At 35.8% G+C, this 205,557-nt stretch overlaps 3 protein-coding genes across 4 annotated transcripts; 1 reads left to right on the top strand and 2 right to left on the bottom strand.

The window, feature by feature from the left end:
• Positions 1-46,358: 46,358 nt before the first annotated feature.
• LOC148949572 (uncharacterized) lies at positions 46,359-137,387 on the bottom strand. Its single transcript, XM_089092730.1, has 6 exons — positions 137,361-137,387; positions 133,864-134,200; positions 127,742-127,917; positions 58,202-59,782; positions 55,609-55,854; positions 46,359-48,415 (listed from the first exon to the last, which is right to left on the bottom strand). The coding sequence occupies exons 1-6, from the start codon at positions 137,385-137,387 to the stop codon at positions 46,787-46,789; spliced, it is 3,996 nt and encodes a 1,331-aa protein (XP_088948856.1). The 3' UTR covers positions 46,359-46,786.
• Positions 137,388-144,853: 7,466 nt separating this feature from the next.
• On the top strand, positions 144,854-169,402 carry LOC148949571 (uncharacterized). Its single transcript, XM_089093595.1, has 5 exons — positions 144,854-144,957; positions 148,361-148,409; positions 153,624-153,702; positions 165,230-165,534; positions 169,081-169,402. The coding sequence occupies exons 1-5, from the start codon at positions 144,918-144,920 to the stop codon at positions 169,262-169,264; spliced, it is 657 nt and encodes a 218-aa protein (XP_088949721.1). The 5' UTR covers positions 144,854-144,917; the 3' UTR covers positions 169,265-169,402.
• Positions 169,403-174,421: 5,019 nt separating this feature from the next.
• Positions 174,422-203,124, bottom strand: LOC148949570 (cyanocobalamin reductase / alkylcobalamin dealkylase-like). Of its 2 annotated transcripts, none has more exons than XM_089093020.1 (6): positions 203,040-203,124; positions 199,238-199,364; positions 195,300-195,494; positions 192,419-192,577; positions 178,758-178,880; positions 174,422-174,801 (listed from the first exon to the last, which is right to left on the bottom strand). In XM_089093020.1, the coding sequence occupies exons 2-6, from the start codon at positions 199,331-199,333 to the stop codon at positions 174,622-174,624; spliced, it is 753 nt and encodes a 250-aa protein (XP_088949146.1). In that variant the 5' UTR covers positions 199,334-199,364; positions 203,040-203,124; the 3' UTR covers positions 174,422-174,621. The 2 variants fall into 2 exon arrangements, with proteins under 2 accessions (XP_088949146.1, XP_088949147.1); XM_089093021.1 differs by having other exon boundaries at positions 203,036-203,116.
• Between the last annotated feature and the right edge of the window lie 2,433 nt (positions 203,125-205,557).

The raw sequence follows: 205,557 nt of genomic DNA, 5'->3' as shown, positions 1-205,557 counted from the left end.
GAAAAACAATACAATAGTTTTCGTCACTGCTATAGGTTAGGTTGGATTAGTTAGATTAGTTAATTTATGAATGGGTTGGGTGGTTAGTGCTTTGGTTAGTTGGTTAGTTCAGGTTAGGTTAATTTATCCAGACCAAGTTGATTGCGATAGTCTATGCATTCAACTCGGTCTAAAATACGGTAGTGGCCATGAGGCAAGACACTCACTCCGTTCTCGAGCACATGGAATTTGTCGGATATACACGACATTGCATTCTTTTCCACTCTCACAGTATAATTTCTATACTGTAGAGAGCAAATTGCAAGCACTTGTGCTCTCGGCACTAGGCTACTTTCTACACAGTCTCTGTACACGCTCATGTTGAAATTGCTCTTTACAAAGTGTGTAGGCACCCCTTTACACGCCTTCTTTTCATCCCCACTATGAGTTTCAACGCAATAAACTTTAGGGCCCGGGAACACCCCCCTGGATATCAAATCACTCCCCGTCTCTGATTTTAACATTAATAGTTGGTTGGGGGCTTGATGTTTCCCCAACTCGGGGTAGAGGGATGGATTCCAGTTGGTGAAATCCATCCGCGAGCTGATGTGTTCCCCCTTTTCTAGATCACCCAATAAATCTTCAGTTCCATTTACCTTTAGCAGCAGAGAATCTGAAACCGCATAGTAAACTTGAACCTCCCCTCCCGTGGCAATTGCACCTTGCACACATTGTAAAAAAACGACAACATGAGCTTTTTGGAAATTTCCAGTACTGAAATACCGCCTGCTATATTCTTTTTCAGTACCACATTTCGCGTTCACCTGTGTAGAAGAACCATGCCAGTCTCTATGCTCGTGAATGATGTAAAATCGGGATCGGCAATAATTTGTGTACACTCTAGAGGGTCAGTCACAACGTCGCAGCGAGATCTATTACGTACGCTTTCACACATTTTGCCAAACGCTGAATTTAGGATGAGTTTGTACATTTCCTTCTCCGCCTTTGAGTTTGCCCTAGAGTGTTTATCGACAAAAGTATCGATAAACGTTTTCAAGTATGGTCGCTGATTGAACTGCAGGACCCTGTGTATTTTAGTGATTTTGAAACCATTGTTCACCATACAGTGCAAAAGCACATAGTGAACAACGATATTCTCCTTAGGGTCCAAATCAGCAATCAGTTTCTGTTTGGAGGGAGTCCAGTGCATCCCCATATCCTCAACCAATGATCGATTGTAGGGGCTCAGCGAGTCCCTGCTCACGGGTCGATTGATACAGGGAAAAACAAAATCTTTGACGGAGTCGTGAAGCGCCAGCGGAATGTGACCGTCAATTTCAAAGAACCATCCTTGTGGCCCATTGTCCTCGCTGGTGGTAATGTCGGGGAACTCACAAGGATTCTCAAGCCATTGATAGTTGCCACACGGCAAAGAGTAGTGAGACATTGCCGAGGGGTACAATGAGTTCATGTCCAAGAACACTGCGTTTGACTTTGCACCGGTGCTTTGTCCGCTCTGATCGGTTGACAAGACGCGGTCCCCATGAAAAACATACCCTCCTCTCATTGAACGCTCTACAAAAAGGTGGTGATTTACATCTGTGATTAGGCCTATTTCCTCCCTACTAATTTTTAAAATCAAATCCATCACTAAATGGGGTGTGGAAATATAGTAGCCTATATCTAACCCGAACTCAGAAAAGATTTGGTCTGTATTCTTACAGACTATATCCAACAGAGTTGGAACGTCTCTGGCCAAGTACATTCTGCAATAATCCCAACCATTTTTACATTTCCCATTAGACAAAACCTTCTTGGCAAACTCATACTCCTCGGCTGTGCATTCACTGTTGGTCAGTGAATTGTAAAAAAATTCAATTGGAGGTAGTTTCACCTCACTTAAGCGAGCGCCAGAACAGTAATAATTGTATGTGTATATACCTTTGCAGGTAAACAGGTCATACATTTCACTGTCTGGAAAGTGCTGTTTAAGCAAGGGAAAGCTATCAAAATTGTCGCATTTCTGCACTTGAATCAATTGACTCAATGCCTTGGGAAAAAAACTAAAGGAATCTAAAAACCTGATTTTATTCCAACACGTATGCCCATTATCCACTGCCTGCCATTTCAACTCGAGAAGCAACAACTTCTCGGCCGATTTGGGAATAATGTTATAGGTAAATGAACTATTTACCCATGGACTATCTACTCCCCCTCCCTCTCTGTGCATACGTGCCAGTGTTGTTAAAATAAATTTTAAGTCATAATTAGATTTGTTGATAAAAACAGGGGTGAAAAACTGTTGGCTAACATTTAAATAACACGACTTATGTGCAACCCATCTAAAATTACTCCCCCCCGAGGGTATTTCCTGCCACCCGTGATTATGATCTCTGACTTTCCCCCTCCCCCCTCTTTTCCCTTTAGTCCCCTTATCCCCCTCTACAAATTGCCCCTTACAAACCCGACATATTTTTTGATTTTTAATCGCGAGACGATCCTCTGCAGACAAAACCATTGGATAATGGGTATTTCTCAAACGAGAAATAGCACCATTAGCCGTGCCAATTAGTTTAGTCAGTGCCTTGACCATGAACTCACTCTCATCTAATGTTTCTACTATTTCTAACAACCGCATGGTGTTAGAACTGTCTCTTTGCGCGTGAGCATAGGAAACTGCGATAGCCTGATGTTCTTTGACTCGGATTGGAAATCGGGGATCGTTCACCTCCACCAGCTGAGCTTCACAGTCTAAAGATATTTTGTTGCACTGGAGAAGGGTGTTTTGGAAATTTTTAAAACGTAGAATGGCCCTATCCCCAGAAACCGTTTCCACTGTCTGGTAGCCATGTCGGCTACAATGACTCATGTGATTTCGCAACTTTAATTCAGTCCAAAATCTAGAGAGGCATGTTGGACAGTAGAAACGGGTCCCCTTATTCTTACCCTCCTTCAGAACTATACTGATGTCTGTAATCGGATTAAAATGGCCGATTGAATTGGCAGGTTGACAAGGCGGCTTATAAAGTAGCCTAACCCAGTTTGTGACCGACTCAATTGACGGATTCCGGACAGGGAAGACGACACCTTTCTTTTTTGTACGAACCCCATCTCTAAATTCTGGGTCATATTATACCACTGTACTACCAATATAAGAATGTACATTAGCCTGTTCAAAAATATTAATGGATCTTTGCGTTACTGGGTATTTTACCTCTAAACACGAGAAATCTACAGTGGAAAAATCGGACCCGTCCTTCCCATGTACAGCCCAATGATCTAAATTCCTCTTAATGGCGTCAAGTACTAGAGGCTCAAATGCTGATATGGGGAAAGCATATAGGAAATACTTTTGATCCTTTTCAAAATAGATTCTCTAGACCCCTTGACAACCTACTCAATCTGGATTATAACTCTAAACTGTATCTGTGTCCATATGCCCCCCTCTTAAAATAAAATCTTACTTAAATTTAAATAAATTAACACTTAAATTTTCAACAAAAAGAACTAGAGACCACTACCATTTTCGTTAAAGTTCTCAAGATGCGTTATAATTTGACCTACCCAATCCATGAAAGCACTCTCAAAATTTTCTAAATTCGTATAATCCAAACGCATCTCGGAATGTATATAATGGTGATAAACTTCACTTTTCCCCTCATTTAAATAGAATACCTTTAAAACAATAGAAACCTTAATTGAATCCCTCCCCCACAATTGAATTTGATTCTCCAGTAGTGCACGAATTTTATCTACATAGCCATGCACAATTTCTACAGGGTCAAACACAAATTTTCCCCCCATTAGTGAATTAAAAGGATCACCAAACGTTGCAGTGTAAACAACTATTGCATTTAAAATTGTGTTGGTCAATTGAAAGTCTGGAAAAGTTGTACCCCCCGCCCCCTCGTTTATATCTCCCCCTCCCCCCAGTTGTTCAACAATATTTGGTGAATGTTACACTTCAGGTGTTTGAATTGGACTCGTTAGGGTATTTGAGGCTGGAGGAGGAGGAGGAGAAGGGTTCCCAGTTAATTCCCGGGTAAAATCGTCTAAAATTTGTAGGGTATTTGGACTTAGCAAAGGCAAGTCCCCCTCTGAACTAGGAACACTACCCTGCTCAACTGTGCTAGGTTCTACATTGAAATAATTAATTAAAAAATCATCAATATTAGATGGTATTTCACCAAATTTAATGATACCATGCTAGTCGTAGATAGATGATGTTTTATTGTCCTGAATGTCATGAAACTCCATTGCCCCTTCAATGAGTTCTTCCACTTCTTCACCTGATGACGATGGTGAGTAAGGGACCAATGCTCCAACCTATAAATGAAAAATAGCTTATTTTCAAAGTGTTCAAATCATCCCTACTGTTTTTAAAATTTGGATTATTATTTAAAGTCAGCGCTTAGTAGTAGCATTTGGTTAATTCAACTGAAAGTTTCAAAATATCAAACTTAATATATTTACAATCTATAACAATGCTTTACATAGAAGGCGGCAATTTGTTCAAAAAAAGAGATAATCAAATATTTAAACTACTAAAACTAAAATAATTACGTGCTATTTTTTTTTTGCGGCGCTTTTCGGGCCCGCAGCGCTTCTCTGGCCCGCGGCGCATCCCACGGCGCATCCCGTGGTGCTTCCCACAGCGCTTCCCAGCCCCCCCACCTTTACATAATGTCCGTCAAAAGTTGAAATATTCGCTTAGACTGCATAAGTCGCTATTTCTTTCTAATTCCACACAGATTCAGTGAACTCATGAGTTTAATTATTGTAACCTGTCGCGTGCGAGTGTTCTGATTTCCAAGATTGAACTTCAGACGAGGAAAATGCCGGGAACCGTTAGCTTGGTTTCCCCTCGCTGAAATCTTGGCACGATAGAAAGCTATTTAGAAATATTCAGTGTAAATTAGAACTCTGATATGTGACAGATGGATAAAATGGAATAATCTCTCTCTTAAAACTATATGATATTCAATTGTGAAAAAATAGCATTTTGAGTTTCAAAGGCAGTGATTATTAATTGTCTAGAAATTACCTAAAAATATTCACTTATTAGATATCGAAGCAATAGCAACAGAGAAAATATCAAAGATTAGAAAACAGAGGAGCGGTTTCTATTTCAAAAAAATTACCTTATATCTCGCGAGCTCCAAGGGCGGGGGGAGAAAATAATGGTGGGGGGTGAGGGGATAAGATCCCGCTGAGATACACTTTTACACAGTTTTGAAAAATAGTGAACAAGAAAAAACATTGGAAGAAATAGATATATATATTTACATAAGATAGTTTGAGGAAAAAAATGCTCACATTTGCAAATCCTGGCTGCACTTGGGTGCCGGATGGTCCAGGTCATGTGTGTGTGATGATGGACGGGGCGACGTTAATTTTTTGTGAAACTGAGCCAGCAATGCCATATGGCTGTGCAGCCGGAACAGCTCCTGAGGTCGAAAAAGTATGATGAGAGACAACCTCACAATCTTGCGATGGTGGGGCTTCGACATTGTAGCTATCTGCCCACTTTCTTTTTGGTTTTCTGAGAGGCTGCAGTGGGTCATGCAGCGTAGAGCTGGGGGTTTCGGCCGATGACCATAGTGTATAACTGATGCTCTTACAGGGGCTGTCTCACCATCTCTTGCTTTGTTACTAGGAGGTGGGACACATTCTTCATAATTTTCCTTAAAAAGAAGAGAAAAAATTAGTATCAAAATAATTTCCCCCTTTATTTTAAAGAAGGAAAATTAGTACCTCCTTCTACAGAATTTATTTTCCGACATAATTTTGTCTAGAAAAACATTTATCTCAAAAAAGCCCCCTCCTCCAACTCTTTTCAGCAAAGCAAAAAGTAAAAATTTAGTGAGAAATAAATTAGACTTAGAAATCAAACGTTTTTATTAGACAGCTTGTAAAAACATTAAATGTTCCAGTCTATAGGTTTTAAATTAGATAAATGATTGTTAACCCAACGGCCTATAGGCCTAAATTTTGCAAACATAGGTTAAAATGCCATTCAATTTACACATAATATAAACTTCATGCAACTCCCAAAGACTTTTCTTTCTAGCCTTGCATATCAGCCTTGCACAGTTTGTTTTCATTTTACAATGATGGCGATAGAATTGAGGCATTGCCCCCTCCCCCTTTCGCCAATATCCTAAATATATTGTTAGACCTAAATTTGAAAATAATCCGTTTCACTTCTTCAAAATAGCGCATTGCGTCTGCGCCTAATTATTGCAAATGCATCATAGTGTTTTAATTTTGACGGAAGAACAGTTCCTTTGACGTTCGTAAACACAAATGGAAAAGGGTGACAGCTAATTTTAACCTCGCATAGAGCATTGTGTCAAAACAGAGCGGCATTTTCTTTAAAAATTGACAGAAGTCAGTAGACACTTTAAATCACATTAATTTAACGAAAAGATAATTATTTCTTTTTGCGAGAATTTTGGTTGTAAAAACAGTGAGGGAGGGGGTTAGGTTTAGGTAATAAAAAGAACGCCTTTTATGTTTTCTATCGAGTATAAAGATTGTATAGTGATGTTTGTATTGTATGGTGGGGGGGGAGGGGATGGACCTGAATATACTGGAGGGTGACCAAGGAAAATAATCTTATTTGAAAATAAAAAAAATGAAAAATGTACTTACATTGCAAATTGAAGTTGGCATGGCTTCTAATTCATCAATATTTTCCATTGTTGTTTGAACTATGTCAAAATACTTTCTGATAATTTAATTACATTGAATGTCCTTTATATACGAAATCTCAAGGGCGAATTGTGATGTAACGGGGAAAACCATATGTAACAAGTCCTCTGATTGGCTGAGAAGGGGGATGTAACCGACTCGCTGATTGACTGAGAAGGAAACAAGTGATCTAACTGTTTTCTGAAAACTCATGACATTCGTTGAGAGCAAAACAACAACAACAAATGCTGTTTTCTATTTCTGGAAACTCATAAAATTCGCTGAGAGCGTGTACTTGCCCAAAACAAGAACATTGACCTTGACATTCGCTGAGAGCGTGCACTTACAACAACAACAACAACATCGACCTTGACATTCGCTGAGAACGTGCACTTGCCCAAAACAACAACATTGACCTTGAGATTCGCTGAGAGTGTGCACTTACAACAACAACAACAAAATCGACCTTGACATTCGCTGAGAGCGTGCACTTAAAACAACAACAACATCGACACCTTTGGAAATTTAGGTCATTGACCCCATTAACCACGTGTTCTCCCTAGGGAGGCTATGCCCATATAAGGAGCCCTGTCACAACCTTTACCCCCCTTTCTACTGATGACAACAACCCTTAAGCCCTCAGGGCAAGGGTTGTAAGTTATTTCCTTGGGGCATATAAGGTTTTTATAGAACGTGTTGTCGTAGAAACTTCAAAAAGGGCTCATTCGATTGGAAATTGAAATGGCTAGTGCCTTTTTTAATAGTCAAAAGTGATTGGAAGGCAACTAACACCCCTTCTACACCCACCATTTCCCCAAAAACATGCAATCAAAATTTTGAGATGGCCATTTTGTTCCACGCAGTTTAAAGTTGAGGAAACTATACCTTTGATTAGAACACTCTCCCCACAATCTTCAGGGCAAGGGTTATAGTTCAAGTAGGTGAAGACCATTGTCGTTAAGAGGGTTGGGAGAAATAGGGCAAATTGTGCCATGCCGAACGCCCGTATCATCACGCACTGTTGCGTTGAAGTCACCAAGAAGTACAGTTATATCGGGGGGGGGGGGACTGACGTGAGATATCTGGTCAGAGCAGAGTAGAACTCTTCCTTGATTGTGTCGTCAGAATCGTTGATGGGGCATTGCATAAGACGATAGTCATTTTACCATGTTTGTGTCCAAAGTTGACCTTCATTAGTCTGTCTGATACGTCTGCCTTTCTTGCAAGACTATTTAGCGCAAGGCCAACGCCATTCCTTCTCGTGCTCCCTCCAGACCAGAGCAACGAGTGATTATTGTCTATTTTCTCTTCTCCGCTTCCGATAAGACGAGTTTCTGTGAGACCAGCAATCGCCACTTTATTCTTATGGAGCTCTACGGAGAGTAGGTTCTTTGATGCGGGTGCGTTGAATGTCAAAACATTCCAGGTGGCTATACTAAGCCCTCTTTGGCCCAGGAGATTTAGTATGTCAGTCTTTCTGACGTCGTCAGCATGTCCGTTGACGGGCGATGGCCGAGATCTTAAAAGGAAGTCCGGATCCGAGGCTATTTATAGCGAACATAGACACTTTATAAAAAAAAGTGTTTTCTTTTTAATTCCTGTGACTTTAGATTTTTTTGTTCTTGGGTTGAAAAATGGAAGGCGTCACCTACAAATGACGAAGATCCTACAAATCTTCGTTTATGATTTGTTTCCTTTTTTTTCCATCGATATTATTTATCAATGTTTTCCTATCATAATGGTTTTGGTAAGAAGTGGTGCAACCGATACCCTTTTTATATAAATTAATTAAAATAACTTTTTCCACAAAATAAGTTTTTCAAAGAAAATTTAGGAACTCCATTAAACAAAAATGAGCAAAAATAAAACCAAATAATCTACCAAGCATGAAACTACCACAAATCACCATTAATAAATAAATGAACCCCTAAACGAACAATAAATAACTGAGTCAAACTCGAAACGAGCTGAAATCAACATAAGTTGGACTCAAAACCCCTATGCCTTCCCAAGGCCAGAGCATAATTTGCACTTTACTGAATAAAATATAAATGTTTTTACTTTTATAACTTTAATAAATCAAATAATATGAACATTTTGATTACTAAATATCAGTATATGTATATTAAACTGACAATGCACATTCATTTGTATTTAGTAGTGTTTAATTTAGTTTCATACCTTCTCTAGTTGACCTGAAATAGAAAACTTGATACCATTCGCAAAAAAATCTGTGTACTTTCTTTGATAGCTTGGAAACACTTACGCTATTTTGATTTGGTTAAATTTTAAGAGCAGAAGTAGCCCCGAAAGTTTGAACATAATACCCTCAGTCGTTTTTGGGATGATGCTGAGATGCCTTATTGGGAATTAGCATTAACACAGTGCATTTTGATTTAATCTTAAGGCAACATTGAGTTTTTAAACATAAAGGCAAATGGGAGGGTGGGCGTGAGAGGGGGATTAGTTTCCCTCTAATCACTTTTGACCATCAAAAAGAGCATCAGTCCTTTGTATTTTCAATCGAATGAGCCCTTTTCGAACTTCCTACGACAACTCCTTCGATACGAAGTGCCCTGGTCTAAATAACAACAACAACAAAAAAATAATACATTATACCCACATCGATCTTTACTATAAAAATGTCAAGCCTTCCAATCACTTTCGACTATTAAAAAGGGCACTAGGCCTTTCGATTTCCAATCGAGTATGCCCTTTTTGAGTTTCTACGACAACGATTTCTATAAACACCTTGTATGCCCCCAGGGCATAAATCACAACCGTTACCCTAAGGGCTCTGAGGGTGGTTGTCATCCCCTAAGACCTAATTTCCAGAACCTTCAACTACGTTAAACAAAATGGCTATCTCAAAATTTTGATTGGATGTATCTGGGTTTATGGTGGGCGTGAGAGGGGCGTTAGTCGCTCTCCCATCACTTCCAACTAATCAAAAAGACACTAGCCTTTTGAATTTCCAATCAAATGAGCCCTTTTGAATTTTTTAAGATAACGCCTTCTATATAAACCTTATATGCTCCCAGGGCATAACTTACAACCCTGGCCCTGAGGGCTGGTGGGGGTGTCATCCTCAAAGACATAATTTCCAGAACTTTCTGTAACGTTGAACAAAATGGCTATCTGAAAATTTTGACTGGATTTATTACGGGGAATGGTGGGCGTAAGAGGGGGGTTAGTTATCCTCCAATAACTTTCAACTATTAAAAAGGGCACTAGCCCTCTCAGTTTCCAATTGAATGAGCTCCTTTGGAAGTTTTTACGACAACTCTATCTATAAAAACCTGTTATGCCCCAAGGGCATAACTTACAACCTTTGCCCTGGGGGCTCTGGGGGGGTTGTCATCCTTAAATAGATAATTTCCAGAACTTTCAACTACATTGAACGAAATGGCTATCTCTAAACTTTGATTGAATGTGTTTGGGGAAAAGGTGGGCGTGAGAGGGGGGTTAATTACTCTCCTAATTTGGCTCCTGGAAACTCCAGGAGCCAAATACTCGCCTGAAGTACGGTATTGAGGTATCAAATCGCATGGAGCTTCTAGGCACAGTTAGTAGTAGCGAAGACGCCGGGAAGTATTTTAGATCGTAAACGAGCGAAGCAGCAAAACTGGTGTTTGGCAAGAGAGGTTTTCCAAAGAAATCTTAGCTAACAAATGAAACACTGGAGGTTATAGAGCAAAGACGGATGGCAAGACTCCTTGGGGACAGCGTCACTTATCGGGGGCTTAATGAAGTGCGAAACAGTCTCATTCACCTGGACCAAACTGAGTTTGTTACAAGGAAAGCTGATGAAATTGAATTAGCAATAAAAAAGAAACACGTGGGTAGCCTGTTCAAGCATCTCCAAGATCTTACGGAAAATAAAGCTCCTACATTGGGACTTTTCCTATCTCTAGATGGGACACTCGTCTCGGATGAGGGCACTTGTCTTTACAGGTGGAAGGACCACTTCTGCTCGCTCTTAAATAATACTAGCCCGTCTGTCTCTCCAAATAATAGTCCCAGCCAATCTACCAGTCAAAGGCCTCAAGCAGATGTTCCTCCATATGAGCCTTTCAGCCCTTCAGAAATTGGAAACAGAGTTAAAAGGCTCAAGAATAACAAAGCTGCTGGTATCACTGGCTTAAGCTCTGAACTGCTGAAATAAGCTGGTCCTAAAATACTCCTGGTTCTCCACACTCTGGTCTCCACAATTTGGCAAACTGATATAATTCCTGAAGATTGGTGGAAAGGTGTCATCATCCCCTTATGGAAAAGGAAAGGCTCTAGAAAGGACTGTTCGAAATACCATGGAATAACTCTGCTGTCAGTCCCAGGAAAATTTTTCTCAATGATCCTGCTGGATCGTTGTTGGAATATAGTACGTGGAATTCGGAGACCTAAACAAGCTGCTTTTATGTCGGACCGTTCCACCATCGAGCAGATTTTCACGATTAGACATATAATACAAAAAGTCACGGAGTTCCGCCAGAAGGCTTTTTTGCCTTCGTTGACTTCCGTGCTGCGTTCGACTCAGTGGACCGAGAGGCACTTTGGAAGATTTTAGCATGGACTGGCCTCCCAGAGGAATACTGCAGACTCTTCAAAGCTTTACACCATGGCACAGAGAGTTGTGTTCAAGTCAATGGCCAGTGCAGTCCATTCTTCCGAATCACGACAGGGGTGCGTCAAGAATGTGAAGTGGCCCCAGAGCTCTTTAATGTCATCATAGACCACGTAGTCACAAAGACGACTTCACGTCTCAACTTCGGACCCAAGTTTGGAGATCGCGTCAACTCAGATACTGATTTTGCTGAAGACCTGGCCATCCTACCGGACTTCGTGGATCAGTTGCTGGAAGCGCTTCAAATCTTACGAGAAGAGGCCGTAATTTTGGGACTGCAGATAAACTGGAACCAAATGAAAATTATGGCCATAGACCCATTTTCTTCTGCTGTCATTTCTCCAGTTAGTCTGGACGGAACAACTAGCATAGAAATCTTCCAAAGGTTTACCTACCTGGGATCCACGATTTCTTCAGATGGCTCCCTTCTCCCCGACCGGCAAGCAAGGCTATCCAAGACGTCTTGTGCCATGAGCAGGTTGAACCGTCACCTTTGGTGAAAACTGAATATCAGTCATTTAACCAAACTGCGAATTTTGAACGTCCTAGTCGGTTCTGTGGTGCTTTATGGAGCTGACACTTGGCGAGCATCAGCCGCAACCTTAATGGCCATCAATAGATTCCAGTCGAAGAGTCTGAGGAGGATAGAAGGTCTAAAGTGGGTCAACTTCGTGATTAACGAGAAGCTGCTGCATCTCACCAAGCAGTCCTGGTTTTCTACCCAAGCAGCAGAGCGTACCTTAGGGTGGTTTGGATATCTACTTCAAATGCCCCCGCACTTACTGGAAAGATGTTCTTTGACTTTGACCATGTCAAAGCCGGTTGAAAGTGACCTCTTGGCTGACCAAAGAAGCCATGGTCCGACAGCGTATCCGAGTTCCTAGCGATGGCAAACATCAGACCGAGTGAAGCGCAAACCCTAGCAATGGACCGAAGTGGATGGAGGAGGCAGACGTCATTCTCTACGGCGAGTAGCACCCGGCAGGAGACCTAAATATGTTTCATATAACAAAGAAAAAGTAGAAAAACATTTCCAGAGGTCCATTCCCTTAGAACTAAGCACGGATACAGGGGGGATGGAGGCAATCACCCCCCCCCCCCCAAAAAAAATATTTTTTTACGAATCCTTCTTAAATTATGCTACTGAGTACTATACGAGAAACAAGGACTGAAAAATCGATCGTTTTCTGAAATAAAAACAATGAAACATATCAACGCAATAAAATTATTTAAAGGCGGTATATGTTATAAACGCAAGACTGAAACTTTTTGTGCTGTTAGGGAGAGCCCAAGGGAATGCAGACCCAAGACCAGAAAGTTGAACAGTGACAGTGCTGTGGCCTGTATAAGCCTGCAAAGGTTGGCATCACTTTTCACTGTTCTCCAGAGAAAGAGACAGATAAGGTACACGTGACACATACATTCGAGTTAAATAATTCTATTTTCATCACTGAACTTGAAAAAAATCAAGACTCCTTCACCGACGCTATAAATGTTTGCCTCATTGCTAGCAGCCACACAACGTTATATGGAGTACCCTGACAATAATGCCAATTCATCTGCCATCAATCTAATGTCTGCCTCATTTGGTGGCACTGAATAGCTTAGAGTTGAGATGAAGATACCGGCTTGTCATCTATTATAAGTGTCAAGAATTATATCTTTCTTTATGCCGAATAGCTTTGCATCCTACTATAAAGAGATTTAAGAATCATGTGTCGCGTCATACCAATCAGGAGTCGAAAATTTCGCCTCTCAATTTCATCCACAAAGTCTATGTCAATAGTTAAGTGAGTATATTTCACATCTCTCTTGATATAAGACCTGGTTATACTTATTTTTCTCACATGTCGAACCCGTTGCAGGGCACCATAAGGCCAATTATCCCTTCTGGGGTACCTCAACGAGGTCCTTTGAGCAGTAATATTCTGTGGAAGAAGCCGTTCCTGCTGCTAGAGCCAGGTATATTAGCACCATTTATCACCCCCTTTACCCATTTGTCCTTATTTTCTTGACATCATATTCTAGTCTTCACGGAGTTATATACTTGTATCACGGATAAAGTTTCTGGACAAATATCAAACTGGCTGAAGAGTTAGCTATCCACTGTATCGAAACGCACTGTTTATCTTCTGCCAATCTTTTGCCGCATCTGCTTTTCACCTTGATTGGGGTAAGTTTTGCAGCCTCAGCAAAGCTTGTCTTTTTCCCCAGGCAACTGACTAGGTCTTTTGTTATTCCTTGCCCTTTTTCTTTGCTTTTCAGTACCTTTGCCAAAAGTACCGGTAACAACCTTAGAAATAATCCCCTCATCCTCAAACATTGTCATTTAAACAATGAATGTGTTCTCGAACATTGTATTTTCAGAGAGTATTTTTTTTATTCTTTTGTCCTATTTCTATAGGAGCCTCTCACGTTGATGTTCAGACGCTTAGATTATCTATTCATCTTAAATTACAAACTTACAGCACCGTGATGGTATCAAAGAGCAATCGGAAATATTACAACTCACCAAATACAACAGGCAACGAGTGCGTAACCTTCCCTTTGACTGGGGTCACCTCTGATTGGCCAACGGATATCGACGTTTAGTGGCATCACGTCCTCGACAAGATTTCCCAATGCCTTGCCCAAGCACGGCAAAGTGAGCCAGTTGATTTCCCGTTGCGTTACGTTACTTCGATAGGAAACCCGGCCTTAATTCAATAATTTTAAACAAAATAGTAGAGGGGGGGGGGGTGTTTTACTTTCTCCTTTTGGCACTGCCGTCCCTCCCAAGTTAAGGCTCTGGATCTGTGCTTGGTTAGAACCAAATTAAATGAACTTCCTAGAGCTAAAAGATAATTTAATTGAATCAGTTTCCAAGAACAAAGAGGTCTTTAGCTCCTAATATTTTTGGAGATAAAAGCATTTGCCCTGTTTCATTTATTAGATTCCAAATGGTACCTGTATTAGCAAACTATTATCCCAATTTTAGACGTCTTTGGGTCCCGATTTTAGCAAACAGCTACCCCACTAGCAAACCATTTTACATCTCATATAGGACCCGCCCGGATACTGGATACCCAATTTGAGTGAGAACCAGAGGCTTATTATTGGGCGGCGTTCATACTGCGTATCTAATTGTCTATGCTAAGTGGTTAAGTTACGTTATGTTAAGCGTTAAACAAGTCCTTTCATAAAAGCTAAACGTAAAATTCACAAGACCAATCATCGTTTGAAATCACAATCATCATAATAAACTAATACCCAATTTGAGTGAGAACCAGAGGCTTATTATTGGGCGGCGTTCATACTGCGTATCTAATTGTCTATGCTAAGTGGTTAAGTTACGTTATGTTAAGCGTTAAACAAGTCCTTTCATAAAAGCTAAAGGTAAAATTCACAAGACCAATCATCGTTTGAAATCACAATCATCATAATAAACTATTTAAATTAGATATGGGGAATGGAGATAGAGATTCAAGCTCTGTGTGCAAGGCTATCAGACAATTTTTATTAATTTATTTCAAAAAAATTAATTAATTTATTTTTTATTCACAAATCAATTTTCCTCATCCAGAAATTCTATTGTGTTAGTGCTTTATTCCATCCAGAAACTCTATAGTGTTGCTTTTTATTTCATAATGTAAAATAAATTTACGTAACGTAATATCAGTAGAGATGGGGGTCCGACTCGTGACATTACCACGTGGTCATGTCAGCATTTTTAATACTGACGGGGCACCAAATAAGGGCATAGCCACCCTAGGGAGAATGATTAAGTAATGGGGTCAATGACCTCTTTTTCCAAGGTCGATTTATTTGATGTTTCTATGTGCAATAACTCCGGGACGAAGGTTGCACCTGCGCATTGAATTCTAACGGGGACAATGTTATTGATCTAGGACTCGAGGGGGAAGTGAATTTTCTCACTTGGATTTACATAATCGCTAGGGGAAATTATTGATTCACGAAGGGGGGAATTAAGAAACAAACATGGCTTCATTTTTGTTCGGTTAGCTTAACCTGAGAAATTGATTTACATAATCGCTAGGGGAAATTATTGATTCACAAAGGGGAGAATTAAGAAACATTAAGGCTTCTTTAATCTTTAGGTCTGAGGGATAAACGTTCTTTAGGTCAGAGAGAAAAATTAATATTCTATTTTTAAATAGGGCTTCATTGATCTTTAGTGTCAGGAATTATAATTGACGAAGGGGAGAATTAAGAAACATTAAGGCTTCTTTAATCTTAGGTCTGAGGGATAAACGTTCTTTAGGTCAGAGAGAAAAATTAATATTCTATTTTTAAATATGGCTTCATTGATCTTTAGTGTCAGGAATTATAATTGACATCACTTGTTATCTTGGAATTATGCGGGAGTCTAAAGAGATAGAAATTCTATTTTTAAATACGGCTTCACGGAGCTTTAAGTCGAAGAGATAAATTGATATTCTAACGAAACCCTAATAGTTTAGCTAGGAAAATTTATGAGATGAAGAGATTAACGTAGAAAAGGGTTTCCTAGAAATTTGAAATGCGTTAGCGCAGAGATGCCAAACAAAAGGAACACGCTGAAATTACGTTTAGGGATTATTTGGGCGAAACGGTTTTAGATATTTTATGGGATTATTTCGGCGAAACAGTTAGAGACATTTTGAAAGAAGATTTTAGGAAAGGTTTTAGAAGAGAATTTGAGGGTGAAACTCTGTGGTCGTTATAATACACAAGTTCCATTTGAACAGTGTTGTGAGGTCCTCTACCCCAACCCCAAAGGGTTCCGATCCCCACCCCAACCCCGAATGAAGCCCCCGGTACTCAAAGGCCCCCCAAGCTCCCATAGAGCCCCAGCCCCCCCAAACGCCCTCCTCAGACCCTCAAAGGCCCTCCTCTGGTCCTCAAAGGGCCCCCGGATCCCCAAAGGGCCCCCTCGGGCCCCCCAAAGGCCCAGCGCGCGCCCAAAGGACCAACGGGGACCCAAAGGCCCTCCACCGGCCCCCCAATGTCCTCCAGGCCCCCAACTGTCCCCCCGGACCCCAAAGGCCCGCCCCCGGCCCCCCAAAGGGCCAACCGGCTCCCAAAGAACCAATCGGTCCTCAAGTGTCCCGCAGACTCCCAAAGGCCCCCCCCGGCCCTCAAAGGTCCCCCCGGGCTCCCAAAGAGCCACCGGCGCCCCCAAAGTTCTAGTTCAATTTAAAATTTTCTCAACGAAGTGAAGAAAAGTTCAAGGTCTCTTCTGAACTTTACCAAAGAACACACTTCATTTCTAGTTTATCCAGAGAAAACAAAAATCTTCCACTTCAGTTATTTATTTCACAAAGACATAAAGAAATTTAAAGTTCAATTATAATTTTTCAACGGAAGATATAAAAAGTAATATCATACTTGTGAATATTTTCACGGACAATAAAAAGTTATACTTCTATTTTAAATTTTCTCAACGAAGTTAAGTAAAGTTCAAGATCTCTTCTGAACTTTACCAAATAACACACTTAAATTCTAATTTCTCCAGAGAAAACAGAAATCTTCCACTTCAGTTCTTTATTTCACAATGACATAAAGAAATTTAAAGTTCAATTCTAAATTTTTCAGTGGGAGATAGAAAAATTAATAACATACTTATGAATATTTTCACGGACGATAAAAAGTTCTAGATCAATTTTAAATTTTCTCAATGAAGTGAAGAAAAGTTCATGTTCTTTACTTAATTTTACCAAAGAACACAATTCAATTCTAATTTCTACAGAGAAAATAAAAATCTTCTACTTAAGTTCTTTATTTCACAAAGACATAATGAAATTTAAAGTTCAATTCTAAATTTTTTCGGTGGAAGATAGAAAAAGCAATACCATACTTGTGAATATTTTCCCGGAAGATAAAAAGTTCTAGTTCAACTTAAAATTTTCTCAACGAAGTGAAGAAAAGTTCAAGTTCTCTTCTGAAGTTTACAAAAGAACATACTTCATTTCTAATTTCAACAGATAAAACAAAAAGCTTCCACTTCAGTTAATTATTTCACAAAAGACATAAAGAAATATCAAGTTCATTTCTTATTTTTTAGGGGGAAGATAGAAAAAGTAATAACATACTTGTGAATATTTTCAAGGAAGATAAAAAGTTCTAGTTCAATTTAAAATTATCTCAACGACGTGAAGAAAAGTTCAAGTTCTCTTCTGAACTCTACCAAAGAACACACTTCAATTCTAATTTCTCCAGAAAAAATAAAAATCTTCCACTTCAGTTTTAAGTTCCCCAATGAAATAAAGAAATTTAAAGTTATATTCTAAATTTTTAGATAGAAGATAGAAAAAGTAATGCTTTGAGAATGATTGTTTTCCATGAAGATAAAAAGTTTCACTTTATTTATAATTTTTAGTAAAATAAGTTCTTATTTTTATCAAAGAGATGAAAAATTTTAAGTTCATTTCTAAATTTTTCTCTCTAAGATAGGAAAAGTTATACTACGATTGTGATTATTTTTCAGTGAAGATAAAAAGTTTCACTTTAATTCTAATTTTCTTAAGTTCACTTTCCTATTTTTTGCAAAGATATGAAAAATTTAAAGTTCTATTCTATGATGATAAAAAGTTTCACTTTAATTCTAAATTTTCTTAAATTCAGTTCCGACCTTTCTCAAAGAGATGAAAAAATTTAAAGTTCTGTTCAATATATTTTCTCGGAAGAAGAAAAGTTCAACTTCGATTCTGAATTTTCTCATTGAAAATGAAATAAATTATTGATCAATTCTATTTTCCCAAAATAATATAAAACTTTTCCACTTCACTTCAGATTTTTCTCGAAGAGATGAAAAATTTAAAATACTATTCCAAATTTTTCATAGAAGATAGAAAAGTTCAAGTTCTCTTCTGAATTTTACCAATAAACACACTTCAATTCTAATTTCTCCAGAAAAAATAAAAAGCTTCCACTTCAGTTTTATGTACACCAAGACATAAAAAATTTGAAGGTTTGTTCTAAATTTTTCTGTAGAAAATATGAAAAATTATACTATTTTAGTGATTATTTTCCATGAATATAAAAAGTTTCCCTTTAATTCTAAATTTTCCTAAATTCTGTTCTGACTTTTCACATAGAAATGAAAAAAATTTAAATTTATGTTCCATATTTTTCATAGAATGTTTGACAAGTTATACTTTGATCTTGAATATGCAAGTTCTCTTCTGAATTTTATCAAAGAACACACTTCAATTCTAATTTCTCCAGATAAAACAAAAATCTTCCACTTCACTTCATTATTTCACAAATACATAAAGAAATTTAAAGTTCAATTCTAATTTTTCGGTGGAAGATGGTAAAAGTAATACCATACTTGTGAATATTTTCACGGAAGATAAAAAGTTCTAGTTCAATTTTAAATTTTCACAACGAAGTCAAGGAAATTTCAAGTTCTCTTCTGAATTTTCTCAATGAAAAATAAATTAGTCATTGAACATTTCTATTTTTTTCCAAATAATATAAAAAATTTCCACTTTAGTTCAGATCTGTCTTGAAGAGATGAAAAATTTAAATACTGTTCCAAATTTTTCACAGAAGATAAAAAAGTTCAAGTTCTCTTTGGAATTTTAGCAAAGAACACACTTCAATTCTAATTTCTCCAGAGAAAATAAAAATCTTACACTTCAGTTCTTTATTTCACAAAGACACAAAGAAATTTAAAGTTCAATTCTAATTTTTCGGTGGAAGATAGAAAAAGTAATAGCATACTTGTGAATATTTTCATGGAAGATAAAAAGTTCTAGTTCAAATTTTAAATTTTCTCAACGAAGTGAAGAAAAGCTCAAGTTCCCTTCTGAACTTTACCAAAGAACACACTTCAATTCGAATTTCTCCAGAGAAAACACAAATCTTCCACTTCAGTTCTTTATTTCACAAAGACATAAAGAAATTTAAAGTTCAATTCTAATTTTTCGGTGGAAGATAGAAAAAGTAATATCATACTTGTGAATATTTTCACGGAAGATAAAAAGTTTCACTTTATTTATAATTTTTCTTAAATTTGGTTCTGATTTTTCTCAAAGAAATAAAAAATTTAAAGTTCTGTTCCAAATTTTTCATAGAAGATAGAAAAAGTTATACATTGATTGTGAATATTCAACATGAAGATAAGGAACTCCACTTTAATTCAGAGTTTTCTCGAAGAAGTGCAAAATGTTCAAGTTCTCCTATCTATGGCTAAGTTTGCTAAAGACAAGCTATTTTCTTGCGAAAACACAAAATCAGAAAAAATTATCAATGTTCCTTTAGTACCTACGCAATTAGACTAAAAATGAAGATATTTATGCAGAGTTTCAACTAGCTATGGCTAAGTTTGCTAAAGACAAGCTATTTTCTTGCGAAAACACTCAAAATCAGAAAAAATGTTCAATGTTCCTTTAGTACCTACACAATTAGACTAAAAATGAAGATATTTATGCAGAGCTTCAACTAGCTATGGCTAAGTTTTCTAAAGACAATCTATTTTCTTGTGAAAACCCACAAACTCAGATAAAATGTTCAATGTTCCTTTAGTACCTACGCAATTAGACTAAAAATGAAGATATTTATGCAGAGTTTCAACTAGCTATGGCTAAGTTTGCTAAAGACAAGCTATTTTCGTGCGAAAACACACAAAATCAAAAAAATGTTCAATATTGCTTTAGTACCTACACAATTAGGCTTAAATGAAGATATTTATGCAGAGTTTCAACTAGCTATGGCTAAGTTTGCTAAAGACAAGCTATTTTCTTGCGAAAACACAAACAAAATCAGAAAAAATGTTCATTGTTCCTTTAGTACCTACGCAATTAGACTAAAAATGAAGGTATTTATGCAGAGTTTCAACTAGCTATGGCTAAGTTTACTAAAGACAAGCTATTTTCTCACGAAAACACACAAAATCAGAAAAAAATGTTCAATGTTCCTCTAGTACCTACACAATTAGGCTAAAATGAAGATATTTATGCAGAGTTTCAACTATCTATGGCTAAGTTTGCTAAAGACAAGCTATTTTCTTGCGAAAACACAAAATAAGAAAAAATGTTCAATGTTCCTTTAGTACCTACGCAATTAGGCTGAAATGAAGATATTTATGAAGAGTTTCAACTATCTATGGCTAAGTTTGCTAAAGACAAGCCATTTTCTTGCAAAAACACACAAAATCAGAAGTAAAATGTTCAATGTTCCTCTAGTACCTACGCAACTAGGCTTAAATGAAGATATTTATGCAGAGTTTCAACTATCTATGGCTAAGTTTGCAAAAGACAAGCTACTTTTGTGTGAAAACACACAAAATCATAAAAAATTTTCAATGTTCCTTTAGTACCTAAGCGATTAGGCTTAAATGAATATATTTATGCAGAGTTTCAACTAGCTATGGCTAAGTTTTCTAAAGACAAGCTATTTTCTTACAAAAACACAAACAAAATCAGATGTAAAATGTTCAATGTTCCTTTAGTACCTACACAATTAGACTAAAAATGAAGATATTTATGCAGAGTTTCAACTAGCTATGGCTAAGTTTACTAAACACAAGATATTATATTTCTAAAACAAACAAAATCACAAAAATGTTCCGTTAGTAAATACACAATTAGGCTAAAAATGAAAATATTTATGCAGAGTTTCAACTAGATATGGCTAAGTTTGCTAAAGACAAGCTATTTTCTTGCAAAAAAACAAAAAAACTCATAAAAAATATTCAATGTTCCCTTAGTACCTACGCAATTAGAAAAAAAAGTAATGTATTTATTAAGATTTTAAACTATCTAGGGCTAATTGTTCAAAATACATGCAATTTTCTCACGAAAAAAAGCAAAATCAGAAAAAAAATTTACAGTTTAAATTTAGTAAATACAAACTTATTCTGACATGACTATGTTTATGCAGAGTTTCAACTATTTATGGCTAAGTTTGCTAAAGACAAGCTATTTTCTTGCTAAAACACACAAAATCAGAAAAAATGTTCAATGTTCCTTTAGTACCTACGCAATTAGGCTGAAATGAAGATATTTATGCAGAGTTTCAACTATCTATGGCTAAGTTTGCTAAAGACAAGCTATTTTCTTGCGAAAACAAAAAAAATCATAAAAAATTTTCAATGGTCCGTTAGTACCTACGTACTTAGTCTAAAATTGTAGATATTTATGCAGATTTTCAACTATCTATGGCTAAGTTTGCTGAAGACAAGCTATTTTATTGAGAAAACACACAAAATCAGAAAAAATGTTAATAGTTCCTTTAGTACATACACAATTAGGCTAAAAATGAAGATATTTATGCAGAGTTTCAACTAGCTATGGCTAAGTTTGCTAAAGACAAGCTATTTTCTTGCGAAAACACACAAAATCAGAAAAAATGTTCAATGTTCCTTTAGTACCTACGCAATTAGGCTGAAATGAAGATATTTATGCAGAGTTTCAACTATCTATGGCTAAGTTTGCTAAAGACAAGCTATTTTCTCACGAAAACACACAAAATCAGAAAAAATGTTCAATGTTCCTTTAGTACCAACGCAATTAGGCTAAAATGAATATATTTATGCAGAGTTTCAACTAACTATTGCTAAGTTTGCTAAAGACAAGCTATTTTATGGAGAAAACACAAACAAAATCAGAAAAAATTTTCAATGTTCCTTTAGTACCTACGCAATTAGGATAAAAATGAAGATATTTATGCAGAGTTTCAACTAGCTATGGCTAAGTTTGCTAAAGACAAGCTATTTTCTTGCCAAAACACACGAAATCAGAAAAAATGTTCATTGTTCCTTTAGTACCTACGCAATTAGGATAAAAATGAAGATATTTATGCACTGTTTCAACTAGCTATGGCTAAGTTTGCTAAAGACAAGCTATTTTCTTGTGAAAACACACAAAATCAGAAAAAATATTGTTAGGTTAGGTTAAGTTAGATTAGGTTAGGTTAGCCTACGTACGCGCGCATATAGGTTAGGTTAGGTTGGATTAAGTTAGGTTAGGTTAGGTTAGGTTAGATTAAGTTAGGTTAAGTTAGGTTAGGTTAGCCTACGTACGCGCGCGTACGTAGGCTAACCTAGCCTAACCTAACTTAACCTAACCTAACATAATCTAACCTAACTTAACCTAACCTAACTTAATCCAACCTAACCTAACCTATCTGCGCGCGTACGTAGGCTAACCTAACCTAATCTAACTTAACCTAACCTAACAATATTTTTTATGATTTTGTGTGTTTTCGCAAGAAAATAGCTTGTCTTTAGCAAACTTAGCCATAGCTAGTTGAAACAGTGCATAAATGTCTTCATTTTTATCCTAATTGCGTAGGTACTAAAGGAACAATGAAAATTTTTTCTGATTTTGTGTGTTTTGGCAAGAAAATAGCTTGTCTTCAGCAAACTTAGCCATAGCTAGTTGAAACTCTGCATAAATATCTTCATTTTTATCCTAATTGCGTAGGTACTAAAGGACCATTGAACATTTTTTCTGATTTTGTTTGTGTTTTCGCAAGAAAATAGCTTGTCTTTAGCAAACTTAGCCATAGTTAGTTGAAACTCTGCATAAATATCTTCATTTAAGCCTACTTGCGTAGGTACTAAAGGAACATTGAACATTTTTTCTGTTTTTGTGTGTTTTCGTGAGAAAATAGATTGTCTTTAGCAAACTTAACCATAGATATTTGAAACTCTGCATAAATATCTTCATTTAAGCCTAATTGCGTAGGTACTAAAGGAACATTGAACATTTTTTCTGATTTTGTGTGTTTTCGCAAGAAAATAGCTTGTCTTTAGCAAACTTAGCCATAGCTAGTTGAAACTCTGCATAAATATCTTCATTTTTAGCCTAATTTAGTATGTACTAAAGGAACATTGAACATTTTTTCTGATTTTGTATGTTTTCGCTAGAAAATAGCTTGTCTTTAGAAAAATTATCCATTGATAGTTGAAACTCTGAATAAATATCTTAGTTTTTAGTCTAATTGCGTAGGTAATAAATGACAATTGAACATTTTTTATGATTTTGTTTGTGTTTTCGCAAGAAAATAGATTGTATTTAGCAAACTTATCCATAGCTAGTTGAAACTCTGAATAAATATCTTCATTTAAGCCTAATTGCGTAGGTACTAAAGGAACATTGAACATTTTTTCTGATTTTGTGTGTTTTCGCAAGAAAATTGCTTGTCTTTAGCAAACCTAGCCATAGATAGTTGAAACTCTGCATAAATATCTTCATTTCAGCCTAATTGTGTAGGTACTAAAGGAACATTGAACATTTTTTCTGATTTTGTGTGTTTTCGCAAGAAAATAGCTTGTCTGTAGCAAACTTAGCCATAGATAGTTGAAACTCTGCATAAATATCTTCATTTAAGCCTAATTGCGTAGGTACTAGAGGAACATTGAAAATTTTTTTCTGATTTTGTGTGTTTTTGTGAGAAAATAGCTTGTCTTTAGCGAACTTAGCCATAGCTAGTTGAAACTCTGCATAAATAACTTAATTTTTAGTCTAATTGCGTAGGTACTAAATGAACATTGAACATTTTTTCTGATTTTGTTTGTGTTTTCTCAAGAAAATAGCTTGTCTTTAGCAAACTTAGTCATAGCTAGTTGAAACTCTGCATAAATATCTTCATTTTTAGTCTAATTGTGTAGGTACTAAAGGAACATTGAACATTTTGTCTGATTTTGTGTGTTTTCGCAAGAAAATAGCTTGTCTTTATAAAACTTAGTCATAGCTATTTGAAACTCTGCATAAATATCTTCATTTTTTGTGTATTTTTGTATGTCCTAGAGTAACATTGATCATTTTACTTCTGATTTTGTTTGTGTTTTTGTAAGAAAATAGCTTGTCTTTAGCAAACTTAGCCATAGCTATTTGAAACTCTGCATAAATATATTCATTTAAGCCTAATTGCTTAGGTAGTAAAGGAAAATTGAACATTTTTTCTGATTTTGTGTGTTTTCGCACGAAAATAGCTTGTCTTTAGCAAACTTAGCCATAGATAGTTGAAACTCTGCATAAATATATTCATTTAAGCCTAATTGCGTAGGTACTAGAGGAATATTGAACATTTTAATTCTGATTTTGTGTGTTTTTTGCAAGAAAATGGCTTGTCTTTAGCAAACTTAGTCATAGATAGTTGAAACTCTTCATAAATATCTTCATTTAAGCCTAAGTGCGTAGGTACTAGAGGAACATTGAACATTTTTTCTGATTTTGTGTGTTTTCGCAAGAAAATAGCTTGTCTTTAGCAAACTTAGCCAATAGATAGTTGAAACTCTGCATAAATATCTTCATTTCAGCCTAATTGTGTAGGTACTAGAGGAACATTGAACATTTTTTTCTGATTTTGTGTGTTTTCGTGAGAAAATAGATTGTCTTTAGTAAACTTAGCCATAGCTAGTTGAAACTCTTCAAAAATACCTTCATTTTTAGTCTAATTGCGTAGGTACTAAAGTAACAATGAACATTTTTTCTGATTTTGTGTGTTTTCGCAAGAAAATAGCTTGTCTTTAGCAAACTTAGTCATAGCTAGTTGAAACTGTGAATAAATATCTTCATTTTAACCTAATTGCGTAGGTACTAAAGCAATATTGAACATTTTTTTGATTTTGTGTGTTTTCGCACGAAAATAGCTTGTCTTTAGCAAACTTAGCCATAGCTAGTTGAAACTCTGCATAAATATCTTCATTTTTAGTCTAATTGCGTAGGTACTAAAGGAACATTGAACATTTTTTCTGAGTTTGTGGGTTTTCACAAGAAAATAGCTTGTCTTTAGCAAACTTAGCCATAGCTAGTTGAAACTCTGCATAAATATCTTCATTTTTAGTCTAATTGTGTAGGTACTAAAGGAACATTGAACATTTTTTCTGATTTTGTGTGTTTTCGCAAGAAAATAACTTGTCTTTATCAAACTTAGCCATAGCTAGTTGAAACTCTGCATAAATATCTTCATTTTTAGTCTAATTGCGTAGGTACTAAAGGAACATTGATAATTTTTTCTGATTTTGTGTTTTCGCAAGAAAATAGCTTGTCTTTAGCAAACTTAGCCATAGATAGGAGAACTTGAACATTTTGCACTTCTTCGAGAAAACTCTGAATTAAAGTGGAGTTCCTTATCTTCATGTTGAATATTCACAATCAATGTATAACTTTTTCTATCTTCTATGAAAAATTTGGAACACAACTTTAAATTTTTTATTTCTTTGAGCAAAATCAGAACCAAATTTAAGAAAAATTATAAATAAAGTGAAACTTTTTATCTTCCGTGAAAATATTCACAAGTATGATATTACTTTTTCTATCTTCCACCGAAAAATTAGAATCGAACTTTAAATTTCTTTATGTCTTTGTGAAATAAAGAACTGAAGTGGAAGATTTTTGTTTTCTCTGGAGAAATTAGAATTGAAGTGTGTTCTTTGGTAAAGTTCAGAAGGGACCTTGAACTTTTCTTCACTTCGTTGAGAAAATTTAAAATTGAACTAAAACTTTTTATCTTCCTGGAAAATATTCACAAGTATGCTATTACTTTTTCTATCTTCCACCGAAAAATTAGAATTGAACTTTAAATTTCTTTGTGTCTTTGTGAAATAAAGAACTGAAGTGGAAGATTTTTATTTTCTCTGGAGAAATTAGAATTGAAGTGTGTTCTTTGCTAAAATTCCAAAGAGAACTTGAATTTTTTTATCTTCTGTGAAAAATTTGGAACAGTATTTAAATTTTTCATCTCTTCAAGACAGATCTGAACTAAAGTGGGAAATTTTTATATTATTTGAAAAAAAATAGAAATTTTCAATGACTAATTTCTTTTTCATTGAGAAAATTCAGAATAGAACTTGAACTTTCCATGACTTCTTTGTGAAAATTTAAAATTGAACTAGAACTTTTTATCTTCAGTGAAAATATTCACAAGTATGGTATTACTTTTTCCATCTTCCACCGAAAAATTAGAATTGAACTTTAAATTTCTTTATGTCTTTGTGAAATAATGAAGTGAAGTGGAAGATTTTTGTTTTCTCTGAAGAAATTAGAATTGAAGTGTGTTCTTTGATAAAATTCAAAAGAGAACTTGAATATTCACGATCAAAGCATAACTTTTCCAATATTCTATGAAAAATTTGGAACAGAACTTTAAATTTTTTTCATCTCTATGTGAAAAGTCGGAACTGAATTTAAGGAAATTTAGAATTAAAGTGAAACTTTTTATCTTCATGGAAAATAATCACTAACATAGTATAACTTTTCCTATTTTCTAAAGAAAAATTTAGAACAGAACTTTAAATTTTTTATGTCTTGATGTACATAAAACTGAAGTTGAAGCTTTTTATTTTCTCTGGAGAAATTAGAATTGAATTGTGTTTGTTGGTAAAATTCAGAAGAGAACTTGAACTTTTCTATCTTCTATGAAAAATTTGGAATAGTATTTTAAATTTTTCATCTGTTCGAGAAAAATCTGAAGTGAAGTGTAAAATTTTTATATTATTTTGGGAAAATAGAATTGATCAATAACTTATTTCATTTTCAATGAGAAAATTCAGAATCAAAGTTGAACTTTTCTTCTTCCGAGAAAATATATTGAACAGAACTTTAAATTTTTTCATCACTTTGAGAAAGGTCGGAACTGAATTTAAGAAAATTTAGAATTAAAGTGAAACTTTTTATCATCATAGAACAGAACTTTAAATTTTTCATCTCTTTGCAAAAAATCGGAAAGTGAACTTAAGAAAATTAGAATTAAAGTGAAACTTTTAATCTTCACTGAAAAATAATCACAATCGTAGTATAACTTTTCCTATCTTCTAGAGAAAAATTTAGAAATGAACTTTAATTTTTTCATCTCTTTGAGAAAAATCAGAACTGAATTTAATAAAAATTATAAATAAAGTTAAACTTTTGATCTTCATGGAAAACAATCATTGTCATAGTATTACTTTTTCTATCTTCCATCTAAAAATTTAGAATAGAACTTTAAAGTTCTTTATTTCATTGGGGAACTTAAAACTGAAGTGGAAGATTTTTTTTTCTGGAGAAATTAGAATTGAAGTGTGTTCTTTTGGTAAAGTTCAGAAGAGAACTTGAACTTTTCTTCACTTCGTTGAGAAAATTTTAAATTGAACTAGAACTTTTTATCTTCCGTGAAAATATTCACAAGTATGATATTACTTTTTCTATCTTCCACCGAAAAATTTAGAATTGAACTTTAAATTTATTTATCTATTTTGTGAAATAAAGAACAGAAGTGGAAGATTTTTATTATCTCTGGAGAAATTAGAAATGAATTGTGTTCTGTAGTAAAATTCAGAAGAGAACTTGAACTTTTCTTCACTTCGTTGAGAAAATTTTAAGTTGAACTAGAACTTTTTATCTTCAGGGAAAATATTCACAAGTGTGGTATTACTTTTTCTATCTTCCACCGAAAAAATTTAGAATTGAACTTTAAATTTCATTATGTCTTTGTGAAATAAAGAACTTAAGTGGAAGATTTTTGTTTTCTCTGTAGAAATTAGAATTGAATTGTGTTCTTTGGTAAAATTCAGTAAAGAACATGAACTTTTCTTCACTTCATTGAGAAAATTTAAAATTGAACTAGAACTTTTTATCTTACGTGAAAATAATAACAAGTATGGTATTAATTTTTCTATCTCCCACCGAAAAATTTAGAATTGAACTTTAAATTTCTTTATGTCTTTGTGAAATAAAGAATTGAAGTGGAAGATTTTTGTTTTCTCTGGAGAAATTAGAATTGAAGTGTGTTCTTTGGTAAAGTTCAGAAGAGAACTTGAACTTTCCTTAACTTCATTGACAAAATTTTAAATTTAACTAGAACTTTTTATCTTCCGTGAAAATATTCACAAGTATGGTATTACTTTTTCTATCTTCCACCGAAAAATTAGAATTGAACTTTAAATTTATTTATGTCTTTGTGAAATAAATAACTTAAGTGGAAGATTTTTGTTTTCTCTGGAGAAATTATAATTGAAGTGTGTTCTTTGGTAAAGCTAGGAAGAGAACTTGAACTTTTATTCAATTCGTTGAGAAAATTTTAAATTGAACTAGAACTTTGGGGGCGCCGGTGGCTCTTGGGGCGCCCGGGGGGGCCCTTGGCGGCCCGGGGGCGGGCCTTGGGGGCACAGGGGGGGCCCTTGGGAGTCTGGGGGACACTTGAGGACCGATTGGTCCTTTGGGAGCCGGTTGGCCCTTTGGGGGCCGGGGGGCGGCCCGTGGGGGGCGGGGGGGACAGGGGGGGGCCTGGGGGACATTTGGGGGCCGGTGGAGGGCCTTTGGGACCCCGTTGGTCCTTTGGGAGCTCGATGGGCCTTTGGAGGGCCCGGGGGTGCCCTTTGGGGATCCGGGGGCCCTTTGAGGACCAGAGGAGGGCCTTTGAGGGTCTGAGGAGGGCGTTTGGGGGGGGCTGGGGCTCTATGGGAGCTTGGTGGGCCTTTGAGTACCGGGGGCTTCCTTCGGGGTTGGGGTGGGGATCGGAACCCTTTGGGGTTGGGGTAGAGGACCTCACAACACTGTTCAAATGGAACTTGTGTATTATAACGACCACAGAGTTTCACCCTCAAATTCTCTTCTAAAACCTTTCCTAAAATCTTCTTTCAAAATGTCTCTAACTGTTTCGCCGAAATAATCCCATAAAATATCTAAAACCGTTTCGCCCAAATAATCCCTAAACGTAATTTCAGCGTGTTCCTTTTGTTTGGCATCTCTGCGCTAACGCATTTCAAATTTCTAGGAAACCCTTTCCTACGTTAATCTCTTCATCTCATAAATTTTCCTAGCTAAACTATTAGGGTTTCGTTAGAATATCAATTTATCTCTTCGACTTAAAGCTCCGTGAAGCCGTATTTAAAAATAGAATTTCTATCTCTTTAGACTCCCGCATAATTCCAAGATTACAAGTGATGTCTATTATAATTCCTGACACTAAAGATCAATGAAGCCCTATTTAAAAATAGAATATTAATTTTTCTCTCTGACCTAAAGAACGTTTATCCCTCAGACCTAAGATTAAAGAAGCCTTAATGTTTCTTAATTCTCCCTTCGTCAATTATAATTCCTGACACTAAAGATCAATGAAGCCCTATTTAAAAATAGAATATTAATTTTTCTCTCTGACCTAAAGAACGTTTATCCCTCAGGCCTAAGATTAAAGAAGCCTTAATGTTTCTTAATTCTCCCCGTCGTGAATCAATAATTTCCCCGAGAGATTATGTAAATCAATTTCTCAGGTTAAGCTAAACAAACAACAATGAAGCCATGTTTGTTTCTTAATTCCCCCCTTCGTGAATCAATAAGTTCTCCCTAGCGATTATGTATATCCAAGTGAGAAAATTCACTTCCCCCTCGAGTCCTAGATCAATAACATTGTCCCCGTTCGAATTCAATGCGCAGGTGCAACCTTCGTTCCGGAGCTATTACACATAGAAACAACAAATAAATCGACCTTGGAAAAAGAGGTCATTGACCCCATTACGTAATCATTCTCCCTAGGGAGGCTATGCCCTTTTTGGGGGCCCCGTATTTATTAAAAATGCTGAAATGACCACGGGGTCATGTCACGAGTCGGACCCCCATCTCTACTAATATCCTAATTAAACCTCATGTCCACTTGGCATTGCTTTACTTTTTGCCATGCCTGGACCAGAGGCTGAATATCAGCTGATTCAGTCACATCAGCAAATGAATATCTGACACAAAACTAAATGAATTGTCTATATATATATATATATATATATATATATATATATATATATATATATATATATATATATATATATATATATATATATATATATATATATATATATATAAACAAAATGCGCATAATTTAAACAGGAGCTGCACAAAAATCCCACTGTCTTAAAAATATAAGTGGATAATACAAATCAAGCAGACTCTTCAATATTCAGAAGGCTTTTTTTCTTCTTTTTTTTGTCGCCTCACTCTAAAATAAATATGGGGATAGTTTTGAACACTTATCCAGCAAATGAATTACTTTACCATTACTGAATGATGCTTTAGATCCTTCAGTTCGGAATTTCTTACCCATAAATGGAAAATAGAGCAAGAAAAACCCGGTTTTTGCCCACCCGGTTTACAAGTAGAAAGTTAAATCTCTCTTTGGCCTAATAAGTTAAGCATGTGCAGAATAAACAAGTTTTGTTTTTATTCAAATACTGGCCGGAATAACAACAAAACCAAAACAAAGCTCAAAACAAAAAGTAAGAAACTAAAGCACTGTAAACACGAAGGTACCTTAGTTAAATACCTGGATCAACACTAGTTTAGTTGTTAAGTGAAGTTTACAAATTAATACATTTTCACCTCAGAGATATACAGTTTGCTTAAGGAAAGATGTTTACTTGACTTAAAGCTGTTCGTCCTTTTATTGGCTTAATGTTTCTCACAAAAGAACCAATCAGGCTTAAAGAAGACAGAGTTATTTTTTCCAGAAATTCTATTTCATTATCAAGCTATATTTTTGTCTCAGCATCAGTCAACCCTGTGCATTAGTCAGCTCGGTTTTAAAGGGGGGGGGGCATTTTCCCCTCAGAAATGAGAAAGAATGTGATTAGTTTGCGAAAACACGTTACAAAAGTAAACCATCGGAATTCAAGCACGCTTTTTACCACGGAAGAATGGGACAGTTATCTTGCTTTTTATCTCTTTTTTTTTTTACTTCAGTAGGCATTATTTTCAAGTTAGGATTTACTTCAGGAAACTGCTTTCTTTTTTGTGTTTTGGCCAGGTGCTCTAAAGTAGATAACCTCTTAATCTCATAGCTTAGATCTATGCACATTAGAGGTATTTTCGTGAATTAACTTGCATACGTATCAAGTTACAGGTAGTAGCGACAATCAAAATTTGAATGTAGTTCTGTCATCCCAGAAACTCAAGCAATGCAAATACAAGAGTGCCATGACTGATAAATGTAGAATATAGAAATAGGAATTCGGGGTAACAGAGGTGTACCTTGGAATAAACGTCTCAAGACAGGGTATTTCGGTTGTATCATTTGGTATATTTGGTTTTACATTAGGGTATATTCGGTTTTATATGTTTGGTTCTTGTGGGTGTTATCTAGTAGTGTTGGTTCATCAGTTCAATTGGTATTCAAAGTAATCCGTTTTACTTTTTTTGGCAGATTTAAGAGAATTTCAAAGATATGGCCATAATTAGCCATATTTTAGCCATTATTCACATAACAATATTGCTAACTCGTTTAGCCATAATTCATGTAGTGAGGCTGCTTATTCTTTTCTAATTGGAAAATTTACCACCTTCAATCAAAACTTGTCTTAAAAGTTTAGCCAGGAGACCCCTAACCTTCAAATTCACTTATTAAATTATAACAGTTTTAAGCCGGTCCCTGATAAGGGCCGAATTTTGTTTTGGTCCCGAAATTTAACGTCACTCGATGATGAAATGTAAGAAAATATTCAGTTTGCTTCTGTTTTGGACCAGAGTTAAAACATTCATTTCTTTGCTTGGTAAAATTAAGCTTCAATTTTAAAATCCATATAGTAGGTTATAAGAGTTTTGATCTGGTTCTGACGGAAGCCCAATTACGTTTTTGGCAGTGGGACTTGATAACGAGGATAGGCAAATATTTGATTCGCTTCAGTTTTGGATCAAAGTTAAAAACTCATTTCTCCTGTTGGCAGGGGCGTCGTTTGGGAGGGGCAAGGGGGGCATTTGCCCCTCCAAAATGTGGAGAAAAATCTAATATATAGACCATGCTACTTGTATATCCGGATCTTGACCCCTCTTGCCCCCCCCCCCCCAATGAAAATGCTGTAGATTCGCTCCTGCCTGTTGGAAAAAAAACTATGTTTAAAATGGATAGAGAATTCTTGGCTATGTGCTAGTAAGAATGTACAGCTAGTATTCTTTTTAAGGTAGGTATTTATAGTTTCTTTTTTCGAGACATTTTCTAGAAATATTCGTATTTCACAAGCAAATCGCTTTGAGTCAGGCATAGCAGTAGAAAGGCCTTATTGACTCCGACGGGGCATCCCTGCTGCCACCTACAACTTTTTTACATAATTTATGCATGTTTTTATGTCTGTTCGTTGTCAGTGAGAATGGAAAAACAGAATTTTTCTCACTTGAAAAAACATGAATTTTCTCACATTGAAGGATGTTTTCTTGGATGGTTATGTGTGTTGGTCAATTTATTTGATGTTTTTCATGGATGTCAAGAGCAATTCATGTCTGTTTTATGGTTCGTTGTCAGTGAGAATGAAAAAACAGGAACTTTCTCACATTTATGGATGTCAACAACAATTTATGTCTGTTTTATGGTTCGTGGTCAGAGAGAATGAAAAAAAAGGAACTTTCTCACATTTATGGATGTCAACAGCAATTCATGTCTGTTTTATGGTTCGTTGTCAGTGAGAATCAAAAAACAGGAACTTTCTCACATTTATGGATGTCAACAGTAATCTATGTCTGTTTTATGTCTTTAGGCGAACCTAACCTGAGAAATTGATTTACATAATCGGCGGGGGAATTATTGATTCACGAAGGGGAATTAAGAAACAAACGTGGCTTCTTTGATCTTTAGGCTAACCTAACCTGAGAAATAGATTTACATAATCGCTAGGGGAATATATTGATTCACGAAGGGGGAATTAAGAAACATTATGGCTTTCTTTAATCTTAGGTCTGAGGGATAAGCGTTCTTTAGGTCAGAGAGAAAAATTAATATTCTATTTTTAAATAGGGCTTCATTGATCTTAACTGTCAGGAATTAGAAATGACATCACTTGTTATCTTGGAATTATGCGGGAGGCTAAAGAGATAGAAATTCTATTTTTAAATACGGCTTCACTGAGCTTTAAGTCGGAGAGATAAATTGATATTCTAACGAAACCTTAATAGTGTAGCTAGGAACATTTATGAGATGAAGAGATTAACGTAGGAAAGGGTTTCCTAGAAATTTGAAATGTGAATGCACAGAGATGCCAAAAACAAAAGGAACACACTGAGATTACTTTTAGGGGATTATTTGGCTGAAACGGTTTTAGAAATTTTAGGGAATTATTTCGGCAAAACAGTTAGAGACATTTTAAAAGATGATTTTAGAAAAGGTTTTAGAAGAGGTTTTGAGTGTGGTCATTATAGTAAACAAGTTCTATTTTAACAGTGTCGTGAGGTCCTCTACCCCAACCCCAAAGGACCCCGATCGCCCTACCCCGATCCAAAGGGTTCCGATCCTCATACCCCAATCCCGAAGGAACCCCCCGGTCCCCAAAGGTTCCCCGGGCTCCCATCCCGCCCCCCAGACCCCCAAAGGCCCTCCCCGGGCCCCCAAAGAGTCCCCTCCATATTTTTTAATACTTTTTTTAAGGCTTTATTATATCTTTTCAGAACAAGTTATTTTCTTAATGTCGATCCTAAACCCATTTTACAAGTTGAAATGGGCGAAACCGTTTTAGGCATTTTAGGGAATTATTTCGGGGAAACAGTTAGAGACATTTTAAAAGATGATTTTAGAAGATGTTTTAGAAGAGGATTTGAGGGTGAAACTCTGTGGTCGTTATAATACACAAGTTCCATTTGAACAGTGTCGTGAAGTCCCCTACCCCAATCCCAACGGCCCCCGGTCCCCCTAATGCACATCGAGCCCCCAAAGACCACCAGAACCCCATCCCCCCCCCCAATTTTTTTAAAATAATTTTTGAATTTTTTTAACATGGTATTTTTTTATATCAACCCTTTTCCAACTTGAAGTACTTATCTTTTTCACTCACAACTATACTTTACAGCTTTTTGGATACCTCAACACCAAGAAATACTTTTCAAAGACCATTTCAGAGCAAGTTACTTTCTTATTGTTCCTCCTAGACCCATTTTGCAACTTGAAGTACTTATCTTTTTCACCCACAACTATACTTTACAGCTTTTTGAGTGTCCCAACACCAAGAAATACTTTTCAAAGACCATTTCAGAGCAAGTTACATTCTTAATGTACCTCCAAAACCCATTTTCAACATTGAATAACAAATCATTTACACCAACAAAAATACTTAACAGATTTTGGATAACTCAACACCAAGAAATACTTTTCAAAGACCATTTCAGAGCAAGTTACTTTGTTATTGTCCCTCCTAAGCCCATTTGCAACTTGAAGTACTTATCTTTTCCCCCCACAACTATACTTTACAGCTTTTTGACTATCCCAACACCAAGAAATACTTTTCAAAGACCATTTCAGAGCAAGTTACTTTCTTAACGTCCATCCTAAACCCATTTTGCAACTTGAAGTACTTATCTTTTTCACCCACAACAATACTTTACAGCTTTTTGGATACCTCAACACCAAGAAATACTTTTCAAAGACCATTTCAGAGCCAGTTACTTTCTGAATGTCCCTATTAAACCCATTTTCCAACTTGAAGTACTTATCTTTTTCACTCACAACTATACTTTACAGCTTTTTTGATACCGCAACACCAAGAAATACCTTTCAAAGACCGTTTAAGAGCAAGTTGCTTTCTTAATGTCCCTCGTAAGCCCTTTTTCCAAGTTGAAGTACTTATCTATTTAACTCACAACTATACTTTACAGCTTTTTTGATACCTCAACACCAAGAAATACCTATCAAACACCATATCAGAGCAAGTTAATTTCTTAATGTCACTCCTAAACCCATTTTCCAACTTATAGTACTTATCTTTTTCAAACACAACTATACTTTAAAGCTTTTTGGATACCTCAACACCAAGAAATACCTTTCAAAAGGCATTTCAGAGCAAGTTACTTTCTGAATGTCCCTCCTAAACCCATTTTCCAACTTGAAGTACTTATCTTTTTCATCCACAACTATTCTTTACAGCTTTTTGGATACCTCAACACCAAGAAACACCTTTCAAAGACCATTTCAGAGCAAGTTACTTTCTTAATGTCCCTGCTAAACCCATTTTCCAACTTGAAGTACTTATCTTTTTCACTCACAACTATACTTTACAGTTTTTTGGATACCTCAACACCAAGAAATACTTTTCAAAGATCATTTCAGAGCAAGTTACTTTCTTAATGCTCCTCCTAAACCCATTTTCCAACTTGAAGTACTTATCTTTTTCACCCACAACTATACTTTACAGCTTTTTGAATGCTCCAACACCAAGAAATACTTTTCAAAGGCATTTCAGAACAAGTTATTTTCTTAATATGCTTCTTAAACCAATTTTACAAATTCTAAATTTTTCCATAGTAGATAGAAAAATCTATATCATAGCTGTGAATATTTTCACGAAAGATAGGCAGATCTATTTCAATTTTAAATTTTCTCAATGAAGTGAAGAAAAGTTCAAGTTCTCTTCTGAATTTTCTCAATGAAAAAGAAATTAGTTTTTATTCAATTCTATTTATTTAACAAAGAAATAAAGAAATTTAAAGTTCAATTCTAATTTTTCGGTGGAAGATAGAAAAAGTAATACCATACTTGTGAATATTTTCACGGAAGATAAAAAGTTCTAGTTCAATTTAAAATTTTCTCAACGAAGTCAAGGAAAGTTCAAGTTTTCTTCTGAATTTTCTCAATGAATAAGAAATTAGTCATTGATCATTTCTATTTTTCCAAATAATATAAAAATTTTCAACTTTAGTTCAGATCTGTCTCGAAGAGATGAAAAATTTAAAATACTGTTTCAAATTTTTCAGAGAAGATAAGAAAGTTCAAGTTCTCTTCGGAATTTTCCCAAAGAACACAATTCAATTCTAATTTCACCAGAGAAAACAAAAATCTTCCACTTCAGTTCTTTATTTCACAAAGACATAAAGAAGTTTAAAGTTCAATTGTAAATTTTTCAGTGGAAGATAGAAAAAGTAATACCATACTTGTGAATATTTTCACGAAAGATAAAAAGTTCTAGTTCAATTTAAAATTTTCTCAAAAAAGTGAAGAAAAGTTCAAGTTCTCTTCTGAACATTACCAAAGAACACACTTCAATTCTAATTTCTCCAGAGAATACAAAAATCTTCCACTTCAGTTCTTTATTTAACAAAGACATAAATAAATTTAAAGTTCAATTCTAATTTTTCGGTGGAAGATAGAAAAAGTAATACCATACTTGTGAATATATTCAGGGAAGATAAAAAGATCTAGTTCAATTTAAAATTTTCTCAACGAAGTGAAGAATAGTTCAAGTTCTCTTCTGAACTTTACCAAAGAACACACTTCAATTCTAATTTCTCCAGAGAAAACAAAAATCTTCCACTTCAGTTCATTATTTAACATAAAGAAATTTAAAGTTCAATTCTAATTTTTTGGTGGAAGATGGAAAAAGTAATATCATACTTGTGATTATTTTCACGGAAGATAAAAAGTTCTGGTTCAATTTAAAATTTTCTCAACGAAGTCAAGGAAAGTTCAAGTTCTCTTCTGAATTTTCCCAATGAAAAAGAAATTAGTCATTGATAATTTCTATTTTTCCAAATAATATAAAAATTTTCCACTTTAGTTCAGATCTGTCTCGAAGAGATGAAAAATTTAAAATACTGTTCCAAATTTTTCACAGAACATAAAAAAGTTCAAGTTCTCTTCGGAATTTTATCAAAGAACAAAATTCAATTCTAATTTCTCCAGAGAAAATAAAAATCTTCCACTTCGGTTCTTTATTTCACAAAGACATAAAGAAAATTTAAAGTTCAATTCTAAATTTTTCGGTGGAAGATAGAAAAAGTAATACCATACTTGTGAATATTTTCACGGAAGATAAAAAGTTCTAGTTCAATTTAAAATTTTCTCAACGAAGTCAAGGAAAGTTCAACTTCTCTTCTGAACTTTACCAAAGAACACACTTCAATTCTAATTTCTTCAGAGAAAACAAAAATCTTCCACTTCAGTTCTTTATTTCACAAAGACATAAAGAAATTTAAAGTTTAATTCTAAATTTTTCGATGGGAGATAGAAAAATTAATACCATACTTGTGATTATTTTCATGGAAGATAAAAAGTTCTAGTTCAATTTAAAATTTTCTCAACGAAGTCAAGAAAAGTTCAAGTTTTCTTCTGAACTTTACCAAAGAACACACTTCATTTCTTATTTCTCAGGATAAAACATAAATCTTCCACTTCAGTTCTATATTTCAAAAAAACATAAAGAAATTTAAAGTTCAATTCTAAATTTTTCGGTGGAAGATAGAAAAAGTAATAATATACTTGTGAATATTTTCACGGAAAATAAAAAGTTCTAGTTCAATTTTAAATTTTCTCAACGAAGTCAAGGAAAGTTCAAGTTCTCTTCTGAACTTTACCAAAGAACACACTTCAATTCTAATTTCTCCGGAGAAAACAAAAATCTTCCACTTCACTTCTTTATTTCACAATGACATAAAGAAATTTAAAGTTCAATTCTAAATTTTTCGGTGGGAGATAGAAAAATTAATACCATACTTGTGATTATTTTCACGGAAGATAAAAAGTTCTAGTTCAATTTTACATTTTCTCAATGAAGTGAAGAAAAGTTCATGTTCTTTACTGAATTTTACCAAAGAACACAATTCAATTCTAATTTCTACAGAGAAAACAAAAATCTTCCACTTAAGTTCTTTATTTCACAAAGACATAATGAAATTTAAAGTTCAATTCTAAAATTTTCGGTGGAAGATAGAAAAAGTAATACCATACTTGTGAATATTTTCACGGAAGATAAAAAGTTCTAGTTCAACTTAAAATTTTCTCAACGAAGTGAAGAAAAGTTCAAGTTCTCTTCTGAATTTTACGAAAGAACACAATTCATTTCTAATTTCACCAGAGAAAATAAAAATCTTCCACTTCAGTTCTTAATTTCACAAAAGACATAAAGAAATTTATAGTTCAATTCTAAATTTTTCGGTGGAAGATAGAAAAAGCAATATCATACTTGTGAATATTTTCCCGGAAGATAAAAAGTTCTAGTTCAATTTAAAATTTTCTCAACGAAGTGAAGAAAAGTTCAAGTTCTCTTCTGAACTTTACCAAAGAACACACTTCAATTCTAATTTCTCCAGAGAAAATAAAAATCTTCCACTTCAGTTTTAAGTTCCCCAAAGACATAAAGAAATTTAAAGTTCTATTCTAAATTTTTAGATGGAAGATAGAAAAAGTAATACTATGACTATGATTGTTTTCCATAAAGATCAAAAGTTTCACTTTATTTATAATTTTTCTTAAATTCAGTACTGATTTTTCTCAAAGAGATGAAAAATTTAAAGTTATGTTCCAAATTTTTCATAGAAGATAGAAATAGTTATACATTGATTGTGAATATTCAACATGAAGATAAGGAACTCCACTTTAATTCTGAGTTTTCTCGAAGAAGTACAAATTGTTCAAGTTCTCTTCTGAATTTTCTTAAAGAAGAGAAAAAGTTAACTCAATTCTGAATTTTACCAATGAAAATGAAAAAACGTTCCACCTAAGTTCTTAATTTCTCAAAGACATAAGAAATTAAAAGTTCAGTTCTAAATTTTTCTGTAGAAGATAGGAAAATTTATAATATGACTGAAAATATTTTCAAGTGAATATAAAAAGTTTCACTTTAATTCTAATTTTCTTAAGTTCACTTCCGATTTTTTGCAGAAATGAAAAATTTAAAGTTCTGTTCCAAATTTTTCATAGAAGATAGAAAAAGTTATACATTGATTTGAATATTCGACATGAAGATAAGGAGCATCACTTTAATTCTGAGTTTTCTCGAAGAAGTGCAAAATGTTCAAGTTTTCTTCTGAATTTTCTTAAAGAAGTGAAGCTCAATTAAAAGTTAGCTCAATTCTGAATTTTACCAATGAAAATAAAAAAAAGCTTCCACTTCAGTTCTTAATTCCTCAAAGACATAAAAAATTCAAAGTTCTCTTCTAATTTTTCCAAGAAAATAAAAAGACTCCACTTCAGTTCTGGTTTTTTTCTCAAAGAGATGAAAAATTCAAAGTTCTATTCTAATTTTAAATTAAATTTTGGCTCCTTTGTCTTATGGGTTTACTCATCAAATTTTTAAATTAGAAAAGGAGTGACTCGTTTTATTATTAAAGACAATCGTTCAAACTCCTTCATGTAACCTCCAAAACAATAGGTTAGGTTAAGTATAAATAAATATTAATAAATAAATAGAAACATTTCTACATGTTTAAGTTAGGTTAGGCTAGGTTATATTATCATGAGTGCTCATGATAAGTTAAACTAACCTTTTCCGGTGAGTATGGTTAGGTTAGGTTAGGCTAGATTAAGTTAGGTTAGATCAGGTTAAGTTAGGTTAGGTTAGCCGACGGACGCTTCACTTAGGTTAGCTTAGGCTAGGTGAGAGACAGGCAAAAAGTTAGGTGTATGATTAGGTTAGGTTAGATTAAGTTAGGTTAGGTTAAGTTAGGTTAGGCTAGGTTAGCCTACGTACGCGCGCGTATGTAGGCTAACCTAGCCTAACCTAACTAACCTAACCTAACTTAATATAACCTAACCTAGTCATACACCTAACTTTTTTCCTGTCTCTCACCTAACCTAAGCTAACCTAAGTGAAGCGTACGTAGGCTAACCTAACCTAACCTAATCTAACCTAACTTAATCTAGCCTAACCTAACCTAACCATACTCGCCAGAAAAGGTTAGGTTAACTTATCATGAGCACTCATGATAAGTTAACCTAACCTAACTTAAACATGTAGAAATGTCTCTATTTATTTATTAATATTTATTTATACTTAACCTAACCTATTGTTTTGGAGGTTAGATGAAGGAGTTTGAACGATTTTCTTTAATAATAGAACGAGTCACTCATTTTCTAATTAAAAAATTTGATGGGTAAATCCATAAGACAAAGGAGCTAAAATTTAATTTAATATTAGAAAAGAACTTTAAATTTTTCATCTCTTTGAGAAAAAAACAGAACTGAAGTGGAGCCTTTTTATTTTCTTGGAAAAATTACTAGAGAACTTTGAATTTTTCATGTCTTTGTGGAATTAAGAACTGAAGTGGAAGCTTTTTTCATTTTCATTGGTAAAATTCAGAATTGAGCTACCTTTTTACTTCTTTAAGAAAATTCAGAAGAGAACTTGAACATTTTGCACTTCTTCGAGAAAACTCAGAATTAAAGGGATGCTCCTTATCTTCATATATAATATTCAAATGAATGTATAACGTTTTTTATCTTCTATGAAAAATTTGGAACAGAACTTTAAATTTTTCATCTCTTCGCAAAAAATCGGAATTGAACTTAAGAAAATTAGAATTAAAGTGAAACTTTTATCTTCACTGGAAAATAATCACAATCATAGTATAACTTTTCCTATCTTCTACAGAAAAATTTAGAACTGAACTTTAAATTTTTTATGTCTTTGAGAAATTAAGAACTGAGGTGGAAGGTTTTTTCATTTTCATTGGTAAAATTCAGAATTGAGTTAACTTTTTCTCTTCTTTAAGAAAATTTAGAAGAGAACTTGAACAATTTGCACTTCTTTGAGAAAACTCAGAATTAAAGTGGAGTTCCTTATCTTCATGTCGAATGTTCACAATCAATGTATAACTTTTTATATCTCCTATGAAAAATTTTGAACATAACTTTAAATTTTCTCTCTCTTTGAGAAAAATCAGAACTTAATTTAAGAAAAGTTATAAATAAAGTGAAACTTTTTATATTCATGGAAAACAATCGCAGTCATAGTATTACTTTTTCTATCTTCCATATAAAAATTTAGAATATAACTTTAAATTTCTTTATTTCTTTGGGCAACTTAAAACTGAAGTGGAAGATTTTTATTTTCTCTGGAGAAATTAGAAATTAATTATGTTCTTTGGTAAAATTCAGAAGAGAACTTGAACTTTTCTTCACTTCGTTGAGAAAATTTTAAATTGAACTAGAACTTTTTATCTTCCGGGAAAATATTCACAAGTATGATATTACTTTTTCTATCTTCCCACTGAAAAATTTAGAATTGAACTTTAAATTTCTTTATGTCTTTTGTGAAATAAAGAACTGAAGTGAAAGATTTTTATTTTCTCTGGTGAAATTAGAAATGAATTGTGTTCTTTAGTAAAATTCAGAAGAGAACTTGAACTTCTCTTCACTTCATTGAGAAAATTTTAAATTGAACTAGAACTTTTCATCTTCCGTGAAAATAATCACAAGTATGGTATTAATTTTTCTATCTCCCACCGAAAAATTTAGAATTTAACTTTAAATTTCTTTATGTATTTGTGAAATAAAGAACTGAAGTGGAAGATTTTTGTTTTCTCTGGAGAAATTAGAATTAAAGTGTGTTCTTTGGTAAAGTTCAGAAGAGAACTTGAACTGTCCTTGACTTCGTTGAGAAAATTTTAAATATATCTAGAACTTCTTATCTTCCGTGAAAATATTCACAAGTATGCTATTACTTTTTCCATCTTCCACCGAAAAATTAGAATTGAACTTTAAATTTCTTTATGTCTTTGTGAAATAAAGAACTGAAGTGGAAGATTTTTGTTTTCTCTGGAGAAATTAGAATTGAAGTGTGTTCTTTCGTAAGGTTCAGAAGAGAACTTGAACTTTTCTTCACTTCGTTGAGAAAATTTTAAATTGAACTAGAACTTTTTATCTTCCAGGAAAATATTCACAAGTATGGTATTACTTTTTCTATCATCCACCGAAAAATTTACAATTGAACTTTAAATTTCTTTATGTCTTTGTGAAATAAAGAACTGAAGTGGAAGATTTTAATTTTCTCTGGAAAAATTAGAATTGAATTGTGTTCTTTGATAAAATTCCGAAGAGAACTTGAACTTTTTTATCTTCTGTGAAAAATTTGGAACAGTATTTTAAATTTTTCATCTCTTCGAGACAGATCTGAACAAAAGTGGAAAATTTTTATATAATTTGGAAAAATAGAAATGATCAATGACTAATTTCTTTTTCATTGAGAAAATTCAGAAGAGAACTTGAACTTTCCTTGACTTCGTTGAGAAAATTTTAAATTGAACTAGAACTTTTTATCTTCCGTGAAAATATTCACAAGTATGATATTGCTTTTTCCATCTTCCACCGAAAAATTAGACTTGAACTTTAAATTTCTTTATGTTTTTGTGAAATAAAGAACTGAAGTGGAAAATTTTTGTTTTCTCTGGATAAATTAGAATTAAATTATGTTCTTTGGTAAACTTCAGAAGAGAACTTGAACTTTTCTTCACTTCGTTGAGAAAATTTTAAATTGAACTAGAACTTTTTATCTTCCGGGAAGATATTCACAAGTATGACATTACTGTTTCTATCTTCCACCGAAAAATTAGAATTGAACTTTAAATTTCTTTATGTCTTTGTGAAATAAAGAACTGAAGTGGAAGATTTTTGTTTTCTCTGGAGAACTTACAATTGAAGTGTGTTCTTTGGTAAAGTTAAGAAGAGAACTTGAACTTTTATTAACTTCGTTGATAAAATTTTAAATTGAACTAGAACTTTTTATATTTCGTGAAAATATACACAAGTATGGTATTACTTTTTCCATCTTCCACCGAAAAATTTAGAATTGAACTTTAAATTTCTTTATGTGTTTGTGAAATAAAGAACTGAAGTGGAAGATTTTTGTTTTCTCTGGAGAAATTAGAATTCAATTGTGTTCTTTGGTAAAATTCCGAAGAGAACTTGAACTTTTTTATCTTCTGTGAAAAATTTGGAACAGTATTTTAAATTTTTCATCTCTTCGAGACAGATCTGAACTAAAGTGGAAAATATTTATATTATTTGGAATAATAGAAATGATCAATGACTAATTTCTTATTCATTGAGAAAATTCAGAAGAGAACTTGAACTTTCCTTGACTTCGTTGAGAAAATTTAAAATTGAACTAGAACTTTTTATCTTCCGTGAAAATATTCACAAGTATGGTATTACTCTTTCTATCTTCCACCGAAAAATTAGAATTGAACTTTAAATTTCTTTATTTCTTTGTGAAATAAATAGAATTGAATAAAAACTAATTTCTTTTTCATTGAGAAAATTCAGAAGAGGACTTGAACTTTTCTTCACTTCATTGAGAAAATTTAAAATTGAAATAGAACTGCTTATCTTTCGTGAAAATATTCACAGCTATGATATAGATTTTTCTATCTACTATGGAAAAATTTAGAATTTGTAAAATTGGTTTAAGAAGCATATTAAAAAAAGAACTTGTTCTGAAATGCCTTTGAAAAGTATTTCTTGGTGTTGGAGCATTCAAAAAGCTGTAAAGTATAGTTGTGGGTGAAAAAGATAAGTACTTCAAGTTGGAAAATGGGCTTAGGAGGAGCATTAAGAAAGTAACTTGCTCTGAAATGGTCTTTGAAAAGTATTTCTTGGTGTTGAGGTATCCAAAAAGCTGTAAAGTATAGTTGTGGATGAAAAAGATAAGTACTTCAAGTTTGAAAATGGGTTTAGGAGGGACATTCATAAATTAACTTGCTCTGAAATGCATTTTGAAATGTAATTCTTGGTGTTGAGGTATCCAAAAATCTGTAAAGTATAGTTGTGGGTGAAAAAGATAAGTACTTTAAGTTGCAAAATGGGTTTAGGAGGGACATTAAGAAAGAAGCTTGTTCTGAAATGGTCTTTGAAAGGTATTTCTTCGTGTTGAGGTAACCAAAAAGCTTTAAAGTATAGTTTTGAGTGAAAATGATAAGTACTTCAAGTTGGAAAATGGGTTTAGGAGGAACATTAACACAGTAACTTTCTTTTACATGGTCTTTGAAAGGTCTTTCTTGGTGTTGTGTTATCCAAAAAGCTGTAAAGTATAGTTGTGAGTGAAAAAGATAAGTACTTCAAGTTGAAAAACGGGTTTAATAGGGACATTCAGAAAGTAACTTGGTCTGAAATGGTCTTTGAAAAGTATTTCTTGGTGTTGAGGTATCCAAAAAGCTGTAAAGTATAGTTGAGGGTGAAAAAGATAAGTACTTCAAGTTTAAAAATGTGTTTAGGATGAACATTAAGAAAGTAACTTGCTCTGAAATGGTCTTTGAAAAGTATTTCTTGGTGTTGGGACATTCAAAAAGCTGTAAAGTATAGTTGTGGGGGTAAAATATACGTACTACAAGTTGCAAATGGGTTTAGGAGGGACATTAAGAAAGTAACTTGCTCTGAAATGGTCTTTGACAAGTATTTCTTGGTGTTGAGGTATCCAAAAGCTGTAAAGTATTGGCGTGGGTGAAAAAGATTAGTATATCAATTTGTAAAATGGGTCTAGGAGGGACATTAAGAAAGTAACTTGCTTTTAAATGGTCTTTGAAAAGTATTTCTTGGTGTTGGGACATTCAAAAAGCTGTAAAGTATAGTTGTGGTTGAAAAAGATAAGAACTTCAAGTTGCAAAATGGGTCTAGGAGGAACAATAAGAAAGTAACTTGCTCTGAAATGGTCTTTGAAAAGTATTTCTTGGTGTTGAGCTTTACAGCCAAAAAGCTGTAAAGTATAGCTGTGAGTGAAAGAGATAAGTACTTCAAGTTGGAAAAGGGTTGATATAAAAAAATACCATGTTAAAAAAATTCAAAAATTATTTTTAAAAAATGGGGGGGATGGGGTTCCGGTGGTCTTTGGGGGCTCGATGTGCATTAGGGGGACCGGGGGCCGTTGGGATTTTGGTAGGGGACCTCACGACACTGTTCAAATGGAACTTGTGTATTATAACGACCAAAGAGTTTCACCCTCAAATCCTCTTCTAAAACATCTTCTAAAATCATCTTTTAAAATGTCTCTAACTGTTTCGCCGAAATAATTCCCTAAAATGCCTAAAACGATTTCGCCCATTTCAACTTGTAAAATGGGTTTAGGATGGACATTAAGAAAATAACTTGTTCTGAAAACACATAATAAAGCCTTAAAAAAGTATTAAAAAATATGGAGGGGACTCTTTGGGGGCCCGGGGAGGGCCTTTGAGGGTCTGAGGGGGCCGGGTGGGAGCCCGGGGAACCTTTTGGGACCGGGGGGTTCCTTCGGGATTGGGGTATGGGGATTGGAACCCTTTGGATCGGGGTAGGGCGATCGGGGTCCTTTGGGGTTGGGGTAGAGGACCTCACGAAACTGTTCAAATAGAACTTGTTTACTATAACGACCACACTCAAAACCTCTTCTAAAACCTTTTCTAAAATCATCTTTTAAAATGTCTCTAACTGTTTCGCCGAAATAATTCCCTAAAATGTCTAAAACCGTTTCAGCCAAATAATCCCCTAAAAGTAATCTCAGTGTGTTCCCTTTGTTTTTGGCATCTCTGTGCATTCACATTTCAAATATCTAGGAAACCCTTTCCTACGTTAATCTCTTCATCTCATAAATGTTCCTAGCTACACTATTAAGGTTTCGTTAGAATATCAATTTGTCTCTCCGACTTAAAGCTCAGTGAAGCCGTATTTAAAAATAGAATTTCTATCTCTTTAGCCTCCCGCATAATTCCAAGATAACAAGTGATGTCATTTCTAATTCCTGACAGTAAAGATCAATGAAGCCCTATTTAAAAATAGAATATTAATTTTTGTCTCTGACCTAAAGAACGTTTATCCCTCAGACCTAAGATTAAAGAAAGCCATAATGTTTCTTAATTCCCCCTTCGTGAATCAATATAGTCCCCTAGCGATTATGTAAATCAATTTCTCAGGTTAGGTTAGCCTAAAGATCAAAGAAGCCATGTTTGTTTCTTAATTCCCCTTCGTGAATCAATAAGTCCCCCGCCGATTATGTAAATCAATTTCTCAGGTTAGGTTCGCCTAAAGACATAAAACAGACATAAATTGCTGTTGACATCCATAAATGTGAGAAAGTTCCTGTTTTTTCATTCTCACTGACAACGAACCATAAAACAGACATAAATTACTGTTGACATCCATAAATGTGAGAAAGTTCCTGTTTTTTCATTCTCACTGACAACGAACCATAAAACAGACATAAATTGCTGTTGACATCCATAAATGTGAGAAAGTTCCTGTTTTTTCATTCTCACTGACAACGAACCATAAAACAGACATGAATTGTTGTTGACATCAATGAAAAACATCAAATAAATTGACCAACACACATAACCGTCCAAGAAAACATCCATCAATGTGAGAAAATTCATGTTTTTTCAAGTGAGCAAAATTCTGTTTTTCCATTCTCACTGACAACGAACAGACATAAAAACATGCATGAATTATGTAAAAAAGTTGTAGGTGGCAGCAGGGGTGCCCCGTCGGAGTCAATAAGGTCTTTCTACTCATAGCACCCATAATTCGTCTATGGAAGTCGTTTAATATTTTTCACTTGACAAAATTTACCGTCTTATTTCAAAATTTGTATGAGATTTTAGCCAGGATAAGGCCGTACCCAGAGGGGGGGTTAGGGTTGTTTGAACCCCCTCCCCCCCCAAATGTTTGTCTGACTCGTAAAAACGTAAAAAAATGGATATAAACAAATTTTATATGCATTTTTTGAGTTTTTTTTGTGTAAAATCCCCCCCCCCCCTCGAAAACTTTTTTTGATTAAAACACCCTCCGAAAAAAAATCCTGGGTATGGCCTTGAGCCAGGATACACCAGAACAATTATAATTCAATTCTGAAATTCTGTCAATGGATCACTTGAGTTTCACTCCTGTTTACGTTTTGACTTCACTACTTGACCATGTTGGTGTAGGCTTGCTGTTTACAAGTCTCGAAATTACTGGAGATGTCACTTTCCGGAAGATAGAATATCTTGCTAATTTTTCTGGGGTAAAACCAATTTTAAGAGCCCAAAACGCAAGCAAATCAACATCCTTACACACAGTTAAGACAAAAATTGAAACACCTTGTAAAGAAGTAAAAATACTAAATAAATATGAAAATGTCAAGCTTTTATCGAACAAAGCCAATATTCCAAACGTCCATGACAGTCCTAAGATTGTAAATAAGAAGAGGGAAGCTCTTATTTTACTTGCAGTCATGGTATGGGAATTTGTGCGAAGGTTTGACGAATAAAAAATGGCATTTTTAAGAAACATAAAATAGACAATAATATTAACAATCATTACTAAAACCCAAGGAATAAGGACTACATATCGGAAAATTTGACGATCCATCCAGCAACTATCACCTGCTGCTATATAAGTCAAGGGACTCTCGTATTCCTGAATCAGGCCAATTACTACTGGAATCGCAGGCAATCCCCAGCTAAACATATGTGCTTTGGTCATGAACCGTGGAACGTAATTAGGGAGAATATAAACAAATTTTTCATATTGGTGATAAGCTTCAACTAACATCCAGAGAAACGATGAAAGGAGGAAGTAATGAAGCAGAGGAACTACAAAGAAACAATGATAAGGAACTATCATTTCATTCCCCTTTCCGTGGAATGAAACTAATAACAAAACTAGGGCACAAACTAAAGCAAAAGATAGGCTAACTAGTATTCTGATTCCGATATGCTTCTTCCATGGCTTGTACACTATGAAGTTAAAAATCACTGATAAAAGACACACAATTGATAGGCTTGAGCCAACCAAACTTATTAAGTCTAAAATTAATGCATGCTGTCCACAAATCTTTTTACTTGGCAAAAGTCTTGTAAATGCTGTTAAATGATTGCATAGGCAAACATCAAAAACTTCACCATAATTTTCAACTGTATTATTGTAGAAACAGCCATCTTTTGCCCATGCTCCCGAACCACCAATTGCTGGATTCCAGTAAGCACAAATGATGTCACTCCCATTGCATACATTGCTCGTCCTCTTGTAAAAGATCTTGACAGGTTCTTCTAAATTAAATACGGCTTTACCTGGGATCTCTGCCCCAAGTACAGCACTGTCTACTGTTCCGTTATCAATGACAACATATCCCTGATCAGCAATTAAACTATAGTCATAAACTGCTGTAAATACATTTGTATAATTAATAGTGAATAGTGAAGCGTCTGGATATGCTGCAAACGAAACGACTTCACTGAATGACAGATCTTCTGGCAAGAAAATTAGCCCATCTTGCTCGTTGTCAATGTCATACGCAGTGAGTTTTGTCACATTTTTGATGTGGTTCTTCTCAGTAGTTACAGCAAAGCCATAAACTGGTTTCAACTCTGTATATCTTCCTGTCATATGAGCAACATTTGAATCTACGTAAAGAAACTCTTCTTCATCCAAATCAAGGGCAGCTTTAGATAAGAATTCTTCAAAACGACAACATGCTTTAGTGAAGTTGAATAGTTCTTGCGACTGCTGTAGTAAGCTCTTTTCAACATTCAGCACCTAAAAGAGTACCATAAGTCAAAACACTTTGTGGGTAGGATCTGCGCCCTTCTCTCTTATTCTTGTTATTTAATGTATTGTACTGTATTTACAATTTTCCTGTATTGTATACTGTATAATACTGTGTTGTAATGTGTTAAAAAATTTTAATGTATTTCTTTGTCGGTAATTTAAAAACTGACAAAGTGAAAGTTGACCTAAGAGGAGCACCAAAAATCAAAACGTTCTTTGGGTAGGATCTAAATCCTTCCATTTTATTTATTCTTATCTGTTCTAATTTGCAAAGCTGATGCCGAATTCCTCATAATGTAATGTTTTCTAGAAATTTTCCCATGTATTTCTTTTTCGACAATTCACAAGTTGATAAATGCGGATTTTTCTATTACTTCTCCAAACTACTTTTTAATTTACATTAAACAGTCGATGTTATAGTATTATATTTTTATCCCTGTAAATATAAATCTTTGTCTCACCTGTAATTTAGGAAAACAATGTTTTTGGCAATCTTCTGGATCATTGTCTTTCTAAACTAGCGGTAATAACAACAAAATTCCTAACTAATATTATTAACCTAACTTATTTTGATATTGCTGTGATTTGTTTTTCGGCAATTTACAAGTTGATAAATGCGGATTTTTCTATTACTTCTCTAAATTACTTTTTAATTTACATGAAACAGTCAATTTAACAGTATTATATCTTTATTATTATAAATATAAATCTTTGTCTCGCCTGTAACATTAGAGAAAAATATTTTTGGCAATCTTCTGGATCCTTGTTTTTCTAAACTAGCGGTAATAATAATAAAATTCTTCACTAATATTTTTAGCCCAAGTTATTTTAATATTGCTGTGATTTCTTTATCGCCAATTTACCAGTTAAGTACGGATTTTTCTAGTACTTCTCTAAATTACTTTTTAATTTACATGAAACAATCGATATTACAGTGTTATATCTTTATTATCAGAATCAGAATCATTTTAATGAAAACAGCTGTCATAGACACATTAAAAAAAATGCACTAAAAGGCGCTGTTTTTTACATGAAAACTTTTTTACGAAAAAGGAACAAAGGAGTTACTAAGTCTGTTTGTGCGGCACGAGACGGGCATAAGTTTGCTTTTGCTTCTGGTATTTGCGCGGACGGGCATTTTAGGTGGTAATATTGTCCTATGTACTGGAATAGACAATAAAAACTGGCAAAAACGAATCCTCAGCTGAAAACGGCGATCGCGAAGGCTTGGTATTTCAAGTGAGTTCAGAGCGGAGCTGTAATCTACATATTTGTCGCAAAGAATGATCTTTACAGCTCGTTTCTGGATCCCCTCCAAATCATCACTTAATTAATCTATGTGATGAACTTGTGGGCCCCAGACGGGACACGCATATTCAAGGATGGGTCGAATAAAAGTGAGGTGCGCTGTTTTCAGCTGATACACTGGAAAACCTAGGCGGCGCATCGCCACCAGTGTCCGCTTAGCATAATGTCCCTTCTTAACCAGCTCTTGTACATGAATAGAGAACGAACAGTCCACACTAACGGTGACGCCCAAGATAGTCGCACACGAAGCAGAAGGGAACAAAGTCGCGGGGTAGGTAAAATCGCGTTTAAGTGGGTTCAACCTCAAAAGCTTTGATTTATTCTCATTAATTTGAAGACTGTTCGCAGTACACTGTGATTTAAACTGATCGAAAAAATTTGGGTCGAACTGGGCTACAGCTTGCGAATCCTTTACGTGGTATTTAAGAAGCACAGACAAATCATCGACGAATTTAAAACGATCGTCAAAGTCAGAAAGCACATAGTTGATAACAGCCAGGAAAAGAAGAGGTGCTGACTTGGTACCTTGAGGGCCCCACATGTAATTTCCACCCATTCCGATTCAATATCACCGTGAAAAAGGGCGTACACTTTTTGATACCTGTGACGTAAGAAATCAACTACTAATTGGAGGATGTGCTTACGGGCACCCATTGACTTGAGATTCTGGGCGGCAAGAGGGTGCTTAATCAAATCAAATGCCTTTCGGTAGTCTACCAGAAGTAAATCTACAAACGAGCTTCCAAACTCCAACCATTCAACTACTAGGTGATAAAGCCGTACTAAATAAACAGACGTGCTGCATCCCTTCAAACAACCATACTGGAAAGGGTCAAGTGACGGTGAAATGTCCGTGAGAAGTTCACGATATATGAAAGATTCTGCAACTTTAGCAAAGTTCAGTGTGATCGAAATAGGTCTTAACTGATCACATTTCTTAGGTCCTTTATAAATATAAATCATTGTCTCGCCTGTAACTTAAAGGAAAATATTTTTGGCAATCTTCTGGATCGTTATCCGTCTAAATTAGCTGTAATAGCAAAAAAATCTTCACTAATATTATTAACCTAACTTCTTTTAATATTCCTGTGAAAGTCTTTTGAAATTTAGCTTTGTTCAGTTGGTTAAAATTGGTTTCAAGTTTAATTTTTTCCTCATTTACTTCCAACATGCCCAGCTTTTAAGGATTTTTTTTGTGAAAAACTTTCTAACATAGTTCTAAAAAAAAGTCCAGACCATACTGAAACAATGGATAGAAAAATTGGGAAAACTCATAAAGGGGCCTAAAAAGTAAGAATTTTATTGTTATTGTAGCCAATCTAGCAGGAAATTAGCCCAACAAGATTAATAATTTTTATAACTATCTTAAAGGTTATCTGACTGGAAGTCCAGAGCATCTTTTTATTAAATTTAAGCAAGCAACGGACAAAAGAGCACTGCTCAGAGCACTTTTACCAAAGAGTCTTCAATCAAATGCGTTCGTTTTCGTTAATACTTTTACGGCTTCAATTAATAAAATTTCGTAACCACAGAGAAGGCAAAGACACTGGCCACTTAATCACTGATCAATTTTGTGGTTAGGTGACACTCGGTAGAGGGGGTATCTAAACCACCAGAAAAACATTTGAATTTTATAATAAATAGAATAAATTATAAGAATAGTTCTATGATTACAAGAATCTCAACTACAGTAAATTATAAGAATATCAAGATTTCGGGGAGAGACAGAAGATGTAATCCCGCTGCCTCTTGCGCTCACACCCAGTCGATCCTAATTTTATTTTAAGGATCCTTATTTTAGACTCTTATTTGAGAGCCAAGACATGTGGCAAGTGCACAAGAACCTATTTTGGAAAAGGGATTCGAGGGTGGGGCAATTTTAAACAGCGCAAAAGTATTCCAATTATATGGTAATATAAGAAATTTTTTGAAAGTTAGCAAAAATCCCGGTATTTCGAGAAGAAAGACAGGCATAAGCCCAAAGCGCAGCCCTTGACTCGCACCTGCATTGTCCTACTCTTACTTTAAGAAATGGCATCAATTAAGGGATGGGGCAGGTGGGTACTTGTCCCCTTGAATTTTTTGTCCCGGTTAGATTTTGAAGAATTCATTTTTTAATATTCTCACTGAAAAATGTCTTTTTTTTGTTTTTGTTAAAATAAAAAAAAACGACCCCCTCCCGTTGAATGTTGAAAAAAGCATTTTGCCCCCGCCCCCCTCAAGTAATTATCTGGAATTAACGCCACTGATTTTAAGAGATCTATTATTTTATTTTTAGTCATATTTTGGTGAATTTTCTCTAAACCTTTCTAACACCTTTTAATTTATTGACAGTGATCCAGAATTAGGGACCGAAATGCATCTTACACTATAAATCGCTATTTTTAAGATTCAAGTGTCCTGGTCTTTAGAGTGAAGACTGATACTCAATTCTATCGAAATTCTAACATACCCTAACATTATAAAATCTAAAATTTTCCCCCGTGGAGTCCCAAATCAGTGTCAGAACCCTGGACACAGAGCCACCAGGAGCCAGGGTCATATTACAGGGGAAAACATTTTCAATAGTCAATCTACCATTTTGTCAGTTTTGTAGGAAGGTTGCTATAGCTGTTTTTTTACACTAGGGAGGAGATACTTAGTTCCTGTATAAGAAACACTGCCGAATCACGCTGATATGTCACAGCAGAGGTTTTGAGCCGTGTAAGTTGTGTACTACACGCCCTAATCTCCCATTTAATCCTACTATAGCTAGGTTTCCAGTTTTATTAGGGGATCAGAAGGGAATGGCTGCATAATTTAAATTACTAGTACTATTACTACTACAACTAACAACTCACTGCAGCACCAAACCACCTGGGTCCAACAAAGCTACGAGCGCTCCCCCTCCATCACAATATAATTACCAATATAATTATCATAATTTAAAATTATACTGAATACCAGAATTGTTGGTATTGATAGAAAACTTCCTGTTAAAATGTAACGTTTTCTTATTACTCATAATGCTAGTATACCTCTTAACTAAATCACGAAAATTGATTATGACTAAAGTATAAACATGAACTTCACACAAAATTTAATTCCAAATTCTAGTAACTGGAGGAGTTATTTGACATTTTGAAACTTGTAATTCTCTTCGGTGGTCTATGGAATTGGGCTTTCTCCAACTAATTTAATGTCAGCCGGAGTCGGATGTTTCTAGACTCACAATTTCCATAAAGCTACATTGAGAAGCTTCAGATTAATTAAATTTACCTTGAGCTGATAACACATGAGCGACTGATAGCATATGGTTATTCTTTTATAGGTATTAACAATAAGGTATACGGATGAGCCAACTGTCTAATTTTGGTTATCTAATCATACAGATTGAAAATCGTGGGTGATTTTGGCAATGGAATCACCGCTGTCCCCCTCCCCAGAATTATTTTGCTTTCTCCCTGTGTTTTTAAAATACCCTTTTCGGGTAAATTGGAAAAACTGAAGAACAAAAACAAAATTGCCTCACTAAATTTTGAACAATACACGTTTGCCCCCCCCCCTAACTTTCGCGAATTGACGCCACTGGATTCCAGTTCAAACAGGCGTAACATGGGTACCGTTCTTCTAAAAAGACGGCATTGTAAGAAGGTAGGGAGGGGTTTCGAATGGACTACGGGCACAATTTGTGCCTCTATTAATACAAATTGAAAATAATTACGCTGCTCGACTTCAAACAAAGGTACAGCACGTCTGCTCAAAAGCTGGTAGGCAGAGGGAGAGGGGAGCGGAGGGGCCACTGGCCCATTTAAGGTCGCCAATTACACAGATTAATGGCTTCGTCGGCTATATAATGTGTATTCTTCCCGCAAAGGAAAGGCGAATTAAGGTCACTCAAACCACACTATTTGGTGACTATAGTATTCTAAGGTCTTTAAGTATCAGTCATTAGTCATATTTATTTTATGGTAGTCTTAATAACCCCTGTGTACCATAAATAAGACTTTGAGAATTTAATTAAACCAAAAAATATTTCTTGGAAAATTATCGTTAAATACTTCAAATTCATTAATTAATTTGTTCGCATATACGATCATTAGGTCAGTGTTTGCACAGTTGAAGATCTGCAACTGCGCTTCAACACCTCATGGGTGTTCGCACAGTTGAAGATCTGCAAGAGCGCTACAACGCCTCATGGGTGTTCGCACAGTTGAAGATCTGCAACTGCGCTACAACACCTCATGGGTGATCACACAGTTGAAGATCTGCAACTGCGCTACAACACCTCGTGGGTTGAAATTTAGGACTTTGGATGGTAGGCTGGTTGGAATATTAATAGGTTTCTTTTGATTTACGAATTAAAACTTTTTTTATGGCTCACACTATTTGTACAAATTTAGATAAAAACTGCACAAACTCAAATTGTGTCTAAGCCAAGGACCACCCCTTACCCCGGCTCCCAGCCTCCTGGAATCTGCCACTAACATTTTCTCTAGTTAAAAGCACAAAGCTGATTTCCAGTGATCGTCAAGATTGTGGATATGGATTTGAAAGTTACAACTAGAATAGAAGTATTCAAACAGTTCGCGGTAAGTAAACTCCAAGTACGGAACTACGAGGGCTAATAGTAGCGAAAGCACTGAAAAAAGGAGTCTTGACAAAAATATATACATCAAAAGAACGGGCTTTTTAGGATACTCAAAACACATAAAATTCATAAAGTTTAATGTTACCTATCAAAAATGTGCGCCTGAGAAAATTTTCGTTATTTTCGGAGAAGGGGAAAACATCCCCTAAAGGGCAAGTGATCTTTGTCTTAATTTAACTTTAAAGTTATTTGTCTTAATTCTATAACAACGACAGCTCAAACATAAAGGCCGTTGATTTAAAATAAGAAATATTTTTAAAGGCCTATAAAACTTTAGCGCAAAGAGAAAGGGTTTGAGGAAGGGGTGGCTCCCCTCGTATACAGAATAAATTCTGTTCGTTTCAAGCTGTACTTTTGTGTGAGAATTTTTTTTTTTTATCTAATTGATAACCACAAGACCCACTACCTTGCTATAGAGAAAAGTGGTCAAAATGAAATCAAGGATACTTAAATTTTGCCTTTATGATCAGAGTAATTGCCTTTCGATGACCTAGAGGATCGGAGGAAGACCAATTTTCACAGCTGATATTACTTGCAATTTCCATATTTCCATATTTCTCTTTTCATCACAATGGTTTTAGGGTTTTATTTTCAATGAAAATTCTCCCAGAAAAAGTACAAATTGAAAATGGCTTTGGTGTCACAAAAAACCTCAACAGAGCATACTTTATCGAGACCATAGATGGCGTAAGTTTTCAACTGGGAAAACAAGGTAATCCAGTTGGATTACAGCAATTCAATTCTCAGGTATACACATTTTTAGGCTAAAAATATTTAGCCTAGATAGACTTCTGAACATAAAAATCCACTCATACTCTTTTAAAAATTGTATTCTATGTATCAATGAATTAGGTAACAGCAATAATACGGAAATGAAATACTAGACGTAGATATTTAGAAATTAATTCTTAGCCCCCTGTGCGGGGCATCCCTTTATTTCTATGATTGGTGTATGGTTTTCCTCCCAAAATAATTTGGGGTAGTTAGGTCTAGGGTACAATTTCTGTGGTTCTCAGCCAAAGTCTTGAAAGAGTATTATGGTTTTTTCCTATTCAGAAGTATCTCAAGCCACCAAAAAGTGTGCTCTTGCCCCGGATTTCATAAAACCTTTTGGGAGGAGATTCCTTTCTCTGTGGGCATAAAGACATTTAAACTACACCTAAACACAGCTTAAATGCATTTAAAATACAAGCCTAACACAGCTAAATACAGCTAAGTACATTTAACTAGCTACATAGCCTACCTTTGACAAGATTTCGAAGCCAATTTTAACTTCAGATTTATCAACTGAAGTATATTTCTGGAAAATACTTCCAACGGTTTGCATATGATTTAAATCTGGTCTCCATGATTCTATAACTTGCAGAAGTTTAACCAATTTAACGTCTTCATCGTTGTCAAGGGTATCCCATATCTCCTTTAGCTTGGTACTTGTCTCATCCGTTTCACTTGTGGGGCATAGTGAATGCAAACGTTTAGACGGGATTTCCTTGAAAATTACGGAGAACACTAAACATATAGCGACTGAAGTCGTTTTTGTTTACAGTTTTTTTCTAAGAAATACTTGTACAAATACATAAAGTTTGTCTCTATGCTCTTGACAGATCTGGTTGGTAAATTTGTGTTGATTTTTTTTTATCTTTTTCTTATTCAGAAATTTTTGTACATGCTAAGACAAAACAAGCCCTTTTCTTAGGCTCAGAAAAACACCTGTCAAATATGATTTTTTTTTCAAACATTAAACCCCAAACACTTATTTAGTGTCAGTAGGTTAAATGTTGAAAATGTTCTTTTTAGGGTGTTTCTACCAATTAAATTGGCAGACACTAATTACTTGAATGTAATGTTCATATTTTTTCTATGCTTATCTGTAAACTATTTAGGGTTATTCATATCGTAGGTTTATTTGAATCTATAGTTCTAATAGGACGTATCATTACATGTAGAATTATATGAAGCAATTCCATTATATTTAGTCCAATTCTAAATTCCAATTCGATTTTACCATTGAGCTAGAAACCACCATTTATTAAAATTTGTTGATAGTGCCAGTTCCGCCCAATTCCCACAGTAAGAGCTGCTGACGAAATTTCAGTAGCAAAAAGTTTCGCAGGATTTAGTACAGATTAATATAGCCGTATACTGCTAAATTGGTGCCAAATTTGAACTGGAACACCACTAAGCATGTCAAATTATCTTTGAAGTTACTTTCAACTTCTGCAACTAGTTAGAAATGTAAATAAGATATGTGAAAATATTTAAATAAAGATTTTTGAAAAAAATTCCTTTCCAAATATAAGTAAATAGCTACAAAATAAAACTAAACGAATAGAAATGCTTCTTTACATTGATATTTGACAAGTGTTTTCCCGAGAAAAAAACAACCTGAAATACAACAAATATACAGACACTACCATTACTAATAACAATCAAAATTATACGTCATCCGTGAAAATGGTCTAGTCATCTTAATCTTTCTTTAACCTCATCATTGATTCGGGACAATCAAAAAATTCTATTAAGAATCCGGATTGGCTCAAGTTGGCAAAGTCTCGGTATTTGTAAAATCTTATTGCTTTTGAGCTCGGAAAGTGGGAACTTCTAAGATATGGGAATATAGGGAGGTGGCCACGTTTCAGAGCCATAGTTGATCATTGTCATTGCCGGGGATTTTAATATCCTACTCTTACTTGGAAGAATTATTTTTCTATTCTTCCACTTATTTTTCAACTGCAAATAAAACACCCTGCGCCTTGGATATTCTACTTTTTATATCTTCACTGCACCCACCATTATTTCTAAAAATACTACCCGGGTAATGAGTAATGGACTCTTACAAAATGTCTTTTTGTTTTAGTTTCCTTTCGTTTTCAATATTATATTTGAGGATATTCTAAATTGGCGGAGGTTACCACCCCCTCCCCCTTCAATCCTTGCTCCATAGTTCCTCTTTCTCATGACGTTGCTGTGAGAATAAGGGATTATTAAGGTGTAATTTATTTGTACAACTAAATAGAATTGTACTAAACATGAAGTAGACTGCCACTCCCATCAAACATTTTTTATGTCAAAGTTCAACTTTTACCGCAATGCTTAAGTGGTTCAACGTTTCCGTTTTCCGTCAAAATAAACATTTCCGTAATAAAAAAGAAGCTATTGTATCTTGTACTCTAGACTCCGTATTGCACCTTCAGTCTGAAAATTAGTCTGTGAATGAAGAGAGGTAAGAGAGAATTCTCCAACTTTTATTGTGACCTAAAAAATCTCTAGCAGAAATCCAGAAAATACAGGCCTAGAAATTAATTTTTCAGGTTTGGGCCCGCTCTACTCACCATCACACAAAGAGATTCATTGATTTCCCCTTTAATGCTTTAAAGGTAGGCAACAATGCACCACATGGGAGGAGGAACGATAGTAGCAATATTTGTCCAATCCTTTCCTTGTCCTTTTTTTTAAATTTAGATATTAGCTACGACGTAAAAAATTTTTTTTGCCATCTCCCCCTAAAAACTATTGAGGTGGATGTTTTTAGGGTTTCTTAGGGGTACTCGATGGTAATCAGGCACGTTGAATTTTATGGCATGACTTTCATGAGCATCACGCTCTTCCTTGGGAGTATTTTCTCCCTTTTTCTAGAATTATGCAAAATGTTTTTATTATGATAACTTTTGACGGATAAAACTAAAAATGATGGCTCTTATTTTTTCGAATCAATATTAAGATCTTACAATTGCTATTTGAGGAATTCCTCTTTACTTTACCCTAACTGAAACGGGATTCCGTTTCCTTCCACGAAACGGAATCTTACTAAAATCCAAGTTTAAAAGTATACTTACTTCCATTTGCTCCCACTTTGCACCATATATCTCATTTCCTCCACATCTGCGCCTGTATTTTTTCTTAGCTTTACATACACCATCTTCAACAGCAAATTGGTACAATGGAGTTTCAACGAATCTATACAAGTTGTCATTCTCAGTTTCAATTATCTCTGGACACCCGAAAGAAGGGCGAATATAATCTACTGTAAGTCCTTCTGTAACAGAGCAATTGTAAGTAATAATATTGTCGCCTTTATAATGTGTTATTTTTCCATTTCCTTTAATTTTGATTCTACCCCCCCATTCTTCAGTAACATCGCATTTTTCAGTAGCCAAATTTGGAACCTCTTCATGGTAGATGGTATCCTTGTGAATATCCTTAAGGAATCTTGAAAGTTGAAATATTTTTATAGAAAAAATAGCGTTTGACATGAATACTGATTCCAAGAAACAGTTTAATGTCCTTTCCATAACTGTGTGTGTTTTAGTGCAAGGTTTCAAACTTGCTGAAAAAGTGGTTTTTTCTCTTTCAGATATCAAAAAATTTAATTGGCGGTTTTCAAGATTTGTTTTTTCCAAAATATTTATTAACCTCACTGAAAAGGGAAAATTTATGTTGCGACACGAAAAATACTGACAATATGCATTGTGTAAACGTTTCAAAACAGCCTGTTCGAAGACTCCAAAACCGTTTTCTAATATTTCGTCATACTCTCTATCGGAGACAAGTTCTACTCTAAGAGAATAAGTTCTATCAAAATTAAAGGCCACATAGTTTGACAAAATTAGCCTTCTAGAAGGTTCAAACCAATATTCACAGTAGAAAATAGATGCTTCGGTGGTATCAATAAGAACTTGAAGCTTGTCATTAGATCCAGGTGAGCCAGAATGTAAGAGATTTCCATTTTGGTAGCATCTTAATCCTAGTCCTTTATCGCATGTTTGACCAGAAAAAACTACTGAATCTGTGCCAAGATCACATTCAACATCTGTCTCCATCTCAAATTTTGGGTTTATTAAATGCACAGATAGAAAAGAGTTAAAGCCTAGATTTTCGATATTTATTTGAACACGATGAGTTGCCTCTGGTTCAACCTTCATTTCGCACAAATAGCTGTTTAATGCTTTATAAGGATCATAAGCTAAAACAAATCCATTTTGATCAACAGCTCCATATATGTGATGCTTTTTTATTGTGCAGGCTGCCTCAAAGGGAATCCATGATGTCGGAGAACAGGCAGATGCCGGAGAGTTGCTCCAACAAAACGCTGGAAGAGTGAAATTATTGGTGACGTTTCTCTGCCTTAAGCCCACCCAGGCGGGACTAGCAGTGCTTTCTGCAGATTGGACTAATTGATATGCAACTGAATAAAGACTAATATCATCTAAAGCGGCTAATTGACCGCCTTGAGCTTTGCAAGACCTTGCAGCCTCGTGCCACGTTACTGAAGACCCTGAATTTAAAAGCCTCAAACATTTTTTTCGTCCTGGTATGAGCCTGTGAGTCCACCATTCTTTCGGACAGGAATGCTGTATCAAATCTTTTGCAGGTAGCACAAATGTAGATACGCAACCACAATTGGAACATGTTTGAATCTAAAAAAAAAAGGAGATAAAGTTTGCTCTAAATAAATAAATAATTAAACAAACAAAATAACATTAAGGCAAACACTGTTATACCTCTCCAAAGAGTTTTACCTCCAAAGTTCTGGAAAACAATAAAATGTAAAAATCTGGCTATATACGTCAAGGGACACACGACGGTCGTTTTTTACTAACCTCCGACTGTCCATCAAGAAACAATGGTTAACAAAAACAGTGGTTTTATTACCATATGTCAGGCACCATCAAGGTTACTACTTTCATAATCACCTTGACGATTGAGATATTTGTCGTATCTGTGCAAAGGCTAAGTAATACCCTCTGCATAAAAAGCTTCCGCAAATGATTTGAAAGAAGTTGTGACGTTTGTTCGAGCTCCTTGTCACTTTCGAAGCAGTGCATTTAAAACAATTTCCTGTAATTCAATACTTATTCTTCTGTTCTGAATAGCTCTTCGTAGATGCCACAAAGTTTTGCAGTAGGAATCTGCAACAATAGTTATCCCCATCTGCATAGACTCCACAAATAATGCACCTTTTTAGCCCCAAAAACAGCTGGCATAACCTTGCAGTTGTTGGTTGTTTCCTTGAATTTTACGGGTTGGGGAAATTTGTGTTCTTCCATTGTTGTACATGAGAACCTACCATATGCAAAGTTACAGCGTAGCCCTGAATTTGACTCCAGTCATTTCCCTGAATTGAAGAGATACCCCAGAGGACAGACTTCCTAGCCGACAAGAACCTTAAAGAAATCGTCATAACTAATGAGAGGGTCAAGCTTTCTAGAATGGGTGAGGCTTTTACTCGAAAATATTAATTACTTTGGAGGATCATCAATGTCAACAAACACGCGTCAGTAGCTGAAATGACGATTTAAAAAAACAGTAAATCAACATCTCACAATATAATAAATAGTAGAAGAAACTGCGATATTAATATATCATTGTCATAGGGGTTTAGCCTATAATTTGTGACTGTGCTGTGTAGCCACTAAATTTACATATAAAAAAATTTTTTTTACATATGTGTTTTAAAGTAAAAGAAAGTATTAAACTTTGACGAAAATCAAAGACTATATACATATAGGTTAGATTTAAAAATTGTCAAGGCAAATTCCCATGTTTTCAAAGCCCTTAACTAATACCTTAACCTCTATTCTCAAGTATAGTGGCTTCGAAGTATCACGCAGCGCTCCAAAAATTAGTCTATTAGGAATCACGCAGCGCTCCAAAAAATAGTCTATTAAGAATCAACTAAAAAAAAGTAAGTTTTGTCCTGGCACCTATAATGAAAACGATCCCTGAATAATTCTGATTTGAAAAAGATGTAACATATCCATATATGCGTCGGAGGGAAGGATTTCAGTCTTTTCGATCGACAAAGTTCGAAAAAAACAACGTGTGCCACAAGATAAAAAAAATCAGCCCCGAGATGATCCCACGACGAATCGGGTAAATATATCATTTTACTTCATCGCAAGCCTTCTCTTTCTTCTATTTTTCAATTTATTTTTTCTACTCAGGATAAAATAGCTTCTAAAAAGATTAAGATTCAACACATCAAGTCAATAGAAAAGAATTAGAATATCTTAAAAGCCCAAAACTGCAAAACATTGGTGGTTCTCAACCCGGAAGGAGCTTTGGGAAAATGTGCTGAATGAAAAGGGCAGTCTTTTTTAAATACAATAAATATTGTTCTAATTTTTTCAGAAAATACCTTTTTCAGAAAAAAACTTTTATTTTTCAAGGACCTTATTACACCGTCTATTCATATTCGTCACGTAATGTTTACATCTCTGCTTTTCAAAATTTTTCACAGTTATGTTGACTCAACCCAATTGATAGACTCTTTAAGTCAGCCATCCAGGCTTCACAAGTTAACACTTGAAAAAACTCATCAAGATATGAATTTTTTATAGGTCAGGCTTTATTTATTATACACTAAATAATAGTAATAATTTTTCTCTTAAGTAACGTAACAGCTGCACCATACCATTTTTTGTACCCAAAGTGATTTATTTATGCTCCGCTTTTTCAGCGTTACATAAAATAATTAAACTCAAATGTTACAAAGTTATAGGACTCTAATATAAAATTCAGTGCATTTTAAGTAGAACCATAATGTAAGCTTTCGAAAAGCATAAATGATATATTTCCTTGAAAAACCCCATTTGTATCAGCGTCGTATGAAAAGCTAAGCATACAGAATATAGTAAAAACTATCATCGTTCACGCATGTGGCATGATGCAATGATGCATTGAATATGATCTATGGTTTGTAAGCTTAAGATTAATGGCCTACAACTTTTTGTTCCCATAAGAGAAAACGAAAAAGAAAAAAAATCAACAAGAGCAAATGGAAAAACTAAAAATATTCCGACCAAGATGTCGCTCAATATTCCCCAGTTCATAAAGAAGAAAAATATAAAATAGAATAAAATTTGTAAAATGAAAGAAAACCAATGAGAGCAAAGGGAGCAATGAAACTTGAAGTGAAGATAAAGAGAAAGTAGCCGGTAAAACTTAAATCAGCTATTCGCTACCCGGGCCAGGGCTTGTTGGATCTAATATTTGGGCAGCTGTTCGCTAATTTTGGTATCCATTCATTTTAAAGGTATCTCAAAATAGGGTTGCTGAATGCAGTTCTCAGGAAAATCAATAAAGTAATTTAGATGGCAGAATAGTGCACACGGGTTACTAATAAGATGATTGGATTCTACAGAAGTGAACTGTATACTGGAATATAGAAGAAAATAGTGTACATGTCTCCGTTGACGCATTACTTCCGCAACACCCACCTCCAAGACCCAAAAATATAAATTCATAAGAGTTAAATTTATATTTTTGCTGGAATATATTTTCGTTTGTATATAGGGGGATACTGTTTTATCGTCTATTTTGTACATTGCTTTTTAAAGATCACTGGAATTACCTAGCTGTTATATTGAATTATATACCTTTGGGTTCCAAAATCAACATAATGCAATCCCGGGTAAATCCAAGGATAGCACCGACCTGGGGTACCTTAGGACGTATTTGGGCGAGGACCAAGAGTGATTGAGTAAATCTAGTCAAAGGATACAAAATGTCATCAAGTGGTCAAAAGCTGTGCCTCATGGACAAAGTAGTTCACTCCCACTCATTATCTGTAATATAAAAGAGCATCTTCGATGGCGTGACCGCATACTAAGAATGGACAAAGACCGCAATCACTAACGAAGTCTTTATATGAATAAATAAAAAGGTAAGGAAAGGACCAAGCAGCTCAGATCAGGCTATCATAGTATCGGAAAAAGGTGGTATTCCAAAGAATTTTTCTTGGGAAGTAGCTAAAGCAGAAGACACAAACACGGTAGGACAGAGGGGGATGTGCATTGGCCAGTATTCTGGCCTCGAGAGAATGATAAATTTGGGCAAAAATGAATAGATTGATTTAGCCCCTCCAAGATGTTTTAGTTTATCACCTTATCGCAATTTTTCTGTTGAAGTAGGGCCTATCCAAAAGCGACTTAATCATATTAGGGGGAACTTTACGGAGGTTTTTATAACACTACCATGACAATGACGAAAAAAAGGGGAAAAACAAACACTTTTTTAGACGTAGAGAAAAGACAAAAATACAAAAGAATAAAATAAGACCGTAGGGGTAAGGGAGGTAGAGCACCTTCAGGATTAACAGTTTCTACTGCACTGAAACACATAATCAGCTTATTGGAGAATAGATATTGCCACAGGTAATCAAGCCGTTCACTTGTAGTAAATAGCAAGAATAATAGTAACCGAAAATATTGAAAAAAATATGCCTATTTTTATGCATATTTTATTTTTTAGTCAATTTTATACGCTCATTCTAAAAACTTGAATTTTATTTAAGCTTACAGACACCTATCAAAAGCTATTAGCATAAGAGAGCGTATGTGCTTTTACAAAAAGGGGATGTATATCTCCCGAAAGGGGTACCATCTTGGTGAAAATGACAATATCAAATTCAAAATGCCTGAGAGATTTAACACAAACAGATATAATTGTAGATCTCAGGTGGCTAGTGCCCTCTCATAACCCCCCCCCCCCCTTTTAACACCCTCATCCCACTCCTTACGTTGAAGTTCAACTTGCACTTTACTAATAGCTTATTAGATCTACTTACGATAAACAATTTAAAAACAGGCAGAAATTGAATGAAGTTATTTTTTTAAGAGAGAAGAGTTGGACTTTAAACCGAAAAAAATCATCAACTATCATCAATATAAGCCGGCCTTTACCCCTTCAACGTCCCCCTCCATAGTCTATAGGCCTACGCTTTTACTAAATAAGCTCAGTAGAATGAGGCAAATATTGCCGGTTGGCAATTTTAAGCGTTTCATTTAGCTATTGCCTTTCATAACATTTTAACTCGATTCTCTTTTCCCATTTTTTACTTTCTGAAACTCAAATATGCTTAAATGATAATGAAGCAAGAACACTTAAATAAGCACTTTGAACTTTAAATTAAAAAATTTTGAATTTAAAAATTTGAAATTTAAGTATATAGTTGAAAATGCATTTTGATTTCGTTAGAACGTAAGTTAAAGTTAATGTAAAACGCGGAGGACTAAGAGAGATAGAAACCCTACTCGCGTTTGAGTAATGTCTGCCCTTTTTTAATATTAATTTTAAAAAAATTTCCACAAAATAGGTTTTTCAAAGAAAAGTAAAGAACTCCATTAACTACAAATGAGCAAAAATAAAATGAAATAATCTGTGAAACTACCACAAATCAGCATCGATAAGTAAATGAAACCCAAAACGAACAGAAATTACAATAAATAACCGAGTCAAACTCAAAACGAGGCAGAAATTAACATAAGTTGGGCTCAAAACCCCTATGCCTTCCCAAGGCCAGAACATAATTTGCACTTTTTCTGAAAAAAATATAAATGTTTTTACTTTTATAACTTTAATAAATCAAATAATATTAACATTTTGATTACTAAATATCAGTATATGTATATTAATTTGACAATGCACATTCATTTGTATTTCTTTACACATTCATTTATATTTTTTTTGCACAGTAAAGTGCAAATTATGTTCTGGCCTAGGGAAGGCATAGAGGTTTTGATTATACAACCAGGGGTCTTTAATTCTAGCCTCCCTGACAGAGAACCCAATTAAAGCAAAGAAACTTTAGACACTTACATGAAGCTAAATTACGATTTCTTTGCAGGATATTTACTGAACAAGAAGGAGGTAATGGTGATTTACCAATATTGAAGCTCGTATTCAGTTCCTTCCGATCAAAGTATAAACACATACAACAAGTACTGACAAAACTCTCCAAAAGTGACCCCGCGTACCTCAGCGCCTCTAGAGGAAAAATGCTGTACTACTTAATCGCTCCGAGCGAATAAATTAAATTTAATACAGCTTTTACGGAACAAGTATAATCACCTTCGGAACTTGTGCATTTATCCCCCAGGTTCGCATAGGTATGGAATCGTCTCCGGAGACGCGGACAAAGGGTCACTTTTTTTTGTGTGGAGAGGATAGGTTTTGTCAGTACTTGTTGTATGTGTATATACTTTGCTTCCGACCAACTGACTTAGGTCATTATACCTGCCAGACCGCTTGAAGATTATACAATCATCAAGACTGCCCTATGCCCAGTTGTGGAAGTTCCATGCACCCCATATAAGAATCGACCGATATTACCATTAGACAGTGTGTAAAATTTTTTATCTTGAAGTAAAACTTTGGAAGCCATTAAAAATTATTGAAGTTCCTCAATTTTTTAACTTTTAAAATTGTTTTAAACGTGTTTTTCCAATTGTTTCTAGTGAAGTTTTCCTTTCTACGAAAATTGAAGCTTTGAATCAGTAACTCTGTGGCGTCCTACATATAAATGTTTTATTTAGCAACAGGTCCTCTTCTGTTTATAAATACCTGTGAAGATTCTCAGTAGATTCACAATTTCTAGAAGGGTCGAAATGTTTAGTAATGAAATAAAAAACTGGAACAGAAAGAAAACAAGTGATTATCATCCAGGGAATCAAAGTGATGATGGCAAAACTGTCCCTCGAGATGGGTAATTTGTAATAAGAAATAAGACTAAAATAGTTAAAAATATTTTATCAAGCCATTAAAAAATTATTTTAAGGGAATGACAAGAAATAAAACTTTTGTGAAGTAATGTCAATAACTATAAAAGTGCTATCTAATCATAAGCCATTGTAATAACAAAAAACAATCATAAAAACTTTTATTTACATATGGGATAAAAAGATGTTTTAGTGCTTAAAGCACATTCGCAAAAAAAATCTGTTTACTTTCTTTGATAGCTTGGATACACTTACGCTATTTTGATTTGGTTAAATTTTTAAGAGCAGAATTAGCCCCGAAAGTTTGAACATAATACCATCAGTCGTTCTTGGGATACTGCTGAGATGCCTTAATGGGAATTAGCATTAACACAGTGCATTTTGATTTAATCTTAAGACAACATTTAGTTTTTAAACATAATGGGCAAATGGAAGGGTGGGCATGGGAGGGGGACTAGTTGCCCTCCAATCAAGTTTGACTATTAAAAAAGGCATCAGCTTTTTCTATTTTCAATCGGATGAGTCCTTTTCGAAGTTCCTAAGACAACTCCTTTGATACGAAATGCCCTGGTCTAAAAAAAAAAAAAAAAAAATAATACATTTTACCCCAATCGATCTTTACTATAAAAATGTCAAGCCGGTCAAGCACTTTCGACTATTAAAAAGGGCACTTGGCCTGTCGGTTTCCAATCGAATGGGCCCTTTTTAAGTTTCTACGACAGCGCTTTCTATAAACACCTTATATGCCCCCAGGGCATAAGTCACAAACCTTACCCAAAGGGCTATGGGGGGGGGGGGTTCATCCTTAAATACCTAATTTCCAGACTATGTTAAACAAAATAATTTCAACTATGTTAAACAAAATGGTTATCTGAAAATTTTGATTGGGTGTGTTTGGGGAAATGGTGGGCTTGAGAGGGGTGTTAGTTGCTCTCCAATCACTTTCAATTACTAAAAAAGGCACTATCCCTTTCAATTTCCAATCAAATGAGCCCTTTTGAAGTTTCTATGACAACGCTTTCAATATAAACCTTACATGCCCCCAGGGAATAACTTACAACCCTTGCCCTGAGGGCTGGGGGTTTTATCCTCAAAGGCCTAATTTCCGGAACTTACTACTACGTTGAATAAAATGGCTATCTGAAAATTTTGATTGGCTGTGTTTGGGGGAATTATGGGCGTGAGAGGGGGGTTAGTTACCCTCCAATCACTATCGAATATTAAAAAGGGCACTAGCCCTCTCAATTTCCAATTGACTGAGCCCCTTTTGAAGTTTTTACGACAACGCTATCTATAAAAACCTTCTATGTCCCCAGGGCATAACTTACAACGTTTTCCCTGGGGGCCCTGAGAGGTTTGTCACAAAATTACACTGAATTTTAACAGGTATTTGTATCTCCTGAGCTTAAGTTTAAAATGGCCTTGACTTTTCTTTGAAAAGCTTATTTTTCGGAAAGTTTTTTTTAATTAATAAAAATAAAAAGCAAAAACTTGTGTTTTGAGTTCTTCCAGTATTCCAGCTCCAAATACTATATTTTCTTAGAATTTCTTTTCTTTCCCATTTTACTTTATTCCATCTCTTTGAATTTTAGCCATTTTTAATTCTTTACAAATTCACATCCTGATACTATAAAAAAAATAACATATAGACGGCATATCAATTAGGAGGAATCGGGAGGTAGCAAACATTATCTAAACTACTGAATACACTAACTCTGAGCAGGAAATGTAGACGGGGAATGTAATCTAGAGATTCGGGAGGACATTAATTTATTCAAGCCAGAGATCAATAAGCGAATAAAACCAAGGTTAGTGGCAATCTTAACTAAATCTTAACATCGTAACTAGAAATCTGAGAAAAAACAATGGGATTATCTTGCTAAGAGTAGAAAGCTATCTTATAGTCCTATCAGAACACCATATTTGGGCATAGAGTCCCTAGGGAGAACACCTGTGCTGTCAGTCTCAATCCCACACCAAATATGGGCATGGAATCCCCAGGGAGAATGATTGCGTAATCAAAGTGGGTCAATAACACCTCTTCCAAGGTCGATTTATTTGTTGTTGTTGTATGGCCAAGTGCACGATAGGGGAGAATGTTAAGATCCAGGAATAGGAAACAGGATCACGTGTCTCATTCTAAACCAATCAGAGACTCGGTTACATCTCATCCTAGACCAATCTGAGGCTCGCTTGCATATGATTTTCCATTTGCATAACAATTCGCCCTTGGGATTTCGTATATAACGGACATGCATTGTGATTAAATCATCAGAAAGTATTGTGACACAATGGATAGAACACCTGAAATTATTGATGAGCTAGAAGCCTTGGCAGCCGCAATTAACAATGTGAGTACATTTTCATTTTTTATTTTCAAAATAAAATTATTTTCATTGGTCACCCTCCAGTATATCTAAGTAAATCCCCTCCCCCACATTACACACTCCACTATGCTATCTTTATACTCGCTAGAAAACATAAAATATGTTCTTTTTACTACCTAACCCCCCCTCAAAACCCTCCACTGTTTTTACAAGTATAATTCTCGCAATTGAAATATTTCTCTTTTTTCGATAAAATTCTTGCTTTTCTGTATTGTGATCTTTTCTGTAACTGACTTCTGTCAATTCTTTAGGCATTGTGCCGCTCTGTTTTGACATAAAGCTCCGCGCAAGCTTATAAATAGTTTTTTCACCCCTTTTCCTGTTTTGTTTACATTAGCTGGTTTTAGCCAATCTAGGTTTTCAATGCTTTTTGCATAATTCTGTGTTGACTGAAATAGTGGAGAACAAATTGTCTGCAAAATTAATATAGATATTTAGGACATTGGAATTCTATATTTTATGTAAGAGCGAAACAAGTTATTCTCCAAAAATAATTACTAACAATATTTTTATGACATTGCTGAAAAGGGGGGGAAAGGGATTGTTTTTCTCCATCAAATTAAAACGGTTTTTCAGACAATTGCAATAATTAAGCGCAGGCCTACACAATCTGTATTTGGAGAAGTGGAACGAGTTATTTTCAAATTAAGGTCTAACAATATATTTAGAACATTGCTGAAAGGGGGGAAGGGGACATGCCTCAATTCTATCGCCATCATTGTAAAGTGAAAAAACAAAACTCTTTCTTCGCGTTAGGACAGTAAGAAGACCGGGGGTTTCTAAGAAAAAAAGATAGATTTATTATGTGTACTGTATAGATACCATTTACATCCAAGATTGTAATTTAGGCTAACAATCTTTTTCTATTTTAAAAGCCTATAGACGGGAAACATTTAAAAAAAATTTCTCAGCAAGGTAAAAATAGGGGCATTTCTCGCAAATTTTACCTTTTGCTTTGCTTTTGGCGTAGGGGGCTTCTTAGTGATAAATGCGTTCTAGACAAAATTATGGTTATGGGGATGGGGATACTAATTTTCCTTCTGTAAAAAAGGGGGGAAATTATTTCGATACTAACTATTTTCTCTTCTTTAAGGCAAATTGTGAAGAATTTGTGCCCCCACCATCTAAGAGAGCAAGAGAGGGTGAGGCAGCCCGCCCCAATGCAGCCTGGCAGAAAACTAAAGAGAGAGTGGGCGGATAACTACAATGCCGAAGCCCCACCTACGCAAGATCATGAAATAGCCGGCCCGTCACCCCCTTATCATACATTGTCGAGGGTCTTAGGAGCTGCCCCGCCTATACAAGATCATGAGGTTGCCCTCCAACACGCGCTACCCGGACCATCTGGCACACAAATACAGCCGGAATGTGCAAATGTGAGCATTTTTTCTTACTTATAGAAATATCTAAACATAGCCATTTTTCATCGCGCAGTAAAATTGTCTCAGAGATATTAAAATATTAACCCCCCGCCCCAACCATTGTTTTAAATTTCTCTGCTCCCCCCTCCCTCAGATATATCTAAATAAAATGTAATTTTTTTTGTCAAACCACTCTTTTTTCGAATCTTTCCAATTTTCTCTGGTCCCACTGTAGGCCATAAACTGTTGCTATCTCTTCGATATCTCTTAATAATATTTTTAGCTATTTCTAGTCAATTACTGTTAGAGAACCTTTTTATCTCAAAATGCCGTTTTTCACTAGAATATTATAGTTTTAAGGGGCCTTCCAACAATCGATTCATTTCACCACAGTAAAAGATGGTCAGAGATATTAAAGGACATTGTTCCCCCTTTTAAATCAGGTCAATTATCGTATACATTCAGCCAGTTGAATTCTCGTATTGAAGCCGAAAAGGGACACTATATCCCGGACATAATTTCCTCATAGAAAATTCTTTACTTTATAAACTGCTTTTATTTAAACACAACTCTCTTTCGGAAAGGGATAGTGGGGCTATCAAGTAAAGACCGCGGTTTTTTCAAAAGCTGATAAGTTTCTACCTTTTTCTTCCGTCTCTTAGAACTTTTCGCTTTTTTTCAACACTTTAAAAGTGTTTCATATAGTTTAAAAGATGTTTTCCCCCCACTGAATTTGAAGGACAGAGATTATACCATCTATCTCTTGTACATAGGGATTCTAATTTGCGTAATATTGTTGACAGCTTTCAACCTTACAACTTGCCAAGATTTTGGGGAGACCTTCAATAAGAGTTAACGGTTCCCATTTAATTGTATTTTCCAGAATATCTTGGAAATAGCAGACAAAATTACAATAATTAAGCTCATGAGTTCACAACCTGTAAGGAAGTAGAGAAACGACTTATTTCCAAAATTATGGTCTAACAATATTTTTTTAGGACATTATGTAGAAAGAGGTGGGGGGAGGGGCTATGCCTCAATTCTATCACCATCATTGTAAAGTCAAAAAACAAAAAACTGTTTCTTCACGTGAAAAATATGGGGCTGGAATTTCTAAGAAAAAGATGGCTTTTTGCGCCGCGGGACCCGGGAAGCGCTGTGGGTCGGGAAGCGCCGCGGGGCCCGGGAAGCGCCGCGGGCAGGGAAGCGCCGTGGTGGCCCGCTGGACCGGCTCGGAGGGGAGCATTAAATAGTGGAAATTGATGGGGGGGAGTTGTTTGAACAAAATCAAATTGCCTTCTATGTAAAGCGTTTTAGATTTTCGTTAAGTATTGCCTTCTATGTCATTTTTAAAATGTATTAAGCCTGAACTTTCAGAATATATAGAATAGGGAATTAAATGCTACTAAGCGCATTTTAAATAATAATTCAATTTAAGAAATAGGGATGATTTGAACACTTTGAAAATAAGCTATTTTTCATTTATAGGTTGCATTGGTCCCATACTCGCCATCATCATCCTCATCAGTTGGTGAAGGAGAGGAAGCACCGGTGGACTTCCACAGCAATTCACAATGGAGTGGTAATTCACGCGAAATAGCATTTAATATTGATGAGTTTATAACTGATTATTTTAATGTAGATAATAGCACAGTTGGGCAGGGGGACTTGAGTCCAAAAACATTGCAGCTTTTGGATGATTTTACCCGGGATTTAACAGGGAATCCTCCTCTAGCCCCCGATAACCTACTTCCACTTCAATCGAATGAAGTGGATTCCCATACCCCAAATATTGAACAATGTGGAGAGGGAGGGGGTGTTGATAATATACAAAAGGGGGAGAGGGAGGGGAATAATGTCCAAATTACGACTTTTCCGGAATTTCAGTTATCAAATACAATTTTAAATGCAATAGTTGTCTACACTGCAACTTTTGGGGATCCATTTAATTCACTTATGGGGGGAAATTGTGTTTTTGCCCCCGTAGAAATTGTACATCACTATGTAGATAGAATTCGTGCACTGCTTGAAAACCAAATTCAATTATGGGGAGGGGGGAGGGATTCAATTAAGGTTTCAATTGTTTTAAAGGTGTTTTATTTAAATGAGGGGAAAAGTGAAGGTTACCACCATTATATAAACTCCGAGTTGCATGTGATTTACATGATTTTAGAGATTTTAGAGAGTGTTTTTTGCAAGGGTATAGGTATATTTACTACGAATATTTATAACTATACTGAAATGCGTAGCAGCTCTGTAGTTTTATGCATAAAAATTTTAAGCGTGAATACTTATAAATTTACGAAAGATTTTAATTTAAGAGGGGGGTCTGGGAGGTCAATAGTTTTAAATTATAATCCAGATCTAGAAGGATGTAAAGGTGTCCAGAAGATCTGTTTTGAAACAGGTGAAAAATGTTTCAAGTACGCTTTCCTCATATCAGCATTCGAGCCTCTAGCACGTGACGCTACCAAGACGAATTTAGACGATTGGGCTGTACATGGGAAGGAGGGGTCCAATTTTACCATTGTAGATTTCACTTCTTTAGAAGGAAAATACCCAGTAACGCTAAGATCTATTGATATTATTGAAAGGGCTAATGCCAATTTAAATATCGGCGTTACTGTGGTTCAGTATGAAACTGAATTTGAAGATGAGGTTCGTTTAAAAAAGAAGGGGGTGGTTTTCCCTGGAAGGGGTCCGTCAATTGATTTGGTCAATAACTGGGTTTGGTTGTTGTACACAGCCCCATCTAGTGAACTAGCCAATTTAATTGAACATTTTAATCCTATTACACACATTAATAGAGTTCTGGAGGAGGGTAAGACTCGCGGGGTACGTTTGTACTGTCAAACATGCCTCTCTCGATTTTGGACCGAATTAAACCTGCAATGTCATATGAGGCACTGTAGACGGCATGGCTATCAGTCAGTGGAACCGTTTCCAGGGGATAGGGCCATTTTACGCTTCGAAAATTTCCAAAGCACCCTCCTCCAGTGCAACAAAATATCTTTGGACTGTGAAGCTAAGCTAGTGCAAGTGAACCATCCTCGATTTCCAAACCAAACTAAAGAACATCAAGCTATAGCAGTTTCGTATACCCATGCGCAAAGAGACAGTTCTAAGACTATGTCGTTGGTAGAAATAGTAGAAACATTGGATGAGGGGGAGTGCATGGTCAAGGCACTGACTAAATTAATTGACACAACTAATGGCGCTATTTCTCATTTGAGATATACACATTATCCAATGGTGTTGTATGCAAAGGATCGTCGCGCGATAAAAAATCAAAAAATATGTTGGGTTTGTATGGGAGTGTTTGAAGAGGGGAGTACGGAGACTAAAGGGAAAAGAGGGGGACCGGGGAACGTCCGAGATCACACTCCCGGCTGGCTGGTCCGCGCTTCTGGGGGGATTAACTTTAGAGGGGTTGCGCATCAATCTTGTAATTTAAATGTTAGCCAACAGTTTTTTATCCCTGTTTTTATCCACAATGCAAATTATGATTTAAAATTTATTTTACCGGCACTGGCACGTATGCAGAGGGAGGGAGGGGGAGTAGACCGTCCATGGGTAAATAATTCTTTTTCCTATTATATTATTCCCAAAGCGGCCGAGAAGCTGTTGCTTCTAAAGCTGAAATGGCAGGTAGTAAATAATGGGCATACGTGTTGGAATAAAATCAGGTTTTTAGATTCCTTTAGTTTTTTTCCAAAGGCATTGAGTCAATTGATTCAAGTGCAGAAAAGCGACAATTTTGATAGCTTTCCCTTGCTGAAACAGCACGTTCCAGACAGTGAAATGTATGACCTGATGACCTTTAAAGGTGTATACGCATACGACTATTACTGTTCTGGCGCTCGCTTAAGCGAGGTGAAACTACCTCCAATTGAAGCTTTTTACATTTCACTGACCAACAGTGGATGCACAACCGAGGACTATGAGTTTGCCAAGAAGGTGTGGGCTAAGGGGAATTGTAAAAATGGGTGGGATTATTGTATACTGTACTTGCCTAGTGATGTTTTAACTCTGTTGGAGATAGTCTTTAAAAACACTGACCAAGTTTATTCAGAGTTTGGGTTGGGTAAATGTTATTATTATTCAACGCCACAGTTGGTGATGGATCTGAATTATAAAATTATTAGGGAGAAAATAGTCCTAATGACCGACGTAGATCATAACCTTTTTTTAGAGCGCTCATTAAGGGGAGTGTATGTTTTTCATGGGGATCGCGTCTTGTCAACCGATCCGAGCGGACAAAACACCGGTGCAAAGTCAAATGCAGTGTTCTTGGTCATGAACTCATTGTACCCCTCGGCAATGTCTCACTACTCTTTGCCGTGTGGGAACTATCAATGGCTTGAGAATCCGTGTGAGTTCCCCGACATTACCACCGTCGAGGACAATGGGCCACAAAGATGGTTCTTTGAAATTGACGGGCATATTCCACTTGCGCTTACTGATTCAGTCAGAGATTTTACTTTTCCCTGTATCAATCGACCAGTGAGTAGCGGGTCAATGAGCCCCTACACTCGATCATAGGTTTAGGATATGGAGATGCACTGGACCCCCTCTAAGCAAAAACTGATAGCTGATTTGGACCCTAAGGAGAATATCGTTGTTCACCATGAGCTTTTGCACTGGATGGTGAACAACGATATTCTCCTTAGGGTCCAAATCAGCAATTAGTTTTTGCTTAGAGGGGGTCCAGTGCATCCCCATATCCTAAACCAGTGATCGATTGTAGGGACTCAGTGAGTCCCTGCTCACGGGTCGATTGATACAGGGAAAAACGAAATCTCTGACTGAGTAGTGAAGTGCCAGTGGAATGTGCCCATCAATTTCAAAGAACCATCCTTGTGGCCCCTTGTCCTCGATGGTAGTTATGTCGGGGAACTCACAAGGATTCCCAATCCATTGATAGTTACCACACAGCAAAGAGTAGTGAGACATTGCCGAGGGGTACAATGAGTTCATGTCCATGAACACTGCATTTGACTTTACACCGGTGCTTTGTCCACTCGGATCAGTTGACAAGACGCGATCCCCATGAAGAACTTACCCTCCCCTCATTAAACGCTCTAAAAAAAGGTGCTGATCTACGTCGGTGATTAGGCCTATTTCATCCCTACTAATTTTTAAAATCAAATCCATCACCAAATGTGGTGTGGAAAAATAATAACCTATATCTAGCCCGAACTCTGAATAGATTTGGTCTGTGTTCTTGCAGACTATATCCAACAGAGTTAAAACGTCTCTGGCCATGTACAGTCTAAAATAATCCCATCCATTTTTACAATTTCCCTTAGCCCACACCTTCTTGGCAAACTCATAGTCCTCGGCTGTGCATTCACTGCTGGTCAGTGAATTGTAGAAAGCTTCAATTGGAGGTAGTTTCACCTCGCTTAAGCGAGCGCCAGAACAGTAATAGTCGTATGCGTATACACCTTTACAGGTCAATAGGTTATACATTTCACTGTCTGGAAAGTGCTGTTTAAGCAAAGGAAAACTATCAAAATTGTCGCTTTTCTGCACTTGAATCAATTGACCCGATGCCTTGGGAAAAAGACTAAAGGATTCTAAAAACCTGATTTTATTCCAACACGTATGCCCATTATTTACTACCTGCCATTTCAGTTCAAGAAGCAACAGCGTCATGCACTATTTGTGAAAGTTTTTAAAGGTAAATGAATTGTTTACCTAAGGACGGTCTACTTCGCATTCCTTCCTGTGCATACGTCTTAGCTCCGGTAGAATCAATTTGAAATCGTAATTTGCAGTGTGAATAAAATCATGGATAAAGAGCTGCTAGCTAACATTTAAGTTACACGATTGATGCGCAACCTCTCTAAAATTACTACCCCCTGAGGATATTTCCTGCCACAAGTGATTATGTTCTCTGACTTTCCCCCGCCCCCCTCTTTTCCCTCTAGTCCCTTTAGTCCCTTTATCTCCCTCTTCACACTCCCCCTTACAAACCCAGCATATTTTTTGATTTTTAATTGCGAGACGATCCTCTTCAGACCAAACCCTTGCATTAGGCGTAATATTTAAACGAGAAATAGCACCATTATTTGTACCAATCAGGCTGGTTAGGGCCCTTACCATGCACTCCTTCTCATCCAATGTTTCTACTATGTCTAACAACTGTATGGTGTTATAATTGTCTCTGGGCATGGGCAGAGGACACTGCAATAGCTTGATGTTCTTTAACTCGGTTTGGAAATCGAGGATCGTTCACTTCCACCAGCTTAGCTTCACAATCCAAAGATAGTTTGTTGCACTGGAGGAGGGTGTTTTGGAAATTTTTGAAGCGTAAAATGGCCCTATCCCCTGGAAACGTTTCCACTGTCTGGTAGCCATGCCGTCTACAATGCTTCATATGATTTTGCAGCTTTAATTCTGTCCAAAATCGAGACAGGCATGTCGGACAGTAGAAACGTACCCCCTTATTCTTACCCTCCCCCAGAACTCTACTGATGTCTGTGATTGGATTAAAATGGCCAATTGAATTGGCAAGGTCACTAGATGGTGGTGTATACAACAACCAAACCCATTGTTTGACCAAATCAATCGACGGGTCCCTTACAGGGAAAACCACCCCCTTCTTTTTAAACGAAACCCATCTTCAAATTCAGTTTCATACTGAACCACAGTAACGCCGATATTTAAATGAGCATTAGCCCTTTCAAAAATATCAATAGATCTTAGCGTTACTGGGTATTTTTCCTCTAAAAAAATGAAATTTACAATGGGGAAATTCGATCCTTCCTTCCCATGTAGAGCCCAGTTGTATGAATTCGCCTTGGTAGCATCACGTACTAGAGGCTCGAATGCTGATATGAGGAAAGCATGCTTGAAACATTTATGACCTGTTTCAAAACAGATCTTCTGGACAACTTTATAACCTTCTAGATCTGGATTATAATTTAAAACTATTGACCTCCCAGACCCCCCTCTTAAAATAAAATCTTTCTTAAATTTACAAGTATTAACGCTTAAATTTTTAACAAATAAAACTACAGAGCCGCTACGAATTTCGGTATATTTATCAAGATTAGCAATAATTTGACGTACACACTTGCAAAAAACATCCTCAAAAAATTCTAAAATAGTATAAATAGCGCGTTACTTGGAGTGTATTTAATGGTGGTTAACTTCACCTTTCCCTTCATTGAAATAAAATATCTTTAAAACAATTGACACATTAATTGAATCCCTCCCCCCTCCCCACAATTGAATTTGGTTTTCCAGCAGTGCACGAATTCTAACTACATATTCATGCACAATTTCTACAGGGTCAAACACAAAATTTCCCTCCATAAGTGAATTAAATGGGTCACCAAAAGTCGCAGTGTAGACAAATATTGCATTTAAAATTGTATTTGATAACTGAAATTCGGGAAAAGTCGTAAATTGGACATTACCCCTCCCCTTTTCCTCTTGTATATTATCAACACCCGCTCCCCCACCACATTGTTCAATATTTGGGGTATGGGAATCCACTTCATTCGATTGAAGTGGAAGTATGTAATCAGTGGGGGCTAGAGGAGGATTCCCTGTTAATTCCCGGGTAAAATCATCCAAAACCTGCAAGGTGTTTGGACTCAAGTCCCCCTGCCCAACTGTGCTATTATCTACATTAAAATAATCAGTTAGAAACTCATCAATATTAAACGCTATTTCATGTGAATTACCACTCCATGGTGAATTGCTGTGGAAGCCCACCGGTGCGTCCTCTCCTTCACCAACTGATGAGGATGATGATGGCGAGTATGGGACCAATGCAACCTATAAATGAAAAATAGCTTATTTTCAAAGTGTTCAAATCATCCCTATTTCTTAAATTGAATTATTATTTAAAATGCGCTTAATAACATTTAATTCCCTACTCTATATATTCTGAAAGTTCCAGCTTAATACATTTTAAAAAAATCACATAGAAGGCAATACTTAACGAAAATCTAAAACGCTTTACATAGAAGGAAATTTGATTTTGTTCAAACAACTCCCCCCCCCATCAATTTCCACTATTTTATGCCCCCCCCCTCCGAGCCGGCCCAGTGGGCCACTGTGGCGCTTCCCGGCCCGCGGCGCGTCCCGACCCGCGGCACTTCCTGGGCCCCGCGGCGCTTCCCGACCCACAGCGCTTCCCGGGTCCCGCGGCGCAAAAAGCTATCTTTTTCTTATAAATTCCAGCCCCATACTTTTCATGTGAAGAAAGAGGTTTTTTTTTCACTTAATGATGGTGATCGAATTGAGGCATAGCCCCTCCCCCCCCCTCTTTTTACATAATGTCCTAAAAAAATATTGTTAGACCATAATTTTGGAAATAAGTCGTTTCTCTACTTCCTTACAGGTTGTGAACTCCGATGAGCTTAATTATTGTAATCTCGTCTGCTATTTCCAAGATATTCAGGAAAATACAATTAAATGGGGACCATTAACTTTTATTGAATGTCTCCCCAAAATCTTGGGAAGTTGTAAGGTTGAAAGTTGTCAACAATATTACGCAAATTAGAATCCCTATGTGCAAGAGATAGATGGTATAATCTCTGTCCTTCAAATTGAGTGGAGGGAAAACATCTTTTAAAATATATGACATAATTTTAAAGTGTTGAAAAAAAGCGAAAAGAAAATTCCTAAAATATGGAAGAAAAGGTAGAAACTAATCAGCTTTTGAAAAAACCGCGGTATTTACTTGATAGCCACTGTCTCTTTCCAATAGAGAATTGTGTTTAAATAAAAAACAGTTTATAATGTAAAGAATTTTCTATGAAGAAATTATGTCCGGGATATAGTGTCCCTTTTCGGCTTCACTACGAGAATTCAGCTGGCTGAATGTATACGATAATTGACCTGATTTAAAAGGGGGAACAATGTCCTTTAATATCTCTGACACACTTTTACTGTGGTGAAATGAATCCATTGTTGGAAGGTCCCTTAAAACTATAATATTCTAGTCAAAATGGCATTTTGAGATAAAAAGGTTCTCTAACAGTAATTGACTAAAAATTAGCTAAAAATATTATTAAGAGATATCGAAGAGATAGCAACAGTTTATGGCCTACAGTGGGGCCAGAGAAAATTGGAAAGATTAGAAAAAAAGAGTGAAAATTGGAAAGATTAGAAAAAAAAGAGTGGTTTGACAAAAAAAACAACATTATATTTAGATATCTCTGAGGGAGGGGGGAGCAGAGAAATTTAAAACAATGGTTGGGGCGGGGAGTTAATATTTTAATATCTCTGAGACACTTTTACTGCGCGATGAAAAATGGCTATGTTCAGATATTTCTGTAAGTAAGAAAAAATGCTCACATTTGTAAATTCTGGCTGTATTTGAGTGCCTGATGGTCCGGGTAGCGCTTGTGGGAGGGCAACCTCATGATCTTGTATAGGCGGGGCAGCTCCTAAGACCCTCGACAATGTATGATAAGGGGTGATGGGCCGGCTATTTCATGATCTTGCGTAGGTGGGGCTTCGGTATTGTAGTTATCCGCCCACTCTCTCTTTAGTTTTCTGCCCGGCTGCATTGGGGCTGCCTCACCCTCTCTTGCTCTCTTAGATGGAGGGGGCACACATTCTTCAAAATTTGCCTTAAAGAAGAGAAAAAAGTTAGTATGGAAAATAATTTTCCCCTTTTTTAAAGAAGGAAAATTAATATCCCCACCCCCACTAACCATAATTTTGTGTAGAAAGCATTTATCACTGAGAAGCCCCCTAAGCCAAAAGCAAAGCAAAAGGTAAAATTTGCGAGAAATGCCCCTATTTTTACCTTGCTGAGAATTTTTTTTTAAATGTTTCCCATCTATAGGCTTTTAAAATAGAAAAAGATTGTTAGCCTAAATTACAATCTTGAATGTAAATGGTATCTATGCAGTACATATAATAAAGCTATCTTTTTTTCTTAGAAACCCTCGGTCCTCTTACTGTCCTAACGCGAAAAAACAGTTTTGTTTTTTCACTTTACAATGATGGCGATAGAATTGAGGCATGTCCCTTTCCCCCCTTTCAACAATGTCCTAAATATATTGTTAGACCTCAATTTGAAAATAACTCGTTTCACTTCTCCAAATACAGATTGCGTAGGTCAGCGCTTAATTATTGCAATTGTCTGAAAAACCGTTTTAATTTGATGGAGAAAAACAACCCCTCCCCCCCTTTTCAGCAATGTCCTACCAAAATTGTTAGGAATTATATTTGGAGAATAGCTTGTTTCGCTCTTACATAGAATATAGAATTCCAATGTCCTAAATATCTATATTAATTTTGCAGACAATTAGTTCTCCGCTATTTCAGTCAACACAGAATTACGCAAAAAGCATTGAAAACCTAGATTGGCTAAAACCAGCTAATGTAAACAAAACAGGAAAAGGGGTGAAAAAACTATTTATAAGCTTGCGCGGAGAGCTTATGTCAAAACATAGCGGCTTAATGCCTAAGAATTGACAGAAGTCAGTTACAGAAAAGATCACAATACAGAGAAGCAAGAATTTTATCGAAAAAAGAGAAATATTTCAATTGCGAAAATTATACTTGTAAAAACAGTGGAGGATTTTGAGGGGGTTTATGTAGTAAAAAGAACATATTTTATGTTTTCTAGCGAGTATAAAGATAGCATAGTGGAGTTTGTATTGTGGGGGAGGGGATTTACTTAGATATACTGGAGGGTGACCAATGAAAATAATTTTATTTTGAAAATAAAAAATGAAAATGTACTCACATTGCTAATTGCGGCTGCCAAGGCTTCTAGCTCATCAATAATTTCAGGTGTTCTATCCATTGTGTCACAATACTTTCTGATAATTTAATCACAACGCATGTCCGTTATATACGAAAGCCCAAGGGCGAATTGTTATGCAAAGGGAAAATCATATGTAAGCGAGCCTCTGATTGGTCTAGAAGGAGATGTAACCGAGTCTCTGATTGGTTTAGAAGGAGACACGTGATCCTATTTCCTATTCATGGATCATAACATTCCCCCCTAGCGTACACCTGGACAAACAACAACAACAAATAAATCGACCTTGGAAAAAGAGGTCATTGACCCACTTCGATTACGCAATCATTCTCCCTGGGGATTCCATGCCCTTATTTGGTGTGGGATTGGGACTGACAGCACAGGTGTTCTCCCTAGGGACTCTATGCCCAAATATGGTGTTCTGATAGGACTATAAGATAGCTTTCTACTGCTAAGCCAAGAAACTGTCTTCATTTCAATACGCCAAATCTTATGTCAAGAGTGTCTGCAGAAAATTTCCAATGATGTTAGGGAGTTTTTTTTGGGAGGGGGGGGGGGGAGGAAGGCTGGGTTCGAAAAAAGTTATTTGGTCAAAAAGTCGTGTGTTTTATCAAACTTATAAAACGTTGTACCTTCGTATTTTTTTCTTCCCAGATTTAAGGGTGACTGGAGCCCCCTTATGTCTCCCGGAGGTGCCCTTAGACAAAAGCTAAGTAGAATCATTATTCACAGACATGTTTTATCTGGCTCAATGCCTTTTGGTGTTAGGAAACTGAGATAGAATATCCTGGAAAAAATTCAATTAAATACTGATTTCACTTGACTCCCAAACGAGATCAAACGAGATCAAACGAGAATATAATAGTCACTTAATTGCTCAACTTCACGTCAATGTGTAAGCCTAAATTTTCTGCATTCATGAATGAAATCTAGTCTTTTGGGTTGACCGAAAAGTCGCCTGAATTCGCAAGCAAACAAGCGACCTAATAGGGGGGCCCGCCCGCCTAGAGTCTCAGGCGAGCAACCCAAAAGATTATGTATTTTTCGGGGGATTTTTTCCATGAAGGGGGTGTATTCCATGAAAGGAGTGTTTTCCGGAGGGGGGGGGGGGTAAACGTCGTCCACCGTAGAAGTTATAGGAAGTTATATGTAGAGTCGTGAACCATGAGATTTTAGGAGCACGGGCCTGAAGTCTTCCCCTCATTCTCTGTATGCGCTGTTCATGAGCAGCCTCGTACGAGAATATATTTTGTTGTTACTCCAACAATTTGTTCGATATTTATTGAGTACCCTAAATTTCATAATAGCAGACGAATTATGAAAATATCAGGTATTCACTACAAAAACTAGCGGGTGTCTTTTTTTTTTTTTTTTTTTTTTTTTTTTTTATTGTTTGAAACTGGTACATTATTAAAAGCTTAGTGAAGTGCATGTAATTAAAAAAAATTGATCGTTAAATGCCTTGTGAAAAAAACTGAAAAAAAGAACTTATCTGCTTGTAAACGTTGAGAATAATTGCATTTGATTTCCCAGATGTGATTCCAAGAACGCCAAAAAAAATCACACGAGAAGGGGTTATTAAAATGTTCCTTTGAAAAATGATTCTCTGCCAAAAAAGTTTTAGGCTAAACAAAATCATAATTAATTCCAAATTACACAAATTACAGTAGAAGATTTTGCACTTTTTATATGTCTAAGCTAGGAGGAGGGTGAAGCTAGGAGGAAGGGAGGGATGGATATCTAAAGCATTCTTAACTCCCATGAGGTCACTTTTGGATAAAATCAAGTAGACTCATTAATTGCTGACGTCGTTTATTTGGCTAAATGCCTGTTGTGGTTAGAAACGTGAAAGAAAATCTCCTGGAAATGGTTATGGACTGATTTGATTGACCAAGGCGGACCCAGTCTCAAGTTTTCGACATTCATTTCTCAATATTACGTAAACATGATTTCTAGTTCATTAAGAACCATAAACGGAACCCGAAGAGAAAAAAGAAAAAAACACTAGAAAGACTCGCAAGTATTGCTGTCAGAGATTGAGGTTGGGTGCAGAAATTCCACTCAAAACAGGGAGGAAAGCTGCTAAAGCCTGTGTATTTTCTTTTTGAACTTGTATGCCTTCATAAATTCCATATCCTGTAAAACCTTAAAACCTTATATCCTCTTATATTTAAAAATTTATCCTCGAAATAAGTTGTAACTTCATTGAAATGGCCTCCTAGCTTCACCCTTACGAATGGATCTTTAGAACTTAAATAATAAAAAAAAAACTTTCCAGTTAAAAGTTATGAGTGACGTTAATCATAGGCAGCGCAATCGCGCTGCCTAAAAAAAGAACGATGTTGGCATAATATATTATTTGTTGTTTTTTTTTTCCTTTAGACCAGGGCACTTCGTATCAAAGGAGTTACCATAGGAACTCCGAAAAGGGCTCATTCGGTTGAAAATTGGAGTGGCTTGTGCCCTTTTTAATAGTTGAAAATGACTGGAAGCAACTAACACCTCTTCCACGCCCACCATTTCCTCAAACACATCCAATCAAAATTTTGAGATAGCTATTTTGTTCAGCGTAATTGATTTCCAGATAGAAATTATGTTTTTGAGGAGGACACTCCCCGGCAACCCTCAGGGCAAGGGTTTTAAGTTATGCCCTGGGGGCATATAAGAACGATGTTGGCACAATGTATTATTTAATATATTTTTCCTTTAGACCAGGGCACTTCGCATCGAACAAGTTGTTGTAGAAACTTCGAAAAGGGCTCATTCAAATGGAAATTGGAGTGGCTTGTGCCCTTTTTAATAGTCGAAAGTGATTGGAAGGCAGCAATACCCCTTCCACGCCCACAATTTCCCGAAACACATTAAATCAAAATTTTGAGATAGCCATTTTGTTCAGCGTAGTTGATTTCCAGATAGAAATTATGTTTTTGAGGAGGATACTCCCCCACAGCCCTCAGGGCAAGGGTTGTAAGTTATGCCCTGGGGGCATATAAGGTTTTTACAGAAAGCGTTGTCGTATAAAATTCAAAAAAGGCTAATTCGATTGGAAATTCAAAGGGCTGGTGCCCTTTTTAATAGTTGAAAGTGATCTAAAGTGATTGGAGGGCAACTAACCCCCCTCTCACGCCCATCTTTCCCCCAAAAACATCCAATCAACATTTTGAGATAGCCATTTTGTTCAACGTAGTTGAAAGTTCTGGTAATTGGTCTTTGGGGATGACAACCCCCATAGCCCTCAGGACAAGGGTTATAAGTTATTCCCTGGGGGCAAATAAGGTTTTTTTATAGAAAGCGTTGTCGCAGAAACTTCAAAAAAAGTTCATTCGATTGGAAAATGAAATGGCTAGGGCCCTTCGGCCCTTTTTAATAGTCAAAATTGTTTGGCAGGCAACTAACACCCCTTCCACGCCCACCATTTCCCCAAACACATCTAATCAAAATTTTGTGATAGTCATTTGGTTCCACGCAGTTGAAAGTTCTGGAAATTACACCTTTGAGCAGGAAACTCCCCCCCCCCCCGCAGTCTTCAAGGCAAGGGTTATAAGTTATGCCCTGGGGGCATATAAGGTCTCTACTGAAATCTTTATCTTAAAAACTTGAAAAACTGCTCATTCGATTGCAAATTCAAAGGGCTAGTGCCCTTTATAATAGTCGAAAGTGATTTGAGGGCAACTAACCCCGTTCTCACGTCCGCTTTTCCCCAAAAATATCCAATCAAAAATTTTAGATAGCCATTTTATTCAACGTAGTTGAAAATAAGGTTTTCAACATCGCTTTCTATAGAAAATAAGGTTTTTATAGAAAGTGATGTTGTAGAAACTTCAAAAAGTACTCATTCAATTGGAAATTGAAAGGGCTAGTGGCCTTTTTAATAGTCGAAAGTTATCGAAGGGCAACTAATCCCCCTCTCATGTCCACCATTTCCCCAAACACATCCAATCTAAATTTTGAGATATCCGTTTTGTTCAACTTAGTTGAAAGTTCTGAAAATTAGGTCTTTTAGGATGATAACCCTCTCAGAGCCCTTAGTGCAAGGGTAGTAAGTTATGCCCTGGGGGCATATAAGGCTTTTATAGAAAGTTATTGCAGAAATTTCAAAAGGGGCTCATTTGAAAATAAACTGAATTAATTAATTAGATTAAATAGACTAAAGATTGACTAGATTAAAAAAAACATAAATAAAAATAGCTTCTACGAAGCTAAAGAATTTTTAACAATTTTCTTAAACAAACCGAATGAGTGGCACCCTCGAGCTGATTCAGGAAACTTATTACAAACAATATGACACGCCATTAGAGGATTAAAATCTGACCTTATGCAAGGAGTAAATGGAATTTGAACATGATTTGTCATATTGCAAAGATTATAATTATTTTGATCAGAGGTAAACGATAGCGGAACACTTAGGCGCCGGGGGAGGTCACCATGAAGCTGAGAAAAAGTAAAAAATGCACATGAAAGAATATGTAGTGACTTAGATCAAGTAATGGTATAACTATTGAACGATTAGTTTCCTGAATGAGGTTTCTAGCTTTATTGTAAACCTTAGAAAGTGGTTTTAACAATGAAGGAAAAGTTGACATCCACCCAATTGGACAGTAAGAAACGTAAGATTGGATCAAGCAGTGAAAAAGGATTTTCAAAATTGATCCAGGAAAAGTATGCCTAAGTTTCCTTAAAATACAGAGACTCTTACATATTTACATTTTAATAAAACCAATGTGATGTTTGAAAGATAGGTTTTTATTAACAAGAATGCCCAAAAAACGAAATTATCGGTCTTTAGATCTATGAATTATACCATTTGGCTGGTGAATTTCTGATAACTTGGGATAAACCTGAGAAACACGCGAAAAAATAAAAAAACTGGACTTAGAAAAATTTAGGGTAAAATAATTAGCATCAAGCCACAAAATCACCCTCTCAAACAAATTTTCCAAATTTAATCGAAGCTCGGATTCGCAGTTTCCCAAAGTGCCAAGCGTGCTGTCATCAGCAAAACAAACACGGACATCAGAAGAAGGCGAACTATAGTTGCCAAAATGGGCCAGGGAAGGCTTAGGATGACAAAGTCTACAGCAATTAATAAGTTTCTGCTTTTTTACAAAATAATAAGGATCATTTACATAAATCAAAAATAGCACAGGCCCTAAAACTGATCCCTGGGGGACACAAAAATTCACTAGCAAGGGTGACCGGAAAAGTGGATCAACAGAAATTAACCTATCCTTCAAATAAGACTGAAACCAAAAAAATACGTTTCCCCTTATGCCAAAATGAGACATCTTCGATAGAATAATTTCATGGGTTATGGAATCGAAAGCCTTACGAATATCCAGGAATACAGCAGCCGAAATCAATCCCGAATCTAACGCAGAATGAATAAAATTCAAAAGTGTCATACAGGCATGTTCAGATGAGTGCTTCATTTGGAAACCAAATTGAAAACCATGAAGAAATTTTTTTGATTTTAAGAAAGTAAGAAGACGAGAAAGCATAGCCTTTTCAAATATTTTACTAAATACTGATAAAACTGAAATTGGTCGATAATTTGCCGGATCATTTCTTGGTCCACCTTCATACAAAACAATAATCCGAGCACGCTTGAGAGCATCCGGAAAAACACCACATTCAAATGAAAGATTAACAAGTTTTTTTAGAGGCAATACTATTGAAGGAAGAATAGACTTAACTACCTTAGTAGGGATAGAATCTGGCACAGATGAGGACGAGTTTTTCAAGCCATAAACAATTTTAGTAATTCCACTTACTGTTACTGGCATAGAAACATAGACTTAACACAAGATAGAAACATAGACTTAACACAAGATGGCCCGAGGTAAGATCTAAACTCCGGCTTAGGCCGAGACAAAGTAACTGTAGAAGTAATATTCTTACCAATATTAGCGAAGAAGGAGATGAATGCCTCTTGGACATTAAGCTCACCCTCCACAGCTCAATCGACAATGACCAGACTCATAGGTAAAGAGCTAGATTGAGAACCGGGTTTAAGTACAGATTTTATTACCTTCCAAGTTTTACGAATATCATTGCCACGAGAGTAGAGGTGACCCTAAAGCCCCGGTACGAACACCGTGCTGCCATCTACAATTTAGTTTAATGCTGACGGGACATAATTTATTCAAGGATTATCGATCGAGTCTAATGGGGGTCAAGGTCAATCGATCTGTTGTTGTTGTTTGGCCACGTGCAATGGCATGAGGGGTGATTTACATAATCGATCTGTTGTTGTTGTTTGGCCACGTGTAATGGCATGAGGGGTGATTTACATAATCGATGGGGGAATTATTGATTTACGAAGGGGTAATTAAGAAACATTAAGGCTTCTTTAATCTTAGGTCTGTGGGATAAACGTTCATTAGTTCAGAGAGAAAAATTAATATACTATTTTTAAATAGGGCTTCAAGAAGGGGAAATTAAGAAACATTAAGGCTTCTTTAATCTTAGGTCTGAGGGATAAACGTTCTTTAGGTCAGAGAGAAAAATTAATATACTATTTTTAAATAGGGCTTCACGAAGGGGGAATTAAGAAACATTAAGGCTTCTTTAATCTTAGGTCTGAGGGATAAACGTTCTTTAGGTCAGAGAGAAAAATTAATATTCTATTTTTTAAATAGGGCTTCATTGATCTTTAGTGTCATGAATTATAAATGACATCACTTGTTATCTTGGAATTATGTGGAAGTCTAAAGAGATAGAAATTCTATTTTTAAATACGGCTTCACGGAGCTTTAAGTCGGAGAGATAAATTGATATTCTAACGAAACCATAATAGTTTAGCTAGGAAAATTTATGAGATGAAGAGATTAACGTAGGAAAGGGTTTCCTAGAAATTTGAAATGTGAAAGCACTGAGATGCCAAACAAAAGGAACACGATGAAATTACTTTTAGGGATTATTTGGGCGAAACGGTTTTAGACAGCTTATGGAATTATTTCGGCGAAACCGTTAGAGACGTTGATTTAAAAGATGATTTAAAAGATGATTTTTGAGTGTGGTCGTTATAATACACAAGTTCCATTGAACAGTGTTGTGAGGTCCCCTACCCCAACCCCAAAGGGTTCCAATCCCCCACCCCAACCTCGAAGGAAGTCCCCGGTACTCAAAGGTTCCCAGGGCTCCCACCCGGCCCCCAGACCCTCAAATGCCCACCCCAGGCCCCCCAAAGGCACATCAAGCTCCCAAAAGACCACCGGGGTCCCAAAGGCCTTCACCCGGTCACCAAATGTCCCCCAGGCTCTCAACCGGCCTCCAGGACCCCCAAAGGCCCTCCACCGGCCCCCAAAGGTCCCCCAGGCTCCCAAAGGGCCCCCACCCTCCCCTCCCTCTCCCTCTCCTCCCCACTCCTCACCGTCACCTCCCCCTCCCCTTCTCCCCTCCCCTCCCCTCCTCCCCTCCCCTCCCCTCCCCCTACCCATTTTTTTAATATTTTTTGTGCATTGAGACACAGAAGGGACACCCTCCCCCAAGGGTCCCCCAAACACCCGCCCCGGGCCCCCCAAAGAGTCCCCACTCCATTTTTTTAATACTTTTGTATGGCTTTATTATATCTTTTCTGAAAAAGTTCCATTCATAATGTCATTCCTAAACCCATTTTCCAACCTCAAAGAGTCCCCACCCCAATTTGTAAATACTTTCTTGAATTTTTTAACATGGTATTTTTTAACTTTTTACGTTCCGACCTTTCTCAAAGAGTCAAATTTAAAGTTCTATTCCACATATTTTCCCGGAACAAGAAAAGTCCCAAGACATATAAAATTTAAAGTTCACTACTAAATTTTTCCGTAGAAGATAGGAAAAGTTATACTATGATTGTGATTATTTTCTATGAAGATAAAAAATTTCACTTTAATTATAAATTTTCTTAAATTCAGTTCTGACCATTCTCAAAGAGATAAAAAAATTTAAAGTTCTTTTCCAAATATTTCCCCTGAAGAAGAAAAGTTCAACATCGATTGTGAATTTTCTCAATGAAAATGAAATAAGCTATTGATCATTTCTATTTTCCCAAAATAATATAAAAATTTTCCACTTCAATTCAGATTTTTCTCAAACAGATTAAAAAATTTAAAATACTGTTCTAAATTTTTCATAGAAGATAGAAAAGTTATTGTTCTCTTCTGAATTTTATCAAAGAACATAATTCATTTCTAATTTCTCCAGAGAAAATAAAAAGCTTCCACTTCATTTTTAATTTCACCAATACATAAAAAATTTAAAGTTCTGTTATAAATTTTTAGGTATAAGATAGGAAAAGTTATACTATTATAGTGATTATTTTCCATGAAGATAAAAAGTTTCACTTTAATTCTAAATTTTATTAAATTCAGTTCCGACTTTTCACATAGAGATGAAAAAAATTTAAAGTTCTGTTCTAAATTTTTCATAGAATATTGGAAAAGTTATACTTTGATCGTGAATATTCAAGTTCTCTTCTGAATTTTACCAAAGAACACAATTCAATTCTAATTTCTCCAGAGAAAATAAAAAAGCTGCCACTTCAGTTTTAAGTTTGCCATGACATAAAAAATTTAAAGTTCAGTTCTAAATTTCTACATAGAAGATAGGAAAAGTTATACTATGATTGTGATTATTTTCTATGAAGATTAAAAGTTTCACTTCAATTTTAAATTTTCTCAAAGAAGTGAAGAAAAGTTCAACTTCGATTCTGAATTTTCTCAATGAAAATGAAATAAGTTATTGATCAATTCTTTTTTCCCAAAATAATATAAAAATTTTCCACTTCAGTTCAGATTTTTCTCAAACAGATGAAAAAATTTAAAATACTGTTCCAAATTTTTCATAGAAGATAGAAAAGTTCTTGTTCTCTTCTGAATTTTATCAAAGAACATAATTCATTTCTAATTTCTCCAGAGAAAATAAAAAGTTTCCATATCACTTTTAAGTTTACCAAGACATAGAAATTTAAAGTTCAATTCTAAATTTTTCCATAGAAGATAGGAAAATTTATACTATGATTGTGATTATTTTCCATGAAGATAAAAAGTTTCACTTTAATTCTAAATTTTCTTAAATTCAATTCCGACCTATCTCAAAGAGATGAAAAAAAATAAAGTTCTGTTCCAAATATTTTCCCGGAAAAAGTTCTAGTTCAATTTAAAATTTTCTCAACGAAGTGAAGAAAAGTTCAAGTTCTCTTCTGAACTTTACCAAAGAACACACTTCAATTCTAATTTCTCCAGAGAAAACAAAAATCTTCCACTTCAGTTCTTTAGTTCACAAAGACATAAAGAAATTTAAAGTTCAATTCTAATTTTTCGGTGGAAGATAGAAAAAGTAATACCATACTTGTGAATATTTTCACGGAAGATAAAAAGTTCTAGTTCAATTTAAAATTTTCTCAACGAAGTCAAGGAAAGTTCAAGTTCTCTTCTTCTAATTTCACAAGATAAAATAAAAATATTCCACTTCAGTTCCTTATTTCACAAAGACATAAAGAAATTTAAAGTTCAATTCTAAATTTTTCGGTTGAATATAGAAAAAGTAATACCATACTTGTGAATATTTTCATGGAAGATAAAAAGTTCTATTTCAATTTAAAATTTTTTCAACGAAGTGAAGGAAAGTTCAAGTTCTCTTCTGAATTTTCTCAATGAAAAAGTAATTAGACATTGATCATTTCTATTTTTCCAAATAATATAAAAATTTTCCACTTTAGTTCAGATCTGGCTCGAAGAGATGAAAAATTTAAAATACTGTTCCAAATTTTTCACTAAAGATAAAAAAGTTCAAGTTCTCTTCGGAATTTTACCAAAGAACACAATTCAATTCTAATTTCTTCAGAGAAAATAAAAATCTTCCACTTCAGTTCTTTATTTCACAAAGACAAAGAAATTTAAAGTTCAATTCTAAATTTTTAAGTGGAAGATATAAAAAGTAATACCATACTTGTGAATATTTTCCTGGAAGATAAAAAGTTCTAGTTCAATTTAAAATTTTCTCAACGAAGTGAAGAAAAGTTCAAGTTCTCTTCTGAACTTTACCAAAAAACACACTTCAATTCTAATTTCTCCAGAGAAAACAAAAATCGTCCACTTCAGTTCTTTATTTCACAAAGACATACAGAAATTTAAAGTTCAATTATAATTTTTCGGTGGAAGATAGAAAAAGTAATACCATACTTGTGAATATTTTCACGGAAGATAAAAAGTTCTAGTTCAATTTAAAATTTTCTCAACGAAGTCAAGGAAAGTTCAAGTTCTCTTCTGAACTGTACCAAAGAACACAGTTCAATTCTAATTTCTCCAGAGAAAACAAAAATCTTCCACTTCAGTTCTTTATTTCACAAAGACATAAAGAAATTTAAAGTTCAATTCTAAATTTTTTGCTGGAAGATAGAAAAAGTAATACAATACTTGTGATTATTTTCACGGAAGAAAAAAAGTTCTAGTTCAATTTAAAATTTTCTCAACGAAGTGAAGAAGAATTCAAGTTCCCTTCTGAATTTTACCAAAGAACACAATTCATTTCTAATTTCACCAGAGAAAATAAAAATATTCCATTTCAGTTCTTTATTTTACAAAGACATAAAGAAATTTAAAGTTCAATTCTAAATTTTTCGGTGGAAGATAGAAAAAGTAATACCATACTTGTGAATATTTTCATGGAAGATAAAAAGTTCTAGTTCAATTTAAAATTTTCTCAACGAAGTGAAGGAAAGTTCAAGTTTTCTTCTGAATTGTCTCAATGAAAAAGAAATTAGTCATTGATCATTTCTATTTTTCAAAATAATATAAAAAGTTTCCACTTTAGTTAAGATCTGGCTCGAAGAGATGAAAAATTTAAAATACTGTTCCAAATTTTTCACTGAAGATAAAAAAGTTCAAGTTCTCGTCGGAATTTTACCAAAGAACACAATTCAATTCTAATTTCACCAGAGAAAATAAAAATCTTCCACTTCAGTTCTTTATTTCACAAAGACAGTGAAATTTAAAGTTCAATTCTAAATTTTTCGGTGGAAGATAGAAAAAGTAATACCATACTTGTGAATATTTTCCCGGAAGATAAAAAGTTCTAGTTCAATTTAAAATTTTCTCAACTAAGGGAAGAAAAGTTAAAGTTCTCTTCTGAACTTTAGCAAAGAGCACAAGTCAATTCTAATTTCTCCAGAGAAAACAAAACTCTTCCACTTCATTTCTTTATTTCAAAAAGAAATAAAGAAATTTAAAGTTCAATTCTAATTTTTCGGTGGAAGATAAAAAAAGTAAGACCATACTAGAGAATATTTTCACGGAAGATAATAAGTTATTCATAAATTTAAAATTTTCTCAATGAAGTGAAGGAAATTTCAAGTTCTCTTCTGAAATTCAACAAAGAACACACTTAAATTATAATTTATCAAGATACAACAAAAAAATTCCACTTCAGTTCTTTATTTCACAAAGACATAAATAAAATTAAATTTTAATTCTAAATTTTTCGGTGGGAGATAGAAAAATTAATACCATACTTGTGAGACTAAAAATGAAGATATTTATGCAGAGTTTCAACTAGCTATGGCTAAGTTTGCTAAAGACAATCTATTATCTAGAGAAAACACACAAAATCAGAACAAATTTTCAATGTTGCTTTATTACCTACGCAATTAGACTAAAAATGAAGATATTTATGCAGAGTTTCAACTAGCTATGGCTAAGTTTGCTAAAGACAAGCTATTTTCGTGCGAAAACACACAAAATCAGAAAAAATGTTCAATGTCCCTTTAGTACCTATGCAATTAGGCTTAAATGAAGATATTTATGCAAAGTTTTAACTAGCTATGGCTAAGTTTGCTAAAGACAAGCTATTTCCTTGCAAAAACACACAAAATCAGAAAAAATGTTCAGTGTTCCTTTAGTACATACACAATTAGGCTAAAAATGAAGATATTTATGCATAGTTTCAACTAGCTATGGCTAAGTTTGCTAAAGACAAGCTATTTTCTTGCGAAAACACACAAAATCAGAAAAAATGTTCAAGGTTCCTTTATTACCTACTCAATTAGGCTGAATTGAAGATATTTATGCTGAGTTTCAAGTATCTATGGCTAAGTTTGATAAAGACAAGCTATTTTCTTGCAAAAACACAAACAAAATCAGAAAAAATGTTCAATTTTCCTTTAGTACATACGCAATTAGGCTTAAATGAAGATATTTATGCAGAGTTTCAACTAACTATGGCTAAGTTTGCTAAAGACAAGCTATTTTCTTGCGAAAACACACAAAATCAGAAAAAATGTTCAGTGTTCCTTTAGTACCTACACAATTAGGCTAAAAATGAAGATATTTATGCACAGTTTTAACTAGCTATGGCTAAGTTTGCTAAAGACAAGCTATTTTCTTACAAAAAAACAAAAAATCAGAAAAAATGTTCAATATTCCTTTAGTACCTACGCAATTAGGCTGAAGTGAAGATATTTATGCAGAGTTTCAACTAGCTATGGCTAAGTTTGCTAAAGACAAGCTATTTTCTTGCGAAAACACACAAAATCAGAAAAAATGTTCAGTGTTACTTTAGTACCTACACAATTAGGATAAAATTAACTAAATTTATCATATTTTAAACTAACAATGGCAAAGTTTGCAAAAGACAAGCTATTTTCTTGCGAAAACACAAAAAAAATCAGAAAAAATGTTCAATTTACCTTTAGTACCTACGCAATTAGGCTAAAAATGAAGATATTTATGCAGAGTTTCAACTAGCTATGGCTAAGTTTGCTAAAGACAAGCTATTTTCTTGCGAAAACACACAAAATCAGAAAAAATGTTCAATGTTCATTTAGTACCTACGCAATTAGGATAAAAATTAAGATATTTATGCACTGTTTCAACTAGATATGTCTAAGTGTGCTAAAGACAAGCTATTTTCTTGCGAAAACACACAAAATCAGAAAAAATGTTCAATATTCATGTAGTACCTATGCACTTAGGCTTAAATGAAGATATTTATGCAGAGTTTCAACTATCTATGGCTAAGTTTGCTAAAGACAAGCTATTTTCTTGCGAAAACATACAAAATCAGAAAAAATGTTCAATGTTCCTTTAGTACCTACGCAATTAGGATGAAATGAAGATATTTATGCAGAGTTTCAAATAACTATGGCTAAGTTTGCTAAAGACAATCTATTTTATTGCGAAAACACAAAAAAAATCAGAAAAAATGTTAAATGTTCCTTTAGTACCTACGCAATTATGCTTAAGTGAAGATATTTATGCAGAGTTTCATCTATCTATCTCTAAGTTTGCTAAAGACAAGCTATTTTCTTGCGAAAACACACAAAATCAGAAAAAATGTTCAATGTTCCTTTAGTACCTACGGAATTAGGCTAAAAATGAAGATATTTATGAAGTGTTTCAACTAGCTATGGATATGTTTGCTAAAGACAAGCTATTTTCTTGCGAAAACACACAAAATCAGAAAAAATATTGTTAGGTTAGGTTAAGTTAGATTAGGTTAGGTTAGCCTACGTACGCGCGCATATAGGTTAGGTTAGGTTGGATTAAGTTAGGTTAGGTTAGGTTAGGTTAGGTTAGGTTAGGTTAGATTAAGTTAGGTTAAGTTAGGTTAGGCTAGGTTAGCCTACGTACGCGCGCGTACGTAGGCTAACTATGATAAGTTAAGCTAAGCTTTTCCGGCGAGTATGGTTAGGTTAGACTAGATTAAGTTAGGTTAGATTAGGTTAGGTTAGGTTAACCTACGTACGCTTAGCTTAGGTTAGCTTAGGTTAGGTGAGAGACATGCAAAAAGTTAGGTGTATGATTAGGTTAGGTTAGGTTAGATTAAGTTAGGTTAGGTTAAGTTAGGTTAGGCTAGGTTAGCCTACGTACACGCGCGTACGTAGCATGTCACTTTTTGCATGTCTCTCACCTAACCTAAGCTAACCTAAGCTAAGCGTACGTAGGTTAACCTAACCTAACCTAATCTAACCTAACTTAATCTAGTCTAACCTAACCTAACCATACTCGCCGGAAAAGCTTAGCTTAACTTATCATAGTTAGCCTACGTACGCGCGCGATCGTCGGCTAACCTAGCCTAACCTAACCTAACCTAATCTAACCTAACCTAACCTAACTCAACCTAACCTAACTTAATCCAACCTAACCTAACCTATATGCACGCGTACGTAGGCTAACCTAACCTAATCTAACTTAACCTAACCTAACAATATTTTTTCTGATTTTGTGTGTTTTCGCAAGAAAATAGCTTGTCTTTAGCAAACTTAGCCATAGCTAGTTGAAAAAGTGCATAAATATCTTCATTTTTATCCTAATTGCGTAGGTACTAAAGGAACATTGAACATTTTTTCTGATTTTGTGTGTTTTCGCAAGAAAATAGCTTGTATTTAGCAAACTTAGTCATAGCTAGTTGAAACTCTTCATAAATATCTTCATTTTTATAATAATTCAGTAGTTCATAAAGTAAAATTTAACATTTTTTATGATTTTTTTTGTGTTTTAGCAATAAAATAGCTTGTCTTTAGCAAACTTAGCCATAGTTAGTTTAAACTCTTCATAAATATCTTCATTTCAGCCTAATTGCTTAGGTACTAATGTAACATTGAACATTTTTTGTGAGTTTGTGTGTTTTATCAAGAAAATATATTGTTTTTAGAAAACAGAGAAGTAGATATTTTAATCTCTTAAAACCTCTATAATTTAAATCATTATTTCATATGTTAAAAATGATTAGTTAACAGTTTTTGTGAGTTTGTGTTTTTTCGCATTAAAATTTAGGGTCTGTATCGGAAATAGCCATTTAGCGTTGTTGCTGTCAATAATTATATAAAGTTTTGGAATCTTTTCGTAGTTCCTCAAGGTACATTGAACATTTTTTCTGATTTTGTGTGTTTTCGCAAGCAAATAGCTTGTCTTTAGCAAACTTAGTCATAGCTAGTTGAAACTCTGCATAAATATCTTCATTTTAATCCTAATTGCGTAGGTACTAAAGGTACATTGAAAATTTTTTCTGATTTTGTTTGTGTTTTTGCAAGAAAATAGCTTGTCTTTAGCAAACTTAGCCATAGTTAGTTGAAACTCTGAATAAATAAATTCATTTATTACTAATGTCTTAGTTAAAAAGTTATAAAATAACATTTTTTATTATATTTTGTTTTTTCGCATGAAAATTGATTGTCTTTAGCAAACTTAGCCATAGCTAGTTGAAACTCTGCATAAATATCTTCATTTCAGCCTAATTGCGTAGGTACTAAAGGAACATTGAAAATTTTTTCTGAGTTTGTGTGTTTTTGCAAGAAAATAGCTTGTCTTTAGCAAACTTAGACATAGATAGTTAAAACTGTGCATTAATATCTTCATTTTTAGCCTAATTGTGTAGGTACTAAGGGAACACTGAACATTTTTTCTGATTTTGTTTGTTTTAGCAAGAAAATAGCTTGTCTTTAGCAAACTTAGCCAAAGATAGTTGTAACTCTGCAGAAATATCTTCATTTAAGCCTAATTGCGTAGGTACTAAAGGAACATTGAACATTTTTTCTGATTTTGTTTGTGTTTTCGCAAGAAAATAGCTTGTCTTTAGCAAACTTAGCCATAGATACTTGAAACTCTGCATAAATATCTTCAATTCAGCCTAATTGCGTAGGTACTAAAGGAACATTGAACATTTTTTCAGAGTTTGTGTGTTTTCGCAAGAAAATAGCTTGTCTTTAGCAAACTTAGCCATAGCTAGTTAAAACTATGCATAACTATCTTCATTTTTAGGCTAATTGCGTAGGTAATAATGTAACACTGAACATTTTACTTCTGATTTTGTGTGTTTTTGCAAGAAAATAGCTTGTCTTTAGCAAACTTAGCCATAGCTAGTTAAAACTATGCATAAATATCTTCATTTAAGCCTAATTGCATAGGTACTAAAGGAACATTGAACATTTTTTCTGATTTTGTGTGTTTTCGCACGAAAATAGCTTGTCTTTAGCAAACTTAGCCATAGCTAGTTGAAACTCTGCATAAATATCTTCATTTTTAGTCTAATAGCGTAGGTAATAGAGCAACAGTGAACATTTTTTCTGAGCTTGTGTGTTTTCTCAAGAAAATAGCTTGTCTTTAGCAAACTTAGCCATAGCTAGTTGAAACTCTGCATAAATATCTTCATTTTTAGTCTCACAAGTATGGTATTAATTTTTCTATCTCCCACCGAAAAATTTAGAATTGAACTTTAAATTTCTTTATGTCTTTGTGAAATAAAGAACTGAAGTGGAAGATTTTTGTTATCTCTGTAGAAATTAGAATTGAAGTGTGTTCTTTGGTAAAGTTAAGAAGAGAACTTGAACTTTACTTGACTTCGTTGAGAAAATTTTAAATTGAACTAGAACTTTTTATCTTACTTGAAAATATTCACAAGTATGGTATTACTTTTTCTATCATCCACCGAAAAATTAGAATTGAACTTTAAATTTCACTATGTCAGTGTTAAATAAAGAACTGAAGTGGAAGATTTTCGTTTTCTCTGGATAAATTGGAATTGAGGTGTGTTCTTTGGTACGTTTTAGAGGAGAACTTGAACTTTTCTTCACTTCGTTGAGAAAATTTAAATTGAACTAGAAATTTTTATCTCCCGGGAAAATATTCACACGTATGATATTACTTTTTCTTTCTTCCACCAAAAAATTTAGAATTGAACTTTAAATTTCACTGTCTTTGTGAAATAAAGAACTGAAGTGGAAGATTTTTATTTTCTCTGGTGAAATTAGAATTGAATTGTGTTCTTTGGTAAAATTCCGACGAGAACTTGAACTTTTTTATCTTCAGTGAAAAATTTGGAACAGTATTTTAAATTTTTCATCTCTTCGAGCCAGATCTGAACTAAAGTGGAAAATTTTTATATTATTTGGAAAAATAGAAATGATCAATGAGTAATCTTTTTTTCATTGAGAAAATTCAGAAGAGAACTTGAACTTTCCTTCACTTCGTTGAGAAAATTTTAAATTGAACTAGAACTTTTTATCTTCCATGAAAATATTCACAAGTATGGTATTACTTTTTCTATCTTCCACCGAAAAATTTAGAATTGAACTTTAAATTTCTTTATGTCTTTGTAAAATAAAGAACTGAAATGGAATATTTTTATTTTCTCTGGTGAAATTAGAAATGAATTGTGTTCTTTGGTAAAATTCAGAAGGGAACTTGAATTCTTCTTCACTTCGTTGAGAAAATTTTAAATTGAACTAGAACTTTTTATCTTCTGTGAAAATAATCACAAGTATTGTATTACTTTTTCTATCTTCCACCGAAAAATTTAGAATTTAACTTTAAATTTCTTTATGTCTTTGTGAAATAAAGAACTGAAGTGGAAGATTTTTGTTCTCTCTGGAGAAATTAGAATTGAAGTGTGTTCTTTGGTAAAGTTCAGAAGGGAACTTGAACTTTACTTGACTTCGTTGAGAAAATTTTAAATTGAACTAGAACTTTTTATCTTCCGTGAAAATATTCACAAGTATGGTATTACTTTTTCTATCTTCCACCGAAAAATTAGAATTGAACTTTAAATTTCTTTATGTCTTTGTGAAATAAAGAACTGAAGTGGAAGATTTTTGTTTTCTATGGATAAATTAAAATTGAAGTGTGTTCTTTGGTAAAGTTGAGAAGAGAACTTGAAATTTTCTTCACTTCGTTGAAAAAATTTTAAATTGAACTAAAACTTTTTATCTTCTGTGAAAATATTCACAAGTCTGATTTTAATTTTTCCATATTCCACCGAAAAATTTAGAATTGAACTTAAATTTCTTTGTCTTTGTGAAATAAAGAAATGAAGTGGAAGATTTTAATTTTTTCTGGAGAAATTAGAAATAAATTGTTTTCTTTGGTAAAATTCCGAAGAGAACTTGAAATTTTTTATCTTCAGTGAAAAATTTGGAACAGTATTTTAGATTTTTCATCTCTTCGAGCCAGATCTGAACTAAAGTTGAAAATTTTTATATTATTTGTAAAAATAGAAATGATAAATGTCTAATTTCTTTTTCATTGAGAAAATTCAGAAGAGAACTTGAACTTTCCTTCACTTCGTTGAGAAAATTTTAAATTGAACTAGAACTTTTTATCTTCCATGAAAATATTCACAAGTATGGTATTACTTTTTCTATCTTCCACCGAAAAATTTAGAATTGAACTTTAAATTTCTTTATGTCTTTGTGAAATAAGGAACTGAAGTGGAATATTTTTATTTTCTCGGGTGAAATTAGAAGAAGAGAACTTGAACTTTCCTTGACTTCGTTGAGAAAATTTTAAATTGAACTAGAACTTTTTATCTTCCGTGAAAATATTCACAAGTATGGTATTACTTTTTCTATCTTCCACCGAAAAATTAGAATTGAACTTTAAATTTCTTTATGTCTTTGTGAAATAAAGAACTGAAGTGGAAGATTTTTGTTTTCTCTGGAGAAATTAGAATTGAATTGTGTTATTTGGTAAAGTTCAGAAGAGAACTTGAACTTTTCTTTACTTCGTTGAGAAAATTTTAAATTGATCTAGAACTTTTTCCTGGAAAATATTTGGAACAGAACTTTAATTTTTTTCATCTCTTTGAGAAAGGTCGGAATTGAATTTAAGAAAATTTAGAATTAAAGTGAAACTTTTTATCTTCATGGAAAATAAGCACATTCATAGTATAACTTTTCCTATCTTTTATGGAAAAAGTTAGAATTAAACTTAAAATTTTTATGTCTTGGTAAACTTAAAAGTGATATTGAAACTTTTTATTTTCTCTGGAGAAATTAGAAATGAATTATGTTCTTTGATAAAATTCAGAAGAGAACAAGAACTTTTCTATCTTCTATGAAAAATTTAGAACAGTATTTTAAATTTTTTCATCTGTTTGAGAAAAATCTGAACTGAAGTGGAAATTTTTTATATTATTTTGGGAAAATAGAAATGATCAATAACTTATTTCATTTAAATTGAGAAAATTCAGAATCGAAGTTGAACTTTTCTTCACTTCTTTGAGAAAATTTAAAATTGAAGTGAAACTTTTAATCTTCATAGAAAATAATCACAATCATAGTATAACTTTTCCTATCTTCTATGTAGAAATTTAGAACTGAACTTTAAATTTTTTATGTCATGGCGAACTTAAAACTGAAGTGTCAGCTTTTTATTTTCTCTGGAGAAATTAGAATTGAATTGTGTTCTTTGGTAAAATTCATAAGAGAACTTGAATATTCACGATCAAAGTATAACTTTTCCAATATTCTATGAAAAATTTGGAACAGAACTTTAAATTTTTTTCATCTCTATGTGAAAAGTCGGAACTGAATTTAAGAAAATTTAGAATTAAAGTGAAACTTTTTATCTTCATGGAAAATAATCACTATCATAGTATAACTTTTTCCTATCTTCTACAGAAAAATTTAGAACAGAACTTTAAATTTTTTATGTCTTGGTGAACTTAAAACTGAAGTGGAAGCTTTTTATTTTCTCTGGAGAAATTAGAAATGAATTATGTTCTTTGATAAAATTAAGAAGAGAACAAGAACTTTTCTATCTTCTATGGAAAATTTAGAACAGTATTTTAAATTTTTTAATCTGTTTGAGAAAAATCTGAATTAAAGTGGAAAATTTTATATTATTTTGGGAAAATAGAAATGATCAATAACTTATTTCATTTTCATTGAGAAAATTCAGAATCGAAGTTGAACTTTTCTTCTTCCGGGGAAATATTTGGAACAGAACTTTAAATTTTTATATCTCTTTGAGAATGGTCAGAACTGAATTTAAGAAAATTTAGAATTAAAGTGAAATTTTTTATCTTCATAGAAAATAATCACAATCATAGTATAACTTTTCCTATCTTCTACGGAAAAATTTAGAAGTGAACTTTAAATTTTTTGTCTTGGGACTTTTCTTGTTCCGGGAAAATATGTGGAATAGAACTTTAAATTTGACTCTTTGAGAAAGGTCGGAACGTAAAAAGTTAAAAAATACCATGTTAAAAAATTCAAGAAAGTATTTACAAATTGGGGTGGGGACTCTTTGAGGTTGGAAAATGGGTTTAGGAATGACATTATGAATGGAACTTTTTCAGAAAATATATAATAAAGCCATAAAAAGTATTAAAAAAATGGAGAGGGGACTCTTTGGGGGGCCCGGGGAGGGTGTTTGGGGGACCCTTGGGGGAGGGTGTCCCTTCTGTGTCTCAATGCACAAAAAATATTAAAAAAATGGGTAGGGGGAGGGGAGGGGAGGGGAGGAGGGGAGGGGGAAGGGGAGGGGAGGTGACGGTGAGGAGTGGGGAGGAGAGGGAGAGGGAGGGGAGGGTGGGGGCCCTTTGGGAGCCTGGGGGACCTTTGGGGGCCGGTGGAGGGCCTTTGGGGGTCCTGGAGGCCGGTTGAGAGCCTGGGGGACATTTGGTGACCGGGTGAAGGCCTTTGGGACCCCGGTGGTCTTTTGGGAGCTTGATGTGCCTTTGGGGGGCCTGGGGTGGGCCTTTGATGGTCTGGGGGCCGGGTGGGAGCCCTGGGAACCTTTGAGTACCGGGGACTTCCTTCGGGGTGGGGGGGGGGGATTGGAACCCTTGGGGGTTGGGGTAGGGGACCTCACAACACTGTTCAATGGAACTTGTGTATTATAACGACCACACTCAAAAATCATCTTTTAAATCATCTTTTAAATCAACGTCTCTGACGGTTTCGCCGAAATAATTCCATAAGCTGTCTAAAACCGTTTCGCCCAAATAATCCCTAAAAGTAATTTCATCGTGTTTCTTTTGTTTGGCATCTCAATGCTTTCACATTTCAAATTTCTAGGAAACCCTTTCCTACGTTAATCTCTTCATCTCATAAATTTTCCTAGCTAAACTATTATGGTTTCGTTAGAATATCAATTTATCTCTCCGACTTAAAGCTCCGTGAAGCCGTATTTAAAAATAGAATTTCTATCTCTTTAGACTCCCACATAATTCCAAGATAACAAGTGATTAAAGAAGCCTTAATGTTTCTTAATTCCCCCTTCGTGAAGCCCTATTTAAAAATAGTATATTAATTTTTCTCTCTGACCTAAAGAACGTTTATCCCTCAGACCTAAGATTAAAGAAGCCTTAATGTTTCTTAATTCCCCAATCGTGAAGCCCTATTTAAAAATAGTATATTAATTTTTCTCTCTGACCTAATGAACGTTTATCCCACAGACCTAAGATTAAAGAAGCCTTAATGTTTCTTAATTCCCCCTTCGTAAATCAATAATTCCCCCATCGATTATGTAAATCACCCCTCATGCCATTACACGTGGCCAAACAACAACAACAGATCGATTATGTAAATCACCCCTCATGCCATTACACGTGGCCAAACAACAAAAACAGATCGATTGACCTTGACCCCCATTAGACTCGATCAATAATCCTTGAATAAATTATGTCCCGTCAGCATTAAACTAAATTGTAGATGGCAGCACGGTATTCGTCCCGGGGCTTTAGGGTCACCTCTACTCACGAGCAGCCAAATTATTTAGATAATACAGAGATTTGGCTTTCCTACACAAGGAATTATATATATTCCGGTAGATCTTGAATTGACAAAGACGAATAGCACCTGCTGAAAGTGTAGCGCATTTATAAGCTCTCCAGAGATTATTCTTCCTTCTCCAGCTTTTGAGAAGTCCGGATGTCATCCATGGGTTTAGAGGAACAATCCTTTTAGACCTATCATTAGAAGGTGGTACTTTACAAATGCTAAGAATAGCTTCTTTTATGGTTCCATAAAAGGACTCAAATAAACAAGAAAAATCCTTATCATTATCACGCAAACTCCACGAATTTTCGGTTAATTTAGACCCAAGAAGAGATAACTCTTTCTCACCAAACTTAACAGAATAGGAATCAAACACCTGAGCCCGGTTACTCTTCCCCTGTTTAAAGCTGAATCGAGAATATATTGGAAAAGGATCGGAGATATCATTAACTAAAATTGAGTTTTACTTAAAACAAAGCGTAGAGAAGATATCAGAGGCAACGCTGTAGCGTTGCCTATAGTAAAGGCCATACGGCTCCAATGTTTTATTATTTTTTTTTCCCCAGAGGGAATTCAGACGGAAGAGGTCGTCTTAGATGCTCCAAAGAGGCCTCGTTCGATACAAAATCAAGAGATCTAGTGCCCTTTTTAATAGTCGAAAATGATTGGAGGGCAACTAGCCCCCCCCCGCCCACCTTTTCCCCAAACACATCCAGTCAAAATTTTGAGATAGCCATTTTGTTCAGCGTAGTTGATTTCCAGATAGAAAATATATTTTTGAGGAACACACTCCCCCACAACCCTCAGGGCAAGGGTTAAGGTTTTTATAGAAGGCGTTGTCGTAGAAACTTCAAAACAGGCTCAATCGATTGGAAATTGAAGGGTTAGTGCCCTTTTTAATAGTCGAAAGTAATTGGAGTGTAACAAGCCCCCCTCCCCCCCCCCCCCCATCATTTCCCCAAACACATTCAATCAAAATTTTGAGATAGCCATTTTGTTCAGAGTAGTTGATATCCAGAGATAAAATATAATTTTGAGGAGGACACTCCCCCACAACCCTCAGGGCAAGGGTTTTAAGTTATACCCTGCGGGCATATAAGGTTTTTATAGAAGGCGTTGTCGTAGAAACTTCAAAAAAGGCTGATTCGATTGGAAATTCAAAAAGCTAGTGCTCTTTTTAATGGTCGAAAGTGATTGGAGGGCAACTAGCCCCCCCACGCCCATTATTCCCCCAAACACATCCGCTCAAAATTTTGAGATAGCCATTTTGTTCAGCGTAGTTGATTTCCAGATTGAAAATATATTTTTGAGGAGGACACTCCCCCACAACCCTCAGGGCAAGGTTTTTAAGTTATGCCCTGGGGGCATATATGGTTTTTTATAGAAGGCGTTGTCGTAGAAACTTCAAAACAGGCTCATTCGATTGGAAATTAAAGGGCTAGTGCCCTTTTTAATAGTCGAAAGTGATTGGAGGGCAACTAGCCCCCCCCCCTCCCACGCCCATCATTCCCCCACACACATCCAATCAAAATTTTGAGATTAGCAAGGGTTTTTAGCAATGAGATTAGGGCAAGGGTTTTAAGTTATGCCCTGTTGGCATATAAGGTTTTTATAGAAGGTGTTGTCTTAGAAACTTCAAAACAGGCTCATTCGATTTGAAATTCAAAGGGCTAGTGCCCTTTTTAATAGTCGAAAGTGATTGGAGGGCAACTAGCCCCCCCCCTCCCCCACGCCCATCATTCCCCCAAACACATCCAATCAAAATTTTGAGAGAGCCACTTTGTTCAGCGTAGTAGATTTCCAGATAGGAAATATAATTTTGAGGAGGACACTCCCCCACAACCATCAGGGCAAGGGTTTTACGTTATGTCCTGGGGGCATATAAGGTTTTTATAAAAGGCGTTGTCGTAGAAACTTCAAAACAGGCTATTTTGATTGGACATTAAAGGGCTAGTGCCCTTTTTAATGGTCGAAAGTGATTGGAGTGCAACCAGCCCCCTCCCCCCCCCCCAAGCCCATCATTTCCCCATCATTTCCCCAAACATATCCAATCAAAAATTTCAGATAGCCATTTTGTTCAGCGTAGTTGATTTCCAGATAGAAAGAATATTTTTGAGGATGAAAGTCCCCCACAACCTTCAGGGCAAGGGTTTTAAGTTATGCCCTGGAGGCATTATAAGGTTTTTATAGAAGGCGTTGTCGTAGAAACTTCAAAACAGGCACATTCAATTGGAAATTCAAAGGGCTAGTGCCCTTTTTAATACTCGAAAGGGATTGTAGGGCAACTAGCCGCCCCCCACGCCCATCATTTCCCAAAACACATCCAATCAAACTTTTGAAATAGCCATTTTGTTCAGTGTAGTTGATTTTCAGATAGAAAATATGTTTTTGAGGAGACACTCCCTTACAACCCTAAGGGCGATAGTTTTAAGTTATGCCCTAGGGGCATATAAGGTATATATAGAAGGCGTTGTCATAGAAACTTCAAAACAGGCACATTCAATTGGAAATTCAAAGGGCTAGTGCCCTTTTTAATAGTCGAAAGTGTTTGGATGACAACTAGCCCCCCCCCCCCACCCGGCATTTCCCCAAACAAATCCAATAAAAATTTTGAGATAGCAATTTTGTTCAGCGTAGTAGATTTCCAAATAGAAAATATGTTTTTGAGGAGGACAATCCCCCACAACCCTCAGGGCAAGGATTTTAAGTTATGCCCTGGGGGCATATAAGGTTTTTATAGAAGGCGGTGTCGTAGAAACTTCAAAAAAGGCTCTTTGGATGCTCCTATAAACTTTAGAGAGGGCTCATTTGATTGAAAGTTGAAAGTTCTTGTTCACTTTTTAAGAGTCAAAAGAGATTGAAGGGCAATTAGACCCTCTCCCTCCTCCACGCCCTAAATACATCAGATAAAAATTGTGAGATAGACATTTTGTTAAAATAGTTCAAAGTTCTGATAACAAAAAACTCCGGTGTCGACAAAGCCCATCAGGGCCCGGGGGTAGACGTTGTAAGTTAGGCCCTGGGGCATAACTTATTAGGGGGGTTTATAACTTATGGGAAGGGGTTTTGTATGGGAAGAAGACATAGGAAATCTATTATAATTATCCAATTATAAGGTTAAAATACATACTCTGTGATAGATGCAAAATTGCTTTGGCACACAAATTCCTATTAAGGTCAATTCCAAACAGTAGTGATCCCTTTTTGTCAGCAAGTGAAATGGTCTAAACCCCCTTATTGGAGCTAATTTTTCAATCCATTCATAGTTGTCCCGCTATTTTTTAAATCCATTCATTGTTGTCAATCGCTGTCCACAAGTTATGCAAGCTGTCTATTGATCATATATAAGGTTTTTATCAAAGAGGTAATCGTATAGAGTTTGAAAAAAGCCTCATTCGATTTAAATTGAAAGTTCTTGATCCCTTTTTTAAAGTCAAGAATAATCAGACAGTAGGCACCCCCCCCCATGCCATAAAAACTTAAAAATTTTTGCAATCAAAAACGAAAAAAAATTAATCAGAAAAAACTTTCCGAAAAATAAGTTTTTCAAAGAAAAGTAAAGGCCATTTTAAATTTAAGCTCAGGAGATACAAATACCTGTTAAAATTCAAACTCAAAACGACCAGAAATTACTATTAAAGAATAAATGAAACCCAAAACGAACAGAAATTCAATAAACAGTAGAAAGCTATCTTATACCCCCACGAGAACACCCCTGCTGCCATCTACAATTTAGTTTAATGCTGACGGGACATAATTTATTCAAGGATTATCGATCGAGTCTAATGGGGGTCAAGGTCAATCGATCTGTTGTTGTTGTTGTTTGGCCACGTGTAATGGCATGAGGAGTGATTTACATAATCGATGGGGGAATTATTGATTCACGAGCGTGGGGAATTATGAAACAATATGGTCATAGAGTCCCTAGGGAGAAAGATTAAGTAATAGCTCAATGACCTCTTTTTACAAGATCGATTTATTTTTTGTTTCTATGTGTAATAACTCGGGGACGAAGGTTGCACATGCGCATTGAATTCTAACGGGAACAATGTTATTGATCTAGGACTCGAGGGGGAAGTGAATTTCCGTGGATTTACATAATCGCTAGGGGAAATTATTGATTCACGAAGGGGGGAATTAAGAAACAAACATGGCTTCATTGTTGTTTGGTTAGCTTAACCTGAGAAATTGATTTACATAATCGCTATGGAAATTATTGATTCACGAAGGGGAGAATTATGAAACAAACATGGCTTCATTAATCTTTAGGCCTGAGGGATTTATTTATTATTGTTGTTTTTGGACATGTGCATGCTAGGGGTGAATGTCATCTCAGCCAATCAGAGGCCTGCTTACATATGATTTCCCCGTTACATAACAATTCACCCTTGAGATTTCGTATATAACGGGCATGCAATGTGATTAAATTATCAGAAAGTTCCAGAACACAATGGATAGAACATATGAAATTATTGATGAATTTGAAGCCTTGGCAGCCACAATTAGCAATGTAAGTTCTGTTTTCATTTTTTATTTTCAAAATAAAATTGTTTTCCGTGGTCACCCTCTACTATATTCGGGTAAAACCCCCCTCCCCCCTATACAAACGTCCCTATATGATGTTTATACTCGATAAAAAGTGTAAAATACGCTCTTTTTTCGTTACGTAAGCCCCATCCTTCCTTCCCCCTCTGTTTACGACCTTAATTCTGTTTTTGATAAATTACGTATCTTATCTAAAAGCAATTGTCAACTTTCTTTCATTCCCTTAATATACAGTCTGCTATGGCTTGACTTACAGATTTCTCGCAACGATTTAATTATCTGATAATTACTAACACCCATTTAAAGTACATCCGGCTTTGATAAATATACAAGAATTTGGATAGCGGCTTAACCAAAGGTTTCTCTGAGAAGGTTAGTTTCGCGTGAAAAAAGAGATTATTGTTAATTAACCTTGTATGCTTACAGGTTTTGCGTAATTCTATGTGGTATGGAAGCATGGAAATGAGTTATTTCCAAAATTAATGCCTAACAATATTTTTAGGACATTGGTGAAAGGGGGGGATTTGACAATGCCTCAAGTCTAACACCTCCATTCTAAGGTGAAAACAAACAGGTTCTTCGCGTGAAAAGTAAGGGGCGTGAGTTTAAGAAAAAGAGACATAGCGTGAGTAGGCTTAAAATGCAGATCAATTTTCCCATAACGTTCGGTGGGGGAGGGGATATTTTTTCCATGTCTTTTCTCCGGGATTATTTTCCTCGGGGGTTATTTTCCGTGGGCTGTTTTTCTGGTTGTGTGATAAATATACACACTAGGCCGGCTTTTGAACGGCTATGTGAGCCGTAATTCTCAGATTCAAAAGGATGCGATATCTTTCGGTGGGGGGGGGGGGGGCAGGGGGTATTTTCACATGTCTTTTCTCTGGGATTTTTTCCATGGGGGTTTTTTTCCGTGGGCTGTTTTTTTTTCTGTGGGTGTGATAAATATACAAACTAGGCCGGCTTTTGAACCGCGCAGTGAGTCGTAATTCTCATATTAAAAAGGATGCGATATCTTTCGGTGGGGGGAGGGGATATTTTTCCATGTCTTTTCTCAGGGATATTTTCCATGGGGGTTATTTTCCGTGGGCTGTTTTTATGGGGGTGTGATAAATATACAAACTAGGCCGGCATTTGAACGGCTCAGTGAGTCGTAATTCTCAGATTCAAAAAGGATGCAATTAGTATATTTCACGAAATTTTTTTACGTTGTGCTTTCTTAGTGATAAATGCTTTGTCTAAACAAAATTACATGGATGATGATACTAACTTTCTTTCTGTAAAAAAAAGGGGGCAAATTATTTCAATACTAACTTTTTTCACTTCCTTTTAAGTCCAATTGTGAAGAATGCATGACCCCTCCACTCAAGAAAGCAAGAGTGGATGAGACAAGACCATACATTATTAAGTACGATGGCTCGACCCCAAAACAAGTGCATCCATATGTGCAGACAACACTGCAATCAGGACAAAAACTAAAGAGTAAATGGACAGCTGCTTTCTATGGACTACCTGTCCCGACTACACAAAGCCCGCCGCAAATGATGCAACAAGTGTTGCCTGGACTTTCGGGCATTCAAATGCTGCAGCCGAGATCTGCACATGTAAGCATTTTTTCCTATCTATTATAGAGAAATATCTATCAATTTCATCCAACTATTAAAGTCCTTTTCCACATGCAAAATTTTCGAACACTGCGTAAAAGTATATCTAAATGGGAATATTGAATGATTTTTTCTCCACAAAGGAAATCTAATGTTCTCCCTTTTGAATCACGTCAAGTGCATGCATTCGCCCTTTTGCTAAATTAGATTAGTGGAGCCAAAAAAGACACTATAATCTGGTCAGAGTAAGGTTTGATAATTTCAATTAAGATATAAACGAATGGTTCACATTGCCTATACAAATATAAAAAAAAAAATTTTTATCTTACCGTGTATTGTATAATGAGATGAGACGACTATCCATGTCAAATCATGTTTTTTTTCCCAGAGCAGAGAACAATTATTAATATGAAATTTAATTTGGTGGAATTATTTGAACAAAATAAAAAACTACAGTGTCATATGGTAGATTTTAAATATATTATACTAATATAAGATATGTCGCGGGTCCGAGAAGCGCTGTGGGGGCGGGGGAGCGTTGCGGGAAGCGATGCGGGCCAGGGAAGCGCCACAGGGATGCGCCACGGGTCCGGGAAAGCGCCACAGGATGCGCCACGGGTCAGGGAAGTGTCACAGGATGCGCCACGGGCCCCGATAACCGCCACAGTATGCGCTGGGTAAAGCACCGAAAAAAAAAAAAAAAAATTTGAACACTTTGAAAATAAACTAACAAATTTTCGCCTTCTATTTAATATATTATATTATATTCATTTGAATTAAACAAATTTTATTAATCAATAAAAATACAAATTTTAAAACCAGTAGGGGTGATTTGAACACTTTGAAAATAAGCTATTTTTCATCTATAGTGTCTTATCTTAGATTATCTTCAGTTGTATTAACCAAATGTTATTAAGCAATAATAATCCAAATTTTAAAAGAAGTAGGGATGATTTGAACACTTTGAAAATAAGCTATTTTTCATCTATAGGTTGTCCTGGTTCCATACTCCCCATCTCCCCCCTGATCGTCAGTTGGAGAATGAGAAGAAGATGCACATGTGGAGCTCCCCAACAAATCACAATGGGGTGATTTATATCAAATTCCAGATAATATTGATTAGTTTCTTGCTGATTTTTTAACTAATTTAGATAATATCACAGTTGAACGGGGTGACTTACCTATGCTAAGGCAAAACAAATTGAAAATTTTAGATTTTTTTCCCGGGTAATTACCCGGGAACCAACCAACTCCCGATACACCATCGAATCCCCTCCGACCCACGGAAGGGGAGCAGTGACATGTTAGGGTGGCCCAACGGGGGGGAGTCTGACCTCTCCAAGAGGGGGAGGAGGGTAAACCTCTCACGGACGTTCAGCTGTCCAATAGACTTTTAAATAACCTAGTTGTTTACACTGCGGTGTGCGGTGACACCTTTAATTCGCTTTTGTGTGGCAATTTTGTTTATGATACTGTAGAAATTGTGCACAACTATGTAGACAAAATTCGTGCACTTCTGGAGAACCAGATTCAGTTGTGGGGGGGTAGGGATTCAATTAAGGTTTCCATTGTTCTAAAGGTTTTTTATTTGAATGAGGGAAAAAGTGAAGTTTACTATCATTATATACATTCCGAGATGCGTTTGGTTTATTCAAATTTGGAAAATTTTGGGGGTGTTTTCATGGATTGGGTCGATCAAATTATAACGCATCTCGAGAACTATAACGAAAATGGTAGTGGGTCTGTAGTTTTATTTATTGAAAATTTAAGCGTAAATATATGTAAATTTAAGAAAGATTTTATTTTAAGAGGGGGGGGGCAGGGTCTGAGAGGTCAGTAGTTTTAAAATATAATCCAGATCTAGTAGGTTGTCATGGTGTCCAGCGGATTTGTTTTGAAACAGATCAAAAGTGTTTCAGATATGCTTTCCTCATATCAGCCTTTCAGCCTCTAGCAGATGACGCTACCAAGAAGAATTTAGACGTCTGGACTGTGTATGGGAAAGAAGGATTCACTTTCCCCATTTTATATTTTTCATGCTAAGAGTAGAAAGATCCAGTAACGATAAGATCCATTGATATGTTATAAATGGCTAATATCCATTTAAATATTGGCGTTACTGTGGTACAGTATGAAACAGACTTTAAAGAGGGGGTTCTCTTAAAAAGAAGGGGGTACTCGTCCCTGGCCGGGGCACCTCAGTTGAGTTTGATAAACACTGGGTTTGGTTGCTTTACACACCACCTAGTCAACCGAACACAATCGGTCATTTTAACCCTATCACTGACATTAGTCGAGTTCTTGGGGGTGGTAAGCATAAGGGGGTACGTTTCTACTGTCCAACATGCCTCTCTAGATTTTTGAGTGAATTAAATTTGAAAAATCATATTAAGCATGGTAGAGACCCCGGCTATACGATTGTGGAAACGGTTTCAGTTTAGGATTCATGTATCAATTTCCCAAAATTTCAAAATGATATCCTCAAGTGCCCAACACCATAGTCGGACCGCGAAGCTCATTTAGAGGGTAGGCACTATCCCAACATTCCCAATCGGTACGATAAACTCATGGATATATAACTGTCCTATGCCCACGCACAAAGAGACAGTTCTAACACCCGGCGGTTGTTAGAAATAGTTGAAACATTGGATGAGCGGGAGTGCATGGACAAGGCACTGACTAAACTGATTGGCACGGCTAATGGTGCTATTTCTCGTTTGAGAAATACCCATTATCAAAGGGTGCTGTCTGAAGAGTATCGTCTCGCGATTAAAAATCAAAAAATATGTTGGGTTTGTAAGGGGGAGTTTGCAGAGGGGGATAAGGGGACTAAAGGGAGACGTGGGGGGAGGGGAAAGTCAGAGATCATGACCATGTGTGGCAGGATAGATCCTCGGGGGCGAGTAATTTTAGAGGGGGAGCGCATCAATCGTGTAATTTAAATGTGAGCCAGAAGTTTCTTATGCCTGTTTTTATTTATAATTCCAATTATGACTTAAAATTTATTTGACCGGCACTGGCACGTATGCATAGGGAGGGAGGGGGAGTAGATTGTCCATGGGTAAATAGTTCATTTATCTATAACATTATTCCCAAATCAGCTGAGAAATTGTTACTTCTCGAACTGAAATGGCAGATAATGGATAATGGGAATACGTGCTGGAATAAAATCAGGTTTTTATACTTCTTTAGTTTTTCCTCCAAGGAATTTAGTCAATTGATTCAAGTGCAAAAAAGCAACAATTTTGATAGCTTTCCATTGCTTAAACAGCACTTTCCAGACAGAGAAATATATGACATATTGACACGCAAAGGTATATATGCGTACAATTATTACTGTTCTGGTGCACGCTTAAGTGAGGAGAAACTACCTCCAATTGAAGATTTTTACAAGTCACTGACCAACAGTGAATGCACAGCAGAGGAGTATGAGTTTGCCAAGAAGGTGTGGTCCAAGGGGGATTGTAAAAATGGGTGGGATTATTGTAGACTGTACTTGGCCAGTGACGTTCTAACTCTGTTGGATATAATCTGTAAGAACACAGACCAGATCTATTCAGAGTTCGGGTTAGATATAGGCGACTATTTTTCTACACCCCAGGTAGTAATGGATTTAATTTACAAAATTAGCAGGGAGGAAAGAGGCCACATCACTGATATAGATCAACATCTGTGTTTAGTGCAGTCAATAAGGTTATTGTATGTTGTTTACTGAGACCGCATTTTGCCAATCAATCTGGTTAGAAACCACACTAGTATCCTTTCAATTGCTACCTTTTTGGTAATGATTTCGAAGTACCCTTCGGAGGAAGCTGACCTCTATGTGCTGTGAGGGACCTATCAATGGCTTGAGAATCCTTGTGAGTTCCCCGACATTACCACCGTCGAGGACAATGGGCCACAAGGATGGTTCTTTGAAGTTGCTGGTCACAGTCCGCTGGTGCTTCACGACTCAGTCAAAGATTTTGTCTTTCCCTGTATCAATCGACCGGTGAGCAGGGACTCTCTGAGCCCCTACAATCGTTCATTGGTTGAGGATATGGGGATGCACTGGACTCCCTCCAAACAGAAACTGATTGCTGATTTGGACCCTAAAGAGAATATCGTTGTTCACCATGTGCTTTTGCACTGGATGGTGAGCAACGGTTTCAAGATCACCAAAATACATAGGGTCCTACAGTTCAATCAGCGACCCTACTTGAAAACGTTTATCGACACCTTTGTCGATAAACGCTCTAAGGCAAATTCAAAGGTGGAGAAGGAAATGTATAAGCTCATTCTAAATTCAGCGTTTGGCAAAATGTGTGAAAGCGTACGGAACAGATCTCGCTGTGACGTCGTGACTGACCCTCTAGAGTGGGCACGAAATATTGCCAACCCCACTTTTACATCGGTCACGAGCATAGAGAGTGGCATGGTTCTTCTACACAGACTAAAGAGAAATGTGGTACTGAACAACACTATTTCAGGAGGTAGTTCAGTACTCGATATTTCCAAACAGATCATGTTGTCGTTCTGTTACACTGTGTGCAAGGTGCAATGGCCACGGGAGGGGGAGGTTCAAGTGTATTACGGGGATAAAGACTATCTGCTGTTAAAGGTAAATGGGCCTGAATTGGATTTATTGGGTGATATGTAAAATGGTGAACACATCAGCTCGTGAATGGATTTCAGGAACTGGACCCAATCACTCTATCCCGATTAGGTGAAACGTCAAGCCCCCAACCAACTATTAATGTTAAAATCAGAGACGGGGAGTGATTTGATATCCCGGGGGCTGTTCCCGGGCCCCAAAGTTTATTGTGTTGAAACTCATAGTAGGGAGGCAAAGAAAGCATGTAAAGGGGTGCTTACACATTTTTTATAGAACAAACTCAACATGAGTGTGTACAGGGAGTGTGTAGAAAGTAGCCTAGTATCAAGAACACAAGTACTTGTAATTATGCCTCTACAGTTTAGAAAATTATGCTGTGAGAGTAGAAAAGAATGCAATGTCATGTATATCCGACAAAGTCTATGTGCTCGAGAGTGGTGTGACTGTCCTACCCCACGGCCACTACCGTATTTCAGACCAAGTTGATTGCGATAGTCAATGCATTCAACTCGGTCTGAAATACGGTAGTGGCCGTGGGGTAGGACAGTCACACCATTCTCGAGCACATAGACTTTGTCGGATATACATGACAGTGCATTTTTTTCCACTCTCACAGTATAATTTCTATACTGTAGAGAGAGAATTGCAAGCACTTGTGCTCTCGGTACTAGGCTACTTTCTACACAGTCTTTGTACACACTCATGGTGAAATTGCTCTTTACAAAGTGTGTAGGCACCCCTTACACGCCTTCTTTTCTTCCCCACTATGAGTTTCCACGCAATAAACTTTGGGGCCCGGGAACAGCCCCCGGGATATCAAATCACTCCCCGTCTCTGATTTTAACATTAATAGTTGGTTGGGGGCTTGACGTTTCACCAGCTCGGGGTAGAGTGATGGATTCCAGTTGGTGAAATCCATCCGCGAGCTGATGTGTTCCCCATTTTGCAAATCACCAATTAAATCCAATTCTGTCCCATTTACCTATAACAGCAGAGAATCTGTATCACCATAGTAAACTTGAACCTCCCCTCCCGTGGCCATTGCACCTTGCACACATTGTAAAAGAACGACAACATGAGCTTTTTGAAATTTCTAGTACTGAACTACCTCCTGCGATATTCTTGTTCAGTACCGCATGTCGCTTTCGTCTGTGTAGAAGAACCTTGGTACTCTATAAGCTTTAGAAAGATGTAAAAGAATGGTTTTATATATGTCAAACCCACTCTAAAGGGTCAGTCACAAAAGTACCACAAGCCCTAGTCATTACGCACACAAAACGAGTGACACCAGCAAACTCTTGGCTTACTATATCCATGTCATTCACAACCAGGGTAGGTGACCGTTGGCGTTTATCAACACAAGTGTTGCGAAATAATTTAAGATATTTAAGAGGAGTTACCTGCAGGAAAATAGGGCGGGTGGTGATTGCGACACCAGTGCTAAACCAAACAGGAAAAATCACAATATGTGTAAAAATAGTATAGTTCGGGTCCAAATCAGCGAACCGGTTCTGTTTGGAGGGAGTCCAGTGCATCCCCATATCCTCAACCAATGAACGATTGTAGGGGCTCAGAGAGTCCCTGCTCACCGGTCGATTGATACAGGGAAAGACAAAATCTTTGACTGAGTCGTGAAGCACCAGCGGAATGTGACCGTCAACTTCAAAGAACCATCCTTGTGGCCCATTGTCCTCGACGGTGGTAATGTCGGGTAACTCACAAGGATTCTCAAGCCATTGATAGTTCCCACATGGCAAAGAGTAGTGTGACATTGCCGAGGGGTACAATGATTTCATGTCCAAGAACACTGCAGTTGACATTGCACCGGTGCTTTGTCCGCTCGGATCGGTTGATAAGACGCGGTCCCCATGAAAAACATACCCCCCCTCATTGAATGCTTTACAAAAATGTGTTGATCTATGTTGGTGAGTAGAATTATTTCCTCCCTGCTAATTTTTAAAATGAAATTTATTACTAAAGGTGGAAAAATAATATCCTATATCTAACCCGAACTCTGAATAGATCTGGTCTTTGTTCTTACAGATTATATCCAGCAGAGTTAGAACATCACTGGTCAAGTAAAGTCTACAATAATACCACCCATTTTTACAACTTTCCTTGGACCACACCTTATTGGCAAACTCATACTCCGCGGCTGTGCATTCACTGTTGGTCAGTGAATTGTAAAAAGCTTCAATTGGAGGTAGTTTCTCCTCACTTAAGCGTGCGCCAGAACAGTAATAATCGTATGGATATATACCTTTGCAGGTCAACAGGTCATACATTTCACTGTCTGGAAAGTGCTGTTTAAGCAAGGGAAAGCTATCAAAATTGTCGCTTTTTGCACTTGAATCAATTGACTCAATGCCTTGGGGAAAAAACTAAAGGAATCTAAAAACCTGATTTTATTCCAACACGTATGCCCATTATCCACTGCCTGCCATTTCAGTTCGAGAAGTAATAACTTCTCGGCTGATTTGGGAATTATGTTGTAGGTAAATGAACTATTTACCCATGGACAATCTACTCCCCCTCCCTCCCTATGCATACGTTCCAGTGACGTTAAACTACAATGTAAGCTAGTAGTGGAGTTCGGAATGAAAACAGATGTACCACCCTGTTGGCTAATATTTAAATTACACGATTGATGCACCACTACTCGCAATTTCCGAGGCCCCGAGGCTAGGTCCGCCGATACAGGTGCCGTAGCGCTGCCGTGAGCCGTCCTCCCACGTGTGCCGTGATTCTCCTTATACACCTCTGCCAACTCCCCCGGACAATCCCCACCGATTTTTTTTTTTTTATTCGCGAGACGATCCTCTGCAGACAGCACCATTGGATAATGGGTATTTCTCAAACGAGAAATAGCACCATTAGCCGTGCCAATCAGTTTAGTCAGTGCCTTGTCCATGCACTCCCGCTCATCCAATGTTTCAACCATTTCTAACAACCGCATGGTTTTAGAACTATCTCTTTGCGTGTGGGCATAGGACACTGCAATAGCCTGATGTTCTTTGACTCGGTTTGGATATTGGGGGTCATTCACCTCCACCAGCTTAGCCTCACAGTCCAAAGATATTTTGTGGCACTGGAGGAGAGTATTTTGTAATTTTTTAAAGCATAGAATGGCCCTATCCCCTGAAACCATTTCCACTGTCTGGTAGCCGTGGCGGCTACAATGCCTCATGTGATTTTGTAACTTTAGTTCAGTCCAAAATCTAGAGAGGCATGTTGGACAGTAGAAACATTCCCCCTTATGCTTACCACCCCCAGAACTCTACTGATGTCAGTGATAGGGTTAAAATGCCCGATTGTGCTCGGTTGTCTAGGTGGTGTGTATAACAACCAAACCCAGTGTTTATCCAACTCAACTGAGGGGCCCCTTACAGGGAAAACCAGCACTTTATTTTTATAGTGAACCCCATCTTCAAATTAAGTTTCATACTGTAACACAGCAATGCCGATATTTAAACGAGCATTAGCCCTTTCAAACATATCAATAGATCGTAGCGTTACTGGGTATTTTCCTTCTAGGCAAGAAAAATCTACAATGGGGAAAGTGGATCCCTCCTTCCCATGTATAGCCCAAATGTCTAAATTCTTCTTGGTAGCGTCATCTGCTAGAGGCTGAAAGGCTGATATGAGGAAAGCATATCTGAAACACTTTTGATCTGTTTCAAAACGAATCCGCTGAACACCACGACAACCCACTAGATCTGGATTATATTTTAAAACTACTGACTTCTCAGACCCTGCCCCCCCTGTTAAAATAAAATCTTTCTTAAATTTACATATATTTACGCTTAAATTTTCAACAAAAAGAACTATAGATCCACTACCATTTTCGTTAAAGTTCTCGAGATGCGTTATAATTTGATCGACCCAATCCATGAAAACACCCCCAAAATTTTCTAAATTTGAATAAACCAAACGCATCTCGGAATGTACAAAATGATAATAAACCTCACTTTTTCCCTCATTCAAATAAAAAACCTTTAGAACAATGGAGACCTTAATTGAATCCCTACCTCCCCACAATTGAATTTGGTTCTCCAGAAGTGCACGAATTTTATCTACATAGTTGTGCACAATCTCTATAGGATAATAAACAAAATTACCAGACAAAAGTGAATTAAAAGGGTCACCGAACACTGCAGTGAAAACAACTATATTATTTAAAATTCTGTTGGACAGCTGAAAGTCTGGGAGAGTTGTACCCCCCGCCCCCGCGTGTGTATTACCCCCGCCCCCCAGTTGTTCAACAATATCTGGCGAATGCTCCACTTCAGTTGTTCGAAGTGGAGTCGTTAAGGTATCGGAGGTTTGAGGGTTCCCGGTTAATTCCCCGGTAAAATCGTCTAAAATTTTCAATGTGTTTGGTCTTAGCAAAGGTAAGTCCCCCTGTTCAACTGTGCTATTATATAAATTAGTTAAAAAATCATCTAGAAACTCATCAATATTATCTGGAATTTGATGTAAATCATCCCATAGTGAACTGTTGGGGAGCTCCACATGTGCATCTTCTTCTCCTTCTCCAACTGACGAGCAGGGGGAGATGAGGAGTATGGAACCAGGACAACCTATAAATGAAAAATAGCTTATTTTCAAAGTGTTCAAATCATCCCTACTGCTTTTAAAATTTGGATTATTATTGCTTAATAACATTTGGTTAATACAACTGAAGATAATCTAAGATATGACACTATAGATGAAAAATAGCTTATTTTCAAAGTGATCAAATCACCCCTTCTGCTTTTTAAATTTGGATTATTATTGCTTAAAAACATTTGGTTAATACAACTTAAGATAATCTAAGATATGACATAGAAGGTGGCAATTTGTTCATTTATTTTCAAAGTGTTCAAATTTTTTTTTTTTTTTTTCGGTGAGTCCCCCGGTGCTTCCCGCTGCAGTTAACGGGGCCCATTTCACCTCCTGTGACACTTCTCTGGCCCGGGTTAACTCTCTTTTGCGCTTTCCCTGGCCCGTGGCACATCCCTGTGAAGCTTCCCTGGCCCACAGCGCTTCCCGCAACGCTTCCCCGCCCCCACAACGCTTCTCGAACCCGCGATATATATTATATTATAATAATATATTTAAAATCTAAACCATGTCAAAGTTGTTTTTGATTTTTCTAGAAAAATTTCTCAAAATAAAATTTAATAGTAAAAAATTTTATATGCACTGTGAGAATATAAAACATGTGTTTAAATTTAAATACCACTCATGTAACTATTCACAAATCATTCAGATAAAAAGTTTTTTTTTTTTTTTAATATTTGTAGAGGCAAGGTGAAACATTAGTTTATATAGCAATATAACTCAACAAACGTTACAATTACCCTAATATAGTGCCTTTTTTTTTTTGGCTTAAATAATCTAATTTATCAAAAGGGTGAAAAAATAACATATTAGATTTCTATTTTTTTAAAAAAATTACTCCAAACAAAATTTAATATTAATACTATTTATCTGCTCTGGGAAAAAACATGATTTGAAAAGGATAGCCATCTCCTCTCATGATACACAACTCATTCAGATATAAATTTCTTTTATAATATTTGTAGAGGCAAGGCGAACCATTCGTTTATATCGCAATAGAAATTACCTAACCTTACTATGACTAGAATATAGTGCCTTTTTTGGCTTCACTAATCTAATTTAGCAAAAGGGCGAATGCATGCACTTGACATGATTCAAATGGGAGAACATTATATTTCCTTTGTGGAGAAAAAATCTTTCAATATTCCCATTGAGATATACTTTTACGCAGTGTTCGAAAATGTTGCATGTGGAAAAGGCCTATAATAGTTGGATGAAATTGATAGATATTTCTATATAATAGATAGGAAAAAATGCTTACATTTGCATATCCCGGCTGCAGCATTTGAATGCCCGAAAGTCCAGGCGAAACTTGTTGCATCATCTGTGGCGGGCTTTGTGTAGTCGTGACAGGTATTCCAGAGAAAACAGCTGTCCATTTACTCTTTAGTTTTTGTCCTGATTGCAGTGTTGTCTGCAAAGATGGTTGCACTTGTTTTGGGGTCGAGCCATCGTACTTAATAATGGTTGGTCTTGTCTCATCCTCTCTTGCTTTCTTGGGTGGATGGGGCACGCATTCTTCACAATTGGACTTAAAAGGAAGGGAAAAAGTTATTATTGAAATATTTGGCCCCTTTTTTTTTAAATAGGTAAAGTTATTATCATAATCCATTTAATTTTGTTTATACATAGCATTTATCACTAATAAAGCACAACGTAAAAAAATTTCGTGAAATATACTAATTGCATCCTTTTTGAATCTGAGATTTACGGCTCACTGAGCCGTTCAAAAGCCGGCCTAGTTTATATATTTATCACACCCCCAGAAAAACAGCCCACGGAAAATAACCCCCATGGAAAATATCCCTGAGAAAATACATGGAAAAATATCCCAGCCCCCCCCCGACAGATATCGCATCCTTTTTAATCTGAGAATTATGACTCACTGAGCCGTTCAAAAGCCGGCCTAGTGTTTATATTTATCACACCCACAGAAAAAAAAAACAGCCCACGGAAAAAAACTCCCATGGAAAATATCCCTGAGAAAAGACATGGAAAAATATCCCCTCCCCCCACCGAAAGATTTCGCGTCCTTTTGTATCTGAGAATTATGACTCACTGAGCCGTTCAAATGCCGGCCTAGTTTGTTTATTTATCACACCCACAGAAAAAAACAGCCCACGGAAAATAACCCCCGAGGAAAATAATCCCTGAGAAAAGGCATGGAAAAATACCCCCTCCCCCACCGTAAGATATGGTAAAAATGCTATTCAATTTACACATAATAACGCAATGTCTCTTTTTCTTAAACTCACTCCCCTTACTTTTGACGCGATTAAACAGTTTGTTTTCACCTTACAATGGAGGTGTTAGACTTGAGGCATTGTCAAACCCCCCCCCCCTTTCACCAATGTCCTAAAAATATTGTTAGGCATTAATTTTGGAAATAACTCATTTCCATGCTTCCATACCACATAGAATTACGCAAAACCTGTAAGCATACAAGGTTAATTAACAATAATCTCTTTTTTCACGCGAAACTAACCTTCTCAGAGAAACCTTTGGTTAAGCCGCTATCCAAATTCTTGTATATTTATCAAAGCCGGATGTACTTTAAATGGGTGTTAGTAATTATCAGATAATTAAATCGTTGCGAGAAATCTGTAAGTCAAGCCATAGCAGACTGTATATTAAGGGAATGACAGAAAGTTGACAATTGCTTTTAGATAAGATACGGAATTTATCAAAAACAGAATTAAGGTCGTAAACAGAGGGGGAAGGAAGGATGGCGTTTACGTAACGAAAAAAGAGCGTATTTTACAATTTTTATCGAGTATAAACATCATATCGGGACGTTTGTATCGGGGGGCGGGGGGTTTTACCCGAATATAGTAGAGGGTGACCACGGAAAACAATTTTATTTTGAAAATAAAAAATTAAAACAGAACTTACATTGCTAATTGTGGCTGCCAAGGCTTCAAGTTCATCAATAATTTCATGTGTTCTATCCATTGTGTTCTGGAACTTTCTGATAATTTAATCACAGTGCATGCCCGTTATATACGAAATCTCAAGGGTGAATTGTTATTTAACGGGGAAATCATATGTAAGCAGGCCTCTGATTGGCTGAGAAGGAGGATGTATCAGACTCTATGATTGACTGAGAAGGAAACATGTGATCTAACTGTTTCCTATTCCAGGACACCTTGACATTCACCCCTAGCATGCACTTGTCCAAAAACAACAATAATAAATAAATCCCTCAGGCCTAAAGATTAAAGAAGCCATGTTTGTTTCTTAATTCCCCCCTTCGTGAATCAATAATTTCCATAGCGACTATGTAAATCAATTTCTCAGGATAAGCTAACCAAACAACAATGAAGACATGTTTTTTTCTTAATTCCCCCCTTCGTGAATCAATAATTTCCCCTAGCGATTATGTAAATCCACGGAAATTCACTTCCCCCTCGAGTCCTAGATCAATAACATTGTTCCCGCTAGAATTCAATGCGCATGTGAAACCTTCGTCCCCGAGTTATTACACATAGAAACAACAAATAAATCGATCTTGGAAAAAGAGGTCATCGAGCAATTACGTAATCTTTCCCCCTAGAGACTCTATGACCATATTGTCTCATAATTCCCCATGCTCGTGAATCAATAATTCCCTCATCGATTATGTAAATCACTCCTCATGCCATTACACGTGGCCAAACAACAACAACAACAGATCGATTGACCTTGACCCCCATTAGACTCGATCGATAATCCTTGAATAAATTATGTCCCGTCAGCATTAAACTAAATTGTAGATGGCAGCAGGGGTGTTCTCGTGGGGGTATAAGATAGCTTTCTACTATAAACAATCATAGCAAAAAACATACAACAAGTAACAATATAAATGAATAAATAGATCTTAAAGCGAGTAATGCTTGGATTGAATATGAAAATCTAGCTTAAAACGACAACAAATATTTTGCTATTAAAGTATAAATGAAATTTAAAACGAACAGAAATTAAATAAACAATTAAATCGAACAAACATACAATATATATTAATGTAAATAAATAAATAAATCTTAAAACAAGTGAAACTTCAATTGAATATTCAAATCAAGTTTGAATCGAATAAAAATAAATACAAACAAGAACTTGGGCATAACATCACTGCAAGAGACTAAAACCTGCTATAACAGTGGTGCTTTACTGAAAACAACACTTAAAATTATTTCTAGTTTTATAAAATTAAGGAGTTAAATAATAGTGAAAGTCTTTGGGGATAAATATAAGCATATGTATATTAAATTGACATTGCACATTTTTTTTTCAGTAAACTCATTTGAATTTTTTTATAGTAAAGTACAAATTATATTCTGGCTTTTAGAAAGCATAGGGGTTTTGAACCCTACTAACATTAATTTATGCTCGTTTTGAGTTTGACTCTAATATTTATTTTAATTATTGTTGGTTTTGGGTTTCATTTATTTATTGATACTGATTTGGGGTAGTTGTATGCTTGGTAGATTATACGATAGTCCGGACGCCAGGTGTTGAAAATGTGAACAATACCACGACGCAATGGGGCTGCTATGAGAATTAGCCTACCCTCCACCCCCTAAATTGACCATGCGGATTCAAAAATACCAATGGCACTGGCTTGCGAGTGGTGGAACACTCCGAAACTTGACATTTTATTCTATTTTAGTGCTTCATGCAAGAAAGTGCATGTTCCACAAAGTTTGAAGTGCAGTTTTCCGCTCAAATAGAAATGTCTAGAAGCAATAGAATGTTTTCATAACAAACTAACACGATTAGTTACAAAAATGGCAGAGTTAAAAGAAATGGCAAAACTATATGAGTCTTGAACAGTCTTGGAAAGTATAAACAAAATCAAATTAAATATTAGATATATAATGATATTAATTGTTGAAAGGTCCATCAGTTCAAGATTTTTTTTCAATATAATTTTTATTTTCATTTTCAATGCCGTAAGAACTGGAAAATTATAAATTCGTAATATACGAGTAATTCGTTTTCAGTGGAGCACCAATTACGCAGAAGGCTTCCGGTTTTTACAGTTAAACAAGAGGGCAATATCCATATTTTGCTTGTAGTGAAACTATATTTGTCTTGACCAATCTTGAAAAAAACTAATAAATTAAACTGAATATTTGATGCTGTAATTTTAATATTTATCTTCAATATTAAGTACAAAAGAAAACATTTGTAATATAATTAGTTTTCAGTAAAGCGCCAATGACGCAGTAGGTTTTAGGCTTCTGCAGTGAGGCGATACTTAAACTCTTGTTTGTAGTTATTTTTATTCGACTCAAACTTGATTTGCATATTCAATTTAAGTTTCACTCGTTTTAAGATTTATTTATTTATTTACATTAATATATATTGTATGTTTGTTCGATTTAATTGTTTATTTAATTTCTGTTCGTTTTAACTTTCATTTATACTTTAATAGCAAAATATTTGTTTTCGTTTTAAGCTTGATTTTCATATTCAATCTAAGCATTACTCGCTTTAAGATCTATTTATTCATTTATATTATTACTTGTTGTATGTTTTTTGCTATGATTGTTTATTTAATTCACAGAGTATGTATTTTAACCTTATAATTGGATAATTATAATAGATTTCCTATGTGTTCTTCCCATACAAAACCCCTTCCCATAAGTTATAAACCCCCCTTAATAAGTGATGCCCCAGGGCATAACTTACAACGCCTACCCCTGGGCCCTGGTGGGCTGTGTCGACACCGGAGTTTTTGTTATCAGAACTTTGAACTATTTTAACAAAATGTCAATCTCAAATTTTTTATCTGATGCATTTTAGGTGTGGATGAGGGAGAGGGGCTAGTAGCCCCTCAATCTCTTTTGACTCTTAAAAAGTAAACAAGAACTTTCAATTTCCAATCAAATGAGCCCTCTCTAAAGTTTATACGAGCATCCCTTCCATAAGAAATAATATTAGGATTCAGAGAATCCTTAAATTGCTACCCTTGCCCTGAGGGCTTTGGGGGAGCTGTAATCCTTAAAGAGCTAATTTACAGAACTTAAAAATATGTTTACTAGAATGATTGTCTTAAAATGTTGATTGGATTTGTTTTGGGAAATGATGGGTGTAAGAGGTGGGCTCGTGATCCTCAAATCACTTTCGACTATTGCAAAGGGTACTATCCCTAAAAATTTCCAATTGAAAGAGCCTTTTTTGAAGTTTATACCACAAAGCCTTCTATAAAAACATTAAATGCCCCCAGGGAATAATTTAAAACCCTTACCCTGAGGGTTGTGGAGGATTTTTCTCCTCAAAAACATATTTTCTGTCTGGAAATCAACTACGCTGAACAAAATGGCTATCACAAAGTTTTGATTGGATGTGTTTGGGGGAATGATGGGCGTGGGGAGGGGGGCTAGCTGCCCTCCAATCACTTTCGACTATTGAAAAGAGCACTAGCCCTTTGAATCTCCAATTGAATGTGCCTGTTTTGAAGTTTTTAGGACACCGTCTTCTATAAAAACCTTATATGCCCCCAGGGCATAACTTAAAACTCTTGCCCTGAGGGTTGTGGGGGAGTGTCCTCCTCAAAAACATATTTTCAACTACACTGAACAAAATGGCTATCTCAAAAGTTTGATTGGATGTGTGTGGGGAAATGATGGGCGTGAGGGGGGCTAGTTGCCCTCCAATCACTTTCGAATAATAAAAAGAACACTAGCCCTTTAATTTCCAATCTAATGAGCCTGTTTTGAAGTTTCTACGACAAAGCCTTTATAAAAACCTTATATGCCCCCTAGGGCATAACTTAAAACCCTTGCCCTGAGGGTTTTAGGGGAGTGTCCCCCTCAAAAATATATTTTCAATCTGGAAATCAACTACGCTGAACAAAAATGACTATCTCAAAATTTTGATTAGATGTCTTTGAGGGAATGATGGGCGCAGGGGGGGCCTAGTTGCCCTCCAATCACTTTTGACTATTAAAAAGGGCACTAACCCTTTGAATTTCCAATCGAATGAGCCTTTTTTTAAGTTTCTATGACAACGTCTTCTATAAAAACCTTAGATGCCCCCAGGGCATAGCTTAAAACCCTTGCCCTGAGGGTTGTGGGGGATTGTCCTCCTCAAAAACATGTTTTCTATCTGAGAATCAACTAAGCTGAACAAAATGGCTATCTGAAAATTTTGATTGGATGTGTTTGGGGGAATGATGGGCGTGGGGGGGGGGGGGGGCTATTTGCTCACCAAAAAATTTGGACGATTAAAAAGGGCACTAGCCCTTTGAATTTCCAATCGAATGAGCATGTTTTTAATTTTCTATGACAACGCCTTATATAGAAACCTTATATGCCCCCAGGGCATAACTTAAAACCCTTGCCCTGAGGGTTGTGGGGGAGTTTCCTCCTCAAAAACACATTTTCTATCTGGAAATCAACTACGCTGAACAAAATGGCTATCTGAAAATTTTGATTGGATGTATTTGGGGAAATTATGGGCGTGGGGGGGGGGGGTGGGAGGGGGGCTAGTTACACTCCAATCACTTTCGACTATTAAAAAGGGCACTAGCTCTTTAAGTTCCAATTGAATGAGCCTGTTTTGAAGTTTCTACGACAACGCCTTCTATAAAAACCTTATATGCCCCCAGGGCATAACTTAAAACCCTTGCCATGAGGGTTGTGGGGGAGTATCCTCCTCAAAAATATATTTTCTATCTGGAAATCAACTACGCTGAACAAATTGACTATCTCAAAATTTGATTGGATGTGTTTGGGGGAATGATGGGCGTGGGGGGGGGGCTAGTTGCCCTCCAATCATTTTTGACTTAAAAGGGGCACTAGAACTCTTGATTTCCAATCGAATGAGCCCACTTTGAAGCTTCTACGACGACCCATTCCATATGAAGTGTCTCTAGGAAAAAAAATAAATTATAAAACATTGGAGCCGTATGGCCTTTACTATAGGCAACGCTACAGCGTTGCCTCTGATATAAAAAATAAGCTGGCCTTGCACTATTTTTAATGTTCAACCAAGTATAATATGTCCCTGCTTATGTCCCTGCATCTGTACTAATTTATTAAAACGGAAAACATATTTTAATTGCTAGTAAAAGAGGCGCATGGCATCCTTTTATTTTATTAAAATATTTGGTTCCATTTCTTTTTGGAGCCTTGGTTGGAAGATATGGTTGACAAGGAGGAATATCTGCTCAAATATTGAACGAAGCAGTGATCTATAGAAAGGTTAGCAGTCTATAGAAAGCAGTGGTATAGGAAGGTCAGAAGTAGATTTTAGCTTGCATTCAGAATGGGCCCAGGATCAGCTCTTCTTCAATTAGGTCTCGAACGTGCTTCTTGAGCAAAATACATTTGCAATGAATTGCAATATAATTCAGAAAACAAAAATATACTGGATGAAACACCAGATGAGATCAATGTATCCCCTGACATAGTAGTCATGATAATAAATTTAATATTGCCGCTGCTTCAATTGTATTGGTCAGTTGAATAATGCGTTAATAAAATTTCTGAATTCATTTCACTTGATTGCTTTTTCACCAGCAGAGCCGATTCTAAAAATTTTCGTGGCCAATAAAAGAGCCAAGACAAACTTATAGGTTTTGAAAGATTGAACCGCATATATTGGTCTTTAAAAAAGCTTGTTTGTTCTATCAAGAGATATAGAGTGCTCAATAGATCAGCAAATGATCCTATTTGATGGAATTTCCTGCCTGAATAAATCAATGCACAAAAAGCCTGAACCCTTCGGTCCTAAGAAATTTGTGGTTGCCAGCTCGTTCAGTTGGATTCTAGATTTCAGCTTACACCAGTAAACGACTAACGGTGCTGAACTAAGAACACATAGACTTGGTGCTGAGAGTACTCTTCGTCTCCCTGGGATGTAGTTTCAGCCAAGGTCAAATATTTGCTTCGATTGATTTTCACTTCGGTCAATTTGCTGGGTTTGCTAATCAAGAAAGAACTAAATGCGTGTAGTATGAAAATAAAGACCTGACTGGGTAAAACAGATACCAGTTAAATCTGATAAGGATTTGAAAACACTTAGCCGTGGCATTTCTGTGATGCCAATAAGAAAGGATTGAAATATATCAGTCACATAGTGGTATGACAACAGACCTGTATAGCTTGCATCTACTTATAAAAGGACAGTCAAAGAAACAGCTTCAAGACCCTGGTGTAAGAACCGAACGACTTACTTAGAAATCAAGTGCCTCTAAATTGTATAACCAGTGTCCCAGAATCCTATCGTCTCACATAATCGATTTACAGCCACGACGAGAAATGGACTTTACATCAAGTTCATTATTTCATTAATGCCACTTTTTCAAATTGTCACATCGGACTCTGGGCTCATAAAAGAAAGTGTATGCTACAGTGATGGGGCAGTTAATTGCTGCCCTCCTTCAAATGATCCCCTTCTACTAAATACTCAATATTCGGAGAAAAGATTTGATGACGCGGCGGCTCATAACTTCTTTCAGCCAAAGAGGTTCCCAGCCCTGTCCCCTGCCTTCACTCATCAAGCAATCATTCTCTTAAATGAGTAGTAGAATCTGAAGATTGCTTGTAGGTGCCAAAATTCAAGCTGTGGCAAGAAGACCCGGTGGTATTCTGTAGAATACCAAGTTCTTTTCTGTTTTGTTGGTGACAGAAACTGTTTCGAGCCATTATATTCAGGCGCTTAGCTTGATCGTACTGTTTTTTTACTTAATTTCAAATACGAAATGAAAATCCTTCCTGGAGGATTTTTAATTCCAAAGTCTTTTTGTAAGACCTGATTTCAAACCTGGTTCTAATGTCTTCATATGTCTAAGTCGTCTGATGGGTCTCACGGGGGTATGGTTTGATGTAATGACACTAACAGGGATTCAGTTCTAGAAGCAGGAAGAGTACCGAGTATAGTACCATCAAACCACAGTTTATAGACAGTAAGCTTATCGCAGATCATTTCTGGTCATCGTGAACAAAAAGCTCCTCCCACTTCTTTCTGCCTTAGTTTGTTTAGCCTGTTTCTGAATATACCAGTAAGCTTATCGCAGATCATTTCTGGTCATCGTGAACAAAAAGCTCCTCCCACTTCTTTCTGCCTTAGCTTGTTTAGCCTGTTTCTTTCCACTCGCACCCCTGTCCGGGTTTTTATAATGGGAGAGATAGAGAATGATCATACTGCTATATTCTGTCTACTGTGCATCAAACACTCTTGCCAAAACATTTCTCCTGCAGGAAGTCAGAGACGGCTTTGTGTCTCCACTTTAGTTCGTATGACCATAGATTCACTGCTTGATAAGCAGTGGCACAAAGAGAGAATGAAAAAAAACTGCACAATAAATTTTAGATAATTACTTTCGGTCTAATAAAAAAGAGTGATTAGACCGCAAATAAGACTTTTTTTCACTGCAAAGCAAACATTAGATTTTCACTAATTACCCCCCTCCCCTTTTTCAGATACATTTGAATGGCACATATTCTCACTTATTCAAAGATGCTAAAACCTATGGACTAACGATTAATGCCAAAAGGTAAAAGAGTAATAAGAGAGAAAAGGTCGAGAGATAACTGGTCAGTCGATATCATAGTAGCAGTAAAAGATTTATTAACTTATACTTACAGGTAAAGTGAATCCTTTAGGGTGTCGGTATAAGCAAACTCCTTCATATTTTGAGCTGCAATCATCATTAACAATATCAGTAATTGAACTATTGTAATACGTAATGCCAAAACACTCCCTGTGATCCAGTCGTAGAAAGTTTCTTGGTCCTTCCAGTTCTGTAACAGTTACCGGACCTTGAATCGAAAAAGTGAATATAAGGAAGAATAGATTTGGAATAGTCATTTTCCCAATCTCTAAAAAAAAATTGTCAGCTAATAATTTCACTAATAGTTTTAGAAGCCCCTAAAATAGAATGTTACCATTATCTATATGACAAAATTCAGGGTCTTCCTGTTCAGCTCATGTTGAATGTATTTTTAAATTACCAATATTAAAAAAACATCGTCCTGTGCTTACAACCTGTTAATCAGGACATAGAGAAATAAAGAAAGAAGGACACTCAAAAATACAAAACTGGCATAAAAACGTTGTTATTTATATAACTAAAATAAGTGACTATGCATTAAATTGAATGCAGTCTCTTTGACAATTCCAGGACCGTGAATGATAAAACAATAACTGAAAACGCCCTTGAACATGTCAACAGAAGAGTAGTAGCCTAAACTCATATTTTAAGGATCTATGAGGGTTGTAAAATTTCTAACACCTTTAAATATTTTTGAGGTTTTAGACTGAGCTATATTTCTCTTATTTTTGGAACTTAAAAACCCTAATATAGCAAAGAGAAATGACACTATGCCAGGAGACAGTCAAGTTTTCAAATGTAGCATCAAAAATTGTCTAAATTAACTTCAAAAATTAACTATTCAAGACAAAATTCAGGCTGCTATGAGCTAAGGGCCTGATATGCAACGAGTTAACCATTTCATTAGGTTTTCTTCTTAGAACTTCTTTTTAAAGGAATCAGCGGATGGGTGAGGGTCTTTATTATCATTGGTGTTACTATTACGGGTGGCTCACCAAACTGAGTGGAGGCTCACACCACCACAGGCCTATTGTTTCCACATCCAGATAAACCTAATCAGTGAAGGAAGTCCTTACCTAATCAGTCTTTACCATATATTTTGCCAGCTGTCGGCAATTATATTCCTTTACTATATCTTCCAGCGTATCATTCAGTTAATGATAAACTTTCAACTGATATAAAACCCCAGCTCTGCTATTCCATGTGCTCTTGTTTTCTCCAGCCATTTCAAGTTTTTGGAAAACTGGGGAATCAGATCTTCCTATTTGGGGGAGATGATTCCCAAAAATCAGAATACCTGTAATGGCTTCAGTAACCTTCCTATTCCGGACTATTCAGCCTGAAAGAGCGTGACAAATTCGCTCTACGTGATAGCTGGTCATCTTTTCATTAAAAACAAGGTCACTCTGGTATATCACTATTCTAGTCCCTAATTTTCCGTGAGCTCGTGAACCATATATATAAGAGATTATTTCATTATTTTGGTGAAACAGCACCATGTTCAAGTTTCTTCATGTTGTTGTTAGAAGTCTTAGTGCCCTTGTTAAAGGTGTCTTGCTTCTATAGTATAGTTAAATTGGGGCTTTGCCCAAATTTCTTCCACTATTCTCTGGCAGTGGATTAGGAAAGCTGTGGGTTTTCGCACCTTCTCTAGACAGTGAGCTTTCTAGGTCAACTGATGATAAAAATGATACCCATATATGTCATCTGTTTTTTTTTTTACAAACGTACTAAGCGATTGTCCACTGTCTCATTTTGTACATGCTACAATATAATATTTTATCGAAACTTAAAGATGAAATCGGCTGAAGAGTTAATTAAGTTAATATTGAAATACTCGGGCATATGGACTCAATATCCAAAGAAACACAGGTCAAGCTTACGAAAATGCCATAGGAATGGTTGATCCACATGGGAGTTCAAGCATTTGTAAAAAAAAAAACACATCATTGAAAAAGCACAATTCATTCATTGCGCTAAACATAAACCTGTTTACAGTCTATTCTGCTCCAACTAGGGAAAACTACACACTTTTTGCGGAATCACTTGGCAGGGTTTTTTTTTTTTTTTTTTTTTTTTACCGTCTGCCCGTTGATGAGTATTGTTACTGCTTCAATCTCTCAGGGAGTAAAACGAAACAGATAGTCGAAACAAGATGGAGCGCTAGGTTTGAGGTCGTAAAAATGACAATGAGCCACTATGCTATAATTCTGGGCATTTTGGAACGACTCATAGATTCTCCTGAAAGCAAAATTATACGGCTTGACGTGACTGTACTGCTGAAGGTATTGCAGCCTTTTTCGTTTTCGTGCTATCTTGGTCTTTGGAATTGTGTTATTTGACTTAGACTGTTGCAAACAAAAGGGCTTGATCCTAACTAATGTTTCAGTATAACAAGTGCCTACTGAAATAACCTGTTTTCAACAGTTTCGGGACCTGGACAGTAAATTCTCTCTTCTAAAGCCTTAATTATGTTAGACTTAACTAGATTTTAGTGCTTTACCCCCCTCCCCCCATCAAATGCTATGTATACACTCATACCCACAATTAACACAAATTCAGGATTCACGATAACATCGATACTAACTTAATCTATGCTAAGCTGAAGTAGGTTTTGCTGTACTGCTTAATTGTTCTCACTTGTATATTTCTTGTCTAAACCATTCATAATTGTATGTTTCTGGACGGTGTGCACGTAACAGAACCCCCCCCCCCCCCGTTTAACTGAATCCCTTGCAAGTGAACCCCTTTAACTGGACCCTCGTTCAACTAAACCTCCATTCAAATCAACTACCATTTAACTCATTCCCTGTTTAACTCAATCTCCATTCAACTTCAACTCAATCCCGGTTTAATTCAACCCCCGTGCTACTCAACCCCCATGCAACTCAGCCTCTATTCAACTGAACACTCGTCCAAATCAACCCTCATTTAACTCAACCCCGTTTGCCTCAAACCACATGTAATTCAACCCTCGTTTATATCAACCCCTGTTTGACCCAACTCAACCCAAGGCCAAAAAATAAGTTTGAGCTAGCGCTGATTAGAAGCTAAAAATTTGCTTCTCGCTTTGGTCGCTGACCAGACATCATATTTAGCATGTTTTGAAACGTGTGAATGCGGAGGAGGGTGGGTCGTTGAATATGGGCCTTGGTTCCGAAAGAAGACATAATGTTTTCTCTAGTCAGGCTTAAATTTTAATCGGATGTAGACTCTATACTAGGGATACACAACAGTAAGAAAGAATCTGAAGAAAAATTGAGAGGTATAGAAAAGAAGCCAAGGTTTTACAGGCTTTAGAATTTCTCCTGCGAAAGAAGGTTCCAACTTCCAAAAGGAGATTGCAATGGTAGCAATTATTATGCTCAGAAGTGAATTTGAATAGTGAAGCAATCGTCTTTTTGTTTGGAACTTTCGGGTGAAGTATGCTAAGTAACATCAAACCGGTGACCAGTTAATACACACCTTTATGGGGTGGAGAAAATAAAACCCTAATTACAAGAATTTTGGATGGTTACCTATTTCGACGCCCTATGATGTTCCAAAGACCCGCTAGTGCGAGAAAAAAAAAGAGAAAAAGAAGACACTTTCTGGTCGTCAAGCTCTTTTTTTGAAAATCTTTTTTTTTCGCTTGCAAATGGGACTGGGAAGGAGAATACTCAAGAGGAGGGTTGTACACACCAGTTTAAAGGTTTTCGACCGTGGAGATTTTTAGAGGTAGACCATTTACGATTTCAAGGCTTTTACACTCCAGAAATTACATTAAAATCATATTTTGGTTTCATAAGGTATTTTATGATGGTGTTGTGTTGAGGAAAGTATAAAAAGAACACAAATGCACGCATTTGCTTTCAAATAACCTTAAACAGCTCTCTACGATGCTCTGGTGCTCTATTAGTATTGGAGAAATAAAAATGAAAAAAGAGACTTATCAGCGTTTCCAGGTCTTTTTAAAAAATTCAATAAATTTGTTTATGCAATAAACTTTAACTATTAAGATAAAAACAATAGCTATCGGTCCTGAATCACCAGTAACAGAAAATTTTTCTTACGAAAAAGAGTTTTTTTTAAAATGTGTTTTCAAGCTTTTGGCTACTATGGGCCATGGTTTTCTCTGTACTAGGTTGCACCTATTGCTGCAACCATGAGATTCAAGTTTGTTCGGGCCCTGGGTACGGAAAGTTTTATTTCTTTTCGAAGACGGAAGGATAAATTGTTGTTTTTTAGAGGGGGGGGGGGGAGTGACTTTGCACTGAAGCAGCATAGATTAAAAAAAAATAAAAAAGACACTTACATAAGAATTAAGCAATAAATAAAGACCATTTCATTGGAGTAAGCATTTATCATTTCCGACAAAACGGGCTGAAATACATTTTCGAGTTATTTTGTTGATTTAAGAAGGATTGAGCCAAAAAGAGTTGATTGGAATGAGGGTTTATTCAAACAGGATTGGATTAAACGGGATTAATTTGAATGAGGATTGAGCTAAATGAGGGTTGAAATGTGCGGGGATTGAGCTGCGCGAGAGTTCAGTTAAATGGGGTTTGAGTTGAATGAGGGTCGAGTTACATAGGGGTTGAGTTGAAAAATATGGTGGAGTTGCAGGAGGTTGAGTTGCATGAGGATTGAGTTGCATGGGAGTTGAGTTGCACGAATGCTGAGCTGAATGAGGGTTGAGTTGCACGGGGGTTGAGTTAAATGGGGGTTCAGGCAAACGGAAGTTGAGTTGCATGAGGGTTTAGTTACACGGAGTTGAGTTGCACAGGGTTCAGTTAAACAAGTGTTCAATCGCATGGGGTTGAGTTGAATGACAGTTGAGTTGAATTACGGTTGAGCGGAATGGATGTTCAGTTAAACGAGGGCTGAGTTAAGGGAGTGGATTGAAAAGAAAGATTTTGCCAAAAAAGTGCAGCGTTTTTTCTAAGATTTACAAAATCTCTGAACTGTTAACTGTTTTGGTCTTTTAAGGGAGGGAGATTTTTTTAAGAGAGCGGAATTATTAGCACGACATATTATCTTGTTCTTCTTTTTTAATTTCGCTCTAATTCTATTGACTTGTATAATTCTGAAATTTGAGCGTGGCAAAGTATTCCTCAATTTAAAATATTCGTTAAACATGAAATTTGAAAAGAATCTGGACTCACCACCATAATAATTTTTGTGACTCGACCATTTCTCCCTCTTGTCTAAGCATGATTGTGGCTGGTTTTTCCAGGTACTAGATAATATTCTTCCCCGGAACATAACATACTACTAAGGAATATTTTACAGGAATCCACAAGAAAGCTGAACGGTCTTTTCACTAAAGATTATATTAGTATTATATAAATAATATAGTATAGAATTATAGAATTATATAAGGAATATATTAGATTATATACCTCATAGAATTATTCGAACTAAAGCTTTGATATGCTTCATAGGTTACCTAAGAAACTATTTTTCTCAGAGTTTCAAAACTATAGTGGGTTTTATCAAGATACAACGTTTCAGCTTCTTTTTTGCCTGATGGGTGGGTGGGGGTGGGGGTTAATAATTCCCTTTCTGAAGAAAACATCATAAAAACCAAATTTAATACATGTTAAATACAAGAGGTACCCTTCTTCTGACACATTTTCGGCAAACTTCTGGACGTTGGAATGTATGGTAATTCTGAATCCCCTTTGAAACGCATCTGTGACTATGAAAGTTGTAACTAATTAGACGTCTTCATGACAAAGGACACAAATCGTTTCAACACTAAAATTTTGATAAGTAAATGTTGCCAAACCAGGGACACCTTGAAAAGAAGAGGTTCAGGAGGTTCAGAAAATATTTGCCAGAGAAGTTTTTTAACGAGGATTTTCTGATTTCAGTCTTTCCCCTGAGGATATTTTTTGAACAATATACCCCCCAACCCCGTTTGATTTAAGAGAAAAATTGAAACATTATCTCTGCACCTTGGAAATTTAGAAAGACAATTTGTTACTTTAGAATCGTACATCTTAGTGGTTATTCTAATAATTAGTTAGAATAAAAAGAGAGATAACAAATTAAAAGACCGAAAACCACTGAGAATAACAGTATCGATTAAAATTCAAATTATCGATTAAAATCAGAAATAACGTTCTTCTAGCATAAAATTCAAAGAATAGCCAATAATTGATTAGCTTACGATCCGGTGGTTTATATGTAGTATGGCCATAGGCAGGTCCTCCTTCGATACTCCTTTTAATAGGTATCCAGTAAGTTCCAACTTTTTCTGATCGCAATAAAATATATTCAACAGTACGAAGCCACTCTTCTGCTTGAAAGGTTGATTCAAGGTCACTATCAGTACCTGTGACGAACGGATCTCTGCACTGACCAATCACATTTTCCCATGACCCAGTTTCTGCTATTTTATAGCAGTAGTTATGGGTATCAATTGGTGCTTCTTCTGCACCAACATCAATCAGATTAGAAATTAATGAATAGCCTCTTGGACACCTCTTTGGAAATTGGTTACATGCCTAAAAAGTATTATTGCTTTAATAATGCCAAAAAGAGGTTACAAAAGATTCGCAAAAAAAATCAGATATGGTGGGGAAATTTAAAATTTACATGAACACACAAAACGGGAAAATTACATAATACCATAGGAAACCGAAGAAAAAACAAAAGAATCTTGAAATTTTCCCCTTCTACGCCCTTGTGCAGATATTATCGGAGTTACCTGAAAATAAATATGGTCATATCAATTTAACTGATTGTACAAGAATTGAGCCGCATCCTCCCCCCGAAAAAAATTAAGAGAGAATGAGGTCACTACAAATCATTTTAGTGAGTTCACCCCGTCTGGCGAGCAAAGATTGAAATATCCAACTATGTTTTATAAGGCAAAAGCTTAGTATTTTGCACGTCATTCAGTGGTTGTCTTTTTCTTTCTTTCTTCTTTAAGTTTTTTCAGACATACATAGAAACTAATCATCTTGCTCTACTAATGGTTCTTCTGTTACTGATGAGGCAGTTGGGCCCAAAAGACACGTGGAAATAGAAAAAAAACTCCTATTTTGGAATTGAATTATTTCAGTTATTAGGTTATTAGATCTATTGCGGTTATTAGGTCTATTGCACTAATACGGACCGGTAAACATTTTTAACTAAGGTATTAATCACTTTCGATAGCGGGTCAATAAGCAATTTGAAATAAGGTTTCTAATTAATTTTCTTTTCACTTTCTAATTAATTTTTAGACACAACAAGGATCTGTTAGGATTACCAGGTCTAAAATGCCAATCTTGTCTCTTTTTTTACAGAATGCATTTAGACAACTCATTTCCAACTAAGCAATGCATTTTAAACGGTGATGTGATCTGGATATTATATGTTTGTAGACTTACCTCAGTTTGACAAAAAAACGAGAAAATGTGAAAAAAATGATTAAGAAATAACCAATAAAACCAGAGTTATTTTCACACAGTGGAAAAAAACGAATCGAAAGGCAAAACCACATATTTCGGCTAGTACCTCCGCCAAGCAGTGCTAATAAGAAAAAGCACACACAAAAATCAAAACTAACCATTTGAAGTAAATGCAAGAAAAAACAGATTGTTCCAGTGTTTCATGTGTGTTGTCAGTGTTCACTTGAAAAGGTTTTTTTTCATTTTTTTTTTAGCTCCGAGAACGGCTTGGCGAAGGCTTTTGTCTTTTCGCTTCGTTTTTCTTCCATTGACTGAAAATCGCCCTTGTTTTCTTGGTTAGTTTTTAATTATATTCTTTTCTGGTTTTGTCAAACGTCATGTACAGCCAGTGTCGTCTTAGAGCGTTCTTACTTATCTCAGTACCTCTCAAACATATGGTACGGAGGAGGGGGTTGTCATGAAACCCCCTTAACTGGAGCAATATAATCATGTGTTAATATTAACTACTACACTAACCAAAACTTCTGATGGGTATAACGAATTTCATTTTAGAGAATAAATAATGAATTTTATGTTGGAGAAGAAAGGATTTCGGGGAATAAATAATGAACTTTATTTTGGAGAAGAAAGGATTTCGGGGAATAATCAAAAGAATTTTATTTTGGAGAAGAAAGGATTTCGGGGAATAAATAATGAATTTTATTTTGGAGAAGAAAGGATTTCGGGGAATAAATAATGAATTTTATTTTGGAGAAGAAAGGATTTCGGGGAATAAATAATGAATTTTATTTTGGAGAAGAAAGGATTTCGGGGAATAAATAATGAATTTTATTTTGGAGAAGAAAAGATTTCGGTGGATAAATAATGAATCTTATTTTGGAGAAGAAAGGATTTCGGGGAATAAATAATGAATTTTATTTTGGAGAAGAAATGATTTCGGGGAATAAATAATGAATTTTATTTTGGAGAAGAAAGGATTTCGGGGAATAAATAATGAATTTTATTTTGGAGAAGAAAGGATTTCGGGGAATAAATAATGAATTTTATTTTGGAGAAGAAAGGATTTCGGGGAATAAATAAGGAATTTTATGTAGTGGATAAAAAAAAAATTCTTTTCCAGATTTAGAGGAACAGTGGAAAGTTGAGGAAGATTTGCTAGATCATTTCCAAAAGAATTACCTAAGAATTGTTTTAGGCACTCTTTTGACTGTCCGCATATAAAGTAATAACTGTCCAAAAAATGTGGCTCAGCCCACTTTCTAGGCTAAAATAAAAGAAGGCTAATACAACAAGGTCACGTTTAACGGGTGATGGGTTATCGATTTTCAAGTACGTAATTAAGTAAGTAATTAGGCCTAAGCATGACGACACTAGATCCTCAAGGTCGAAACCTGTGGTGCTGATCTCCGTTTCGTGGCCCTTCAGCTAGAAAGTGCAATTGGGGGCTGGGTCAGCCATCGTTTGCTTTCGCACGCCCTTCCTGCTTACCTTCCCCAGATTTCTCCAGGTACCCATTTAGAAATAGGTCAACTCTGGTTGAGCTTACAGAGTCGTGCAACTGACCCCCGTCACAAACCAAACAACCAGCCACACCAGGAATCAAACCAATGCCCCTTGGACAAAGGATATCCAACCCAGCGCGTCAACCACTTAGCTAGGACGGCAAATACGTGCTTTCAACCATCTATGTTTGGCCAAGTAAGAAGCAGGTCGTCTCCGGATGGAGTGGGAGGAGGTCATAAGAAAAGATCTAAGTAAAAACTAGAATGTCAAGGGAGGGAGTTAAGAGTGGAGGGTGTGTTCTGTATAATACGTATGTACCGAGTGTAGCACTGAATGGATTGGAGTGGAGGGGGAGCACGAACAGAAGTGTTGTTCCCAGGCGACTGAGTGCTGCAATGATTTTCTATCAGTAGCAGTAGTGGTGACACGTGAAAGTTTGGCAAGCGGTCATGTTATATTTGAAATTATATACATTTTATGATTTCATCTCTATGGTTGATAAAACAAAAAAAAATCAAACGGATAATGGAAAATCAAGAATATTTGAGAAGGTCAGCTCAGCACGTCAGTATGTCAAATGTCTTTCGAATCATGTATATACGCAAGACTAGATCCTCCAACCCCTAAACATGACCAGATTTGTGCAACTTTCTAATATTTTCCTATATATTTGTACAATCCCTACGTATGTATCTGCCTTGAATTATCTTATTCATCACTCCAGGGACCTAAACTTCATAATGATTATAATAATTGTTGAGCTTACCCTAGCTATACTTCCATCATAGCACATTACTTGAGCAGAAACACAATAAAATTCAAAAATACTTAAAAGAAGGAATGATATTAGGAGCATGTTTGAAATTTGAAAGGCGTCTGCGTTTCTTCTCCTCTTGTTTTTTGAATATTTGCATAAGAAACCGCAACTTCCTGAGTTAGAAGTTGTTTACCAAGAAAAAACTAAATCGTTGACAGACTTTGTAAATACGCGATACAGAAAGAAGAGGCGTATTTAAGAACAAATTTTGGAAGGCATGCAACCCAATTTGAAAATCCAATTACAGAAATGGGTCCTAAATGTATCAAACAGAATATGTTTAAGTATAACTATATTATTTGTAGAGGAGACCTGGCCACCCATGCCCTTCTATAGCACAGAGGGATTTAGCAACGAAAAAATAGGATCGTCTTTCTACTTTTGTTTTAGGTCAAGCTCTTAAACAAAATTGTTCTGATCAACTTTTATACATTCTTCTTCACGGAAGACTATTTATAAAGCTTCACATTCACTTGATCAATGGAGCCTTGGCATTCTAAGAAAGCTAAACGCACGTTTTTTCCCCCTAGATCAAATCCGAGAGTTGTATATCATTGTTTAATCTATTCGTCTATTTATAATTACCCAATCAAAATATTTTAACTTTTCTTCTTCCCTAAAGCTGATTCAAAAAGTTTATGATATAGCAAAAAATCAGGAAATAAATCCTTCAGCTGTTAAACTGTCGCCCGATCTCGCATCACTTTCTTTTCTTGGTACCTTTCACTTTTTTTAGCTGCATGGCCATCTACCCTTAGGACAGTGGTTGACAAACTTATTCGCCAAAAAGCCAAATATGAACAATACATCTATTAAAAAAGAATTGTTTATCAATTTAGGATACCTTTTTGTTATAATTTTAGATCTTCATTAAACTACGGGTACACTGAATAAAACCACTCCAGGCAATTAGCCCCCCCCCCCCCACGGAAAATATGCCCTGAAAAATACATCTTCGCTGGAAGGAAATTATTCCCAAAAAATTACTCCCCACTGAAAATTCCAAAAGGATAATCTAACCCGGGGGGTATTCTCTGAGGGGAGGGTGTATTTTCTGTGGGGGTATTTTTCCAGAAGAGTATTTTCCGCGGGGGAGGGGGCGGGTATTTTACGAAGGGATATTTTCCGTGGGGAGAAGGTATTTTAATGGAGATATTTTCCGGGGGGGGGGGGTATTTTCCGGGGGGTAAACTCCGAGTACCAAATAAAACTTGATTTCATAATTAATAAGCCTTCTATTAATTGTTAAATTGAAGGAGAAGTTGTATTAAATGATAGAAAAAGAAACCACTACTTTATATCAGGAAAGCAAACAAATGTAACGGTTCTTGGTAGGCAAGGACGTAGGTTGGAGTCTAATACATTCCTCCAAACGCCAAAAGTTTAATTTTTTCCTATAATTTCCTTCATTTTCCGAACAATTTACCAGTAAGATGTTATCGAATTTTAAATAGCACAGGTAAATGCAAATATGATCAGGCAAAGATCCTTTATCGTGGTATCAATCATGCCTGCACACAAGTTCTTCCTTTTGAGAACAGCTTTGCAAAGGGTTTTTGGCAATTATCTAAAAATGGTAAACTCAGATACGTCCTTTCAACGTTACAGCGATGATACAAACGGTTAATTTATATTGCCTTATAAGGCAAATTCAGAAAAAAATTGAGATATGTCTCAATTTTTCTCTGACTAATAACGTACACTTTTGGGCCCTTTTCCCTTGAAGAATTTTTAAAACGTGTCTGCCTGCCTTTCCTTTATATTCCTAGTTTTTCATTGGTAACTTTTCAGTTAGTGATATACGTATATAACAATAACTTTTTATTTTGATTTTGATTCCTGTCAGTTAGAAAATGACAGGTGACAACTTTTCTTATTTTTTTTTTTTTTTTAAGCTTTAGAGCGGCTATGAAACACCCTTTTATATAACTCTCTCTGTTAGTCGTTCTGTAACTTAGGATTGCAGTTCCACATTATCTCGGATGTTCTTATTTCAGAAAATTAATACCCAACTTTATTAGAAAATCAAATATTATTAATAAAACCGGATATACACCTACGAATGGTTAGGAAATCTAGCTCAGGAATGTCCAAAATAGCAAACTATACATCCCAAGTCATGAGTTTCATGCAACACACATCTACGAAAGGTCAAGCCTTCCAATCACTTTCCACTATTGAAAAGGGCACTAGGCCTTTCGATTTCCAATCGAATGAGCCCATTTTGAGTTTCTAAGACAACACTTTCTAGAAACACCTTATATTCCCCCAGGGCATAAATTACAACCCTTACTCTAAGGGCTGTTAGGATGGTTGTCATCCTCTAAAACCTAATTTCGAGAACTTTCAACCACGTCAAACTGAATGGCTATCTAAAAATTTTGATTGGATGTGTTTGGGGAAATGGTGGGCGTGAGTCACTCTCCAATCAATTTCAACTATTAAAAAGGCCCTTCCAATTTCCTATCAAATGAGCCCTTTTGAAGTTTCTACGACAAAGCTTTCAATAAAAACTTTATATGCTCCCAGGGCATAACTTACAACCCTTGCCCTGAGGGTTGGGGGGGGGGCTGTCATCCTCAAAGAGCTAATTTCAAGAACTTACTACTACGTTGAACAAAATGTCAATCTGAAACCTTTGATTGGATGTGTTTGACGGAATGGTGGGTGTGAGAGAGGGGTTAGTTACCGTCCAATCACTTTCGACTATTAAAAAGGGCACTAGCCCTCTCAATTTCCAACTGAATAAGCCCTTTCTCAAGTTTTTGCGACAACCCTATCTATAATAACCTTATATGCCCCCAGGGCATAACTTACAACCTTTGCTCTGAAGGCTCTGGGGGGGTTTGTCATCCTTAAATACATAATTTCCAGAACTTTCAACTACGTTGAACAAAATAGCTATCTCTAAACTTTGATTGAATGTTTTTGGGGAAATGATGGGCGTGAGAGGGGGGTTAATTGCTCTCCACTGACTTTCGACTATTAAAAAGGGCAATTTCAATTTCCAGTCAAATGAGCTCTTTTTGAAATTTCTACAAGAACTTTCTATATAAACCTTATATGCCCCAGGGCATAACTTATGGGCGTGAGAGGGGGGTTAGTTGTCCTTCAATTACTTTTGACTATTGAAAAGGGCACTAGACCTTTCAATTCCCAATTGAATGAGCCCTTTTTGAAGTTTCTACAACATCACTTTCTATAAAAACCTTATATGCCCCAGGTTATAACTTACAACCCTTGCCCTGGGGGCTGTGAGGGGGAGGGGTTGTCATCCTTAAGGACCTAATTTCCAAAACTTTCAACTACGTTGAATAAAATGGCTCTCTAAATTTTTTATTGTATGTGTGGAAAAGGTGGGCGTTAGAGGGGGGCTAGTTGCCCTCAAATCACTTTTGATTATTAAAAAGCGCACTACCCCTTTAATTTCCAATCGAATGAGCCCTTTTTCACGTTTTTACGACAAAGATTTCAATAAAAACCTTGTATACCCCCAGGGTATATCTTATAACCCTTGCCCTGAAGACCGTGGGGGAGTGTCCTGATGAAAGGTTTAATTTCCTGAACTTTAAACTTCATGGAACAAAATGGCTATCTCAAAATTTTTACTGAATTTAATTTGAGAAATGGTGACTTTGGAAGAACTTCTAGCTGTTTTCCAATCACTTTTGGCTGTTAAAATGGGAGCTATTTATTTGAAGTCTAAGTCGAATGAGCCCTTTTCGAAGTTTCTACGACAAATCGTTCTATAAAAACCTGATATGCCCCCAGGGCATAACTTACAACCGTTGCCCTGAGGGCTGTGGGGGAGTGTCCTCCTCAAAAGCATAATTTCTATGTGGAAATAAACGACGCTGAACAAAATGGCTATCTCAAAATTTTGATTGGATGTGTTTCTGGAATTGGTGGGTGTGGAAGGGTTGTTAGTTTCCTTCCAATCACTTTCGACTATTAAAAAGGGTACACAACACTCCAATTTCCAATTGAATGAGGCCTTTTCGAAGTTTCTATGGCAACTACTTCGATACGAAGTGCCCTGGTCTAAAGGAAAAAAAAAATAATAAATAATACATTCTGCCAGCATCGTTCATATATGCCCCCAAGGCATAACTTAAAACCCTTGCCCTGAGGGTTGTGGGGGAGTGTCCACCTCAAAATCATATTTTCTATCTGGAAATCAACTACGCTGAACAAAATGGCTATCTCAAAATTTTGATTGGATGTGTTTGGGGAAATGATGGGCGTGGAAGGGGTGTTAGTTGCCTTCCAATCACTTTCGACTATTAAAAAGGGCACAAGTCACTCCAATTTCCAATCGAATGAGCCCTTTTCGAAGTTTCTACGACAACTCCTTCGATACGAAGTGCCTTGGTATGGAAAAACAAATAATACATTGTCCCAACATCGCTCTTTACTTAGGCTGCGCGATTTCGCTGCCTATGATAATGTTGAGGACTACTCCGTCATCACGGCCACCCATCACATGGGAAACAAGACGACATTAAAAACATATAAAAAGAGGAAAATGAGAAATACTCCATGTAAATCATGAGAAAATAAAGCTTCTGGTTATATTAATCCCTTCCCCCGGAAATTTCATGGCAGTGCTCATACCTGTCAGGTCTTCAATTGAATTCTAATCAAAAGCATATTTTTCTTTTGCTGTGTTTGCTGAAGAAATCTCCAGATAAACAAACAGGTTTCTAAATATGAAATGTTATCACCAGCTAAAAAGCCTGAAAGACAAATACAGACATTTCTGAACAGCTTTCTGTGAATACTAATGTGATACTGACAGGGTTGCCACCCTGACCTGGAAGAATTTATGAAATCGGAGAGAAAAATTTACTAGATCGCATCTGTTTTTACTAAATGCTCAATAAAAAATTTTGCGCGTGCGGCTATGCCGCACGCGCACTATCAAGCATCGATTTTTACTATAGAAGCATAATGAATTTCCCTTTTTCTTATTTTTTTCTCCTTTCCTCTTTTCTTTTTGCTTTTTTTCTCCTTTCCTCTTTTCTTTCTTTTTCATAGTATGATTGAAAATTCCGGAAACCTACAAGTTCAAAAATCTTTGTTTTTATATATATGTATATATATATATATATATATATATATATATATATATATATATATATATATATATATATATATATATATATATATATATATATATATATATATATATATATATATATATATATATATAATGTTATATTTTTACTTACTTTTAATTTCTCTCAACATGCTCCTTTTTTCTCAATAAAAATTTTCAAACTGAGGAGATTCACCTAATCACCTTGGGTGGTTGGTTTTTGTTTTGATTCCAATAGATTCCCGATCATCACAAATCCAAGAGTCATTATAGCTTCATTTTTATTTGGTAAGATTTGATACACAGAAAGCTGGTTTTGTCAACCTTTAGACGCCAGAAGTGAAGTGTCTGTTTATGAAAATAGGTGACTACTTGTCTGTCTCTGAGATAGACAAGCAAAATTGTAAAACAGACAAGCAAAAATTGGAAACAGTCATATGTTTACGATAATTTTTTCCCTGAATTCATCGAAAATAAAAAAAGTTTTGTTTACTATAAACTTTTTACTAGTTTTCACTAGATTTTGGGAAATTTACTAGATCCTCTAAATTTACTTGTTTTTTTTTTACTAGATCTAGTAAAATCCTACTGACGGTGGCAACCCTGGATACTGATATGTTGCTATGAGAACCGACTGAAAAACTGAAAGTGGCAATTTTAAGGGGACAATTGCCTCGGGTGCAGGAATTTGAGAGGCGCATATTTTTTAATAAATAATCTAAAGTTTATGACCAATTTGTAATTTTTGAAAAATTATTTGTATTAAAACATAGTAGAGGGTGTAGTTAATTAATCAAAGTGATTATTAAATTATTAATTAATTACTTTAAAAAATAACTAAAATAAGAATAAAATTAGGATATTCATAATTAAAAAATAAATTATCAATTAATAAGTAAAAAAAAAATAAATAACAACAATTATTAAGTTAAGATAGTAATAATAATAAATAAATTATTGATTAATTAATAAATTGACAGTAATTTTGTTAATGATGAAAATTTTGTTAAAATGGTACTTATCTATTATCCAGTAGACACTCGAAAATCTCGATCTATAATATCAGACAATAACCGGTTTATTGCTCTTTGTATAAGGAGACAATTAGCTTCGGCTCTGTGGATACCTATATTGTGGCTATATTTTAAGAGATATTTAGTTGGTGTTTGGGTTAGGTTACATTTTGCATAGACATTGGCGGATCATGAGGGGGGCGCCCTCCTAGCGTAGTCTAAAGTAGTGTAATTTACTCGATTAACTCAAGTTTGCGTTGATTAAACTTGCTCCTAACACGTTTATCGGATCAACCTGTTTTGCGCCCCCCTAAAAAAAATTTCTGATCAACCTATTTTGCACCCCCCCCCCTAAAAAATCCTGGATCCGCTCCTGTGCATAGAGCCCCACTATACATAATCCCCCCCTGATGTGCAAACAAACAGCCCAAATTATATATATATATATATATATATATATATATATATATATATATATATATATATATATATTTGGGCTGTTTGTTTGCACATCAGGGGGGGGTATGTATAGTATATATATATATATATATATATATATATATATATATATATATATATATATATATATATATATATATATATATATACATATATATATATATATATATATATATATATATATATATATATATATATATATATATATATATATATATATATATATATATATATATATATATATATATATATATATATATATATATATATATATATATATATATATATATATATATATATATATATATATATATATATATATATATATATATATATATATATATATATATATATATATATATATATATATATATATATATATATATATCTTGTCTATCTCCCAAGCGTCTCAGTTGTGTCGACCCCATACCTGTAGATCCAAATTCTCACGTGTGTACTGGCTAACAGATAAGTACCAAATTCGGACTGAAAATTTTAGGGGGACAGGGGGCCAATCAAGATTTTGTTCCGAGCGCAAGAGAGGCCAGATCCTCCAATGATTTACACTCAATTATCCCCTAATAAAGATATCCATACAGTACTTGGTGGTAACAGCTAATTTTAGCCCGTAGCCTACATTCTGCGTGAAATTGTAAACGCATGAATAATCACAGTTAAATGTCCTAAATTCAACAAATCATTAACTGATACAAGAACTGTGACTGGGTCAATGTCCGTTACATCTGTTGAATAAAAGATGCATCTCTTTTTCTCAAAGCCTTTAGCAGCCCGAATATGCCCCAAAGGCCTCAATATACCCGAAACATAGGCGGGTCCATGGTATCACAGAAGTAACGGAATTTTTCATTCAGGTTTCTTGGGTAATTTGACAAATAGTAGTGTACCAGTAAATCTGTGGTATCTAGTCTGATAACAATGATCAAGTTCACTATTTTATTAGCCCTGATTGCTTTTGGTAAGTGAATTTACCTTTATTTCGCTATTGTGAAATGAGACTATTGTGGTAAATTTTTACTTAAAAGTTTAAACTTACTTCTCATTTTCACCTACACTCGCATCTTATTTTTGTTACACCCTTTCCCTGTCTTTACTTGACGATTTAAGGGCAAATCGCCAAGCGAATCAATCAATTGGAAACACCATTGGGTACTGGTGCATTATACCTAAACCATCGCTTTACACGAAAGAAGTCAGGATTGGTTAATGCTAATGAAATAAAATAAAATCGGATGGATATATAATAGTTCAGAAACAAATTTGGGCTATATATTTGCACATTAGGGGATTGGGGGGGGGGGTAAGCATACCGTATATTAAATACGTAATCTGACTTAGGTACCTTCCCCCTAAACCCAAAAAAAACAATGGTTTAAATATTGTAAACTCAATGAGAAACCACGTTTTGCCATCAATTTATCTAGCAAATACCCGTTTGTCTGCTTTCGTGTCTGGTTTCCTTGTACAGTCTATAGCGCTGGTTTATTTATAATGCACAAGTACCCACTGTTGCCTTATGTTGTTTGAAAAAAAAAGTTCTCTTGCAACTTCATTGGTTAGTTTTTTACAGATAAACGAATAGTGGCTTATTTTCGCTAGTTTTCGCTTTCTATTCCATTGCGTCATTCTGAAATAGCGTGACTCCTGGCGAACCATGAAATCTGAACAGGATATTTTCTAGAATATGCCCTATTTTTCTCGATCGCTTTGGCTCGATTTGCTTTCTGGCTTGTCCATAAAATGACTAATTAAATTTAGTCGACTAATTAAATTAAAATGACTAATTAAATATTTAATTAGTCTTTTCCGCATGTTTCCTCCCAAATAACAAAAAAATATTAGTGAGAATTTTACTTACCTACAATTGCGTTTGCACAAACTAGGTTACTTTAGATTCTTTGAGAAGGCAGAATATTAAACCTATTTTTCGGCTAATTAATCGGCCGAAGATCTTACATTTTCTGACAAAAAACAACTATTCTTTAAGAAAATCTAAAGAGTTTCACGTAGTCCTTTTTTTTTTAGAAAATCAAAGTTCATTTTGCTCTTGTCATTGATCAAAGGACTTCGATGGTAGAATCACCAAGGTCCCTTGTTCAATTTTCTATTGGGCAAGAAATCAGAATTAAAGTCAGGAGCACCTATTCCCAAAACTTTAAGGGATTGGGGAATGGGGTGAGGGTAAAATATATTTTTCGAAATCTAGGGGATAATTTTTTCATTTTTTAAACGGAAATCCCCAAAAAGGTGGCCAATTGGCACCCCCAGTTGTTGCATTTTTTACTAACATCAGTGAGCCCTAAAACCTTAGCATTTTGATTGACAAAAAGACAAGAGTACGAGCAGAACAATCCGAGATCAGAGAAGTAAGACCATGGGAGTTAAGGCGCGACTGTTGTTTGGGAAAATTATTGGCTAATTTGAATTGGAAAACTAAAATTTGCAAATCTGTTTATTTAAGAAATCATCGGTATTTTCACTTTCCTTATCCAGGTGGTGCTGACCAAGTGCCACCAGACCCAATAACCAGTCAAAGTACGCCTTGCTGAGTATAACCAGAACTACCCTATTTGGGTGCACCCTGATTCAATTTTGAACGACTTTAGTGTTTACAGTTTTGTCTTGCATTTTCGTGATTGTTTTTGAATAACATACATGGTTTCTTGAATTCACAAATTCATATATATTTACAATAGCAGTAAGAAAAAATAAACACTATTCAACGGCAGTGAAAAAAAAGCATAAAAATATGTATATTTACAATGGAAACACTAAAAAATAAACACTTGAACATTAAAGGCACTTTATCACGGCGGGGGCGGCCAGCGGCTGGTACCGCGGTGGCCATCGGGCCACCAACCGTGGCGGGGCGAGGGTTTAAAGTAAGGGGAAGTTTGAGTCTCTTAACTTCGAGATACTAATTGTTTCCTAGTTTGTTTTCTCTTGTGAGAAAGCTGACTATTTTAAAATCCGTCCTTCCAAAACTACAAGAGGAGATACGGGATACAAGGGTAGTGCTGCTACCTAGGTCATATCACTTTATAACATAGTATCAAATCCAAGGAGAAAAAAAAAGAATTTCGAACTTTCACCGGTGAATATCGACATTCTCCAATTTCGGACATTCACAGTAACACATACACCACTTTCTCTAACAGGGAGTTATGGGATAGAACTTCAGCTTGTTTTTTCATACGGTGAATCCCAAGGAGCCAATCAAACACATGGAGTTTCTTTTGAAAAGTTCAATACCAAACAATAGAGCTTGTTGAAATACATTCTTTAGGCTTAGGGAGGCAGTTGAGGTGTCGATTTATCTCCGTCGTGCATATAGGAATTTGTATCAAAGGAGGTTAAAAAATCTGAAGGAGAGGAATACATATTAGGAAAACCGCAAAGAAAGTTAAATATATGGACAATAGAAGAGATTGTTAACAATACAGATTGTGTTATTTTGGAGAGGACAGAGGCGGATAAGAACCCAACCAACGTAGGTGCTTTAACAGCCTTATTTACGATTAATTTAAAGTACGTTTTCACAAAACAAGTTTTTCAAAGAAAAGTGAATAGCTCCATTAAGCCAAAAATGAGCAGAAATAAAGTCAATTAGCTTTCCAAGTGTAAAACTACCACAAATCACAAATAAATAAATGAAACTGAAAACCAGCAGAAATTGTAATAAATAACCGATTCAAACTCAAAACGAGCAAACATTAACATGAGTAGGGCTGACAACCCCTATGCCTTCTCAAGACCAGAACTCAACCTGCACTTTACTGAAAACAAAATAAATGACAGTGGATTGTCGTGATATATATATACTGATATTTATCCCTTAAACTTTTAATAACTATTTATTTATTAAAGCAAAAAAAGTGAAAACATTTTAAATGTATTTTGTTTCAGTAAAGTGCAAATTATGTTCTGGTCTTGAGAAGGCATGGCAGTTGTCAGCTCTACTCATGTTAATTTTTGCGTTTTGTGTTTGAGTTTTGTCTTCATTTTTGCTGAATTTCAAATCGAATGAGACCCTTTTAAGGTTTCTACAACAACTCCCTCTATACGAACTGCCCTGGTCTTAAAAAAAAAGAAAAATAAATAAATAATACATTTTGCCCACATCGCTATGATTATTAGTTTAAAAGCTGAGTCTAAATTAGTAGTAACTTAATACATAAAACTTGTGTCCATTAAGCGCGAATAACTGCGGAATTAAAAGGCAGATTTCAAGGAAACCAGGTTTACTGATGTGAACCTTAATGCTTTGCTAAGTAAAATGATATTATTAGCTGCAATTATATTTATAGAAGTATATATTAACGAAAATGTAGATGATTATTCTTTCCTCTTTTTTCTTTTAGCGTCTGGAGACCCGGCCATCAGCAGTAAAGAAGGAAGCCTACGACCATAGTGAGTAAAGCCGCTTCTTTGTATATTATGAATGGACCTTTAAATAAATTCTGAATCATGTAATTGAAGTCAATATTAATCATTCAAAACAAGTTTAAATGATAAAATTTATTTCAAATGTGTGAGATAAGCATTTTTAGATTATTATTAAAAGATGGAAAATTATCCTGATTAGAAAATTTACGTTCAACAAAAATTTCACAAAGTGGATTGTTCTATGGACAACCAATCATAGGTTTTACGAATAATGGGAGCAGAAGTATTTAAGATTGTCTATAGTTGATCATCTAAAAGTTGTCCACCAAACATAATCAAGCTTAGGTACTTATGGACTTTATGTGAACCAGTGTGGTAACTGGTAAGCTTATTTCGGCAATGTGAAGCCACTGAACAAGCCGCAAATAAGTCGGAAATTATTTCCCCTCTTCAACGCCTCGCTCTTTACGCTAAAGTTTTTATTGTTTTAAAAAAAATAGAGCTGTGAGAAAGTCAAACTTTAGCGTAAAGAGCGAGATTTTATGAGGGGACAGCCCCTTTCATATAGGGAATAATTTCTGTTCGTTTTAAGTTTTAACGTCGTTCCTTACTTTCAGTTAAAAAAAAACTTGTTTTTTTATTTAATTTTTGAACGTTCTTGAATTAATCCAGGTTTTCATTTTGATTCACCGTACATGAATAATTAAAACAAAATTTGCATACTAATTTTACTTTTTTTGGTTAGATGGATCTCTCGAAAGTTGTTTAATTTTATTTACAAACGTTTTGATTAGTTATAAATATACGTAACTTACGAATTAACCTACGTAACGAACTTTTATATTCATATATTTTTAATATATATATTAGAGGGTTCGCCCCCTAGTCAATACCTTGCCCTTTAAGCTAAAGTTCGAATTTTGTTCCAATTCTTTAAAAATGACCCCTTAATCACAACTGCCGTTAATTAGAATAAATAGCTCTAATGAAAATACTAAAAAATCTTTGGCTTAAAGAGCGAGGTTTGACTAAGGGGTGAACCCAATCATATACGTAATATTTTCTGTAATTTTCAGTTTTGATGTTGCTCCTTACTTTCAGTTGAAAATTTGTTTTTTTATATAATTTCTGATCTTTTTTTAAATAATGCTGGGAAATCCGGCGCTCCCTTCATAGCAACGTCCCTTCCCCCCATGAAAACCTCCTTCATGGAAAGATCCTCCCACATAACCCCCAACCCCCCCCCCCCACTACCAGAATAAATCCCCCCTGAAAACGTCTGTATATTTCCCAATAACCAATACTATAGGTTAACATTGGGTAAAGTTCATAACTTTCAGCCCTCCCCCGGGGGACTTCGGGAGATTAAGTCTTCCTAAAAGACATAGCTCTCATATTTTCGACCATCCTGAACAAAATGGCTATCTCAAAATTTTTATCGGGTGACTTTAGGAAAAAAATGAGCGTGGGAGGGGGCCTAGTTGCCCTCCATTTTTGGGTCACTTAAAAATGGCACTAAAACTTTTAATTTCCGTTTGATTGAGACCTCCCACGATATTCTAGGACCACTGGGTCGATACGATCACCCCTGGGAAACAAAAAAAACAAACACGCATCCGTGATCTTTCTTCTGTCAAAAAATGGAAAATTCCCCTTTTTTTTAGATAGGAGCTTGAAACCTCTGTAGTAGGGTTCTCTGATACGCTGAATATGATGGTGTGATTTTCATTAAAGTTCTATTACTTTTAGGGGATCTTTCTCTCTTTTTTTGAAAATCAGCCAAATTTTCTCAGGCGCGTAACTTTTGATGGGTATGACTAAACTTGATGAAAGTTATATATTTGAAATCAGCATTAAAATTTAATTCTTTCGATGTATCTATTGGTATCGAAATTCCGTTTTCTAGAGTTTCGGTTACCATTGAGCCAAGTCGCTCCTTACTTACAGTTCGTTACCACGAATTGTTTGAAAGCGAAAGAGGGAGATCTTTAGTATAAGCTAGTCTTTAACTAGTATACTCCAGCTACTACTAGCAACAAGTCACTGCAGTACCAAACCACCTGAAGCCAACACAGCTGCGTACGCTCCTCCATCACCTCAATCTATTCAAAGCTTCACGATTTACCCTTTCCAATTAAGTTGCAGTTTCCTTTAGATCCTTACTCATGAGTAACCAGTGGTATAAATTGAGAGAGGGGGATTGTGGCCTCTGAGATTTTTAAAAATACTTTTCGAGGTATTTTGATTGAAAAATTCCTGCGTTTGATATATTCATTCAAAAAACCGACAAATTTGCCCCTTCCGATAGATATATGATATTCAGATAGATATACGAAAACCAAATTTACCCCCCCCCCCCTAAATTTTCGTGAATGGATGCCACTGTGACTATCTAGCACAGCGAGAGTTTTTAGTCATAAATACAAAAAGAATTTGCGTGGATAATTTTATAAGAGACTTAACACGAAGAAGAAGATGAATAGCTTTGCGGTTTGGAGTAAAGCTGCACTGCTGCACTTGCACTTGCACTTGCCCACTTGCTGTTAAATAGAAGAAGAAGAAGAAGAGCTGCAATACTAAGAATAAAAGCGAGCTCATTGTGTCAAAAACTACTCGAAAAATTGTAACTTTACGGACCAGACCGGCCAGGATAGTGCTTTTGCTTATTGACTTGTTCCTGTATGTCCATGGTTTTTACCCCAGACTATAGGTGATGAAAATCTCCATTTTTATGACAGAGAACAAGAGAGATGTCTTTCCAGTAATTTTGTGGCAAAAAGTTGGCTTGAATTTCATTGGTTTACTTCGAGGATGGATTTTCGCAAGCCGATCATATTATTCCATAAGGAAATGATATTTGTGGAGGGATAAATAAACTTTTAAAAACGTGATCGGTTCTCATGCGTAAAATTTGGAAAAGTACTAGATGAAGGGTTTTTTGCTATTATAGAAAGTAGTTGAGCTAGGTGAATGAAACTTTTAGTAATGGGTCTAAATTAGAAATGATGTCTGATAAAGTACATTGAAGTATTTATCTCAACCCACTCCCCATCCGAAAAGCAGTGACCTTTGATGAACTTGAATAAACTTTCTGCTATAAAAGGGAAATTTTCATAAATAGATCTTCAGCACAAATGACGCCCAAAGAATGTTTTTGGAGCTTAATAATTTTGCTGAATACTAACTTATATGGTTTTCAAGAATTCGAAAAAATATTTATATTTGATTAAAAATCTTAATACGGCTTAAAATCCTTCTCAAATCATTGCAATTGTGTTTTCAAAAAGTGGAGTAAAAAAAAGTAGACTTCCATCAAAATCAAGGGAAAAAACTTTTTTTTTTTTTTTTTTTAATTTAAGGCAGTTAGCTTCGGGTAACCTGTCAACTATTCAATTTTCTAAACACTAGGAATCGGGAAGGAGCAGGGAAAGGAGCTTCAAGATAATTCTCTAGAGCATAATTTAGGCTCTGAATCCATACCTGAGCGTTCAATTCTCATAACCTAACTGTTTGAATTCTTCATAAAGAATAACATATTTGATAAAGAATGGCATAAGGGTTACAATTAGAATTCCACTTGGTTGATTTCCCCGTGTGAAATTTTCAGCAAGTAAAAGAAGGAAACGTTTTTAGTCACATGATTTTTTACAAGTAGTCCCTCTGTTCTTCTGTGCTCCTGCTTTATGGGTATCGGCTATTCTGTTGGCCGCCTTTATTTCGGCTATCCGTTCAGATCATTCGGATGGTGAGAGTAACTGACAAGTAAGGCTCCCAAAGAAAGCCAAATTTCAAATTTGCAAGTTAAGAGAATACAGACAGTTAACCTTTGTTACTTTTTAATTTTACATTCTTGTTCAGGCACGGATGCAGGAAAGACTTTTATTAGGGGGGGGGGGAGCTGTAATCCCCTCTAAGAAATTTCAATGTCACTAAAATTTCACTTGTTAAATTTAGTGTATAATTTTAATTTGCAGAATTTTTGCGTTTTTTCGAGCTTGTGTTACGTTTTTTTTTTTTTTTACAGTTTTTATTCCGGACTAATGGTAAAAAATTCGTTCCACGGGTCTACTTAAATGCATACATTTTTCAGTAATTTGGCCTTATTCAAAATATCAGTTTTGATCATTTTGGATACGACAGTGACCGACTAGTAAAGTTATCGACGCGTAAAAGATGTGTGTAGTGTTCTAAGAGTATAGTGCGTATAGTTTCCAAGAGGAAAAGAAGACAGTTGTTTGGGAGTGATTCTGGTTAGTAAGCCTAGGTACAGCTAGAATTCTGATAGAAGCTGCAAACACAAAAACTTATGTGTATTAGATTGACTCTTAAAAGTGTTCTAAGAGGATAGTGTGCATGGTTTCTAAGAGGAAAAGAAAAGACAGTTGCTTGGGAGTGATTCTGGTTAGCAAGAAACAGTTATCAAAACTGCGGCTTACATGGACTACTTTTCGAAAAAAAAATATGCAAAGATGAATGAATCATAATTCTCTATTTTAGCATTAAGAGAAGAATCATTTTTATAATTCATTTTATTTTCATTTTTATTATTCATTTTATTTTTATAGCTTAACTCAAATTATCCACACGGTATTGACCAAATTTCCCACAATAGAGCTGCCCACATGGCAGCATACAGGGCACAATTTTAGTATAGTGAGTAGTAAATATATAAAGGAAAAAAATCTAAACAGTAGGTTTTTATGTGGTTTTGGGAGAAACTAGAAATAAAAAGAAATAGGTTATTTTGGTGAGGCTCCAGAGTCGACTCCTAAATTTAAAGTGATAACCTCTATAATACGTTGTATTTTTGGATTTTACACCGAAATTTAACCCTTACTTTGTCTAAAATTGGTAAAATTGCTTCTGAACATTAAGCACAAAATATTTTTTAATAAATTAAGCTCCAATATGCTATATTTTATACGGAGCCCAATCCCATTTTTCAGAGTCACACCCGGGTCCCTATGAAGAAAAGCTGGAGCCCAATCTACATACATTTTTTGTATTCCCACAAAGGCTTATTGATATATATATATATATATATATATATATATATATATATATATATATATATATAAAAACTAACATATAAACTAGTTTTTTGAAATATTTTCTACTGTCAAGGCCAAGCTTATACCCTATGTAACTCAACTAAAACTGTTGGATAAGTTCATGAGGGTTACTGCAATTTCATATGGGCAAAAAACTTATGAAGTTTAATTTTTTGAATTTTTTCAGCAAAATTTCGAAGCGTTCCAATGAAGTTGATATTACAGCCGTGCTGACAGATATGATTTCTTCTATCATGGAATTAGAGGTAATTTTTTTTATGAGTTGCTTTCTTGTATCCTTGATATATTTTTCTATCGTAAGAAAAAACACGAAAAAGGACAAGTAACTGGATTTCGTTTTCTACCAAGGGTTCTTTCATTGTTAGGTAAGACCTCTTGCAACAATTTTCTTGCGAAAAACGATCGTCACCAGGGTTTGCGGTCAAATTGGAATTGGGCTAATTCGCAATATCTAAACTTTCCTTAACCTAATATATGAAACAAAGTATGAATATAAATGTGCCAGAAACTAAAAATCATTTAAAACATACAAATTATGTGCAAGTTGCAACGCTGATCTGGTGCTTTTTCAACAGCTTTCTATCAGTATCAGCCTACAGGTATTACACAACATGCGTGTTTTCACTCTTATCAAATTTTTATGGCGACAGTTAGAGCCAATAAAAAAATAGGTTGTTAACTTCGAAGAACAACTCAGAATGGACGAGAGAAAATAACAACTCAGAATGGACGAGAGAAAAGAAAAACTCAGATTGGACGAGAGAAAAAAAAACAACTCAGAATGGACGAGAGAAAAGGACAACTCAGAATGGACGAGAGAAAAGAACAACTCAAAACGGACGATTGGTTTTTTCCTTTTTTTGTGTATTTTAAAGCATCTACGAATAATTTGTTCATATAATTTCGACTAAAGAATTTAAGCTTTGTTTCTAGTAGTTTGTTGTAATGCTAACTTAAAATATGAATAAAAGAAACATAGTCAAGGGGAGTAAAGATTAAAAAAATGAAAAATTTCCATTCTTGTGAGTTGCCACCCTCTCGTCCCCATTGAAATATTTAGTAGCTAAATATAGACAAAAAAGAAAAACGGAGAAGAGAACTAGCTTAAAATACCAAAAGTCTGCGATCTAATACTAGGATTATGATTTGGAATGGAAGGTCTAATCTAGGCCCACTATACAAAACGGGCATTGGATATATTTAAATTGCAAATTCGATTAGTCTAGTTTTTTTTCTAAAAAAAACTACGTCCTGTATACCCAAACCAAGAATTTGTAAAGGCCAACATTAAGCAGTTTCAGACTATTGAATCGTCAACAATTCAAGAATGGGTCACTTTCTGTTTAAACGAAAAAAAGGGAATACAAATCACAGAAAGAAAGTTCAGCCTGAAGAAGCAGCAGAAAAAAGCAAAGGAGCTTAATATTCCAACTTTAGATATTTTCAACCTACTGTTAAGGTTTCTTTTTCAATAGAATAAGTTTCCAAGTTTTCCCCAAAAACAATTCAGTCTAATTCATTATTGAATCAGAACTAGTAAAAAAGAAAGAATTAAGGCATATATTTGATTCTATACAGATTTGAACGATTCAGATTAAGAAATTAAATCATTGATTTACCTGAGTTTAAACAGAGACTATATTTTCTCCTTCTTTGGTATCTTTTCCCCACATTCATTACTAATGTATCACATACATTTTCTTTCTTTTGAGTTGTTGTTTACTTTTAAGTAAACATATAATATAAATGTTAAATATAAAGTAAAATATAAATGTTTTTACTTTTATAACTTTAATAAATCAAATAATGTTAACATTTTGATTACTAAATATCATTATATGTATATTAAACTGACAATGCAAATTCATTTGTATTTTATTCAGTAAAGTACAAATTATGTTCTGGCCTTGGGAAGGCATAGGGGTTTTGATGATAACCCCTATGCCTTCATGATAATTTATTTCGTTTAATTCATGATAATTTCTGTTCGTTTTGAGTTTGACTCGGTTATTTATTGTAATTTCTGTTCGTTTTGGGTTTCATTTATTTATCGATGCTGATTTGTGGTAGTTTCACGCTTAGTAGATTATTTGATTTTATTTCTGCTCATTTTTGGTTAAATGAAGTTCTATACTTTTATTTTAAAAAATTACTTAGTAAAAAAAGTTTTTTTAAGTTAATTTCTGTTCGTTTTATTTTCAAATATTCTTGTCAGGGAAAAAGAAATAATTGCTAAAATCTTTTCTTTTTTTTAAGACTTTATAGTTTGGCCTGCTATTTGTATACTGGAGAAAAATTTTCAGCAATTTTTAACAAAATACACCCTTTTAAAAATCTGGACACATCAGTAGTGTTTAATTTAGTTTCATACCTCCTCTAGTTGACCTGAAATAGAAAACTTGATACCATTCCCCAAAAAAATATGTTTACTTTCTTTGATAGCTTGGATACACTTACGCTATTTTGATTGGTTAAGTTTTAAGAGCAGAAGTACTCCCAAAAGTTTGAACATAATACCCTCAGTCGTTCTTGGGATACTGCTGAGATGCCTTATTTGGAATTAGCATTAACAAAGTGCATTCTGATTTAATCTTAAGGCAACATTTAGTTTTTAAATATATTGGGCAAATGGGAGGATGGGCGTGCGAGGACGACCAGTAGCCCTCCAATTACTTTCGACTATTAAAAAAGGCATTAGCCCTTTCTATTTTCAATCGAATGAGCCCTTTTCGAAGTTCCTACGACAACTTCTTCGATACGAAGTGCCCTGGTATAAAAATAAAATAAAAAAAATAATAATACATTCCACCCACATCGATCTTTACTATAAAATCTCAAACCTTCCAATCAGTTTTGACTATTAAAAAGGGTAATAGCCACTTCAATTTCCAATCGAATGAGCCTTTTTGAATTTCTACGACAACGCTTTCTATAAACACCTTATATGCACCTAGGGTATAAATTACAACCCTTGCCCTGATGGCTGTAAGTGGGTTGTCATCCTCAAAGACCTAATTTCCAGAACTTTCAACTACGTTGAACAAAATGGCTATCTCAAAATATTGATTGGATGTGTTTGGGGAAACAGTGGGCTTGAGAGGGGCGTTAGTTCCTCTCTTTTCACTTTCAACTATTAAAAAAGGCACTAGCCCTTTCATTTTCCAATCGAATGAGCTCTTTTGAAGTTTATACGACAACGCTTTCAATTAAGACCTTATATGCCCACAGGACATAACTGACAACCCTTGCTCTGAGGGCTGGCGGGGGGGGGGGGGCTTGTCATCATCAAAGACCTAATTTCCAGAACTTTCAACTACGTTGAATAAAATTGCTATCTCAAAATTTTGATTGGATGTGATGGGGAAATGGTGGGCTTGAGAGAGGGGTTAGTTCCCCTCCAATCTCTTCCGACTAGTTAAAAAGGGCACAAGCCCTTTCAATTTCCAATTGAAAGAGTCCTTTTTGAAGTTTCTACAACAACGCTTTCTATGAAAACTTTATATGCCCCAGGGAATAACATACAACCCTTGCCCTGAGGGCTGTGAGGAGGTAGTCATCCCTAAAGACATAATTTCCAAACCTTTCAACTACGTTGAACAAAATGGTTATCTCAAACTTTGATTGGATGTGTTTGGGGGAAAGGTGGGCGTGAGAAGGGAGTTACTTGCCCTCCAATCACTTTCGACTATCAAAGAGGGCACTGGCCGTTTCAAATTACAATCGAATGATTCCATTTTGAATTAAGTTATGCCCCAGGGCATAACTTAAAACCCTTGCCCTGAGGGCTTTGGGGGGAATGTGTCATCCTCAAAAACATAAATTCCGGACTTTTTAACTACGTCGAACAAAATAGCTAGCTCAAAATTTGGATTGGATGTGTTTGGGGAAATGGTGGGTGTGAGAGGGGTGTTAGTTATTCTCCTATCACTTTTGGCTATTAAAAGGGGCAAAAGCGTTTCTAATTTCCCATCGAATGAGCTCTTTTTGAAGTTTTTACAACATCACTATCTATAAGAACCTGATATTCCCTCAGGGCATAACTTACAACCCTTGCCCCGAGGGCTCTGAGGGGGTTATCATCCTCAAAGACCCAATTTCTAAAACTTTTAACTACGTTGAACAAAATGGCTATTTGAAAATTTGGATTGGATGTTTTTGGGGAAAAGGTCGGCGTGAGAGGAGGGTTAGTTGCCCTCAAATCACTTTCGACTATTAAAAAGGGCATTGTACCTTTGAATTTGCAATCGAATGAGCCCTTTTCAAGTTTCTACGACAAAGCTTCCAATCAAAACCTTATTTGCCCCCAGGGCATAACTTACAACCCTTACCCTGAGGGCTGTGGGGAAAGTGTCATCCTCAAAGATGTAATTTCCGGACCTTTTAACTACTTTGAACCAAATGGCTATCTCAAAATTTTTGTTGGATGTGTTTGGATAAATGGTGGGCGTTGAAGGGGTGTTAGTTGCCTTTCAATCATTTTCAACTATTAAAAAGGACACTAGCCCTTTCAATTTCCAATCGAATGAGCCCTTTTGAAGTTTCTACGACAACACTTTCAATAAAAACCTTATATGCCCCCAGGGCATAACTTACAACCCTTGCACTGAGGGCTGGGGGGGGGGTGTCATCCTCAAAGATGTAATTTCCGGACCTTTTAACTACTTTTAACAAAATGGTTATCTCAAAATTGAGGGCTGGGGGGGGGGTTGTCATTTTCGAAGACCTAATTTCCAGAGGTTTCAACTACGTTGAACAAAATGGAAATCCACAAATTTTGATTGGATTTGTTTGGGGAAATGGTGGGCGTGAGAGGGGGGTTACTTGCCCTCCAATCACTTTCGACTATTAAAAAGGGCATTAGCCCTTTAAATTTTCAATTGAATTAGCACTTTTTGAAGTTTTTACGACAACGCTTTCTATAAAAACCTTATATGCCCCAGGGCATAACTTACAACCCTTGCCCTGAGGGCTGTGAGGGGGTTGTCATCCTCAAAAACATAATTTCCGGACCTTTCAACTACGTTCAACAAAATTGATATCTACATATTTTGATTGGATGTGTTTGGGGAAATGGTGGGCGTGAGAGGGGGGTTACTTGCCCTCCAATCACTTTCGACTATTAAAATGGGCACACGCCGTTTCAATTTCCAATCCATGATTCCTTTTTGAATTTTCTACGACAACGCTTTCTATAAAAAAAAACTTTATATGCCCCAGGGCATAACTTACAACCCTTAGACCTGAGGGCTGTGGGGGGAGTGTCATCTTCAAAAACATAATTTCCGGACTTTTTAGCTAAGTCGAACAAAATGGCTATTTCAAATTTTTGATTGAATGTGTTTGGGGAAATGGTGGGTGTAAGAGGAGTTTTAGGTACCCTCCAATCACTTTCGACTATTAAAAAGCGCACAAGCCCTTCTAATTTTTAATCAAATGAGCCCTTTTGGAAGTTTCTACAAGATCACTATCTATAAAAAGCCTTTTTTTCCCCAGGGTATAACTTACAACCCTTGCCCCGATGGCTCTGAAAGGGTTATTATTCTCAACGACCTAATTTCTAAAACTTTTAACTACGTTGAACAAAATGGCTATCTAAAAATTTTGATTGGATGTGTTTGGGGAAAAGGTGGGCGTGAAATTTCAAATCAAAAGAGCCCTTTTGAAGTTTTCTACGACAACGCTGTCTATAAAAACCTTATATGCCCCCAAGGCATAACTTACAACCCTTGCCCTGAGGGCTGTGGGGGGGTTTTCATCCTTTAAGCTCTAATTTCCAAAACTTTAAACCATGCTTAACAAAATAGGTTTCTAAAAAATTTTTATTGGATTTTATGAGTATGGAAAACTGATGGGCGTGACAGGGGGATTAGGGTTGTCCTCAAATTTTTTCCAACTCTTGCATAGAGTATCAGTCCTCTGCAATTCCATCTACGTAGGCCCTTTTTGAAGTTTGTACGACAACACTTTCAATAAAATACATTTTGCCCCCAGAACGTAGCTTATAACCCTTGCCTCGACAGCTGGGGGGGAAGTGTCATCCTCAAAGATGTAATTTCCGGACCTTTTAACTACTTTGAACAAAATGGCTATCTCAAAATTGAGGGCTGGGGGGGGGGGGGTTTGTCATTCGCGACGACCTAATTTCCAGAGCTTTCAACCACGTTGAAGAAAATTGCTATCTAAAAATTTTGATTGGATGTGTTTTGGGAAATCGTGGGCGTGAGAAGGGGGTTAGTTGCCCTCCAATCACTTCCGACTATTAAAAAGGGCACTAGACCTTTAAATTTCCATTCGAATGAGCCCTTTTTGAAGTTTCTACGACAACGCTTTCTATAAAAACCTTATATGCCACAGGGCATAACTTACAACCCCTGCCCTGAGGGCTGTGAGGGGGTTGTCATCCTCTAAAACCTAATTTCCGGACCTTTCAACTACGTTGAACAAAATGAATATCTGAAAAGTTTGACTAGCTGTGAGTGGGGAAATGGTGGGCGTGAGCGGGGGGTTAGTTGCCCTCCAATCACTTTAGACTATTAAGAAGGGCACTAGCCATTTAAATTTCCAATCGAATGGGCCCTTTTTGAAGTTTCTACGACAACGCTTTCTATATAAACCTTATATGCCACAGGGCATAACTTACAACCCTTGCCCTGAGGGCTGTGTGGGGGTTGTCATCCTCAAAGACATAATTTCCGTACATTTCAAGTATGTTGAACAGAATTGTTATCTCCAAATTTTGATTGGATGTGTTTGGGGAAAGGGTGGGTGTGAGAGGGGGCTTACTTGCCCTCCAATCACTTCCGACTAATAAAAAGGGCACACGCCGTTTCAATTTCCAATCGAATGATTACTTTTTGAATTTTCTACGACAACGATTTCTGTAAAACAAAAACCTTATATACCCCCAGGGCATAACTTACAACCCGTGCCCTGAGGGCTGTGGGAGGATTGTCATTCTCAAAAACATAATTTTCTGACTGTTTAACTACGTTGAACAAAATGGCTATCTCAAAATTTTGATTGGATGTGTTTGGGGAAATGGTGGGCGTGAGAAGAGTGTTAGTTATCCTCCAATCACTTTCGACTATTAAAAAGCGCACAAGCCCTTCTAATTTTTAATCGAATGAGCCCTTTTTGAAGTTTCTACAACATCACTATCTACAAAAAGCCTTTTTTTCCCCAGGGTATAACTTACAACCCTTGCCCCGATGGCTCTGAAAGGGTTATTATTCTCAACGACCTAATTTCTAAAACTTTTAACTACGTTGAACAAAATGGCTATCTAAAAATTTTGATTGGATGTGTTTGGGGAAAAGGTGGGCGTGAAATTTCAAATCAAAAGAGCCCTTTTGAAGTTTTCAACGACAACGCTTTCTATAAAAAACCTTATAGGCCCCCAGGGCATAACTTACAACCCTTGCCCTGAGGGCTGTGGGGGGGTTGTCATCCTCTAAGACCTAATTTCCAGAACTTTCAACTACATTGAACAAAATTGCTATCTAAAATTTTTTATTGGATTTTATGTGTTTGGGGAACAGGTGGGCGTGACAGGGGGATTAGTTGCCCTCCAATCACTTTCGACTATTAAAAAGGGCACTAGCCCTTTCAATTTCCAATCGAATGAGCCCTTTTGAAGTTTCTACGACAATAATTTCAATAAAAAACATATATGCCCCCAGGGCATAACTTACAACCCTTGCCCTGAGGGATGTGGGGGGAGTGTCATCTTCAAAGATATAATTTCCGGGCCTTTCAACTACTTTGAACAAAATGGCTATCTCAAAATTGAGGGCTGGGGGGGGGGTTCATTCTCGAAGACCTAATTTCCAGAGCTTTCAACTACGTTGAAGAAAATTGCTATCTAAAAATTTTGATTGGAAGTGTTTTGTGAACTCGTTCGGGTGAGAGGGAGGTTAGTTGCTCTCCAATCACTTCCGAATATAGAAAAGAGCACTAGCCCTTTCAATTTCGAATCAAGATAGCCCTTATTAAAGTTTGTAGGGCAACACCTTCTGTAAATATCTTATATGCGCACAGGGCATAACTTACAACCCTTGACCTGAGCGCTGTGAGGGGATTGTTATCCTCAAAAACATAATTTTCGTATCTTTCAACTACGTTGAACAAAATGGCTATCCGAAAATTTTGATTGGATGTGTTTGGAGAAGTGTTGGACGTGAGAGGGGGGTTAGTTGCCCTCCAATCATTTCCGATTACTTAAAATGGCACTAGTTCTTTAAGTTTTCAATCAAATGAGCCCTTTTTGAAGTTTTTATGAAAACGCTTTCTATAAAAACCTTATATGCCCCAGGGCATAAGTTACAACCCTTGCCCTGAGGGCTGTGAGGGGTAGTCCTCCTTAAACACATATTGTCCGTACCTTTAAACCACGTTGAACAAAATTGATATCTACAAATTTTTATTGGATATGTTCCGGGAAATGGTGGGCGTGAGAGGAACTCTACTTGCCATCCAATCAGTTTCGACTATTAGACAGGGCACACGCCCTTTCAACTTCCAATCGAACGAATCCTTTTTGAATTTTATACGACAACGCTTTCTGTAAAACAAAAAACTTATATACCCACAGAGCAAAACTTACAACCCTTGCCGGGAGGGCTGTGGGGGGATTGTCATCCTAAAAAAACATAATTTCTAGACTTTTGATCTACGTTGAACAAAATTGCTCTCTCAATATTTTGATTGGATGTGTCTGGGGAAATGGCGGGTGTGAGAGGGGGGTTAGTCATGCTCCAATCACTTTCGACTATTAAAAAGGGAACAAGCCCTTCTAATTTCTAATGGAATGAGCCCTTTTTGAAGTTTTTACTACATCACTATCTATAAAAAACCTTATTTGCCCCAGGGTATAACTTACAACCCTTGCCCCGATGCCTCTGAGAGGGTTATTATTCTCAAAACCCTAATTTCTAAAACTTTTAACTACGTTGAACAAAATGGCTATCTAAAAATTTTCATTGGATGTGCTTGGGGAAAAGGTGGGCTTGAGATAACTTACAACCCTTGCCCTGAGGGCTGTGGGAGGGTTGTCATCCTCAAAGACCTAATTTCCAGAACTTTCAGCTACGTTGAACAAAATGGCTATCTCAAAATTTTGATTGGATTTTTATGTGTTTGGAGAAAAGGTGGGCGTGAGAGGGGGATTAGTTGCCCTCCAATCACTTTCGACTATTAAAAAGGGTACTAGCCCTTTGATTTTCCAATCGAATGAGCCTTTTTTGAAGTTTTTACAACAACGCCTTCTATAACAACCTTACTTGCCCCCAGGGCATAACTTAAAACCCTTTCCCCGAGGGCTGTGGGGGAGTGTCCTCCTCAAAAACATAATTCCTTTCTGAAAATCAACAACATTGAAGGAAATGGCTATCTAAAAAATTTTGATTGGATGTGTTTGGGGAAGTGATGGGCGTGGAAGGGGTATTAGTTGCCTACCAACCCCTTTCGACTATTAAAAAGGGTACAAGCCTCTCTAATTTCCAATCGAATGAGCCGTTTTTGAAGTTTCTACGACAACTCCTTCGATACGAAGTGCCCTGGTCTAAAGAAAAAAAAAATATTGTGCCACCATCGTTCTTTACTTAGGCAGCGCGATTGCGCTGCCTATGATAAAGTAAAAAGGAAAATTCGTAAAATCCTCATCAAAATGACATAATCCATTTCCGATATAGGTGACCCAACGAGTTTCCGCCCGAGAGAAGCAAGGGATGACGACATCATGCAGTTCTGTGGAAAATCTACCTTCAGGGAGTTTCAAGCCCAAAAACTTCTGAATTCTGGACAGGCGTCTTCAGACTATATAGATGCGCCACGGAACTGAAATCTTCAGTGTCATTAGGGCGAACAGCCGCATGAAATAGGCCAGTCAGAAATAATTTCTGAACAAATCTGCAATTTGTTTTAAAACCATTTGGATGTGAAACCGCCATTTTCTGAGCATTAGACATGTGTTTATGCTTCAGAACTGGGATGGCATGTCAAACGGTCGAATTGTATATACACTGATTAAGGTCAAATAAAGGCACAACGCAATAAAAATTTGTAACTGCATTTTCTTCGCTTAATTATAATTGGAAAATAATTAATGCAATGATATTATTAGCGCTAGCATTGAAGCTTAAAGAGAAGTTTTGTGGTTTAAATAATCGTACTACAAGAATTTTATGTGGCAAACCGACAATTCTTAGATATCCAGAAATGGACATAAACGGAAGCGGTAACAACGAGTAAAAGTGACGGTAAATATGTTTTGCAGAGTATGACTACTATCGCAATCCAGGGGCGTAGCTCCAGAATTTTTATTCTGGATAGTTAGAGGGTTCCGTATTTGGATAGTCAAGTGGCATGGACTATATAATATTTTTTCTCCAAATTATTGGGGGGTATCTGCCCCCGTTGCTCTCCCCCCACACGACGCCCCTGTTGCAATCAGTACATTATATAGAAGGAAAATAGAAAGGGAAGGAAAATAATTCCCAAATGAATTTAAGTACCAACGACTGTAGATTTATAGAATGACCTACAAACTATAATATTGGTAGAATTAAAATTTGGGCTCTTGGTGGCCCTGATTAAGGGTGATTCTTGGACTAGTAAACTAGTCTGAAACATACCCATAATGCGCTGTCAAGACTTAAATTTTTGATGCGGCTTGGATGTGGCAACATCTGTGAAACTTTATGCTGTGGGAAAAAAGTAACAGTGAAAAGAAATTAACAGTTGTCATGCTAGCGATTAACGGTTTATAGTAATACACTACTATAAGGCGTTGGTCTATATCTTACAATACATTGTCTGTCGTGGATTTTGCTGCTGAAAGTAAAACTGCTTGGAATAGGAAAATAATATAATGTATTTACGGAAAGACCGGAAAAAAAATGACAACAAGAAAATACACTCAACGTGAACAGTAGCAAAAAATTCAACTGCAAAACAAACAAATAAAACTAGTGCACTAGAAATGATGCAGTACTTGACTACATACTTCTTTATCGTTTTTCAATAGCCTCAGAGATAACTAGTTCAGGGGTCTGCAATTTCGTATTTTCGAACTATTAATGTTGGTCTGTGCCAGGCCTGTGAACGTGGTAAACAATCATGGTCATGGCTTTGCCCAACCTTGAATTAATGGCACTGTTGAGATTAACGTCGTAATGTTACGGCACATTTTTTTTGAAAAAAGAGATTAGCATTTCACAGGATACTGGTTGAAAGTGTAAAGGAACTAGACATCGCTCCGCCCTGTCCGGCATCAATGAATATTTAAATCACCTCTTCTGTCCATTGTGTTCAGTCCACTACTACTTGTCCTGCAATCCGCAATTACCTTGATCCTACCGTCGACCTTTCCACCTAAATATCCTCAGGGATCTCTGCTTGTCTTGAAAGAATACCAAATTATTTTACCTGCTCATTTCATTTCTCCATAAAGTGACCAATGCGGAGAAATAAGTATCTATAAAATCTTGAAAAGAATATTTTTGTCAGGTTATCGTAAAAATCTAATAGTTTTTAGCCAGAAAAATCCCTTATTGTTCACCTTTTGATTCTTAGTTCTTAAGAGACTAATTAATACATGTCTATATTTTCTCTTATGTTAACAGAAACGCGGATTCAAAAAGTTTGAAAGAAATCCACGCATTGAAACTTCTCGACTTACTTTTAAGTAGTTATATTCATTAACTGTTTCAACCATTCTTCTAGACGAATATTCCTTTGTTAAATATCTCAAACTACGTGAATCAATTTTTTTAGGATTACTATTACGAGGCAAAGAATGAACGTCAGCGAAGAGACATTAACGATAACAACATTGACAGTGAGGTCGTCGAAAATGCGGATCAGAACCCAAGTCCCGTGTCAACAGCTATGACTTACTTAAAGGGAGTCCCTTTGGTTCTTTACGAGACCACTACAATCGTTGCTCCAATTACTATGCAGTACATGTTTAGTGAAGAAAGACCACATCCTCATTGTGAGCTAAAGATGATGTGTGAGGTCAACACAAGACTTACAGCCCGATATGGACGGCCTGGTGAGCTCGTCATGCAACTTGCTAGGTAAAGAATATCTTAGTTAATTCTTCGTTCCATCCCATAAATTGATGAAGAACCTATTAGGTCGAAATAGAAAGTGTTCGCACGTTCTTCAGAAAAACAAAGCTAGGCATGGTTAAAAACAATCTTGGGAACGCCATCATGGGCGTCACCATATGGAAGGGCAGAGGGGGGCTCCAGCCTCCCATCCCTGGCTGAATGATGCTGCCTTATATTTCATATTTTTGTTTTGAGATTTCTATTATACAGCATTGGAAGTGCGAATTAGACCAGCTAAGCCCCCCCCCCCGCCTAAAACTCAGCTGATGGGTGCCAATGAACGCGGTTAAAACAAATTCAATGTCTAGGCTTCTTTTAATGTTGACATCCATTGAATAATAACCGATCTTTTGAATTTATTTTCCCCTCTCTTTCAAATCCTGGGGATTTGTCATCTAGAAAAAAAGAAAAATCTTTTTTTGACAAATTTTGCTCTCAAATTCCGTCAGTTTTGCCGTTACATTTTACCGAGGTATTATATAGCTTGTCGTGATCACTCCAGTAGGCTTTTACTCAGGGCGACTACTCGGGGATGACTTAAGGCCCATATCTCATCCCCAATATTCTGAGAAATATGTGATTCTTCCCCGTGCATCTTCATGATAATTTAACGGTTCCTATTTTGACTAATACATTATCAGAAATAAATTCCGGCGTAAGGACATGCTTTGCGGTACCTAAAGATCCCAAGTCCAAAAATAAATCCTCCCACCACTCAGAATGTACCCAGAGAGGGAGGGTTTTGAATTTACCCAACCCCCCCCCCCTCCCCCAAAGGTGAAATATTACATATACAAGAGAATTTTTTGCTTATTTAATAACTTCCCAGAAAAATGTTTTTTTTCCAGTGTTGAAAGCCACTATAAAAGCCCAATTTAGCTATAATTTTCAAATGCTTGTAGCATTTAGTTGGAAAATCGGACACAGCATGCTTCATTCACTTATTTGTACCATTAGAGGTTTCGCTAATCAAAATGTTAGCCTATTAGTTTTACCAACTGGCTTTACCACTTACTTATCAAATGAAAGCGAAATATTGTTAATTAGGGAAGTAAAATGGCCAAAAGTGAGACATAATTGCTGGACTTTATTCCTTTATCATTTGAAAAACCCATTCAACGAAGCCCTTCAAGACATCCCCCTCTTATAAGATACCTTTGTATCTTATATGAAGTCCACTACAACAAATATAATACATAAAAGGTTGGAAGAGTTTAATTCACAATTATGGGTGTTTTTTTTAGTGTGGGGGGGGGGGGGTCTGATATTTCATATAGAAGTATATAAAAAGACAAAAAAAAGATATTTTCTTAACAAACGTTGATTCCTTGACCAAAAAATTGAATTCCAGGAAAGATTTCTGAATACCCGTTTTAAAATTTAGGTCACTGCGTCTTGCGAAGCCTGCTGTGCATAAAAACAACACCATTGAATTATGATATTTGTGATGAGAAATCTGCTTAATAAAATATCTGCTTTATTTTCATTTATTTTATTGCTAAATATAAAATTCAAAAGTGGAACAAGACATTCATTTTTTTTTTTTTTTATTATATATAAGATGCAACTGAAGTTTCTGAAGGGGAAGTTATATTCATAAGACAAAGCGTATAATATAACAGCTTTATTCACGAATATATGGACTTCTCTGCACCAAAAGTATTTCAGATGTTAATGACCTGTCTTTATTTCATCAAATCTTCTCGGATTCCTTGCCGCCAAGAATTCTCATTTGCTATTGCTTAAGAGAAGATTCAGAAATGGGACATGACATTAATTTTTTTTTTAGTTGTGTATAAGATGCTGCTAAAGTGTTTAAAGGGAAAGTTACAACCATTTAGACAAAGCCTATAATGCAACAGCTTTAATCGGGAATATATTAACTTAAAAAAATATCACAGATTTAAATGAACTCTTTATTTCATCAGGCATTCTTGGTCCCCAAGGACTTGGTTTGCGTATTTTCTTCTGTAAACTTGAAAATGAGTTGCAGAACTAAAGCAAAAACCTACCCAAAGTCCGGCTGAATTTTCTTTTAAACAATCAAATTAAAGTTTGGTGATTCTTGAAAAACGTCAGAAAAATTAATTGGACTAAGGTGGCCATTTTTCAAACAAAACTAGAAAAGAATTCTACTAAGAGTTGAATTTTTCAACTCTGTTATTTTCTTAACAAAGCAAGTAGAATAAATAAAGTTTGCTATTAAATTGCCATTGAAAATAAATATTGCGCATTTACAAATAATTGTTTGGACCTAAGGTAAGCCTAACCCTGTTTAGAGAATCTACATAAATATCTTTATATGTGTATCCTCTGCTTATTTCTGAGGAAAATATCGTTAATTTCTCTCCTAGAGTCGTAAATTACTAACACTTCAGGAATTGTAAGCTACGCTATTTTGGGAGCATGTACAAGGCTAAGATTCAGTATCTTCTTATGCAAAAAGAGAGGAAACAAACTTGCCCCCCCCCTACCTGAAACGCACATCTGACTTGTGGGATTTCAGGAAAGAGAACTGATACTGAGCAATTCTTCCAAGTTTATAAAATCCAATCGGAAAGCAATTTGTAATAAAACCCTGATAACATGATTTCTGTTACTCTGATACCCTTTGACTTTTCATGGTACTCTGAAAAATCGCAAATGAATTGGAAGCTTCATCAAACAGCCTTGTGAGCTTGAACTTTTTAAGATAAATATATGACGTAGTTTTACTTTCGATAACTTATAAAAATTGAAACCAACCCTTATCAGTTCGATTTAGTTGAAATCGAAAGTTATGTCAGTGGATACTTCAATAAGTTGAAGTTTGCTAATACGTATTTACTATTGTTAAGTAGAAAATTAAAAGCATTAATTTTCTCAGATATGCTCAATGTTTTGTTCTTTTTTTGAATATTTTATAAGAAAAACATGTCTCAATGGAGACAATTTTAGGTTCCAGGTTTAATTCAAGGTAGTCAAAGAGTAAGGGAAATAGATATAAGAGGAAACTTAAGCACTTAAATACGAGCTCATAAGAATTGAAGTTACTAGCTGCTGACAGTTCAACACTACCCAGCAGTTACCCAAAATTAAAGTTGTAGCTTCTTTTTGGGCTTGTCCTGCAATTTTCTTAAAGTTAGCAGATTATTTACGTCTTTGTAAAGTAGTTAGGCCGGTTTAAGAAGCAGATCATAGGCTAGTTCTAAAAATGGATAAATGTATCTACAGTGCATTTTGGGAAAAAAGGGTTCTTTTATCTTAGGCCAAATGCAAAGCAAAAACAATTTATTTAGCTTTTCACCTTTTTTGTATTAAAGTTTTCTTTATTTAATGTACTTTAGTTTTTTTTATTAATCGTATATTGTTTAAATTTTCATGATTACATTTTTGATTATAATGATTATTTCTAGATGGCATTGTTCTGTTATTGTTTTTTCCTCGGGGAAGAACTCCAGTTTAAGTCCCTAGTTGTCGTTGGCTACACTATATTAGCAATCTTTAGCTAAAATCCTGCTTTCTTTATAGCACATTGGCTGGATATGCTATCGGTGGTGACAATGCACCACGCTACGACGCTCTTTTGGAAGCCAGCCGAATGGGCCGACGAAATGAGGACTGTTCTGAGAAATTTCCCAAATGTTCAACCCGTGCTGATTCATCCCCAATCCCGGTTCTTATTAGGATGGCTAGTCGAATAATAAAGAACTAAAACCTGTGTTTAATTGTAGTGCGTATTCATACCCGGTAATTTATTTGTATTTAAAAACCGATGTTACTTTTTATATATATTTTTACGACGGGGAGGGAATAGGTTTTTGTTGAATAAAATTCGAATTATGACCACAAATTGAGTTTTATCATGACTAAGAAAGGTACCATAAAAACAGGTTTGTCCCGACTTGTCCAAAAATACCTGTATTAAGTACTTCCATCTCTAAATGGCCTCAGGTTATTCATTATACTTTTGACTCGGAAGTCATTATGACAAGTTAGACGAATAAAACTGATTACAAAGGATTTGTCATAGATCTTATGAGATTACTTCCCAAGACTGATTCTTAGTGGTGCTGGGAAATTAGGAAGCCTTATTTAAACCGTATGTTCAATCCAGGGTCTACCCCAAAAATTTTGAAGGTGACAAAAAAACGGAAATATGCGTTTGGGTTTTATTTTATCTTAATTAAGAAATAGCTGTCTGCGAAAGTAAGATTTTTAAGGGTATTCAAGATTCGACACAGTTTCGAAATTTAAGGCTCACTTTCTCAACTATTTTTGAGAGTAAAAGAAGATGATATAACGTATTTCGGAGATAAATGAAGCTTCTAATCTTGATAAGCCAAATGAGACATGATAAAACAGATTAAACATCGATGGCATCCCTGAACAACCCTTCCCTCAGGGACAGTCAAAAGTTTGAAGTTGTTTTCTAGCTAGTACTGAAAACGAAGCTCTGAGCTCCCCCCCCCCCTTTCTCTTCACCTAAGCACCCCCTCCCCTTTCTTGACCATCAACCCTTTTAGATGGTAAAGGGGGTAACAATATTCAATTGCAAGTCATTTATAAAATAAATAATTGAATCAATTCCTTGAGCCCCCCCCCTCCTCCAGCAAAATTCTCCTATTCCGGCTGGACCTTCTAACAGATAGGGTAATATGTGCTATGAGCCCTTAAACAAAGCACGATATATTAGAATGTTTTGAAACAAGTTGGGAAAAATTTACATTTATTTAGAAATGCATAATAAACAGACAGATTGACAATTTAACCGCCATACAGCGTAAAAGAATGCAAAAACAATGAACATACGCAAAGTTGACACCCTAGAAGGTCAAGTCTTTCGTGAGAAATAAATAGAGCAAGAGAGAGAGAGCCAATAATATGTCCCATCTCTCCTGAAATCTTAGGATTCTACTGTTTTTCTTGTCGATTTCCACATAATGCATCTATTTTTATCGTTTTTTGAGGTGGTGACTCCCTTCCCCAAGAAGTACTATTTCTTAAGTCCTCAGGAGTGTTACCTTCCATTTAGATTAAGAGGAAAGTTCACCGCTAGAATAAAACGAAATGCAAAAAAGTAGTTTTCAAAGTGTCTTCTTGAGATACGTCAACAGTTGTTTTTTATGCCTACTTAACAACTTAAAAACTATTAACGCACCTCAAGAACAAAGAACATCAATGGCCAAAATGTAATGATAGATAGCGTTAATGCAGAAAAAGAAAGATAAAACTCACAACAACACTTGAATGAAGAAAAAAAAAAAACAGAATACTACTCAATAAAACATGCGGAGGAAACCAGGGGCAGATCCAGGATTTTTTTTTTGGGGGGGGGGCAAAGTAGGTTGATCCGATAGACTTGCGTTAGGAGCAAGTTTAATTAACGCAAACTTGTGTTATTTAAGTAAATTACACTACTGGAAACTACGTTAAGGGGCGCGCGCCCCCTCTCCCCCTGGATCCGCCACTCGAGGAAACAAGACAAGTTGAACAGTAGCTCAACAGTAAAAAGCAATGTCTTTGAAGCAATAAACGCATAGATTCTATGATGAATAAGAACGCCCAAAATGTTTTTTGTTGTTGCGTAAACTAAAAGCAAATGAAGTGACCCCGTTTAAGCTACTTAACACATAGTTTCCATAGGTTGTTTTTTTATAGAATTTTTGAATTTCCCTAGTGTCAGACCCTGATCTTAATTTGAATAAGTGACCCTCTTGTGGCACTTTATTTCGGAGGAGGGCATAATTTCTAAAACTTGCGAAGATTGATGACCACGACAAGGAAGTTCCTGACTTCCCTCATTGCATTGACACAGCCCTTGACTGCATCAACTACTCTGTTCCGAACGTCCAGCGGATTCTGCAGCGCCTTGACATGGCTAAATCATCTGGTCTAGATAATAATAATAAATTCTGGCCTTAAGCCCTGTTTGTCCGAGCTAGCTCTGTTATCACTATTCCGGCTTGGCATTCTCTCTGGATTCTTCGCAACGATCTGGAAGTCTGCCCGAATAATCTTTGTTTCCAAGGTATATTGCGATCCGATCCATATTGGCCGATAAACCCCCTGACTATGAATTTTTTTATAAAGACATTTTCAATAAAACATATCAAAGCCTATGAAACTTTTTATCAACAGTTTTTAAACCCTAGATAAGAAAAAATTAAGCTGTACGAAAATTATTGTCCAATTCCATTTTCTAGGGCTATAAGGAAAGAAAGGTTGAAATGGCTAGGCCATGTTTTGCAGACGATGGATGACAGATTACCAAAGATTGTGCTTTTTGGTTATTCATCAGGGACTAAACGAAATGTATTTGTGTTCCCGAATGGAGTGGAAAGAGGTCATAAGGAAAGGTTTTAAAGAAATTAGAATGTCATGGAATGGGATAAAGAATGAGGATTTGAATAGATGGGAGTGGAGGAGGAGCGCGCAAGGCTCTGCTGACCCCATGGGCTTCGTGCTGCTGTGAGTTGTTAGCACTAGCAGTTCCGCATAAAACACTCAGAGCGCGACCAATTGAATACCCAGCTTCAGGAAAGGGTTGATATTCTGACCCAAGGGTACCATATTAGGGCGCTATATTTTGATGTAAAAAAAAAACTTTCGATAAAACTCTAAGAGCAGGAAATTTTTGGTCTACTTGAGGTTGTTGGGACTTTGGGTTCCTCAGGGTAGCACACAAGAAACACACTTTTCCTGGTGCATATCAAGGACATATGGAGTAATCTCATTAACCCTTTACGCTACTTTATCGACGATACAATGGTCCATGCAGCTGGCTGTAAACATGATGACCCTTGAAAAGCTTCTCTGTCCCTAAAATCGGACGTCCTAGAGATAGAAAAGTGGTTTCGTTTCTTGGGGCACATATCTCGGCCGGGTCCGAGCCCTAGACCTACACCCCGCACTAAACACTTGAAGATCTTTGAAAGATGTTGTTCCTCCATCTGAAATGGCCTCCCGAGAGATGTTGCCCATGAACATCTTTCTATTTGATTCCTTTAAAAGGAAGTACAACAAGTTCTCAGTGGCCTGGCGCCAAGAGTGTTCATAAGAAAAGAAGAATTATATAGAAAATATACTAAGACTATAAAATTACGAGGTTTTGGAGGGGGGGGGGCATGCCAAAGTTTCTCTCCTTTTTTCTTGTTTCTCACACACCGGCTAACCTTGTCGGATGTTGACTTTCCATGTCTTCACTGTTTTTACGGCTGTTTTAATACTAAAACCACTCCGTTCATCCGTTGTTCTGTCTGGTTACCAAACATTCCAAAAGGAATGGACAAATTGAGTTGAACCTTTTCCCCAAACTGTTTTAAAATATATTACAATAATAAACCTCACTTCATTATAGTTTCAAACGCGTGGCCATCTGTGGCAAGAAAGTCAAGCAGGGGCTGGGGTATTTTTGCAGAAGGAAAGCTCTGGGATTCGTTTTCAGTTATTTACATTACCTGTGACTTGGCAAGTTGTATTATTACCCTAACTATCTTAAAGTTATAATGGCCAAGAAGGGACAGGGGGTTTGCTATAGGGGGGTGGGGGGAAGCTTAGAAATTCGCTTTCAGTTATTGACAGAAATCAATCCCAAGGTTTTGATCAACCAAAATATGTCTTGAATGGCTTGGGGGATCAATTTGAAACTTAAAGAGAGTATTGTAATCTGATTTGAGGGGAGGGGTTGTGGGGGATCAAAAGACACCAAATGTATCCAACTTACCAAAATGACATCCCTCCAATATCTCATTAGTGGCTTTGGGGATCGAGTTGAAATTTCCAGTGTTGGGAGGAGGGGGGGGGTTAAGGTATATTTATGACTGTAAAGGAGTACTAGTCCTTTAAAGAGGTAAAGTTGTGGTCAATTGTGGATTTTTTTTCAATTTCACACTAAACTTTATGTAATAAGGACAATCAACAAAAACAAACTCAAATAGAGTTCCCTGTTCCTCTGAAGGAAAAGAAGACACTTTAGAGCTACAACATTGCGGTAACATCATGTGTATTTGAGAAATTAGTTTTTGAATACACAGACATGCATTGGAACTTCAACTATATGTTATGCTGGTGGAATAAAACGGATCGATTCTATTGGCTAAGAAACGGGGAAAAACAAGGATCTTACTTAGATTTTCTTTTTTCACATCTTTGACATCAATACTTCATTTTATAAATTCACAAAGTTAACCTAAAAATAGGAAGTAATGCTTGCACAAACAATATAAAACGAGTTTGCCCAAATGTCACTAAACATTTTTCTAAAAGCCCTTTTAATTCAGTCCATACTACGCACTATAAAGTATTCTCCAAGGTCAGCTTAATAAAAAACACCTCAAATCCTGGATATCCTCACAATCAGATGATTGCTACACTAAATTAAAACCAAATATAAGTCTTCTTCTCGATTTTTTGCACTGTTTGTAGGACAAAAACAAAGAACACAACAGAATATAAATACAAGGACAAAACCAAACGTTGGCCTCGTTTTTTACGGACCTGATCACATTGGCCTCTGAACAACTCAAATAGTCCTGTCTGTCAGATGACCAATCCCGTGATTGCTGGAATTCCTTAGAATAATTGTTCCCAAATTCATTTTCCCTCTGGTATACTTAAAAAGGCTTTTCAGCATCTTACCTCTAACCTCACCACTTCATTTAATATTTAATGGTTATGACCTGCTAGTCTACATTTTATTTCATGACTTCCTACACATATATTTGATATTTTATAACTACTATCTATAAGTATATATTCTTTATAAACTAAAATTTAATGTATACTGGGAGAATTCACTTCCACTAAGCTTGATAGTTTATCCTTTTTTACTTTAGAAAATATTCTGCATATTAAAACACCTTAGACGGGCTCTTTTTATTTTTATTTTATTTTTATTGCAAACTATATAACAAAAAGGGGATCAGAATAGTAACAAGTTGACCAACAAAACTGAAGACTGAAAACCGAAATCGTCGGATTGAAAAAAAAACTGAACAATTTAAAAACTTAATTAACAAGGATGGCAGATTGAGTTCAGATCTGGAATATTTTCCCTTAAAGCTATTAGCTCTATTTTGCACAGGAAGACCGTATGCGTTCAACTATGGAGGTACGCTCTGCTGGAATTGTTGAAAAATACTCCTTCTGTAGTTCAGAATAGCGAGATTCAACAGGAATAACATCTCGAAAAGACCAGTCTTCCCAATTAAAATTGTATTTTTCAAGTAATTCTTTCTTCTTTTCATCAGACTAGAAAGGAGATAAACATAGTTAACAAAAACATAACCATGCATAAATAGATTAGGCACTTAAAATTTGGATACGAGGGCTTCTCCAGATTAAAGTGCAAAGCAGCTGTTAATGACATATCTAACAATTACAACAAAAATACCTATACGCATAAGGCCTGTCTCTATCTTGTCTATTAACAATTCCTGACGAACAATTATTACAGGATCTACTCTTCTGTGCGCACTTCGAGCATAAAGCAAAGGAAAAACGGGGGAGTTCACCAATTGCTGTCACATAATAAGCTTCATGGCTCTGCCCACATGACTCTTATAGCCGGGTGGATACACTTGGGCTCCCGCATTTGCAATATTCACCCCTCTAATCCTGTGATTAGTAAAACTTTCCGACTTTCTTGTGGCGCACGTGCCCCTAAATCAACCCCTCGATCTGCCCCTGCTCATGGCACCCATTACTCTCTGCCATTTTGAAAGGAGTAAAATTTTAAAGACGTTTCTGCTATTCTTAAGGTACAATTTTAAAGGCGGAACAACATTTTAGTCACAACTTTTCGACAAAAACAAAATTATCGCTGACTGCAGCACCAATATATCCTCTGCGCAAATTGGCGAGAAGAACCTTGAAGCAGAAATTATATGACCAATCAGAATCAATATCTAAAGAATGATTCTCTGGAATTAGAGGAGATTGAAGCTTGAACAGTAGCGAACCTGTCTCTTAATCTTACAAAATATACAAAGACATAGAAATACTACTACTACTACTACTATTAACAACCCACCGCAGCACGGAGCTGCCTGGAAAGAAATTAGTGTTGATATAGGCTTTTCAAACCATGTTCTCGTCATTTCAATTTTTATCTTCAGTAGTACTATTGTGACGTTAAAATCAATGAAGAACATGCATTAAATTTTGTCATAAACACTGAAAGGCTAAAGAAGTTCAGCAAAGAATCCAGAGAAGTTTAGCTCGATATATCCTTTCTATATTCTTTATCAATTGAATGCCTCATAATTTCCATTGTTTTTTAACAAAAAATTAGTATTTTATTCAATAATTTGAATATTCCCAACAAACTAAGAAATAATTTCATAGCAAAAATTTTTAACTTGAAAAGGAATCCAAGATTCAAGTCAAACTCAATTAAGTTCGAATTATATGTGGTTTTCCAGTCTCTAGTCATTTTTTCTCTGTAATTTATTTCCTCCAAATGAAACAATATATCCCAACTTTTCAAACTGAATATTTGACGTTTTCCATGTTGACCTATTTTGGACGGAGGGTGACAGTCCAAATACGTCAATAAACAAGTTAATGCCGTATCTTATTTCTAGTCTTATGACAGCCTTAATTGTAAAGAATTAATTTTGATTTAACAAAAAATTTTACAAACAAGTCCATGATTTTCTTGGCATTCCTTTATTTGGAAGAAAAGGATATATTTGGACTAAGTGTAGAAGGAAAAATCGTAAAAATCTTAATATCTGGAGGGGGGGGGGGGGGTGGGGTGGTATTCACAAAAGACACCCAAATAATACTTGAATTCACCATTCTCATATTCTTAGTTCTTTTTTTTTCCAGGCCATGACCTTTGGACGGTTAGCCTAAATTTTGTTTTTAATTGGGTTTCTAGAGGGGAGGGGGAAATTTTTTCCTGCATTTTTTTGTTAAAGCGACGAATGATACTTAGTCAGAAATATAAATGTTTACTTTTATGGCTCTTGAGGGACGGGGTAGAGGTATTAAATGAACAAATTTGTTCCGTTTTTTTTTTTATCTATATTATTGACTTATGCTTTTCTAGAAAATGCGTTTTGCAAGAAATGATCCCATCGGTATCCATCGGATATGCTGTCATGTTATCTACGATGCTTTATTGATATTTCTGAGGATCAAAATTAGAAAGTACTTACGACTCTGCTTTAACTACTCGCGACTGCGACTACCGTGACTGCCAGTTTTACGACTTGTGACTAACTGCGACAACTTGCAATTATGATTGTAACTACTTGCGACTGATTTTCTGGCTCTTAGGGGAGGGGTGCAGCTATTATATGCAGAGATATTTGTTCCCAGTTTTCTTCGATCTATATTATTAACTAATGCTTTCCTAGTAAAATCCTTTTTGCGAGACATGATCCCATCGACATTCAACGGATGGGCTGTCATGTTATCTATGCAGCGTTGCCAACTCTTTGAAATAAACTGTATAACTTTTCTGATTAAAATTGCACCGCAAGAGATTAATTTGTACCACCTGAACAGCAGGTTAAAAATGTGCCGCAACAAGAAATTTTTTTTTTCAGTAAACTAAAACTTAAAGAACAGATATCTGAGTCAAAAAGTAGCAAGTAAAACCAAAATGTACCAAAAAATTCGATTGTACCAAACAATTACCAAATGTGTCGCATTGTACCAGGACCTTTAAATTGTACCAAAAACTATAATATTGTACGTTATATTATCGTACGTATTGTACGATAATATTGCAGCGTTGGCAAAAATGCATCTATGTTACTTTATTTATATTTCTGCGTATCGAATTTGGCAATCGGCACAACCAATTTTAGACACCTTTAAATTTCATGGGTACCGAAATGAGAAAGTTCCCGTCCCGACTTTACATCCAAAGAGGCCCGACCCGGCTACTGGCTTGGGTTTTACCGCTGAATGAGCTGTGTTTTTCGTTTTAAATCATAACAGCAACAATTTTTATAGAGACAAAGATGGATTTTCTTCCCGAGATTGCTTTCATCAAGGACTAAATTTTTATGCCTAAGAACATTGATATTATAAACAGCATTGCCACGCGTCTTGCCTGTCTTGAAACTTAAAATCTAGTTAACCAAGGTGATCAGTATAAACAACTTAAATCCGTGTTCTTTATCAATTGAATGCCTCGTAGTTTCCAAATTTATTATTTTTGTATAAAAAATTGTTATTCTATTCAACAATTTAAAGAATTGCTACAAATGATTATCATTGAAAACTTGCTAAACGTTCCTGAAAGTAAATGGATCATTTTTCATATAATGTATAAACCGAAAAAACTCAAGTTCAAGGAGCAGTACTACTTATAGTGTGTTCCATTTTTATTCTGAGCAATACTCCAACAAACCATAAGCTACAGGTTTACAATTAGCCTAGAAATTAGAGCTCTAAATTACTTAAAGTTATAAAAGCTAGGTCGATCCAATTAACGGTTTGAGGTAGGGACTAATTGGCATAAATTGTTTAGTTGAGGGATATCTAATGATATAAAAAAGGTAGGATAACTGAAGACAAAGGTTATACCCAGTAGCAAAGGTGAACTCGATGTTAGACTCAATAGGAATTTTATGTTCAAAATACAGTCGTAATGTTACCACCATCGGTTCTTCTGTGATTCCTTTACTTTTTTGCAAATAATTCTGGTTTGGAATAAATAAGTTTGTAAACTGCTTTCAAAATCTAATCTATTACCTACAGTTTTTGTATACTGATTTTTTAAAATTGTTCAGGGGATTTTTCAATTAAATCCATTCTTTTTGTGCAGAGGAATTCATTTTGAAGATGGTATAAAGTTTAAGAGGGGGGGGGGGGGGGTATATTTGTCGAAATAGCAAAAAGCGGAAGGTTGAGAATGAGACCTATAGAAAGTTTGAGGAAAATCGCACACCTAAAGAGACTGGGGAGGCGGCACCTAGTGATCCCGCTTGGTAACCAAGTTAGTCAAATTCCCTTCCGCAACAATTATTTAATGTTCAACAGCCAAAATGCATTATTATCATTGTTATCGCATCCTAATTCCATATAAACATGCAAAGTTAAAAGACTTAACTGGTACTTTTACGCAAAAAAAACTAAAATTTGAAGTTGACCAGTTCGATTTTCAAAACTCATTTAAGAAGTGAACAAAACCATGTTCTTCAGAAGATTCAATAAAGAAGCTAAAAGTTTATCAATCAGATACTTGCCACAAGGGTGTCAACTGGAGTAGGTCTAGGCACATCTCCGACTAAAACGTCTGGAAATACAATTACACCTCGTAACGCAAACCAGCCACCATACCTAGGGTGCAGACAAACTCCATAAATCCTCTGAAATTAAAAAGGAATTATTTAACACCATAGACGTATTAATTTATTATAGACTACAAAATGCATGTGTTTTTGCAAGCTCTTTGTGTTTTTAAAACTATGTCAGCAGCAAAAAATTCCGAAGGCGTCTGAAATATACAGAAATACAAAACCGGTTATTTAGGTATGCTTGGTTTACTACCATCATTGGGTATCTCCAAAATTGGTTTACTACCCCGTGACAAAAAATTAACAAAGAGAGAAAAAACGGCAAACGAGACTGCGGCTAGTAGAGAGAAAAGATGAAAAACTGAAACAACGCGGATATTTCGCCTGTATCCAAACTTGGTATCTTCAGCACAAGAGAAGCAAAGATAAAAAAAAAAAAAAAAAAACTAAAAAAAAATAAAACCACTACCAATAAAATAAAATTTTCGCGACTGATCCATGTAGGGAAAAGTCGTAATTACTTCGATGATGTTCTCAGTTTTTTAACGTCGGACTTATAGAGGATAACATTATCCTTTCGAGCCCTGAGCTCACTAAAACTCAGACTCGTGTGGAGCATAATATTATTTCATCAACTCAAGACATCAAGAATTCCATATATCTTCTGGATTGTTTGAATTTGATTCAGGAAAGATTAAGCTGTAAATCTAGTCTCCAAATTCCTTTTGTTTGGATTATGACCAGTGGTCTGTAGCTAGGTAACGCTAGGAGGTAAAAATAAAAAAATAAAAAATCTGATGAGCAGATAGTCAAACAGAAAAGAAAAGCTCCTGAAGTTTGTAAGATTCCTGGTATTTTCCCAGAGAAACTACAGAAATCATGCTTTTTCTATCCCATTAAATAATACAAACATAAATCAAACAGAACTGTCAAATTCCAAATGTAGGCTTCTCAAGGATCATTTGATGTCGGACTCGTGTCCTCTGACCAGTCTGGTTGGTCCAGAATTTTCCCTTGCGCATATTTACCCGTAGAGATTGTCATATCTCAATCAAACTTGATAGGAAGTAAAATATAGTGTCCTAGTTGTCCTTTTGGCCTGCCTGGAAAATCTGTCTACTGTCGGGGACAAAAGAGTTCATTAATTTCTGCAATCGGTAAACGTACCAGAGTTAATAGTCGGATCTAGAACAAACTTGATGAGAAGTCAGAGCTAGTGCTCTGGTCATTTATTTTGATTGAATAAGAATCGATCTGCCTCTCTGAAGGATGGAAAGGAGAGAGGATAGTCCCTAAATTCGTGTCATCAGGAAGGATGACACGATGACTCTCTGAAGGATGGAAAGGAGAGAGGATAGTCCCTAAATTCGTGTCATCAGGAAGGATGACACGATGACTCTCTGAAGGATGGAAAGGAGAGAGGATAGTCCCTAAATTCGTGTCATCAGGACATATAGCAATTTGTTGGGATGAAGGTTTGTTGAAATTTGGCTTCATACAAACATTCAGATGGACCCCAAGAGTAAGTTTCCTAGTTGTAATTTTATTCGGGTCCGAGTCTGATCTAATCTCTTTAGGGGAAAGGAGCCCTCAATTCTTGTTATCAGATCTTGTTATCTTGTTATCAAAAAATTCTTGTTATCTAACAAAATGGGCTATCAGATTTTAGTTAAGGTGCGTGAGAAACAAGAGCGAGTCGCACAAAGAGGCCTTTCAGAATTCTGACATAAATCTATCCTCTAGCTGGAGAGGAGATGTTTAAATTCAGGCTTTTAGAACATCTATTAGGTAATAAGGTCGGATCGAAACTGAGCAGATGTTTTACTTGTGCACTTCGATGTTTCAGACCCGATTTTTGGCTCCTCCCTCCTTCAACATCCCATCTACCGATCATTCCTTCCCCCACCTTTTGTCCCTATGAGATCTCGTCCCCCCAGGGAAGTGGCTGAGAAGTTTCCGAAACTAACCCCAGTCCACTGTAACACCATGCGCTACAGTAAAAGCTTTGTGCCAAGCTTTGTGACATATTACAATGATCTCTAGTGTTTTTGTTGTTTAGCTTATTTTATCCAGACGAAGTTTTATCAGACAATTTTATTCTCAATCTCAAGTGTTTTTATCCTTTAGTTTATTTATCCTGACGAAGTTTTATCAGACAACATTGTTTTGCTAATTACGACTAAGAGACATCATATTTGGGCTTTGCCCACGAGAGCTATGTCTTGTTTTTGAATTAAATGAATTTGAATTCGATATGGACATCGTGGCGGAGGGATCTCTAAATTTTGTCATCAGGAAGCCTAGCAGAAGGGATTGTTGGATATCAGTCAAATTTGGTTAGAAGTAGGAGTAAGTGCCTTATCTGTCCCTTATGGGGATCCTAACTAGACCCCGGCGCCGCGCCGGTGGATCGACCAAACGCCGCCGACGAGAGGCCCGGTAGAACGCCGCCGAAGTGTCGTAACGCTGTCGGCGCGCCACAGGCGCGCCGACGCAGGCAGAGGCGGCGGCGTTCGATCGACTTTAAATTAATTTTGCGGTAATTCTTTATTGTGTCAACCGCAAAATCGGAGCTTTTCCTTCTCGTGGGGTTTAGTATTTCGATTTTCCTGATTAGAAATAAAGCAGGGCTTGCAATATCCCCGAATTTTCGGGTATTTCCCCGAAAATCTATGCGTCACCCCGGAAAAAAAAAAATTTGGTTCCCCGAAAATCACGCAATCACGGTGCCAAACCTATTGATTTATCACCAGTTGCTTTCCCTGCCAAATATTACTTTGCATGCCATAATTCATCACTACTCTCTTGTTCATTAATTTTTGTCTCTTTTTTTACTTTGCATAAAAACCAGACAGATGCAATATACACAGTTCTTCATATGTTGACAAAAAAAAATATCGTCTTTATAAAATGAGATTAAATCATTTCGAATGCAGTTTCCCAATTGCTATTTCTTACATCATTCGTAGTTAAGAATTTTATTTTCAAGTTGAATAAAATTATATAACGAATTCATTACTATACAACTTCAGCCTTCAGTTGGATTTTGAAATTAACAGCCGACATATAGTTTCTACAGCTGAATTTTAAGTTTGCAGATTTTTTTTTTTTTGCTGTTTTTAGATAACATTTTCTAAATGTTTAATACTTAGTTATTGAACACCTGATAGAAAATACAATCTTCTTTCTGAAACATTTCACCCCCCCCCCCCCAAAAAAAAAACCACTATTGAGACAAAAATTAGCTATAGACTAAGCTATGTACAAGGTTGGAGAATTAAAGACTGAACCGGAAGTTACCCCAAAAATATGATTCATAAATAAATTGTAAATTATTGCCTATAGGGGGGGGGATAGGGGGCTATTATTTTTAAATGATAATACATCATTTTATTTTATTGAAAGAAGGGATGAAATATTTTGGTAGACCCAGGGCCCACCATTAAGACTTGTTCAGTATCTTGTGAATTTTACGATTTCTCAGATGCTACTGGTCTAATTTAGCTTCTTTGTATGCTCCATTTGAACTAGATTCTTTGGATCTTATTGAATGCCACGGCGAATCTATGAATCAGTATTCCAGTTGAGGTAGGCTATATCTGAATAATTTCGACATTTCTGTTGTTGTCTTTTTACCCCTTTACTCATACCCTCAATTTTTTTCAAGGAACACTAATCTGTTTAACGTTATTTTGCGTGTTTATTTGAACCATAGAGTGACCTAGTTAATTTTTAAGTAAATCATTTTTCTAATGAAAGCTGAGACGGTATCCTATCAAGATGGTATCCAGAGGGGGAGCGGGGTAGGGAGGTATTACATTTAAATGATAATATCTTGAATTTTTTTTATTGAAAGCAGGGATCCCAAAGTTAATTTTGTTTTAATTTAAAGCAGACGGCATCCTATCAGGCTGGTACCCAGAGGGGGGGGGGGGTAGTGAGCTATCATATTTAAATGATAATACCTCAATTTTTTTTTTTAAGCAGGGGTGCCAATAAGTCAATTATTTTTTTTTTATTTAAAGCAGAGACGGTATCCTATCAAGATGGTATCCAGAGGGGGGGGGGCATAGGGAGTTCTTATATTTAGGTGATAGTACCTTGACTTTTTTTTTATTGATAGCAGGGATGCCAAAAAGCTGACAAAAATTAACAAGATTTTCGTGAGTTATACTTGATACAGCACTTACATGTTTTTATCGTCCAAAGGGAAAGGGAAATATGCATCCAACCCGTTTTTTTTTCTTATTGATGAAACGGGTTAACTTTGAAAACATTCATTCATAAGTACCAGGCAGATCCATACTAAAACGAATTGGTGTGACGAGAGCGATATCGATATCACACCTAACGTTGCGCTCGAGTGACAATGGCGCCCTTGGTTCAGTGCCCAAGTTACATTAAAAGGCCAGGTCATAATAAAAGCTTTCAATTTGGGAGGTTCAAGGAGGATTCTTTGACAGTCTTATGACCTCAGGGTACTAGATGTTGCAACGTTCTTACGTACCTACAGTGTTTTAAAAAATTCGATCACCGCACAAATGATTACCAAAAATATGTACAAATACAACATATGTAACATTTGGAATGTTATAACACTTTTTTCAAAGTTTTAAAGAAAAGCATAAAAGGATAAATAGCCCTAACTACGCTTGGAGGCTGTTTTAAAAAGAAACTCTCTGGGGATTTCCAAGGAAATAACCATAGCAGAAGCTTTGAATCTGTGTGGAGATTAAAGAGGAGTCTTTGAGTATTTTGACCACAGGTGACTTATTGTTGCGACTTTCTTAAATTTGGTAATTTTTGTGAGTATTTGGAAATCAAAGCTTAAACTCAATAACTGATACTAGTGTCCTAACATTTTGCTTGGATAAAAAGTGACGAATTTAGAAAACAACCCCAGAAACTCTCTTGAGTTACTTAAGTCTGCATATTATGTTATTTGATGACGTTTACAATGAACGATTTTTTCATTTTTTACCTAATAAAATATCCGGCACTTTATTTTTGTTCTTACCGAATAAACCCTTAAGCGTTTTTTGTTTCATTGTAATTGAAGTGTTCTCATGTGAAGTGTTCATCATGTATTTTTCAATTTGATAAATCTACTTCTTTTAGATGCAGTTTATAATTTGACTGATATTAGGTATTTATCACTTTATAATTTGGAATGAATCCCCCCCCCCCAAAAAAAATACCAAAAGAGCAGCCTAAAGCAATAAAAAAGCAGCAGTTCAGCCTTAGCCTACATGACATATATTCTATAAAGAAGCCCCAAAAAACTTTAAAATCTATTTTTTTTTAAATTGTTATTTAAAACCAGTTTTTAATACAAGAAGGCCTTTTAGGAATCCAAAAGAGCAAAAAAAAAAACAATCAGTGTAAAAGTCACTAATTTAAACTGGTTAAAAGGTGACAAAATAAATACAGGCAAAGAGCATTATGAAAAAATTAAGCTTATAAGTTCAAAGTTATATTCAAAGTTTTTACCCAGATAACTGACGAATTTTGTGATACGGTATTTGAAGTTTTGTATGCAGTAATGCTCGATGAAAAAAACAACTAATTTTGATAATTATTTATGTTAAGAATATACACCTAATAGATACTCCAACTACTAGTATTATGCAAGGGTTATAAAACATCAAAGCCGTTTCATTTCTATTAGATTTCCACTTCTCTTGAAGAATAATGAAGAAAACCAGTTCCTGGCAGTGACTTATGAAGTTTTGAATTCATGAGTAGGCTCAAATCTGTTATAAATTTAAGATGTGAGTTGATAAATACCGATTAAAACATTAATGTTTGAGGTCAACATTGATTGCGGCGCGCCGCCGACCTCTTATCGGCGGCACGGCGCACTGTTTTTGGCCCCACCGCCGCCGGTCTTCCCTCATCTAGGTGGCGCCGGGGTCTAATCCTAACAAATTCTCAAATTTCAGAGGAGACGCGTATTCTAAGTTCTTGTCGCCTCAAGATTAACCAAAACGGTTGGCCGGATCTCAAACAAACCTGATGAGAAATAATAGTCAGTAAAACAGTTTTTTTTTATTTTCTTTTTAATTGAAATCTGATCATACGTATGTGGGGGAGTTCTATAAATCTTGTCATAAGGACTTTAACTAGAAAGGGTTGTCGGATCTTCACGAAACCTGGTCGGAAGTAAGAGTTAATGTACTACTCATGCTTTCACAGGCAGCGCAAAAGCGCTGCTTAAGTAAAGAACGATGTTGGCACAATGTATTATTTTTTTTTTTTTTGGTTTCTTGGTCTTAGACCAGGGCACTTCATATCGAAGGAGTTGTCGCAGAAACTTCAAAAAGGGCTCATTCGATTGAAAATTGGAGTGGCTTTGGCCTTTTTAATAGCCAAAAGTGATTGGAAGGCGACTAACGCCCCTTCCAGGTCCACCATTTCCCCAAAACACATCCAATCAAAATTTTGAGATAGCCATTTTGTTCAGCGTAGTTGATTTCCAGATAGAAATTATATTTTTGAGGAGGACACCCCCCCACAGCCCTCAGGACAAGGGTTGTAAGTTATGCGCTGGGGGCATATAAGGTTTGCATAGAAGGCTTTGTCGTAGACACTTCAAAAAGGGCTCATTCGATTAGAAATTTAAAGGCGTAGCGCCCTTTATAATAGTCGAAAGTGATTGGAGGGCAACTAACCCACCTCTCACGCGCACCTTTTCCCCGAACACATCCAATCAAAATTTTAAGATAGCCATTTTGTTCAACGTAATTGAAAGGTCCGGACATTATATCTTTGAGCAGGACACTCCTCCGAATCCCTAAGGGCAAGGGTTATAAGTTATGCCCTTGGGGCATATAAGATTTTTAGTGAAAGCTTTGTCATACAAACTTGAACAAGGGCTCATTCGATTGGAAGTTGAAAGGGCTAGTGCCCTTTTTAACAGTCGAAAGTGATTTGAGGGCAACTAACCCAACTCTCACGCCCACCTTTTCCCCAAACACATCCAATGAAACTTTTTAGATAGCCATTTTGTTCAACGTAGTTGAAAGTTTTGGAAATTAGGTCTTTGAGGTTGACATCCCCCCTCCCCACAGCCCTCAGGGCAAGGGTTGTAAGTTATGCCGTGGGGGCATATAAGGTTTTTATAGAAAGCGATGTTGTAGAAACTTCAAAAAGGGCTCATTCAATTGGAAATTGAAAGGGCTAGTGACTTTCTTAACTGTCGATAGTGATTGAAGTGTAACTAATCCCCCTCTCACGCCCACTATTTTCCCAGACACATCCAATGGAAATTTTTAGATACCATTTTGTTCAGCGTAGTTGAAAGGTCTTGAAATTAGGTGTTTGAGGATGATAACCCCCTCAGAGTTAGGGCAGGGCATATAAGGTTTTTACAGAAATTTTTGTAGTAGAAACTTCAAAAACGGCTCATTTGATTGGAAATTGAAAGGGCCAGTGCCCTTTTTAATAGGCAAAAGTGAATGGAGAGCTACTGACCCCCCTCTCATTCCCACCATTTCCCCAAACACATTCAATCAAAGTTTAGAGATAACCACTTTGTTCAACGTAGTTGAAAGTTCTGACAATTATTGATTTGAGGATGACAAACCCCCCAGAGCCCTCGGGGCAAAGGTTATAAGTTATGCCCTGGGGGCATATAAGGTTTTAACAGTTAGCGTTGTCGTAGAAACTTCAAAAGGGGCTCATTCAAACACACCCAATCAAAATTTTGAGATAGCTATTTTTTTCAACGTAGTTGAAAGGTCCAGAAATTGTATCTTTTAGTATGACACTCCCCCCATAGCCCTTAGGGCAAGGGTTGTAAGTTGTTTTCTAGGGAAATATAAGGTTTTTATAGAAAGCGTTGTCGTGGAAACTTCAAAAAGGGCTCATTCAGTTGGAAATTGAAAGAATTAGCGCCCTTTTTAAAGTCGAAAGTGATTGGAGGGCAACAAACCCCCCTCTTACGCCCAACATTTCCCCAAACACATCCATCAAAAATTTCGAGATAGCCATTTTGTTCAATGTAGTTGAAAGTTCTGGAAATTAGGTCTTTGAGGATGACAACCCCCTCACAGCCCTGAGGGCAAGGGTTGTAAGTTATGCCCTGGTGGTATATAAGGTTTTTATAGAAAGTGTTGTCGTAGAAACTCCAAAAAGGCCATGTTCGATTGGAAATTGAAAGGGCTAGTGCCCTTCTTAATAGTCGGAAGTGACTGGAGAGCAACTAACGCCCCTCTCACGCCCACCATTTCCCCAAAAACATCCAATCAAAATCTTGAGTTAGCCCTTTTTTTCAACTTAGTTGAAAGTTCTAGAAATTAGGTCTTTGAGCATAACAACCCCCTCACAGCCCTCAGGGCAAGGGTTGTTATTTATACCCTGGGGGCATACAAGGTATTTATAGAAAGCGCTGTCGTAGAAACTCAAAAAGGGCTCATTCGATTGGAAATTAAAAGAGCTAGTGCCCTTTGTAATAGTCAAAAGTGATTGGAAGGCTTGACGTTTTTATAGTAAAGATCGATGTGGGTGCAACGTTTTTTTTTTTTTTTTTTTTTTTTTTTTTTTTTTTTATTTAGACCAGGGTACTTCGTATCAAAGGAGTTGTTGCAGAAACTTCGAAAAGCGCATTTGATCGAAAGCACAAAGAATTGGTGCCCTTATAATAGCTTACAGGTAGTGGAGGGCAACTACTGCCCCACCCGAGCCCACCTACCTATTGGTCCATAATGTTTAAAAACTAAATGTTGCCTTAAGATTAAGTCAAAATGCACTGTGTTAATGTTAATTCCCAATAAGCCATCTCAGCAGTATCCCAAGAACGACTGAGGGCATTATAATCAAACTTTTGGGGCTACTTCTGCTCTTAAAATTTAGCCAGATCAAAATAGCGTAAGTGTATCCAAGCTATAAAAAAAAGTAAACAGATCTTTTTTAAGAATGGTATCAAGTTTTCTAGTTCAGGTCAACTAGAGGAGGTATGAAACTAAATTAAACACTACTATTCGTGTCCAGATTTTTAAAAGGGTGTATGTTGTTAAAAATTTCTGAAAAATTTTCTCCAGCTTACAAATAGCAGGCCAAACTATAAAGTCTTAAAAAAACGAAAATATTTAAGTTATTATTTTGTTTCTCCTTGTAAAGACTATGTCAATATAAAACGAACATGAACTAATCAAAGAAACTTTTTACACAAAATAAGCTTTACAAAAAAAAGTAAAGAACAACATTAAACCAACAACGAACAGAAATAAAATCAAATAATCTACCAAGCGTGAGGCTACCACAAATCAGCATCGATAAATAAATGAAACCCAAAACGAACAGAAATTACAATAAATAACCAAGTCAAACTCAAAACGAGCAGAAATTAACATGAGTAGGGCTCAAAACCCCTATGCCTTCCCAAGGGCAGAACACAATTTGCACTTTACTGAAAAAAATACAAATGAATGTGCATTGTCAGTTTATTATACATATACTGATATTTATTAATCACAATGTTAATATTATTTGATTTATCAAAATTATAAAAGTAAAAATATTTACATTTTTTCAGTAAAGTGCAAATTATGTTCTGGCCTTGGGAAGGCATAGGGTATTTGAGCCCTATTCATGTTAATTTCTGCTCGTTTTGAGTTTGAATCGGTTATTTATTGTAATTTCTGTTCGTTTTGGGTTTCATTTATTTGTCAATGCTGATTTGTGGCAGTCTTACATTTGGAAGATTATTAGATTTTATTTTTGCTCATTTTTGGTTTAATAAAGTTCTTTACTTTTCTTTGAAAAACTTATTTTGTGGGAAAAGTTTTTTTTAATTAATTGAGATCAAAATCCATTCCAACCCTTGCAGGAGAAAGAAATGGGAGGCACTCTTAAATTCTAAAAGGAGGAGTTATCACATTTCAACAAAACTTGGACGAAAGTAAGTGTAAATGTCCTAGCTGTTCCTTTTCGGGGCCAATGATTATTGGAAGAAATCCACATAAAATAGTCATGCTTTTAGGGAATTAAATGAAAAAATAACAAGTTTTTTCAACTGAAAGTAAGGAGAAACACTAAAACTTAAAACGAACGGAAATTATTACGTATATGAAGGAGGCTGCCCACTCCTCAACACCTCGCTCTTTACGCTACAGTTTTTTAGTACTTTTCGAAAGCTTATTGTTCTAATTAAACGACCGTTGTGTTTCAGGAATCATCTTTAAAGTATTGGGACAAAATTCAAACTTAAGCGTTAAGAGCGATTTGTTGAGGAGGGGCAGCCCCATTCATATACAGAATAATTTCTGTTCGTTTAAAGTTTTAGTGTTGCTTCTTACTTTCAGCTGAAAAAAATAATTTTTTTATATATTTAATTTCCGATCGTTTTTTAAACAATGCCAGGAAATCTGGCCCCACCTCCACGAAGAAATCCCCTTTCCCACGAAAATATCTTCTAGACAATTCAATCTCGGTTAAAATTTACATCGGACAATTACCCTTAACAATCCCACGTGTAAAATTGAGACGGAAAAGAGAAAGCAAGACATATAAAAATAACTTTGTATAGGAATTCTGGCAAGTTCACTCCCTGGAAACTTTCCTCCCCATGGAAAAACCCCCAGCAGAAAATTCGTCCTCACCCCCACCCGAAAATTTATGCATACTTACCGATAACAAATACTATGCGCAAACAATGGGAAAATTTTATAATTTAAAGACCTTGCCCCTGGGGTTTTGGGGGGGGGGGGGTCATGTTATACGCAAAGTCATAATTATTGGGCCTTTCAACTATGATGAACAAAATGACTATCTTAAAATTTTGATCGGACGATTTTGGGAAAAAAGAGGCGGGTGAGGGGGCCTAGTTGCCCTCCAATCTCTTTGGTCACTCAAAAAGGACGCTAGAGCTTTTTAGTTTCCGTTCGAATGAGCCCTCTCACGATGTTCTAGGACCTATGGGTCGATACGATCAACCCTGGGAATAACAAAAAAAAAACAAACAAACAAATATACACGGATCCGTGATCTTTCTTCTGGCAAAAAATACAAAATTGCGTATTTTTGCAGATAGGAGCTTGAAACCTTTACAATAGGGTTGTCTGATACGCTGAATCTGATGGTGTGATTTGTATTTAGATTCTATGACTTTTAGAGGTGTTTCCCCCCTTTTTTCAAAAAACCAAACAAATTTTCTCAGGCTCGTAGCCTTTGATGGGTAAAATTAAACTTAATGAAATTTATATATTTGAAATCAGAATAATAATTCGATTCTTTTGATGTATCTACGGGTATAAAAATTCCGTTTTTTAGAGTTTCGGTCAGTATTGAACCAGGTCGCTCCTTACTTACAGTTCGTTACCTCGAACTGTTTGATGAGAAGCCAATCTGACATATACGGGGAAGGGGCACGTAAATTTTCGTCATCAGAAGCACGGAAGGAGAAAGGTCGTCATGCCTCAGTTAAACCTGGTCGGAAGCATGATTAAGTATCTTAATTGTCCCCTTTGGGAATTTGTGCCTGATTCAACCTATGTGATGCTAGTAGATCTCTATGGACAATTACTAGATGGAGTGGTCGGATTTTAAGAAAATTAGGTGGGAAGTAAAAGCCAACGCCCCAATTATGCGTTTTGGATATTGAAAACCGGTCCAGAATCTACGAGGCAGAGCAAGGGTTCCCCTAAAAATGTTTCATCAGAACAATAATCAGAAGGGTTTCAGAACGATAACCAGAACGGATCTTAACTAAAATTAGTCAGAATTAAAAGTTGATGAGATACTTCTGTCTTTTCGAAGCCAGGGATCAACCAGACCTCTGGGAGGGAAAAGGAAGAACAAAGTCCGAGTCGTGCCTCTTTGGGAGCACTGACTCTTCTACCTCTATGGTGGCAGGACAAGGGTCCCTAAATTCTTGTAATCAGCACGTCTACCGGAAGCGAGCGTCACATTCCAACTAAACTTGGTGGGAAGCAAGCACGAGTGTTGGTCTTTTTGGTGTCTTGACGGTAAGCGAACCTCCAAAGAAGTGAGTGTATCACTAAATTCTTTAATTCTGGAAATTTACAGGAACAGGTTGTTGAACATCAACCAAGCTTGGTGGAAAGCAAGAGTGGTTTAATTGTCCTAGTTTCGTCTTTCAGGGATCCATCACAGATCCAGCTGTGGCGGGAGATCTCACTATCCTTGTCATTACAAGGAGGGCTGCCAGAAAAATTAAAACTTGATGGAAAAGAAAATCTTGTGGCCTACTTGTGTTTCGACAAATTTTTTCTCCGGCCTCCCCAAATGAATTTATGTGTTTGTGCCAGACATTAATTCTTTTATTCATAAAATGAACTTAAGAGTCTATTTTAAAAGAATTAAAAGACTTCCTAACATATGTACCGTTTCCTATTATAGCTTAGTTTCACTTTTGGTTTTCTAAATATTCATTGGGGGAGAGCAATGAGTTCTCTAGTTACGATGCTGCCCCCCCTGTCATCTGCCATCTTCCGTAGCTCAAGTTCTTCTTGATGAAGTAAAGGATTGGTGCTGGCCAAATGGCATGGCTCTCAACAGCCGAAAGAGTGCCATTGTACATTTAACGATTCCTTATCATATGAGAGACGTACAGCAGCCAATCATCCTGACTTATGGGAACTATATTATACCACAAGCTACTATGGTGAAATTTCTTGGTGTGTATATTGACTGTTTTCTTTCTTTTAAACCACATTTAACTCACACCCCTTCCCTTATCCTCCACCAGTCTTCAATGTTGCACTGGTTTAACTCATTTCTTCCTCCAGATGTTATGCTTTCTCTTTATTATGCTGTTATTTTTCCTTACCTTTCTTATTGCTGCTCTGTCTGGGGTAGTACTAACAAATCTCTTCTCTGCTCACTTCAAAGAGCCCAAAATAGGACAGTGAAAGTTACTTTTCTTCTCCCTCAGCTTTACCCTTCCTCTGATCTTTATAATGATACTGTAATAGCTCCACTGGATCGTATTGTGGTTAAAGGTAATCTTTATTTAGCGCATTCTGCTTTTCTAGGTACACTTCCACCCTCTCTGCAGCATTTTTTCTTACGGACAGGCTCAGGTAGGTACTCTTCTTCTTTACGTAGTTCTTCTCGCACATTTATTTTACCTAAACGATTATCAATAGCAGCTCAGAGGTCTCCTGTTCATCAATCAATTCTACTATGGAGCTTCATCCCGCCTGATGTCCCTCTATGTCTTTCTGCAAAGGCAGTTTCTCGTCAGGTCTTTCCAGCTTAGTAATCATTTTTTTTCTTTTTTTTTCTACCCTAATTTATATATCTCTCTTTTGTTCTTTTAAAATCATTTTCAGTTATATGTTAAATCTGCTTCTAAATCTCCTATCTGTTAAATGCCCTTGTCTTGTTCCAGTGTTTTTCTATTGCATGTGTTTTATAAAAGTCTTTTATTTTGTTTTGTGCGGCCCATTACAAGCAAAGCTTATTGGGCTTAGTAACCGCTTTACGTTTGTAATAGTTTTTTTTAGTGTTAATAAATTGATTGATTGAATCATTTTGAGTACCAGGACATTTTTCTCAATTTCGATTCTTAGAAAATCACTGCTTTTCTTGATAAGCAATGGTATTATGACTGGATAGTAAGCTAAAAGTCAAGAAGATTTTGTTACCTTATCAACAGGCCAAGGATCTACAGCCAAATCTTTTCTTTGATAAAAATAGACAGCACCAGAGACATGACCGGCAGTCTGAACGAGAATCCTCGGCTTTCTTGTGTTGCCTTGCATCTGGTAATCTTGAAGGATTTCAAGGTGGTAGCCATCTAATTTCTATGGCAATCAAGAAAATAAAGAGAAATTATCAGGCTCAAATTGCTGTTCCTTGAACATGATCCAAACAAAAGCTATTTTTTCGTTGTTTTTTTTTTTTTGGGGGGGGGGAGGGATCATACTATCAAACATATAGTGTCAGAGTCCAAGGAATGTATCTTTATGTAACTTTTAAGGCTTTGCTGGAAATACTTAATGTCTTATGTAATTTAAACAATTCATTATATAATTCCAAGCCTTTAATACAAAATAACTTATAGAACTATATAGAAAAAATATGCATAAATAATAAAGTATATACACATAGCGTGGCTTCCTTTTGCAGCACTAAACATTTTGCACATAGCATATTTAATTTATGTTTGGTAGTCATTGAGCTAGAATTACTGATATATTTTCTAATATGCATAGTACCGTATGTCTTCCTTTTGCACACTAAATATTTTTACATAACATATGAACTTATGTGTGGTTGTCTTTGAGCTAGAGATACTTATATATTTCCTTATGTATATAGCATGCATAGTGTATACACACAGTATACATAGTATGTATACATAGCGTGCCTTCTTTTTGCACCCTATACATTTTGCAAATACCCTTTTGGCTTATGTCTGGTAGCCTTTAGGCTACATATAACCTACTTATATATTTTCTCTTCTGGTACGCCTGGTATCTCCCGAAGTGCATGTCCTCTGGAATATATACATTTCTTTAGCAATGTCCCCTGGCCATTTTTGCTTTAGGTAATTTGCAGTCTTTTCACTTTACAGTCATACTCAAAACGTTTTCATTAGAGTGTAGTTTGCTCTATAGATAATTTCGGACTGGTTACAGCAAATTTTTGTCAAGCAAAAGGGGGTCAAATAACAACGGTGTGCGAATTCAGCTGGTGATTTAAAGCAAAATTCCCTGGTCTACTTGGAAATCCAAAAAAGACTCTTTGGAATACCTAACTACAATACAAAGCCAAAGTACAGTTGCACTAGACACAAACAGGAAGCTTTGGTTTATTCAAAACGCAATTATGCTGACCAGAGAAAATAATAATTTGACACTGATCCGAAATAGAAGCCAGTCGAAAATCACCAAAAAAGAAGACGCTTCTTTTTGGTCTTTTGCACCAAGAAACCAACTTCTTGAAACAGGGTTCAAGTTTATCAGCGAACAAATAAGTTTGAGCAAAATCCAAAACCACAGTTTTTCTTTCAGCCAATGTTGTCAATTTACAATTAAGATTATGAACTCACAATCTCGATTACCAGAATAGTCAAGATTAAGATTACCAGTGGAACAGCATATTTGGAAATCAGATTATGAATTTACGATTTGTATGTTCAATCGAAAAGGCCTTTTATTGGCAATGTGATATCCGAGTACCCATAATTAAATTGGACTTAAACCTAGATTGTCCTGGATTATCCTACATTATCCCAGACTATCCTAGAGCTTAACGGTTTTTATTAAGTTTTTTTTTACCTGTTATATCATTGCCCTAAGTATATTATTAATCCTCTCTCACGGCAAATTTCCAGGATAATCTCTGTAAGAATTTTGAGTGATGATATTAGCTTGCCCAATATCGCTAAAACCTGTCAACTTCATTGAACTGATTGTGTGTATGACTATCAGAATGCACGCTTTATAAAGCTGAAATGTGGGGCAGTCTCCCGGTAGAACTAATCCTCAGAAGGTCACCTATAACCTATTATACTATTGCAACAGGTATATAATTTATGTTCCCTCACAGAAGATTTATTCCAGATAATCTTTGCCAGAATTTTTAGTGACGGAAGCAACTTGTCACAACCTCACTCACACCTATCACCTTCACTAGAAAGACTGTGTGCATGAATGTTTAGCAACCAGCTTCATCCATTAGTCAGTTATAATATTGAATGGTCTCCCAGCAGGATTAGTCCTAAGAAAGAGCACCTTTTAATTACATATTTAACTTACTAATATGGTAAAAAAAGATAGCAGCCACAACGAGCTGTTTGTTATGGCTATTGTGGTGTACTTTTAACTTAAAAGTTATTTAGGACAACACTGCCTTTTTATCATACAGATGAAGGTATTATAATGAAGAAAAGTGGATTATTTTTCAAGTCTGGTTTTTGCTTTGTAAAAGTGAAGGCTAGACTCCAAGCTTGAATATCTTTTATTTCAAGATATTTTAACAATGTTTTACTTCGCACTGAGAGAGCTTTTAGGGTCGTTTCCCTCATCTTCCTGACATCCTAGATGGGATAAGAACTGAAATTATTTATTATTTTTTTCCTACTTGGTCCTTCATCCCCAGAAATGGAAAACAGACCCTCTACAACTAATTCATAAGTCTCTTCCCCTTCCCCCTCTCGAAAAACCCTCTAATGTTATAACACTGACGATGATTGTCTCACATCAAACCAAAATACTTGCATTTCCTTTTTGGTTTTCCCATTCCACAGTCATGGGAAACAAGCCATACTTCATCCTCTGTTTCTTATTCTTCTTGTTTTCATTGCTTCATTCATACTTTTAAACTCTTCTGCCAAGTCCACATAACTAATATTATTTAAGATAACTGAATTCTTTGGTTAAATTCTATTCAATTAATTTAAAATGAACTCTTTCCTATTTCCGTGATCAGCACACCGATTACTGTGCTCATTTATCTTGCTCAGAGAAGAAAGAAGGCATTTCCTATTTTATTGATGGAAGAACAATCAAATATACTTACATGTTCCAAAGATTTCAAATGATTTGCTAAAGATTCATCTAGCGGATCGCCTTCACCAATGCAATTCCGTTTGAGAAGGTAAGGAATGAATGTTTTTTCAAACATTTCTGGAGAACTGATGACTACAAATGCAGCAGCGTTGGGGTCATAGTTCAAACGAAAAGGCTTTGTAACTTTTTCATTATACCAACCAACCTGTAAATACATCTTTTAAATATTAAAGCAAATTCCTTTGAAATTTCTAGACTATTGCAAGGAAGAAGAAGAAATATCTTCTTCTTGCAAGGAAGAAAAAATGAATGAGAAGGTAGCAAGTGGTGGTTTCCTTCCTCACCTGAAAACTGCAATGGGTGAGAGATTATATAATAATGTATCTATAATGTCTGCTGAGTTAAATGCCATAATCATGGCATTAAAACACCTTATGGACAACCAACTTTTGATTGCTAATTCAAATAATATTATTGTATATTCCGACACTTTTTCAAGCCTTGAGGTGCTGGCCTCAGCTCCTCAGTATAAGTTGGACATTGACACTTAACATTGTCTTAGTATTATAGATAATTTGGCTTCAAGTGGCATAAGAAATTACCTGCAGTATATTCCTAGCCACTCTGGTATAAGTGGTAACCATCAAGTTGATGAAATAGCGAAAAATGCTATAAATATTGACCAGCCAAGAGGAAGACCAATCCCCATTAGAGATATTTACCGATGGAGACTATCAGATACTAATTTTAATAAGAATAATCCTACTCTTTCCCCCTTTCCCAATGAGGATTTTTTTAAAATTTATCATAGAATTTGTTCTGGAACCAATGGAATAAATTTTCTTGCATTCTCATTCCAGTCTCCTAATTCAAGTGGTTCAGTTCCCCTGTCCCTGTCCCCTCTTTGCAGGCATTGTAATAAGAATAATGAAACAATTGACCACTACCTATTTGAATGTAATATGCTGACGTCTGCACAAAATACTTCGCTTTGTAAACTGTTAAAATGCTTCAAACACCACAAAATCTCACTATCAGCCAAGAGCCTAGCCAATTATACCTGCACACAGAGCATAGAAATCGACATCTATCATCTTATATTTGAACTCCTAGAGTCAAAAGATCTACCGAAAGATATCTGAAAATATCTAATAAATAAGAGGCAATCAAGCCAGTAGCTCTGTAGCCCACAGAGTGAAGCAAAAGGAAAAGGGCTAAATAGTATCACTGAAAAGCCCGCCTGCTGTTTAAATAGAAGAAGAAGAAAAAGAAAAAGAAGAAGAAAAAGCAAAAATTTTTAATTCAGAATAATTTACTACTTTCATGGATATTATTCTTAATTAATGCATTTTTGGGCCACTGTATTTCATTTTTTCTGGGAGTAAGGGATGGCACTGGTCTCGTAGTAGGAGGGGGTACCCAACTACACTGACAGGAGTTATGTATTCAATCCTATATTCCAAAGGGGTCTGGTTTGTTTCAGGAGAAAGGCGTCTAACTAAGAAAGAAATATTTGTGCAGTAATAAGGGGAATGTAGGGAATCCAATCAATTGACTTCTAAAGATTGACGTTGTGTTGTCAGTAGTATTTAATAGAAGTCAGCAGATAACAATCCTTTCTTTATTTGATAACAAGAAATGTGGCAGTGTTGGGGTCATAGCTCAAACAAAAGGCTTGGCAAATCTTTGGTTATGCTAGTTATCTCAAATTCTTGCAATAGCAAGGAGAGTACCATTGCCACTGTGCTGCAACAACTAACACTTAGCATAAGCAAAATTATTTTAATATATATTATGACAATGTGTTTATGCTGATCATAATAATGACGTTGAGTGATGAAGACAGGGAGTCAATCATTTTGGAATGAAAGACAAATCAGTGAAAAAAAAAACATAATTCTGCTCTTAATTTTTAGCTTCTTTTCTGCAAAAATCGATAATCGTCTAGAGTGCCAACTTCTCTTTTATCTTATGCTGCCATAACTTTTAACCCTGCAAAGACTAACCATTTTTCAATGGGAATAAATTCTGTTTCCATTTCCATGCTTATGGGGTACATCAATCTGGTACTCCTGGGGATTCTTCCTATCTTGAGAATCAGAATCAGCAGGTTTTGCATGCTCACAAGAGGGCATGCATTTTTTATCCTCAAAGCCAGGAGAATAAAAGGCAAAGAACTTTATTTGGAGTTTGGTAAGTCTATCCTGTTTTGCCTCAGAGCTTAGGGATTGAGATAAAACTTTCAGTATTTTTTCTTGGAGGGGGGGGGGGAGGGGACTTCAAATCTTGTGTTTGCAGAAGGGAAAAAACCTCTGTTTTTCCAAATATCTTGCCTTTATGTCTGATTTTTTTTTATGGTTAGTAAGTAAATCAATAATAGAAATATATAAAACATGGGGTACTTGTATGACAAACCCCCTACTGCTCAAGTTGTTCATTCATTGACGCATTATAGAACCAATTTTTTGTTCGTAAGTTTCTTTCAGCTTACAGTGAGACAAGACAAAGAAAAGTGACAGAATAAATGGAAAATATATAATTTGGGCTATAAATTCGCGCATAACAGGGAGGGGGGGGGGGGTAAAGTGTTTGGACAATGTGAAATTAGAAAGTAATTCTTACTATACAATATGCAGAATAATTATACCAAACGCATTAGGTATGCAGACCCGCTATATTTTACCCTCCTCCCCTAATGTGCAAATATATAGCCCACATTTGTTTCTAAGGTATTATATTTTTATCTTACATTGGTATGTTTCATTAGGATTGAGCATCAGAGAAACATATTAGAAGAAGATTGGGTAGGGGGTATATCATACAAGTAGCAAATATGGTATATTAGCTGCACATAAATTATAAAACAAATAGGCATTTGCTTGTAATTGTCCTTTTGGGCCAATAAGGTACATGCTAGAGTAAAGCCAACAGGTGGCCTTACCTTTTTATGTTGTTTTTTTTTCTCAAGATGAGTTCTAATTTACAAAAGCAGTCTTCCTTAGCAGAAATCTTACATTAGAATTTTTTTTTTATCAAAACTAAATTGTTATTTACCAATAAGGTCTCACTATAATGAGACTCACATAACTACTGGAACCAGTGTTAAATGAAACTAGTAAGCATTTTGTTGTTTAGCTAGGTCTTGAAACCAACAACAACCATGATTTCCAACCATAATCTTGGGGATGCAAGTCATTAAGAATTTTGGGAATATACACCAATTGATTAGCCTTCATTGAGGTCTTTCATTGGTCCTTCATTGGTTTTTTCTAGCTATGACTGTGGATGCTTGCTAAACCTCCATTATGAATTGATTTCAGGCATTCGAATTGTCAACAAGACAAAAGACATTTCTAGAAAAGGACAACTAGGGATCCTACTCAGATATATATCAAATGGAAAAATAGTGCAGCAACCAAATTGGCTGATGTCACATGCAAAAAGCTTATCCACCTCAAATTGTGAAAATTAAGGAGATCTTAGCATAGATTTGGTGTTGTGTGTTGCCCAAGGTTATGATGGTGCATCTGTTGTGACTGGGGAATTTAATTGAGTTCAAGAAAAGCTTAGGGAAAAGGTGTAATCCCTAATGGATTTAGGAATGACCAGCTCCAAAAATCAGTTTTAGTTGGATCTTGGTATTAACAAAATGGAAATTTGAATAGTATATAAGTGGTTTATATCCTTGTTTTTCATTATCCTGCATCATCCCTTGTAGGTGAAAAGATGGTAAGCCAATTGTCTATATGCATGAGAAATTACCAGCCCTTCCCCTCAAAGGCTTAGCCCTGCAAGTAACTGAATGCACATGAATACCACATCACTAAATAAATAAGACAAGCAAAATCTTTCACAGAAAAAAATATAATATGAAAAATCATGCATGCTTCAAATCATTTTGTCAATATGGCAATCAGTTTTGAATATAGTGATTTTTCTGATGTATACCTTTAAAAAATAGTAATTTAACCCAGAAGCATAGTAATCTTCTTCCAGCACCATCTTAATCTTTTCAATATTATTTACACATTCTGTTGAAGACATATTCGTAATTTAAAACCAAAGGATAATCAACCTAAAATAAATAAAACAATAATTAGGAAACATATTTAGAATCTATATATTCTCAAGCACAAGTGAAATAATTTTTCATCAGCTATATAAGGAGCAGGAAATTGAGATTTTCTATGCAACAACTATATATTGACCAGAACAGACACAGAACTTTTTTTTTGGGTAATGTAATGAAATACAAACTTATACAATTAAAGCAAGCTAAAAAAAAAAATGCAAAAAATATGGCCCTTGGCTATAGCTTATAAAAAACTGATTTTGTTTTTACATTAAATGAAAAAAAACAACTTTTTTCAACTGAAAGTAAGAAACAACATTAAAACTTAAAACAACCAGAAATTATTACGTATATGAGGGGGGTTGCTCCTCCTCAACACCTTGCTCTTTATGCTAACTGCTATCTCCAAATTTTGATTGGATGTCTTTGGGGAAATGATGGTGTGGGGGGGGGGGGGAGGGGGCTGGTTGCTGTCAAATAACTTTTGACTCTTAAAAAGTACACTATAAATTTTAATTTCAAATCAAATGAGCAACATCTGAAGTTTTTACAACCACCCATTCCACAAACACATTATTAACCCCCAGGGCATGACTTACAATTATATCCCCAGGGCACTGGGGGTTTTGTCAACACTAGAAGCATTGTTATAAGTTCTTTGGACTATTATGAACATATTCACTATCTCACAATTTCAATCAGATTCGTTTGGTGAAAAGAGGGGTAGTTAGGGGGGGGGGGGGCAGTTGCCCTCCATCACTTTTAACTCTTAAAGAAGAGCTAAAAATTTCAAAGGTTGACCAAATAGGCCTCCTCTAATGCTATACAACCATCCCTTCCATAAAATCTTAAATGCCCCTAGGGCATAAATTGTAACCCTTGAATTCAGGCTCTTGGTTTTTTTTTCTTTCAATCCCAAAAGGTTTTTATATGATATTTGGGCTATATTGAATAAAATGGCTATCTCAAAACTTCTATCAGATGCATTTTGGGAAAATGCAAGGTGTGGGGGGGGGGGTATCTGCCCTCCTTGAATCTTTAAAGTTGAAGTTTTTATGACAACTCCTTTGATATAAAGTGACCTGGTCTGAAATAAAAACAATAATAAATAAATAATACATTGCACCAACTTTGTTGTTTACTCAGGCAGCTCTATTGTACTGCCTATGATGCCAGGAAATCTGGCTACACCTCTGCAGAAAAATCCACCCTTCCCATGGATTTATTCTCTAGATGATTCAATCCTGGTGAGAACTTACCCTGGACAATTGCCATTAACATCTCCAAAATTGAGTTGGGAAAGAGAAAGCAAGACATACCTCCCAATAAAAAATACTATATGTAAACAATGGGCAAATTTTGTAACTTAGAGACCTTTCCCCAGGGGCTGTGTGGTCATGATATCTCCAAAGGCATAGTTGTTTGGCCTTCCAACTATGCTGAACAAAATAGCTACTTCAAAGTTTTGATTGGGCAATTCAGAGAAAAAAGGGGGAGTGGGAGGGGGCATTGTTGCCCTCCAATCTTTTTGGTGATTTAATAAGGGTACTAGAGCTTTTAATTTCCATTCAAATGAGTACTCTCCCAATATTTGATTGTGTTCCTTGATAAAATATGATAGCTTTTTTTTTAGCTCCTGGTATTCATTGGTAAGATACTTTCATCCAAAATTGAGTTGGGAAAGAGAAAGCAAGACATACCTCCCAATAAAAAATACTATATGTAAACAATGGGCAAATTTTGCAACTTAGACCTTTCCCCAGGGGCTGTGGGGTCATGATATCTCCAAAGGCATAGTTATTTGGCCTTTCAACTATGCTGAACAAAATGGCTACTTCAAAATTTTGATTGGGCAATTCAGAGAAAAAAGGGGGAGTGGGAGGGGGCATAGTTTCCCTCCAATCTTTTTGGTGATTTAATAAGGGTACTAGAGCTTTTAATTTCCATTCAAATGAGTACTCTCCTAATATTTGATTGTCTTCCTTGATAAAATATGATAGCTTTTTTTTAGCTCTTGGTATTCATTGGTAAGATACTTTCATCCTAAAGAAAGGTATCCCTCTCCTAGGAACCTGTTCTGTATAAGAAATGGAAAAGTGATGGAAGGGAATTAGAGAACAGCTGGGCTTACCATTTAGCTTACCAGGAGTGTGGGGGTATATACTTTGTTAATATATAGGTTTTAAGAAATTCATGAATTTCTTAGAAAAATTCTGTATGTATATGTATGTTTGTTGCAATATTTTGTATTTTCACTACTGCCTTTTCTATCATTTAAAAAAAATGGAACTAACAACAAATGGGATGAACCCCATCTATAAAAAAAAATTATAGCAAAAATTTCAAAAGATGCCCCGCCATGGGCATAGGTAGTATATTGTCTGGGGGGGGGCAGTTGATAGTCTGGTGGAGGCCCTTTTATCAACTGCTTTTCTAACCATCTGCTTTTTCAGATATATCTAATGTAAATTTGAAGGTCCAGGGGGGCAGCTGCCCCCCGCCCTATGCCCATGCCCCCCACACCCATATATATACCAATTAAGGGTATATATGTGCACATTGGGGGGGTGGGGGAAAGTTTAAACTTACCTCTCATTTATATTGGAAATAAAATTAAACACCACCCCCCCCCCTAATGTGCAAATATATACCCTGAATTGGTATATATAGGGGTGGGGTTAAAATTCATTTACAACAAAGATGATTAGCTTATTATATTTGGAAAGAGCATAAAAAAAGACATTGAGTGGTACATTTACTTTATTTGTAAGTCAATAATATGAATAACATAACATTTTCCATAATTTTATTTCTTTTCAGTTGGAAAAAGAAGGAAAAAGGAGGAAAGATTTGAGGATAAAGGTTCTCCTCTTGGATATGATGTTAACTAGGATCATTACACATATTTTAAATTAAGAATTATTTTCTTAACATGTCTCCTTATCATAAGGCAGAACTGTAAATTGTTAGGCCTACCCATTTTCCTAACCAAACCCCTTTCAAAGATAGCCAAAAGTAGCTAAAGTAGAATTTACCTATGAGTCAATTGATTAACCTATTAATCTATATTAAGAGCCCACAAAAAAGAGTCAAGTAGTATGTTCACTTGCCCTTATTTCAGTTATGGAGTCTTGTATATATTGACTACCCTATGTACAATTTATCAACATCTTATCATCAGGCATTACAACCACTGCACTGTTAGGAATGAGATAAGCAGCCAAAGTATTTATGATCTTTTTGAAGTAGGCCTAGTCTTCAGTTTTTTAGGGTTTGCTTCAAGTAATCCCCAGTCTTGGGTAGGCCATTGCCTTACAACATTATGAAATCAATTTGAGGTAAAGTTCTACAAAATCATATTATTGAGTTAGGACTAAAGTGAATATACACCATTTGATGCCTTTTTTTATGCTAATTACTAATATATTTATAATTTATATCAGAAATGAATTTCAGCCCCCCCCCCCCCTATATAGGCTTTAACAAACCTAACCCTGAATTGACAGTTATAGGGGGGGGGGCTGAAATTCATTTCCGAAAGAAATACTTATTGTATTCGTTTATCAGCATAAAAAAAGGCATCGAATGGTGTACTCACTTTAGTCCTAACTCAATAATATGATTTCGTAGAACTTTACCCAATTTGAAGGTTCAAATCTCTAATTTTAAAATACTTGCGATAAAGTATCATGGTTATTAATCCGTGAAATTATACAAGGTTTGATTCTTTTCTCAAAGAGAGTGCTTAGTTTTCAAAGCAAACTGCGCTTTCTACGGAGTTGCCACTCAGTAGGATTTTTCGTTGCCACTCTGGGTGGCGAAATAGTGTCAAGTTCGGTTAAAAAGTGTCATTTTCCAAAATTTTGGAAAAGCTGTTACCAACAAGCTTTTCAAATTGAAAATATTAGTCAATCCGCTTGGGATTACCTTCGTGCAGCTTTCCAAATTTTTTAATTTTCAAACATGAAAAATCAGCTCTAATACCATCCATAAACTACAAAAAAGTAATATTAATTTTACTTAGGCGGTACTGATTCTTTGCTTTGCACAGCACTTCCACTCTTGTCAAATTTCCAGCCCTCCCCTTAAAACCCGCTAAAGCGCAAATGATGCTTGCTGCATAAAACGGGAATTCGTCCCACAGAGTACTTATTTCTCTTTTTTGTTCTGAGTAGTCTTGGATCATAGCGCGAAAAAGGAAAGAAAAGGAAAGAAAAAAAGAAAAGCCATCCGAGCTTTTTTTCTTTTGAGAAAACAAAAAAAATGGTGTGCAATACTCCTCTACATTGAGAGTTGTTCATCCAGCTTTTCAACACAACGCACTATTTGGATTATTACAGTACGTTTGGGTACTTGAAACTTTTCTCTGAAAAAACTGAACAGATTGCCGCGAACATAGATCGCAGCTATCGATGACTTTATGATAAATACAACTAATAGTCGATCAGTAAATCTTTCAAATAATTTACTTTGCAAAAACTGTAGTCTTTTGAGTAGTCTTTTTTGAGTTGTCTTTGCTCATACCGCGAAAAAGGAAAGAAAAAAGAAAAGCCGTCCAAGCCTTTTTCTTTTGAGAAAACGGAAAAAGGGACAGCAATGCTCGTCTACATTGAAACTTGTTCATCTAGCTTTTCAACACAACGGACTATTTGTATAATTATTGTTCGTTTGGGTACTTGAAACTTTTCTTTGAAAATACTGAACAGAATGCCGCGAACATAAATCGCAGTTATCGATGACTTTATGATAAATACAACTAATAGTCGATCAGAAATTATCTTTTTCAAATCATTTATTTGGCAAAAACTGTAAGATATCCTTATGTGAGGTACATGGGACAAAAAACTTAAGGAAATTATCACTTATTACACTCAAAACTTCGTGACCTGGAAATAGCTAAAAGGAGGAAATGCGTCCAATCCTTTTTTGGTGGCGATTAATCATCAGGTTTCCAAAATTACTGTTATTTATGATCAATGTGATGATAATGAAGCATAAGATTTATGATTAATATGAAGGAGCATAAACAAAACAAAAGAGCGTTTCTGAATCTGAAAACAGAGAGATGGAAAAATGAAATAAAAAGAGACGTCGTCAATTCTGTATTGACAGTTTTCCTTACGTTTTTTTTTGAAAAAAATTCTTTTTGGTAAAAAAGTGCTACTTTGAAAAAAAAACACTTTTACTAAAAAGTGCCACAATAGTGTCAAGTTTAGCGAAAAGTGCCACTTTAAAAAAAGTGCCAAAAGGATCACAAAAATATCACCGGCGGCAACCCTGGCTTTAAACAGTTTTTCTCTATCTCCTGCTTATAATCCATTCAACGTTAAGTTAATCGCAGAAAATCAACATGATGTATGGATGGATGAATGATAGATTTATCTATCAACAATTGAAATGACATCATTTTTATGCAATCCTAAAAAGGGCTTATGCCAAATTTTGCCTATAACTCCCTCGGACTATCTGTCTTGGCTTTTTCTAGAATTAAACCATGGCTTGATGTCATGGTTTAATTGTACGAAAAAGCCAAGACAGATAGTCCGAGTGAGTGATGGCATATTAGATTCAACAGAATTTTCCGTAAGCCACTAGGTGCCACAAAGGTCGATCCAAACAAATGACCATGAAAATCCGACAGCATTTTTCACCATAATTGTTCACGCATTCAAGGTAAAAGTTTCGCCAAGAATTAAAATTTTTTCTCTTTGGCTAGCCAGTTCGGTTCTCAAAAACTTTTTTCGTAAGGGCTTCTTCCAAAAATTCTTATAACAATAATTACCAGTACCGATAATACAGACGAAAAACGTGGCATATCAGATTGTATCAAAATTTGGGTCTGATGATGTGTTGGGGTCTATTCAAGAATTAGAATTTGTAGCAGAGCTTTATGGTGATACGGGTTAAATGTTATAAGAAAAGTGAATATGAAATTTTCAATAGGATCGGGGTTTTCCGTAGATTGCGTAGCTGCGTTCTTTTGTGCTTAGCCAGGCATCAAATTCCGTACATCTATGGAAAAGTCCGTAGAAGTGGAAATACTGGTTTCAACTCCTGTTTTATGGAAACCCTGTCAGTTGCTTGGAAACTATTAGAAATTCAGGTTTAAATTACTCTTCACTAAAAGCAAACTTCTCAAGCACTCCCTGTCCTTCTGTATAAATTGAAATTGCTACTATACGGTGTGAAACATATT

Source organism: Artemia sp. Qi Xiang Cuo, chromosome 8 (genome assembly GCF_049724085.1).
Source record: "Artemia sp. Qi Xiang Cuo chromosome 8, ASM4972408v1, whole genome shotgun sequence".
Taxonomy (NCBI): domain Eukaryota; kingdom Metazoa; phylum Arthropoda; class Branchiopoda; order Anostraca; family Artemiidae; genus Artemia; species Artemia sp. Qi Xiang Cuo.
This window is presented reverse-complemented; position numbering and strand designations above follow the sequence as displayed.

What these genes read in the sequence shown, in the direction of transcription:
- LOC148949572 (XM_089092730.1), bottom strand. Translation starts at nt 137,387, where the DNA reads ATGTGCTATGATGGAAGTATAGCTAGG. An exon ending in ATGATGGAAGTATAGCTAGG is followed by an intron (nt 134,201 to 137,360) that starts GTAAGCTCAACA and finishes AATACTTTTTAG; the next exon opens with GCATGTAACCAATTTCCAAA. An exon ending in CTAAAGGATTCACTTTACCT is followed by an intron (nt 59,783 to 127,741) that starts GTAAGTATAAGT and finishes TTTTTTTTTTAG; the next exon opens with ATTCAAACATGTTCCAATTG.
- LOC148949570 (XM_089093020.1), bottom strand. Translation starts at nt 199,333, where the DNA reads ATGTCTTCAACAGAATGTGTAAATAATATTGAAAAGATTAAGATGGTG. An exon ending in TAAATTACTATTTTTTAAAG is followed by an intron (nt 195,495 to 199,237) that starts GTATACATCAGA and finishes ATGTATTTACAG; the next exon opens with GTTGGTTGGTATAATGAAAA. An exon ending in ATCCTTGGCCTGTTGATAAG is followed by an intron (nt 178,881 to 192,418) that starts GTAACAAAATCT and finishes TTTTAATTTCAG; the next exon opens with AGGATTTATGGAGTTTGTCT.
- LOC148949571 (XM_089093595.1), top strand. Translation starts at nt 144,918, where the DNA reads ATGATCAAGTTCACTATTTTATTAGCCCTGATTGCTTTTG. An exon ending in CTTCTATCATGGAATTAGAG is followed by an intron (nt 153,703 to 165,229) that starts GTAATTTTTTTT and finishes CAATTTTTTTAG; the next exon opens with GATTACTATTACGAGGCAAA. An exon ending in CTCGTCATGCAACTTGCTAG is followed by an intron (nt 165,535 to 169,080) that starts GTAAAGAATATC and finishes CTTTCTTTATAG; the next exon opens with CACATTGGCTGGATATGCTA.